Genomic DNA, 288,358 nt, shown 5'->3' with positions numbered 1-288,358 from the left:
GCAATGGGGTTAAGTGACTTGCCCAGGGTCACACAACTAGATAATTGTCGAAGGCTGGATTTGAACTCAGGTCCTCCTGACTCCAGGGCAGGTGCTCTATACACTGCTCCACCTAGCTATACCCCCTGAATTGTTTTTCCAATGAGATATTTTACATTTTAAAATTTTTTTATCCAAAGTCAAAACTTTATTTTATTGTTTCTTAATGTCTCATGGAATCATTAGCTTCCAAAAACCCAATTCTAATTTTAAAGGTAATATTTTCTTCAATGACCACTTTTTCTTTTGGGCCAATTCTGTTTTTTAAGGAGTTTTTTTCCCATCAGTATTTTTTGTGCTTCTTTTACCAAGCTATTAATTCTCTGTTGATATTTTTTTTTGCATTGCTCTCATTGCTTTTCCCAGTTCTTCATCTATCAGTCATATCTCCAGTTTTTCCAGCAATTCTTATTTGGCTTTCATTCAATTTGCATTTTTTTCAAGCTTTGCTTAGAACTATTTCCACCTGTCTTCTGAGTTTGTGACTTGATCTTCTCTGTCATTATAGTAGTTTTTTTGTTATCCAATTCTTTTGTTGTTTTGTTTGTTCATTTTTCCAGCCTGTTTTTTCACTTTGAACTCTATATTAAAGTTGCACTCTGTTCACTTGAGCATGGGGAGACACTGTCCTAAGCCTCAGCCTTTTTTGAATGACTGTTTTCAGACTTTGTTCTGTGAGTACAACTTTTTTGTGCTTCAAATATGACATAATCCTAGGAGAGGTGTGGTCACTGCTCTGGTGTTAACACAAGAAGGTCCCTTGCTCTCCTGTAGCCACAAACACTAGGGTTCCAACTAACCTGCAAGTCTCACAGCTCATGTTACTGCCATGTGTTAGCCTCCATTCTGGGTTAACCTCTATCTTGGGTTTATGGACCTCGCCTGCTGATCTTCCAAGATTTGGGGGGCTGGACAAATGTCTCACTACAACTTTTGTTGGTTATACTGTTCCAGAAAGTAATTTGTTGCATTGTTTTAAAGTAGTTTGGAGGGAAAGGTTGGGAGAATTTAGCTGGGTTGATGGTTTTATTTTACTATCTTGGCTCCATCCTCCAGAGGCTTCAATTTTTTTAAAGACAGAACATTAATGATATATAGGCAGGTGAAGTCTATATAGTTTACAAGCATTTGTCTTTTTTTCATTTTTTATTTATGATCTACATTTGTCAATATATTTCTTACTATTCTCATGTGTTTCTACCTTTTCATTGAAGCTACCATATTTCAAAGTATATGTTGATTAATTTAGAACAGGACTATCCAACCTTAGATTATCTTAGGTCCACATTAAAATAAAATAATTATTTGAGGGCTGAATTCAAAATAAAAAATACAGTCTATGTCTAGCAGATGTAGTGTAATGTGTGGGCTCTAGGGTCAAGGTTCTTAGATATAAAAGGTTGCCTCATAACTTCTTAGAAAGTGGGAGAATGTGCATCATCAATATAATAGGTGCAAAGCCTGAAAACAAACACAAACAGCAAAGTGACAACTTAATAGGATAAAGGTAGGTGCATTCTGACCAGTCTGCTTCATACAGACTGAATGCATCACACAAATTGATTGAAAATTCCAAGAAATAAGTTCTATCCATAATACTGTTTAAAAACATCAAAGAGGGGCAGCTAGGTGGCGTAGTAGATAGAGCACCGGCCCTGGAGTCAGGAGGACCTGAGTTCAGATCTGACCTCAGACACATAATGATTGCCTAGCTGTGTGGCCTTGGGCAAGCCACTTAACCCCATTGCCTTGCAAAAACTAAAAAAAAAATTGACATCAGTGAGATTATTTATTAGTGATGGAATTAAAAAATCTAATACATATTCCATTCAAATTATTATTTTATTCTTTTTTTGCTCATGAAAATGAAAATCCACAGGCAGAGTACATTAAATTGCAGTGCAGATCACATGTAGCCAAAAGCTTTATTTTGAACAGCCCTGATTTAGAAGATAATTTTTACTACTTCATAGGATATTATTGGATATTTCAAAAAATTTAACTATGTCTTCATCCTCTTTAACAGATTCTGTTACATAAAATGTAGTCATGATGATCTTTTTTATAAATATGTATCTTGCTACGATATGGCACAACCAAATGTCTTATGAAATGATATTTCTTGTTACCCTCAGGAACATGAAAAAATTAACTTCACCAACACCTTTATTTCCCTATCCAAGGAGAGTTTAAAAGCCATCCTTCTATTTAGGCACAAATCCCTTCTATCTTCTGGCTTCATTTAGAAAGAGAATATCAAAATTAATATGATTCAATTCATCCAGAAGTATATCTACTCAATCACTGAACAAAGATCTCAGCTTTGGTACATCAACAGCAAAGATAAAGTTTATATATAGCTGAAAAAAAATGTGATTCTTAGCACTCTTTATCCCCTTTTCTACTTCTCTATCATAATCACTCCAGAAGAGAAAGAAGTAGTATAGGACTAAGGATTATGTTGTAGTATTCTTTATTTCATGAATTTCTAGGGTCAAAGAATTCATCCCTAAGACTAATGAGGAGTCCATTTGAACTTAGCTAGGTTGTTCTTCAGGTCCATATTTGAAGCCTTTCAAACATAGTGAAACCTTCTAGAATTTGAGTTTTGATGGCATAGCTCTTGAGATCCCAGGATCACCTCCAAGATGAAGCCCTTAATAAAGTAAAGTGTTGTGGAGAGCATTGTAACCTTCATTTTATTTTTATTGTTATTATTAATTAATTAATATTTATTAAGTAACTCCTATGTATTAGGTGCTGTCCTTAGATCCTATCTCTATGTAATGTAAAATATATTTATATTCTAATGGGGAAGATAAAAAGTACATATAAAAATCAATACTTTTAATATAAAGTGAATACACACAATTATATATGAGGGAGTCCCAGAGGGAAAGAATTAGAAACTGGACTTCAGGAAAGACTTCATGCAGAAGCTCAAAATATTTAGCATTTATTTATCATTTTAAGGTTTACAAAGCACCTTCATATTTCATCCCATTTCAACAGCACAACAACCTTGTGAGGTAGGTGCTATAATTATCCAGATTTTGTAGATGAGGAAATTTGAGGTTGAGAGAGTTTTAGCAATTTCCCTAGGTTGACACAACTAACTTGTAAGGAATGATTTGAACTTATGTCTTTCTAACTTCAAGTCTAGTTCTTTCTACCCCACCAACCAGTGCTTGAACTGTGTCTTAAAACGAGAGAGGTTCTCTAAGAAATGAAGATAAGAGAGGAGTAAATTCCAGTATGATCAATAAAAAGGCAACGAGAGGGGACACTGAGTGTCATACCTGCAAAAAAGAATAATTTCTATGTTTTTACATAGATTTTCACACATATAAATTTTCTAATAACTATATCTATCTACCAGTACATTTAGGATCATACATTTAGACTTCAGAAATCATTGACTACAGTTTCCTCATTTTATAGATGAAGAAATAGAGGAACACCAAAGCTAAATGACTTACTCAGGGTCACTGTAGGTAGTGAGTATTAGAAAAGGAATTTGTACCAAGATCCTCCAGTGCCAGAGACAGAACTCCTAGAGTTTTAAATTTTAGTACTGAGCACAGTACCAAGTACACCCTAGGTGCTTAATAAAGGTTTGTTGACATGACAGCTTTCTACTCTAGAACTCTTCCATGCCAGTGCAATGGATTTGCTATGAGGAAAGTGAGCTATACATTGCTGAAACCGTTCAAGCAGGGGCTGAATGATCATTTTCCAGAAATACTTGAGCTAGAATTTCTGCATTGGCCATTAATAGGGGTTAATGACCTCCAAAGTCTTCTAATTCCATTCCAATTATTCCCCTAAGACCCAGCTTCTAATTCCCATTTTCTCAAATAAATTATGAGACAGCTCTGAATGACTCTGTGATGCATTTTTTCTTTTTATTTATTTTTTTTCTTTTTAGTTTTGTTTTATTTTTTGCAAGACAATGGGGTTAAGTGACTTACCCAAGGCCACACAGCTAAATTATTAGGTGTCTGCAGTCGGATTTGAACTCAGGTATTCCTGACTCCAGGGCCGGTGCTCTATCCACTGTGCCACCTAGCCGCCCCTGTGATGCACTTTTAAAAAAATGTTTCAATGTATTTCCTTCAAAATATAATGAGTAACTCATAGTGGATTAACATGAAACATAGCTATTTACATCCTTAAGCCAAAATCTTGTATTTATGCTTTAGTTTTCTATTCTAATAGGATTCATTAGTAACCAATCATTTTTTTAAATGTATGTAAAAGGAGATTGCTTATAAAATTCAGCTTTTCTTCCATTTTAACTAAACTGAAAATAGGTGATAATAAGGAATCTACAACTAACCTCATTCAGATTGTACTTTTTAAATTTGGTTACTTTGTTATTGCTGCTCATTGTGAAAACATGAAAAATATTGAAAATATAATGGGCCTGTTTGTAAAACAAGTTCCACATTTCAAAAGGGTGAGTTAACAACACAGAAAAGTTGGACACAGTAATAAAAGGGGATATGATATTAATATTTATTTTAGCAGACTGGAATATTTCAAAGCTATTAGCAAAAGAAACTTGGCCTTCAGCTTTTATCTGACCCATCTCTTTCTTACTCTAGTGGCAACCAAATCAGGAAATATTTGCTCAGGCTGTCAAAACCTCCATACATCACTTTGTAAAATGGCACAGCTGTAACTAAATTTTGGCCAGACAGCTTCCCAAACAGAAGGCTCCCTGGCCACTATTCACTATTTGAGTAGCTTTTCACTATTACCATCCTTGGGAATAATATATTTCTCACCAAAGTTTTTGTCCCAGGTATCACAATCTTCCCCATCTTGTACCATGCCACTCCTTCAGGCTAATTGCAGTTCTCTCCTACACGCCCCCTCTCCTTTACATTCTTAATCCAAATCAGACTTCTTTCATATAATCATTCATGGTAGTTTGAGTATATAACATTCTTATGTCATGGAATTATACATTTAAAATTGGAAGGGACCATGGATGATATTCTAGTAAAACTCCATTATTATTATATAGACAAGCAGACAACAAACATTTATTAAGTATCTATCTTTTGCTAGATACTTTCCTCAGGGTTCAGGATAATAAATATTTGTAAAAACAGAAAGACAAATCTTGGGGCAAAACATATGAAAGAGAACTATCAGTGATGCCTTGGTGGGTAAGTCCAGAGAATCAAAAGCACAGCTATGGTAATAAAATAGGACTGGTTTTTGACCTTTCTAGAAATGGAGACCCTGGGAAAAAACTCACCAATGGGTTGTCAGAGTACAGAAAGTTAAGGGGTGGCTAGGTGGCACAGTGTATAGAGCACTGGCACTGGAGTCAGAAGTACCTGAGTTCAAATCCTACCTCAGACACTTAATAATTACCTAGCTGTGTGGCATTGGGCAAGCCACTTAACCCCACTGCCTTGCAAAAACTAAAAAAAAAGTACAGAAAGTTGGAAATATTCTGGGGAGGGGAAATTTTGATTTTGTTGTGGGTTATCTGACTCTTTGTGATTCTGAGGACTATCTATTCTCTTCTCTCCCAGAGTCTGTCCAAACTCATGTTCATTGCTTCCATGACACTATCTATCCATTTCATCCTCTATTGCCTCCTTTTTCTTTTGCCTTCAATCCTTCCCAACATCAGGAACTTGCCTAATGAGTCCTGGCTCATTAAGTGGCCAAAATATTTAAACTTCAGACTCAGCTGACCTTCTACTGAATAGCCTGATTAATTTATTGACTTATTTTGATCTCCTTTGCTGTCTAAGGGTCTCTCAAAAGTCTTCTTCACAATTTGAAAGAGTCAGTTCGGCAGTTCTCAGATTTCCTTATAGTTCAATTCTCACAGTTATACATTGCTACTAGAAAAACCATAGCTTTGACTACATGGACCTTTGTTGGCAAGGTGATATCTTTGTATTTTAGTATGCTATACCATAGCTTTCCTTGCAAGAAACAAGCATCTTTTAATTGCATGACCACAGCTGCCATCTGCAGTAATCTTTGAATCCAAGAATATTATAAATGACACTATTTCCATTTCTTTCCCCTTGAAGTGATGAAATCAATTGCCAAGATTTTAGTTGTTTTATGTTAAACTTCAAGTCAGCTTTTGTACTGTCTTCTTTCACCCTCATCAAGATGCTTCTTAATTCTTCTTTACTTTCTGCCATCAGAGAGGTATCATCTGCTTATGTTACAGATATTTCTCCTAGCAACCTTAATGTTTTTTGATTCATCTAGCTTGTCATTTCACATCATGTCCTCAGCATTTGTTAAATGGATAAGGTGACAATATACAGCCTTGTCATACTCCTTTCCCAATTTTAAACCAAATAGTTGTTCCATTTTTCAGTTCTAACTTTTGCTTCTTAGCCTACCTACATGTTCTTTAGGAGACAAGTAAGATGATCTGGTATTTCCATCTCTTGAAGAACTTGTCACATTTTGTTGTGATCCACAGAGTCAAAAGCTTTAGTGTAGTCAATGAAACAGAAGTACATGTTTTTCCTGGAGCTCCCTTGCATTCTCCATAATCCAGCAAATGTTGGCAATTTGGTCTTTAATTCTTCTGCCTTTTCAAAAACTGGAAATTTTCGGTTTATATATTAGCTAGAGCCTAGCTTGCAGAATCTTAAGCATAACCTTGCTGGAATGTGAAATAAGTACCATTGTTGGTAATCTGAACATTCTTTGGCATTACCCTTCTTTAGGATTGGAATATAGATTGTTCTTTTCCAATCCAGTGGCTATTGTTGAGTTTTTCAAATTTGCTAGCACATTGAGTACAGCACTTTAACAGATCCATCTTTTAGAACTTTAATTGAAAGTTCTGTTAAGCTGGAATACCATCTCCCCCAGGACTTCATTCTCCAGGAATGCTTTTCTGACTCTAGACCAGCCATCCTGGTTATTGGCGATAGTAACATTTTTCTTGTATAGTTCTTCTGTGTATTCTTGTCTCTTTTTCTTAATCTCTTCTACTTCTTTTAAGTCTCTACCATTTTTCTTTTATCATGCCTGTTTTTACATGAAACTTTCCCTCAATAGCTCTAATTTTCTTGGAGAGATCTCTTGTCTTTCCTATTCTATTGTTTTTATCTACTTCTTTGTATTGCTCATTTAAAGAAAATCTTATCTCTCCTTGCTATTCTCTGGATTTCTGCATTCAGTTGAATATATCTTTCCCTTTCTCCTTTTCCTTTTTGCATTTCTTCTTTCCAAACTATTCATTAAGCCTAATCAGACATCTATTTTGCTTTTTTTACTTTTCTTTTTCTTTGAAATGTTTTTGTACATTTGAAATGTACAATACTGAAAGCCTCTGTCCATTGTTCTTCAGACATTCTAACTTAGAGTTAAAAATTACAGTGTTTGGAATTGTTAGCTGTAGAAGTAAAATTTTGATCTGAATGATCAAAGGCATTATGGTTCCAGTTGGAATTATCAGGAGTGACTAGGTTCAGGGATCACAATAATACATTTACAGTACTTCACAATATAAACTTGTAATTATTCAAATAAGATATAAATTTTATAACAATGATGCAATAAGTGGCATAGGAGATGCCATTTTGATCATTATTGGTTGTAGAAGAGTATGTGATATTTCTAAAGCTAGAGAGTTAAAGATCTGGGTCTTTGGTTTTAGGGATCAAAAAAAAAGGTGGAAGATCAATTACTGACCCTTGCTACTTTTGAAAAGAAATGCCTGAAAGCATGCAGCAAAACCAAGGTCTGCTCTGAAGAACTATGGAGCTATCTAGGTATTTATGGGTTGCTGAGAACTTGAATAGAAAGGAATAGACAGAACAGAGCAGAACATATTAGAAACAGGTGAGAAAAACATGCCATGAAGCATAGTGGTGGAGATATAAAGTGGTGTCAACTCCAGTATTTGCCCCTCCATTTCTTCAGAAAACTTGTTGAGAAAATCTTGGCAGATTACAAAATTTGCTAATCTCTACTCCTTACTTATCAATTTGGACTAAGGAAAATTTGAGTTTCTAGCTATGTGACCCTGGAAAAGTTACTTGACCTTTCTTAGTCTCAATTTCCTTATTTTTAAAATGGAGGTAATAGCAGTACCTTCCTCCCAGATTTGGGGAATCAAGTAAAATAATATATGTTAAAAAAAAAACTCTTTTTAAATTTTAAATCATTCAGTAAATGCTAGCTATTCTTTCAGGCTGCTTGTAGAATTTTTTCCTTGACCTGGAAGATCTAGATCTTGGCTATGATGTTTCTGGAAGTTTCCATTTGATGATGTCTTTCAGAAAGGAATCAATGGATTATGTTTCTGCTATGATATGGACAATTTTCTTCTTTTTTTGGTGCAAACAAAATTTTTAATTGGCATGAATCCTAACTCATTAGTTGTGGGATGTTTGTCCTTCATTCTCAAAGAGGACTAGTGACACCATGAGGGTGATGTTTAGACTTGCACATGAACTGGATTTAAGTGAGGCAGAGCTGTTCAAAGTCATCACACTCACTCTCTCTTCTAAAGTATCAAAGTCCAATGGTAAGACAAAAGACAAGATGATTGATGGCAGTAATGAAGTGGATGATCATGGTCTTTCTAAATTAAGGTCTTTCCAAGGTCTCAGTTTCTCTAAGGTAATGGCCACTCTTATCTAGTAAGAATTGAGGTAAGAATTGAGACAAGAGGGTGGCTAGGTGGCACAGTGGATAGAGCACCGGCCTTAGAGTCAGGAGTACCTGGGTTCAAATCCAGTCTCAGACACTTAATAATTACCTAGCCGTGTGGCCTTGGGCAAGCCACATAACCCCATTGCCTTGAAAAATCTAAAAAAAAAAAAGAATTGAGACAAGAAATGGCTTAATTTACAAGAGATGGTTAAATTTACCATCACAAAAATATCAATCTGAAAGGGGAAGACCCTTAAAATTTCTGGGCAGAACAGAAAACAATGGTTATTTACACTTCCTACATAGTAAATATGGATAATCTAAGGCTATTTTCAAATTTTAACATGTTAGGTTTTTGGAAGCCAGTGTCCTCTCTCATCTTTTCCACTGGTAGGAATATGCTTGATTAGCCTCTACATCCATCAGGTGCAAAGATATTTGAGTTTCTCACAATGAGGTCATACATGCTACAATTCATATGTGGTAGTCAAATGACAACAAACAAACAAAAACTAGTCCTCACCTTCAAGGACCTTACATTCTTACCATTAGTTTTAGAACCTTTTTGCCATAGGCATAAAGGGCAGTTGATCTCCCTTTTACAACAAGAATTATACTCAGATGTTTAATCACAAGGATGACTTTTTTTTTTCTCATATTCAAAGCTCTAGCCTAGATTTTTAATACTAATACTCTGTCAGAAAGATGTAAACAAGCAACTGGACTGACTGTTTTTTGGCATGACCTGATTTTATGGAAGAAGCCCTTTTCAGGTGGAATGTCAAGAAATGCACACCCCCATTTTTATGCCTATTGATTATTTTTTATTTTTTAAATTAATTTTTATTAAAGATATTATTTGAGTTTTACAATTTTCTCCCATCTTACTTCCCTCCCCGGCTCCACAGAAAGCGATCTGTCAGTCTTTACTTTGTTTCCATGTTGTACCTTGATCCAAATTGGGTGTGATGAGAGAGAAATCATATCCTTAGAGAAGAAACAAGAAATCTAAGAGGTAACAAGATCAGACAATAAGATATCTGTGTTTTTCTAAATTAAAGGGAATAGTCCTTGAACTTTGTTCAAACTCCATGGCTCTTTATCTAGATAGAGATGGCACTCTCCTTTGCAGACAGCCCAAAATTGTTCCCGATTGTTGCACTGATGGAATAAGCGAGTCCTTCAGGGTTGATCATCACCCCCATGTTGCTGTTAGGGTGTACAGTGTTTTCTGGTTCTGCTCATCTCACTCAGCATCAGTTCATGCAAATCCCTCCAGGCTTCCCTGAAATCCCATCCCTTCTAGTTTCTAATGGAACACTAGTGTTCCATGACATACATATACCACAGTTTACTAAGTCATTCCCCAATTGAAGGACATTTACTTGATTTCCAATTCTTTGCCACCACAAACAGGGCTGCTATAAATATTTTTGTACAAGTAATGTTTTTACCCTTTTTCATCATCTCTTCAGGATATAGACTGGGCAATTACCTTCTAAGGTTTTTCAAAATATGATTCCTAGGCTCTTATTTTGATCATGGAATTCAGATAGTCTGTTGATTCTTAATCCCCCCCATCTGCTTCCCAAATCAGTTGTTTTTGCCATGAGAAACTGTATTCTCATCTATTTTTTCATTCTCTGACTTTGTTTTAATATTTTTTTGGTTTTCTTAAAGAGTTATTGACTTCTATTTGGTCCATTCTAATTTTCAAGAAATGTGTTGCTTGAATAACCTTTTCTATCTCTTAGTTCAGGCTCTTAATTCCCATTCTGCATCTCTCTCCCCCTACCCCATAAGTCTCATTCTTTTACCATTTTTTTTCTCTAGTGCTCTTATTTCATTAAAAAAAAATAACTCTTTTTTAAGATTCTTGCTTAATTTCTTTCAGGAATTCTAGTTGAATTGATTTATCTGATGTTTTTCTTTGAATCTTTGGAGTCATTCTCTTCTTCTGGGTTGGAGTCTTTACTATGCCTTTCAGCATAATAACTTTTTTTGTCAATTCTTCTAACTTATTGCCTGACTTTGGACTTGATATTAGAGTCAGTTCTGTGCACTTCTGGAAAGTCCTATTGTTACTTCCTTATGGTATTAAGTATTGTATTGTTCCATGATGTAAGGGACAACTCAGGCTAGAGTGGTCTAATCCAAGATAAATCTGATTGCTGCCCCCCCCCACCCCCGTTTAAGTAGCTTGACTTTGGTTTGGGTCTGAACAACAGTAGAATGTTGCTAGACTTAGCCAACTGGGGAACTCTGCTGGTTCAGAATTATAGAATTGCAGGCTTCCCTTTGGTCTGGGATTCCTGCCCTGGTTCTTCCCTCTAAAGTCTTCAGACTGGACTAGAGGTTAGAACTAAGATTTTTCTCCATTAGAACTGAGAGTTTCCTCTTTTTGGAGCCCAGATTTGAGGCAGGGGAGAAATTTGTGATTCAGAACTAGATAGTGAATGACAAAGCTGCTATTGAGATGCCCCAGTGTGAGTCTGGTAGTGCTACAATATAGGTCTGGGACCTCCACTGGTATTGGAATGCTCCATAAGTGGCATGTCCCTGGCCACATCCTATCCCCACCTTTTTGTCTGTCTCTGACCCTGAGCTAGACTGGAAAAATGATTCATTGTGACTTTTTCTTGGATTTCCTCATCAGGATTCATTTGATGTGTTTTCTAGATCTGTTTGGAGATATTTTGGTGGGAAATTTGTTTCCTGTTACACCTTGGCAAAAAAAGCAAAGGAAACTTCTTTACCAATCAATTTATATTGCTAAGGTCAGGAACTTCCTCCTCTCAAATACCCCTCCCTATTTCCTGGCTACTCATTTTATTGCTCTAGATCACTAAAGAATACTGTTGCCTCAGTGTTAAGTAATATTATAGTCATTTTTATTGAAAATCAACAAAATATAGAATATTCTGATTAATAATTTACCTGATTTAATAACTCTTTTCTATTTGCTATTTCTCTTCTACTTTTTTGTTGTTGTTTTAACTCTTTTTGGTAGTTTGAGGGAGCTTGTACAGAGGTAATTAACAAAATTATTTTTTCAAAGAAAAAATAAATTCTTGGTTGCTGGAATACATTTCATTTGTAGATTTCTCAGAAAAGTAAAGTACAATAATGCAAATATTCTCAGAGCCTATCAATTTTGTCCCTGAAATCTTCCCCATTCTCTCTCTCTCTCTCTCTCTCTCTCTCTCTCTCTCTCTCTCTCTCTCTCTCTCGCTCTCGCTCTCGCTCTCGCTCTCGCTCTCTCTTTCTCTCTGTCTCTGTCTCTGTCTCTCTCTGTCTGTCTCTCTCAGAAAAAAAATAGACAAAAACAGAGACAGATACAGAAAGACAGAAAGAAAAAGACACACACACACACACAGAGAAAGAGACAGAGAGAAAGAAAGAGAGATAAACATCAAATACTGGTAAGAAGAGACTAGGTTGGGGCGGCTAGGTGGCGTAGTGGATAAAAAGCACCAGCCCTGGAGTTCCTGGGTTCAAATCGGGTCTCAGACACTCAATAATTACCTAGCTGTGTGGCCTTGGGCAAGCCACTTAACCCCATTTGCCTTGAAAAAAAAAGAGAGAGAGAGAGAGAGAGACCAGGTTACAAAGGACTTTGAATGACAGAGGATTCTCTTTTTGATTTAGGGGACAATAGGAATTTATTAAATAGGGATTGGCATGCTTTGGTCTGGGCTATAGGAAGATCATGTTCCCAGTTATATGGAGGATAGACTAGAGAGAGGGGTGCTACAAGAATAATTATATTCCAAAGGAATTCATGATGAATACATCAAAATTTGGTTCAATTCAACAAGCATTTAATATGTACTCTTTGCACAACACTGTAATAGGTGCTAGAAATCAAAGCAAAAGCTCAGAGTCCCTGCCTTCAGGTAGTTTACTGTATGTACTACCAGGAAAGATGAAGCATGTGCTCAGAGAAGTGGTACTATAAAGAAGTAAATATGAGGTAATTTCTTGAGGGAATACAAACAACTTGGGCAGATCAGGAAAAGTCTTAGAGTGGTAATTATTAAACCTTGAAAAGACCTGGAAAATGCAAGAGACAGAACTAAATAGGTTAAGTAATGCACAAATGGGGGATAGCCCATGAAGGTAGGAGATAGGGATAGAAAGTCATCAAAGGGAACAACAGCCCATAGGTCAAACTAATTGGAATGAAGCATGTGAGAGAAGGAATAATATGAAACTATTTTGAACTATATTTCTTTTTTTTTTTTAGGTTTTTTTTGCAAGGCAAATGGGGTTAAGTGGCTTTCCCAAGGCCACACAGCTAGGTAATTATTGAGTGTCTGAGACCGGATTTGAACCCAGGTACTCCTGACTCCAGGGCTGGTGCTTTATGGAAAGCACCTAGCCGCCCCTATATGAAACCATTTTGAAAGATTAGTTGGAGCTAGATTAGATGGACTTTTAATACCAAATGAAGGAATTTATCTGAGAAATAGTTGGGACCATGAACAATAAAATGAGTGTAAATGAAATGATCCATGAGGTCAGAGGAAGAAAAAGTACTAATAAGCTAGGGTGGATCTGAGAGGGCTTCCCAGAGGAGGCAGTATTCAAATTCTCTTTCTAAGGAAGTATAGGAATTCAACAGATAGAAATTGGAAAGTGAGATGTAGGAGAGCATTCCAGACACAGGGAATTGCTTGAACAAAGACTCAGAGTGAAGTTGACATGGGGGAGGGCAGGTAGTTTGATGTGATTGTAGCACAGAAAATTGGCCATCAGATAGCACTGTGGTACACAAGAGGAGCAATGGTATAATCCCAAATTTCAAACAATCAGTAACTGGGAAGAAGGGTAGTAACACAGGTAATATCCTTTGATAACCAATTATTTATCTTTTCTCTCACACAACCACACCTGTCTTTATCCCTTAATATTCTCCACTTCTGCCCCACCTCCTGCAAAACTCCTAACATTTCCCCCCCTTCCAGCTGGGGGGCCAGGGAATTGATCCCTAAAAGGAAGCCACTAGCAGTGAAGCCACAAGAGAATATGTGGGTATCATTGGGAGAATTTCTACACTTTGTAGATCTCCTTGTGGTTACAATAAGAGACCTTCAAAAGGTGAGTTCTTCACTCTTAGACAGTGACCAGTGAGTGAAAGCCCCCTCCCACCACCTCCTGATTTGGATGAGATGTAATTTTCATTGAAGGGGGTGGGAAGAGAAGGAATAAGCATTTATATATAATGTCAACTATATGCTTCCCACTGGGCTAGGTCATTTTGCAAATGCTATCTGATGCTCACAAATACCCTAGGAGGTGGGTGCTACTATTATTCCCATTTTACAGTTGAGGAAACCAAGAGAGAGGTTAAATGATTTGCCCAGGGTCATGCTGCTAATAAGTGCTTGAGGCTGGATTTGAATTCAGGTTCAAGATCCAGTGCTTTATCCAAATTGCCAAATAGCCTTTTTGGTTGTCTTTGAAGACCTCTTTTATTTTTATTTTTTTTATCAATTTACATGATCAAGACTTCTTTACCTTATCTTTCCCACTCAACCTATATTTCTTCTAAATTTTTATTTATTATTGTCAAGAGATCCACTATTCTTCTAGTTACCCAGACTCTCACAAACTTGGTAAGACTGTGCTCATTCTCCCTAAAGACTCCACATAGTCAGGTCCTAAATTATGTAGTCCTTCCGTCTGTCTCCTCTCTACTCATCAGGCAGCGACCACTCTAGGTCAGGCCCTCTTAACCTGTCCCTTGTCCTAATTGGTCTCCCTGCCTCCAGTCTTTTCCTGCTCCAGTTCATTCACACAAATGATACAGTGATATTTCTAAATTATAGGCCTATTCTTGTTAGTCCTCTACTCAATAAACTCCAGTGGCTTCCTATTAAACCCAGGATCGAATATTTCATCTTTAGCCCATCCTTTTAAAAATATCTAGTCTTATGTAAGTTTCATAATGTATAGAGTTATTTTAGTTTTAATATTTTAATATATTTTACATATATTATGTAATATATATTTTATATATAATACATCTTAATAAATTAAATATTATAAATAAATATATATATGTGATTCTTACTCAATATACTTTTCTGGATAAGACTTATGGATCAAAAAAAGTTTGAAGAGCACTGCTTTAATACACAGGGAAAGCTGTGGTATTGAGAAAGGTAAAGTGGCATCAGACAGGGAAGGAATAAATAGATTTGGAAGAGTAGTTTGAATTTTTGTTGGTGAATGAGAAATGGCTAAAAAGGATTTTTTTTTCAGATTAAATAAAACTGATTTCTCTCTCTTTAGCATTTTTTCCTTAGAAGGATGTTGTATGAAAAGATCTAAGTTTGAGTCCAATTATGCCCTATTAATATGTGATATTGGGCAAATTATCTAATTTAACTCTTTCATCTCAAACTTAACATGTCTAAAACTCAACTCAATATTTTCTACCCCAAACCTTCCTTCCTCCAGACTTTTCCCTTTTTATCAAAAGCACTATCCTTCCAATCTACTGGCTTCATAAAGCATTATACTCAATTTTTCCCTTTCCCTCACCTCACAGATCAATTAGTTGCCATTTCTATCTTCACAACCTTTTAGTTCCATCTCTCCATTCACATAGCTATTACCTTAATTTGGATTATTCTAACAATTTCCTAATTAGTCTTCCTACTTCAAATTTCTCCCCATGGCAGGGCTGCCAAAGCAATTTTCCTTACAGGGTGATCTGAACAAATGACTCTCCTGGTCAGTCTCTGGTATCTTCCTATGCTCTCTAGGTTACAATATAAACTCCTCTGTTTAGCTATTAAAGCCCTACTCAACCTGACCCCAACCTTTCCAGTCTTGTTGGATGTTATTGCCTCTTCCAATTCTCCAATCAAGCCAAAATGACCTTTTTATTCTCCATCCACCTTGCTCCATCTCCATTCTTTCTCCATACTCCCTTCTCACCTTCCCTCAATCAGTGAGTTAATAAGCATTTATTAATCAATCAATCAATCAGATAGTACAGGGGATAAAGCACCAGTCCCAGAGTCAGGAGGACCTGAGTTCAAATCCAACCTTAGACACTTGATGCTTACCAGTTTGAATGGACAAATCACTAAACCTTGATTGCCTTACATCCAGGGCTATCTCTATTCATCTTGATTCATATCTGACCTCTGGAGTCATCTGGCTCCAGAGGAGAAAGTGAAGTTGGTGACTTTGTACAGCACCCCCTCACTCAAATCCAATTCACTTGCTTGTCCTCACCTCCCTGATGTCATGGTCTTTTTCAAGATGAAAGGGAGAGCAACAACAATCAGTCAATGGACAATATTCTTAATATGTGCCTAAACTATTAAGTGTTTAAGAAAGGCAGAGAACAGTCTTTGCCCTCAGGGAGTTTATGTTATGACAGGGAAATCCTATAATTCTGTATATACAAAATATATACAAGGGAAAGTGGAGATTATCTCAAAGGAAAGATACTAGAAAGTACCTCTTCCTTTAAAATGAAGCTCAATCATTGACCTTAGCAATGAAGTCTCTCCTTATTCTCTCAAATGCTAATATTCTCCTTCTCAAACTACCTTGTACTTAACTACTCTGTGAATATATTACTCATATTATTTACATATATATTCATGACATATGTATGTTTATATATACATATATATATTTGTCTTTCCATTAGAATCATCTTGATTAGAGATTTTTCTTTCTTCTAGCATTTAAAATAGTTCTTAGTACATAGTAGGTGTTTAATAAATCTTATTGGCAATTGATTACGATTATTATATTTATATCACTAGCACCTAACAGGGTCAGCCTCACAGGGGAGATACTTAGTAAATTTTTGGACTGATTGATTCCTAAGGGTCCTGCCAACTTTAAACTGCTTATTCTCTAAATTATGGTGAAATATTCAGCAACTAAGGTAAAGTAGTTTATTTTCTAGAAACTGAAGAGAGCTGCTGTCTAGCAGAATTTGACCTTTAAAACCAGCAGTCTAAAAGATTATTTAATCACAAATAAAAGGATTTCTTATCTAACACAACTCAAACACTGATTACAAATTGAGTGTCCTTAAATACAATGCAAAGATGTGTGAATGCAAGCAACCTAAACTTAAAACTTAAACCAGACTAAAACCAAACAATAGAAACAGATAAAGGAAAATGACCTTCACTCTCTGTCTTTGCCACTTTGATTAGAGAAAAATATTTTTAGAAATGTCCTACTGGTGTGACAAAGGAGGAGGTGATAGACATGAATTCTATTTCTAGTTCTTTAAACTAATAGGCTTTGTGATTTAATCTCCTTAGACCTCAGCTTCCTCATCTGTAAAATGGGAGCTGATAGATGCTCTCTCCCTTTTTTTTTTCAGGGTTGTCATGAGGGTCAAATGAGAGAAAGTCAAAGGGCTTGAAAAGTATAAATTGCTGTAGAAATGCAAAGTATTTATCAAGTCCCCTTGATCTAGTCAGATCTGTCTAGTCTATCTGATCTAGTCAGAATTTTAAAAGTAATTTTCTATGTGGAAGAGGTAATTCAAGGAAAACTGTAAAAAATTTTACAGATTCCCTTGGAGATTCAGTCATAGAAATGTCATTTAAAAATTTCATTCTTGTCTTGACTCAAACTTATCAATAAAAACTAGAAACATGTATAATTATAATAACAGAAATGACAATTCCACAGTAACCAACACAAAGAAATCTAAATAATCTGAAAGCTCAATTAACCGATTTTAGCTTTTCCCCTTTGCCCACTGAGCAAGGGTTCCAACATTCCAGACCACAGCCACCACTGTCCCTATGAACCCCTAAAGCATTTTATGACTGTACTACTTAATCAACTGGACATCTACTCATATATTTCTTTTTTATCCTTTCATTGTGTCTGTTTTTTTTCCCATCCAGATTATAAATTGAGCCAGCATTTATTAAATGTTTACTATGTGTCAACACCATGCTAAGGGCTGGGACTACAAAGGAAAGTCAAACAGTCTCTGACTTAAAGGAACTCACAATGTAACACAATGTACAAACTCAATCTATAAATATATATGTGTACATACACACACAGACATATAAATATAAATATATATATACATATATATGCATATACATAGGATAAATCAAAGATAATCAACAGATAGAAGAGGTAAGTAGAAGATGGAATTTTTAACTGGGACTTGAAGGAAGCCTCCAGGAGGTGGAAATGAGCAGGAAGAAAATTCAGGCTTGGCAGAATGCATGGAGTCAGAAGATGAAATATTTTGTTGAAAAAGCTCAAAGGGACCACTGTCACTGGATCTTAGAGAAGGGTGTAAAAAAAATAGCTACCAGAATGCTGGAAAGATAGGAAGGGATCAAGCTTTGGAGGGCTTTAAAATCCAAACAAAGGATTTTATATTTGATCCTAGAAATAAAAAGGAATCCCTGGAGTTTTTTGAATAGAGGAATGACTCAGACTAGCATTTGGGAAGATGACATAATTTTATGGTTAAGTGTATCATTTAGGGACAGTTAGATGGATAGAGTATTGGACCAGGAATCAGGAAGACCTGAGTTCAAATTCACCCTCAGACACTATGACTCTGGACAAGTCACTCAGTCCTGTTTGCCTCAGTTTCCTCATTTGCAAAAATGATCTGGAGAAGGAAATGGCAAACTATTCTAGTATCTTTATCAAGAAAACCTCAAATGAGGTCCTAAAAATTCAGGTATATCTAAAATGGCCCAACAACAGCAAGGAAGAATTACAATTTAGAGTCAAACTCATCCTAACCCCTAACCTTTTTTTTTTCCTTAAACTGGACCAGAAATTTTATTTGTATACCTTAAGGATGATCTTATACCAATACAGATAAAGTACTTGCTTTGCAATTTATAATCTTAAAGAGTTACTTGAAGCAAGAAGAGGTTAAGTGACTTACTTGGTCAGACTCTCAGGCATGATCTTAGGCAGCCAGAGTCTCCCTGATTCTGAGACCCTGTCCATTAGATTAGACCACACTCCCTCTTAAACATAAGTCAAGTCAGGTGAAGAGAAACATCTGTTCCTGCCTAACAGGGAAGACCTTCAATTAAACTGAATTCAATAAGTATTCTTTAAGCTCTTCCTATAATGTACCAGGGAGATAAAGACAAAAATCAAGCAACCTCTGCCAGGAGCTTACATTCTCTTTTGGAAAAACATGTGTGAAGGTAGGTAAATGCAAGATATATAAACAAATTTTATTTTACTTTTATTCATTTTGAACTTAAATATATACTGATAAAAAAAGAACAATTTCATTTACACAGTACAACATAAAAGATGAGTCATTATAAAACCATGAATTTATGTTTCCTGTTCTTTACTTTTTTGAAAAACTATCTATCTATCTATCTATCTATCTATATATATATATATATTTAGATTGATAGATCTATAAAACATGTCATTTTCCAAGCTATCATGCTTTCTATGCTTCCCTCTAAATTTTCTCTTATTCTCTGCTGTAACATTTTTGTATTTTTCCCTCCCCACCCACCCCTGTACAAAATTACAACATAAGGAGATTTAATATATGACCATGAATTTCCACTTCAGTCTATTCACTTTTTTTAAACTCATGTAATAAATATTACACATTACTTTCAAAGCTAACCTATTTTTCTGTGCTTCCTACTAAGTTTTGTATACAGAATTAATAAAAAAAAATTATGGGAGGAATAGAGGACAAAGCTGAGACTCCTCCCAGAAACTCCATTTAAAGAGAGTGATCAGGCTAGTCATCTGTTCATTTCTTATATGGCTTTACTTCTTCCAATTTCTCTATCAAGCACTGGCCTGGGCACCTTTCCTGACCCTTCCTGGACCCTTTCAGTTTCCTTTTATGTATTGTCTTTCCCCCATTAAATTGTGAGCTGCTTGAATATAGAGACTTCTTTCTAGTATTTAGCACATTTCCTTGTGCCTTAATTGTGTACTTTATAATTTGTTAATTTGTATTGTAATTTTTAAAAAATTTTATTTATGTATGGCAATAGTGTTAAGAGTGACTTGCCCAAGGTCACACAGCTAGGCAATTATTAAGTGTCTGAAGTTGGATTTGAACTCAAGTCCTCCTGACCCCAGGGCCAGTGCTCAAGCCACTGTGCCACCTAACTGTCCCCTTGTGTTGTAATTTATTCTATTATAGGTAATTTCCCCTTACTAGACTATAAGTTCCATTAAAGTCAGTATCATATCTTATCTAATTCAAGTATGTTTCTTTCCCAACCTCTTAAGTAGTATTTATCAATATTTTCAAAGTAAGTCGCTCAACAAATGTTTGTTGAATTCATATGTAAGCATTCATCTGTTGTGCACTTTAAAGTTTGAGATTTTTTATTTCATTTTTTTACTTTATTTGTAAGTAACATAGAACACAATCTCAAATGACAACCTTCAAAACTGCTTGGTTCATAAAAAGGAAGTCTTGTTGACGTAAAAAAAACTCAAAGAGAGTGAGCATTGGTTACCTGAGTGAAAAACAATTGATTCTAAAGATCTGATAAATCCCTAGAAAAATTTAGTCTCAAATACGAAATTTCCTCTGAGAGAGGCTCCCTACAAGCCTTAGCTATTTCTTCTGCAGATGAAGAGAAAGTGGAATTTATTTTCCCCCTTTCTTTTCAGTTTTTTTGCCAATCCCAAGACTTTTTTTTTTCAGTTCTATGCCTTCAATGGATTTCTCATGGAAAGAACAAGTTTCTAGAGCTCCTAAATTCTCAATTTTTCAAAGTCATCTCCGCCCCTCCCCATGCAGCACAAAGCCAAATCTCTAATGATTCTTTCTCTCTGGTGCCAAGCTCTTCCCTTTTTATTCCTGTTGATCCTTCCAATCTCCATCAGTTACCCGTCCTGCTTTGCCAGGCTTATATTCAATTAGACATCCTTCTTTTTCCTGAATAGAAAGTTGGCAAGATGTGCTACGGAACATTTATAAAATATTTTTAAGGAATTAACTGCCCCTTGTAACAGCCCTACATTTAACATTGCTAAGATTTTGCTTGGTATTGGGAGAATGAGCTCAGTCTACTCTGCCTGGTAGCAACTCATGTGAATACTTGGGGAGCTTGCTTTCCAAAATTGGATTGAAGAATGCTTCCTTCCACTTCAGTAAATATGCAGAAATTCTGTGGTTGTTTCCTGTGCATTTAACTGTGTGATGAAAAAAAATGCTGCAGTAAACTGAGCCAGAATTGAGTGAGCAGACCAAAAAACAGATCATTCTTTTTATCTTGGTGGTGATAGAGGCAAAGACAATGATAAGCCTGCAGATAAGAGGCCTGGGCAATCATGAGGCCTCCAGTACGTGCCATGGTTATTTTTGTATATCTGCTTTGTTTCATTCCTTCTTGCATCTTAGACAAATGAGTTTTAGAGATGGGATAACTAGTCTAAAACTTTGTGAACTTTGAAAAGTCATAAGCACTAGTAGAGGTTCAAAAACTAGAAACAGTAGCAGAACTAGCTAATAACAAACTGGTCTGGTGAGGAGTCCTGATGAACATCCAGCCAAATCTAGACGCTTTGTCTGCTTTCTAGGAACTGCTTCAAGTTTGAGTTCACTCTCCTTAAAACTGAGGTAATAAAATGAAGAGTGTGCCCTTTGTGGGGTATAGGTTGGGGAAGATGTGTTTGTGCTTCTTTCCTTCTTATACCTTTTTTTTTTTTAGGTTTTTGCAGGCAATTGGGGTTAAGTGGCTTGCCCAAGGCCACACAGCTAGGTAATTATTAAGTGTCTGAAGTTGGATTTGAACTCAAGTACTCCCGACTCCAGGGCTGGTGCTCTATCCACTGCGCAACCTAGCCACCCCTTATACCTTCTTTTAAAAATATTTTATTTTTCAAATTACATGCAAAGATAGTTTTCAGCATTCAAATTTTTGTAAGGTTTTTGAGTTTCACATTGTTTGCTCCCCTTTCTCCTTCCCATGACAGCAAGTAATTTGGCTATATCTTTTTTCTTTTTTTAAATTTTCTTTAATTTATTTACACATTATAAAATATTCTTGTTGTAAGAGTAAACATAATACCCCACACACAAAAGCAATACAAAAATCAAACACAATTTTGATTATATAAAATTTAAAAACTTTTAGGCAAAACAAAATTAGAAGGAAAGGAGAAAACTAGTAAAAACATTTGTAACAGATATTTCTACTAAAGTCCTTATTTCTCAACTTAGAGAGAAGTGAAATTAGCAAAAATATAACTCATTCACCAATTGATAAATCATCAAAAGATATGAATACAGTTTTCAGACAAAGAAATCAAAACTATATCTAGACATGTGAAAAATGCTCCAAATCACTACTGATCAGAAAAAATGCAAATCAATACAACTCTGAGGTACCATCTCATATCTATCAGATATAACAGAAAGTGAAAATGATAATATTTGAAGTGAAGTGGGAAAACTGGGACACTGATGCACGTTGGTGGAGCTGTGGACTGATCCAACCACTCAGGAGACCAATTTGGAATGTTTCCCAAAGGTTTATAGAGCTCTGCGTATCTGTTGATCGATCCAGCAACACCATTGCCAGCTCTAGAGCCTGAAGTGGGGGTCTGGGATTCCCAGGGTCCATTCCCATGGATACAGGATTCCTCTGGGCCATGCAAGCACAGAATTGGCTTCCAGAAGGCGGAGTGATCTCAGCTCCCAGGGAAGGCACAGCAGGCTCAGTTCAAAGACTTCCTGCTATCCACCAGAGCACTCTGTGAGGGGCTCCTGGCTATATCTTCTTAATAAATATCTTTTTGTAAAAAGTAGCTGATGGGGGCAGCTTGGTGGTATAGTGGATAGTATACAGGGCTTGGAGGCAGAAGACTCTTCTCTCTCCATTCAGATCTGGCCTCAGATACTTCCTTAATCCTGTTTGCCTCTGTTTCTTTATCTATAAGATGAACTCCAGAAAGAAATATCAAATTACTCCAGTATCTTTGCCAAGAAAATCCAAAATGGAGTCATGAAGAATTGGACATAACTGAACAATTGATGTTAACTAATTATCCACAATAAAGAGGAGATATTAATGGATAAAATTATATTAAGGAAATAATCAATAGAGGAAGATAAATTACTAGAATAGGGACTCAAGTCAATAGCTTTGCAAAGGCAGCCAAAACCCTCTGGGGTATGGCTAGGACCCTGAGGAGAGACATAACAAAACACAGTTGAGGAACCAGATCTATTCCTGTTAAGTGTGGGTCAAGAGATAAGTCCAAAGACTTACTACATGCAAAATGGAGTCTTCCCCTGGAGTGTTGGGTTCTGGAAGGTAAGCTTCCAGGCCTTTACCTCTCTTCTGTGTTTTTTTTTTTAGGTTTTTTTGCGAGGAAAATGGGGTTAAGTGGCTTGCCCAAGGGCCACATAGCTAGGTCATTATTAAGTGTCTGAGACCGGATTTGAACCCAGGTACTCCTGACTCCAGGGCTGGTGCTTTATCCACTGCGCCACCTAGCCACCCCTCTCTTCTGTTTTTCAACCATACTACCTGCCCTTTGCCATCATAGTTAGCTCCATTCCACCAGGATATTGGGCTCTGGACCTTGGACACTATGCTTGGATAGCTTTCATGTCATCTTGCCAGACACCGGACCTTATGCTACTTTCAGTAAGCTTCACCCCATGCTTCTGCATTCATCCTCTACCCACCCCACTCTTTGAAGCTTCTAGACATTTCTTTCCTTCCTTTCAACTATGGGGTTGATTTGCTGCTGGGCTAGATTTTTCAGGCTGCTCCTCAGGGTTGTACTCTTCACTGGGCTTGGCTGTTGGAAGACTTTTTGTGAACCTACTAGACCTCTAGTCATTCCATTAGAACAAAAGCTATTTGAGAACAAAAGTATATCTTGCATACTTACATCTGTATCCCTAGAGCTTAACACAGTTGTTAGCAAATGGAACACATTAAATATTTTATCTTATAAAAATATTTACTTCACTTTCCAAGTTCTCCAGGCACGCCAATGCCTTTCTATTACTCACTAGTACAGAGAAACTAAAGGTAGGACAGAGGAGGTTAAGAGAATCATTGCTTCTTTTGAAATTCCAATGCTAAGCTGTGTTGCATATCATATTTACATAACTTCCATAGAAAAACATAAAGGATCTATTGGAAATATGGAGACTGGTTTTAGAAAGACTGACCAGCTCCTAAAGGAGGAGGGGGAAATTGGCTTCTGCCTGAAGAGGAAAAGGAAAAAAAAAACCCAGCAATATTTGTGAAGAGGAAGAGGATGCATGTGTTTCCTGGTCTCTTCACCATAAGTAAGGTAAAGCATCAAGAACTGATTGGGTTAAGAGCTGGTCTGAAAACATTCTAGCTTACAAGGGAAGATTTTTTTTTGTATCCTGCCAATACAAACAATGATCTATGGGGATATTCAATTCAGAATCTGGGCCCAGAAACTCTCTTTTTGGAACCAAGAGAGTGAGAATGCTCATACATGAACTGAAGTGAGGAGTGGAAAAATTGCTTTTGTACTAGTGCTTTGTAGTTGAAGGATGGAAATCTCATTTCTCTCCTATTTATAGAATGGAAGTTGTGTTGATTTTTTATATACTGAGTGTGGAAAGAAGAGATTTACCTCAATACACAGGAAAGTCTTAAAAGAGCAATTATCTTTTAAGCATGAGTCTTTAGAGTAAGTATCATTTGAAGCCAATACAATTTTCATATATATATGTATATATATATATATAAACATTTGTATTTTTCTCTTTTGACTTTTGTTTTTATACCATAGTTATTTCCTGACCTCTCTTTTTCTCTCTCTTTTTTCCTTTTTTTCCTTTCTTTCCTTTTCTTTTTCTGTTTTCTCTCTTCCTTTGCTCATCTTTTTCTTCCATCCTTGTTCCCTTCCCTTCCCTTTTTTCCTTTGTAAAACTATTCAACTTTTTTTTGTTGTCATTAAGAGGTATCAAAATTAAGAGAAATATTGCAGGAGATAGTAAAACTATTAAAGAGAATTGATGAAGATGTTTGTCTTTCATTCTTGAAGAAGACTGTGACATCTGGGTGGTTATACCATGAAATCATCAGGTGAAGCCATGGCAAGTACATGAATTGGATTTCAGTGAGGTGGTGCTGTGCTAAGTCACCAGCCTCACTTTCTCCTCCAGAGCCATCTGGGTCCAGTGGCCAGATATGAATCAGGACAACTGGAGATGGCCCTGAATATGAGGCAATCAGGGTTAAATGACTTGCCCTAGGTCACATAGCTAGTAAGTGTGTCAGGATGGATTCGAATTCTCATCCTCCTGACTTCAAGGCTAGTACTCTATCCACTGTGCCACCTAGCAGCCCCTAGGAGACTTGCAGGAAATGGGAAAGGCACAAGGTTGAATAAATGTATATGGGAAGGAAAAAGTTGGGCACAACAGTGAACATGAACTGGAAGACAGAAAGGGAGAGGATCTGGTGAAAAGTTCAATCAAGAAATATACCTAGTGGGGTGGCTAGGTGGCGCAGTGGATAAGAGCACCAGCTCTGGAGTCAGGGTACCTGAGTTCAAATACCGCCTCAGACACTTAATAATTACCTAGCTGTGTGGCCTTGGGCAAGCCACTTAACCCCATTTGCTTTTCAAAAAACTAAAAAAAAAAAAAAAAAAAAAAAAAAAGACTTGGAAGAAATATACCTAGGTAAAGAAATACCTTCCCTCCCTTCTCTCCTCTTTCCCTTCCTTCATCCCTTCTGTCCTCTTCTTCCTTCCTTCTTTTCTTTCTCCTTTTCTTCACCTTCCTTTCTTTGCTCCCTCCCTTTCCTCTTCTTTGCTTTCCTTCCTGCTTCCCTTACCTCCTTCCTTTCTTCCTTCTTCCCTCATTTCTGCCCTCTTTCCTTTCTCTCTTCCTTACTTTTTCACTCCTTTCCTTCCTTTTCTTTTTTCTACTCCCTTCACTTCATCTTTCTTCCTTTCTTCCCATTCTCCTCCTTCTTTCTTCCCATCCTTCTCCTTCCTTCTTCTCTCCCTTTCCTTCCCTTCTTTCTTTTTCTCTTTTCTTCCTTTTCTTTCTTTCTTTCATTCATTTTTTTTGGTTCTTCCTATCTTGCTCAGTCATGAAGTTTAGTGGCCATTCACCATCCCGATCCCAATGTCGAGAAGATTAAAAACTCTAAACTTCTCCATTTTTCTGAGCTGTTTTTTTTTGGGGGGGGGGCGTAGCCTGATGGCTGTCTGCTCCCAGTGGTTCAACATATTGGTTCCAGATTCAGTGTGAATCCTCATTCAGTTTTATGTCTCCTGAGCTTAGGACACCTGAGCTGAAAAGATCCAGCAGTCTCAGCCTCAGTGACGGGATTCAAATAAATTAACAACCAGTTCTCTGCCCTAAATGGCTGTTTTAAGTATACAAAAAGATATACCAAAAGGTAGTTTAATATTTCATGTATTTAATACTCAAATAAGAACAATAAAGGTAGTAACACAAAACTAGATTATATTACTCACAGTAAGCAAACATACTCTCATAGAGCAAAAGCAGTCAAGTGACAACAAGCAGTCAATGTTAGAACGTATGCAGAACCAAAACTCCTTCTACCTATTCTAACTTTTTTCTTCTACTTCCATGGTTTCAAAAATGGGTGATAAGATAACCCTTGAAATATAGATTTCATTATGTTCCTAGCTTCCTATTGGTTTCACCATTCAGGGATCACCAATGCCTTCATAATATCTTGGGGGAATTTGGGGTATAACACAAAATGGAAACAAATGATAGCTTGTCATCCTTGGTTGTTTGGCACTTATCTTTACCTTATATGTTTGGTTACTGAAGGAACACAAATGAGGGAAACAAAATGCAATATTTCATCAAAGGTATAATGAATTTTAAGAAATGAATAAATATTACAAACATAGTTCCATCAATTTTTTTTTAACCTTTGGACAGAATGAACATTACTAAGGGTGCTTAGAAAACTCTGTTGCACAGATGAATGTCAAAAAAGAGTAAGGAATGTAAATTTTTGATTTCCACATTGGGCGACTGCCTTAGAGAGAACTCTGATTACAAGTGTCATTTTAATAACTGGTTTCCTAAACTCAATATAAAATTAGTTGTCGGTTTTATCAAACTGGTAGAAACCTGCTGAATTCCACCACTGAATGGAGGTAGCCAGCAGTGGAACACAGAGAATAGTATAACAAAGGACCCCAATGATGGCTGCTATGTTTGTTTGATAAGTTTATGGGGGAAATGTTCCTTTGCCATTTTGCATATTAGGCTTCTTTATGAAATGCCTTTGTTTTGAACCAATTGTGTTCATTGACTGATTAGTTAAAATAAATATATTGGTGGAGGCTTGTGAACCATGAACTATGGTTTTGAATGGATATGGACTTATGACATACCTTTGAGCTCAGGGTAGCCTGTTTGAAGGCACCCTTATATAAGCAGAGATACCCACAGGGAATAAACTTGTAGTATCAACTCCATGAGATTGTGATCAAATGAGATAAAGTACCTTGTCACCAAAAAGCACTATGCAAAGGTTAAGTATTACTATTGGTAATAGTAGTATATCATAGGTCTTAGGACCTTATAACCTCAAGGACTTTTTCTCTATCAGATTTTTGCAATGACAAAGCATAGAATATTAATTTTTTAAATGGCACATGTACCTTTCCCCCTTTCTTTTCATATATCTGGATATACTTGACTTTTTAAGTCTAAACTCAAGACTCAACCTCTCCAAGAAGCATTCCCTGATATCTTCCTCCTCCTCCTTATTCCCTACCATTTTTCCTACTATTACTTAGAGGCAACAAAATGGCCCCAGCCAATATAGTTCTAGGAAGAAAGACCTAAGTTCAAATCTAGACTCCAACACTTAATAGCTGTAACTCTGGACAGGTCACTTAAGATCTATTTGCCTCAGTTTCTTCAACAATAAAAAGGGTATAATAATAAAAATAGGATCAATTGAAATATTATTTGTGCATGATAACTATAACTGCTTATTTCCTCCCTTACAGCAGTCATCCAATACAGAAAGCACCATTGATTTTTTTTTCCATAAGCATTTCTTAAGCATCTATTATGAAAGAAGTCTTGTTCTAGGTACTGAGGATGTGCAGTGTGATCCACTGGGGAGGCCTGAATAGTATCAGAGTCAGGATTTGCACTATATGAGCTTAATAAATAACACACACATATAGCCCCTTCAGTGAGGCAGATGTACTGACTGCCTCATCCAGTGGTTTTTTGGGTGGTTAAAATCAAGATTAGCAGTACTAAATATCCTATACAGATATGTGAAATGCACCATCTATACTATAGTAAATGAGCACGTAGAATAAAACATTACACTAGTAACATCTAGAGAAATAGCAACAGGCATGTGTTTATTGTACATGCTCAACAGTTTGTGAGGGATTGTGTAATCTGAGGTGAGACACAGCTCACTGCTGCCTCACCTCATGTTTTCCTTGTATTTGAAATTACCATAAACAAAGTCAACTACTTTTTATCTATGAAAATGACTGGAATCATACAGAAATTAATATTTATATTTGTTTTTTATTTTTCATTATTATTTTTTTACTTTTCATAATGTCAGAGGAGGCAGAGTCTCTCCCCTGACTTCACATCCCTGAAGGATACAAACACATATAGATGAAAACAACTTTTGCCTTCAAAAAGCTTATATTATTTTGGAAGAAAAGAAAATATATATACAGAAAATTAAATTCAAAAAATTTAATAATAACAATAGGTAGTATTTATATGTGATTTTAAGGCTTATAAAGTGTTTTATAAATATTATCTTGTTTAATCCTCAAAGCAACCTTGAAAGGGAGATGTTATTTCCATTTTAGATTTAAGGAGATTGAGGCAGAGGTTAGGTGATTTGCCCAGGATCATACACTAGAAAAGTATCTGAGGTTGGATTTGAAATCAAGTTTTCTGACTCCAAATCCATCATTCTAAACAAGTTTCTTGTGGGAAAGTAACAGCAATTAGGGGGACATGTATATAACATTGTACTCACAGTCATCTTGATATATACCATAACAGAATTTTCATTTGCTCAATTATAGTGTTAATCCTTGATGCCATCTTCTTATGGTTTTGTTGTTCAGTCATTTTAATCATGTCTGACTCTTCATGACTACATTGGCAAAGATGCTAGAGTGGTATGGCAGTTCCTTCTCCAGTTCATTTTATGGATAGGAAACTGAGGCAAACAGGGTGAAGTAACTTGTCCAGGTTCACATAGTTAGCAAATGTCTGGGGTCAGTTTTGAACTCTGGAAAATGAGGCTTCTTGACTTCTTGACTAACTAGTTCTTTCACTCTACCTACTGTACCATCTCACTGCCCTCCTGATACATAATAAGTATTAAATAAATGCATCTTGATTAATGAATGACGGAAGAAGGTGGGCACAGAAATGGTCGTGTTGTATTGCTAAAGACAATGAGGAAAGTAGCAGTTTGGATGCTTTTGGATGCATTTTTCAGCAAAACTGAATACAGTATTTTTGAGTTAATAAATGATTTAAAAACCCCATATAGCATAGATCTTGTTTAACTATTGTTTCCTGTAAGAAAGCTACTGAAAATGCTGACAGAGCTGAATAATATATCTCCAATTTAAGACAGAGTTCTATGTGAAATGCATGAATTCCCTCTTTGCCACAAAGCTCTACAGATTCAGAAACTGGCAGAAATCCTTTGTCTAACTATTTATTCTTGCTGACCCAGGAACTACATAGATCTAATGTAGCTTGTTCCATTTAGAAAATCTGAAACCAAAACAATCAGTTACCCACTGGTTTCTTTCCAAATATGGTTTTGCTTTTCAGGCCAGAACACACATACTGTGGGGCTGTCACACAGCACTGATAGGTTTGCCATATGCCAACTCTATACAAGACACATTTCCTCATTCTCTCTTGGAGGAAGAAAATGTTATGTTTACAAATGTGAAGAGAGAGAGAGTGGGAGTGTATGTGAGCAGGGCAGATGGAAAGTGTCAGACAAAAAGAATTCAGAAAATAAGAAAAAAAAATCTTCCCTCAACCTCCATCATCCCATTGGGGATACATGATGTCAAAACAATTGGATCAAATGTTAAAAAAAATCTAGTTGACTAGTTGTTTGATTTAAAAAATATAAGAGGAATTGTTTAACTGATCTGGGGAATATTATGCCCCAGGTTTGTTCCCTTTAACAGAATCTCATTATCTTATCTATCTGTACTATAGACCAGAGAACCATGTACAACAATGCTTCCAAGACAAATTTCCAAAAGAGACAAAATCTATAGAATTCAGGTATAGACTTGAGACTCAAAGATAATCCTCACAGACAGACATTTCTATAGCACTTTGGGTGGTTAGGTGGCACAGTGGATAGAAGCTGGACCTGGAAGTCAGGAAGAGTCTTCTTCCTGAGTTCAAATCTGATCTCAAAAGTTTACTAGCTATGTGACTCTAGGCAAGTCACTTTGCCCTATTTGCCTCAGTTTCTTCAACTATCAAATGACCAAACCACTCCAGTATCTTTGTTAAGAAGACCCTACATGGAATCATGAAGTCAGATATGACTGAACAACAATAAAAATGATTTCCATTTGAACTTCCCAACAATGATTTAGGTGCTGCAGGTATTATTATATCCATTTTACAAATGAGGAAACTAGGACCCAGAGCAGCTAAATGATTTTCCATGATCATACTTTTAAGAAGTGTTAGAGATAAAATTTGAACACACACATCTTTCTGACTCTAAACTAAGAACTCATTCATTATGAAGTATATGGAGTATAGGCCTTGCTTGGGCCTGGGAATGAAAAGTGTGAACCCCAGGGATGGGCTGGGAAAAATGCTACAGGAAATGTGTCTCAGGCTAAAGAAGATGAAATATTGTTTCTCAGGAGATCCATCGATTTTACTGAATTGTTTAAATCTTGGACTGGATTGTTCAAAGGCTTTACTCATATAGCCTCAGCAATTTTGTGTTTTCTCTTTTCCTCACATTATATGACTAAAAGATTCAATTTTTATTTACTATAGAAAGTAGAAGTTGTTGAAATGAGAACACTTTTGACAATTCAATTTTAGACCTAGGTTCCCCACCCCCCTTAGCTCTTAAACTAATAGAGGCAGAGCCAAGTCCCTTAGCAGAGTGGCATCAAACTCATATAGAAACTAGGAATACATATTGATTTAGAAAAGCTCAAATTAATTATTTTGTATTATATTTTTATTTTATTAGACATTTTCCAACTAGATTCCCAAATACATACCATTAGGACTTTTGTTGGCTGCTTACCACAGTCACAGTTTGATACCTATGGTCCTTATGGATAGAGTACTGTACTTGGAATAAGGAATATTTGAGCTTGAATCCTGTCTCAGACTTTTCCTAGCTATATGACCTTGGACAAGTCACTTAAGTCATTTAACCTCTTTGTCTCAGCATCCTCATTTGTAAAATGGAAGACCTGGACTCAGTACTTTCAAAATTCTTAGCTCTAGGGGCAGCTAGGTAGTGCAGTGGATAGAGCACTGGCCCTGGAGTCAGGAGTACTCGAGTTCAAAAAAATCCGGCCTCAGACACTTAGGAATTACCTAGCTGTATGGCCTTGGGCAAGCCACTTAACCCCATTTGCCTTGCAAAAACCTAAAAAAAAATCTTAGCTCTAAATCTATGATCTTATGAAAAATTGGCTCTAATGATATCTACTATCATTAACACCAGACTTTGCCATATCTTTATGAGAACAGTATAAATGTTAGTGCACAAATTCAGGTTACTTTGGTACCTGGAAGATATTGAAATAGATACCTTTCTAAAGTCCATTCTGGCTCTGATATTCTGTGACACAGAATCAGCAAAGAAAATGCAAGCTGATCAGAGTTCAAATCCAGCCTTAGACTCTTACTAGCTGGGTTACCCTAAGCTAGTCTGCTTATTTCAAAACCTTGTTTACCTCAGTTTCTTCATTTGTAAAATGAGCTAGAAAAGAAAAAGGCAAAACAATCCAGTATGATTTCTGTTGTGTTCTTTGTTCTTTGCTTATAAAAATTAATAGCATCTTCAATTCATTGTCTTTGGCTAAAAACTGAGGAAAGTAATTGATCCCTTTATTAATAAGCTCAATACCCTATTTTGGGGGGTTTTTTGCAAGGCAATGGGGTTAAGTGACTTGCCCAAAGTCATACAACTAGGCAATTATTAAGTGTCTGAGGTCGAATTTGAACTTGGGTCCTCCTGACTTCAAGGCAAGTGTTCTATCCATTATGCCACCTAGCTACCCCCTCAATACTCTATTAATAAACTGCCATCTTTCTCATGCCTCAGTCTTTTTGCTGAATTTCATTAACAAAACCACAAATATCACCACACACATCACTGCATTGAATACCATGAAGCATCAGTATGAGAATTTACCTAATGAAAAGTAATACAATTCTCCTCTTCCAGGTACCAACTAAATTCTGCAAACACTTATCAAGTACTTATCATAAGTAAGATACTGTTGCAACAAAGAAGATACAAAACCAAAAATGATCAGTCCCTGTCCTCAAGGAACCTGTACCAGACAGGTAAATAAAAATTAATAAGGATAAAGTTCATAGCAGCCATACCTGAGAGGCTCAAGAAAGATTTCCCAGATTCAGAATCTCTTCTTTTGAGATTTTGTCTTTCTTTCCTTTGTAATATTGTCATTGGACTATTTTACAGAAAAAATAAATAAAATAAGAGTTTGTGAAATATAATCTAAACTGGGCTCAGAGTAATGAGGGAGACTTCACAGTTATCCAAAAATCTGCTGGTCCTCTTTCTGCCAAAAGTAGAGTAGCTAATTTTTTAAATTTTTCTTAATGATAATTTTATCCTTCAAAATTTGGAAAAATCAGTAAGAGGAAATGCCATTCTGGATGGCTTCCTTTCAATGCTTAGGAGGAGCCAGATGGTTGCTATAGTAGAACTAATAGGAACCCTAGAGGGAAACCATTGTTTCCCTACCACCACCACCACTACATTGAATTTGTGATAGAAAAAGAAAGTAAAGTCACACATAATCTGGCACGTATCTTAGACTTTAACAAAGACAATTTCAAAGTTTTCAAAGAGGAGCAGCTAGGTGGTACAGTCATTAAAGCACCAGCCCTGGAGTCAGGAGGACCTGAGTTCAAATCTAACCTCAGACACTTGGTACTTACTAGCTCTGTACTTCAGGTAAGTCATTTAACCCCACTGCTCCACCAAAACCAACAAAACAAAGTTTTCAGAAAAAAAGTTATATAGTTTATCATGGACTAAAGCCATATGGGGGAAGACAATTCAGGAGGGACAAGCTCTTAAACCTGACTATCTCAAGACAAAAACAAAAAATAAAATATTTCTCATGTGAAAAAAACAGAGTTGTTAAAGGAGACTGATGTCAATGTATAGGGAGCTCACCAATCAAGTTAAACTTATCAAAGACATGAACAGAAAATGAGAGCTAGTCCAGCTAACAGAACAAATACAACAGCATAGAACAAAACTCTAAGATTAGGATTAAGAATGCCACAATTCAGAATGAGCCAGAATTAGAAAGGAAAGCTAAGGACACCAAAAAAGAAGGCTTTTTTGGTTTTATTATTTTTGTATATTTGTGAAAAGAAGATTTAAGGAGGAGATAAGACTTGCTCTAAATGGATAAGAAATGATAACCAGTGGAATAGAAAAGTTAGAGCTGCTCATTTCTTAGGTTTCTTGTTTTCTCTGCTAAGAAGAAAAAGTAGACTAGAAAGAACAGAAAAAAATGATTTAAAAGGCAGTAATAACCAATTTAAGTAAAGAAATAGCATGAGATTAGCTCTGTTTTAATGTGTTTAAGAGACTTGACCCAGATGAATAAACTACATCCTAAGCACTAAACTAACTGGCAGAAATGATTACTGAGCCATCATCAACAATCTTTAAAAGATTGTAGAGAAATTACTACAGGTCTCAGGAAGGATAAATGCTGCTCTAATTTTCAAAAAGTGGAAGAGGATGAAGTTGTGAACTATAGTCTAATTAGCTTGAGGCTGATTCTTGGTTAAATCCTAGAATGTATTATTAAATTCTGTAAATGGCTAGAAGGGAAGCAGTGATTGACAAAGAGCCAGAATGTCTTCATTAAGAATAAGTCATGAAGTAGAAAACTGCCTCAATTAAAGTGACCGAGGATAGCGGGAGGAGTCTTCTGTTTGGGAGCAAAGCAACAGGTGGGGCCTGTTTCATTACTGGAGTCAGAGAACATATTGCCTGCCAACTTTGTGATAATAGTCAAGAATAGATTTGAAGACTTAAAACTTCTAACCTTAATTTTCTTTTCTGTATATGTTTAAGGAGTCAGATGCAAAGATGAACTCTTCTCTATTCTAGAAAATCCAGAATTATTTTAAAGTTGGATTTACTGTTAAGGTTGGGCAACAACATGGCATGGCAGATAAGGTGCCTGTCTGAAGACTCATCTTCCTGAGATTTAATCTGGCCTCACACTAGCTGTGTGACCCTGGAAAAGTCACTTAACCCTGTTTGCCTCAGTTTCTTCATATGTAAAATGAACTAAAGAAGGAAATGGTGAACCATTCCAGTACCTTTGCCAAGAAAACCCCAAATGATAATGAGTAGGACATGACTGAAATGACTGGACAACAAGATTTTAAAGGTAACATATCTTTTGAGTTAGTTGCTTGTTACCTATTCCAAAGACCTGTAAAACAACAGCACTGTCTTCATTACAGAGACCTACTATATATGCATATATATATATATATATATATATATATATATATATATATATATATATATACTGTCTTCCTTCTTGGCATGAATAACTGACTGGATTCTAAAAGTACTATCTGAGGCCATCTGCCAAAACTGCAACATGAGTATGCTTCATGGGGCTAAAATGTAATGCACAGTAAGCTACTTAATACTACCGTACAGTTGAAATAATTCATTCATCAAATCAGTCATTAGCCACAACCTCCTGGTCTCCCATGTCTCCAAGTCAGGCTCAAAGAAGAATGCATGAACAAGTGGAAAGGGTGCTGGACTTGTGACTATGTGCAAGTGATATAATTGAAATCTCTGGTCTCTCATCTGTAAAATGGGAATAATACTTTTAGAATTTACCTCAAAAGACTCTTATGATGATCAAATAATGTACAGAAGGTACTTTACAAACCTTAAAATGTCATATAAATCTGTCCAGCTATCATCATAATTATCATTATGATAGCAATTATTATATCTATAGACAAAAAAAAGGCAGCCAGAGAACAAGGAGGTAAAGAAGTTTTCAGGGTCTGCCCCCAGAAAAAAGAAGAATGGGATCCAGAACCAATATTGAAGAAAAAATAGCCACCAGAGTGGAGGTGAAATAATTTACCAAAAGTCATAGAGGAACTAGTAGGCAAAGCTAAGGATTTTAACCCAGTTCATGTGACTTCAAAAAGAGTTTGTTCTTCTGATGCTGAGTGAGATGAGCTGAACCAGAAAAACACTGTACATCCTAACAGCAACATGGGGGAGATGATCAACCTTGATGGACTTGCTCATTCCATCAGTGCAACAATCAGGAACAATTTTGGGCTGTCTGCAACGAAGAATACTATCTGTATCCAGGTAAAGAACTGTGGAGTTTGAACAAAGACTGAGGACTATTACCTTTAATTTAGGAAAAATAAAACCTGATAGTTTATTGTCTGATCTTGCTATCTCTTATACTTTATGTTTCTTCCTTAAGGATATGATTTTTCTCTCATCATTCAATTTGGATCAATGTATACCGTGGAAACAATGTAAAGACTGACAGATTGCCTTCTGTGGGGAGAGGGTGGAGGGAGGAAGATTAGGGGGAAAAATTGCAAAACTCAAAATAAATAAAATCTTTAAGTACATGTGAAAAAAAAAGTTTGTTCTTATGTCTGCAACCTTGTTCCTGGGCTTCTTGTTGCAAGGACATCCTCAAGTTATTATTCCAGATTATAAGGTCTAAAAAGGACCGAGCAATCACTTCTGTATCCAGTAAATTGTCGTCGACTTTATTTTTTCATAGAAACCAAAAGAATTATTCATTGGCATTTGAGAGAAACATTAAAGGATGGAAACCAGTCCCCTTTAGTAAAGAAGGAAGGGGAGGAGGGCAGTAATGAAGTTGAATCTACTTGAATTACCTTCAACATTAGTGTACAGCATAGCATTTGTTAAATTAATGTTTTTCAATGAACAAAACTTCACTTCAACTTTAAGTTATTAAGTCATTTTAACTATCATAAATACACAGAATAAAAATAAAGGACATATGAAGAAAGATGCTACCTGCATACAAAGAAAGAACTAACAAATAGAAGTATGTGCAGAATAATTTTATATATATATATATATATACTTACTTTTGTCTAATGGTAGCAATTGCTAGCATAGAGAAAGAAATTTAAAAAGGAGAGAGAAGAAATTTACATGATTATTTTACATTTAAAAAGAATTAGCAAGTTGTTCATAATAGATTAGCAGTGTTATGTGCAATCATATTTTTGTTAAGCTTTTTTATGGAAATATTTCTTTTATTCCATAAATTAAAAATAAAATAAACTTTAAAAAAATTTAAGTTTTCTTTAAACAAGAAAAATAACAGAACCCTTAAAGTTAAAACACAGTCAAATAAAACAAATTCCTTTTCCCCTGTCTTTCCAAACACCTCAATCTGCATTCTTCATCCATCACCATCATCTCTCTGTCAGGAAGTATGTAACACATAACATAACATTTTTAAGTTAGAGAGGACCTTAGAAATCATCTAACCTAACAGATAAAGAAACTGAGGCCCAGAGAAGTAAAAAATGATTTACTCATACAGGTCATACAGAGAACTTAGGGTCCAGCAAGAACAAGAATCCAGATCTAGTGTTATTTCAATCAATAAGCATTTGTTAAGTTATCTATATACCAGACACTATAATAAATGCTAAAATAAAAATGAAACAATCCCTTCCATCAAGTGATTTACATTCTATTTTCTGGTACAACATTATTTTCCCAGTATACAACTGTTCTTAGAGATTTCCAGTCAATCACATATAGGAATTCTATATACTACATCAATTACCCTGTTCTCTTCCTATTCAGCAGTTAGTTGGTGCAATGGATAGAATGCCTGAAGACTCATCTTACTGAAGTCACACCTCTGTGTGACTCTGGGCAAGTCACTTCACCCTATTTGCCTCAGTTTCTTCATCTATAAAATAAACTGGAAAAGGAAATGGTAAACCACTCTAGTATCTTTGCCAAGAAAACCTCAAATGGGGAAGGAAGGAAGGAAGCCAGAACATAAACAATTCTCTACTCTTTGTGATTCTCAAATACACTCATCATCCTGTGACCTGTAGGTCAGTTAGTCTTCAGGAAACTACCTTAGAATTAGTCTAGGTACAAGATGTTCAACTCAGTTTTGTGCTTTTGAAGAGGCTAACTTACATGCTTGGAATTCTCTCACTCTCACCTCCACCTCTTTGAATTCTTATCTCCATTCAAGGCTGAGCTAACTGCTGCCTCATAGATGATATATTTCCTGATTCCCCAGATGGTATTGTTTCTCCCTCCCATCTCACAAATTATTTTTATTTCTTTGTATGAGTAGATTGTCCTGTAGAATGTAAATGACTTGAAAGGAGAGGCTGTTTTTATTTATTTTTTTTGAGAGGCTATTTTCATTTTTTCTTTGAAGTACCATGATAGGTATAGTGCCTGGGTTCTAATAGGTTACTAATAAAAAGGTTTGTTGAATTGAATGCAATTAAATTAAAGAGCCACAGTTAGGTAGTCTTACAGAGTATAGAGTACCAATCCTAAAGTCAGGACTTTGTTGAGTTCAAATCTGGCCTCAGCTACTAACTAGCTGTGTGATCCTAGACAAGTCACTTAACTCTGTTCACCTCAATTTCCTCATCTGTAAAATGAATTGGAAAAAGAAATGGAAAATATTGTAATATCTTTGCCAAAAAAAAAAACTCCAAATGGAGTAATGAAGAGTCGGACACAACTGAAAAAAATGACTAAACAACAATAGCTAGAAGTTAAAGGACTGATAAACAAATTATAATTTTCTTGGAGATCCAGATTTCATTTTTGTTTTTGTATCCCTAGTGCCTAAAATAGCACCTTTCATATTGTAAACACTTTATAAATCTTTGCTGACTTGAATTGAAACAATCTACAGGGTGACATTTTCAACAAGACCTCAATAAACTTAGAGAGATTTAGAGAAAGAAGGAAATTCAGAGAGTTCTACAAAATGATTGGTAGATGCCTCAGTTGCTCAACTGCACGTAGAAATATCTTCCACCACCATGCTTCACTTTACTACCCAGTCATCTTACCTGTCAACATAATGCTACAAATATCCCCTCCCTGATCTTTTTCCAATTTTGGAACCATAATCATTTATTTTTAGGTTTTTGCAAGGCAAATGGGGTTAAGTAGCTTGCCCAAGATCACACAGGTAATTATTAAGTGTCTGAGGCTGGATTTGAACTCAGGTACTCCTGACTCCAAGGCCAGTGCTCTAGCCACTGGGCCACCTAGTCGCCCCCATAATCATTTTCAAACCAAAATATGCTCCTATATGTCTTGTCTCTTCTCATTAGAATGCAAGTTCCTACAATGTAAAGACAAACAGACCACCTTCTGTGGGGGATGGGGGGAAGGGAAGCAAGATTAAGGGAAAATTATAAAACTCAAAATAAATAAAATTTTAAAAAATGTAAATTCCTTGGGGGAAGGGACTGTCTTAACTTTTGATTTTGTATCCTCAGCTCCATATAGTATGAGCTTAATAAATTTCTTCCTTCCTTCCTTTCTCTTTTTCTTTCCTCTTTCCTTATTTCTTTAACTTTATTCATTCCTTTTCTTTCTTTTCTTTCCTCCCTTCCCTTTTTATTTCTTTCTTCTTTTCATTTTTTTCTCTTTTCTTTACTCCCTTCTCTTCCCTGTTTCCTTTCTTCCTTTTTTCTTCCTTCTTTTCTTTCTATCTTTTTCCCTACTTCTTTTTTCTTTTTGAAATGAGAAAACTTGATTGAGGAAATTAAATGAATTGATTAAGGTCACAAGGATAGTGGCAAAAGGAAGACTAAAATTCAAGTAGTTCAACTTGTAGTCCAGTATCTACTTCCTTTCTTTTATTCCTCTTTAGAATATTACCTTCAAACATAATCTATTTTTATGATGTCACTTTTTTGCATTATAATTGGATAATAACACTATTCATGATGATTACTGCCATATTGGAGGGTAAGGTGGAAAATATGGAAGAAATTAACCTGTAAATTTAATCCATTTCAATAAACATTTATCAAGTATACAGTGGGAGAAGGTCAAGGTAAATGACACAAAATTTTCTGACATCAATCCTGCCTTTGTGCAGTGTACAGTCAGTCTCATTTTCAGTTTTACCTATTTTTAGAATCTGTTACTAAGGCCTACCCTTTCCATTCCTGGTCTCCTGGACCTTTTGTTCACATTTCTGACGTGACACAACCTGGTCTGCCTGTAACTGGTCTACTTCCCATCTGTACATACAGCTATAGCGCACCATTTGAAGTTGTACTTCCATGTCTCTTTAAAGACAATTGCCCCCTTCACCTCCCCACATGACAGCTGCCTGGGTATCATGTTATTATCCATTCTTCACATAAATCCAGGCCAATGGTATTATGTTGCAGCAAACATATCACAGCTCTTCAGAGTGGCCACATGCCAGATCTTTAGTGTTAACTGATCTTGTTATTTAATGTTAAGTATGACTGATTAATGAGACTTTTAAAAAATAGGATGTGACATGTATAGTCTGACCCATTCAACAGGCATAGAGTGAGTGTTAGCTCTAGTGGGTGGATTTGCAGATAGAGGACCTGGGAGACCTGGGTTCCAATCCCATCTCTGCTGCTTGCTGTTTGTGATCTTTAGCAAGTCTTTTCACCCCCCCCCCCCCGAGCCTCAATTTATATATCTTAAAATGAGATGATCCCTAAGGTCCATTGGCAACATGATACTCTGACCTGGGTTTTAGTCTCATTTGTTAGTGTTCAGTCATTTCAGTTATGTTCAACTCTCTATCACTCCATTTAGGGTTTTCTTGACAAGGATACTGGGGTGGTTGGTCATTTCCTGCACGGGTTCATTTTATATATGAGGAATGGAGGCAAATGAAGTTATTGTATTTCTTTTTGTATAAAATGCTCCCATGTATAAAATACATTAATTTTGGAGCCCGAAAAGTGAAAAAAATGTATTACATGAAGTTATTGAACTCGTTTTATTCATCATAAAATTCATACAACTCATCACTGTCAAAATTCCCATCTGTTAGCTCGTCCTCATCTGTGTTTCATGATGAATCACTGTCTTAGGAGAGGCTCTACCTGCTCTCCTGCCTGTGCTCTGGTCTGTGGTTGGCCACAAGCACTCCCTGGGCAAGTCTGGTGTGTGGATGCATGCTTAGTCCATTCCATTTCATAAATTAATAATGGTTATTTCTTTTCCCTTTCTTTCCTATCTCCAAGACCATCACATTCATGATATCACCTGACTGCTTGTTAAAGTGGATTACAAAATTACCAAATGGGATAGTTTCAAAAGAATTTTAGTGAGATTGCAGATTAAGACGCACAACCCACCTGCACACTAACAGATCTTCAGAGTTAGGCTGGCTGTATCTCCCTCTAAATTCTATGAATATCCCTATAGGAAAGTAATCTTCTAATGTTATCTATCACCTTGAGATTCCATTCTATATCAATAGCCAGTGAGTATTGCCCCCATATCATTGACTAGTGCCGGTTAATATATCTTTAGCATCATTTAGTTGTCTTTTAATCTCCTCAATATAATCAATAAGCAATTAGCACCAGATAACTTTTACAAAGAAATATTTAATATGGTAGAGTGAAAACAAAATGCATCCTTCTAAACTGGAGTGATTGATCATTTCCTACACTGGCTCATTTTACTTTCCCCTCAACTACTTACATCTTTTGGGAAAGTAGACTCAGTTTTAAGGTGCTTGCTACTAGCATGTCTTCCCACCAAGTTCTCTTTGGGGCAAAGCATAACCCATGGACAAGTTTTTCCCTTGTTTGTATCACCCAGTTTGACTTTTGGATTGGTTCGCTACTAGCCTAAAGTGGTTTACCAGTTGGTCATTGGCAAAGTACTTTGAGCTCCAGGTCTTGGATTTTTAATGCCTTCCTGTAGTTCATATCTTAATTACTATCAGGCAAGAGACTGAGATTAGTCATTAATAATTTTTGTATGCACACTTATTTCTAGCTCTGGAGACCTGCCCTGCTAATGTGCAGGTGGATTTTGAGCCTTTATAGCATCACCTGGCTCAGAATTCAGTTAAAAGGCTTTCCATCATCTCACAGGGAGCAGCTAGGGAACAGATACACAGAATACTTATGCATGCTCTGAAGGTGGTGAAAGGAGGACAGGAACTCATATTACATATTATAGCACACTTCCAAAAGCAGAGTTATCATTTTCCCCAAGTGAACTGGCAGTGACAGATTCCATCCCCCCCACCCCCTCCACTCTTTGCCCAGGCATGGTCTGAGAACTGAACTCTCATTAGTTTCTCCCTCTCATACTTAAATGAATTAATGTACAGTAAAGTGAGTAGAATAATTTATACACACACACACACACACACATATATATATACATATAAAATTTATACAATAATACACAGTAATGAAAAATAATCTTAAAAGAATTGAGAATTCTGATCAATGCAGTGACCAACAATACAGGACTTCAAGGGACTGATGATAAAGTATACCATTTATTTCTTAACAGAGGGTAAAGGATCCAAGGTACAAAATGAGACATACATTTTTGAACATGGCAAATATGCATTTGTTTTGCTTGATTATGTTTATTGTTTCAAAGCTTGTATTTTTGTTTTTGTTTCTGGGTCAGGAGGGGGAAGGATGATGGATAAGGGGAAAGGGGAGCTAGATATAGTATTGCCAAAAAGAAAAAGCAAGAACATAGCATTTAAAAAAAATATTTATAAAAGAAGGCATTTCAGAGGAAAATGCAGTCAAAAGACAAGCTTTGAAAGTAACATATTGAAATTATTATAAATTTTTTTAAAAGCAAACTTCATATAATACTCATTTATGGTTTCACATTAAATCCTCTTTTTCTGTTCTATTATATAATGGAAATGTTCTTTTTTTATATTTGTTAAAGTCAGAATGAAAAAATCTTAAAAGAAGAAAAATTTCAGGGCCTTTGGTCTTTTCTAGTCATGGAACATTATAATAATAACTCTCACATTTACATATAACACTTTAAGGTATGCAAAGAGCTTTATATTTGTTATCTTATTTGATCTTCCTAACAACCCTGGGAGGTCAATGATATTATTATCCCCATTTTAACAAATGAAGAAATTGAGACAGAGGCATTATCTAGGGTCACATGAACTAGTAAATGCCTGAGGCTGGATTTAAACTTATGTCTTCCTGAATCTAGGTCCCAGTATTGCCATCCATGATGCCACCCAGTTGCCATACACACTCACCCCCTCAGCTTCACCCATTTTCCACTCCACTACCAACAGGTCTCTCTCATTAATTAAGCGATTTCATCAATAGTTCCTTCAAAGCCCTGGTAACTAATGAGTAACTAATGGTTACTTAAACTCAATAATGTGTTTCTTCTTTCACCTAAGTTGTTGGAAAGGTGTTTAATTCTGTTTTTTAAACAGTGATAATTGCGATGATGTTAATAGCTCACATTGATAGTTTTAAGGTATACAAAGAAAATAGGCATTGGGGAATGGTGGATAGAGAATAAATATTCCCTAAATTCAAATCCTGGAAAAGAAAATGGCCAACTACTTCAGTGTTTTTTGCCAAGAAAACCCTAAATGGGAGTCACAAAGAGTCGGCCACAACTGAAAAGACTGATCAACAAAAAAAATTCAAGCGCTTCTCTGACACATACTGGCTCTGTGACTGGGCAAATCACTTAATCTCTTGGTGTCTGTAGCAATTCTCTAGCTATAAATGACAGAACAGATGTCAGTCTACATTGATATAGGGAGTTGCCTTACTGGGAATTTATCCCAATAAAATCACATATTTGGTGTCAAGAAAAAGGTTTGCATCAGTGAGGAGGGGGATCCCCCCAAAATGAGGAGGGGTCCTCACTGAGTTTTTGGTCTTGAAAATATATAATTAAATTACATGTGTTAACTAACCTTCAGAGTTTTCCTAATTAGGGACAAATGTTCACCTCCAGTTTGACCTTAAGAAAGAGAAAAACAATATTAGGTTGGCATTCACATTTTTATTAATTTTTCTCTAAGTTTACAGCTTATTCAAGCATGCATTGATAGTCTGACTAGAGAGCCAAACCCCCAAAGACAGGGCAAGGACCTGTGATCTTTATATTTTCTATTATTATAAGGTGGAATCTGAAAAGCTATCTCAAAAAAGGGAGTGGTCTCCACCTTGGGATGGCTATTAGATAGACCCAAGAGAAGGTATGTCTAGGGGGACATGCCAGGAGGGATAGTTCCTTCCAAGGAGAAGGTTTCTCCCAAACCCAGGATCTTTGAACCTTATCAGTTATGCCAGGACTTCTGAAAATGTGAATCTTCCTTCTGGATGTCAGCACACTCAGTGACCTTTGATACAATGGGATTTGTTATTAGAGATCAACATAAGATGCAACATTTATCATTCTTTTCATTCATTCCTTCAATAAACAGCACCATTTAGTTAGCTGGGGATAGAAAGAAAGGTAAAAGACAGTTCTTGTTCTTAAGCTATTCACAATCTATGTATAAACAGATCATATAGAGCATAAACTGGAGATAATCAACAAAAAGAAGCCACTAGAAATAAGGGGGATCAGGAAAGGCTTCTGGAGAAGTTAGCATTTTAGCTAGAACTTGAAGAAAGCCAAGAGGCAGAGAGATAGGGAGGGGAAGCATTCCATTCATGGGGGCAGCCAATGAGAATGTCTAGAGTTGGAGATGGAGTGCCTTGTTTGAGAACAGCAGAGGCCAGTGCCACTAGATCCAGTGTATCAGAACTATTTTTCATACTGTTATGTTTACCTATGGTGTTTGCAAAGAGAGCTTGCTTAATACTTCCCCTAAGGCTGTCCCCCTTGGCCTGTAGCTACGCATTTGAAAGTGGGTCATAGAGGCTTTAGTAATTGAGCAATTAAGCACTGTACATGCTTCGGTTGTCATATCTTCCTTGTGTCCACTTTGTTTTGATATGACTCTGCTTCAGCTAGTTCAAGAATCCAGTTTCCAATCCTGCCCCTCACTTATCATTTATGCATGATTATTTTGTATACTCAATACCTGGAGGCCAGATTATCCAGCTGATGGGTTCTCAAAGTCACTTCTCTTTAGTGCCAGTCTTTGGACCTTTGATGATCACCATGACATTCAAAGAAGGGAGGGAAGGAGAAAAAATAGAAAAGGAACATAAATTCAAGTCTGATTTTGCTAGCAGCTTGTAAAAATCTAGATAAAGGAGAAAGGGAAAGTTTTTGAGATAAATACATTATCATTTGACCATACACTCTGAGCTGAGGGCTAGCATTGGTATTCAAGACTTGACCAGACAACAGTCTTCAAAGGTAAGGAAGGCTGTGTATGATAAGGTTCTTCGTGCTATTTTCTAAACATATGAACTTCATGTAGAAGAGGACAGCTACCAGTGGGTGGCACCAGAGGCTGCTTTCTCTCTCTCTCTCTCTCTCTTTTTTTTCCTTCTAGGCATAGTAGACAAAAACTATATCTGGTCCCAGACTGATACTTTCCCACACTACTCTGGAAATGGCACTATCCTAAAAAATGGTGAAAGCATTGAATAGTAGCTACAATATAAAATTAATAAATGACCTGTTCAAGCATTAAAATAATACTAAGGGTCATAGTCTGGGTAAATGAATAATTATTCATATTTATATGAATTATGGGCAAGCAGACTTCCAGAATGCTGTTTTCATTTTGGTTTTGTTCCTCCCCTCACCTACATCCCAACCCTAACCATCTAGTTAGAGTAGAAAGAACATTGATTTTGAAGTTTAAGGACTCTAATGTTTAATATTTCTATGACTTTGAGAAAGTCACAATCTCAGTTTCCTCATCTGTGAAAAGATGGCTTTGCATACTCTTTCACCCAGCAATACCACTACTAGGTCTGTATTCCAAAGAGATCACAAAAAGGTTAAAAAAATCATATGTACAGAATATTTATAGCAGCTCTTTTTGAAGTGGTAAAGAATTGGACATTGAAGGAACGCCCACCAATTGGGGAATGATTGAACAAATTGTGGTATGGGAATGTGATGGAATACTAGTGTTCTATAAGAAATCATGCGGGCAGCTAGGTGGCAGGATAGCATACTGATCCTCGAGTCAAGAAGACCTTAATTTGAATATGACCTCAGACACTTAATAATTACCTAGCTTATTGACCTTGGGCAAGTCACTTATCCCTATTGCCTTGGAAAAAAAAGAAAGCAAATCACGAGGGATGTGACTTCAGAATAGTATGGAAAGATTTGCACAAATTGATACTGAGTGAAGTGAGCAGAATCAGAACATTATACACACTAACAGAAACATGGGATAATGATCAACTATGATGGACTTGATCATTTCTGCAGTACATTACTAAAAGACTTGTACTTACACATCCAGAAAAGGAATTGTGGAGTTTAAATGCAGACCACAGTTTACTATATTCAATTTTTTAAAAAGTTGTCTTATGAATTATGTCTTTTTTCTCTCTAATTTTTTTCTCTTTTGTTTAGATGTGATTCTTCTTTTACAACATGAATAGTATGGATCTATATTTAGCAGGGTTATGGATGTAGAGTCTATGTTACATTACTTTTTGTCAGGGGGAGGATGGAAAGAAGGGGGGATTGTAAAAAAAAAAATGATTGTTGAAAACTACCATTACATGTAGTTGAAAAAATAAAGAAATGTGGGGGGGCGGGGCAAAGAGAAAAGAAGACATTGGACTTAGACCTAATATTTAGAGGTGTTCTAAACTTGTGGTTTGTGAAATTGTTTTTGTAATATACTGGTAAATATCTCAGTGTAATTGGTTTCCTTTATAACCATATATGTTTTTTCTTTATTCATTTAAAAACATGATTTAGGGAAGGGGTCCTTAAACTTCATCATAATGCCAGAATGGTCTATGACACAAAAAAATGATTAAGAATCATACTTTCTTTAGACCTAGAATTTATGATTTCTCCCTCTGTCCTCTACCTCTCCATTCCTGCTCTTCCCTTACCCACTCCCAATTATCTACCCCTTTATATCCCAGCCATAGTCTAATAGGGTCAGAAATTTGGTTGTAATTTGACTCTGGGAGCAGGGAGGAACATAATGGATTCTTTGATCTCCACTGACTAGAGATCAGATGGGTTATTTTTCACTCTTTTGGTGGGGGGGGGGTTGCAAGGCAGTGGGGTTAAGTGACTTGCCCAAGGTCACACAGCTAGGTAATTATTAAGTGTCTGAGGCCAGATTTGAACTCAGTTACTCCTGACTCCAGGGTGGGTGCTCTATCCACTGCACCACTAGCTGTCCCTTTTTTCTCACTCTTAGCCTTGCCCTATCCTTGAAAAATTTGTTGTCCCAGACAAAAGGGCATAGAACACTTGGAACATAACACAATCCTCCAATTTAGAAAAGAGTCCTCTTGGGTTTCTCAAGAGAAGCAAAGAAAAGGTTAATACTCATGGCTCTTGAGAAACCCAAAAGGACTCTTCACAAGAGTCAATATGATCAAATACAGTCAAGAGCATATTCATATATAAGGGAAACCACTATTACCCTCCTTCACTAAAATTTTGCAGAGTCAATAAATAAGGAACATTTCACTAAATTTACTAAATATTACTGGTTGCTTAGGAGTTAACAGGTGTCTTGTTGATAGTGGTGGTGGTGGTAATGGTGGTGGTGGTGGTGGTGGTGGTGGTGGTGGTGGTGGTGGTGGTGGTGGTAGTTTTTCATTTTGGAAGAAGAACAATGATATCATAGATGATGTCTTGACTTGCAAATGAACTAAATTTAAGTAAGGCAGAATTGCACAAAGTCCTACACAGGACATACCAACATTCCCTAGGAGTTTCAATTTTAGAAGATCCACATAGAGGTCCAGGCAAATTTTCTCCAGATCCTTATTCCAAAGGCCAACCCAAACTTTCTCCAATAGATCTCTGCCACTGCAAGGGTAATACATATGGAATTGAAAATTCATCCAAAGGGTCAAGAAAACAAGTAGGTTTAGTTAGAGAAGTAACAAAAAATGTCCAACTACTTTTATTTTCTAGACTCTCAGAAGTTGGAGGATGCATTGCTCTCATAATAAGGCAGACAGTCTAGGTTTGTTTAAATGCAAAAGCAAATATGAAAACTTCTATTAGGTAGCAACATTCTAGTGATATAAACTCCTGACATGACATTAGACTCAATACTTTTCCAGGATTTATTAATATAGTATCAGTAGTTAAACATTCAAGGCATCAACAAATGCAAAATTTTCAAAATTAAATCATTGTAATTGACTTGTAAGAGTACAAGGAGGTGGTGGAGAAATCAACTGTAAAATTACAGCTTAATTTTTTTTCCCCAATTCTTTGCAAAATAGGTTATCCATAATAATCCAAAAGTATTGGGCAAAGAATATATCCAAGCATTTCTTCAAATGCAAAGCATCCAATTTTATCTCAGACAAGGCTCCTCACATAATAAGGAATCTCTGACACCCCCCCCCCAATACCTGAAGGCTTAGGTGGCTTAAATTTCATCTTTCCCCTAGGATTCTCCAGTATGCTTTGGAAGTTTGTCATGGGGGATTGTGTTATGGTTCAAAACTAATCATGGACCCTCAGTTTTTAGGACACAAGCACCCATTTTTTTGTTTTTTTTTGTTTTTTTTCAAAGCATATGATTTACACCTTAATTCAGTTCCTGCTTACTATTACTATGGTCTACCATGTTCCAGGTTCAGTGGAGTTTCTCTCCAACCTTCTCTCTCTCTCTCTCTCTCTCTCTCTCTCTCTCTCAATCCTACCCCAGGACTCTGGTCTCTTAGAATTTCTCAGTTGAACTGGTTGCAACATCTGGTCTGGACTCCTGAGTTCATTTGGGCTCCCAAATCAGGGATATCACTCCCTGAAATCTAAAACTGAAAAAAAAAAAGGTCAAAACAGATCAAAACCCTAAAGCTTGCTTCTTGAGACTGTGTGGTCTGGGATAGGGTAAGAAGGTGGCCCCCAGATGCTTTCCTAGTACTGCATGAAAGAGACAGAGACAAAGAAACAGAGAGAGAGAGAGAGAGAGAGAGAGAGAGAGAGAGAGAGAGAGAGAGAGAGAGAGAAGATGCAGTCACTTCTGGCTGTGTAATTGATAGAAAAAAAAGACTTCTCCCAGTGACATTGGTAAACCAACATAGAATGATCATAAATGTGCCAATTCTCCTGTCTCCCTAATACAGATTCCTAATATATCCCACTAAATGCCTCAGTTTTAGTTGGTCTGGGAAACTGGTTACAACATAGACCTAGAGGTGCTGAAGTTACATCCAGAGACAGGAAAATTTACTTGGGAATTTTTTAAACCTGAAAACTTTGTCTAGAATATGTATCACCAAGATACCCTAAATTGGGAAGGTAAAGGGAAAACATGGAAGGCAGGAGAGAAGACAGAAAGTACAGGACATCAGTAGCAGGATCCTTCAAGAGATATCACCATGTAGACAGTAAAGGGAATTTAGAAGAATTTTTCCCACTAGGATTTTTGGTAGTTTCTTATGCTGGCTAATTATTTATGCAAGTTGCTTTTTCTAGGATTCAGAAGGATTGCAAGTCTTAATGATGCTATGTATAGAGCTCTGGACTTTGTTGCAAGAACTGATTTCAAGTCCCTCCATGAGAAATGCATTAACTGTATGACTTTGGATAAATCATTTAACCTCTGAACTTTAGGGTCTCTGACTTTTATATGTAAAAGGAAATAAGTAGACTCTATGGCAATTCAGGTCCTCTTTAGCTCTAATCTATGATTCAATCAGGATTCCCTAAATTCAACACAGGTCAAAGCCCTGTCATCCTAACCTAAATTATTTCTCTGGCTTCTACCATTCTCTCACTAGATCCATGACCTTCTTTCCTTAAGTAACATGGTTGACTCTCTCCTTTCTGGACCCGACCTGTTAAATCTCCTCTCTCACCCCCTATCCTAGAGCTCTAAGGGAGCTCTATAGAGTCTTGGGAGTCTTTTTGTCTGCCACCAGCTCAAATACTCACCAGCTGTGTTTACCCCATTTTAGGGGCCTACTAACTAGTAACCCTGGTTCTATTGAACTTTGAATTGGTTTTTACAAAAGGATTTATTTCAAGGATATAGAAAGAACATATAAAATATATTTTCTCCAATAACTTTTGGGCATAATTCCCCATATACACATGATATCATAACATTGCTACTGGTTTCTGTTGGGCTGGGGTCCCAGATCTTTCAGTGACTGCACAACTGGTCTAGATCAAAGATTCTATTCCCTACATTAGAATGGAAAGGAACAATGAAAAAAAACAAGGATCCATATCCATTTTTTGAGAGCTTTATGGTCTTGGGAGTAGGGACAGAGTAGAAGGAGATTATAATTCCCCCCTCCCCCTCACTTACTTCATGGTCTCCCCAGCTTGGATGGGCAGTTCACCCCAATTCCCCAGATGCAGAAACCTCAAAAGTTCCAGCCAAAGCTAATTCAGGCTATTCTGAAGTCAGTGACAGTTGTTACAACACAACTGGTGGTTCTTTCTAACCATGTCCTCTAAGCAGATCAACCCAGAAAGTCCACTTATTCACCAGTACTTACTCCTCAGGAGGAAACTCCCTAGTATCTTCTAATTAGATGATGCCATCTTAGAAAACCAGTGTGTCTCCATGTACACCAAACCCTTGTAACACTTAACTACTTCAAAATGCTTTGCAGCTCAAATAAAGAAGAGGAAAAAGTAAATTTTGTTCAAGATGAGGGAAGTGCAGAAACAAGTTCCATGTTACCAGAAGGTGGGGACCAATGGACAGGTGTAGTCTCCACAGGAAACCACAAAAAAAGAATGTTGAGTGGGTGGCACTGACATCCTAAAGGGGGGAAGATTCTCCTGCTTTGTGGATGTCTTAGAATAATTAATAAAGATCCTGGTTGAGACCAAACATTCCTCCAGGCATGTCTTCCTGGACATACCTCCTCGTATGTCTGATATCACCCCATTCTGAAGTGAGGGTTATTGGATAAAGGCAGAGAGTAGCTTTTCAGATTCCATTTTCTGATAGTGGACACTATCTCCAAAACTCCATTTTGGATCCATTTGGGAGGTCTGGTTTTCTAACCGGACCCCTAATTATGGCAGCATAATCAGAGATCTGAGAGAAATATTAATAAATGTATATGTTAACCTGATTCTGTTTTGTTCTTTGAGACCAAAGGCTAACTTGTTCTGTATTAAGACAAGTTCTAGAGGTTAATACATGTTTAATTTTTTTTAAGGTCAAATTCATGGAAGTTGTTAACATCCAAAAGACATAAAGTAGTTAGCCATGAAATGCTAAGAATTATGAATAAAGCAGAATGACAAGTAATAATAATATAACTAACTTTTAAGATGTATTTTAGACTTTGCAAAAGTGTTTCAATTGCATATTTCATTTGGGTCAACAAACAGCTCTATCAGATAAATAGATAAAGAAACAGGGGAGTTTTGATGTCCATTTTCACATAGCTTATGAATGTCAGAGTTAGGATTTGAACCTTGGTCATACTCAAGTGAGTAGATGATATAATGGATAGAGATTTAGGCCTGTAATCAAGAAAACAAGTTCAAATTCTGCTCAGATACTATGTGACCTAGGCATTTTACTTAATCTCTCTCAATTTCTCTATCTGTAAGAAAAGGGGGAGGGCAGCTGAATAACTCAATGGAAAGAAGATGGGGCTTGGAGTCAGAAATACCTGAGTTCAAATCCAGCCTCAGACATGTCCTTGTCGTATGACTCTAGGCAAGTCACTCAACCCTGCTTGCCTTAGCTTCCTCACCTAAATGAGTTGGAGAAGGAAATTGCAAATCGCTCTAGTGTCTTTGTCAAGAAAATCCCAAATGGAGAGTCAGACATGATTGAAATGATTGATTAATAATCAAAGAATTAGGAAAGACTCAATGGCCTCTAAGATTCCTTCCAACTCAAAGTCTATTATCCTAAATTTATATTATTATATCTAAATCTATTATCTGTGGTCTACCCTCCATCCATCACTTCATACTTTGAAAACTAACTATGGCTTTATCATTCTTTCCCTTTCAAGTGTTTAAAAAAAATCTTGATTCTTAGTCTAAAAACATCTGCTTTGTAATCAAGTCATTTAATAACATATAGTTAAACCTTTAACTTTCTTTGGCACCCAAATATGTAATCCACCTGCCCCATGTGGTATTTTTTCTCTTTCTTGATTCCAAGTTTTATTTTGTTTTGTTTTCCTATGATCAACTAACCATTCTATTTTCTGTTACTCTTTTCTTTAGAAGTTTCACATTATTTAAACTAATTTGCCATCTGATTATATTCTTTCCAAGATCTGTGTAGAAGTCTACATAGAATTTGAGGCAAGATTTCTAAAGGTATACCTTTACTCTGAGGTTATCTCCACTTTATCTTGCATATAATCATCTTTGAATGCAGTTGTCTGAATGTTATCTCTGCCTTCCCCTTAGATTATGAGCTTCTTTTGAGTAGAGATTTCTTTTGCTTATTTGTTATTGTTTTTGCCCTTTTTTGTACCCTTAACCTTTAGCATAATGTCTGAAACATAATACACACTTAATAAATGCTTTTTGACTTGACCTGAGCCATCTTTCTAAAAAACCTCTTTGAGTGGGGAGAAGGAAAAAAAAAGAAATTTACATGATTTTTTTATATTTGAAAGGAATTGCAAGTTGTACATAATAGATTTGCAGTTTCTTGGGCAATCATCTTTTTTATTGTATTATGTTATCGAAATCCTTGCTTTATTCTACAAATTAAAAATCAACAACAATAAAAACATTTAACCCCCCAAAAAAACCCACTGTAATTTCTCCCAAAGGAATAAATGAACAATTAAAGCAAAAAAAGGTACACTTTATGGAATAAAAAAATATTTCAGTTCTTTTGATAATATAAATAGAATAGTAGCTTTGCACACTGGGACATATAATACATTTTCCTTCCATAACATAAATAAATGGAAAAAATCTATTAAGTACTTATCATATGCAAATCACAAGCAAAGATTGAGAGCTGCCAATCTAATCATTAAAAGCAAAATATTTATGCAGACCAACCATCACAGTTCACTCTCATTAAGTGCTTACCTGTTATTCACCTATCAGGAGGTCATTTTTGCCTATAATTCCATGGCAATAGGGGTGAGATTACTTTTTTCCCTTTACAATATTCCCTTGCTTCTCCACAGTGTAAACAAGCAAGAATCATTGTATGGGATAGTGAGAGATTCTTATTTTGGGATAACTATATCAAGAGTTAAGTAGACCAATTTAGAGGCACTATTTTCAGTCAAAAGCTTATAACTAAGGGGCGGCTAGGTGGCACAGTGGATAAAGCACCAGCCCTGGAGTCAGGAGTACCTGGGTTCAAATCTGGTCTCAGACACTTAATAATTGCCTAGCTGTGGGGCCTTGGGCAAGCCACTTAACTCCATTTGCCTTGCAAAAAAGCTAAAAAAAAAAAAAAAGCTTATAACTGCCATCTAGTGGACTCTTCTTTCCTTCTCTCTCATACAAATGAGAACTATCTTTTCAAATCAGAAAAAAAAAATTAATTATTTATGGGTAATGGGGAAGAGGGCCAGATAGGAAAATAAGAAAACTTAAGTAAAATAATGCATCAGAAAGATGATGATTAAGTTGGAGTCAGTCGGATGACTCCGGATCAAATCCTGCCTATATTATTTACCTACTGTGTGACTTAAGCAAGCCACTTAATTTCTCTGAACCTCAGTTTCTTCTCTGAACCTCAGTTTCTTCATCTGCAAAGTAAGGAGGTTGAACTAGGTGACCTCTGAAGAACCTTCCAGCTCTAAATCTATGATCCTATGATTCCTGGAGAACTCCATTAGAGACCTCACTCTATATTAACTTTTGTTGTTGTTGTTGCCCATAGCATCTTCACCAGCCTCATTTCATTCTGGGCTTTAGTGCTCTTAGACCAGAGTTCATATGTCTGAACTCTTCTAGTGTAGTGGAAAGATCATTGACTGTGGTGTCAGAGGAGTTGGTTTCAAAGTTAGTGTCTTTCTGAACATTGCCACACCAGATTATCACTACTCTGGCCATTATTCCCATCTCTACTCCACCCCCTTCATCATTTCTCTCCAAGAAACTTTGGACTCTGCCTCTAGGCTCTCCTAAGTGAGGTTTTAACTTTGCCTAGAATTAAACTTCCATTCTAATCCCTGATCATCTCGACCTCCTCCCCTTCCAGGTCTTCTAGATGTATTGTATTGGTCCATTTGAATGTAATCTCCTTAAAGGTCAGGATTGTCTTATTTGCTTATGTCTGTATGATCAGTACTGAGCAAGTACTTATCAGATAGTATAAACTTGATAAATGCTCTATCTCTGTCACCCAATAATTGTGTGACTTAGGCAAGTCACAACCTCTTTGGGCTTCTGTTTCTTATCTGTGATATAGAGAAGTTAGTGTAACTCTCTTTTTTATTTTTTAATTATTTAAGTTGTATTTATTAATTATTAATTGATTTATGCATTTTTCCAATAATATGTAAATATAGTTTTGAACATTCATTTCTTCAAAATTTTCTCCCTTCTGGCCTTCCCTCCCCCCACCTTAAGATAGCAAGTAATCTGATACAGCTTATACATGCACAATCATGTTACACATATTTCCATATTAGTCATGCTGTGAAAAAACAATCAGGACAAAGGGGAAAACCATAAGAAAGAAAAAACAAAAAAAATTTAAGTGAAAATAGTATTCTTTGGTCTGCAATCAGACTTCATATTCTTTCTCTGGATGTTGATGGCATTTTCTATCACAAATCTTTTGGAATTATCTTTGATCACTGTATTGTTAAAAAAGCTAAGTCTATCATAGTTGATACTCACATACTGTTGCTGTTGAATTAGGAGTTGAATTAGAAAATCCTTAAAGTTCCTTCTACTCTAAAATGTATGATCCTAAGAAATCTTTTGTATATGTACTTTTTAAAAAAATAAAATTGTCCATTGGTTAAAGCACTGCAATCTCTTTAGACAGCTTTTCCTTTTTCTCCTCATAAAACTCATTTATGCTAAAGCATTCCTCACTTCTTGAGAACTTCTCATCTTTTTTGAGTCTATTTCTATAATCCATCTTTGAAGTCTATTGTTCCAAAATCAAGGGTATAACATAAGTACTTAGCTTTTTCTCTGGATCATGATTTCTATGAATGGTCACTTTGCCATTTCTACTTCAGCAACCAAACCCTCCTTATTAATCAGAATCAAGTCCAAAATAACCATTCCTCAATATGTTTCCTTCCCTTTTGAAAGATGAAATAAGCAATAAGGTAAGTCATAGATTTTTCAGCTGTTCTTTTACCAAAAAAAAAAGAGAGATGTTTTGAATAACTGGTCTGCCATCAATACAATATCATGCTTCCACATCTAGTTTGTTATCTATTTCCCCAAATTTCTCCTTCATCTGTCCAGGTGATCTTTGGTATACCTCAAGAGTGATAATGCTTTCCTTGATCCTAATCCAAGTGCTCTCCACCATCTGTCTTGTCTTGACAAATTCCTAGATTTCTTTATATGAATATATACTCCTTAGCACACTATTCTTCTCCACCTGACTCTCTATTCTATCTATTCTATTTTTTGTAAGAACTGACCTTTTGAAGTATATTTCAGTCATGAGTCCAATGCTATCTAGTCTTAGCAATAGCTATGATGTAAATTTTGTCTAAGTGCACAATTATCTATAACTCGTCCTATTTATTACCCAGACTTAATGCATTTGTATATTAGATCTCCAAAGTCATAATTTTTCCTTCTTTTCTAGTCTTCTTGATTAGATTGACAACACTGTAAGTAAACAGACTTTTATTGACCCTTGCTTAAATATACTTTATCCCCACCATCCACCTATTTTAAGACTGGATTCCAAATCTAACGGAAATGATGGGGGCAACTAAGTGGCACAGTTAATAGAGCACTGGTTCTGGAGACAAGATGATTTGAATTCAAATCAGTCTCAGACATTTGACATTTACTAGCAGTGTGACTTAGACAAGTCATTGAACTCCATTGCCTCACAAAACAAAACAAACAAAAAGGATATAAAAATATGCAGTAAAAGTTTCACTCTGGAAAAGAGTGAAATTGAGGCTTAGAAAAGTACTATCAGGGGCAGAGAGGTGGAGTAGTGGATAAAGCACCAGCCCTGGAGTCAGGAGTATCTAGGTTCAAATGCGGTCTCAGACATAATAATTACCTAGCTGTGTGGCCTTGGGCAAGCCACTTAACCCCATTTGTCTTGCAAAAACCTTAAAAAAAAAAAAGGTACTATCAGCCATACTATGGCAGGTCTCACTATATTAAGATTTTAAATTTTATTCTATATCATTTTAATCCCCTAATTGGGAAAAAATCTCCTCAAATAAATACATTATTACATACTTTAAGCAGAATGTAATAGTATTTTAGAAAGATTGGATCTGACAGCAGCACAAACTGGAGAGGAAAGGAAATGGTTCAGAGTAGCATACTATGTAGTATATTCATGAGACCAAAAAATAGATGAGGAATTCATCAAAATATAAGTCAATGGGATAGACAGGGTGGAGAACTCCTTGTGGAATATATTCTTCATTGGGGGCAATGATTTCAGATGCCTCAATGTGGCTGCAACATTAATTAGGAGATGTTGAAGATTAGGTGTTGAAACTGGGTCATTCCAAATAAAAATTATAATAATAATAGCACTTAGATATCATTCTGAGGTTTGCAAAGTGCTTTGCAAATATTATCTCATTTTATTCTCAGAATATCTCTGGGAGGTAGATATTATTACTATTTTACTATATGCTATTTGGTATTAATTTTACAGCTGAAAAAATAGGAGCAAATACAAGTCAAAACTTCTCCAGAGTTGCACACAACTAAGTGAATGTCTAAAGATTTAAACTCAAATCTTCCTGATTCAAAGACCAACACTATCTTCTGTGCCACCCAAGGAAAATATTGTTAGGAATGAAGATAGTACAGGAATTAGAGATTGATTTGACATAGAGAAAAAAAAGCAAGAAAAGGAATCAAAAATAACTCCAAGGTTGAATCATATAAGCCTAGGGTCATGGTAAAGCTGTTCTTAATTTAGAAAGAAGGGAACCTGGCTCATTTCTCTGAAAAAAAAGTTTCCTTTTACTAACCCATTGCTTCATGGTTCTCATTCCCTCTGAACTTATTTATACAATCTGCATTGTATTATAAGGCATGTTCTCTAGTGGCTTCATGTGTGTCCGATTTCTCCAGTTAGATTATGAACTTAGGCCAATGCCAAGTATACAGTACATCAAAAGGTTTTTTATTGCATTACTATGGGGTTCCCTCCAGACCTCTCCACTCCCCCATGCCTAAGTAGATGGTCTTAATGAGTTCTTGTGGACAAAAAAACAATAAAAAAGAAAAAAAGCAATCATCTCCTTGTGGCTGACATTTTGATGATGAGAAACAGATAGGGTTTTAAAAAATTAATTTATACCTTCTGACTCCACTTGGGGGCATCTGGGGAAGTCTGGAAGAAGTGCCAAGGTGGGCAGAGAACAGAAAATGAGTGGAAATGAGTGGAAAATGATGCATGGAATATATAAATGGATTCAGCCCCTGCAGATTGAAGAGGTCTTCTAGTAAGATTTGGATAACCTACAATAAATAAGGCTAGAAAAATTTATTTCTTCACATGGAATTTCAGTTTAAAGCAGAGATTTTTAATTCAGGGTCCTTCATCATCCTAATAGCCATCAACTTTGGATAATATCCAACTCATGAACATCTTTTTTTTAATTAAAGATTTCATTTATTTTGAGTTTTACAATTTTCCCCTCTAATCTTACTTCCATCCCCCCCACAGAAAGCAATTAGTCAGTTTTTACATTGTTTCTATGGTATACATTGATCCAAATTGAGTGTGATGAGAAAGAAATCATATCCTTAAGTAAGAAGAAACATAAAGTATAAGAGATAGCAAGATCAGACAATAAGATATCAGTTGTTTTTCTAAATTAAAGGTACTAGTCATTGGTCTTTGTTCAAACTCCACAGTTGTTTCTCTGGATACAGGTGGTATCCATTGCAGACGGCCCAAAATTGTCCGATTGTTGCACTGATGGAATGAGAAAGTCCATCAAGGTTGATCATCACCCCCATGTTGCTGTTAGGGTATACAATGTTTTTCTGGTTCTGCTCATCTCCCTCAGCATCAGTTCATGAAAATCCCTCAAGGCTTCCCTGAATTCCCATCCCTCTTGATTTCTAACAGAACAATAGTGTTCCATGACATACATATACCACAGTTTGCTAAGCCGTTCCCCAATTGAAGGACATTTACTTGATTTCCAATTCTTTGCCACCACAAACAGGGCTGTTATGAATATTTTTGTACAAGTGATGTTTTTACCTTTTTTTATCATCTCTTCAGGGTACAGACCCAGTAGTGGTATTGCTGGATCAAAGGGTATGCACATTTTTGTTGCCCTTTGGGCATAGTTCTTTGGAACTTTCTCTCCAGAAAGGTTGGATGAGATGAACATCCTTTTTAATATGTAATACCTAGAGCTGAATACTGTAATTTGAAATGTGGTTTGACAACAAAACCCAAAATCCTTTGATAAAGAACTATCTAGATGCTAGATGCTTTTAATGAAGCCTACAATCACATCAGCTTTTTTTCATCTGCTATTATCACCTATTAGTACAAAAAGAGTGTAGAATCTACCAAAAAAAATCCAGATCTTTTGACTAGCAGCACCTCTCCAATCTTGCATTTTGAAAAGGATTTTGTGAGTACATATTTTTCCCTATTACATTTCATCCCTTTAGATTCAGTCCAATTCAGAAACTTGCAGAGATTTTTTTTTGTCCCCAGACTTTATAATTCAATGTATTTGCTATCTCTCTCCTGGCTTTATATCATCTTCATAACTGAGAAGTATGTCACTTCTACCTTTATCCTTGTCCAGTTCAATAGCTATTAGTTTGCAGCTTCAATTCTCTTCCCTTCTTTAAAAATTGTAATGATATTGGTCTTCTTTTGAAAATAGTTGATATTTATACAAGATGTTCCAAAATGTAGTGTAATTTTAAGTTAAAAGCTTTATTAACTAACTGCATTAAGCTTTTGGAACACCTTGCAGGTCTTTCTTAATTATGCAAATATATTTTCTTATTTGGGCCTGGGAGGCGATTACAACGGATAATAAGGTCCTCATTTTATAAGTGAACAGATAGTCTCAAAGAGATTACCTTATTTTCCCATGTATAAGATGCACCTTAATTTGGGGGCTCAAAATTTGGAAAAAATGTATTACATAAAGTTATTGAACTAAAGTTTTATTCATCATGAGATATGGACCTTCTGCTCATAGCTTTCAGGCATCTTTTGGGCAAGTCTTGGGGGGGTGGGTGGACTCATGCTTAGTCCATTCTGTTTCATGATCCTGAAGCACCAACTATGTCCTTCTTTGAAATCAGTAACTTCTTTTTCATCAGCAATTCTTCTTGCCTCATGCTGAACCATCCTTGTGGACACAGGAATTTCAATGACTCTCTGCTCTTCAATCCATCTCTTCAATTTCCTTTCTAAATCAGGACATTTTGCTGCCTCTCATGGCCTTCTTCTGCAGAGGCATTTTCAGTAGGGATTCTTCCCACAGCCAGTCTCAGATTGTTTTCTCAGTTGGAAGAGGATCAGACTTAGCTTCAGCAACACTGTTTCCAATCACTTTTACAAAATGAATCTCTTTGACCTTGAATTCAGCACTGTACAAAAATCTATTCTGAGCCATTTCTAGGCAGAATGTGGCAAAAAATGTGAAATAATGAGTACAAAGACAACAAGAGTAAAAAAGAGGGAAATGCAAGTAAAAAAAATCTACAACCACTGTATAAGATGCTCCCACTTTTTAAACCCCAAATTTTTTTGGGAAAGGATGTGTCTTATATATGGGGAAATATGGTAAGAAATTTTTCCAGGGTCATCTACCAGTCTCTGAGGCAGCTCAATTTCATCCATTCTCCATGATGCTTTTTTTAAAAAATTAATTTTATTTATTCATTTTTGTGGCACAATAAGTTCCAGTGTCTTCCACTCTCCCTCCCCATAGCATACTAGAGAAGGCCACCTTTTTTTTTTTGTAGGTTTTTGCAAGGCAAATGGGGTTAAGTGGCTTGCACAAGGCCACACAGCTAGGTAATTATTAAGTGTCTGAGGCTAGATTTGAACTCAGGTACTCCTGACTCCAGGGCTGGTGCTCTATCTACTGCACCATCTAGCCGCCCCTGAAGGCTACCTTTTAACACAGATTTATAAAGCTGTGTATATCCATACTATGTGTACTTCTTTTTTTTCAGTTCTCTTTCTAAAGGTGGAAAGCACTTTCCTTCATATGCCCTTTATAGTTGATTTTAGATTTATAATCTCAGAATAATCTTGTTTTCACAATTATTCTTCAAATAATATTGCTATTATTGCATACAATGTCCTCTTGCTTCTGCTTGCTTCACTCTTCATTATGTCATGAAAATCCTTCCATGTTTTCCAAAATAATTCAATTAATCATTTCTCATAGCACAGAAATATTCTATCACAATCATATAGTATTAATAATAATCATATACTGAAGGAGTCTAGAAGAAATGCCAAAGTGGTCATATAACAGAAAATGAGTGGAAATGAGTGAGAAATGACACATGGAAAATATAAATGGATTTAACTCCTTTTGATTGAAGAGGTCTACCAATGAGGTTTGGATGACCTGTTCCACCATTCCCCAATTGATGGGCATCCCCTCAGTTTCTAGTTCTTTGCTAATACACAGAGAATCTCTATAAATATTTTAGAACATATAGGTTCTTTTTTTTCCTTTTCCCTGATTATCCTGGGAAGCAATCCTAATAGTATTATTTCTAGGTCAAAGGGCATACATAGATTTATAACTCTTTGGGAATAATTCCAGATTGCTCTTCAAAATGGTTGGATCACAACCATTCTGGAGAACAATTTGGAACTATGCCCAAAAGGCTATAAAACTGTGTGTACACTTTGATCCAGCAATAGCACTACTAGGTCTGCATCTCAAATTGATCATAAAAAAGGGAAAATGGCCCACATGTACAAAAATATTTATAGCAACCCTTTTTGTTTAAAGAATTGGAAATTGAGGGGGTATCCATCAACTGGATAATGGTCAAACCAATGGTGGTATATGAATGTGATAGGAAACCATTATTTTGTAAGAAATCTTAGCAGGAGAATTTCAGAAAAACCTAGGAAGACTTACATGAACTGATGCAAGTAAAGTGAGCAGATCCCAGAGAACTTTATACATCCTAACAGCAACATTATATAATGATCAACTATGATAGACTTAGCTCTTCTCAACAATACAATGATCAAAAATAATTCTCAAAAACTTGTGATGGAAAATGTCATCCATAGCCAGAGAAAGGACTCTGGAGTCTGAATGCAGATGAAAGCATACTTATTATTTTCATTTTTAAAATATTTTTCTCATTTTTTCTTTTGTTCTAATTCTTCTTTCACAACTTGACTAATATAGAAATATGTTTAACATGATTGTACATGTTACTGATTACTTACTGTCATGGAGTGGGAGAAGAGAAGGGAGGAAGGGAAAAAATGTGGAACTCAAAATTTTACAAAAGCAATTGTTAAAAAACTATCTTTACATGTAATTGAAAAAAATAAGTTTCAAAAAGAAAAAAATGTTTGGAGCAGTTCACAGTTTCAATATTTGTCATTTTCCTCTTCTACCATTTTAACCAATCAGATAGGTATGAGATGATATCTCAAGTTGTTTTAATCTGCAGTTCTCTGGTCAATAATGATTTAAAGTATTTTTCTTATGACTCTATACAGTTTTGATTTTTTTATTGAAAAACTGCCTATTCAAATCTTTGACTATTTCTCAAGTTATAAGAATCATATTCTTATAAATTTCACAAGGTTCTCTGTATATTTGAGATATGAGATCTTTATCTTTGAGAAAATTCCCCCCAAATTTCTGCTTTCTTTCTAATTTTGCTATACTGGTTTTATTATACAAAACTGTTTTAATTTACTGTAATTAAAATTATCCATTTTCTATCTCACAATGCTCTCTATTTCTTATTTGTAAGTTCTACTCCTATCCATAAATCTGATAAGTAATGTGTTCCATGTTCTTCTAGTTTCCTTATATTTAGGTCACATATTCATTTTGACCTTATCTTGGTGAATGGTAAAAGATATTGATCTATACCCAATTTCTGCCAGACTGCTTTAAAATTTTCCAAAATTTTCCCAAACAGTGAATTCTTCTCTGCAAAGTTTAAATCTTTACATTTGTCAAGCACAAGCTTGTTATAATCATTTACTACAGTGGATTTGATGATTATTTTTTCCACTAATCCACCTTATTTCCTGAACAGTTTCAGATAGTTTTGATCATTACTGACTTATAGTTAAAGATTCAGTACTGTTAATCCTTCTTTACATTTTTTCCTTAGTTCATTTGATATTCTTGATCATTTGTTCTTTCAAATGAATTTAATTATTTTTCACTCAGTAAAATAATTTTTGGTAGTTTAATTGGGATGGCACTGAATATACAGATTAATTTAGATAGAATTATCATTGTTGTTATGTTAGCTCTTCCCACTTTTGAACAATTAACATTTTTCCAATTATTTAATTCTAACTTTACTTGTATAAAAATTGCTTTATAATTAATTTCATGCTGATCCAACCATTTCTGAGAGCAGTTTGGAACTCTGCCTAAGGGGGATATAAAACTGTGCATACCCTTTGGTATAACAGTATCAATGCTAGACCTTTTTAATGATTTTTTCTTTTATTAAAGATTTTATTTGAGTTTTACAATTTTTCCCCCAATCTTACTTCCCTCCCCCCCACAGAAAGCAATCTGTCAGTCTTCACATTGATCCAAATTGAGTGTGATGAGAGAGAAATTATATCCTTAAGGAAGAAACAAAAAGTGTAAGAGATAATAAGATCAGACAATAAGATATCTGGGTTTTTTTTTTCCTAAATTAAAGAGAATAGTCCTTGAACTTTGTTCAAACTCCACAGCTGTTTATCTCCATTGCAGACAGCCCAAAATTGTCCCTGATCATTGCACTGATGGAATGAGCAAATCCATCAAGGTTGATCATCAATCACCCCCCAAGTTGCTGTTGGAGTGTACAGTGTTTTTCTGGTTGCGCTCATCTCACTCAGCATCAGTTCATGCAAATCCCTCCAGGCTTCCCTAAATTCCTGTCCCTCCTGGTTTCTAATAGAACAATAGTGTTCCATGACATACATATACTACAGCCAAAGAGATTTTTTCAAAAAGGAAAATAATCTATTTGTACAAAAATATTTGTAGCAGTTATTTTATTGGTGACTAAGAATTGGAACCAGAGGGGATGTCCATTAATTGAGGAATGACTGAACAAGTAGTGATATATGAATGTATTGGAATTGTGCTATAAGAAATGATGAGCATGCAGATTTCAGAAAAATCTGGAAAGACTTGACTGATACAAAGTGAAATGAGCAGACCCAGGAGAACATTGTACAGAGTAACAGCAATATTAAGTGATGATCAACCCACATCCAGAGGGAAAAAACTGATATAAGGAGCACCTAGGTGGTGCAGTGGATAGAGTGCTACCCCTGGAGTCAGGGGGACCTGAATTCAAATCCCACCTTTAACATTTAATAATTAATTACCTAGCTGTGTGATCTTGAGCAAGTCATTAAACCCCATTGCCTTGGTGGAGAAAAAGAAAAAATCAATACAGTCTGAATGCATATTGAAACATACTATTTTCATTTTTTTCCTTAATTTTTTATTTTGACCTATTTCTTTTTTCACAACATGACTTATATGGAAATTCATGATTGCACATATATAAGCTATATCAAGCTACTTACCATTTTAGAGAGAGGAAAAGAGAATGGAGAGAAAAAACTTTGGAACTGAAATTTTAAAAAATGAATGTTAAGGGGCAGCTAGGTGGCACAGTGGATAGAGCACCAGCCCTGGAGTCAGGAGGACCTGAGTTCAAATCCAGCTTCAGGCACTTAATAATCACCTAGCTGTGTGACCTTGGGCAAGCCACTTAACCCCACTGCCTTGCAAAAATCTTTAAAAAAAAGTCAAAAATGAATGTTAAAAACTGTCTTTATATGTAATTGAAAAATATTGTTTTTAAGAAAAAATAATTAAGTTCACATAGTTCCTGGTTTTGTTTTGGCAGGTTTACTCCAAAGTATTTTATGCAGTCTCTATTTATTTAAATAGGCTACATGTTCTTTCAAAGATTATTGACAGTGGACCATCAGTAACATCTGCCAGTTATTTCAGAACCCTGAGATATAGTTCATCTGGACCAAGTGGCTTGGACTCATCAATGTAGTGAGTAGTCTCCTACCAGTTTTTATTACACATCATGAGTATCAACTTTCTACTAATCATATTTGATATAGCTTTCCCCATCCCAAAACTGTTTCCCTAAACAAAAAAATAAAGAAGCAAAATTAGAATTGGATAACTATCATCTTTAAATATGATTTTTATTATCTTGTCCATCCTTATCCTTAATTCAGGTTTTATTCATTCTCTTTTGCCCAGTCTCTGTCTCTGACTTAATCTTTCCTTCTCTCTATCTCTATATCTTTCTACTTACCACTTATATGTCTATGTAAATGTGTAATCTTTTTGCTATCCTTAGTCTTCATCACTAACTTTACATTATTCTGAGTTTTGGTAGTCCAAAAAACCAATGTCACAGAACTGTGTCATGTTTTTATATTCGTTCTCCGTTAGTTGTTTTCAACTAAATAGCACAATGGATAAAGCTCTTATATTTAAGAAGATGTGAATCTGAGATCTAAATTCAAATCTTGCCTTGGACCCTCCCTAGTTATATGACTGAGTAAATCCCTTACTCTTTGTCATGCTCGATAAGGGGGACTTGTCCTTTGTCATAACAAGAGGAAATAGTAATCTCCTCAGAGTTGTTGTGAAGGTCAAATGAGATAACATGGGAAGTGCTTTGCAAAATTTATAGCACTATACATGACTGACATTGTAAAGGCTATTATTGATACTCTATTTGGGGGCAGAACTAAGATGGTCTAGAAAAGGAAGGTACTTACCTGAGTTCTCCCCAAAACCCTTCTGAACATTTTTGAATCATGCTCTAAAACAAATTCTATAGCAGCAGAACTCACAAAAAAGGATGGGATGAAATAAAGATGGGATGAAATAATTTTCCAACCCAAGACAGTTTACAAGGTTGGTAGGAAAAGTCTGTCACACCAGGATGAAAGGGGTGCACAGTCCAGCACAGACTGAGTCCCAGCAAACCAGGAGCATCCCTTGGTGCTGACTGAATCAACTATGGCAACAGCTGCTTTTGGTGCTTTCAGTCCAAATGGTTGAACAACTGATCAGGAGATTATATATATAGGCAAGACTCTATTGCTTTGCAGATACTTGGATCCTGGTCACAATTCTGGGTGGCAGTTCTAGGGAAAGGAGGAGGAGTAGTACACAAGAGATTGTAGCTCCAGTGGTACAAGAATCCTCATCATAGTTCCAGGGCAGAAAAGAGTGTTTGTAGTCACTCACAGACCAGAGCACATGCCAGAAGAGTAGTAAACCCACTTTTTCTTAGATCAGTCTACCTTGAAATACCTGAAAACTTAAAGGTTCCCCAGAAATATCTCTGAAAAAAGCTGCATAAAACCACTGATCCTTGGAACAGTGTGTCCTTCACTCTAGAAGTAGAAACTTCAGCAAAGAGTTAAAAGTCAAGAAATAGGTTGGGGAAATGAGTAAACGGTAGAAAAAATTTCAGAAAGATAGTTTGGTGACAAGGAAGATCAAAACACACACACTCAGAAGAAGACAACAAAGTCAAAACTTCTATATCCAAAGCTTCAAAGAAAAACATGAATTGGTTTCAGGTTATGGTAGAACTCAAAAATAATTTTTAAAATAAAGTAAGAAAGGTAGAGAAAAAAAGAGATGAGAAATGAGAGTGATACAAGAAAATCATAAAAAATGAGTAAACTATTTGGTAAAAGAGGCACAAAAAAATACTGAAGAAAATAATACCTTAAAAAAAAAGAATATACCAAATGGTAAAAGATATAAAAAAAAATTCACTAAAGGAAAAAAAGTTCCTAATAAAAAGAAAATGGGCCAAATAGAACAGGAAGTACAAAAAGTTCACTGATGAAAATAATTCCTTAAAAATTAGAACTGAACAAGTGGACTATGAGAGATAAAGAAAAAAATAAAGCAAAAACCAAAAGAATGAAAAAATGGAAGACAATGTGAAATATCTCATTGGAAAAACAACTGACCTGGAAAGTAGATCCAGGAGAGATAATTTTAAAATAGTTGGACTTCCTGAAAGTCATATCAAAAAAAGAGTTTAGACATAAATACCATTATTGTTGAGTTCCTTGAGTATTCATAACTGTTGCTTTAGACAGCTCTTCTTTTTTCATTTTCATCTCATTTTTTTCTCTATGTGACTGTCAGAGTTTCATATTTGAGAACTTTATATTCCATCTAAGCTAACTTTCCCCATAGAATTTTAGTCTGTGGGATTCTACCTACCTTTTCTTTGGAATCTGCTCTCCCCAGAACTAGAATTTTTGTCAGGTTATTTCTTGTTTTATACTCCTCTATCATAAATTCTAAATTTAAATAATCTCTTCTGCTAAAGATTTTCGTAATTTCCATTCTAGTGCTATTCCCAATATTTGAGAATTTTCTGTAAAATATAATTTCCACTCATTGATTTCTCTATCCTTTGAAGGATTAAATCTTCATTAAAACAAGTCAAGAGATTAATAGGTGCTCTGCTATTGACAGAAAATATTCTCTAAAGGATTCTGAATAATTGAAAGCCCCATTTCACATTGGTGCCAAGCCTGTAATCAGTTTCCTAATCTCCTCAGTTTCCTCTTTTGAGTAAATAGTAATCCAATACAATTATGACTTTTGTTTCTTCCTCTGTTGATTTTCACCCAAATATTTTCATCCTACTCTCCCATGATGATTTTTGTATTTCATCTTAAGACCATATCTTGGGATATTTGCTTTATGGTCGATGCTTCCCTATTTATTCAAACAGCAATCTCTATTACTAGTATTTTCTCAGAATTGAAAACTACAAAAATCAATTTTAAAATTTGGGAGTCATTTTAATATTCTCTGTTACCTCTCATTGTTATAACATCATCTAAGACACTAGAATTAAAAATAAAAAGTAAAATGGCAGCAAAAGAAAGCATATTAATTCTGAGTCATTTCATTTTTGAAAAAGATATAGTTCTCTTTTGCTAAAAAATAATCATCATCACTATTAGTTGACTATATACCAGAGATTCATAAGGGATTGTTGCATTAATAGGAAAGTTAGGCTAGTGACTTCCAATTAAATGTTTATTTCAAATGTAAAGCATTCATTTATAGGAACTATGACAATCTACTTCCCTTCTCTAAAATATTCAAAAAATAGTCCAAATAGAGGGGAAAATTCAATAATTTTTTTTATCAAACTATCTTTACCATTGATAGTAAAGTCACAGCTTTGAACTTTAATATCATAGTCTCAGATTTGTTACATGAAAAAGTGGAAATATCACTGAAGCAAACAAATAAGAGGGATTCTGTTGGTCTAAACTACGAATATATAGAAAGCTCTTTACTAGTGATGCCATAATTTTGACACAACTTACTAGCTGTGTGATCCTAGACAAGTCACTTAACCTGTTTGTCTCAGTTCCTCGCTTGTAAAGTGAGCTGGGAAATGGAAAACCCCTATAGTATCTTTGCCAAAAAAATCCCAAATGGCAAAACACTCCAATATCTTTGGCAAGGAAACCCCAAAGGAAGAGTCTGACACAACTGAACAACAGTAACAAAAAGTTCTATAACCAGTCACATCTAAAGAGTCCCACAATTGTGTGAAGGGGTATAGAAAATATAATATCTTATTGTGATTATTATTTATCAAGTACAAAAAAAGTATTCGTATTCAGTACAATAAGCTTATATTTTCAAGGCTCTCTTCCAACAAGGTGTCTCTCTTTTATACGTTAAAATCATGCAAGATTTTTTGAAAAATGAGTAATGTGGAACCTGGACAATGAGAGCTCTGTTCTTTTTCTTTTTTGGTTTTTGGAAGGCAGTGGGATTAAGTGACTTGTCCACAGTCACACAGCTAGGTAATTATTAAGTGCCTGAGTCCAGATTTGAACTCAGGCTCTCCTGACTTCAAGGCCAGTGCTCCATCCGCTTTGCCATCTACCTGCCCCCAAGAGAGTCCCGTCCTTAAAGAAAACACAATATTCTAAGCCTGCTACCAATCTGAAGGTTTGATGAGCATGCTCTTGGAATGAATGATAGAAGTGCCCTTTCCTCTCCCCCCCCCCCCCAATTAGAGCAAGAGCAGGAATCCTTTGACTGTTTCCTATCAACTTACTGAGTAGTTTTCTACCTGGCTTCTGAGATAAATTAAGTGCAAAGGCTTGAACTAATGAACTCATTTTTCTATTCCCTGGTGAAATATGAGGGAAGAACTGCTCTGGCCCCTTGGGTAGGGAAGGGGCCCATCCAAGCACCATGTGTTTATTGTCTTTGTTGTATTTATTTTTCCTGTTAGGTAAATGAGTATTAGAGATTGAATGGATTAGCTTCAGTCTTTATAAGATTCAAAAGGTTGGAAGAGTCATTAAAATTCCAATAAGGGAAGTCTGTAACAAAGTCTATTCTTGGCTCTAGCAGCATAATCCAGTAAAGAGACTTTAACCAGGCAAGCAGTCAATTGATCTGGCAACCTAGACACCATATCCTTCCATCAAGACCCATTTGTCCAACATCTATGCCACAACCAGAGGTGGGGATTCTGCAAAGGAAGGAAAAAACTCTCGGAGCCAGTATTCTCCTGTCCCTCACAGTTGGGCTGATAATGTTTGTCCTTCGTTTTTTTTTTTAAGTTTTTGCAATGGGGTTAAGTGGCTTGCCCAAGGCCACATAGCTAGGTAATTATTAAGTGTCTGAGACTGGATTTGAACTCAGGTACTCCTGACTCCAGGGCCGGTGCTCTATCCACTGTGCCACCTAGCTGCCTCTGTCCTTCATTTTCAAAGAAGACTGTGACATCAGGGAGGTGATGCCATGAAAGGCACAAGAACTGGATTTGCTGGAGGGGTTGCTGAGTTAAGTCACCAACCTTACTTTCTCCTCCAGAGCCATCTGGGTCCAGTGGTCTAGATTTGAATCAGGATGATTGAAATGACCCCTGATACAAGGCAATCAGGGATAAGTGACTTGCCAAGGTCACACAGTTAGCAAGAGTCAAGTATCTGAGGAGGGATTTGAACTCCCATCCTCCTGACTCCAAGGCCAGTGCTCTATCCACTGTACTACTTAGCTGCCCCTGAATTGATATGCTGTGTGGTTCAGTCATTTCAGTCATCTCCAATTCTTTGTGACCCTACTTGGAGCTTTATGGGCAAAAATACTGGAGTATCTTGCCATTTCCTTCTCCAGTATTTTATAGATGAATACAGTAAGTTTATTGACTTACTCAGAGTCATGCAGCTAATAAATGTCTGAGGTTGAATTTGAACTCAGGATGTTAAGTCTTCTATCTATCTAGCTGGTCAAGCTAGCCCAACTACAGTTGATACCCTTGAAGCACCAATAATCACTTTAAGTTTGAGTCTATTGTGGATGTAGGTATTTATAGGATTGTATGTTTCTAATTTGAGTTGTTGCTATATTTCAGTACATTTCAGTAAAGTAAACCTTAGTAAAGATCTCTTTGGAAAAGTTAATTGATATTAATTAAACAATAATGGGAACTTATTAAAATTTGGATATTGGGAAAAAGGAGAGGAGAGGAATGGAGCATCATTTTGGGGTTCATTAGTGAAAAAGTCTTCAGTCCTAGAGGGGCTACTCTAGAACCTTATGGAAAGTAGAACTTTGAGGAAGGGTCTAATATGTTAGTCTGAGCGAGGGTTGAGATATTTGACCCACAGCCTATGCAAAGCAGGACTTGATTGTGCTCATAAACTACTCAAATAAGCACCAGTTTGAACATTTGGAAAAGAATTTGCTAAAATAAGATATGTTGAAATTGAATTTAAATTCTCAGATGTTTAATTAAACAAATAAAATATTTAATAAAATAAATATATTTAATAAAATAAATATTTTAATTAATAATAAATAATGATAAATAAAAATTATTATTAAACAAATAATATGTGTTTAATTAAATAAATATTTAATAAAATGATAACATATTAAATTTAAATAAAACTATTTAAATTTAACCTTCATGGGTTTATTTCTCACTTTATGTGGAACCATGGAGAGAGCCTTTAAACAGTCAATGTTTTGCTGATGTGGGACACCAGAATGCAAAATGTTATCCACTTCTCATGGTATATAGTTCAGGGGTTCTTAATCTGTGGTCTATAGACTCCCAAAGGGTCTATAGGTAGATTTCAAGAGGTCTAAGAACTTGGATGAGAAACAAATCCTTCTTTATTTTGCCTAACCTCCAACTATAATTTGGCTAATTTTTCAGTTATGAATGTAGGTAACAAAATATTGTTCTAGAAGGAGTCCAAAGGCTTCACCTCCAAAAAGGTCCATGAGTTAGGGGAATGTTTACTCCAAGGATGTGAGAGGCTAGAACAATTTATTCCAATGGTATTGAAAGCTGCTGAAGAAGGCACTATGAAATGCTTAGAGCTTGGTCAGACACTGATGATGCCAAGATCATCCACTGCATTCTAGTCCAGTCATTTTTGACTTTTGTCTTGCTATAAAATGATGACTTCAGAAGAGAAAGTGAGGCTAACAGCTTTGTGTAACTGCTTCACTTAAATCTAACTCCCAAACAAGTCAAGACTTCACCCATGATGCCATTGGTCTTCAGAAATGAAAGACAACAACAACAAAGAGATCCATGATACTCAAAAAGTTAAGAGTCCCTGGTATAAGACTTGGAAACCAAGTGGCAGAGCAAAGGGAATAAGACATCCAAGCTCTATCCAACAACTCCTCTAAGTAGATCTAGAAAATGGTTCAGACTAGCTCCTTATTGGGAAATTCAAGGAAAAAAAAATCAAAGTGAGTCATTTTTCCAGCCCAGCATAGGGAGATAGTCAGAAAGCCTGCAGACACTAGGGACAGGGTCAAGCTAAAAGAGGCTGTTCACTAAAGAGAAGGTGGAGGATTTATGGACTTTATATAACTGGTTTTATTATGAGAACCACATGGCTAGGAGGTTCCTTTTTTCAACTGATTATAGGCAAAATTATAGGGCATCTTCAAAAAGGGCCAAGGTAGTTTCATTCAAGTCTTTTTATTTACCCTTAGTCTCTGTATTTATTAGTTTTAAAATTCTAAAAAAGAAGAGCCTCCAATCTAATGTTTTTAAAAATGTCAGGAGGATGCCTCAGCATGGTGGCTTTGCAGAGTCTGGGTATATAACTGGTACAGCAGCAAGGCCCCAAGGAGGAAGGAGTGACATTCTGGACTTGGGTCAATCACAGCTGAGAGGACTTATCTCATAGTCATTCCATATCTGGATATGAACTTGTTGGGATCAGTGTTATACACAACTACCTCCTAATTAGTGGGAATAATAAATCCTAAGAATTGGACTCATTATTTGAATTATACTGTATATTTACAATGAGTTGGATCCAGTGATCATATTTTACATGATTATAACTTTGAATTGTGTATATTTGAATGTAGGATTCATTATTCACATTAATCAAGACTTAGACTAGGGAATTTGCTAAGGTATACCCAGAGACATTTTGTGTGTGTGTGTGTGTGTGAGAGAGAGAGAGAGAGGGGAGAGAGAGATGTTTCCTGTGCCTTTGCACTTCATTTGCACTTATATATCTTTGAAGTAAATGTCCCTTTATAAAAACTACCTGATGTGAAAAAGTTAAAATGGAACTGAAATGTTAGTTCTTGGTTCCTAAGAGTGGTAGGGGACACAATTAGTGTGGACTTTAGCTGATGGCAGGAAAGAAATCTCCAAATAAATTAGGATTTCTTAGGGGAAAACAGCCCTTCCTGGTTCTGGGAGAGTGATCCAGGGCATACTCAACATGTTTGCAAATTAATCTGGTAATTTTGCATAGCCTAATGTTTACACAGAAATGGAATGTTGGTACTTTGGATCATTCCATCAAAGTTTGGACAGGCATCCTTGAATGAGAAATCTAGATTACTGAAGACCCTAATGTGCATCTTCTCAGCTCAGGAAGAGAGAACTTGGGTCTGAAGGCCAGAACAGTTTTTTATGTTTCCTTATTTTTTGTCTCTTGTTTTTCTCATACAACAAGAATTTAAAGCTAGAGATAGAATGTTAATTACCAGATTTGTCACTATGAATTTTCTTTGCATTAGAATGTAGTAGCTCAAGTCACTGAAAGCTATGCAGGATTTGAACTTTGCCAAATTAACTCAGTAGATTTGCTGAGGACAGCAAATATTAAAAACTGGAGAGGAGACTGTAAAGGTGGGGTTGAAAGCACCTCCATTTGGTTGTGATGCTTTTTAGGTGAAAATACTTAACTGAATCAAAGTGGAACTGAGTGTTAACAGGAATTGTACATTTACTTGAATCAAAACCACTAAGAGTCTTGGTTACACCCAAAGAATTTAAAATTTTTTTCTTTTAATTTTTATTTTCAGTTTCAAATTTTATCCCTCCCTCCACTCCCTCCCTTACCTATTGAGAAGTCGTGAAAAACATATTTATATAATAGCAAAGTTGAAAAATAAAGGGTAATAAAATGGAAACAAAAATATGCTTAAATCTGCCCTCAGAATTCATTAGTTCTCTTTCTGGAGGTAGAGAGTATTTTTCATCATGAGTCTTTTGGAATTGATGTGGACCATTGTTTTGATTAGAATAGCCAAGTCTTTCACAGTTGATCATTACTGTAAAATTGTTGTTGTCATATATGATGTTTTCCTAGTTCTAATTATTTCACTTTGCATCAGTTTATGTCTTGCCAAGTTTTTCTGAAACCATCCCTTGTCATTTCTTAGACTATAACAGTATCCTATCACATTTGTATAACATAATTCAGTCAGTCAGTCCCCAATTAATGGATATCCCCTCGGTTTCTAATTCTTCACCACCACAAAAAAGCTTCTATAAATATTTTTGTATTTTTCAAAGTAACTTTTATAAAAGAGTTCCTATATTCAAGAATTCAAGGTAAAAAAGAGATTCTGAGGTTGAAGAAAGCTAGGGAGCAAAAGGAAAAGTGAGTTGTGGCAGAGAAGAGGCAACTTATCCTGTCTCTGACACATAACAACTGTGTTGCTGGACAAGTCACTTAATCTCTCTAACTTTACTTATCTCTTCTGTAAAATGGGAATAACAATAATACCTCTCTCACAAACGAGTTAACATATACAAAGTTGCTCTGAAAACTTTAAAGTACTCTACTATAAGTGTTGGTGGTTGTCATCATTATTACATCTGGGAGAGTCATTGGCTCTCTGATGGACATCACTAGATTTGCTTACAGGGAAAGGAAGACCCAACCTGAGGGAAGTTCCAAAGTTGGCTCTCTCTCTTTTGTCCCATTCCAACAGCATCTACTCACAGGCAGTATAATATAATCTGCTGTTTCATTATCCAAACGTTTCCAGTAAAGTGAATTTTTCCTCAACCACAAAGCAGCTAGGGATTAACTAGAGGTGGATATAAATGAATGGTTAGGCAGAGAGCCCAATCTCTACTGAGGTGTTAGGGACTTTTTCCCTAAATGGAAGCTCTGACAATTGTAACTGAATTCAGAATTTTCTATCTTAAAACAAAAAAAAAAAATCTCACTAAAGAAGAGAAAGAAAAAAAAAAATCAAAGGGACCATTATGTTGCTCTGTAGGCTTAAAAAGGAACTAATTATTGGAAGAGGGTGTTACAAAAGTAAATTACTAAAAGACTTCAGGAATACCTTTCAGAACATGGTATTTCGTTTACTTCCACCCTCAAAACTCCTTCTTAGTCCTTAAATCCCAGAAAATGATTTTGTTCCTAGGTCACTAGTGCTTACAGGAACAGAACCTAAATCTTTAGCGTACCTTATGTAGATGAAAGAGTTTTTGTTTTACTCATGGTTCCAATTATTTCTGAGGAAGAGATGTAAGTGATCTTATATTTGGCCAGTCACCACTGAACATGTCCCAGGATCTTTTGTGGGCTTTTTCTTACCCTAGGGAAGCCTGTGGGAAAGTTTCATAGGGTCAGTTTGACCCTGTATTTCAAAGTTTCATTTTGATACTTTGCCAAAAAAAAAGGAAGGAGAAAATAGCGGCTTTGAGGTCAGTGCCCCAAACAGGCCCAGCAGAATTTTGGATAAGATTTCTCTTTAGCACCCTTGGTTGCTATTAGGGAATAATAGGGTTGGGGGGAAGGGAGGGGCAGTACAGTAAGCTAACAAATTCATTCAGAGTATAAAGGATGTTTCTTACTCCAGGTCTTTCATAAGGCAGCTAAATGGCACAGTGGATAAAGTTTTAGACCTGGAGTCAGGAACAATTAAGTTCAAACCCTGCCTCAGACATTTAGTAGCTATGTGACCCTGGACACATCACCTAACTTCTGTTTACCTCAATTGACTCAACTGTAAAATGGGGGATAATAATACCACCTTCTTCCCAGGATTATTGTGAAAATCAAATGAGATCTTTGTAAAGCACTTAGTACAGTTCCTAGAACATTGAAGGGGTTTAAAAATGCTTGTTCCTACCTCTGCCAAGAAGGTACATTTCTCAGTGGACAATTTTATAATTATATATGGTGGATATGTTGGTTAATTGCTGTCTTTCCCCCTCCTCTTTTCTTTTTTTTAATTCTATATTTCAAGGAATGAATTTCTGAATGGGAAGAGTAGGAGGGAGATATATGAAAATGAAGGGGATACAAAAAAATACATCATCAATTTGAAAAAAGTTTACTTACTGAATGAGTGATTTTGGCCATTGTTTGCAACTTTATTCATCACGTTGACTAACTAGCACACTGACATTATTAGAATAACAGAATGTTATGTGGAAGGTACTGCAGAATCCAAATCCAATTCATAATAGGACAAGAAACTTCTTTATAACACACCAAAGAAGTGGTCCAGGTTTTGCTCAAAAACTACAGGAAGTAAAAAAAAAATCCCACTACCTACCCAACCAACCCATCCATTTTCAGTTAACATTAATTGCTCAAAAGTTAAGAATTGTTAAGAACCTCCATTTTTAAGGACCACCCAGGTCAGTCCTATTCATTCTTTCATTCTTTTCCCCACTCTGCTTCTAACTCTCCACATTTATCTATCAAATCTCAGCAAACTTCTCACCCTGAAAGATGTCTCTGTCCCTTTGGTCCCTTCCGATTGCAAAGTTGCTCTGGCACCTTATTTTGAGGAAGTACCAAATCCAACAAACTCACTCTTTCAATCCCTTCAAGCCACTGCCCATGATTCACCAGATTTCCTGCTCCCCACCTCCTTTTTCAGATCCCTCTTTGTAATCCCCCATTAGTTATCTAAATTCCTTGAGCTCAGGAATGGTCTTGCTCTTTGTATTTGTATTCATAGGGATAAGCACCGTATCTGAAATGGAACAAACGCTTAATAAATGTTTATTTTCTTGTTGACTTTTATCAATCCAAAATCTACTTTTTTGTGACTTTCACTCATGGCTTCTAGCTCAACCCATGCCACCAAAGAAAATAAATTGAATCTATTTTCTGTGACAACCTTTAAAAGGTTGTATATATAATTAACATCAAATTATAGTAGCAGTTTCACATAGTTCCTTCATTTCCCCAAAGCATTTTTCATATACTATCTATGATGACTTTCATCACATCCTATTGAGGTAAGTTATTATTATGTCCAATTTGCAGATGATGAAACTGAGGCTCATTTTCCAAGTCTGATAAAGTGTAAAGGGTTCTTGCTCCAAACCAACCACATGGGTTATAATTGTTCAAGACAGGATTTGGGTCTAGATTTTCCTGATTCCAAACCCAGAACTCTTCCCACTTAGCCCTTCCTGTCAGTCTCCATAAAGACCTGTCAGATGCCTCACATACACATGACTGTGGCCCTAAAGACAATTTTTGTAGAGTCTCTGTGGAAGATAAGCATCACTGGATCAGTCTTTTTTTTTCTGCAGTGTTTGTTGTTTCTTTTTTTACCACACTTCTGAAACTGCAGTTAAAGCAAAACTTGCCAAATAAAACAGCCTACTACTTCCTCTTCTGTTCACACCACCCTCTGATGGAATCAATAATGTCCTTTTCTGGTTTGGGGGGAGGGGAGACTGGGAAGTAAGGGAGAAAAGATGGATTTTGATTCTCTGAAAGGGAAAAAAAACAACTCTTTCCCTCTGGCAATGCTAATACACTTTCTTTTTTTTTATTTTATTTAAGGTAATGTTTATTTTGTTTATTTAAGGCAATAGGATTAAATGACTAGCCCAAGATCACACAGCTAAGGTAATTATTAAGTGTCTGAGGTCACATTTGAACTCAGGTCTTTCTGTCTCCAGGGCTGGTGCTCTATCCACCAGTCCACCTAGCTATCCCTAATATACTTTCTCATATATTCATTTGCCATCCTTATATTTTCACACAAGAAGCTCCTAAACAACATCATCAACACCACATTTGTTGTTATTTAGTTGATTGATTGTGCCCAACCATTTGGGGTTTTCTTGGCAAAGATACTAGAGTGATTTGCCATTTCCTTTTCCAGTTCATTTTACAGATGAGGCAACTGAGGTAAATGGGGTCAAGTGACTTGCCCAAGATTATACAACTAGTAAGTATCTGAGGTCTGATTTGAACTCAAGTCTCCTGGTTTTTAGGACTGGCACTTTATGTACTGGGTCACCTAGCTGCCCTCAGCATCCCATACTTAGCATAAAACTAAGAGGCAGATGTGTGCCAGCATAGAAGCAATGTTTGCTAATAATTGAAAGTTGAAAAAAGAAGGCACCCAAGCAGTTAGCATTTACAGAGGTAAGATGATCCAGCTGTGGGTGAAGTTAAGAAAGATATTAAATACATACATAGCCCAATCACTCATTCATTCAAAAAACATAATGTACCTTCTGTGTACTATTGAGGAAATCATTGAAGAAATGGCTCTTCAATTATTTGTTGTTCCCACTCCTACTCCTTCTACCTTCCCTTCCCCCCCCTGCCCCTATGGAAGATGAGTTCCTTTTAGTAGAGATCTTTTCATTCTTGTATCCTAGCAGTGTTTGACACTTATTAAATACATATTGATTGATGATTGATTTTTATTTATTATGTATTTTTTGCTCCAATAACCATTTTAGGATCTAGCAGGAGAAGGTACAAATGGTGAAAAAACTAAGAAAAGGTCTGGAGAAGTAAAATTGTACCAGGATTTTAAAAGATTTATTATGTAACAATAATAATAATAATAATAATAATAACTAACATTTATATGGTGCACTGTGCTAATCACTTTACAAATATTATCTCATTTGACCTCACAACAACCCTGAGAGGTAGGGGCTATCATTATCCCTATTTTACAGATGGGAAAACTGAGGCAAAGAGGTCAATTCACTTGCCTGAGGTCACACAGCTAATAAGTGTATAAAGGTGGAGTTGAACTCAGGTCTTCCCAACTCCAGGTCTAGTACCCTTTCCCAAGTTGGTTTTTGTTTTTGCTTTTTTAACTTTTTTTTCTAGCTATTATTTTGTTCCTTAATTATTTATTCAAGTTACACTCTGTAACCTAAGTGACTTTTTTGGGGAGAGTCCAGGAAAGTTTCATCCTTTCTAGACTTGGAGAGATGAGGAAATATTTAGCATCAGATGAAAGTGTGGGGGAAAACCAGTAGAGTCTTCTCTGTAATTGCTTTCCAACTATGTTAGGACTTGAAGATCTACTTTTTAAAACAGAGTACTGGAAACAATGTAGGAAGCTACTGGAAAGTTGCTTTTTACTCATGGTATAGATTTTGAAGGATTCTGAATAACAAACATGGAATTTTGTATTTGATAAGGAATCACTTGAGTTTATTGAGGAGAGGGGAGACAAGTTGGGTCTGTGCTTTAAGAAAATCACTTGGACAGCTATATGGAGGATGGATTGGGATAGGAAGAGACTTGAGGAAAGTGAATCCATCAATAAGTTATTGCGATATTCCAAGCATGAGGTGATGGAGTCCTGAAGAAAAGTGGTGCTAATCTCATATGAGAGAAAGAAGCATACCTGAGAGTATGGGTCTTGGCAACAGGATAGATACGAAGGGATGAGAGATAGGTAAGGAGTTGAGGATGACACAAAGATTATGAACCCAGGAGGACTGGAAAATTCATGACATCCTTGACAGAGTAGGAAATTCGGGGGTGGGGGGGGACAGGGGAGGAGAGAATTTGGTATTAAAGACTAGAGAACTATTTTTTCTTATCCTCTAACTATATATACTTTATGGAATGGTTCTTGATCATATGCCTAATATAGCTTGAATATTAGATCTTTATCGGAAATAGTTCAGGCAAAGATTTTTTCCCCAACTGACAATAACCTTTCTAGTCCTCGATTTTACTAATACAATAGTTTTTCTATTTCAGGTTATTGTCTAATTTTTGTGATAATTTATTTGGTTAAGAATTCTCTTCAAAAGAAATAGGAATACACTGGGAGAAGGGGAAAAGGAGAGGTAAAATGGAACAAATTCTCTAACATAAAAGAGGTGCAAAAGAACTTTTACAGGAAAGGGGAAAATAAGGAAGACTGAGGGAGCTTCTGAACCTTATTGGCATCAGAACTGGTTCAAAGAGAGAATAACATTCACACTCAGTTGGCTATAGAAATATATTTTACCATACAGGAAAGTAGGAGGGGAAGGGAATAAGAGAAGAGGGAAGAAGGTGTTGATAGAAGGGAGGGAGGATTAGGAGAGGTAAAAATCAGAAGTAAAACACTTTTAGGGCGTCTAGGTGGCACAGTGGATAGAGCACCGGCCCTGGAGTCAGGAGTGCCTGAGTTCAGACGCTTAATAATTACCTAGCTGTGTGGTGTTGGGCAAGCCACTTTAACCCCATTTGCCTTGCAAAAACCCAATAAAAGAAGAAGTAAAACACTTTTGAGAATGAACCGAATGAAAGGAGAGAGTAGGATAAACAGGATGGAGGGAAATCCATAGTAATCATTTTTTTTTTGAATGAAAGGAGAGAGTAGGATAAACAATAAAATAGGATGGAGGGAAATCCATAGTGATGTTTGTTTTTTTTTTTTTTTTTAGGTTTTTGCTAGGCAATGGGGTTAAGTGGCTTGCCCAAGGCCATACAGCTAGGTAATTATTAAGCGTCTGAGGCCAGATTTGAACTCAGGTACTCCTGACTCCAGGGCCTGTGCTCTATCCACTGTGCCACCTAGCCGCCCCCATAGTAATCATAGGTATGAAAAAAAATATTTATAACAAGTTTCTCTTATAAAGACATCATTTCTCAAATATATGGAGAAGTAAATCAAATTTGTAGAAATAAAAGCTATTCCTCATTTGATAAATGATCAAAGAATATGAAAAGGCAGTTTTCAGATAAGAAATCAAAGCCATCTATAGTTATATTTTTAAAATGCACTATTGATTAGAGAAATACAAATGAAAACAACTCCAAACTTACTAGATTGAATAATAAGACACAAAAGAAGGATGACAAAGGATAGAATGTGGAAAAATAATTGAGACACTGATGCACTGTGGTGAAATTATATGTTGATTCAACCATTCTGTAGAACAATTTGGAACTATGCCCAAAAGATTATAAAACTATCCATACTCTTTGACCAACCATTAACACTATTAGTCCATATCCTAAAGAGATTAAAAAAATAAAAAGGAAAAGTACCTAATATATAGTAGCTCTTGTAGTGGTAGCAAAGAATTGGAAACTGAAGGGATGCTCATCAATTTGGGAATGTCTGAACAAGTCATAAATGATTGTGATGCAGTACCATTGTGCTAAAAAAAATGACAAACAGGAAAGACTTACATGAACTAATGCAAAGCAAAATGAGCAAAACCAGAACATCATAATATAAAGCAATAGAAAATATTGTAGAGAGATCAACTGTGAATGACAGCTACCCTCAATAGTACAATGATCCAAGAGAATTCTGAAGAACTTATAATGAAAAATGGTATCCATTTCCAGAGAAAGAACTGGTAAAGTCTGAATGCACATCAAAGCATACTTTTTTTTATTTAACTTTATTTTTCTTGAGGTTTTTTGTCTGTGTTTTCCTTCATAGTATGACTAATATGGAAATAAGCTTTGCATGACTGCACATGTATAATCTATTTAAAATTGCTTGCCTTCTCATTGAGAGGGGGAAGGGTAAGGAGGGAGAAGAGAATTTGAAACTTAAAATTTTGTAAACAAATATTAAAAATTGTTTTTATATATAATTGAGAAAAAATAAAATATTAATTTTTTAAAAAGGAATTCTCCCCTAAACATAATTATGAAAAGTACATTTATCCATTGTCCTCTAATTTTAAAAAATGGCAAAATCTTTCATATTTAAATGGACATTCATGTGGAACTTATTATAGCATGGAGTATAATTGCTGGACTAAATCTACTTTTTGCCAAATTGCTTTCCAGTTTTACTATTAAATTTTTGTCAAATAGAAAGCCAGCCTCCATGAACTTCTAGTAGCTTATGTTTCTTGTAATTGAATTCTATTATTTCTTCTTCCTGCTTACCTAGTTTGTTAAATGAACTACTTTTCCATTTTTAAATCAGTATCAAATAGATTTGAAAATTACTGCTTTATAATGTAGTTTGAGCATTCAAAATATTTTTCTTCACATTTTCAGTATTTTTCATGAAATCCTAGAAATGTTGTTTTCCAAATAAATTTTTATTACTTTTCTTACACTAATATATAATATAATGATAATATAGCACTAAATCTATAAATTAATTTCAGTAGCATCATTAACAACCGAATTATAAATAATAAATATCTTAATTATTTAATTCATTTCATTAGTGTTTTGTCTTTTGTTAATGTTGAACCCCAATTTTTTTTTTGCTTTTTTAGCTGTTTTTCAATGGAATGAATGTTATTTCTAATTGGACTCTAATTTTTTTTTGCATTTTGTAGTTATTTTCTTTTTTTAGTTTTTTTAGTTTTTTTAATTATTTATTTAATTTTTTGATTTGTTTAATTATTTAATTATTAAGTGTCTGAGACCAGATTTGAACACAAGTACTCCTGACTCCAAGGCCGGTGCTTTATCCTCTACACCACCTAGCTGCCCCTGTTATTTTCAATGGAATGAATTTTATTTCTTATTATTTTTTGCTATTCCTATAAATAAAGACATAATTTTTGGGGGGGGAGGGTTTATTTTGAACTTTATTTCTTTACTGAATCTATAATTGTCTCAATTTCCCTGCTGACTTTCTGGGGTATTCTAAGTAAATCACAATGCCTCTGCAAATCTTTGCCAATGAATAGAGTATCAAAAAAAATCAAAGAAACATGAGTAATTTCATTCTTGTTTTACTGTTATCCTTAGTGTTTCTAGAACTGCGTCAAATAATAGTGACAGAGGGATTACCCCTGTATTTAGTGGAAATTTTTCTTGTGTTTCCCCACTGAAAATTATGCTGACTTTTGGTTTTATAAGTGTCATTCTTATCTTGTTGAAAAATATACCTTCTCTATCTATGCTTTTTTGGAGTTTTTCTTAATATAAATGAAATTTGTACTTTGGGCTTTTTCCATTGTGTTGAACCATCCTTGCATCTTTGGAATAAGACTAACTTGGTCAAAGTGAATAATTTTTGGATATATGGCTGTGGTCTTTAGGATTTATTTATTATTGTTCATCAATATTTATTGATGCTTTCAGGTGGTCTTCTTAACCTTTTTTGTATCATGGACCCCCTTTGGCAGTCTAGTAAAGCCCATGATTCATTTTTAAATTCATAAAACAAAATGCATAGATTACAAAGGAAACCCATTATATTAAAATATAGAAGTAATTTTTTCCCATTCAAGCCCATAAACCCTTTGAAATCCATACATACAACCCCTGGAAGTTTGCAAATCCTAAGAATCCCTTATCTAAGACTATGAATTACAGGTCAGGTACTGATCTACATTTTTAGAAGGAGCTTCCTCAGTGAAAGTTCTCTATGCCTACAACTTAAGGAGATAGGTGACTGAGACTCATGTGAGATGTAATGACGGTACCTGGATCCTTTGTAAAGATATGCAAACTGGGGGACTTATTAAGGGAAACTGATTATGAGTTAGTATGGACTTGTAAGGAAAGTGTGGAAATGGCCATTTGCAAGAAAAATAATTCAAGGAACATCACTAACTATATTAGCTATTCTTGGGTTGGTCAAATGGCACAAAACCAGGGATTTATTTTGATTAGTTTTGGAGCCAGGAAGACCTATCTAAAGACATTAGTATAAAAGCTTGCCATTGGAAGGAGGTACAGTAACTTGGGAAATGTACCTATTATCATGATGATTATATGGCTTATTTAGGAGGGCCCCTTGGAAGTAAGGATGAATAGTATTATCTATTTGTTCAAAACCGGGAAACTACATTCCTGCAAGACCAACCAGCACTAAAGGGACATTATTGGATTTGTGAGACTACTGCCTACACTAATTTATTCAAAAGGTTTGTTAGGGGGTTGTTATTTAGGCTTAAGGGCCTACTACTTACAGGATGGGAGTTGGGGCTATGGAACCTCAATTTATATCCTGATTAGATTCTAAGCTGTGATGGAAAAATTACCAATTAGACAGATAGGGTCTTGATTTGCTGGCTGGCTAAGCCATGAAAACAAATCTGTTGATTGGAAAAGGAAGAATTTGTGGTAAATTGAATCTATCAAGATAGATTTCAATAGGCAAGTGGTAAAATACATCAGAAATTTGACATGTGCTCCCTCAAAAACCTGGAAAATAGGACTGGTCCATGTCTCTGACAATGAGGAAGTAAAAGTCTTGATAGAAGAAAAGTCAGTAGTTATGTCATTAACAAGGGTTGTGATTTAAGAAAGAAATCACCTATAAGGTGTGGAACCCCCAATTCTTATTATAAAAGAAAAGGGGGAAATTGTGAGGAAAATGTAGGTGTTTTGGTTCCCCAAGAATGTGAAGGGAGGATTCATAGTTTACAAATACTAAGGTCTGCCTATGTTGTTACCTTTGAGTTAAGATAAATGATTTAGCCTCCATTTGATCAAAAACTGTCCAACCTGTTTAAGCCAACTTAGTCTTAACCTTCTCCTTTACACATGCTCAAGGAGATTTAGTGGTTCTTGCTTATTGGTGTGGTGGTGGTGGTGGGGGATGTATGGGAACCAATGTATCTGTGAGATTTGTAACCCCAGACTATGATTGGCATAAGGAGGCAGGAACAAAGCCTTTCAAACTACATAAAAGAGTTTTAATTTGGGATTTCCCCTGCCCATTTCTCCCACCATGGGAGAGGTGTGCAATTTTGTTAAAATATCTTAATTAAAAAAAATTAAGCATTAAAATATATTTTATTTTTAGAAAAAAACTCTGAGAAAGGTTTTAGGGACTGTTGTGTGTGGGAGTGCTGTGAACGTTCCTCATCTGGTGCCCTTGAGCACCAGAGTCTTATTTTACTAAGTGCCACAGGAGTGGGAGTGGATTAGAGACTGGAAGGGATATTTAAGCACTTATGTTTTGGTGAATAAATGGAGACCTTGATGTACAAAGGGAGAACTTGTTTTCCTTGTCTCCTGCCCCTTCATAGGGCCAGGTGGATGCTGGGCCTAAGGGGTGCTATGGGGCTCAGGGCCTCGTGGCCCCACAGCCAGGGATCTGTCTGCTGTGCCACTCAGCTACCCTACAGCAGAGTCATAGTGAAAGGAGAGATAAAATATAGTAATACATGGTAGTGGAGAAATAAGAAAGGAGGGAGCTGCAATCAGCAATGGCAACGTTGGAAAAATATGGAAGTAACTTTTGCCATGGACTTATCATAAAGAATGTGATCCACCCACGACAGAGTTGTTGGTGTTGGAACAAAGACTGAAGCACATTTTTTGTTATTATTATTTTTTGGGGGGTGCAGGGCAAATGGGGCTGGATGGCCTGCCTGGGGCTGCATAGCAGGGTGATCCTTAGGTGTCTGAGGCCAGATTTGGACCCGGGTGCTCCTGGCTCAAGGGCCAATGCTCTGTCCACCACCCAGCCACCCCTACTATTATTACTATTTTATTTTATTTTGGGTCTTTTTTTCTTTTTTTTTTTTTTTTGGTTTTTGCAGGGCAGTGGGGTTCAGGTGGCTTGCATGTCACACGGCTGGGTGATTGTTGGGTATACGGGGCCAGATTTGGGCTCGGGTGCTCATGGCTCCAGGTCTGGTGCTCCGTCCATTGCGCCACCTGGCCATACCTACAATTATTACTATTATTTTTTTAATTTTAATTTTTTTTCTCTCCCCTTTACTTTATCGCTCAAGCAAGTCTATATTTATGGGGGGAGGGGATATTTCATTTACTCTTAAACAAGAATATTTTACTAATGTTAAAAAAACATTATTTGTACAAAATGAGAATAAATATTAAATAAAAATAAATTTTAAAAAATGAAGGATAGGGGCGGCTAGGTGGCACGGTGGATAGAGCACCGGCCCTGGAATCGGGAGTACCTGGGTTCAAATTTGGTCTCAGACACTTGATAATTACCTAGCTGTGTAGTTTTGGTCAAGCCACTTAACCTCATTGCCTAGCAAAAAAAAAAAAAAAAAAAAGAATGAAGGGTAAACATCTTCCTCTTACTGCCCTAGATAATAAAAGGTAAAAATTACCAAGGTCAACAATTGGTACAATTTGATATTGGTGGAGGGGAATTTTCTCACAAAGAATTCCCTAAACCAGTGAATGATATGTCGGTTTTTTTAAAAAGGGGTGCTGAGGGGCGGATAGGTGGTGCAGTGAATAGAGCACCAGGCTTGGAGTCCGGAGTACCTGGGTTCAAATCTGGCCTCAGACACTTAATAATTACCTAGCCATGTGGCCTTGGGCAAGCCACTTAACCCCATTGCCTTGAAAAATCTAAAAAACAAAAAAAGGGGTGCTGAAAAGAAAATGACATAAAAATTTATGACTATGAAGAATTTAGAAAAGCCTAGGAAGACTTGTATCACCTGATGCAGAGTGGGAAAAGCAGAGCTAAAAGAATAATGTACCAATCTATTCAGCATACAGAAAAAAATGTAAATAAAGTCAGCAGGGAGAACTACAGAGCTCTGGTCAGCTATAATTGTCAATGTTAGCACCATCTGGCTTATGGTAAAGCTATTTGTGTATATGCTTTGGCCACTTATGCACTGGGAAATGGCTCTTACTCCTATATTTGTTTTGGTTTGTAGAATGTTCTTTGTAAAGTACAAATGGAAAGCTAAGTGGAACAGTGACTCAATCACTTGTGATTAGAGTCATTGAGTTCAACTATGGTCTCAAATACTTTCTAGACATGTGACCCTGGGTAAATCATATAACCTCTGTCTGCCTCAGTTTCCTCAACTGTAAAATGTTAGTAATACTATTACTTACCTCAAAAGGTGATTGTAAGGGTCACATAAAATAATATTTGTAATGGTACTTAGCACATGACTGGCCCATAGTAAATACAACCTAAATGCTAGCCGCTATTGAAAAAAAAAAGAGTTGCTTCCCATGTTTATGTTAGTGACTAATTCAGATCTGAAATAGTTAAATGTTACCTGAGTTAAAAGTTACTCCTTTTAGTTTGGATTTTGAATTTGATTGCTTTGAAAGGTTTTTTTGTGGGCAAAAGAAAAAAATTTTGTAATCTTTGTCTGTTTTTAAGTTTGGGATAAAATGAATTTCAAGGAATTTGGGAATATTGGTTTTTTACTATTGTTTAATTGACATTTGTTTATACTATTTTTGAACATTTGCTTACAACTTATATGGCATTCATTATGTAATAATTTTGTTTCAAAAAAAAGACAAGAATGGGAATGTGTTAGGGACTGTTGTGTGTGGGAGTGCTGTGAACCTTCATCACCTGGTGCCCTTGAGCACCAGAGTCTTATTTTACTAAGTGCCATGGGAGTGGGAGTGCATTAGAGACTGGGAGAGATATTTTAGCACTTGTGTTTTGGTGAATAAATGGAGACCTTGGTGTACAAAGGAAGAACTTGCCTTCCTTGTCTCCCATCCCTTCAACCTTTGCCTGGGGAAAGATTGACGTAGTCCAGAAAGGGACTCAAAATATGACATTGAAACTGGGACTCAACAGAAAGGAATATATTTTCAAAATATCAATTTAACAAACATTTATTAAGTATCTCTATCATACTTGCAGAATATTAGATGCTAAATTAACAAGCACATAAAAAATTGCCTCTAAGAAACTTATTTAACATGTGAAAATACATGTACAGATATCAATAAATATAAAATATATTTAAATTAACTTTAAGAAAGGTGATAACTTGAGGGATCAGGAAAGATCTTAAGTAGGAGGCTGTGCTTGAGCTCAGCTTGGAAGGAATAGTGGAGAAAAGGAAACACCTTTCAGACATAGGGAACTACTTGTACTTTTTACACAGAAATGGGAGATGGAATATTGTATATCTGATTTATTATCAAACAGTTAATTTGTATTAGAGGAAAGACTAACTCAAATCTTTCTAATTCTGGGATTGGCATACTTCCTATTAAGCAAAACTTGTCTCTCCAAGACTATAAAGTACAAGTGATTGCTGGTCTTCATAAAAAAGAGAATCTTTCTTTATTGGTAGTTTTCTCTTTATATTGATGAAATTATAGCATTCTCTCCTCTCCTCTAAAAAACCCCATTATTGATATAAGAGTCTTTCTCTATTTTATCACTCCCTAGTTAGATATCAGAATCACATTTGGCTGATGAAAGGAATTGTATAGTTTGTTTTCTTTATTATTAAGAATAAATTGTGTAAATTAGGCATTAATTGCTCTTTAAACATTTTATAGAATTCACTTATGTATTATTCTGGACCAGAGTTTCAATCACTTTTTCCTTTGATAGTGATTTGTTCAATTCACTTTATGAGATGAATTATTTAGAATCTTTATTTCATGTTCCACTAATTTAAATATTTTTGTTTTGTTTATATACTTCATCTTTTAAAATCATCTGTTAATTGGTTAACATCTTTAAAAGTCTCAGTTTTGCTGGCATATAATGGTGTATAGTAGAATCTTCAAAATTCTCTTTATTTCCCTGTTGTAAATTTAATTTGTGTTTTTTTAAATTATTTGACTTTTTTATTAAGTCAGCTAAGGTGGATAGATTTTTTTTTAGGTTTTTGCAAGGCAAATGGGGTTAAGTGGCTTGCCCAAGGCCACACAGCTAGGTAATTATTAAGTGTCTGAGTCCGGATTTGAACCCAGGTACTCCTGACTCCAAGGTTGGTGCTTTATCTACTATGTCACCTAGCCGCCCCAGGTTGATAGATTTTGTTAGTCTTTTCACAGAATTAATTTTTAGTTTTGATTACAATTTCTATCATCTTTTTTGTTTTCTAGTTTTTCTATTTTCATTCTAATTTCCCAGATTTCTTTTTTTATGCTTATTTGGGGTTTGTCACTTTCTTTAATTATATAGGTTTTATTGAAATTTCAGTTCATTAATCTTCTTTTTTCTATTTTGTGACTGTATATATATATATACATATATGTATATATATATATACACATACATACATACATATATTTTTGTTACTACAACTTTTCCTGAGGAATGTTTAGCTGCATCCAGGCAAAATTAAATATATCATCTCATTATTATGCTTCTCTTTCACATAATTATTTACTGTTACTATGAATTCTTTTTTTGACACACTCATTTAGAATGTTATTACTGTGTCTAATTTTCTATATTTTACTTATGTTCTTTATATTAATCATTGCTTTTATTGTATATACTTAAAAAGGGTACATTTAATATTTTTGCCTTTTTCATATATTTATAATCTAATTGTTCTATTACATATGATCTATTTTTATATCCTCACCATATGATACTGAGGAAATATTCTTTAATGCTTCTAATCAAATCCAACTTCTTTAATGCTTCTAATCAAATCCAACTTCTTCAAAGATCCTTGTTGGTCTTTATTTTTTTCATTTTATTTGCTACAGTTATCCTGTTCTGAGAGAAACTTTTCTCCAATTATCATGTTATAGTCTTTGTCCTTTTTATGGTTCAACCATTTTTTTTCTTTTATGAAACAGATGCCACTTAGAATATATATGCATTTAATATTACTATTATTTCATTGTCTTTGATAATTTTAAACTTACTTGTTTTTCTTTCTTAACATTGTGAATTTTAATGCTTGCTTTGTCTGATAGCACAATTGCAATAAATATTTTTCAAAATCCAGGTAGCTAATAAAATGTTTTCTAGACTCATTTTCATTCTGCATTGTTAAATGTATTTTTGTATGTGGCAAAATTTTTCTGTATTCAATCTATTCTTTATATTAAATTATCTAATCTTTTCATTCTTAAGGTTATAATTACCAAGTTTGGGTTTTCCTCTAATTAGTTCTTTTGTACTGATTTTATCTCATGCTTTTAAATCAGCACGTTGTCCCTATAATGGGAACTTATACTACTTTGATAACAGTCTTCCCACAGGCTTTTCTCTCTCCTTCTTCAGCTTACCTGACTTATCACAAGATCCTTGAATTTACTACTGTTGTCAATTATTTGTCAATTATATATGTATTGTCAATTATATTGAAAATATATATTGTCAATTATATATGTACTCATTTATCCCTATCTGTTCCCCCTTCTTTTGAACTTTTTATTTCCATGACCTAATTAGCTGGTGGTTCAAAATCTCCCCCCCAAACTTTTAACTTAGATAACATTCTTTTGTAGCACCCCTTTTCAGAAATGCCCATGTCACTTCATACAAACCCTTTTTAAGACCTCTATTCTTATGATAGATACATACATACCTTTCCCTAACCAATACCAAAGAAATATCCTTTAATGGTACCTTTTCATTTCCCTTCTAGAATAAAATCTTATTCATTCCAATTTTCTCTCTCCATTGTTTTTATGCTATTTTCCCATAATCTCCTTCATTTAAAGACTAAAGTGATTCTTCTTCTTTCACTGCTTGTTAGGGGTTCATTTGCAGTTCCTCTCTGCTGCTGCTAGCCTGTTCTCTTCCCATTCCAGTGACTCCCCTCTACATTACTCCTACCACAAAAGATTAAATTGCTTATAGTAGAACAGAAGATTTAATGCAATGAATATTATTTGATGATTTTTTAAAATCATCAAATTTTGTTTTTATCTTTAGTCCCTTAGATCTTTTTTATCCCTTAATGATCCCATTTTATTCTTTCCTTTACCCCTCTGTGATTTAAAATAGCCTATAAACATGAAAGAAATTATTTCATTGCTTAGTCTTTTCTTAATAATTTATTCATTTATCTTTTTTGTTATCTCTATTTTTTGAAGTATTTATAAGTTGAATGTTCTGTTCTCCTTCTCTATTTTTTTCTTCAAGACTCAGCTCAAATCCTATACCCTGCAGGAAGCTTTGGTCTCCAAGTTGCAATGCTTTACTTTTTCTCATGGCCTTCCATCTAATCTGAATTTATAATGTATCTACTTAGCTGTTTCTTGGTTGTCTCCTTCCTTAAAAGGTAAATTCCTCGAGAGAACAGACTATATTTTTGCTCTTAATATAGACCTGTTTGTTTCACTTAGTGGCAAATATCTCAATACTTATTAGCTGTGTGACACTGGGCAAGTCACTTAATCCTCTTTGCCTTAGTTTCTTCATCTGTAAAATGAGTTAGAGAAGGAAATACCAAATCACTGCAATAGCTTTGCCAAGAAAACCTCAGGGGCGGCTAGGTGGCGCAGTGGATAGAGAACCGGCCCTGGAGTCAGGAGTACCTGAGTTCAAATCCGGCCTCAGACACTTAGTAATTGCCTAGCTGTGTGGCCTTGGGCAAGTCACTTGCCAAAAAAAAACCCTATAAAAAACCCCTCAAATGAGGTCATGAAGATTTGTACACATCTTAAATAACTGAACAATAACAAATAACTAGGATAATAGGAAGAAAATTTACTGGGCTAAATTTTGGTAGAATTAAAAGAATTAAATTTTGAAAACAAATTATACAGTAAATATCACACATTTCAAAGTACTTCGTTGTTTACCACTTTAATTCAAAAAAATTAATGCTGCAAGGTAGAATCTGAGTACCATTTTTCCCATTTTACATATGAAGAAATTGAGCATATATTCAACTGAACCCCAACCAAAGCCTGAGATACATACTACTTAAGAATTAAGCAAAGTAGGCCTGAAAAATTATGTTACAACTTATACAAATTACCTGACTGGAGGTAGCTGTTGATTTATTTTGATATTGCAACTGATTGTCTGTTTTGTATAGTGTTGATTTTGAAGGCAGAAGAGTGCCTCTGCCTCTGACACTTAATACCTGTGTGGTCTTAGAATGAAGGCAATCAATATTTATTAAATATCTGATGAATAAGAGCTTTACAAATAAGATCTTATCTGATCTTCACAACAGGGAAGGGAAACACTATTATAATCCCCCTTTTACAGATGAGCAAACTGAGGCGATCAGAAGTTGTGACTTTCCCAGGGTCACACAGTTTTTAAGTATTTGAAGTTTGATTTGAACTCAGATCTTTTTGACTCCCAACCCAACCGCTCTAAGTCATTTAACTTTTTTGAATCTTAGTTACCCCATCATTTGTAAAATGCTTATATGGTACTTATGGTACTTACCTTACATGGTTGTTGGGGGGGACTCAAATGAGATTATGTATTTAAAGTATTTTATATGTGTATATAATATGTGTGTGTACATACATATATATCTATATAATTTAAAAAAAATAAATAGTAAAGTGCAAATTCTTACTATTTCAGGGACTGTCTCCCTTTTGTTTTCATGTGAAAGCATGAACCAAGACCAGTGACCTGAAACAGTGCAGAGACTTTTTTTTTGGCAAGGCAATGGAGTTAAGTGACTTGCCCAAGGCCACACAGCTAGGCAATTATTAAGTGTCTTGAGGCCGGGTTTGAACTCAGGTATTCCTGACTCCAGGGCTAGTGCTCTATCCACTGTGCCACCTAGCTGCCCCCACAGTGTAGAGACTTAATAAATGTTTATTAATAGATTATAATTATGCTCTCTGAGTCTACACTGACTCATTACCCCATTCTTTTGGAGCTATCTCTAACTCCCTTAATTCTTATTCAACCAATCTTCAACTTTCCTTTAGAGCAAGGGTGGGGAACCATTTTTCTGCCAAGGTTGGATATCTACAACATTGTTCAAGGACTATATTTGGTCAAACATTTAATTAATTCATCTTTAAAAACTCCTAAATTTATTGAATTTCAAGTTCTGCCTGTAGTTGCCTTGGTACCTGTCCCTATTCTAGAGCATTTTCTGATTCTAATTAATTCCTTCTCTTCATACAATTAACTTCCTTGGTCCTTTCCATCAGAACAGTCTGACATATTTGACTTATTCTGCTCTATGTAAATCTCTGTTGGCATTGCCCAGTGCTTTACTGTCTTTTCCTTCATCTTATTCTCCACACAGGGAACAACATGTTTACTCAGCACTACGCTGTTCAGCAGCCTGCAAATGTATGCCTAACTCTGTGAGTTAGCTTGAAAATGAGTACTGTTGGTCACAAGGGGAGACTGGCTGAGATTTAGATGAGATGGGTCAGCAGACATCCATCATTACTGCTGGGAAAAAAAAAAAACCCAATATAAGTAAGATCTATATGCCAATAGTAAAGGGTCAGAATTGCCATCTTTCCAGACCATGAATTCAAGATAGAATTGTTGCTGTTTTTATTGTTCTTTTGTGATTTTATTGTTTTTCATATCATGATGAAAAGCAGCCTGGTTTAGTGGAAGGAGTTTTGAGCCTGCAGTCAGGACAGAAATATTTGAAGCCTGTCTCTAACAAGTTGTTCAATCATGATTAGTCTCAATTTCCTAATCCATAAAATGAGGCTGTAAATATTTATTGTACCAACCTCACAAGACCCTTATAAGGGTCATATGATATAATATGTATTGCACAAATATGTAAAGTACATATGATACAAAAATGAGTAGTTATATGAGTTATCTTAGCAACAATGTTATTTTTTAATGAGAATAATAACAATAGTCTAGCAGAGATAATATGGCTTAAAATGGTTTTAGTTTTTTATACAGTCTTCTATCTAGACTTAGAAGAAATGGCTCTGAGAGTATAAAACATAAAATAAGCAATACTTCATTATTGCCTCAGTTAAATGGTTATCAGGTTCTGAGGAGGTTGCTATGGTTATCAGGTTCTGAGGAGGTTGCTAGTTATCTAAAAGGTTATGCTAAAAGTAAAAATGTAAGTACAGTATTTCTCAGGTATATCCTTACCCCGCCCCCATCTTCCTCCCTAGGAAATTGAACAGAATGGTAGTTTGCCCATTTATTCTCTTCCTGCTAGATCTCAAATTAGAGTACTGGATTTAAATCATGGTTTTGTTCCTTACTGTCTGACCTTGAGCAAACTCCTTAAAATTTGTTAGTCTCATCATTGTAAAATGAGAGGGTTGGATTAAATGATCTCTATAAAGTCCTTTCTAGCTTTTAATCCAATAATAATACTTCCAGCCCTATATCCATGATTATATAAGCATAAACCAATCAACATTTTATTATTTTTAAAATTATTTTTATTGACATTTTACATCATTTTATTTTCCAATGTATCATTACAATTCACCTACATAATAGCTATACATTATAACAGTCATTTAAAAAGAGAGGGGAGAAAAATCAGCTCAGCAAAACTAATTGGCATCTTTCAAGTCCTGTTTTATATGCATTGTTTCATACTCATGGTCCTCTATCATTTCCTTTCTGTAAAGAAAAGAGGGAGGTTCAACAAGCATTGTGTTAGATGCTGTTGATAAAAGTACAGAATGCAACAACCCCTACTTGAAGGATCTTACATTCTAAAGGGTACAGCAGAGTGTGACAAGAAGTTATTCTCAGGTGGCTAGGTGGTGTAGTGGATAAAGCACTGGCCCTGGAGTCAGGAGTACCTGGGTTCAAATCCGGTCTCAGACACTTAATAATTACCTAGCTGTGTGGTCTTGGGCAAGCCAATTAACCCTGTTTGCCTTACAAAAACCTAAAAAGAAAAAAGTTCTTTTTGTTCAGTCATTTCAGTCGGGTCTGACTCTTGGTCACCCCATTTGGGGTTTTTTTTGGCAAAGATGCCAGAGTGGTTTGCCATTTCCTTCTCCAGAAGCACCTATGTAAATAAAAAGTGATTTGTCTAAAAATGTGAAATACAAAGTAATTTGGGAGGAAAGGTAATAGTAAGGAAGAAAGACATCATGGAAAAGATATTTGAATTGCATCTTAAAGGGAAACAGAGACTGACAAATTTTAAGGGCTTTGCTCAAGGTCAGACACTAAGTAACAAAACCATGATTTAAACCCAGTACTCTAAGGGGAAAAGGGAAGAAGGGAAGATATTTTAGACATGAAGGAAGACTGGATAAAAGGAACAAAGATAAGAGATAATGGGTCCTGTATGCAAGTAATGGGTCCTTTATGCAGAACAGAGAGATACAGCTTGACTGGATTGCCAAGTATGGGAGAGTAAGTCCTGTCCAAAGAGGCTAAATTGTCTATGGCTAAGATGACAAGGGGCAGTTAGGTGGTGCCATAGTGCACAGAGTACCAAGCCTGGAGTCAGAAAAGCTCATCTTACCAAATTCAAATCCTATCCCAGATACTTACTAGCTGTGTGACCCTGGGCAAGTCCCTTAACCCAGTTTGTCTGTTTCTTCATCTGTAAAGTGAGTTGGAGAAGGAAACCACTCGAGCATCTTTGCCAAGAAAACCCCAAATATGGCCATGAAAAGTCACAAAGATGTGGAAGAATTACACGGGTGGTGCAATGGATGGAGTCAGGAAGACTTGGGTTCAAATCTTTTCTTAGATATTTTATTAGTTGTATGACTTGAGTTTTCTAGCCTCGGTTTCTTCATCTGAAAATTAGGGAGAACTGTAAGTCCTACCTCCCATGATTGTTATGAGGATCAAATGAAATAATAACTGTATAACTCTTTGCAAACTTAAAAGAAATACAAATGCTTTAATCATTATTTTATTCCTAAGGTAATCTGATCCTTGCAAACCCATGGGGGTGGGGGTGGGGAGAGAGATAGCATTATATTAGTGTTAGATATTATTAGTCCCATTTTTTTCAGATGGAGAAACTGCAACTCAATATGGCTAAGTAACTTGTCCAAAGTCACACAATTAATAAGTAGTGGAATCATGACCTAAACCAAAGTTTAAGTGAGTCTATTTTTTTTTTTGGTATCATACTTTCTCATGTTGAAACAGAACACAGAAACTAGGGGATAGTCTAAGCCCCACATCTTTGATATTCAGTTGCTTTAAATCATCAAAACTTAAATTGGGCAAAGTTTAAGACATCAAAAGTGCTAATGCAGCATATTACTGATAACAACTGGATCACATGAATATATTATGAAAGAGAGGGGTAACAACATTCTTCATTTGCTAATTTACCCAGATCCCCTTATCCTTTGTAAATCTACTTCCTTTTAACTTTTTGAAAGCTTGGATTGAGAAGGAACAGCAGAAAGAATGTTGGATATGGAATCAGAAGATTTTGGTTCAAACTCAAGCTCTACCACCTAACTACCTTTGTAATCATGGGAAAGGTTTCTTCAGCACTGTGCCTCAGTTTACAGGTTGGTCACCTGAATAACCAGGTGTGAGTAGTGAGTTAAGTAGTATGAATTCTAAGGTTTCTTCCAGTCCTTAGCCTATAATACTTTGATCCATAGTTCAATCTCCTTGAGTTTCCTGTTGTTCCTTATTTACTTAGATAATTATAGTAAATATGACTTAAATGAGTCATTTGTTATTATTGAATCATTTTTCAGTCATTTCCAACTCTTTATGACCCCATTTGAGGTTTTCATAGCAAAGACACCAGATCAGCTTATCTTTTTTTTTCCACCTCATTTTACAGATAAGGAAATTGAGGTAAACAGAATTAAGTGATTTGCCCAGGGTCACATGGCTAGTAAATGTTTGTTTCTAGATTTGAATTCAGGAAGATGAGTCTTCTTGATGACAGGTTGAGTGATCACCACCAGCTTCACAGAAAAACAAAATCTCAGATTTGGAATACATTCAGAAGTCAACTAGTTCAATTAGTACCAGAACAAGAACCTTTTCAACAAATCCAGTAAGTAATATTGAAGAGAAACTGTAATGTAGCAGACTCTGATTCAGAAGACCTAGATTCAGACTTTGCCTCTGATGCTTACTACCTGCATGACCTTGTGCATGTCACTTAATTTCACTAGGCCCCAGTTTCCTCACCTATAAAATGAAGAGGTTGAGACTACATGACCTCTAAAAATCATTCCAACGTGAGATCTGTTATCTTGTGAATCTGAAGGGAACCTATTCTACATTTGTTGGTTTGGTTTTTTAATTAAATTTTATCATTTTGTTTTCTTTTTTTTCTTGAATTTGATAGTGTTTGTTGGGGGGGTTTTGGACATCCCCCCTTATTTATTTATTTTTCATTTAAAAATCAGAAAACTTCTCTATCTGGAAGTGGATAGCACTTTTCATCATGAGTTCTCCAGAATTGTTTCAAGATCACTGTTTCAATTACAGTAGCTAAGTCTTTCATTTGGTTATTATTTCTTTCCATGATTTTCTGAAACCATCCTCCTCATCATTTCTTACAGCACAATAGTACTCCATTATAATCATATTCTACAATTTGTTCAACCTTTTCTCAATTAATAGGCATGCTCTTCTAATTCTTTGCCACCACAAAAAGATCTGCTATAAATATTTTTGTACCTATCAGTACTTTTCCCTTTTTTTCATCTCTTTGTAGTGCAGAATTAATAGAGATATTTCAGGGTCAAAGGGCATGCAGTTTTATAGCACTTTGGGCAAAATTCCAACTTGCTCTACAGAATGGTTGGACCAGTTCACAACTTTATCAATAGATCATTAGGGTACCTATTTTCCCTCATGTGAGCATCTGCAGGATGCTCAGGAACTATATATACCCAGGAACTATAATCAGGACTCCTATTTCTCTGTTCAGTTCTTTACTCTGCCATTTTTGCTCCATCCCTTAACCCTTCTAATTCTCTTTTTCATATTTTGCTTTCATCACTCCCATTTCTTTTCCCAATTTTTCTTCTATCACTCATCTCTTTCTTTAAGTCTTCCAGGAATTCTTGGTGGGGTTATATCCAATAAGCATTTCCAGTTTGAGGCTCTGGATGTCGCTCTTTTTATGTTGTTGTCACTGAGTTTGTTTTGATCTTCCTTGCCACCAATAGTAGATTTCTATGGTCAAGTTCTTTTTTGGTTTGCTTATTTTCCCAACATATTTCTTCTCTTTGAATTTTATGTTAAAGTTGGACTCTGTTCACCTGAGCATGGAGAAGCACTGTCCCAACCTTCAGGATTTTTCTTGTTTCTATTTTCAGAATTTGTTCTGGGGGTTTAGAGGTTTGTGGTTCTAAGGTGGTGTAATTCAGGGAAAAGTGTGTTTACTATTCTCCTGGTTTCACTCTGGTACTTACCCAGGAAAAGTCCCTAGTATTCCTCTTAGCCCTGGAACTTTGATCGGATCCCCTGCTTTTGGCAACTATAAGTGTTAGTGTTCCTTACTGCCTTGGAACTACAACCCAGATCTGAGTATGGGTAATATAATTGTCAATCAGTACCAAATGCACCCAGGACCAGCAAAGGTTTCCTGAAATCTCTTTTTTCTTTTTTTTGCAAGGCAATAGGGTTAAGTGACTTGCCCAAGGTCACACAGCTAAGTAAGTATTAAGTGTCTGAGGCTGATTTGAATGCAGGTCCTCCTGATTCCAGGGTCATTGATCTATCCACTGTACCTCCTAGCTGTCCCTTGAAATCTCTTCAATCAATTGTCCTACTTCCTTGCTGTCTCTAGGCTGAAAGCTCCCAAAGATACTTCTACCACTATCACAGATGCCTCCAAGGCCTGTTGTTTTTCTGTGGACTCTTTGACTGGCTCCCACCCTAATATCATAGACCCCTTCTGACAACCTCCTAACTTGTCTTAGACTGGAAAAAATGTGCCATCAGCTATTGTTGGCTCTGTGACTCCAAAATTCTACTTGAGGCATCATTTTAAAGTTATTTGGAGACAAATGTTGGAAGAGATCATCTGGGTTGCTGCCTCTACTATGGACAAATTTTATTATTTCAATTATCTACCCTCTCTCTTTCTCTGACCTCTCTCCACCCACCTTCCATCAACATGATTGGAAATAGAAAAAGAAAAACAAGGCTCCTGTGACAAATACATATAGCTAAATAAAACAAATTTCCATGGGGGCCATATCAAGGAATGTGTGCTTCATTCTATATATCTAGTCCATCTCCTCTGTATAAGAAAGACAGCATTCTAAATCATAGGTTCTCTAGAATCATAATTGATCACTAAATTGATTAGAGTTCTTTAGTCTTTCAAAACTGCTCACTATTACAATGTTGCTATTCTATACTTTATTCAATTGGGTTTTTTTCACTTTACTCAGCAACATTACAAAGTTGGGTTCAAATAATGCCTGCTCCCCAGCATTTTTTAAATTATATAAGCTTTTATTTGTACTCCTACTTATATAAGTTCCTCCCATTTATCCCCTTTATCTTCCTTCCTTTCCATCTCCATTTCGTTTCTTCTTTTAGAATTATCAGAACACAGCAAAAATCACTCCTTAGGCCCTCCATCTTCTTGGAATCCCTCTGTGACTACTGCTGACAGTATGGTTATCAGGAGAATATTATATCCTTTCCCATTCTGCCTTCTATATTAGAATGTAAATAATCAATCAATAAAGATATATTAAGTGCCTATTTTGTGCCAAACATTATACTAAGTGCTAGGGATATGCCCCCCCAAAAAAGACGAGACATTCCCTGCCCTCAAGGAGCTTATGATCTAAAGGAAGAAATAACATGTAAACAAATATATACAAACAAGGGAAATAAGATGTAAACAAATAAATACAAAGCATCTTCAGGGAAAATGACAGAGTAGGTTAGAAAACTTTCATCTCTTCAGATTTCCTCTACCAAAAAAGACATCCCCTAAGAGGTAACATAGAGCAGTGAAAATAAGTTAAGGTAAAGCAGTTGTTCTCCTAAGATAACTTGAGAAGATGGACCCCTGCCCCATCTCCCAAGGAAAGACCTGACCTCCAGTTTAGAGGTTCAGCCAGAGTGAACAGAAAACACCTCCAGGCTGAATAAAGAAACAACAAGCCCAGGTGCAGCTGGGTTGGGAGGCAGGCAGCCTCAGCCTTAAAAATGTTCATCTCCCAGACAATGTGTGTGTGTGTGTGTGGGGGGGCAGGTCTGACAGCTGAACCAGAGAAAAGTGAAGGACCTTCCCTCTCCTGTCAAGAGATGCTGACCATATTCAGCCAGGAATGAGCTGCCACTTCAGGAAGAAAGAACTAGCATATATCTAATAAGTGTAGTAGCAGAGTGGCAGGGACCGTGATGGCTGTTGGTATTTGCAAGAGAGCAGATTCCGTGGTTTTCCAGGACAGAGAGGACAGTTATAGTTCGTAGACACAGGGAGCAAGAGCATTTGCAGGACCAGTGAGACTGGGGGGCCATAGCTGTGGCTTAGGTCTTTTGATGGCCTAATTGATGGGCATCCCCTCAATTTCCAATTGCAGAGCCCAAGGTTGAACCTTGGGACAGACTTCAGAAAATATCAGGAAGAAAGACCTCAGGTTTGGGTTATCATTCCCCATACTTCGAGTAGAACTTGATTATACTAAAAAAAGCTGCTAAAAAAAAGTAAAACAAAAATAAAAATGAGTAAGCAAAGGAGAAAGAACCTACACATAGATCACTACTATGTGGACAGAGAAGATCTGGGTTAATATTCAGAAAAAAATAATTGTGCTAAAAATATCTCTCCTTTTTCTATGAGAAAAGTAAAATGGTTCCAAAAACAAAAAAAAACTTAAAAGAATTTAAAAAGAACTTTAAAAGAAAGTCAATCAGTGTGAGATTCTAGTGAAATAGATTCAAAGACTTAAGGAGGAAAATAATTTCTCGAAAATTAGAATTTAGAAGAGGGAAGCTAATGATGTTCTAAGATAACAAGAAATAATAAAATCAAAAAAATGAAAACTATAATAGAGAATTTGAAACATCTCATCAGAAAAACAACTGATCTGGAGAACAGATGGAAGAGATGGAAGAGAATGGAAGAGAATATGGAAGAGAAATAATATAAGAATCATCAGTCCACCTGAAAATTATGATTTTAAAAAAGTCTTAATACAATATTGTAAGAAATTATCAAGGAAAATTACCCTTAAATTCTAGAACAAGAAGGCAAAGAAGAAATAGAAAAAAAATCCCCTGACCACCACCTAAAGGATATTCCAAGAGGAAAACTTATAGGAATATCCTAGCCAAATTTCAAAGCTCCTAGGATAAGGAGAAAGTCTTGGAAACAATAAGAAAAAACAATTTAACCATCCTGGAGCTACAATAAGGATTACCCAAGACCTAGCAGCAACTATGCTGAAGGACCCATAGCTATTAGAATACTATATTTCACATAATAAAAGAGCTGGGGTTATGAACACGAATAACTTAACCAGAAAAATTAAGTATGATCCTGACTGAAAAGAAAAACTGGACATTTAATGAACTGAAAGTATTTCAGGTATTTGTGACAAGAACAAAATTTAAATGAAAAATACAGTATATAAGATTCAGGAGGAAAAATAAGGTAAACATTAAAAACCAATTATAAGGGACTCAATATGGTCAAATTGTTTACATATGTGAGAAAATATTATCAGTATTTTTATAACAATCATCATTATTTTTGTAGTTTGAAAGAAAGACTTTGGCTGACAATATGACCAGAAAGGACAATGATCAATGTTGGAAGGGTTGTGGGAAATCTGGGACACTAATGAATTGTTGGTGGATTTGTGAACTGATCCAACTTTTCTGAAGAGCAATTTGGAATTATGCCCAAAAGGCAATAAAAATGTGCATATCCTTTGTTCCAGAAATGCCACTACTGGGTCTATGCCCTGAAGAGATCATGGAAAAGGGTAAAAACATCACTTGTACAAAAATATTCATAGCAGCTCTGTTTGTGATGGCAAACAATTGGAAATTGAGGAGATGCTTATCAACTGGGGAATGGCTGAACAAATTGCGGTGTATATATGTGTGTGTGTGTGTATGTGATGGAACAGTACTGTTCCATAAGAATCATGAGGGATGGGAATTCAAAGAAACCTGGAAAGACTTGCATGAATTGATGCTGAGTGAGATGAGCAGAACCAGAATACTATACACCTTAACAACAACATGGGGTAATGATCAACCTTAATAGATATGCTCACTCCATCAGTGCAATGATCAGGGACTGTTTTAGTGGACAGAGAATATCATCTATACCCAGAGAAGGCACCATGGAGTTTAAACAAAGACCAAAGATTATTATCTTCAATTTTTAAAAAGTTGACTTATGTATTACGTAACTTTTCTACCCCTAATATTTTCTTTCTTCCGTAAGGATATGTTTTTCCCTTCAACACATTCAATTTTGATTTATGCATACTGTGGAAACAAATGTAAAGATTATATCCGATTGCTTTCTTTTGAGGGGAGGGAAGGAAGGGAAGGAAAAAAATTGTAAAATTCAAAACTTTGCAAAACATGATTCGTAGAAACTACTATTGTATATAATTGGAAAACAAATGAAATATTTATATAGTCTTTATAAAAAATAAAGACTGGCTGAGCTGATATGATGATTCTTAAAAAAAATCTGTAGGGAGAGATAAAAAAGAATAATTATTTTATATAAATGAGGCATAAAAGGAAAAACTGATACAGAAGAAGCTATTTGGGAGGAGAGTGAGTAATGCCAAAACCTTATTTTCATACAGAATGAATTAAAAAGAGAACTCTCTCTTTATACACACATACATATATACATATATATATGTATATATGTATGGAGGGATAGGAATTGGTTGAGAATAGTGAAGAAAACAGGAAGGAGAAAAATATACAAGTAATTACAGCTTAGAATGGAAATGGGATGAATTTACCCATATTAATAATGTGAATTCAACAATATATGTTGCTTTCAGGAAATGCTATGAAAATGAGAGATATGCACAAAGATAAACTAAAGGTCAGCGGTAGAATACATTTGTAAAAAAGACAGGGGAGGGCAGCTAGGTGGTGCAGTGGATAGAGCACCAGCCCTGGAGTCAGGAGTACCTGAGTTCAAATCCAGCCTCAGACACTTAATAATTACCTAGCTGTGTGGCCTTGGGCAAGTCACTTAACCCCATTTACCTTGCAAAAAACTAAAAAAAAAAACCAAAAAAGCCCCCCAAGGAACTTAATCATGATCTCAAACAAAATTAAGATTTAATCAAAAGAGAAAATAGGGAAATTATACTATATATCAGCAATATTATTCAATATTTAAAATAACTAGATACTATAAAATATCAGAGTATATCTGCCAAAACAGACAGGAATTATATGAAACATAAAACATAAAATATTTTTTATATAAATAAAGTCAAGATTTAAATATTTGAAGTGATTTTTTTTTGCTCATGGGTAGGTAAAATCAATATAATAAAAAACTAACAATTTTAAATTTTAATTAATTTTATTTTTAATATCATTCCAATTAAGTTACTAAAAAATGATGTTACTGAGTGGAGAAAAGAAACAACAGAGTTCATTTGGAAGAACACAAGTTCAAGAATGTCAATGAAACCAGGGTGGGGGGGGCTATAAAAGGAAGCAGATTCAGTAGTACTGTTGCAGGAAAATGTGTCTGGTTAAAGGTTTCAAGGATTTGAACAAACATGAAAGAATTCACTTAAAAGATTGACTCTGATCCAGAAAAATTATTTAGGGACAAAAAAAGATTTATTTAGGTATTGCTGTAGCTAGCAAAAGAAAGATCAGAAGAAACAATAACAAAAACAGCAATAGCAGCAGCCATGAGAGGATAAACAATAAGGAAAGATATAGGGTAGTTTGGGGCATGAAGGTCCCAAGAGCAGGCTAGCTTCCCAAAGGAAGAAGAGTGAACTAACAAAGGGGTAGGAAGATGCTGTAATTTAGGTATATGTTGATGAGGGCAATCACTATGACAAATATGTGAACTGAATTTGAGTGAGGGGGATACTGTGCTAAGTCACCAGCCTCACTTTCTCTTCCAGAGTCATCTGGGTCCAGTAGCCAGATATGAATCAGGATGACTGGAGATGGTCCTGGATGTGAGACAGTCAGGATTAAGTGACTTGGCCAAGGTCACACAGCTAGTTAAGTATCAAGAGTCTGAGACCAGATTCAAACTCTTATCCTCCTGACTCCCAGACCAGTGCTCTATCCACTGTGCCACCTACCAGCTGTCATGATTCATGCTTGGCCACTGGATCCAGATGACTGGAGGAGAAAATGAGGCTGGTAACTTAACACAGTAACTCAAATCCAATTTGTATGCGTGTCATGGCATCACCATGGTCTTTCAAGAACAAAGGACAACCATCATGCAATAAAGAAATGTATTGCCAAGGAAAGGAATACAGGACAAATAAGAAAAGAGGTCAAATATTGGAATAAAGAAGGATTATGGAAAACTTCCTGTAGAAAGTGTTTTAGTTGGGATTTAAAGGAAGATACGGAGGTCTATAGTCTTAGCGGAAGAGGAGAGTATTCCAGGTATTGGTGACAATTAAAGAAAATGCCTTGAGCTGTATCACTGGATCAAAGACTATATGGTGTGGAGTAAAAAGACTGGAAAAACAGAAGGGAGCTTTGAATGCCAAACAAAACATTTTTATATTTGCTCCTGGAGGCATTGGGAGACACTGGAGTTTACACTTAATTCTTATAAAGTCTTTTCTAATTGCTTGTTAGTATTTTTCTTTCCTTTTACTCCCATGTTTGTATTTCAAAGTTTCTAGTCATCTCTAATTCTTTTATTGGAAAGCTTGGAAATTTTGTATTTCATTAAAAATTCATTTTCCCTGTAAGATTATAAAGTTATCCCTGCCACATCTCAACTTTTCCTATTGAGATTTATTGGGTTTGTCAAGGTTGACAAAAAAAATTAAATGGGAACTTTGGGGTAGTTTCACAGAAACCACAGCAGACAACACAGAAAAAAGTTTAGAAACTCAGCAATGCATAATACGCACACACACACACACGTATATATGTATAGTTTTGTATAATATCAACAATCAATATTGTATAATTTAATTATGAATAATAATGTGAGCCATATGACCTATCATTCTCTAAATTCTTTAACAGCCAGTAAGTGTTTAGTTTTGGTCTCTGTTACTAGCTTATGTTAAATGAGATCCTTTAACTTCTCATAATACTATGAGTATATTTAGGCAAATGATAAAGATTGTGACATCAACATAATTTTTTTTTTAAATAAAGAAATACTGGGGCAGCTAGGTGGTGGATAGAACACTGGACCTGGAGTCAGAAGGGCCTGAGTTCAAATGTGACCTCAGACAATGATTGTCTAGCTGTGTGACCTTGGGCAAGTCACTCAACCCTGTCACCTTAAAAAAAAGTAAAGAAATAGCAGCACAGTTTGCTGTAGCAGAAAGACGACCTACTCGTGGTCTATTTTAAAACTGTCTTAAAAAGAGACTCATTTTTCAGCTAGGGGTTTTTGATCATTTTAAATATGGCTAAAGTGAGAAAAGAAAAATTTATTGCAAATCACTTATTGGATAGGTGCTATTCTAAAATCACTATCCAATGTATTTGGTTATACCATCCTTGAGCTTTTGGTCACAATTCAAGTTGATATGGCAACCTTTAATGAATTTACTTTCTATATTAAAACCCATATTCTTATGAAAATATTCAGATATTAATTTATTAATGCAAACTTCACCTTTCAAGTATAAATTGGGTTCAAATTGAATAATGTCAAGTATAAAGAATTGAGTTTTCTGTGAATATCAGCAGGAAGATTGGTCAACTAGGGTTGTGGATTTCCTGTCTGAGAGATCCCAAATTTCTTTTTCTAATAAGGGGCCTGATTATTTCTTTTTTTTTTTTGCAAGGCAAATGGGGTTAAGTGGCTTGCTCAAGGCCACACAGCTAGGTAATTATTAAGTGTCTGAGGCTGGATTTGAACTCAGGTACTCCTGACTCCAAGGTTGGTGCTCTATCTACTGTGCCACCTAGCTGCCCCCCCCAAAAATTTCTCCCCAGCCCGGCCTGATTATTTCTTAAGAATTGTGTGAAGATATCCTTTTTTCAGGAACCAATATCTTTCCAACTAACCTGAGCTGGAGGAGACCTGGATTGGATTGATTACATATACTGGTTCAATCGCCAAATGATCCAGTCTTTATTGGGATCATGGAGTATGATTTTTATTCTCTTTATTCTCCTGTACTGCTATTTTTTTTTCTAGTTCCTCTTCCTAGAATTTCTGGCTTTTCTCCTCATTGGCTCCTGTGGGTCCCTGTTAATTGACCTTCTTTAGTTTTGTTAGCTTAATCTCTTTCTCTCTTAGGTCCCCATGATCTGGTCATGTGGCTGGAATAATATGGCTCCAACTCCATGTGGCTAGACCTATGTTGACCTAAGATTTTCTTCTCTTCTCACCTGGACTCCCTGTCATTTCTTTCTCTCTTCTTTCCTTTAAATTTCTACTCTTTTCCCTTTTCTTTTATTAACTTGACTATTCCTTCCTAGCTTGTCTTGCTTGCTTTTCCCCCTACCAGACACAAACTCTACTTTTTCCTCTTTTCTCTCCCAAGTTTTTCTTTTCCCTTTTTAAATTGACTACATCTTCCCAATATGGTCTTAGCTTCACGTGGCTCCATCCCATGGTTGTTTTTTTTCCCTTTCCTCTTTTTTTCTCTCTCTCTTGTTTTTTAAAGGTTTTTGCAAGGCAAATGGGGTTAAGTGGTTTGCCCAAGGCCACACAGCTAGGTAATTATTAAGTGTCTGAGGCCGGATTTGAACTCAGATACTCCTGACTCCAGGGCCAGTGCTCTATCCACTGTGCCACCTAGCTACCCCCTTTTGTGAACTTTTAATAACTTGTGAACCTTCTGCAACTTGTAAATTAAAATCTAAGCTGTTCTTAACTCTGGGTCAGATTGCTGCCGCAAGGATCTGGGGTAACCAGATAAGCATAAGAATTTGGGGGCTACTGAAAAGGCAAATGAATTCATAAGCTCTCTCTGGATTATTAAAACTGCTCAGGATTTTTGTTATGAAATATAGCAAAGTAAACAGGTTAAAGAAACTTTTCCTCCCAAAGGGTCAACAAGTACTTCAGGTAGAAGAAATAATAAAAGCCTAGGCAAGGTTGCCTGGTAGGCAAAGAGTGATCCAGTTCAGGTTTTATAGCCTTGCCCCTTATCTAGGCACTAAGAGCAAAAGGGGAAATCCCAACCCCCAATATGGCAGGAATACAGTAGAGGGTTGAAGACTGGGGGCTGGAAATGAGATCAGGATACAAATTTTACATTAAACAATGAAGCAATGAGGGGTCAATTTTCAAGAGCAGAGACGTTTCCACACCCTTAACAAGATTCCCTGATTTTGACAGCATTAAAAGATTTTGTTTTCTGCTACATTCATAATTCTCTACATCAAGATGGTCTGTCTGTGAGTTTTTCCACTTAGAAAACCTTTAAGACCCCTTTCCCTGAGGTCACCCCAAATTTCCTATCATTTCCCTCATACATTTCCAGTCTTCTTACACTTTACTATCATGTATATATACTCTGATCCAGTGACACCGGCCTTCTTACTGCTCCAAGAACAAGACAATCCATCTCTTAAATCCAGTATTTTCTCTGACTATATCCATTCAAGTAATTTTCTGTCTCCTTGTCTTCCCTGGACTCCTTCAAGTCCCAACTAAAATCTCATTTTCTACAACCCTTTCTAATTTGAATTCCTTCCCTCTCTTAATTATTTCCTTTTTTTTGGTAGATATTTTAATTCATTTTAAATTTAATTCCTATTTATCCTGTACATGGTTTATTCATACATGTTTTTTGCTTATTGTCTACCCTGTTAGATTATGAGTTTTTTAAGGGCAGGGATTATATTTTGCTTAGCACAGAGCTTTTCCACAGAGTAGGCACTTATTAATGGTAAAACATGTTTATTGATTGACTGAAATGAGTCCTTGCTCTAATACCCTGTAGAAGATCCTACCTCTCATCCCCACTTCTGGTCTTCAACTGGGACTGAGTCCATGAGCTCTAGGTTTCCCTGAGCTCATCAATCAGCCAATGTATCTCTCCAGGGGAGATAGATACTTTCCTGATTGGAAGTCATCCATGCTTTAATAAGCAGGAGAAAATAGATACCTTATAGTTGTCATCTATTATCATTTTAAAATCTCCAATGCTATATCAAGCCCATACTTTTTTACAAATCACACTTGGGAGGTTGATTACAGTCAAAGTGCAATAACAATAATAATAATTACTATATTTTTAACAACAAAATTCCTGGTCAAAGATTGGGTTTTTTTTTAGCTATTGAGAAGAATGGAATATGTCTTTTAGACTTTGATAGGAAAACTTGTCCACCCCCCATCGAAGAAAGAATCATGTCCTCCTTTAGACATGGAAAGGAGTACTTGCCTTACCCTCCCTTAGGCAAGAGAACATTGTAGAGGGATGGTTCTCTTTTATATCAAATAACAGAATGGTCTCCAGGGAAGTTAAAGGTTTTTCCTACTCTTGTTATGTATATTCTATTCCCTTCCCCTTGGTGGCAGTTTGTTTTCTGATGGTCCTCAGCTAGTGGTGGCCATTACTAGAATGGCCTCCACCTATAGGTTAACAATAAATCCCAGAGAATAAAACTTTATGTCTAATCTATATTACGATTTGGTTTTTGAGGTTAACATTGCCCAGCATCTGACATACAGTAGGTACTTTATAAATGCTTGCCAAAGTAAATTGAAAGGATTAGGAGATTTAGTGGCTCCCTCCCGACTGAGTTCTTCAAGCAAAGATGGGACAACCATTTCACAGGTATTAGGAGGGGTATATTGTTTAGATCCCTGGAGATGTTTCTTGGTTATTCTCATTCTGTTTTGGAGGAAGGGAATGTTCCTCCTCTTCCACAGAGTGTGAGGAACTGAACTACCCCATTCTCTTCTTTATAGCAGTTGAGTTAACTTTAAATGCTTTCTCTCAAAGGACCTACTCCCTTTCCAGCTTTGATTAGTAGTCTTAGACTTCATTATACAATATGGATTCAGACCTTCTGTGGCTTACTCCTACCACCTCCCCAGTGGAACCTATCTCCTTCAAAAATTCCCCCTGAGGCAAAGAAGGTTCCTTAATTTGAGAGAAATTAAGAAAGATTCAAAACCAATATTCTGAATATAATTTTTGTTTCTTTTTTTCTCTCAAGTTCCCTACTTTCAGTTGAAGAAGAAAGATTAAAAAACAAGAACAACTGCAACTTTGGTTCTCTGATCTCTAGGAAGCATCTCTTTGTAGTTGTGGGTGGGAAATATATTCTTTTCTTTATAAACAACAAAAGAGTTACTGTGTAAGGCAACCAAAGAGAAGAAAATGCAAATTAGACTCTGGGTGTGATTGACTCCCCAGGCTGTTACCTAAAGTGCTAAATTGGCTTTTTCTCTTGGGGCCCAATCTCTTGTTTTCTATTCTGCACACCTAGGCAGTAAATGTCATATTGTCAGTGGAAGGGCATTGCAGCAAAGCCCAGAGTTACCCCTAGGTCTGCCATGGCTCATTCCTCTGGGTGAGGCAAAAAAAATAGGGCATTATTTCTAGAATACCCACTGTTAGGATAATAGCTCCCATTAGACATTGGCAAGCTGAGAGGAGAAAAATGTCTTACATAGAGTTATAGAATCTTAGAACTGGAAGGGATGTTCCTTAGTGATTACCTGGTTCAACCTGTACTGGAACAAATGATTCTTCTATCAAAACCTGCAGTAATGGAGAACCTCCTTTCTCATGGAAATCTGTCTAAATATAACTTCCATGCACTGGTTTTTGTGACATCCTCTGGTACAAAATAGAATATCTCCATGCCTTTTTCCAAATGAGGGGAGATGGATACTTATCTATGATTTCCTTGGCATAGGGTACTTCCAGGTGAGGAAATGTCATCTTGGAATGCAGATCAGTACTTTCTCTGCAATTTATAGTCTTAAAAAGTTGCTTAGAGCAGTAGTGTCAAATTCAAATAGAAAGGGGACCACTAAGTAATACATAAAGATGCTTTCAGGTAGCAAATTGGCATATATTATGTTTTGTTAATTTTTATTTATTTTGTTAATTATTTTTCAATTTCATTCATTTGCCAAGTTAAAAGGCAAAGTGAGGAGGGAGTGAATTTCTGGAATGGTTAGTTCAAAGGCACTAAAATTCATGCATTTTTAAGTGAAAGTTAACTCCCACTGGCACCAGCAGGCTGATCCCAGAGACCGACTACTTCTACCCTCTAGGATCTGGGGGAAAATACTAATAAACTGCAAGATCCCACTAGATATGCTTCCCCCTTTTCATTTTTGATTGATCTCAATTAGCTATCCAGAATTACTTAGCTTTTAGGTATGTGTACAAGAACAATCGATACCTAAACATTCCCTACAAACTTGGGGTACACTCTCCAGGAAATTCATACAGCTCTTAGGGGAAATTGGGTTCAAATTTAGACAGTATATATGTGGCAAAAGGGGTAAACTCACAGTGCTAGTTGCTATAAATCCTATTCTCTATTTGTTGAGTCTTCATGTTTTCCCTTATTTGTGCAACTTTTTAGTAGGTTCCCTGTAGAGTTCGAAAGTTGCCTTTCTTCCATGGTCTAGTTTGTTTCTTGACTCACTAGGTAGACATTACCATTATGGGGACACTTCTAAGGTGCCTCTAGGAAATCCAAAATTTTCTGACCTTTTGAAGTTCAGAAGGTCATCCTATGTCCAAAGAGTAGCAGAGAGAGGTTCTTTTCCTCCCCCTCAAGCAACATGCTCTCAGGGACTTGGTTGGAACTGTTTCCAAAGGTACAAAATGAAGAGAAATGAGAAGACATCCCCAACTTATCCCTTTGTGGAAATAGGAGGTCCATGAGTGTTACACATTGCACATGTTTCAGACTTTTTCAATGGATCAGTTGCCCTTTTTTTCCTTTCTACAAAATATAATTTGTCATATGAGATGACTCTCTGAGAGAGGCCCAAGGAGGGATACATGGAATACAATGGGCTGTAAGAAACAGAAAATATTAATAAAAATTATTAAAAACAACAGCTCACTACCTATCTTTGTAACCATCTTACCTCCTTGAGTCTCAGTTGTAAATGAAGTAGTTAGAGTAGATGAGCTCTTAGGCGTCTTCCAGCTCTAGGTTATTCAGTGAAATTATCACATTGCTTCAGGGGAGCATAGCTTCCTTGTGTTGATCATGCTGTCAGTGAGAGAGGAATCTATCTCAACAACTTGAGCAATGAAGTCTTGTAGAGAATTTTCAATATCTCTTGAGGAAAAGAATTAAACTAAGGTGAAGGACTTAGAAAAAGTTAACCCAATTTACAAGGCAGGAACACCTAGGAAATATTGCTTTTGTCACAGTAGGGTAGCAAAAGTCTGGAGTAGGAAGTACCACCTGGGGAGGAGAGGACTAAATAGAATGCCATTTGATGGTGAGGGCAGTGGGAAGGGGTTTTCAATGGAAGTGAAACCAGAGAATTTAGTCAATCCTACTACCCATGAAACAGAGAAAAGCTTCTCTGACTTTTCTCTTCATACCAGTTTTATCTTTTTTTCCTATTTCTTCTGACTTCCTTTCTCTGTTAGAAAATATAGGAATACAATACACAGATAATCTAGAAGACTAAGAATAATTGATAGTAAGTTTAAAAAAATATAAACTCTGAGAGACGTATACTATCATTTAACTTTCATTCCCATGAGGGAAGAGATTACAGAGATTAGAATTAGGAATAGAGAGGGAAAGGAAGAGGGCAAAGAGAGTAAGAGAAAAAATAAAGTGGAAGAGAAGGAATGGAACTGGCAGTTATTTTATTTAGTATATGTTTCTGATAAACTAATATGTTGAAAATAACATATAAGTTTTCCTTAAATTGGAGGTAAAAAAAGAAGATAAAAATAAGGTAGCCAAGTACCACAGTGGACAGAGCATTGGACCTGGAATCAATAAAATCTAAGTTTAAAACTAACTTTTGATACTTTAGCTGTGTGACCCTGGCAAATCTTTTAGTCTCTGTCTACTCATTTTCCTCAATTACAAAATGGGATTAATAATAGTACCTATTTTCCAGAGATGCTGAGGGAATAAAATGAGATATTTGTAAAGCACTTTACAAATTGTTGACTGCCACATAAATGCTAGCTACTATTATTAATCGATTAAAGGAGATGTGGCCGATTGAAGACAAGTAACAAAGTCAAAATATCTCTAGCTTTCTTCCATGTTTATTGGTAAAGTACCTCCTATTTTTGTGAGCCCAAGTTAGTAAGACATAATTATGGAAAAGAGAATAACGATGAAAGCCGTTAAGCAAATGGAGAAATTATTTTGAGAGATTATCCCTTTGAGATGTTCGTGATGGGGAGTCATATGCTGAAAAGAACAGCATTTCATTGCCTAATTCTTTCAGTTGCAAAGTAAGTTAACAAGTCATAATCCTATCCTGCTGAAGCAGTATTTACCGGCCTGCTGACTCTGCAGGGGACCCAGGCCAACAGCTAGTACTGCCAAAGAGGTGATAGTATAGAAGCAGATGACACTTACATGGTGCCTTTCAACTTTACATTTTCTCATTTAATCTTCACAATAAACCAACAAGGCAGGTCATGTGTATATTAAAATTCCCATTTCACTGATGAGAAAACAGAAATAAAGAGGTGACCCAATAAGTGTCAGAATCAGAACTTTAATCCTAATCTTCTTATTCTAAATCCAATTTTATTTTTCCAACTCTAAACTCCTGTCACGATAATGTGTTTTGATTTGTTCTTGGTTCAACAACCACCAAGGTCAAGCTTCTGTTGGTAACTGGAATAGTCATCACATATAATTTCAGGGACTAAGTAGTATTGCCTGGGACAAAGACAGAGGCAAAGGCAAGAGAGAGACCATTTTCCTATTTCAAATAAACCAGCAAAGGCAGAAGTAGAAAGTCCTCACTTTGATAAGACTGAAAAAACCATATAAGAGTTAAGAGGGAGTAGATTTCCAGGCAGAATGATTAGCTAGTTAAGTCATTCCCTAAGGATAAGCAGGTCCTTAAACTTTGTTCTTTCCCCCTCAGTCCCTTCTCCCTCTCCTCCACTGCCAGGTTCTCAGGGTTGCAAGGTACCTCAGAAGTCATACAACCCAACTTATCTCTAAAGATCACCAAATCTTTAGGGGAAAAAACAACTGCTATCTTATTGTCTGATCTTGCTATCTCTTATACTTTATGTTTCTTCCTTAAGGATGTGATTTCTCTCTCATCACATTCAATTTGGATCAATGTATTCCATGGAAACAATGTAAAGACTGGCAAATTGCATTCTGGGTGGGGGGAGTAAGATTAGGGGAAAAATTTTAAAACTCAAAATAAATAAAATCTTCAATAAAAAAAATCACCAAATGTATTCCCTCCTAAACATTCCCAACAGTCATTTAACCTTTCCTTAAAGACCTATTAGGGGAGGGGCCTCTAGGTGGCGCAATGGATAGAGCACTGGCCCTGGATTCAGGAGTACCTGGGTTCAAATCCGGCCTCAGACACTTAATAATGACCTAGTTGTGTGGCCTTGGGCAAGCCACTTAACCCCAATGGCCTTGCAAAAACCTAAAAAAAAAAAAAGACCTATTAGGGGAAACCTGATCTTGGGCAAATCACTTAACCTGAGATTTGAGTTTTTTTCCTCTGAAAAAGGTGGGGCTTGAGCTCAATTACATCTGAGATCTTTTCCAACTCTAGAGCAATGATCTCCCAAAGTGGACATTTCTGGACAGCTGTTTTCTTTCTTTCTTTTTTTTTTTTTTTTTAAGGTTTTTGCAAGGCAAACAGGGCTAAGTGGCTTGCCCAAGGCCAGACAAGCTAGGTCATTATTAAATGTCTGAGGCACATTTGAACTCAGGTCCTCCTGACTCCAGGACCAGTGCTCTATTCATTGCGCCACCTAGCTGCCCCTTTGTTTTCTTTTTAATGGAAATGAAATCTGTCTCTCTGTCAAGTATTGTCACAGTGCTGTATGGATTCTAAGAGATCATCTAGTCTAACTACCTCCGTTTGCAGATGAGACTCAAAGAGGTAAAGTCCCCTGAAGTCACACAAGGAGTTGGTTAAGTGGAATAAAAAATATTCAAAAGTCTCATCCTTAGATTTTTTTTTTTAGATTTTTGAAGGCAATGGGGTTAAGTGGCTTGCCCAAGGCCACACGGCTAGGTAATTATTAAATGTGTGAGGTCAGATTTGAACCCAGGTACACCTGACGTGAAGGCCAGTGCCCTATCCACTGTGCCACCTAGCCGCCCCTCATCCTTAGATTTCAAACCTATTTAGCTTTTCATTCAACTATACCATTGGCTCCCAGGTTCTGTCTTCCCCCCTCTTTCACATAACTTCCCTTCACTTAGACTTAGATGGTTTTCTAGTCATGTCAGGCTCAGATGCCTGTCTTAATCTGTCATCAAAGCTGGTTAGCATTTGTATTTCACCTTATGATTTACAAAGCTGTCAGGCAAAAGAGAAGGGAATCATTGACCACAATCAAGCAACTGCCCAATGGGCCAGAGTAATGACCAAGAAAGGGAACCTCAGGTGGCTAGGTGGAACAGCGGATAGGGTACTGGTTCTACCTGAGTTCAAATCTGGCCTGAGACAGTTAATAATTTCCTAGCCGTGTGGCCTTGGGCAACCCACTTAACCCCACTGCCTTGCAAAAACCTAAGGGAAAAAAAAAAAAATATATATATATATATAAATAAAAAATGTAAATAATATAATATATAAATAACATATATAAATAGTATAATATATAATATATATAAATAATGTAATATATGAATAATATATAAATAGAATATATATAAACATACATATTTACATAACTCTATCTCTATCTCTATCTCTATCTTTTGAGGGTGACTAGGTGGCACAGTGGATAGAGCACCAGCCCTGGAGTCAGGTGTACTGAGTTCAAACTGGGCTTCAGACACTTGATAATTCCCTAAGCTGTGTGGCCCTGAGCAAGTCACTTAACCCCACTGCCTAGCAAAAACATAAGAGGAAAAAAAATATATATATACTAAAAATTATAAATAATATATAAATGATCTAATATATAACATATATACATAATATAATACATAATATATAATGTAATATATAAATAAAATATATAATAATAAATGCAATAAATATATAAATAAATATAATATAAAATATGTAATATAAAATAAAATATATTAATAAATAAAATATATTAATAAATAAAATAAAATATATAAATAAAATAATAATATAAATAGTAAAGTATATAAATAATATATAAATAAAAATATATGTAGATCTATCTCTATATATCTATCTCCATATATCTATATATCTACCTCTATCTCTATAGATAGATAGAGATATAGAGATAGGGATAGATATAGATATAGATAGATATATAGAGATGGAGAAAAAGATAGATATATAGAGACAGAGATAGAGATATATAGATATATATAGAGATAGAGATAGCTATAGAGATAGAGGTAGCTATATAGAGATAGAGATATAGAGATAGGGATAGATGTAGATAGATATATAGATAGAGATAGAGATATGTAGATAGTGATAGAGATAGAGATGGATAGATATATAGATATATATAGAGATGGATATACAGAGATAGATATATATATATAGATAGTGATAGAGATAGAGATGGATAGATATATAGATATATATAGAGATAGATATACAGAGATAGAGATAGATATATATATAGATAGTGATAGAGATAGAGATGGATAGATATATAGATATATATAGAGATGGATATACAGAGATAGATAGATATATATATAGATAGTGATAGAGATAGAGATGGATAGATATATAGATATATATAGAGATAGATATACAGAGATAGAGATAGATAGATAGAGATAGAAATGGATAGATATATAGAGATAGATCTAGTGACATAGAGATAGGGATAGATATAGATAGATATAGAGATAGAGACAGAGATATAGGTAGATATATATAGATAGTGATAGAGATAGAGACAGATTGATCTATAGAGATAGAGATAGATATATATATAGATAGTGATAGAGATAGAGACAGATTGATCTATAGAGATAGAGATAGATAGATATATAGATAGTGATAGAGGTAGAGACAGATCGATCTATAGAGATAGAGATGATATATATAGATAGATAGTGATAGAGATAGAGATGGATAGATCTATAGAGATAGATAGATATAGATAGATAGATAGATAGATAGATAGTGATAGAGATAGAGACGGATAGATCTATAGAGATAGATAGAGATAGATAGATAGATAGATAGATAGATAGATAGATAGATAGTGATAGAGATAGAGACGGATAGATCTATAGAGATGGACATATAGATATCTTGAGGGCGACTAGGTGGCGCAGTGAGTAGAGCACAGGCTGTCCGTGGGTTCAAGTCCGGCCTCAGACGCTCCCCAGCCGGGTGGCCTTGACCGGCCGCCCCGCAGAAGCCACCAAGCAGAAACGGGCGGCTGCCCGGCTGCCCCGGCCTGCCCCGCGCTGCCCCCGCGCTGCCCCCGCGCTGCCGCCGCCCCGCGGCCCCCGCGGCCCCAGCCCGCCCCCGCCCCCGCCCCGGGGCCGCGGCCCGCGCGGCGCGGGAGGGGCGCCGCCTCCGTCAGCCCCCGGGAGCGCGGGCCGGGCCGGCGCCGCGAGGAGGAAGTGCGCGCTTGTTTTCTTTCAGTTTCCGAGCCGCGGCCCAGCAAGATGAAAGGGGGCGGCGGCCGGGGCGGCGGGAGGAGCGGCGGCGGCGGCGGCGGCGGGAGCGGGAGCGGCGGCGGCCTCCGCGGACGCAGCCCCGGGACTCCATGAAGCCCGAGCGGCGCCCGCAGCCCCGCGCGGCCGAGCCGCGGCTTTTCTGATGGAGGGCCGCCCGTGGGAGCCTCTGAGAAACGACTCGCTGCCGCCCACCCTCACCCCGGCCGTGCCCCCCTACGTGAAGCTGGGCCTCACCGCCGTCTACACCGCCTTCTACTCGCTGCTCTTCGTCTTCGTCTACGTCCAGCTCTGGCTGGTGCTGCACTACGGGCACAAGCGCTTCAGCTACCAGACCGTCTTCCTCTTCCTCTGCCTGCTCTGGGCCTCGCTGCGGACCGTCCTCTTCTCCTTCTACTTCAGAGACTTCGTGGCGGCCAACTCGCTGAGCCCCTTCCTCTTCTGGCTGCTCTACTGCTTCCCCGTGTGCCTCCAGTTCTTCACCTTGACCTTGATGAACCTCTACTTCACGCAGGTGAGGGGGGGCGAGCCGTCCACGCCGCCGCGCTCCCGTGGCGGAGAAAGGCAGAAATAATCACACTCGCAGAAACCCCCCCAAAGCGCGCCCTGCCCCGCGGGGGACACCGCTGTGCCAACAAGGCGCCGGCGGGGCAAACCTGCCCGAGCGCCGGCCTGCACCTGCCCGGCGTCCCCGCCCCCCCCGACCCCAGCCCCCCCCCCCCCAAACAGCGGCAAAGGGCGCACGGTTTGGGCTAAGGGCTTTGACTTCTAGGACTAGAATAACGAGAATGTCGGCGTGCCTTGCTTCCATTCGGCAGCCCATCTCAGGGGGGAGGGTGAGCAAAAGATTGGGGGGCCCGCAAAGGCCATCACACAATACGGCTTACAGGTACGAACGATATTTCCCCCCCTTGGCCATCACTTTGACAGCTTGGGCTGTTGCCCAGGATGAGCCCCAGGTTCTCAGTTGACATCACTCTGGAGCATTCTTTCCCCTCTTGGAAAAAAGGACGGATTCGGGAGTCAGACATGGTAGCTTTCAAAAGGCTAGAATCCCTTCTTAAAAAGTTCATATATTCTTACATCCCCTATAAACTATTTTTGATCTCCATTAATTTCAGAATTCCCGAATGTGGCCGATGTTTTGGGGAGAAGGGCAGACAGAAATAGGGCAGTTTCAGTTTCAGAACCTGAGCCGTGATTCCATCTCTTCTTGGGAGCATTTAAACCCCTTTTCCCAAAGGAATATGAACGAATTGAGACACTCAGGCTCCTTCACCAATGATGGCTACTCAACCCTTCATAGTAATAAACATTCATCTCCCCATCTACTATGAGGTTAGACTTGATGCCTGTTTCCTCATCTTAGAGGCCTAGGGAAAGAACCATAAAAGTTGGTTACAAAAATTTTATGGGAACAGAGGACCAATTTTTATGAGACATATTATTAATAGCCCAATTTAAGGGCATGCTTGTTGGCCCTGCCACTGCTCTGACATCAATACAGAATTAATAAAAATCTTTATAAAGTATTTTGCAGTTAGCTTATAAGTTACTTCACACTTAAGAAAAGTGACTCCATTATAACCAACCCTATGATTTCTTTTATCCAAACCAGGCAGTAACATTTCCATTTTTATTAAGAATCAGTCCAAAGACAATGACTGTTGTCTTCTGTGAGGCCATCGGAGATTATGTTGTCTAGCAGGCTGAGCCTAGTCATGAAAGCAAGTTATTTTCTTTGGGGCTACCAACTTCTGGGTCAATTCTGTGTCTTGAATGTAAAACCTGAGGATGAAAATAGAACTTGTTATATCTGCTGTTTTCAGTGTTCTCTTTTTTTCTCATTCTCCCTTTCCATTCTCCATATAGAAAAACCAATATTATAAATATTCGAATGAAGCATTTCTATATGAAAAGTACAGCATATTATTAATATTTATATACATTTACATATTATTAATATTTACCAGATATTAAAACTAGTGATCAAAATGGAAGTCTTCTTGGTTTATTCTGTTTATTCATTCAATCATGTAATTCATTCTTAATCAACAAACATTTGAATGCTAGCTGTCAGGCTCTATATTTAGTGATGGACATGCAAAAAAAAGCAGTAGTCCTTGCTTTCAAGATATTTATCATCTTGGGAATATTTTTGGTTTGTTTTTTAATTTTAAATTCAATTTTATTTTCAGCACCAAATTTAGAGGTTCACCTTCTATCAGGGAAAACAACAAGTACAAATATAAGTAAATATTGAATGAAGACAAAGCAAAAGCAAGGAATTTTTAATTTTGGAAGAGGGCCTCGTTAGAAGATCTCTTTTAGACTGGAATATGAGCTGAAGAGTCTAAGGGGTAGGGTGGTGGGCAGAGAGGGGAATAGCCTCTGTGATAGCATGGTCTGGCATGGAGATGGGAGCTAGAAAGGTTGGCAGGACCAGATTCTATGAAGGGAATAATAGAGAAGTAAACTGGGCCCAAATTGTGAAGAATCAAACAAAGGAATTTTATTTGATTCTAGAGATAGGTAGTCATTGATCCTCCTAGCAATGCCAATCAATTATATCATTTTGATTTATCCAGTGCTTTCAGTAAATATTTATGGAGCATTTGCTATGTGCAGACTACTGTGATACATATAGGTAAAGGTTTTGTGTTCAGTTGTTTCCCATTTTACATGACCCCTTGGACATTTGCATGAAATTTTTTTTGGCAAAGATATTCAAGTGGTTTGCCATTTCTTTGTCCAGAGCATCCCCATTTTACCGATGAGGAAGAGAGGCTATAATAGAGCTTAAGTGACTTGGGGAAAAGTGTCTGAGGCTGCATTTGCACTCAGATCTTCTTGACTCAAGGCCTTGTGCTCTACCTACTGGAGAAGATACAAAGACTAATAATAACTGATGTTGACTTTGACTTTAATTTTATGAAGCACTTTATGTACTCTGGTAATTTCATCTCAGCCTCACCACAAACCTCTGTACAGGTGCCACAGATGTTGCTATTCCCAGGCTCAGAGATGTTACCTAACTTGTCCATGGTCATACAGCTTGTTGTCCCTGGTCTTCTTGAGTGGAAGTTTAGTACTCTGAGCAACACTGAAGTCCTCTTGGAGTTCAGGCTAAGAATGTTAAATGATATGCAAAATGAAAAATTAAACCCAAATGAATAAAGGGTACGTATCTGAGATTTGTACTGAGGTTTTAGGATTATAGTTGTAGAGGCAGTAGAGTTCCTAGAAGTAATCAAATCTAAACCCCACATTTTATGGATCAAGAGTCCTTTCTCTTGGATCACATTATCTCCCTTTCATGTCAGAGATGGCATCTAAACCATAGGAGATTAGTGGAGAGGGAATTCCAGATGTTTGAAAAGTGAGCAAAGGCTAGAAGGTTGACATGCAAGGGATCCTATGCACATTTGTCTACATATGAGTTGTACATTGTCCATTTAAATACTATTCAGTCTATGCAAGTTTGCAAAATTAGGGTGTGGATTTGGTAATCACTGGGGTCCCTTCTGGCTCTAAAATTATATGTCTCTATCATAACAACTTTAAATGTTCTTAATATAGGTATTATAGACTTTTAGTGGGGTTGCAAAATGAATTTGGGAAATACTGAATTGGGTAAGTAGATATTATTGCATGGGAGTGGTGAATAGAGTGCTAACCTTTCTTATTCATTCAACAAATGTATGATGCTTGTTATGTTTATAACACGATAGAAACTTAAGTCCTAAGGAGGATGCCATAAGTAGGGGAATTAGCACTAACAAGAGGGTTGGGGGACCTAGATTCTAGGTCTCATTCCATCACAAACTATGTTTGATCATTCTGATACCACCCAGTTCACTTCAATTATGTTCACCTTAGTTTCCTTGTCTGTAAAATTAGCAGATTGGATTAGACCAGAGTTTCGTAATCTTTTCTTTCTCTTTCTTTCTTTCTTTCCTTTCTTTCCTTTCTTTCTTTCTTTCTTTCTTTCTTTCTTTCTTTCTTTCTTTCTTTCTTTCTTTCTTTCTCTTCCTTCCTTCCTTCCTTCTTTCTTTCTTTCTCTTCCTTCCTTCCTTCCTTCTTCCCTTCCTTCCTTTCTTTGTTTCCTTTCTTGTGTCATGGACTCCCTTGGTTGTCTGGTGTAGTCTCTGGACTCCTGTGAATGTTTTAAATAATCAAAACAAATGCTAAATTTCAATCAGAAGTTAATGAAAATAAAGATGTTGTTTTTTTCCCCCTCCAAGGTTATATATGTCCCCTGAACTCTATCTCTGGACCCCTGGGGCAAGGAAGGGGGTTCTGAGGATTACAGATCTAAGAGATGATCTCTAAGGGCCTTTTCAACTCAATAGGCCTTTGATTCCTTTAAAAACTTTGATTGGAGTAACATGCAACATGTAGTTCTTTATTCCTCACTTTTTAAGGAGAGAAAAAATAGTGGAAGGAAAAAAACAGGAAGCTAAGGTTGCTTACTAATGATCATATGCAAGTAAACCTGAAGCATGATGAGACAGGGCAGGTCTTTGCTGCACCATCTGCTGGTTAATAAGTAAATGCCTGGCAAAGGGAACAGTTCACACCCATACTGTGCTTTTTTTGGCTGAAGGTGTAGCCGGGCAACAGCTCTAACCTGAGAGGGAGGCATGGGGGTCATGCTCTTGACTCGTGTTCTCCCAGGTCTGCAGAAAACATTTTGCCCAGTAGCAAAGTGCTCATCAGCCTGAAGCCTAGAGTGACTCCTTGATTAGAGGAGCAGAATCTCAGGCTTCTTAAAGATCAAAGGCATTTCTTAACCTTTTTAAACTGATAATTCAGATAGCTAGAGAGTTGTTTACACACACTAGGAAGAAGGTAGTATTGGTTAGGGGGTAGATTTTCTTTTGATTCCCCCATCCCCAAGCCTAAGTAGATTTTTGGGTCTCACATAAAAGGATCATTGTTTTATATTTAGAACAGAATAGGATTTTCAGAAACACACACAACACACACACACACACACACACACACACACACACACACACACACACACAGATTAATGGTCCGACATCGTTCAGTTAGTCCGGGGCAGAACTGAGACTGGTCCTCATAACATTTACATAATGCTTTGAGGTTTATAAAGTTCTGTACATATTTTATTTCATTGGATTCTTACAACAACTCTGCTAGGTAGAGACTGTGCCCATTTTATAGATGGAAAAACAAATAGAGGTTGACTTGTTCAAGGACATTCAGCTAATAAGTTTTTGAGACTGGGTTTGAATTCTGGTTGTCCTGAATCCAAGTCCCAAGACTCCTCATTAAAATCTATCTAATCTCTGTATCTACTACCTCCTTATCTATGAATTACAACTTAGAATGGGAATGGGTTGAATTTATTCATAAATTAAAAATTGATAGCCTATTAACAATTTGAATTTAACAATATATTGCTTTCAGGAAATGCTATGAAAATGAGAGATATGCACAAGGATAATATAAAGGTTAGGAGTAGAATATATTTGTAAAAAAATCAGGGGAATTAATCATGATCTCAGACAAAATTAAAATTAAGATTTAATCAAAAGAGAAAATAGGGAAATTATGCAATATTTCAGCAGTATTATTCAGTATTTAATTTAAAATATCTAGACACTATAAAATATCTTGAGAGTATATCTGTTTTTAATATTTATAGTATTTATGTAAATGTAATGTAATTTATGGAAATTACATAATTTATGGATATTAAATTGTTTTTCACAACAGTATTGAAAGATAGGTGCTATTATTTTCCCTATTTCACAGATAAGGAAATTGAGGCAGATAACTGTTAAATGATTTGTCTAGGATCACACAGATTCTGAGAACAGATCTCTGGGTCCAGGACTCTCTCCATTGTTTCACCTAATTGCCAATAATAGATAGCATTTGGGTAACTAGCACTCTTTACAAACATTGTTTCACTTTATCTTCACAACAAATCTGAGATATTGGTGCTATCATTATCCTCATTTTACAGATGAGGAAACTGAGATTCAGAAAAATTAAATGACTTGCTTGTAGTTACAGAATTAGTGTCTGAGACTGGATTTGAATTCAGTTCTTCCTAACTTCAGGTCCAACTCTCTATTCAGTGTGTCATCTAGCTGCCTCATTTCCAATCTCCTTTCCCCTATATTACACTTCCTTTGCTTTTACTATCCTGTCTATTTTTCCTATGGCTTTTAGGAGGTCTATGGCAATTAACATTACTAACTACACATGGAAGAAAAGACCAAAAAACTGAAAGAATCAAATGAACACAATTTTCATATTCATTCTTTCAGTAAGTCCTTGGTCAGTAGACTTGGGTTCTAGTTCCAGACATGCCTCTGATTAAGCTGTATGTGACATTGGGCAAGTTATTTAAACTCTCTGAACCTCATCTGAGAAATGAGGAGTTTGGATGGATATATATATATATATATATATATGTATATATATATATATATATGTATATATCTTTTCCAGTGTTAAAAAATTAAATTTCAGGGCAGCTAGGTGGCATAGTGGATAAAGCACCAGCCTTGGAGTCAGGAGTACCTGGGTTCAAATCCAGTCTCAGACACTTAATAATTACCTAGCTGTGTGGCTGTGGCCAAGCCACTTAACCCCATTTGCCTTGCAAAAAAAAAAAAAACCTAAAAAAAATTAAATTTCATTCTAAGCTGTATGACCTGGTGGTCTCTGGCCCCAAAAACTATTTAGGGAGACAAGATAAGTATACAGGAAATAAAAGGGAAAACTGTTGAAGTCAGAGCAGCATCATGGAAAAAGTAGGACTTATTCTGGCTGTTAAAAAAATATGTAGTCTCTCTAGTCACAGCTACCACCATGCTAGTTCAGGGTCTCATCAAGTCTTATCTCGCTCATGACACTAACCTCCCATGTTTCTCTGAATTCTTCATATTTGTTTTTTTCAGTCACCCAGGCATATTCTATTATATTTATGCACCATAATTTATTTAAGTCTTCTTCAAACCATTAGGTATTTACTCTGTTTTCAGTTGTTTGCTATAACAAAAAAATCTGCTCTGCTTTCTATCTTTGGCTTCTTTGGGGAGTTGTGCCTAATAGTGGGGTCTCTAAGTTTTAAAAAATGGGAATTTTAATTTTTGGACTTAATCCTAGATTGTTTCCTAGATGATGGAACAGTACTCTAAAAGTCTTCTTACATCTTCTTACAGGACCTACAATAATGATGATTTATTTTTGTCATCTTTTCTAATATTCTGATTGTAAAATAAGATCAAATAATATAAATTAATAAAATAAGTACTATAAATACATAAAAATAAAGCCTCAATTTCCATTTCTCTTTAGTGATTCAGAGCAATTTTTCATGTAGTAGCTAATATAGTTTACAATTCTTTTGAGAACTGTTCATTTCATTTAACCATTTATCTATTTGTGAATGCATCTTGGGCCTATTTATGGATTTGTGATTACTTCCATATCTTAGATATAGGACTATTATCCAAAATTTTTGATGCAGACCTTTTTTCCTAAGTTGATAGTTTCACTTTTTATGCCATCTTGATTAATTTTGTTCATGCAAATGATTTTCAATTTCATGTAATTAAAATTATGTTTTATCTTTTGTAAGCTCTTCTCTACCTTGTTTGGTTTAAAATTTTCTCCTCAGTCATAGTTGTGAAAAATACTCTTTTCCATATTTTTTGTGGCCATTTTTCCCCCATGACTTGACCTTTTATGTATAGATTTAGAGTATTCATTTAGAACTCGATGTTTTTCAGCATATAGTGTTAGGTGCTATTCTAAACCATCTTTTCTTCATGAATTTGCATGTCATCTTTGTGCAGGGGCCCATACTAATTTTCTCTGTATCATTCCAATTTTTAGTATATGTGCTGCTGAAGCAAGCACTAAAGCATCATTTCTTCAAACTGTTTTCATTTATGGTATCAAATAGAAAATTATTTACCAAATTGTTTTAGGGTTTAAAAAAATACTAGATTACTCAATTTAGTTGTTTCTGGTTCTTGCTTCATTGATCTAATTTTCTGGTACTCTCAAGTTTTGATGATTACTACTTCACAATGTAACCTAAGACCTAGAAGTGCTTTCCCTTCCATTTCTGCTTATTTTGTTAATTTCCCATGAGAATCAGACCATTTTTCCCACCTCCAAATAAATTTTGTTATTTTTATCAGGTCCCATCAAATAATCCCTTTGTACTTGATTGCCTTGCAATACACTTGCAAATTAATTTAAGTATATTAGTCATTTTTATTATATTGGTTTGACTCAACAATGAACAGTGACTATTAAACCTTTAAATTATTTAAGTCATTATTTCTTTAAAGAGTTTCTGTGATTGTAGTCATAGAAGTCTTGAGTATGATTGACTCCCAGAAATTTTCTGGATTTTGTAGTTATTATGAATGGAATGTTCTTTCTATTATTTCCTCCTGGGTTTTGTTATTGCTATATATAAATGCAAATAATTTTTGTGTATTTATTTCGTATCCAGCTACTTAACTGTAGCTATTATCTCATTTAGTTTTTTTTAAGTTATTTTCTGGGATTACATGTATTTAAATATAAAAAGACTGTGAGTGCCCTGTGTGTCCTCATCAGTCTTTAGATAACTTCTCATTTTCTTCATTAGGAGAGATTTTGTTCTCATCTTAAAATTTTAATTCTTAAGAGCTTCCTATTCTCCTTGGTCTGACTTCTGGAGCATTTTCTATCGCAGCCTAAACACAAGTCTTTACTAGTATCTTATCTTGTCCCAAACAGGTTATAGTAATGTCTTTAACCACATTTAAACTGCCTTTGACTGAAACTCCAGAAAATAGGCTATGCATTCACCTTCATGGTTTCACCTCAGGTTTTGACTTCTATGTTTTGAGAATGAGTCAGATCAGTATTTTTATCAAATAGAGATTTTTTTTAAATCATTCCTGAGGGGCCACCATTCCAGAAAGGACTCTTGATGCAAATTTTAGCAGTCACTGGCTAGTTTGTTTCTTCACCAGCTACAAGAGAATCTTCTCCCAGACCCCTCACACATAGTGTTTATGAGACTAGATATAGCAAATCTAAGTTGTGAATCAATGGATTGTGGTCAGCTTCCCCCAAAGTCCAATTTACCTTCTGTCTCAGGTCAAGTATGACAAGTTCTTCCCATCATAGGCAGCAATTTTTCAAAACAGTGGAAAGCTGAAAAAAAAATCTTAGTACAGAATGAGGAAGCAATGTGCCTAAGAGTCATGAGATTGAGTTGTTTTTTTAGAATTTATTATCTATACACAGTCACTGATAACTTTATTTATGCCTTAAGAGGTAATTCCAGTATTCTTCCTCTTTTTTAATAGATGAGTTCACTGAAATGAGTCAAGGAAGACAAAGTTAATTTTCTTTAGACATACAATAAATCTATGTCCTATACCTGGAGTTAGAACTTGAAGCCCAGCTCATTGTTTAGCCAGAAGTGTCAAACAGTCCATGGGCTGATCTATAAAATTCCACGGTCATCAAAACTCCTGAGTGCTACAAAATCAGATTAAAATTTAATCGATAAATGTTGAACAAAATAAAATCAATACAACATAGATAATGTTAATTCATGGTTTTCAAAGTCAAGTCTCTGGTCAACAGGGATCTAGGGATCACTTCTATTTGTTCGACATCTTTGGCTTAGATTACTAAATTAAAATTTTTTGACCAGATTCTAATTTCTGACTTGTATCCAAAACCCTTTACAACCTAGTGAGCCTCATATATCTATTTTAAAAGGGGAAATTCCGCCTCATGATCTTGAGAGGGTTTGGCAAGTCCTTGGTTAAGAACATCTTCAGTCCTTAAATTATAGAGACAAAAAGGCCGTGGAGATCACCTATTTTAGTTCCTTTATTTCAAATGAGAAAGCTGAGGTCTCCAGAGTTTAAGCAACTTGTCCAAATTCACACAGCTAATTGGTGTGTGATTATCATATCTAAATTTGAGATCAGGACTTATGTTTTCTGAATCTCATTTCATCAATCTTATAATTTCATGCTACATCCAAGGGACTTCAGAGTAAAAGCTGAAACATCTAGTCTATATTATTTCCCAACAGAAAGAGTACAATTTAGGATCTGGAATTGACCTTAGAAGTTATATAATCCAACCAATCACTACTAGTTGTGTGAATACAGACTATATCTATTCTTTTGTTGTCTTTACCAATTTGCAGTCGTGAGGTTGGTTTGATTTGCCTCTTATTATTAATTATTTGGAGCATTCTTTTATATGGATGTTAATAATTTATAATTCTTCTTTCAAGAACCGTTTATGTCCTTTCACTTGGCTTTTGGTGCATGTGTGTATGTATGTGTATTATATGTAAAGTTATATATGTATATATGTACCTCTGTGCAAAAGTATACATACCTGATACATGCACATAGTGTATAGGTACATATCCATGTATGTGTATAAATATATGCCTATATTATATATTTATACATGCATGTACATAGAAACAAATATATGCATGTATAGGTAAGCATGTACATACATACATGCATATATCTATGCCTATTCACACATTGTTTATATATCTGGGATACTAAACCCTTAGATAAATTTGATATAAAGATAATTTTCCCCCATTCAACCACTTTCCATCTTATCTTAGGTTCATTAATTGAATCTTACCCAAATCAACAGTTTGAAAATTGAAAATTGCTCTTTCATACAGATTATAGTCAATTCCTATTGCTAACAAATATTATTCAACCTCCTTAAGCTGGTGATTGAAGGGTATCTATTAACATTCTTTTCCCTTATACCAGTAGAATGCAGACTCAATACAATAATAATGAGTCTCTCTAGATTCTTTTAGACAGCGGGAAGGATTATATCTAGCGCTCTTGGAAATCCTTGAACTATAGATAGAAGCTTTGGAAACAGACCACATCATGTTTCTCACTAAACTCAGATTTTCAAATTTTCAAAGTGTAAGATTTCATAGGAACAACCTACCCAGCCTACTTCCCACACCCTACCCAGTTCTCTGATATTCTCCAGTCTATACCAGTACCAGGCAGTAATATGGTATAGGAAGAATAGGATTATATTATGGAACTCTCATGTAAATCTACCATCTTAGTGCCTACTTCCATGACCTATTGGAAGCATTATTAGCAGTACATCTCCTATCTTATTCCAATTATAGCTCTTGGTCCTCTCACCATTCTATCTTTATGCTCTGTAGTCAGTATTCTTGTTGCTTCACTGGGCATGTACACTCCACCAAGGTCACAGGGAAGGAAATTTAGGTGCTATGTTAAGCATTCCTGGGAACACCTGAGTTCCTTACTGTGCCACCCAGAATGAAATCTCGTTTTTAATTACAAATCCATTAAGTAAAAGCAAAGACTGAAAGCAGCCAATCTAATCACTGAAGAAAAACAACTAAGCCTGAGGAATTTATTCACACCTTCATAGCTCATTCTTACTAATGCTCACCTGTCTCCCCACTACTCAGAAGGTGATATTGCCTGTAATTCTACATACCATGACAGTTGAGGTGAGATTTCTTTCCTTTACTATGTTCTCCTGCTTCTCCATAGTGCAGACAAACAAGTATTATGGTTTTGTATTGTGAGAGAATCTTGTTTTGGGTTAACTATCTCAAAAGAGCTATGCAGACCAATTTAGCCACACCATTTACATCTAGAATGTTAAAGTTCTGCCATCTGGCAGACTCTTTCCCTCCACCATCACAAATAAGATTATTATGTTATTTTAAATTTTCCATTACTCTGATCTTGATAAATGTCAACAGACACAAACATTTTAGTATACAAAGAACCATAAAAGAAGGTTGCATATGAAACTACAAATCTACATTATGGACAGCTTGGGTTTTATAAGTATAAACTAAATTCATCACATTAATTCCCAGTCTGTCCTGCTTATCTGTTCCCCCACCCCGAACCTCCTCTCCATCTCTAAAAATAATTTAATGACATTTTTTCTTTCTTTTTTCTTTTTGTCATTGCTATTATTAACCCTCTCTTCCTCAACTCCCCCCCCCCAATAAAAGCCTCCTTTGTAACAGATCAAACAAAATAAATCCACATTGACCATGTCTAAAAATGTATTTCTTATTCTGTATCTCTAATCCATCACCTCTCTATCAAGGAATGGGAAGGATGCTTCATCATTTGTCTCCTGAGTTGTAATTTATTGATATTATTTAGAATTCTTGTCTTTCAAAGTTTTGTTGCTTGTTTTTTTTAATGTTGTAGTCATTGTATAAATTGTTTTCCCAGTTCTGTTCTTTCTGTGAAAACTGCTTGTTCAGACCCAAGGACAGGATACAGACTTAAATCAAAACTACCTTATTCCCCCTCCTTTCCATTGCTGTGGAGGCCCTAACTTCAGGCTGTGGAAGTTTCCTCCTGTCTCCCTAGGGCATAGATCTTCAGGAGCAAAGCCTACTGAAGGTTGCAACCCAAAAGTACCAATGCTAAGGAGAGTGAGCTCTGAATTGCCAGTGCCAGATTAAAGAATGAGACCTAGAGGAGTGGAATGGATCACCAGGCAGGATGCTGTGTGTGTATATGGAGACCTGCGCAGGACTCTACCAAGTCTGAGGTCAGGAGTGCAGAGTCCAACTGGAACCAGTTCTGACCATCCAAAAGTCACTTGGGACACAGATCAAGGGTGATCAACCATGAATTACCCAGCGTGGAAGGAAGCCGAGACATTCTGAGATTCAGTCTCCAAGGCTGCAAGCTCAAAACACAGTGGTTAAATTTAACAAAGTAATTCAGAAACAAGTTCTGCAGGAACTTTCTGGAGAAAGATCTTCAAATACAGAGAAAAGTCTATTCCATACTCACTAGAAAAAAAAGAATGAAAAGAATAATGTGTTCTGAAGAGCAGGGGAGCTTAGGATGCAGCCCGGGGTGACGTATCCTAAAAATCTGAGCCTAATCAAATTAGATGAAAGATGAATATTCAATAATAAAGAAGACTTTGAAACATTTTTACAAAGAAAATCAAAACAGATGATATTATTTGCTTCTTGAATACTCCAGACAACAGAAATTCTGTAGTCAAGGACAGTAACAACAACAGAAGTTAATAAGAGACTTTTAAAATTTAAAATTTACAGGCACGCCAAACGTAGCTTTGGTGGAGCTAAGCTTTTTCACAGCTATATTGGAAAGCAATTTGAAGTTATATCCAAAATGTCACTAAACTTACATGTCCTTTGACACAGTAATATCATATATCACCAAAAAAGAAGATCAAAGGAAGGGGGAAAGAACCTATATGTATAAAACTATCATAACTGCATTTTACTATTTTTTTTAGAAGAATTGTAAATAAAGGGATGTATCCATTAGCTAGGAGAATTTGGCTGAATAGATTTTGGTCATAATGGAAACCTGCATTCTATAATCTGGCTTCTGACCTCAACATTCAGTTGAAATATCTCCAAAGTTACCAATGATTTCTCTTCAAAAAAATTTTTTAATTGATATTTTCTGTTTTTTACCCTACCAGAGTATCTCATGTTTCTCTCCTTTCCATATAACAAATAATATTTTCTTTTTTAAAGCATTTTTTATATTACTATAGTAGTCATGTTGTAAAAGTAAACGTAGGACTTATGATAAAGAATGCTATCCATCCCAAAGACAGAACTGATGGTATCTGAATACAGACTAAATCACACTTTTCCCCCCCTCTCATTTTATTTTTCTTGAGATAAATTGTATTGAGGAAGGGAGAAAGTCAGCACAACTGATTGAAAAAGTCAGAAAATATGTGCAATGTGTAATACCTGTGAACCTCCCACCTCCATGAAGGGGGTAGGTTGGGAGGGTGTCTTCTTATATTTCCTTATTTTGAGTCCCTCTTGAGCTTTATGATGTTATTATGTTACCTTTTGATATTTTTGGCTTATTGTTCTCTCCGTTTAAATTGTTGCAATTAATGTGTATATTGTTTTGTTTTGACTCTGTTTACTTTAGTGTATTAGTTCATAGGGATCTCTCTACGTTTCTATGTATTTATCTTACACATTTCTGATAGCACAGTAATATTCTATTACATTCATATATTACAATTTGTTTACCTATTCTTCAGTTGGTGGGCATCTTCTTTGTTTTCTGTTGGCTATCACGAAAAAATGTTGCTATGAATGTTTGGGAGTATATAATTACTTTTTGCCTTATGAATGACTTCTTTAAGGTATGAGCTCAACAATGGAGTCTCTGGTTCAAAGGATATGAGTATATTATAGTCACTTTATTTGAATAATTCCAAATTGCTTTCCAAATGGCTACCCCATTTCCACCCAATATTTATCAGTGAGCCTATCTTTACACAACCTCTCCAACATTGAATATTGCTATTTTTTTTCCATCATTTTGCCAGTTTACAGGGTTTAATGCTTGAAGTCTTTGGGTTGTTTTGATTTAAATTTCTCTTATCATTAGTGATTTGGGGAATTTGATTGTGTGGTTATAAATATTTTCAGTTCTTTTGAGAACTGTTTGCTTAATTCCTTTGACCATATATGTATTGGGAAATGACTCTTAGTCAGACATACATAATATATCTTATATATCAAATCTTTAATAGGGAAATCTTTATACAAAGGGTTTTTTTCCCCATTTGACCATTTCTTATATATGTTATATTACATTCCCTCAGTTACTTTAATCTTTTTTTTTCCTAGGTGGGTCTTTTCCCACTGACTGTCTTCCTTTCCTCCCCTTCTAATAATTTTAATGATATTTTCTATTTCTTACACCCCAGAATATCCTATGTTTTTCTCTCTCCTTAGTTTTTAAATTTTATTCATTCTCTTCATTATCCATCTTTTTGTTTACACTAGACCCTCATTCTTGATTAATGATTCCTACAATAATTTAGAGATATTCTTCTATAATTTAGGATATTATTCTGTATTTTTTGATATATATATATACATATATATATATATAAAGATTTTATTTATTTTGAGTTTTACAATTTTCCCCCAATCTTACTTCCCTCCCTCCACCCCCCACAGAAAGCAACCTGTCAGTCTCTACATTGTTTCCATGGTATACATTGATCCAAATTGAATGTGATAAGAGAGAAATCATGTCCTTAAGGAAGAAACATAAAGTATAAGAGATATCAAGATCAGACAATAAGATATCAGGTTTTTTTTTTCCTAAATTAAATGCAGGGGTGGCTAGGTGGCATAGTGGATAAAGCACTGGCCTTGGTCAGGAGTACCTGGGTTCAAATCTGGTCTCAGACACTTAATAATAATTACCTAGCTGTGTGGCCTTGGGCAAGCCACTTAACCCCATTTGTCTTGCAAAAAAATCCCCTAAAAAATAAAATAAGATAAAATAAAATAAATATAATAGTCCTTGGTCTTTGTTCAAACTCCATAGTTGTTTCTCTGGATACTGTATTCTTTATACTATCAAAATTTCCAAGGTATCCATTCTTTGATCTCCCCTCTAGGCACTTTGTGCCATTGCCTTCTAGGGCCCATCCCATAAATTCCTCTTTTTTTTGATTTGCTCCATTTCCAGAGCAATGCCTATTAATAATAATAATAATAACATTAGCTATCATTCAAATAATGCTTATTCTGTGCTAGACACTGTCCTAAGAAATGTACATTTGATTCTCACAACAACTCACAGAGGTAGGGGCTATGATTATCCTCATTTTACAGATGAGGAAACTGAGGAAATAGAGGTTAAGTGAATTGCTGGAGTCAACACAACTAATATGGGTCTGAGTCTAGATTTGAACTCTTACTGATTCCAGGTCTGGCACTCTGTTACACTACCTAGAAGTGCCCCATGGTACAAATTTGATTTATGTTGATTTATTTTATATCCTACTACTTTGCTAAAGTTATTGTTTAAATTAATTTTAATTATTCTCTAGGTAGTTGAACATCATATCATTTGCATAAAGTGATAATTTTCTTTTCTTTTTCTATGTGTTTATTACAATTCTTTTTTTTCATGTCTTATGACTATAACTAGCATTTATAGAAGTATATCAAGTAATAATGGTGATAATGGACATCCTTACTTTACTTTTGATATTGGAAGAGTCTCTAAGATTTATTACGCAAAATGCTGGTTCAATGCTTTAGATAGTTACTAGTCAATATATTAAGGAAAGATCCATTGGTCCCTCTACTTTTTAATATTTTTTATTATTTCTAACAAATACCAATGATTTATTAATGAATATTAATAATAATAAATATCAATATTTATTATTTCTATTCTCTTATTTTTTATTATTTCTATTAAAGTTTTCCTGAATTGGTATAATCATGTGATTTTAAAAAAATTATCATGGACCATATATATGGTTTTCCTAATATTGAACCATAGCAGTAGTTGGAAATCTGGGTCTAGAGTAAGGAAAACCTGAGTTCAAATGTAGTATCAGAAACTAACTAGTTGTGTGATCTTCTTCAAGTCACTTAACCCTCTTTGTCTCTGCCAAGAAAACCTCAAATGGGATCACAAAGAGTAAAACAAAATTGAAATGACTGAAAAACAACATTGAACCAACTGTTCGTTCCTGATATAAATCCAATCTGATCATAGAATATAATCTTCAATATTTTAATCTTTGGTAATATTTATTCAACATTTCTATATTATTATTCATTAAGGATATGGGTTTATACTTTCTCTTCTTTAATTTGTCTCTTCATGGTTTGGGTATCATGATTATATTTGTACTCTCGAAGGTTACAAATATGAACTATTTTATTTAAAATATAAAATAGTTTAGGTAATTATATATTTTGCAAATAGTCATGTAATACTAGAATTGTTTTTTTTTTAATATGTTGTAGAGTTAACTTGAAAATTCGACTGTTCTTGGAAGTTTTCTCCTTGATAATTTATTTAGGCTTTTTTTGCAATTTCATTTATTTAAATGGTTGTCTTTTTATGCCAGAAAATCAGCAATTTAAATTGCCTGAAAGAAATGAGGACAAGATAGGAAAACAAGAATATTGAAGGGTATTTGTGAATATGATATTACTATCTTGGACATTCAAAAAATAACAAAAAAGATGATTGGATGATCTAGTGATGGACCGACTTAGTTAAACTTCTGATAAAATTGAAAGGGTTTCTCCTTGTATATACAATCTTTTTTTTTGCCAGACAATAGGGTTAAGTGACTTGCCTAAGGTCACATAGCTAGGTAATTATTAAATATCTGAGACTAGATTTAACTCAGGTACTCCTGACTTCAGGTCTGGTGCTCTATCCACTGCACCCACCTAACTACCCCTGTATACAATCATTTTTAATGCTTGTGTTTCTGTCAATTTTATCTATCAATTTTTCTATCAATTCTATCAATATCTTATCAATTTTAATCATTAAACATTTATTAGGTACCTATAACATACCAGACACTATGAAAAAAAAACAGAATAATCCATACTATTAATAGACTTGTATTTTAAAGAGAATATGGGGTAGCTAGTGTAGAGCATCAGCCCTGGAGTCAGAAGGACCTATGTTCAAATTTGGCCTCAGACACTTGACACTTACTAGCTATGTGACCTTGGGCAAGTCACTTTACCTAATTGCTTTCGAGAGAGAGAGAGAGAGAGAGAGAGAGAGAGAATTCAATATATTTGCTGATAGATCCACATGCACATGTATATTGTACAAATAATATGTGTGTGTATGTGTGTGTATGTGTATTTTACAAAGTGATTTAGGAGTTGAGTACTAAAAATTAAGGGAATTATATAAGTATTATTGAAGGAGTAGGCACTCAATCTTAGCATTGAAAGGGAGAAAAGAGAATCCAGAAGTACAGGAAAGAGCATTTCTGGGAAGAGGTCAGACTGTGCAAAGGTACAGGAGAGAAAGAAGTATCATATATATGGAAAGGCAAATAGACACTAGAGATTTTTGAACAGATTAAATGACCCAGTGGAGGATGAACTGAAAAGTCGAAGAAAATAGTTAGAGGAAGACCAATAAGGAAGCTGTTACAACAGGGTCAATAAGAAATGGTGCAGGTTTTATAAAAGTAGGGCAGTAGCCATTGGAGTATAAGAGAAGAGAAAAAATGTGGAAAATATTGAGTAGATAGCATCACCAAGACTTGGATATAAAGGACAAAAGTAGTAAATAATTGAGGATCACTCTGATATTGAGATCCTGAATGATTGAAATATTGGTGGAACTTCTCATAGAGAATGCATTCTATCATAGACTTGTTGAACTAGTTGGAAATGCTGAGGGGACATCTAGCTGGAAATGTTCCATGGACACTTGGTGATACAAGACTAAACTCAGAAGAGAGATGGGTGAGAAACATCTCCATGGAGGTGATAGTTGAGTTCATTGCAACTGATGAAACCAAGAGGCAGATAACAGAAAGACATAGAAACAAGTCAGATCTGAGAGGTAACCCTGGGAAGCAGCTCCGTTATTTCAGGAAATAGGTTAACAGCCACTAAAGGGACTACCAAACCTTTCATTTTTCTTTTATTCTGTGACAATAATTCAAAACCCTGTTATCTACAAGGAAGGATATAACTTGAGGAATATTTGTCCTGCCAAAAAAGGTGGTTTTCCTGAGATTGCCTTCTGAGGGAAAATGTATATAGCAACACACATAGATACTTGTATGTACACCCTCCTAGCACTTACTTTCCATGCCTAACCTATCCTAACCCAAAATTTCTGTAAAATAATCCAGACGTTTCCTTCAGTTTTTAAACAAAGGACATCCCCCCCCCCCCCCCCCGTTTTCCTCATGAGCAGAGATTCAGTTTGGATAGAAAGCAGTATTTAGAGCCAGGAAGATCTGAATTCAAGCCATGCCTTTGTTACATATTAGCAGTTTAACTAACACTGGATAAATAACTTCTCAGTGATGTGGGTCAGAGATGCCACACTCAATTAGGAAATAAATAAAGATAATGCTAATTTGTGGTCAATATGCATTGACCACAAATTAGCATTATCTCTATTTTATTGTATTTTTATTTATTTTGTTAAACTTTTCCCAGTTGCATTTTAATCTGATACTGGGAGTTTTGTGACCTGTTTGATGCCTCTCATTTTGCCAAATCTCTAAGACTTGCAGAAAAGCGAGTTGCAGAAAAGTTGCTGACCCACACTGGTAGAGGGACTTTACTCTTAGGGAATTCTCTATGCTAATAAAATCTCAGGTCCAGTCTCTGCCCCTCCTTCCTCAATTTGTTGCTATTTTTCCCTTTTTTAATTTGACTATGCATGCTATCACTATATGACAAAAAGTATATTGTAGAAAGCAATCCTCTTAATCAATTAACCTATCAACTAAATTCCCCCTGCCTTTGCAAGTGAATGACTCTACATCCTAGTATGGAACACTGGGCCCTCACACTCAACAACAGTCAGCTGATATGGCTTCCTATAAATGGCCATGCCCTATAATGTATGACCAGCATCAGACAACTGAAGGAAGTGAATAGTCTTGTGATCAACACTTACCCTCTTAAGTTTATATGATTGAAGGTCATACCCCAATACGATCTTATTATTTTGAAACCTAGTTTTGTTTTCCCCGATTTGCTAACTCATATAGCTCCATTAGAGGATTTATTGGCTTTCTCAAATCATATTTGAAAATATTTTATTGCTTTTAAAATAAAAGGAATGATGAAATAATGAGATCTAGCAAATATACCAAAGGATAAATAAATTGAAAATATCAATTAAAAATCAATTGAAAATATCAAAAAGATGACTGTAAAGGTAATGAAGTTAGGGTTAGAAGGAATCATTAGGTTTATCATTTTTCGCCCCCTCAATATGAAAATGAATAAACTGAAGCCCAGAGTAATAAAATATATTGCCAGAGTCAGGAAGTGAAGCCCAGTCTTTATAACTCAAGTTGAATTTCCTTCCTCTTTCATTCCCTTGTACCTTCCAAAATAAATGTATAATTGATGCTATTTAAAAAAAAAACACTTTCATTTCCCAACATTTGTCTCCCTTCACCCAACAGAGCTCTTCCTTCTAACAAACAAATATAGTTAAGCAAAATAAGTCAACACTTGGACCACATCTTACAACAGATGCTAAGTTTTTGCATTTATCCACTTTATCTTTGCTGAGGGGAGAGAGGTATGTTTTGCTGCTTGTCCTTGACAACCCAGTTGGTCACTGCATTGATTAAGAGTTCTGATGACTTTTAGTTTTCCTTAGCATTATTGTAGTTATTATATTTCTCTGGTACTGCTTACTTTGCTCTGTGTTAGTTTGTATAATCCTTGCCAAATTTCCCTGGATTCTTCATATTCATCATGACTAGCATCCAATAATATTCTATTTCATTCTTAGGCCACAGTTTTTTTAGCTATTTCCTAATCAATGGGCATCTACTTTGTTCCCAGTTTCTTAGCTCTTTAAAAAAAACCCACTGCTATAAATATTCTTTGTACATGGCTCAGTTCAACAGGAAGTGCTTGAATCCAACTCCCTCTTCCTCCCACATGTATATATGGGACCTTCTTCTCTGACTTTAACTTCCTTGGGGAAGTTGCCACTAGGTGTGGAAAGTTTTCAGTGGAAAGTCAAAGAAATGAATTTACTTCTTCAGTCAAATATCTCCTCTAGAGCACTTTTTCATTGGGAAGCAAATAGTTTTTTATACTTTTTAAATTATGTCAAAAGTAGGTATAATGACTTACTTTATTTTTGTGTTGAAAATATCACTTTGATTTAATGAATGCATTTCCAAATTTTAACTGATGATCTGTATTTCAATCACTTTTCACTTCTGGTTGAAAAAGAATTTCTACTATTGTTCAGTGGAATGATTCATGTACCACTGAGGTTCATTGTAGCAGAAACAAACCTGAAGTTTTATGGAACAAAATGAAGAGTTGTTGAGGTAAAGAGTCAGAGGACAAGAATAGATATTTGTTGCCTATACTCAACCATCTCTTCTGCAGATGCATAATATTTTTCTCCTTTTGACATCTAATTACTATTTACTTTTATCTATGGTGAAGACAAACTAGATCATCTTTTGCCTTAATTCTTGCCTAGCCTTTAACTAGGGTGATGCCTTAGGCAAACTGAGACCTGGGTAAGACCTTTGTTTAAAAAGGTCAAGCTCTCCAGCTGTATCTGGGTCCATCACTAGTTGTCTTAAACTATGTCTTGCTACTAATCTTACTCTAGAGGAGAGAGTGAGACTGAGGACTTTCCACAACTCTGCCTCACTTATATCTAATTCACTTTTAAGTCAACATTATTCTCCTGATATCATTGGTCCTCATCAAGAATAAACAACAAAGCAACTTTTATCTACCTAGCATTACTTTGATTTTGGGAAAACCTGGGGTATGTCAATCCAAATTGGGATTAGTAGGTTTGAAATTGGTGATGTGGAGGGACGGCTAGGTGTCATAGTGAATAAAGCACCAGCCCTGGAATCAGGAGTACCTGGGTTCAAATCCCGACCTCAGACACTTAATAATTACCTAGCTGTGTGGCCTTGGGCAAACCACTTAACCCCATTGCCTTGCAAAATCTAAAAAAGAAAAAAAAAGAAAAGAAAAAAAAGAAATTGGTAATGTGGAATATTCTTTTCTGGTCCAATGCAGCCTCAGGAATATTGAAATATTCCCAATGGCTTGGTCATTTTCCTGATAATGAGAGTTAAAGAAAAGAAAGGAGACATTATATTAAGTAAGTGCTTTAGGATTATCAGCCTTTTAGATTAGATCAAAGATGTTTTAGGATCAGAGCCAGCCTTTTGAGTGTGCTTCTGGTGATCTTTCACTCTTTAGCCTACTGTGATGCAAAATGGAGCACTTTCTAGTTGGTCTAACAGGAAGGGAAAGTGATTTCCTCTTAATGTGATTTCTTGCTAACCTGCCCTATCATTGACTAGCCTATAACTCTAAGGTAACCATTTTGCCTCACGTTGCTTACTTATCACCTTCTGTAATATTCATACTGATAATTAAGACACATCTTTGAAATAGTATTAAACAAAGATGGTAACCTCTCTTATGCTGTCATGGATGAGAGGTTGCATAGCCAATGCATGACATTGTTAGCATCAATACATATCTCACTGCTATGGCTACAATCTGAGTTTATAATTTATTCCTGTGGCTGGGCCCTACTCATTATTGCTCTTACAGTATTGAAAATTAGAGAAAGTATAAGGAGGTTATGTTTGGTATCTTCAGCAAATTTGTCCCCTTTGATATTAGTGGGTATTAACTAGCCAGAACCAAAAATAGGGAGAAGTTAAGAATGAGATATTTTCCATGCCATATTGGAACTATCTGCCATGACCTAATTATGAGCCACCTTCAATGATGGTGAATTATATAAGAATCATCTGAATCCAAGGAAACCATGTCTAATTTAATCTTATTTGGTAAAATAGCTTTCAAACTCAGAGATAAAAGACAGTGCTACCTTATTTAGGAAGGGGTGGACAAGAATAAGTTCCAGGAACACATATATCTTACTTGATCCACACACCAACCCATAAGATAAGTGCTGTTATCCCAATTTTACATTTGGGGAAACTGAGGCAATTAGCAGTTAGGTGATTTGGTCAGGGTCACTAAGCTAGTAAAGTTATGAAGTTAGATCTGAATCCAGGCCCAGCATTCTGGCCATTGCACTGAATAGCTACCTATTTAAGACTTTCCTTTGACAATCACCTTCTTTGCCCCTTCATCCTCATTTTCTAATGACGTGATAATGGCTTCTGATCCTTAATTGTCTAAAAGATAATTAGGAGAAACTTCATGGAGGAGGCTGAATGATATGGAGAATGTGCTGGCCTGTCAGGGGACCCAGGGTCTATTTTTGCTACCAACTACCTTTTTTTTTTTTACTTTTTGCAAGGCAGTGGGGTTTAAGTGGCTTGCCCAAGGCCACACAGCTAGGTAATTATTAAGTATCTGAGGTCATATTTGAACTCAGGTACTCCTGACTCCAGGGCCGGTGCTCTATCCACTGGGCCACCTAGCTGCCCCCAACTTACTTTTAATTTGAATACTTAGTCTTACATTGCTCATCTATATAAGGGAGTTAGACTAGATAATCTCTAAAGTCCCTTATGACTTTGTCATTTTGTGACTTTTCCAAATCCACAACATTTGGGACCAGGAAAATTTTAGTTACCCCCTCCTCCATTTTAAAAATTTCTACAAAAAAAAAGTAGAAAAATGCTTACTTTTTTTTTTATTAAGTGTCTGAGGCAGGATTTGAACTTGGGCACTCCTGACTCCAGGGTTGGTGTTTTATCCATTGCGCCACCTAGCCGCCCCCAAAAGTGCTTACTTTTTCAATTTGGATTATCTTTTAAACTTTTATTTTTTTCAATTAAAAAAGATTTCTTTCTTTTCTATGTCCCCCCAATCTAATTGAAAAAGAAGAAAAAACAAACTCTGGTAACAAATATAGTCAAGCAAAACAAATTTCTGCATTTGCCATTTTTGAAATGTCTTTCTCATTTTGTATCTTGAATCTATCACTTCTCTATTAGGAGGTGAATAAGTATTTTTTTGGATAATATTGACAGTTTTATTATATTGGCAAAGCCCAACCATGAGCACTGAAATTTCTCTTGTTATTTCAGCTCTTACTTTCTTTTTAATTAAAATTTTAATTTTTAAATAAATTTTAAATAAAATTTTTAATTAAAAATTATTTCTACATTGTAAGGATATTTTTCAATTTTTTTTGCAAGGTTTTGAATTTTGCATTTTTTCTCCCTTCCTAACTTCCCTCCCTCCTCTACCTGACAGTGAGAAATCTAATTTAGGTTATACATGTATAATTATGTTAAACATGTTAGGAGGTAAGTAGCACATTTTATCATTGATTCTCTAGAATCATGGTGTTTGTCAAATTTCTAAATTCTGCTAACTTCATTCTGCATCAGTTCATACAAGTTTCCCAGGTTTTTGTGAAATCATCTTTCATTTCTTTTTTTTTTTTCACTTCCCACTTGGCCCATCTGTAGCAGACTTTTTTTTATCCTATTGAATTCTTAGTATTATATCTTTCCTCAATTACATGTAAAAACAATTTTTAACATTCTTTCTAAAAATTATGACTTACAAATTCTTTCCCTTCCTCCTTCCCCACACTACTTATTGAGAAGGCAAGCAATTCAATAAGGTTATACATGTGTAGTCATATAAAACATATTTCCATACTAGTTATGTTAATGAAGGAAAACAGACAAATCCTCAAGAAAAATAATGAAAGTTTTAAAAGTATGCTTTAATCTGTATTCAGACACCTTCAGTTCTTTGAGGACAGACAGTATTTTTCATCATAAGTCCTTCAGAGTTATCTTGGGTTATTGTTTTGCTGAGAATGGCTAAATAATTCACAATTGATCATCTTACAATATTGCTATTACTTTGTCCACAATACATTTTCACTTTGCATTAGCTTATGGAAGTCTTTCCAGGTTTTTCTGAGAGCATTCTGTTCATTTCTGCACAATAGTATTCCATCACAATTGGGTAGCACAATTTGTTCAGCAATTTCCCAGTTGATGGGCATCCACCCAATTTTCAACTCCAGGCACCAGAAAAGAGCTTCTATAAATATTTCTGTAATATAGATCCTCCCCCCCTTTTTTTTTTATTTCTTTTTGGATAAAGACCTAGTAGTGGTATTGCTAGTCAAAGGGTGATGTTTCTCCTTCATTCTAGAAGGAAACCATGACATCAAGGTAATACCATGATAAGAAAGTCATGTAATGTTTGCTTTTCATTTATGAAGAAGACTATGACATCAGAGAATGATGCCATGACAAGCATGTGAATTGGATTTGAGTAAGAGGTTGCTGTGCTAAGTCACCAACTTTACTTTCTCCTTCAGAGACTCCAGTGGCCAGATATGAATCAGGATGACTGGAGATGGCCTCAGATGTAAGGCAGTCAGGCTTAAGTGATTTGCCCAAGGTCACACAGTTAGTGTCTGAGTTCAGATTTGAACTCAGGTCCTCCTAACTACTAACCATCTAGCTGTCCCTGAAAAGCAAGTAAATTGGAAATGAGTGAGGGTATGCTGTGCTAAGTCACCAGTATCACTTTCTCCTCCAGAACCATCTAGATCCAGGGACCAGATATGAATCAAGATGACAGGAGATGACCCTGGGTGAGGAAATCAGGGTTAAGTGATTAAAGGTTAAGGAAAAAGGGTATGCTTATATAGTCCTTTGGGCATCACTCCAAAAATACTTTAAAGAATGGTTCAATTAGGGGTGGCTAGGTGGTGCAGTGGATAGAGCACCAGCCCTGGAGCCAGGAGGACCTGAGTTCAAATCTGACCTCAGACACTTAATTATCTAGCTGTGTGACCTTGGGCAAGCCACTTAACCCCATTGCCTTGCAAAAAACCAAACAAACAGAATGGTTGAATTAGTTCACCAACAATGCATTAATATCTCATTTTTCCCTTATGCCCTCCAAATTTTATCATTCTCCTTTTCTGTCCTATTAACCAGTCTAATAGGCATGAGGTAGTACCTCAGAATTGTTTCAGTTTGCATTCCTCCAACCAATTGCAATTTAGAGCACTTCTCTTATGGTTATGGATAGCTTTGATGACTTCATCTGAAAATACTATCTCTTGACTATTTATCAATTGAGGAATGACTCCTATTTTTAATAAAATAGTTCTCTGTATATTTGAGAAATAGACCTTTATCAGAGAAACTTGTTTGAAAATTTTTTCAGTTATGATTGTCAAATGTATTTCCCTCTACCTTCTCCCTTTCCTTTATTCCATTCTCTCTCCTTTCACCTTGTCCCTCCCCAAAAGTATTTTGCTTCTGTCTACTGTCTCCCCTAATCTGCCCTTCCTTCTATCACACACCTCCCTTCTCTTATCCCCTTCCCCTCCTACTTTCTTGTAGAGTAAGATAGATCCCTATCTTATTCTAGCTAAGTTTATATATTCTTACTTCTTTGAGACATTTCTGATAAGAGTAAGATCCATTCATTCACTCCCCCCAGTCTTCTCCTCTACTGTAAAAGGGTTTTTATGCCTCTTTTATGAGATAATTTGCCCTATTCTGTTCCTCCCTTTCCCTTTCTCCCAGTGCATTGCTCTTTCCCCTCTCATAATTTTATTTTTTAAGATATCATCCCTTCATATTCTCTTTATCTATACTCTTTACTGCCCTAAGAATGAGTTACAATTATAGTTTTTTCAGGTAGAAATGTAAACAGTTTAATCTTAGTAAGTCCCTTTCCTGTTTACTTTTTTAGGCTTCTCCTGAATCTGTTATTTGAAAGCCAAATTTCCTATTCATCTCTGGTCTCATTAAGAATACTTGAAAGTACTGTATTTCATTAAATATCCATTCTCCCCCGCCCTGAAGGATTACGCTCAATTTTGCTGGATAGGTAATTTTTGGTTGTAATTCTAACTCCTTTGCCCTCTGGAATATCATATTCTAAACCCTCAGATCCTTAACTGTAAAAGTTGCTAAATCTTGTGTTATACTGATTATGATTAGAATACTTGAATTGCTTATTGCTGACTGCTCACAATATTTCTTTATCTTCATTTCTTTTAGCAAAATTGTATTCCATTACATTTTGATGCCATAATTTCCTCAACCTTTCTCCAGTTGATGGCAGCCCTTTGTTTCCAGTTCTTTGTCACTATGGGAAAATAATCTGGCATAAATGAGAGAGAGAGAGAGAGAGAGAGAGAGAGAGAGAGAGAGAGAGAGAGAGAGAGAAGGGGGAAAGGGGAGGAGGAAACAGCTGTTTAGAAACAAAAAAAAAATGTGTCTATATTCAAACATAGACACACACCAAAACCATCATTTTTCTTTTTATTTATGGTAGTGGTCCAGTTCCAGGATCACTGGTCAAAAAATATTCACAGTTTAGTTACTTTATGAGCATAATTCCAAACTTTTTCAGAATGACTGAACCCAATCACAGTTCTACTGATAGTGAATTAATTTATACAGTTTCTCATATCCCCTCCTATAAATTGTTCTTTTCCATTTTTGTCATCTTCATCAGTTTTATTGCTGTGAGATAAAGCCTCAGTTATTTATAATTAGAAAAATATATATTTATTAGTAATTTGGAACATTTTTTCATTGGTCATTGACAATCTGAAATTCCTTGAAAACTACCATTCATGCTTAGATCTTTTGTCACATAGGAAATGGCACTTCTTACAGTTTTAAACCCAGATCTTTTATGTATTGGAATGGAGACCTTATCAGTGAAACGTACAACACAGATTGTGTGTCTTGGATGAGTGAGAACCTTGAGTGATGATTTGGGGTCACTATATTAATTTTTTAGGACTGGTTCTTGTACTTTGTTATCAAAGTGAAACAAAATGGTATCACTATATGTTAGAGACAAGTTACAATGTGTCAGACTGTGGCTGATCAGGTCAATAATACCTTGAACTGCTCTACCACAGGAAGGGCACAAATAGTACATGTGAATACTGGGAGTGAGATCTTGGGGGTCTCACTTTCTTTTGAGCTGTTTCAATTCTGTCTTGCTCATAGAGCACAGCACCCTTTCTGATGAGTGCTCACCACGCTAGGTGGGTCCTGTGCCAAGGTCTCCTCTGCTGTATAATTAATTCCAAAGTTTTTAAGAAAGACTTTGAGAATGTCCTTCCAAAGCTTTTTTCTGACTGCTAATGAGTGCTTGAATTCTCCATAAAATGGTCTTTTTGATAAGTGTATATTTGATATTCAAACAATGTGGCTAACCCATCAGAGTTGCACTGTTTATAATAACATTTGAATGCTTGTCAGTTTAACTCAAGAAAGGACCTTAGTGACTGGTAACATCTCCTGCCAGGTAGTCTTCAAAATCTTCCTAAGATAATTTAAGTGGAAGCAATTCAATTTCCTGACATGGCACTGATAGACTGTCCAGGTTTCACAGGCAAATAGCAATGAGGTCAGCACAATGGTGCTCTGTACACCTTCAGTTTGGTGGTCATCTCTCCCACACTTTCTTTTGGAGCCTCCCAAATACTGAGCTAGTTATGGCAATGCTTCTGTCAACCTCATTGTCAATGTGTCAACTGGAAGTAAATGGTCAATGGCTTCCATATTGATTGATGACTCTATGGAAGTGTTCAGCCCCCCCCCCCCACCAGGATCATGTCCTTATTGCTAATCAGTGTGGCTCAGGCAGCATTGAACAGTTGAGATGCACCAGAAGTCTTTAGCCCATAAATAGCCATTGAAAGTGGCTAAAAAGCCATTATTAAAGTGCTTTGGATTGTTACAAAACACATTAAACTGAATTTCATCTTTTTTTTTTTTACTGAGTCAAGAATCCTTCATCTCTCTAAGCTTTACCTATATTTTACTTTTGATGGAATCAAATGCTGCTTTCTTAGAAATGGATGATTCATCCTGTGGTAAACCCTGTGGAGTTTTTCATTTGGCAACTTGCTGTATTTATTCATCATTTTCTTCAAATCATTAGGGCAAAGAATGAATAAAGTGTGAACCTTAAGCTATTCAATAGTATTTCTTCACAATTGTTTCAAATAATGATCCATTGACCAGTTCCTTTTTTTTCAGGACTTTCTTCCTTATGTTATGTCTACTAATAATAAATTAGACAGATCTATAAATTATTGGACAGTTCCTAAGGATAGCATTGCTATAGATCCTCTCCAAACCTTTTCTGGTTTATTTTGTTCTTCACCTCAGACCCTACTAACTTGTCTTACTTAATTTAATGTTGTCCCCCTTGGTGGAATGCATGGATTTGGAATTGGGCGTCAGGTTCAAATTAGGACTGCCACTTGCTACCCATTGACCTTGGGTAAGTTATATTAATAACCTCAATAGGCCTTGGTTTCCTCATTTCTAAAATGAAGGCTTTTAGCACACAATTTAGCACAGGGGTGAGGAACCTTTTTAATGCCAGAAGCTATTTGGAAATTTATAACATCATTTTCAGGTTATATTTAGTCAAATATTTAATTCACCCCTAAAAAACTATTCTCTTTATTGAATTTTGAGTCCTCCCCGTGGTTGCCTTGGCATTGCCAGACCAATATAGCCTGTAGGCTGGAAGTTCCCTTGCCCCTGCTTTAGGAGTTCTGAACCTCAGGCTCACAAACTTGTTTTTTAAACAAATATTTTGGTAATTGTAGTTCCATATTAGGACTCCTGTCCTAGACCCTTTTCTCTATCTAGGTTATTTCACTTGGTGAACTCATCAGGACCCATTGGATTTAATGATCATCTCTATGCTGATGATTATGAGATCTACTTATTTAGCTCTAAGCTCCAGACTCATATCTTTAGCCCTATTGGAAATCTCATACTGGATGCCCTGAAGAGGGAGGGATGAGAGAGAAAATATGCATTTACAAAACACCTGATATATGCTAGGAACTGAGATAAGTGCTTTTAAAAATAATATTATCTCATTTGGTCCTCTCAAGAACCCTGAGAGGTTGGTGGTGTTATCGTCATTTTACTGTTGAGGAACCTGAGGTAAATAGAAGTTAAATGACTTGCCCAAGTTCTGATAACTGTTAACTGTCTAAAGCTGTATTTGGTCTTTTTCATTGTTGGTTGGTCTCTTTGACTTAAACCTCTCCTCAGTCCAGGCTATCCTTCATTTAGCTATTAAAATTAATCTTTCCAGAGTTAAGTTCTGACCATACCAGACCCTTATATTCAATATACTCCAGTGGCTCCCTATTACCTCCAACATCAAATACAACAACCTCTCTTAGACAACCAAAACCCTTCATAATCTGACCCTCTTCTACCTTCTTTGTCTTCTGATACTTTACTCAACCCTCCTTGGGCTCTGTATTCCAGTAACATTGGCCTTTATTGATCCTTGCACAAGATACTATTTCTCAATGGGGAGCAGTTTTGCTGGCTGTTACTGAGGCCTGGAATGATCTCCTGCTTCACCTCTGCCTCCTGACTTCCTTCAAGATCCAGTTAAAATTCCATCTTTTACAAGAAGCCTTTCCCAGTCCCCTTAATGCGAATGCCTTCCTTCTATTCATTATTCCCAAATTATTCTGAATATGTCTTGTTTATACCTGATAGTACAAATTTTAGTAGGTATTTAATAAGTGTTTATGGACTGACATTGCAGATCCTTGTTGATTAATTTAATGATTTCAATAAAATTGGTTTCTTTTATAATCCTAGCTATCTATAAACTTCACCCAACAACCAAAGGGTAATGTTACCCATTCCCTCCCCTCCAAAAATTAAGAAGCCCAGGCATAGATGACCTTCAAGGTCCATCTAGAAATCTGAAAATATTTTATGCCTCAGAGTTTCTGGGCACCAATGAATAAATCAGGGGAGATGACTTTGGAACCAGCTGAGTTAAAGGGACAAACCCCATGGGCATTAAAAATATGTCCTTCAAAGTGGATAACCCATAGGTAGAGAACTGAAAGTTGATTCTATAACATCTCTCTCTCTCTGTGCACGCACACACACACACACACACACACACACACACACATTTATACATACATATATAAATAAAATATATATGTATATATATATAGAGAGAGACATACATAATATATACGTACATATTTACATATACACACATATATGGGAACAAACTAGAGAGATAGAGAGAGAGAGAGAGAGAAAGAGAGACAGAAAGACAGACAGACAGACAGACAGATAGATAGGCAAGTCTATAATTGGCAAATGACTAAACAGCAGATTTGAGCAAATCAGAAGAGTTTTGGTTCCAGCAAGTGTCTTTTCCCTCCTCCATCATTCATTGCATCACTACATGGTGGGACCAGCAGGAGAGGTAGAAGTGGTAGTAGGTGCCATTAAGAAGAAGGAGCTGAGAAGAGAATCAAAGTATGCAAGGCCAAATGAGAGCTGACCCCTTTCCCTTTTCACTCTTTTCTTCCTCCACTAATTCATTTCTCCATTCTGCTGTGTCCCCTACATGAATTCTCCCACCACTGGCTTTTCTTTCCCTGAGGTTGATAATTGAAATAATTGAACAAGGATAAATTGCTAGTAGACTCAATTAGTACAGAGGGTATTTGTCTCTCAAAACTGGACTTATGTAACCAAAAATATCTTCAACTGATGTTATTGGGAGAACAGGGAGGAAAGAGGGAAGAGGAGACTTTGTTGAGGTCAGGTTATTCTGGAATCTAGTGTCTCCTTTGGGCAGTTGCCTTTAAGATTGCCTTTCGTCTCACACTTCCACCACCACTAAACTAGACCTTTGTGAACTGAAATATTGGTAATCCTCTTTTTACAAATGTTCTGTCTTGGTCCTCAGGTCCATAGTTTTACCTCATCTTGTTTTTCCTTAGTTACAGCTGCTCTCTGTCTGCATTTTCAATTCCTCAACCCTCTCCCCCATCCATCCTTCATTCCCACCTTTACCTTCTCCCACACCTCTTCTTGGCTTCTCACCCAACTCCACTTTATAGCTCCTCATTCTCTTATCTTCTCAGAAGTGACTGCAGGTTTTGACAGTTGAGGGGGTGTGGTGAGGACCCCCATTCCTACTGTGAAGTAGATAAGAAAGTTGGAAAGAGAAAAGAGTCCTACTCTAGAGGTATGTTAGTTTAGACAGACATAGAAAACCTGAAATCAGTTCTAGAAACCAATGATTGATTCACTAAAAGAAAATATTGGAGAAAAAGTTAATAATGGAAATTAACCCTAAAAGTGTGTTGTGGTTACTTTTTTGGGAGATCCTGTAAATGTTGAAATTTACCAGCATACTCTCCCCCTATACTTAGTCAAGGAAGATAATTTAAGATAGAACTTGTATACTTAAATATCATAATAAATGGCAATTAAATTCAATACTATTATATTGAAATATTATACTTCAGGTAGAGCTTTTGTTATTATAACTATGCTTTATACTCAATTTTTATTGGTACCTTTTTAAAAACATCACTCTCACTACCACTTCACTTTCTTCCCTGCATAAAATCCTCCCTTGCTACAAAAAAAGACAAATCTCCAGATCTTTGGTTCTATAGTTCTTTGGAAATACCTTTCTACTTAGAGGCAGAACACCAAGAAGAGGGGTATTACTTTATTTGCTCTCACAGAAATTTTTATTTGATCCACACATTATTTGAACCACCCTGCAAGATAGATAGGACAACATTTATTTTACTTGTTTTGCAGATAATGATAGTTAAAATTTATAGAACTTTAAAAAGTAGAAAGCCCCTAAGAGGAGGGTGATACAATCCTCATTTTAAATATAGGAAATCCAATAAACCAAGCTGCCTCTCAGATGAAGGAACTTAGACCTCAAGATTCCAAGTTTCCCCTGAGGTTATGGGACTAACAAGTGCCAGAGCTCATATTAAAAAACTAGATTTTCTGACACCAAGTCAGGTGTGCTTTTCAGTTGTTGATTGGTTTGGGAATCTATCAACCACATAAGACTTTTTTTTAATGGAAAAATATATCTCAAAATTCCAAACCACCTTAGCTAAGCTTTTGAAGCACGATTCATCAGTAAGTTGAGGACTGTTTATACATGGAACCAATATTATTTAGTGCATTTACATATCACCCATTTCCATAATGACTTTTTATCCCAAATGACTCAGTAAGAATAAGGAGAGAGGGGAAAAATATGTTAGTAGACATAACAAATATCCAAGTCCTAGAATATAGAATTTGAGAAGACAAAATCTCTTGTATTAAGAAATTCTTTAAAATGACTAGAGAAATGCATATAAGAACATCAGGGAAACACATATATATGAGGAAGCCAGTGAACATGAAACCATCCCTGTGACTGAGGCTACCATTGAGCTCATCTCAGAGAGAAGCAACTCTTAGTTTATCTTCTGAATCTGAACAATCCTAGTCCCCATTCAGGTTTCTCTGGTTTAAAACTGGACTGATGCTGAAAGACCAGTCCTGTCTTCTATACTAGATAGGTATGTATGTCTGACAAGTTGAGGAGGAGGCTGTTCATAGAAAGGACTGCTGAGGCCAGCTATCATTTGCTGAGGAGAGTGAGACACAGGATGGAAGTTTATCAGAATGAAAAGCCTAGGGCATACCATGTTTCATTACTATATCCAGGTGATATCAGAGGATAGGACTTCACAGACTGAAGAAAATGGCATTCCATGATTTTTGTTGTTGTTGTTGAGTCATTTTAGTCATGAACAACTCTCTGTGATACCATTTTGGGGTTTTCTCAATAAAGATATTCAAGTGGTTTGCCATTTCCTGCTCCAGCTCATTTTACAGATGAGGAAACCAAGGCAAACGGTGTTCAGTAGTGATTTGACCAGGGTTAGCCTCCACCTATCATTTTTTGGGTAAGGTTTTCCCCCCAACCTCCTTCCCTTCCCTCTTCCCCCCATCTCCCAAAGAAGGCAGTTTGATAATTTTTATTGTTTTCATGCTATAATTGATCAAAATTGAATGTGTTAAGAGAAAAATCATATCCTTGAGGAAAAAATAGTTATGTTGTACATAAGACAACTTTTTTTTTAATTGAAGGTAATAGTCTTTGGTTTTTGTTTAAACTCCAGGGTTACACCCCTAGAAAGCATCTAAGGCCTGATTTGAACTCAGGAAGGTGAGTCTTCCTGATTCCAAGTTCAGTGTTCTAATCATTGTACCACCTACCTATCCCTTTGACATATTTCCTTAAATTACAGAAACAAATTTATTTTATTTTATTGTATTGTATTGTATTGTATTTCTGTCCCACCTTCATTTTTACATATAGCTTAGGATCCTTAAAAAACCTACTTTTGCAGTTTTTCCAAAGGCAATCTAATTTTCCTCCCTTCCACTTCAATCCAGGGCCCAGCTCATCATACATTTGCACTGTATGCCCAAGATACTTGCACTGATAAACCAATTCCATAGGTTGTCCAATTGAATTTCGTGGTAGATAACTAGATAGCTAGATTAATCATTAATTTTATGCTAATCACTGGGCATATAAATACAAGCAATCATGGTAGTCACTTTGCTTATATTCATAGGGGAAGACAACACACAAAGGGGATCTGAGAAGCAAGGGAATGGGGGGGGGGGTCTGAAGATTGCTGGTAAAAATGTAGAGATGGCCAGAAAGTGGATGGAACCAGATAGGAAATTATAGTAGGATGTATAATATTTATAGTGAGGACAGTATGGTCTTTATCTACTTGGTTCTTCCTGTAGGTGTAGTTAGACCAAATTATTATGTGATTATAGGTATTATTTCAATGCTGTAATATTCATGATACTGTGTAAGCAGCACAGTAATATGCCTAACAAAAGTTTTTGGAGGACTTCAGTCTCAAACAAATGCACAGAGTTCAGTAGAGATTGCTTATAGTTATTTGCTATTAAAAATAAAATAGCTAATGAATTTTTGTAAAGCTCTGGGTATTATGTGAATAGGTCTTTTTTTCCATTTATTGATATCTTTCAATAAAGTTCTTTGTAATGGACTTAGTTTCAGAAGGTGTGATCAGTTTTATGACTCTTACTGAATCTTTCCAAATTGATCTCCAAATGTTTGTTGTACTCAGCAATTCTATCAACACTTGTATGAATGATTGTTACCTTGTAGTCCTACCAATATATTTCATTTTTTTCTATCTTTGTCATTCTTGTAAGTATAAAGTGATATTTTTACATAGCTTTGATATTCATTTCTTTGATTGTTAGGAAATATGGTCATTTTATATTTTTAACAGTTTAGAATATCTGTTGATGTTTTTTGTTCCATTGAAGAATGTCTTACTGAGTAACATCTTACAGTTTTACAGAAGTTCTGAATGTCGGAGCTTTAATTGATATATTTACTGAATATTTTACCTCAATCTGTTTCCCTTTATCTTTATATTTATTGTTTTTTTGTTAGTAAAGTCTTTCGTACAAGATAATAATTGCTGAAAATTTCTTCCTCTTGTTTGACTTATAAGAATATCTTCTCTAAAATTGGAACAAATATTATTCTAGTTTTTCCATTTTATTGGATAATTCAGTCCCTTACATTTAGTGTTACAAAATTCAGTCTTCAAAGTCTTTTTGTACTATTTCTGTTATTAATTTAAACTTAACAGAACCACAAAACCCATAATTTTTCTGTCAAATTAATAACTAAGTAAGTTTTTTTAACTTGGACTTCCTCTTATTCAAAGATAAGAGCACAGTTTAGGGATTACTCCTCTCTTGTTCCCCTTCTATTTCTTCACTTTTTCTCTTTCCCTGAAACACCTTTATAAAACTCTTATTAGATTTAGTGATTTAGTCAGATCAGTTCTGTGAGTGGTCTTTCATTGTTTGCAACAAGTTTATCTTGTTTTTAATTGCTTTGAGTATTTTTCTTTTTTGACTGGTTGATAAATGTTGGAATACTTACTTGAAGCTACATATCACTTTATGCAAATCTTTCATATGTGTATTTCTTGCTTTGAAACTGTGTAATATTAATTATTGACTTCTGTATGATTCTTAATATTTTATATATGGTGTTCAGTTTTCTCCATTTGTCCTTGTTTTCCTTGAGAAGTCATCTGTGATACTGATTAATAATTCCAAAGTAAGTAACTGTTGAGCTTTACATATTTTCTCCTTAATATTATAATATAAATGTTTAACCATAATATATCCCAGATTTAAATTTTATGGTTTTCCTTTTTCTTGGTTCAAAAATCTGTGGGGTTTGTTTTTATTTCATATCAGACAGCTTGTTTTGCTCATTTTTGGAAGTTTTTTCCTTTGATCTCAAGGAATATTGGAATTCCTTGTCTTCTTTTTTTCTAAATTACTTGGGATGATAACAGTACTGACACTTTAGCATTTTAACTGATCCTCCAGTTCTGTAATTTGATTATGTATGTTCTCCAGATCTTTGGGTAATTCATTGGTTTTTCTGCACCCAGTTTATCTTCATTCTTCGAACTACAAAGTCTGTGGTTGGTTGACACTTTTGATCTTGAAAATTTCCTATCAGTTTGGTCTTTTTCATACTTATCTCCTTCTAATCTTTTCCTTAAAGCTTGTTGAAGCTTTCAATTAGCTGTTAAAGCTAATTGAAGTATATCCCATGATGGTTAAACTTTATTTTTTTTTAATTTTGTTTGGCAATCATTTATCATACATTTTTATGAACAAAGTGCTGGACTAAGCCCTGAAGATACAAAGACAAAAATCAGTCTTCATGGAACTTACATTCTCTTGGAAGAACTTTTGGTCATTTTCTTGCCAGTGAAAATGATGACTTGACTTTCTTTCTTTTTTTTTTCAGTTTTTTGCAAGGCAAATGGGGTTATGTGGCTTGCCCAAGGCCACACAGCTAGGTAATTATTAAGTGTCTGAGACCGGATTTGAACCCAGGTACTCCTGACTCCAAGGCCGGTGCTTTATCCACTACACCACCTAGCCACCCCAATGATTTAACTTTCAAAAAAAATTTTATTTAGATTTTATTTAGAAATTTCTCAGAATTTCTTTTATTATTACCTTTTTCATATGAAATTGTTTCTATCATTTTAGATAATTTAGCTGCTCTGTAGTTTGTGTTTTTTAAATTTGTGTTAAAATTCTCTTTGTTGATTTTCTAATTTGTATTTTTGTGTTTTTTAAATATATGGAACTGCTGTTCTATGTATTGTTTTTCATTATTAGTTTGAAAGCAGGCTTTCTTTATTTCCCCAGGTCTTAGCACACTACCTTGCAAAGTACTACTACCTTCATTTATATATATGTTGACTCTTTTTTGAGGGGCATGTGAAGAACCTGGCTAACTTCAGAGCTCTTATTTTGCCATCTTATTACTATTTCTTTTCTTTTTTTTTTTTTTTTTGCAAGGCAATGGGGTTAAGTGGCTTGCCCAAGGCCACATGGCTAGGTAACTATTAAGTGTCTGAGACTAGATTTGAAGCCAGGTACTCCTGACTCCAGAGCCGGTGCTTTATCCACTGTGCCACCTAGCCGCCCATCTTATTACTATTTCTAAGAAAAAAGTATTATCAAAGATGAAACTTAAAAGAAGAGTTTACTTTCAAAAGAAAGGTAGGGACTAATCCAAACATAATCTACTGAGAGTTCTTTGTTATATCTTGCTCAAAGATTGTAAGATGGATTAGATGACCTTTTGGAGGTTCCTATGATTTTTGTGATATCATATAAATCAAGGATATTTTGCCTCTAGGATAAACTGAAAATTCTGAATCTGGCATTTTAAGCTCTACACAGTCTGACCTTATTTTTATTTCATTTTTTTTCCCTTTAAGCACTCCCAATTCCAGTTAAAGTGGCCTGCTAGTCTTTCCCTCGTTCCAATGTGCCATCTTCCAACTTTAACCTTTGTATATTCCATATCTGGAATGATGAAGTTTATATTTTCTCACTTCTACCTCATATCCTCAACTCAGGTGCTACATCCTTCTATTTAAGGCATTTCCTGATTCTCCAACAATTAGCACTGTCTCACTCTTAACATTTTGCATATACTTTGTATTTAGATGTTCTTTGTATATGTTGAATTTCCCTAGTGGAATAAAGCTTCTTGAGGATAGGAACTAATTTTCTCTTGGTATACTTAGCAGCATCTAGCCCAGTGACTTAAAAAAAATGCAGGCACTTAATACATATTTCTTAAATTTAATTAAATTGAAGTTTTGAAAATAAGTTTCCCTATGTCCTTTTCCTTTTTTCTTCCTTCTTTTATTTTTTCCTTTCTTTTTTTCTTCTCCATTGAGAAAGCTCCTATTATCAGTATAAATCAGTGCCTTCACTAGAATAAGGGGTCCATGTATAATTATCAGGGAGTGTATGAACCTGGATGAAGAAAGGTTTATATCTTCATATTGATATTATTGATTTTCTTTGTAATTCTATGTATTATATTTTATTTAAAACTATTATTCTGATAAGGGGATCATAGGCTTCATCAGATTGCTACCAAAGTAGAGCCTCACAGAGGGTGGACACTCTGGTCTTTGAGAATTGCCTGGAGCATTGAGAATTTAAATGATTTGTTCACAGCAGCTCTGTCAGTGTCTGTCTAAGGAGAACCTTTTATAAACAGTGGTCTTCTTGACTAAGCAAGTTCAGCTCTCTCTCCCTATGCAACACTGGCTGTCCTTTTATAAGTATTATCAGCAAAGCTACAATTCAAAACCAAATAATCCAACAGATAGTTAAAAGACTTAGAGTTAGAAAAATACTTTTATAACATTCTCATCAATGTTCTTACTATAAGAAGCTACATGATATGGTAGAGAGATGGATTTGGAGACAGAAAGCCCATATTTGTATCCAGCCCTGTCATCTGTGAGACCTTAGGCAAGACACTGGGCACATCCTCTGTAAAATGGATAGGGTGGATATTTAAAATCTTTTCAAGCTTTAGAATTCTTTCTATTGAATCCTGGGGTATAAACTCAAGAAGAGGGTCAATGAAAAGAATATATAATATACTGATATCCTCAAGTTACACAGTTCTATTTTTGGTTAGAGATATGAGGTTCCCTCAAGATTTCCTCTTTCTGGAAAAAAAAAACAATTATCATAGATAGGGAAAGTGTGGAGGAGGAGAAGGGAGCACTAATGAGAAACCAATCCTCTACAACCACAACAGACATTAAGCACTTCAATATGCAGAGTATTTTACTAGGTGTAAATGTGTGTAGGGGGACACTACTTCAAAGATTAAATAAAACTTTTTTCTCACTGAGCTTATAGTTTAGTATAGTATAATATCAAAACAGATAGCTACAGCTATTTTGTGCCTTAGGCTCAATGAGCAGTTGAGTATGGAATGAGAGGTTAGATTGTTACTAATTGAGATTAGATATTAGAGTGGGCATATTTATCAGAATCATTTTTATGGAAGAGATGACATTTAGGTTTCAATGGGTAGGTAGAAATTCAACTGTTAAAGAGGAAAGAAGGAAGACAGATATTTCAGGCATAGTGAATATTTTTTAAAAATATATTTTATTGATGTCTTATTTTTATATCACAGTCATTTCTGAAATAACATACACCTGTACATACATATTCTAAATTGAACCTCATTGAATAATATATACATGCCTCTGCCCCAAATTTCCTCCCCTTCTCTAGAATAGGATGAAGGTTAGTCCATTTCATCCTTTTTTCTTTAAGATCATTATTGCTTTTCAGTCACTCAGAGTTCAGCTTCTTTTTAATGATCTTTTTATTTACATCATTGTAGGTATTAGGCATATTTTCAGGAAATGTTTGAAAAGAAGCATGAAAATTCGGGGCTTGTTTGAAGTAGATTTGTGAGTCAGTTTCATGAGAAGGCATAGAGGAGAATAATATAAGATAAAGCAGGAAAGATATCCTACCTTTTTTTTTCAGAAAAAAATTATATCTTTTTTTTCTTTTGCATTACCTTAACTTCTAAATGGATCCATCTCCCTTCCCTAGAGTCATCTCTTGTAATAAAAAATAAGAAAAAAGAAATGTCAGGAAAACTAACCAAACACATTAGGCAGATCTGCATATGTATGTGTATTTGTATATGTATATAAAAGTTTTTTTCATACCTACAATTCTCTACCACTGCAAAGAAGTAAGGTACATTTTTAAAAATTTCTTCAATGTGACTAAGCTTGGCCATTAATTGAATGGTTTTCAGTTCCCTGAGGATTTTTGTGGTTTATTCTTTCCATTTACACAGCTGCAGCCAGCCAATGTGACATCTTACTTTAGTTCTTTATTTTTGTGTCCCTCCTTCCTTTCTGGGACTGAGGGCATAGTTGTTGGTGTTCTATTGCATCTGCAACCCCATGGAAAGGGAGAGCAATGAATGGCTTGCATAGCAATTGCCTGGTCTTGATGAGTCTAGATTCTGACTTGAAAAGAAGGAAAAATTTAATAATTAACCCAAATTTCCAGTCTTTGCAAGTTATCTTTCTGTTGTCTCCTCCTCCCCTTATTTCTTAATATACATCCAGATTGTTATAGTATTCTTGAGCTCTTAAGAAGCAGAAGTGCTAGATTAGCTGAAATTTACCACTGATGCTTTCTAATTCATTATTTCTTAGTAAATGAAGATAAGAATCTCAAAGATTGTTAGGTATTTAACTCTATTCAAATAGTTCTCACTGATAGATGAAAATTGCCAGAATTGGCAGATAAACTTGGACTCAGATGCTTAGGTCAGTCTTGTTTTGGAAGGAAGTGACAATAATAACAACTAGTATTTAAAGTCAATAAACATTTATTAAGTGCCTCTCTATACCAGAGATTTGCTAAATAATGGGAATTCAAAGAAAGGTAAAAGATAGTGTCTGCTCACAATGTAATGGGAGAGGCAACATGTAAACAACTATGTACAAATAAGCTATAAACAGGATAAATTGGAATTAATAAAAAGAGGGAAAATACTAAAATAAGGGGATTTGGGAAAGATCACCTGTGGATGGGAAGGTTTTAGTGGGCCATGAAAGAAGCCAAGGAAGCCAGGAGCCAGAGATGAGAAGACATGGGAGGAAGCTGGGGAAAATTTCAAGAGTTAGGAGATGGACTGTCTCATTGGAGAAACAGCAGAGGCCAGTGTCACTTGATTGCAAAAATGAAGGAATGGGGGTACAGGTTTATGAAATATTTTGAATTACAGGATTTTATATTTGGTCCTGGAGGTGATAAAGAGTCACGAGTTTATTGACGTGCTGCATCTTAATAGAAACCAGAGATTCCAAAAGCAGAAGTGAGGAAGATGACACTCTTTAAGTATGGGAGAAATGTTGTGCAAAGGAATGGAGAATGGAGATGGAAGGTTGTATATGAGGAATCACAATGAGGCCAGTTTGATACATCAAGTCCCTAGGGAGAGATAATGTATATTTAGCTTGGAAAGATAGATTGGGACCAGATTGTGAAGGACTCTTTTTGGTAGAGACAATGAATCTTTTTAAGCAGAAAAGTAATACTATTAAAGACCTAAACTTTAGGATTATCAGTTTGGCAGCTGGTTAAAGGGTGGATTGGAGAGGAAAGAATTGAGGCAGGTAGACTAGTTAGGAGTCTATTGCAAGAATCCAGGTGAGAGGTCAATGAGAACCTGACTAGGCTGGTATAAAATAAAGCTGATAATGATAATAATGATGATGAGAGGGAGGCTGGCCAACATTTATACATCACTTACTATCTGCTTGGCACTATGCTAAACACTTTACAAATAATATTTCATAGGATCCTCAAAACAGCTCTGGGAGGTAGATTCTATTATTAACTTCACTTTATAGATGAAAAAAACTGAGGCAGCCAGAGGTTGAATGATTCACCCAGGATCATACAGATAAAGCTCAAGTTTAACTTTTCCTAACTCTAGGCTCTCTTCTAGTTGCCATATAGAAGGAGAAAGACAAGTTCAAGATAAAATAGACAAGACCTAACAACTGATTAAATATGGGGAAAGGTAAAGGAAACGGAAAAGAATCAATGAATGAAAAAAGCTTACTAATGTACTGAGCACTATGATAGAAATACAAATACAGCTAACAATTCCTTAATTATTATCAAGCCCTCAAGGAGCTTATATTCTAATAGAGATAGGTTATTTACAAAAGGGAGCTAGAAAGCTGTGGGTGATCCAGGTTAGGCAACATGAGTTGGAAATGGTCAGGACAGTAACATGTTGACCTAGTCCCAGATAAGAAAAGATAAAAACGAACCTCTAGGAGCCCAGAGACCTATGGTTAGAGTTCCAGTGCTAATGGGAAGGGAATGGGAAAGTCAGCCAAAGGGCAGGTGGCATGATTTGAAAATGGTCAGAAAGTGGCATGGAAGTCTGGATTTTGGTGAGAAAAGTTAAAGACTGACCTTGTGTATTTGGATGGCTGGAAGGATATGGAGTCCACAAGAAAGACAGGAAACGTGCCTATGATTGCCAGATTCAGGCAGCTAAGTATAGTGGAAAGATCAATAGCTTTGGAATCGCAAAAATCTAGGTTTCTGTCCTGCTTTTGACACATTCTAACTGTGTGTTCATGGGTAAGTCTTTTGACATTTCAGTACCTCAGGGAGTTCTGCAAGCCAATGTGTCACTCATGATTTGGTGATTGCATTTGTGAAGGGAGGTCCCATACCTTGGATGACCCACCCTTATAAATGTACAAGTCCAGCCTCCTCCCTTCTCCCAAACAAGAGTAAAATAAATGCATTATGCTGAGATTGGGGGAGATACAGAAATAATCAAATCATGGCCTCAAGGAGTTAGTAAAGATTTTAGAGAATTTAGCAAAATCTAGTTGCCAAGATTTTTGAGATTTATAAATCAAAATGAATAAGGTCCATAATTTAGAAATACAATACTGCTAAATATCTTGACTTCTTGAACATTTAAGCAAGCCCCTATTTCTTGAGTCCCCTTTCACCATCTTATATACTGTGAGGAGTTTTGATTTCCAAGCTGGTCCATATTGAAAGAAGAGGAAAAGCCTCACTGTAATGTTCATTTTAAAAGGGATTTCATAGTTTAAAGTAGAAAAAAAACAGCATTGTTTAATCCCTCTTCCCCATTACATTGGGCTTACATAGGCCAATTGGGGGATATCCACCAGTTCTGTCTTAAATTCACCAAACAAGGAACTGTCATACCCCAAATTAAGTTTTAAATAATTAAAATAGATCATTGCAAAAGTCACCCAGTCTCCAAATCAGTGACAGTAATTATGATTGGACTTTTCTAAGAAATCAAAGGGAACTTTCTAGTTTCCAGAGCTTAGCACAGTGCTTGAGTCCAAGGAAGCACTTAATAAATGCTCCTTGAGTGACTAACTGATGGAAAAGATAAACCCCTCCTTTCTTTTTTTTTTTGTTTTTTTTTGCAAGGCAGTGGGGTTAAGTGGCTTGTCCAAGGCCACATGGCTAGGTAATTATTAAGTGTCATAGACTGGATTTGAACTCAGGTACTCCAAGGCCAGTACTCTATCCACTGCACCACCTAGCCGCCCCTACCCCCTCCTTTCCAAAGGGATTGAAGACCCTCTCATTAGGTTTTTTTTTTTTAAATTTCTTTTAGCTTTAATATACTTTGTGAAAGGGAAAATGATTCAAATCCTGTCTCTGATATTGTCTATATGTGACTTTGGGCAAATCATTTCTCATTTTCTCAAATGAAAAATGGAGCTGTTGGATTTAGATGGTGTCTGTGGTCCCTTCCAATTCTTGATGCTGGATGGGAGAGGGACAGATTCAAACATCTATAACAACTCAGGATATACCATCCTGGTTGTAATTCTGGCCTAAGACCTTGTTGGAAAAACCATGGTAAAAAAAAATAGAGAGTTTTTTTGAGCAATTTGTAGGTTCTAAAGTTGAGAAAGGAAGAATTTCTTAGGCTCTTATTGCTTCTGGGCAATCTTTTTATTCATTTCTTAGTTGATTTCCTGTTGCATTCACTACTACAACTGTATCAAACCTCTACACTTCCCAACTCTGTCTTATCCAGCAGCCTTATTTGTAGCAGATGATTTCACCTTTACTAAGATCAAGGCCATTCAATGGAAACTTTCTTAATATCCTATCACCCTACTTGAATTCTACAATTCTTTCCTTCTTTCATAACACAAAGGATGAGATGTAGCTAATTCCTCTACCTGTCTCCTTGATTGTATCACCTCCCACCTCCTCTTAAAACTTTCCAATATATTTTTCTTTTGTTTCTTCATTTTTAATCCTCTCTACTTGAAGGAGCTCAGTGTATAGACCACTGGACTTGAAATCAGGAAGAAATTGACTTCCTGAGTTCAGATGAAATCTAGATTTTTGTCTTTGGGCAAGTCACTTAACCCTGTTTGCCTAAGTTTCCTCATCTATAAAATGAGCTGGAGAAGAAAATGGCAAACAATTCCAGTAGCTTTGCCAAGAAAACCCCAAAATGGTGTCAGGGAGGGTTGACCATGACTGAAATGTCTCAAAAACAAAACCTTGTTTCTCCCCCAACCCACAAACATACACTGATCTTTTCAGGATCTAAGTAATACTACTTACTAGGCATTGACTTCATTTGTCGACACTACCTTTTTGTAGGCTGGCCACCCTGGGTCTCACTCCTCTTTTATTGTTTGGCTTTCTCTCTAAATCCTCCTTCAACCCCCTTTCTCCTGGGGGAGTCATTTCCTTTCAAACTGGCCTCCCAGAAAAAGAGATAATGACTGCTGAGCTCACCAGGCTGTTGCTCCTACAGCATCACTGACTCATTTTGATGCCAAAAATAACCCCAGTGAATTTTTCTCTTTGCTTTTGAGAAGTTGTTAAAAATAAATCAATAACTCTCTCTGTGTATGCTATGAAGAAAAAAGCCCCAGCCAAAAATTTCTTTTGGAAGATAAAGCAGTTTTTCAATCTTCCCTTCTCAGCTCTTTACTTATCTATCCTTCCTACTCAATTCAACATTCATCAATACAACAAAAGCAGTTTATCGAATTGGTTTACCTATAGCTTGATCACATTTAGCTGAGTTAAGAAGTAAAGTAAAACTTTTAAAGAAAAGGTAAATGTCTCTCAAGCTAATTACATTTAAAATAAAAATAATTCTCCTATCACCTGGAAATAATTTTTGATTCTTCTTTCTTTTAGTTCCAAACTGCTGAAAAGGATGATTTAAATTTGTTAGATTTATTTGCTCATCATCCACTCCTTCCTTATTTCATTGAAATTTGGCTTTTGTCCCTGTACTCCCATGACCCTTCTTTGTCTCTCTGTCTCTGTCTGTCTGTCTGTCTCTGTCTCTCTCTCTCTCTCTCTCTCTCTCTCTCTCTCTCTCTCTCTCTCGTCATAGATATGTATTTTTTTCTTAATAATTTCATCAGTCTGAAAAAAAAATATATAGGAGAGCAATACCCGTGACTTAGGAAAGTGTTAGTACCACTGTATACTGCCCTGGTCAGACCACATTTGGATTGTGTCCTGTTCTGGGTACCATATTTTAGGAAAGGGATAGCTAAGCTGGAGAGTGACCAGAAGAAACAACCAGGACTGTGAAGACACTGGAGAATTAGTCATATGGAAATCCCTTGAAGAAACAAGGATGTTTAACTTTAACAGTAGTCTTGAAAAGAGATAGGAATATAGGGTAGTAGTCCTCAATTATATGAATGGCTGTTCTTATGGAAAAGGTTCAGTTTGTCCCTCTGGGACATAATTAGGAACTGAGGAATTTACAAAGTGGTCCCTTTAATGACCCAGAGAAACTTCTTAACAATTTAGAGACCTTTGCAAAACTGGAGTGAGCTTCCTCTGGAAGTAGTAAGTTAATCCTCACTGAGGTTTGTAAGCAAGGCTGGTCATGTATATTATAGAATTCTTGTTCAGGAACTGGTTGGATTTGATAGCCACTGAGGTCACTTTCAAGGGTGCTGGACTTGGAGTCAAGAAGATCTGAGTTCAAATGTGACTTCAGAAATTTACCAGCTATATGACCATGGGCGAGTTAGTTAACTCCTATTTGCTTCAGTTCCTCATCTGTAAAACGGGAAAACATTGGGGAAGGAAATGGCAAACCACTCCAGTATCTTTGCCAGGAAAACCCCCATGGGGTGTTGTTGAGTTAGACACGAATGAAAAACAACATCTTTCTATCACATCTTTTTTCATTTCAGTTCCTCCTATACATTGAAGGTAATTCAACCTTCTTACTAGTCCCCAGCACATTCTCTGAGGCAAGACTGGGTTAGCTTGCCCATGTGGTGACTTGACTTCTCAAAAAAAAAAAACAAAACCAAAACCCTGTTTTCCCTCACAATGCCTGAAATTTTCCACTTGTTTTTATTTGACTTTATATAATTCTGGCAATAAGATTAATTTGTATTAAACACTTAGGACCTCCACTTCCTTTTTTCCCCACCTCAAAGTGGCTTCTTACTTTATCACTTACCCTATTACTTAAACTGATCCCTCCAGATTGAAAAATCTAAATGACTTCTTAATCCTCATCTTCTTTACCTCTCTGCTGCATTTGACAATGATGACTATGCTCTTTTTCTAGATAGCTCTCCCCTGTGGGTTTTCTGAATGCTATTCTCTCCTGTTTCTCCTAGCTGTCTCATAGTCCTTTTGAATCTCATTTGCTGATTTATTAGCCACGTTGCACCCACTAACTTATGGATGTACACCTGGCTCTGTCCTGGCCTCACTTCTCTTTTTCTTCTATATTATTTCACTTGCTGGCTTCATTAATATTCAAATTTGAACACATAATTTGAACCCCAAACAGATCTGCCTATCTAGCCCTAGTCTCTCATCACCAGTCCCACATCACCAACAGCCTTAAGACCTTTGAATCAGATGTTCTATAGGCATCAAATATTCAACAATCCAAAACTTAACATAATATCTATCTTTCTCCCCTACATCTACTCTCCTTCCAAACTTTCCAAATATCATTGTGGACCTATGATCCTTAAAGTCATTTAATTTCACAACTTCATCGGGACACCTCTCTTGAACTCACTATATATATCTCCTCATATAGCCACCACACTATTCTAATTTTGACTCTCACCACCCTCTCACCTGGTCATTTGCAATAGCTTCCTATTAGATCTCCTTGCCTCCACCTTCTCCCCACTCCAGGCCCTCCTACACACAACTGCCAAAGTGATTTTCCTAAAATGCATGTCTGATCATGCCACCTTCCTACTCAATAAACTCCACTGGCTCCCTATTGCCTTACAGATGAAATATAAACTTGTTTAATTATCTAAAACTCTTAAAAACCCGACCTTTTCTACCTTTTTAGTCTGAACACTTAACTTCTCTCTTCACTTTCTACAATCTAGTCATACTGACCTGCTCACTGATCCATCACACTGTGCTGCATCTCAGTTCCTTTGCATTAGCTGAAATGTACTCTCCCCTTCTCCCCACCTCCCCCCATCTTAGCTTTGCCTCTTGACATTCCTAATTTCTGTCAAGAAATTCAATTCAATTCAATTCAATTCAGTTCAATTCAAGAGCCAATTTCTTCATGAAGCCTTTTCTGATCTCACTCTTTGCCATTACCCTTCCCTCACCCCCCCCATGAATTCATTTTGTATGTATTCTGTTGCTGTATGTGCATATAATATTTCCTGTTAGAATGTAATCTCCTTGAGGTTAGGTTCTGTTTCATTTCTGTCTTTTTATCAGAAGTGCTTAGCAGAGTCCCTAGAACAGGCTAAATAATTAAAGTGGAATGATTTTTCAATTTCAAAGACTTCTGGGAGGTTTATAGTTATTTTAAATGTATATGTTGCCTCCCCCTATAAAATAAAGTCTCTTTAGGAGTAGGGACTGGTTCATTTCTGGTTTCTATATCCTCAGTATCCAACACAATTCCAAGTACATAATAGATCCTTAATAAATACTTGTTGATTGATTGACCCAATTCTTATTGTTACGTTTGTCTTAATCAGATTTCTTTCTCTTACCTAGTTAAGATGATTTGTATCAAGGAGATAGGTGTTTTTATGTAGGGTAAAAGAAGGAGGTGATTTCTGAGTGATCTGGGCAGGATACCTACTACCCTGGGTCTTAGTGCCATAGTATTATGAATACTCTGGTTTAGTTACAATACAATTTAAATAAATTTAAATGCATTTTTGTGTACTAGTCTGGTAACCCTGTAGCCCCCCTACCCCCCCACATGATTTCTATAAGTAAATGCATTCAGAGTTCCAAACAAACTACATTCTAACTAATTTTTGGAAGACAATTGATTTCAAAGTTAGAAGTTGCTTGTATTTGACCTTTAATCACTTATAAGGACTGAGTTATTTCTTCAGTATTGTTGGATTTTTGTTTCTTTCATTGTGTGCAAGTTTAATTTGATTGAAAAAGAAATTTAAACTAAATACTGAAAATAGCAATCAGAATACTATGAAATATAAAAAAATAATTCTCTTTGTCTAACTCCTCCCCTTCAGAGGTAGGACTCTAATCTTTCCTCTCTTTTTGGAATTCTTGCTGATGTCAGTAAAGGGCAAATATAGACTATTCAAAAGAGATCTGGGAGACTGATAAGAGATTGCCTGGTGGCCCATAGAGGAGAAATTAGTCCCAAGGGACTCAAATGCAGTTCTATGAACTAATCAATCCTTAATGAGGTCAGTGAGAACCTAGTCATCCATCAAGTGAAAAGAGCATTTTATTTTATTTTATTTTATTTTATTTTATTTATTTATTGCTTTTAGGTTTTTGCAAGGCAAATGGGGTTAAGTGGCTTGCCCAAGGCCACACAGCTAGGTAATTATTAAGTGTCTGAGGGGGATTTGAACTCAGGCACTCCTGACTCCAGGGCCAGTGTTCTATCCACTGCGCCACCTAGCCGCCCCCATTTTATTTTTTTAAAAGATTCATTACCAAACTTTGATACCTTTTTCTTTTCAAAGATAAAAATGGCAAAATAAAGAGATTTGATTTTGTTAATGCTGTGATTGGAAAATTCAGAAAATGTAAATAGACTTGCTAGACAGAAATAGAATCTCTAAGACATTTTGATTAGTTAGTTGAATGGATGAAATACTAGTGAGAAATTATAACTATGAAAAGTGAATAATGCTCTGCATGAGGAAGGATTTGTGTTTTTTAAAAGAAATTACTCTTTTTATTCTGAAGCTTTCATCTTGTTTCTCCATCCTGTAGTTAAAATCAAGCAAATTTAACATTAGGCTACCACTTTATCTAGAACTTTCATCTTTTCCCAGAAAAGGAATGTGGCCTTCTGATGAAATCATTTGGGGCTTTGTTTGGATTCTTTTGATGACTTCTAAACCTTTATGCTATTAGACCCTTCCACAGGATGGTGGGAACACAGGTCCTTTGTAATGAAATTGCAGAATAAATCTGGAGGTTGCACTTAATTTTCAATATTTTACTTGATCTATATGTATCCATTTTCTCCTTAAGACATTTTATTCCATGTCAAGGGTTACAGCTCATAAATATGGCCCCTAATAGCTGCTTTTCACTACTAAATATTTGTTGACTAAAGATAAGACTCTTTCAGTTTCCCAGGATAAAGTATTGAATCCAGGCTGAACTTTGATGGGGTCCTGAGGTATCACTTCCTAATCTAGCCTAATCAACTGCTAAACATATTAGGATGGAACAGTAAAAACAGAAATAGCTCTTGAAAAGGGATTGTAAGAGGGTTTTCTTTTTAATTTTTTCCCAGTGGTAGAGAAAGATGGGAAAGAGTAAAAAGTAAGATTTGATCATTAAAAATAAGAAAAAAGTTAAAATAATTATGCAAAAGAATTAGAAGAACAAAGATACAGATCTCTTCTGAATTTTTGTTGTTGCTGAGTCATTTTGATTATGTCTGATTCATCACTCCATTTGAAGTCATGATGTTGGAGTAGTTAACATTTCTTTTTTCAATTCATTTTAGAGTTGGCAAACAGGGTCAAGTGGCTTGCCCAGGGTCACAGTTAATAAGTATCTGAAGTCATATTTGAATTCAGGTCTTCCTGATTCCAGGCCTATGCTACCTAACTGCCCTTGAGCTAGAAAAAAAAAATTTTAATTTAATGATTTTTTTCTTGATACTTTTGAAAACATTCTGTTTATTTCCAAATATATCCTATTCATCATATTGTCTCCTTTCAAGTCCTGAAGCAGTTTTTTACTTAAATATCTATGACCTTCCATTGAATAACAGTTTTATTTCCAATAGGTTTCAGAGAACATAGGAATTTATGACAAAGATTTTTAAAAGAAAGTTAAGATAAAAAGCAGAACAGCAAACCAACCTATGCATCAACAGTATCTGACAGCATTTGCAATTTTAAATATACAGTCTCTCATCTCTTCATAGAAGGGTGATGGGAGTGCATTTTGCCATTTTAAAATTTTCTATTTTATTTTTATGGGAAGATTTTAAATTTGAAATGCTCATTTCCATTTGCAATGAACTTTTTACAGATCATATAATAATGGTGTCTTTTATATCCCAAAATGACACACCCCAGTGACATACTATTGTTAGTAGAGTGTGGGACTTGAGGTATTTTTTCCTATGGGATTTGCACTGATGACTCAGTGCTTCCCATATGACCAAGAACATTTACAAAATGTATGGCTGAGTTAGGATTGCAATCTAGGACCATAGAACAGAGAAAGGTTAATTGATCTGCTTTGGGACAGAACTTTAAGAACCTGGAGTTTTCTTCAGCATAGTGTTCTAACTAGCTTAGCTAATGATTTATTTCATTCTTCGAGCATCCCACTCTGGTAGTTGGTGTCCTAGAAGTGGTTTGAGTTCCCTGAAGGATATGGCAGCAGAGGGAATGCCTAAACTGATCTAACCAAGCAGGGAGGTGCAACCAGGCTGACCATATGTCTTTTGTCCCAGGACTCTCCTAAGTTCAGAAAGGATTATTGCCAGAATGATGGTCTTGACGAAGTAATGTTTCTGACCATGAAGATTCATGAAGACTAAGGTGTGGAGGGTTATAATAGGTGATCAAGAGAGTAACAACATTTATGAAATCATAGACTGCTAAAATATTTATTTATCTGCTTAGTAGCTTGTATCATGGGTTTTTAGCATTTGAATATTTCTTACATTGCATTTGTGTGACAAAAAAATAAATATTGAGGTGGTGTGTGAGGTTTCAAGTGTATTCTATATTTATGATCCCACTAGTCAACTTCTGTCATTGTAAAGATGAGAAAATGAGTTTTGAAGAAAACTCCAAGATCATGCACTTAGGAAGTAGCAGAAATAAGATTCAGGTCCATATTTTCTAACTCCAGATTTAACATTTTCTCCTATTCCATTTTGCCTTTTAGTCTTCCCATAAACCTAGCATAATGTTGGATACATAATTCAGTTCAATTCAGCAAGTGTCTGGTATACACCAGATGGGGTTTTCTTGGCAAAAACACTTGGAGTGGTTTTGTCATTTCCTTCTCTAGCAAATTGAATGTTAGACACTTATCTAGTTGTGTGAGTCTCCCTTCCTAGAAGCAGGATTTAAGTTCCTTGAGGGCAGGGGCTATTTCATTTGTGTATTTATGTTCCAAAGTACCTCACAATATACCTATGTGACTGTGACTAAGTTATTTAACCTCTTCAAGTCTCAGTTTCCTCATCTATAAAATGATGTGGTTGGACAAGAAGACTGCTAAGGTCCATTTAGTTCTAGATCTATGATTCTATCATCCATCCATCTTTCATGGGGATATTGAGAATTTACAATAATGACTTGAAGTAACTGAGCTAAATTGCCACAAATGTGACCCATGAATCATGGTAAAACATTTCTAAGAGATACTGTGTTTCATTGGCAAAGGCAAGATATATATATTTTGTTAACTCTTTTTTCAGTCTTTGTCTCTCTCTGTCACCTATGAACCTGTGGAATATTATCTCATACATCAAAAGCATCCAGCTGTTAAGCTTGTAAAGATGACTTTGACATTTTCTTGAGTCCATGTTGCATTTCAGTAGTACCACTTTTTAGTCATATATATATATATACATGTACATAAACACACACACACACACACACACACACACACACACTCTTAGGTTCAGTTGCTTGGTAATTTGGCTCCATTTTTACAGGCAGCAAAAGAAACACCGAGGGATGAAATAAACTTTCTTTATGTTGGGTGGTTTGTGGGTGGCTTTCGATCACGCCATCTATCACTATTAACAAAATTAATCTGTCAGCAACAACATTGTTTCTTCAGAATGACTTAGTGGGCAACATAATGTAGCAGATTGGATACTATACTGGAAGTTAGGAAGTTTTTTGTAATGACTCTGGGGGTTTTCTTGGCAATGATACTGGAGTGGTCTGCTCCTTCTCCAGCTCATTTTACAGATGAAGAAACTGAGGCAAATAGGGTTAGGAGATTTGCCTAGGGTCACATAGCTAGCAAGTGTCTGAGGCCAGATTTGTATTCAGGTTTTCCTGAGTCCAAGAAGGCATTCCATCCACTGTACCACCTGCCTGCCCAAATCAGGAAGACCTTGGTTCAAATTCCACATCAGATACTTGCTTATACTCTGGTCAAGTCCTTTAACCTTTCTGGGCCCTTATTTCTTCAGCAACTAAATGAGGTTGGACTTTCTAGGCTCTAAGGTCCCTTCCAGATATAAAACTATATTCCCTAATTCCTACTGGAAGTAAAACTCTGATGGTGATGGAATGCCATGGAGATTTGGGTTAAAAAAAGATAATTCAGGGCACAAGGAACTTTATGATTCCTTAAGAAAAAAAAACAAATTCTTAGTATTTGTCAAATGATCCAGGGGAAGACAACTCAGAGTCATTTATTTCTCCTTCCTGGGGTTCCTTCTGCCTCCTTTTGGTTTGTTTGTTAGCTTTTTATCATTCAATGAACATTTGTGGAGCCCTGACACTGTCTAGGATCCTCTCCTGGATACACCTCTGGAGCAGTATATTGCACTGGAGAAGGAATGACCTTTACCTAGTTTCCCCCATTAAGAACATCATGATAAAAATATTCATCTTCTATCATGCCTGGAATTTTCCTTTCTCTAGAATTTCCTCCCCCTCCTTGTGCCCTTAGTGCCCATTTTGCCTTTGACTGAAGAGTTCTTGAAATTCCACTTTCTCAGTGAAGCCTTCCCTAACAAGCTGACAATCATATAGCAATAACCTCTTCCCTCTTACTGCACCCTGACATATGGCCCACATCCCAACAAACAAAGCCCTTTTGTACTTTCAGACCAGTGCAAAGCTCACACGCATCTTGTGGTCAGTGGGAGCTTGGGCCTCAGATGGGGGTTTCTTCCAAGTTTAGTGCAGTGGACTTGGAAGGGAGGAGATGGGGGAACAATGGAAGAAAGGGGGGAGGTGTCAGGAAACCAGGCTTAGTGACTTTAGGCAAGTCTTTTTCATTTCAGGTCTTAGTATTCCTGCTTCCTGCTCTGTAAAATAAAGGGTTGGATTAAATGGGATCTAACGGCCTTTACAGCTTTGAAATTCTCAACCTGTGGAATATGATTTTTACTTTAGGAGGTCTTTCCTGAAACCCCTTCCCTTCCTGTGCCCAGAGGAAAATAGACTTCTTCAGTCTGAAATTTCCTATAACACTTTGCTTTGGACACTTTTAAACTTAATTCATTTGCCTTTGTCTGTTAATTATTTATGTACTTACATATACAGAACCAACAGGATAGACTTTAAATTCCTTGGGAGCAGAGATGATTTCATATTTATTTTAGTATTCCCACAACCTCATCATACTTGGGACCAAAGGACCACAGATTTAGGTCCAAAAGAAAACTGTTGTAGAAGTGAGCATAGTAAACTCTCTGAATCAGGCTAATTAATCATCCCTTAAATCATGTATGCTTTACTTTTTTACAGGATACTTACATGGCTCCTTAGCATCACCACCAAAAGTCAGTTTTGCTGCTTGTTAGTAGTATTGTTTTTTTCTTTCTTTTAAGGATTAATGGGGAAGGGAGATTGTTAGGTAGCTAGAACTCTAAATCTCTTTTGCTCTTTTATCTTTCATCATCAGCCAAAATTCAAATTGACCTCCATAACATTTGATAATGATCAAACATGTTAAAGGCATTGGGGATTTCAAAGGACTTAAGAAAACATTCTTTCTAGCTAAAAGATTCTGGACCTCAGGCTTATCTCTAAAACCTTAATGTAACAAAATAGAAAAGAAGAGGGTCAATGACCTGGAAATGTATTTTGAAGAAAAGTAGAAAACCAAAAAATTCTCCATAGCTGCTATTTCCTAATTGTATTTCTTTTGTATATACCTATATGTATACAGATTATCTACCCTGATTGAATAAGTGCCCTTTGAAGGAAGGGATTATTCAATTTTTAAATTTTTATCACCATTATCTGTCATAGTGAGTGACTATAGAAGGAATTTACTAAATGCTTGTTGGTTGATTGATTGATTAATAAATTGGCTCTTCTACTTACTATCTGTGTGATGTTGAGCAAGACAACTTTTCTGACTATCAGTTTTCTGACACCCATAAAATGAGAGGATTGAATTAGATAATTTCAGTTTTCTTTTGGACCTAAATCTTTTGGCCCTAAGTACTATGACTAGGTAGTGGGAAAACAAAGGTAAATATGAAATCATCCCTGCTCATTTAAAGGAATTTAAAGTCTATTCTGTGATTTTCTATATGCAGGTACATAAATAATTAACACACAAAAACAAATGAGTTAAGTAGAATAGTATCTAAGGCAAAGAGCTATAGGAAATTTTAGGTTACAGAAATTATTTTCCTTTGGGCACAGGGAGGGAAGGGGTTTCAGGAAAGACCTCATAAAGTAGATATTTGAATTGGGCTTGGAAGGAAGGGAAAAATATAATCAGATGTTGGCTGGGAGGAGTCCTTTCTAGTCTTGGAGAACTCTGAGCAAAGCTCTTAGAGATTGGGAGAGGGCAGGATGAGGATTGGGTGGGTTTCTTGATGGACTGAAATACAAAGTATGTGAAGGGGAATAAATAGGCAAGCTAGAAGTTAATTGAGGAGTTTTTAAAACTGGGGCCAGGAATTGATACTTTATTAAGCAATAAAATGGGAAGGTGCTAAAGATTTTTGACTAGAGTAAAAAAGCATATCATTATGAAAATGCTCAGACAGGACTATAGAAAATATACTGGAGGAAAGACCAGTTAAGAGGTATTACTATATACTGGCTGAGAAGAGATGAGGACTAAAAGTGGGTGCAATGGAAGTGGAGAGGAAGGGGTTTATAAGGGCAAGATTGTAGAGGTAAAATGATATTGCTTGGCATTTGATTGATTTTGTGGCTTAAGAGAATTCTTGTTCAGGTATAAGTTGGCTCCTGGGGACCCCTTTAGCTCTGTGATGGATGACAAGGAAGACAATGATGATTCCAAGTTTTCAGACTTGAGTGTCTGGGAGGATGACATTAATGGAAGGAAGGAAAAAGGGGGGAGGAAGATGGTGCATTTTGCTATTGTTCAGTTCTTTCAGTCATGTCTGACTCTTTGTGACCTCATTTGGATTTTCTTTGCAATGATACTGAAATGGTTTGCCATTTCCTTCTCCAGCTCATTTCCAGATGAGGAAATTGAGGAAAACAGGGACTTGCCCAGGATCACACAGTTACTAAATGTCAGAGACTAGGTTTTTTACTCAGGAAGATGAATTTTCCTGACTCCAGGCAGTGAGATCTCAAAACAGATATTGGAGATGTGGTAGTGATTGTATGAGAAGGTAGACATGAAGCAGTCATCTGCATTCAAGTGATAATTAGGAATAGATTAGTTTACTAAGGAAGAGAGTGAAGAGGTTTAGAGCAGAACTTTGGTGAATACTTAAGTACAGAGAAGTAACGGGAACAGTTAAGGAAGGATTAGAAAATTAAGGGAGATACAGTGTCATGAAAGTCAAGGGAGAGAGGCCATCAAGGGATGATGAGGAGAATGATGATGATGAAAACTTAACATTTATATCGTTTCTATTTGCTAAGCACTTTACAATTATAATTTCATTTGATCTTTACAATAACCCTACGAGGTAGGGGCTGTTCACATTTTACAGATGTGAAAACTGAGGCAGAAGTTAAGTGACTTGCCTAGGGTCACACAGCTAGTAAGTAGTCAGGTCAAATTTGACCTCAGGTCTTCCTGACTACTTCCTGAATTATATTTACTATATCATCTAGCTGAACCAGGATGTTAGATACTAAAGAGAGATTCAGGAAGGTAAAGATAGAAAAAATAAACACAAATTAGATTTGGCAATTAAGTAGTCACTAGTGACCTTGAATAAAGCTGTGCTAGTAGAATAGTAGGGATTGAATCCAGATTAAAAGGGACAAAGGGATAAGAGCTAGTTTTATGATTTTATTAGTCTAAGGAATTTTCAGTGAGGAAAGTTCCTCTAGCAATATAAGTCAGCACCTTTCTTGTAATTCAGAAATGAGGGGACACTTCCAGGGTCATTCAGTCTATATATGTCAGGGTCAGAACTTGAACCCAGGTCTTTCTGGCTTCAAAACCGGTTCTCTATCCATTACAACATGCTGCCTCTTAAAAGAGACATGAATGAGTATTATATTGAAGACTTGATTCCAAGCTGTTGACCAAGAGGATGACACCCACCCGAGACTCTGAACAAATCCCTTTATCCTGTTTTCCTCAAATTCCTCATCTATTAAACTTTTCTGTTCTGCTTTACTTAAACTCCAGGAAAAAAAAAAGAATTAAAGGTCCATAGTTAAAATACCTGTACCATTGGGGAGGGGCATTGTTGGATAGCAACAGCTATAGCCTAAAGAGCAGAGAAGTAGACTGCAATGTCTGTCTAGGAGCATGAGCTCCACTCATGTGTCTTCCCATGGAAGCCTCTGTTGGAAGACCAGAATCAGAGTGAAATGTTTTCACAAAATTTGGGATAATGTTTAGTTAATCATACAAGGAGTAGGGTAGTGAAAAGATGTCAGGCCTAGAGTCAGGAAGACTCATCTGAGTGACCCTGGGCAAGTCACTGAACCCTATTTGCCTCAGTTTCCTCATTTGTCAAATGAGCTGAAGAAGGAAATAACAAACCACTCCAATGTCATCCCACTTTATGGGATCATGAAGAGTCCAACATGACTGAAACAACTGAACAACCACAAAAGTCATATAAGGCACATTTCTCAATGTCTCAGGGCCCAAAGTAAAGGGAAATTCCTAAATATAGTATTGAGAGGCACTTCCCTGATGTCATGGTCCTCTTCCAGAAAGACAACCAACAACAACTTCTTGAAACACTTAGTAGCTATAGCAATTCTCTTAACCTTTCCCAGCCTCATTGTCATAATAATAAGAATAAGAATAATAACACCTATAAACTGAGTTATGTGAGAATCAAATAAGAAATTATCACATTTATTATTATTATTAATATTAATATCATCACTTTGTCATAGGCAAATGCAATCTTAGCTAAGAAACCAGACAGAATTTACATTTCTCCCAAAGAAAGCAACCTGTTTTAAGGGCTCTGAAGTAGATTTTTGTTATTTCAAAATGTGCTATGAGGGGTAGGTGAAGAATGAGCTGACAGGCAATTAAATCACATTAAAATAACAGCTGCCTGAAATTCCCACATTGGTTTGGTGATCATTGTTGCATCCACTTAGGTCATTTTGAGATCTGGTCAAGGGTAGAAAGCACACAATAAATTTAAAATCCCCAAATAAAGGAGAAGTTGGTAGCCTATAGTTCACTCAAAGTTTTGCTTTTTTAGTTTCATTGTGTATAAAATATTTAAGTTAAAATAATATCACCTCACAAAATTTAGACCAACATCTTTTCGTCCTTATAAGCAATGGGTTTCTCAGTGTCTCAGGACTCATGTTTAAAAAAAAAAAGTACAAGAAATTCCAATGGATGCCATCAGTTCCTGCTGCTGTAGGCCTACTGCAAACTCACATGATATCATTTTTCTCTATTTCTTGCAGGTGATTTTCAAAGCAAAATCAAAATACTCTCCAGAATTACTTAAATACCGGTAAGTATCTTTCTGAAACTTCTCAACAGTATATAAAGTCATTTTTTTTCTTTCAATAGATGTTAAAAAATTATTGATATCTTTCATTTTTACATTATTTTTAATTCCAAATATGTCCTTCCCCTATCTTCTAAGCTATTGGTATTACAAAGAATAAAAAAGAAAAAAGTTTAGAGAAATGATTACTACAACTAATTTCATTTTTATATTACACTTTATAGTTATATAGCACTTTAAGATTTGCAAAGTGCTTTATATATTATCTTGTTTGATTCTCATAACAATCCTAAGAAGTAAGTGCTATTCATATCTTCCCTTGACAGAAGAAGAAACTGGGACTGAGACTGTTTAAATGCAAATACTTAATATCTGAGATAGGATTCGAATTTAGTTCTATTTTGATCCCACATTCAGCACTCTGTCCACTTTGCCACCAAGTTACTTCTCCCCCACACACACATCAAAGGAATTTACCCTGTGATATCTCCCCCCCACAGAGAATGGGAGGCTTATTTTCTCATCTCTTCATCTCTTCATTATTGTCAAGGTTGGCCATCGTGATTACCCATCATTCAAATGCATTTTTTATTCTTTTACGTTTATAGTATTTTGCTCTAGTTTTCTTGGTTCTATTTACTTTATTTGTATTAGTTCAACTTAGTCTTTCTCTGCTACTCTATTATCATATTCATTATTAATTCTTAGTAATAAATACTTATGGATTAATCTTATGGCTTAGTAATTATCATCTCTGCAGCACAATGTATAAAACTCCTGACCTGAATTTCAGAAGTCTTGAGTTCAAAGCTGACCTTAGACACTTATTAGCTATGTGACCCTGGACAAATGGCATAACCACTCTCTGCCACAATTTCCTCTCCAATAAAAAAGGGATCATCTTATTACTGAGTTATTGTGAGAATAAGATGAGACAATATTTTAAAGGGATTTTGCAAACCTTACAACTTTATGAATGCTAACTATTCTTGTTATTATTATATACTACAATATTTCCATTTCTCAAATGATGGACATCTGCTCTGTTTCTATAGTCTTTTGCTCAGACAAAAAAATTCAGCTATAAATAATCTGTTGTGTAGTATGCCTTTCTTTCTTCCTATGTTTGACCTTTTCTGGGTATGTGTCTAGTAGTAAGATCTCTGGGTTAAAGAGTATGAAAAAAGCTGTCACTCATTAACTCTTATGTCTGCATTTCTGGTTAATACTTATCAATCCTATACTAATATTAGCTACCAGAAACAATCCCCACCATATCAATGTTTGACCAAAATTATCAGCATGCTCATCTCCCAGTAAAGGTCTGCTCATTTACTTATTACTTTGATTTTTGCAACAAGTATATACTCCTAGGGGTACAGGAAACTAGAGAAACAGAGATGAGCAGGATAATCATGAGTTAAAGAGATAAGCATTGATTGTTGAGTATTATCCATAATACTGTCTAAGAGGTACTTTTGGAAAGAGCTACAAAATCCCCCCACAGAAGACACCATGTGCAGGAATAAATTCTGGCTTGCCACTTGGAACATCCAAGCCCTCTTTTTTCTCTTTAACTCTTTTAGTGAAGAAAGAATAGTCCAGTCCCCACCCCTTTCTCTCTCTCTCTGTTAAACTGATCTTCTCTTTGTTTCCCAGAATTCCACAATTTTCTTCTAGTTCTTGAAACTGTGCTTTCCTGAGATTCTCACAGCAAGTAAAAAAGTGAGGGAAATAGAATTTTTAAAAATGAGATCACGTGTGTAAAGTGTTTTGCAAACATTCATGAATGTGGGCTATGATGATTAATTTTACCCTTTGTTTCATTTTAACTGAATGCAGAACATATTCATTCATCGATTTGTCAGATATTTGTTAAATGTCTATGTTATGAAGAGTTCTCTGCTAGTCACTAGAAATAAAGGATAAAGTGAATCAAGGGGACAGTTTAATCACTCTTCAATCAGTGAAACAGATTTATTTTTACATCTATTTTATAGCAGAAACTGCAATTTGCTATGCATCCAGAGACAAGAATAAAACAATCTCGGGGGCAGCTAGGTGGCACAGTGGATAGAGCACTGGCCCTGGAATCAGAAGTATCTGAGTTCAAATCTGACCTCAGTCACTTAATAATTACCTAGCTGTGTGGCCTTGGGCAAGCCACTTAACCCCATTTGCCTTGCAAAAAATAAAAAATAAAATAAAATAAAACAATCTCTGCCCTCAAGGTGCTTACATTCTATTAAAAGAGAACACATTTTAGTGTGGTCAAAATAAATACAAATAGTTCGGGGAGAGGCACTGGTACATGGGATGCTAGAAATTGCAAACTGTAGAAGGATCTGTCTGAGTCAAACTTTTTACCCTTGTACATAAAAGAAAATTTATCATTTCATTAATTTCCTTCAGTACCAATTAAAGTGTAATATAAAAACAGTCATCAAGTACTATTGTGTTCAGTTTAATCAGTCAACAAGCATTATTATTTAGTTTTTTCTATGTGAGTTAAGCATTGTGCTAAGCCCTGGGGAGAAAAAGAAAGGCCAAAGCAAACAGACCAAAAAACCCCTCTCCTCCCCCCCTAGGACTTTGCATTTTAATGGAGGATAAAACATACAAATAACCATGTTATAACTAAAATATATTCAGTGAAAATGGTAGATAATCTAAGAGACAAGGTACTAGAGAAAGAGGGACCTGAAAATACAGTAGTTAGAATTTTAGTTGGGTCTGGGACAGCTAGGGGCACAGTGGATAGAGCACCACCGGCCCTGAAGTGAGGAGGACCTGAATTCAAATTTGGCTTCAGTCACTTAATAATTGCCTAGCAGTGGCCTTGGGCAAGCCACTTAACCCCATTGCCTTGCAAAAAACAAAAAAGAATTTGAGTTGGGTCTAGAAGGAAACTTCTGAAGGAAGAAGTATAGGAGGTGAGAATGGAGAGCATTCCAGGCAGGCAAAAACATGGAGTGGGAGATGAAATATCAGAATAGTTGCTAATATAGAAATGGACCTTGGGAGATATTAGTGTTAAATATATAGACCTGGGAATCATTAGCAGAGAGAGCATTGAATTCATGGCAACTAACGAGATCACCAAGTAAGATAACATGGGGGGGGAAGAAGATAGGGCCCACAAGAGACCCTTCATGATTAGTGGGTAGGACTTGGATGAAGATTTAGCAAAAGTAAAGGAGACAAATATAGTAGGAGGAAAACCACATGAGAACAGATTCAAGAGAACCTAGAGAGAGGAAAGTGGTCAGAAGAGTATGATTGACAAGGTCAAAGACTACACAGATAGGATTTTTAAAAAGGCCTTTAGAAGTCATATCCAACATAAGCCATAGAGATGGGGACTAAACTTTTAATTTCTCTTCCTTCTACCTATGCAGGTACCATGTCTAACCTTATAGAGTTGCTTAGTGTACTAAGTGGTTAAATGTCTTGCCCAGGTTCATAGAGTTAATATATGAGAAGTGGTTCTTGAATCCAAGTTTTCCTCACTCTAAGCCTGGCTCTCAACCCACTATCTCACTCCGTCTCACAAATTGTTATACAGTAATAAATAATGGGGCAGGTATGTATTGCAGGGGATAGAGCAAGGCTCTGGATTCAGGAGGACCTGAGTTCAAATGTGACCCCTCAGACACTTACTAGTGATGTGATCCTGGGTAGGTCATTTAACACTATTTACCTCAGTTCCTCATCTATGAACTAGAGAAGAAAATGGCAAAATGCTCCAATATCTTTTCCAAGAGAACCCCAAATTGGGTCATGGAGAATCAGACATGACTGTAATGACACAATGACACTAATTAATCATAGCTAATATTTATGTAATGCTTTTAGACTTGCAAAATAGTTTATGTAGATTATCTCATTTGATACTCATAACAGTGATATTATTCATTTCCTTTTATTAATGAGGCTGGAGTAGTTTAGAGACATGCCCAGGGTCACACAGCTGTCTGAGGCCACGTTTGAACTCAGGAAGATGAGTTTTCCTGACTCCAGGACTGATACTCTATCCACTGCCCCTCCTAGCTGGCTAATTTACTTTTCACATACCCATAATAATTTGAGTAAACTCTTCCCCCTCATTAGGAGGGTACATCATCTACAGAATCAGAGAGGGAAAAAAAACAACATAGATTCAAGGAAACAATGAGTGGTAGTAGAGAGGGAAAATGAAAATATTGCTGATATCTTGGCTAATTCATGGAGGATTTGTTATCTGGCATTAATTGGATTATAACTGGGTTTGCTTTGCCTGTAGTAATGAACTATTAAATCACAACCCAGTCATAGGAAGACTTTGACAACTGGGAAGACACATTCCTGTTTTGATCATGAACACAGGAGTAAAGGTTTTCCTTTAACTTCAAGGGATAAGTTAGCTAAAATCCCAGTTACAGGGAAGTCAGTCAACTGTTGTTTGTGGAAAAGCAAAATGGAGCCAGATATTAGAATGGAGAGGATAGACCTAGACAAGGCAGGAAATTTCTAGAATGCAGGAGATTGGGGTGGAGGTGGAGTTGGAGTGGGAGAAGTTGCTATGATCCTATAACATAAAAGCCATATATAAGAACATCTAAGGAGATATGCATGGAAATTCATATCCTTTATCTCATCCATTCAGCTCCCTTATCATTTCTTTTAAATTAGGCACCAGGATAGATGTTTTTTCATAATTTACTGTAGGCCATGCTTTGGTATGTTACCCTTGAAATAAATACAGTAGCTTGTCCGGTTTAATCAACATTCAATATAATGGAACAAATGCATTAGTCTGGAAGTATTTGAAGTTCTCCAAGCTGGCCCTATAGCAATTTTTGTGTTCCTGAAAAGTTAATTTATATACAGGCACTGCCAGCATATCCTCATTTTTCACTTAATTCCTTTTTTTATTAAGTGCATCTGTTCAGAATGTTGGAATCTGTGCCAATTTAATTAGGTTTTTCTCCTCCTAAATCTTTTCTTTCTAATCTTCTCATTTCAGAGAAGAAAAATAAATACTTACAGGAGATGGATGGGATTGCCTAACAAAGCTTTGTTTCAGGTGTTTTTAACAATTTTTCAATTGTCAAAAATACCTTGGGCCAGATTCTGCTTTTGCTAACTAACCAACATGTCTATAGGAAAGACATGTTATTCAGAGAGAAATGTATCTTGCCTGTTTAGAATTCATCCTTCACATTTCAGTCACAAAGCGTGACTTTCAGAGAGCTGCTTCTGATCTCTTTTTCTATAAGTAATTTAAAAATCCAATTTTCTTTCTAAAAAAAGGATCATTTATCTATCTGTAATGAGTCGTGACATCCTGCCCCATCTCCCTCAGCAAAATTGTTGAAGAACTGAGCTTACGTGTTCCCATTCTTAGAACTAAAATCAGGTTTTGTTTTGCTTTATTTGTTTTCCCTCTAAGAACCAGGGTTACTGGCACTCAAATACCCCCACACAAGTGTATTTCATTTGGTCATAAACAAAAGGAATTCCACAAAGAAAGTCAGTTTTGAAACTGAGTAAAGGAATCCTAAATGACTTCAATGAAGATGTGCAAGCACGTCCATACTAAGTCCTTCAGTACTTGTCAAACCCAAGGGAACATTCTAGCTCTGGATCTAAGTGACTCAAAGATGGAGGACAATTACTACTGTTAATAATTGGTTATCTGGAGCCATATGTAAGTTTAGAGTACCCACCCCAGGTGTTCATTCATATGGACTATTTGTGCCTAACCTGTGGTAAAGCATTCCGAGATCATACTGGGCTGATCAGCCACAGTCAAATTTACTATAATTTGTCTCAAACTTAGTGATGTCATTTCAACAATGGACAAGAACAAGCCAATCAATTTAGAGTGTGTTTGTTTTAGGTTACTGTGAAGATAGGAGGCTCCCTTTTTCTTTTCTTTTTTTTTAAATTATTTATTTTGAATTTTACAATTTTTCCCCTAATCTTGCTTCCTTCCCCCCCCCCCCACAGAAGGCAATCTGTTAGTCTTTACATTGTTTCCATTGATCTAAATTGAATATGATGAGAGAGAAATCATATCCTTAAGGAAAAAAAATAAAATATAAGAGATGAAGCTCCCTTTTCTTTCAAGAATGAAACCATAGGAATAAGGACTAGACCTGTGATATTATTGATATGGGGATCAGTTAGAGGAGGAAACTTCCACCTTTCTGAAACTCTTAATCGTAGAGAGTTTCTTAGAACACTTGGTGGTTAAGTGATTTGCCCAGGTTCATATCACTAATATGTCAGAGGCAAGATTTGAACCTGGATTTTCCAGGCTGGCCAGCTCTCTGTCTATCCACTGTTCCACATTGCTTTTATCAACTACATATCTTTCATTTTAATTTTTTTATTATTAATTTTTGTTCTTGCATCACATTTATTTCTAAAAATAATCTTCCTCCTCTGCTTCCCAGGTAACACCCAAAGAATAAAACAAAAATAAAGTTCATAAAAACACTTTACCAAAACTAACCAACATGTCAACCAAGTCTGACAATTAATGCAGTATTCTGAGCCTGCAATTTCCTACTTTTGCTAAATTATGGCTTCAATAAGGGGATGTGAGAGAGAGAGAGGGAGAGTATGTGGGGGGGGGGGCACATGTATTTATTGGATGTATGTATATGTGGTGGGAGATGACTTTAAATGGCCCAAGAACTGTCTGCAAAGTGTGGACATTGAAATGTGGTCACAAGTGCAAAAGAATCTCAGAATTTCAGAGTTGGAAGGGTCTTTGAAGCCCATGAGTCCAACCTGCATGAACAAGAATGGTACCTTATAACCAGACAAGTGGTTAGTTATTCTGCCTCTGTCTGAAGGCATCCACTGAGGTGGGGCCAGCTTCCCATCTAAGGTAGACTATTCTACCTTTTTTTTTTTTTGGAAAGGCAATGGGGTTAGGTGACTTACCCAAGGCTACACAGCTAGGTAATTATTAAGTGTCTGAGGTCAAATTTGAACTCAGGTACTCCTGACTTCAGGGCCAGTGCTCTCTCCACTGCGCCACCTAGCCACCCCAGACTATTCTACTTTTGAACAGCTCTATTAGGAATCTTCCTCTCACCTGAAGCCTGATCCTCTGCAACTTCTACTCATTAATTCTAGATGGTCTTCCAAGTAACTGAAGTAACTATCATGTTGTCCACTCCCTTCTCCTTCTAGGTAGTGTATTCTTTTCCTGAACATTCCCAGTGGCTTTGGTTGATCTTTGTCAGGTCTAGCCTTGAAGACCTTCACAATTCTGGTTGATTCTTCTGGTTATGCTCAAGCTGTTCTTTCCTAAACTGTAGTGCTTCATAATGAACATAGCGTTCCAGTTATGGTCTGATCAGTCAGTGTACAATGGCACTATCAGTTAGTTCTCTCTCTAGACAATATACCTCTGTTAAAGCAGATTGTATTTGTCTTCTTGGTCACCATGTCACACACTGTTGGCTCATTCATTTTTGCAGTCAGAATCTTTTTCACTTATCTAGCCTCACAGCTCCCATTCTATTCTTCTGAAAAGAATCCTTTTAAACACAAATGAAAACCTTCATTTTTCTCCCCATTTTCATTTTATTATATTGAATGAGGAGTTGATATCTTCTCTGTTGTAGGCAATCTACATCTGGTTTATGGAATTTAGATTTATGGAATTATTAAATACATATGTTTAGCTTTATAATCCATACCTGGGAATGTTATGGCTTAACATTTTAAAACCAAGAAGCAGGTTATGAAATACACAGATACATATATATATATATACACATACATATATGTATGGAATAAGCATATACATAATATATATTATGTACACATGCCCTACATGTACTATAGTATATACTATATATCATATACAGCACACATATAATATATACATACACACATATCTATACACATGCACATATATATTTATATTTATATAGTAGAAAGGTGTAAAGTTTTTGGTATTTTTTTTTGCAAGGCAATGGGGTTAAGTGACTTACCCAAGGTCGCACAACTAGGTAATTATTATATATCTGAGGTTGAATTTGAACTCAGGACCTCCTGACTCCAGGGCCGGTGCTCTATCCATCCACTGCACCACCTAGCTGCACCTAAAGTTTTTGGAAACACACTTTTATTATCACTGCCCTTTTAAGTAAGCATTGTTCTCAATTTCACAGTTAAGGAAATTGAGGGTTAGACTTGACTTGCCCCCAAAAATAGATAATTGGCAAGGTAACAAAGACTGAATTCAAGCCCTTGAGCTATAGAGTTCATATCCCAGCTTCTTTCCCCATGCCATCAGTGACAGTTATGTGAAATATGAAATTGTAATCCCATTCACAGAGCTCCTCTTTTTTTTTAAAGAAAGATTTTATTTATTTTGAATTTGACAATTTCCCCCCTAATCTCACTTCCCTCCCCCCCCCCCCAGAAGGCAGTCTGTTAGTCGTTACTTTGTTTCCGTGGTATACCTTGATCTAAGTTGAATGTGATGAAAGAGAAAACATATCCTTAAGGAAGAAAAATAAAGTATAAGAGATAGCAAAATTACATAATAAGATTTTTTTTAAGAATTAAAGGTAATAGTCTTTGGTCTTTGGTCAAACTCCACAATTCTTTCACTGGATATAGATGGTATTCTCCATCACAGATACCCCAAGATTGTGCCTGATTGTTGTACTGATAGAATGATCAAGTCCATCACCCCCATGTTACTGTTAGGGTGTATAATGTTCTTCTGGTTCTGCTCATCTCACTCAGCATTTGTTCCATCACATGCATATACCACAGTTTGTTAATCCATTCTCCAATTGAAGGACATTCACTTAATTTCCAATTCTTTGCCACCACAAACAAGGCTGCTATGAATATTTTGTACAAGTGATGTTTTGCTGGATCAAAGGGTATGCACATTTTTGTTGCCCTTTGGGTGTAATTCCAAATTGAAGAGCTCCTCTTTTATTCCTGTGCTATCATTTTTGCTCTGACTTCATTTTGTTTCTCAACCCTACCTAGACACATTTCAACATGATTCTCAACTTCCATCCTTGAATCTCTTACTTCTATGACCTTTATTGTTCCTATCTTACTAAATAAACCTCAGCCCTGGAAAGCTCCTACCAGTTTTATATACCTTTTTTGTTTTTGCTCCCAAGTCAGGAGATCATGGTTATGGGGGCATGGGAAATTAATATTTTCCATCATCTGGAGGCCACTACTGTAAAACAATCCTTTTCTGTTCCTGTTATCAACTCTCCCTCATATTTTTCCTCAGTTACTGATTCAGACTTTTTCGACTTTTCTCAAATGCCCAGCTCCACTTCCTTTCTCTTCACTTTTAGGAAGTAACCTGTCTTCCACTTAACTAAAGATGATCTAATCCATTCAGTCCAAGTTTCTTCCCTCTTTTGTATATTGTAACATTTTTGTTTTGGCCAGATTTCCTTTCTTCTTTTCTCAGCAGAAGAGATAACCTTCCTGATTTCTACCTCTGTCCTTAATTTCATCTCCATGCTCTTCCTCCAGTTAGTCCCCCTTTCTCTACATCTTCAATCTCTTTCTCCCATTTGGTTCTAGCCCCTCTTCCCAGTGCTTTATCCACTGCACCACCTAGCCTCGCCCCCCCCCCCAGTTTCTAATAAAATAATGGTGTTCCATCACATACATATACCACAGTTTATTAAGCCATTCCCCAATTGATGGACATTCATTCAGTTTCCAATTCTTTGGCACCATAAACAGGGCTGCTATGACTATTCCAATTTCTTAAACCTCTCCAGCTATTCCTTCTCTGTCTTCACTAATTCCCCTTCTCCCACTTGAGCCATGAGCATGACCTACCTGTCTTTGCCTCAGCTAAGCTAAGGAGGAACTATTCTGGACTTAGTAACTCTTCTAGAGCAGTTCTCAATCATTGACTTTCACAAGGGTTCATGAATTTAGATGGGGAAAAATACATTATTATTTCCACTTAACCTCTAACTGAAATGTGGCATTGGCTTCAATTATGAATGTCATGACCTTTTTTAGAGATACTTTTTGTCTTTTGCTTTGAGGGAAATCCTAAATTCATCAGATTTTAGGACTGAATAGCCATTTCTCTCAGTCTCACCTTTCAACCCACATAGAACTCATTGGCAATGCAGCCAGTGTAACTGGCAGTATGGGCAAGCCATGGGAAGTGGTGTTTATTGCAAGCCAGACATGCTGTAGCTAGTTCGCAGTTCATGCTCATTTAATTGATTTTTAAATAGCATTCATGATGAGACTTATCCTTTAAGTATAAAAAGCCCAGATTATTCTATTTCCAAAGACCAGTTTGGGTTACAATGGGCTGCATAAAAGCATTTGGACAGGCAGTGAGCACACTTTTTCTATTGAGACAATGAGACTGATTCATAAGCTCGACCCATGGCTTCTGAATGTTTCCAGCTTGCATTCTTTACTAAAGTGTACCATGTCACTAAAATGCATGAGAAAATAGTACTTTCAGGACACAAACTTTCAAAAGGTCTCCAGAAGCATTGTCCTCTTGTTCCTACTACTTACATTGACACAGGTATCTCTGAATGGCAGTGAATGTGTTTGTTATGTTACATTATTCATCAACCATTCCTGAAATCACTCATTGTCTGATGCATAAGAGACAATTAATAGATTATGGTGCAATTATTGATTGCCGAATTGATTATGCCTTTGATCATGTAACAGGTACTGGGAAAACAAATGTAATACATAGAATCATCCCTACCTACAAGAAACTTACATTCTAGCTGAAGAGAGTTAGAGGAAAGTTCATAAATGAATATATGTAGAATAACTATTAAGAGCTAACAATAATTAAAATAATTATAATAGCAAAAAATTCAAGGTAATTAGATATGATAATTTGAGAAGAAGGGTACTAGTAGTTGTGGGGGGGGATCAGGAAAGGTTTTATTCTCATCTGCAGTTAATCATACTTGCCTTCTCTGCTTGCTAAAATTCTTCCCATCCCAGAAGGCTAAAGTTGGTTTGACATTCTTTCCATGAAACTTTCTCTGAGCAGTAGTGCTGAGTTTGGAGTCAGAGGATCTGGTTCTACCACTTACTAACTCTTGGTCTTTCAACAAGTCACTTAACATCTCTGTTTCCTCAACTGTAAAATGAGGGAATTGGACTCAGTGACTTTGAAAGTCCCTTGATCACTAAATCTGAGATCCTATCATCTTCCTAATGTCTCTCTCCTTGACTCATTGATAGTACTTTGTATGCAATTATCTTCCAATATTGACTCTATGACCACGAACAAATCACTTAAAATTCAGGCAGTTATTTTCTAGGGTTGTTGTGAAGGTCAAATGAGATGACATCTATAAAGCACTTTGAAAACCTCAAAGCTTACTCACAGTGCTGATTATCAGTATTGTTTTATTTTAGTTATTATATCTCTGACTTAGCTTTCTATTCCTAATACCTGGTCTTGTGCATTGTAGGAACTTATTCATGTTTGCTGAATTAAATACATTACAGTTGGCATGCTAGGGCTGGATATCATGTGGAGTAAGTAAAAAATGATAGGATCCATGTCCTCAGGAACTAATCACACACACAGTAAAGACCAGAGAGCATGGCACAGTTCTAGGGCTAAGGAATATACCAGCTGTACCAATGCTGAACAAACATGAATACTTTGTTTGTATTAAACATGAACAAAGAGCAAATTATTTTGTGGGTTGATAGGGAAAGAGAGAATTGGGATTTTTGACCAAGCAATAAACCAATCAATGGGCACTTATCTTTCATGAATCAGGTCCTGGGATACAAAGAAAAATGAAATTTCTCCCTTAAAAAATTTATGTTCTATTACTGCCTTCTGTTGGGGGGTGGGGAGAAGGAAGTAAGGTTAAGGGGAAAATTGTAAAATTCAAAAATAAATTAATCAAAATGAAAAATTTATGTTTTGTTGAGGGAAAATGACTTGCATCTGTAAGCATATACCACAAAAAAAAAACTTTTAAGCATATACAAGCTAATCTTGAGAAGAGAGGGCTGAAAGATCTTGGGAAAATTAAGAAAGCCTCCAAATCGAAGGAATCACTTGTGCTATCCTAAGTGAAAGTAAGAAGTAAAAGGATTTTGAGAGGGACAGGTAAGGAGGGAGTGAGGATGTGAGCAGTTAAAATGTAAATTCTTCAAGGTCAGTTTCATTTTTTAATTGAAATTTTATTTTATCTTTCCAATTACATGCTAAGGTAGTTTTTCAACATTCATTCATTTGCAAATATATGAGTTCCACATTTTTCTACCATCTCCCTTTCCCTCTCCCCTCACCATGGTGGTGAACAGTCTAGTAAAAGTTGTACATTTATATTCATGTTTAACATATTTGCTTATTAGACATGTTGTGAAAGAGGAATTAGAACTAAGAGGAAAGGAGAAAACCATGAGAAAGGCAGAAAAAACATAAAAAAAGTCTGAGTGCCCACTATGTTCACTTTTTTTAAAATTTCTTTTTTGTTTTTCCTTTCTTTCTCATGATTTTTTCAGATTCGTTTTGGTTTGTATCCTCAACATCTAGTATGGTGCTATATTTTTGATCACTAGTTTGAAAATGTTTGTTAAGTTAAAAAAGCAGAATTGAATGGGAAATTCTGTTCATCTCTCTCCCAGTTAGCCAGAAATGCTTTGTGGAATGTAGGAATCCAGAAATCATTTGAATGAAAGAAGCAAAAAAAAATTTTTTTAATAATATTTTAAAGTATGATTATTAAATATCTACTAAACTCTATACACATATACTGTATAGCCTAATATAGTACCTAGAGTTTAGTAGATGTTTAATAAGTTATTGATTGCGATTGTCTAAAAAAAAATTAGGTGATAGAGAAGACTATTGAGAGCAGAGCTAAGTATTGGGGATATAGAGAAAGGTTAAAGAGAGTACCTGCCCTTGGAGCTCACAATCTAGTGAGGAAAAGAACTGCAATTGCCTATGTACAGACAAGCTATACTCAAGAACGATGTAAGGACAGAACAAAACAAGAATTTATTAAGCTTAATAATAATGTTTATTAAGGCACTATGCTAAATTTTTTACAAATGTTATCTTATTTGGGGCAGCTAGGTGGTTCAGGAAGGAGGACCTGAGTTCAAGTCCAACCTCAGACACTTACAAAAAAACCACCTAGCTGTGTGACCATGGGCAAGTCACTTAAAGCTACTGCCTTGCAAAAACCAATCTTATTTGATCCTCACAACCCCACTGCCTTGCAAAACCCAAATATCTTATTTTATTCTCACAACATAGCCTGGAAGGGGCATATTGTACTCCATCTTACAGTTGAGGGAACAGAGGCAGACAAAGGTTAAGTGACTTACCCAGGATCACACAGGTAAGTATCTGAGGTTGGATTTGAACTCAGATCTTCTTGACTTTAGGACAAAAGCTCTATCCACCACTCCATTTAGCTCTCTTTAAATGCCTCAACTGAAAACATGGGGCATGGAAGTTTCTAGAATGGAAATATCTAGGTGTAAACATTTCAGCCAAGGATAGAAAACATTCAAGAAAGTTAAGGGGCAGCTCCAGAGCAGAGGCAATCTACCACAAGAAAGGCAAGGTCTCCCAAATAAGGGAAGTTCTATGGAATCATGATACAAGATCAGTGATCAGTGCCCATTGATGTGAGCATTAGGGAGACAAAGGAATGATATACCCAGAGATAGCAGAGTTGGAAAGGACCTCAGAGACCATTTTTATTTGGCAGCAATAAACTATTCCAAAAGAGTAACTACTCCAATAAAGTCCTACTCCAGTGTCTAAGCTTGCCACCATCCAAATGTAACCTTGAACTCTCAAAAAGTGCCCCAAGAGACCACAAGCCTTCACAGGACCTACAAAATCATGAAGGATTTCATTTAAGGCAATGGAGTTAATTGATTTGCCCAAAGTCACATAACTAGGCAATTATTAAGTGTCTGAGGCCAAATTTGAACTCAGGTCCTCCTGACTCCAGGGCCGTTGCTCTATCCACTGTACCACCTAGCTGCCCCATCAAGAAGAATTTAGTCTGATGTCCCAAGGTTTGCCTTATTTTTTAATGGTCTACAGCTTTATTTTCTAACTTTCAGTTCCTTAATTTTGGATTTCTTCCTCACAAGGAGGAAGATTTGTTGGTATGATGCAATGTGTATCTAGCAAACAGAAGCACTGTTTGGCCTGTGGCTAGGTGACTCGAGCAATCAATCTCATTAGGATCTGAGTTACTAGTGCCTGAAAAGTCTCTAATTCTTCAATTTATGATATTTTTCTATCCAGATACTATTTTTCAATTTTCTCCTTTGGTATAGAGTAAGACCAACTCTTGGATTTCCATCAGTGCTTTCCCATTTGATGATACAGTTGCTTATTTTTTCCAGGAATTCATTAAGAATTCATTCTGAAGTCATTTATTATGTATTAAATATTATCAAAGTTTTATTAATTTCTGTCATAATTACAACATATTAATGTTAATTTCAAAACTTAACATCCAAATAATTGCCAAGATCATTTTGATGTTCAAGTATGAATGTGATTGATTTGCAAGATGTTTGATTGGATGTATATCAATTAATCAATAATATATTGAACTATTATTAAAATATTTTTACTAGAAGAAAAATAAAATCCCTTTTTGAATTTTTTTAATTTTGAAATAAATAACTTGCTCTAGCTGTTAATTTATTTGTCATCAAAAGAGTGACCTATAGAGAGAAGTGATAAACATGCAAAATGTTTATTTGTTGAAATTATCATTTTTGTATCTAAGCATTGATATACAATACTTTTACTTTTAGAATTATATGCCAGTTAGATTTGTAGTTGTGAATTTGTAATTGAAATTCATTTTACTAATTGTCAGATTTGACTCCTAATTGACAAATCATAACACCACTATGTGTTTGTGTTAAAAGGAACTCTATACTTATATTTTTTTAATTCTTAAAAGAATTCTAGGAACCAGTCAGAGATTATTATCCCTGATTTCTAGATAAGACAACTGAACCACCAAAAGATTATGTAATTTACCTGAATATGTATAACAATTTAGTGTTAGAGTCAGATCTAGAACTCACATCTGCTGACTCCTTGTGGTGAGTACTTTTTGCCCAGTTTATAAGAACTCAGTAATCAATAAGTAATTTGTTTAACATGTATTATGTGCTAGTTGGGCAGTAGGGATACAAAGACTAAAAAGAAAAAATTCTGCCTTCTAGGAGCTTACCTTCTATCAGAGGAGATTGGTGTCAAAGTAATTGACAAAAGGTCTAGATTTCTTATTTGTGTACTTGTATTATATTTTTTCTGCACACCTTATTTTCTCCCTTCACACTTCTCCTGCTCCCCCCCCATAAGAGCAGAGAGTGAATTATTTCATCTTTGTAACCCCTAGGTCTTGCCTGTAGTAGATAAATAATGTTTGCTAAATTGAAATTGAATCACATAAAAGCAAAATATACTGTTATAGAGTATTTTTATCTTGATCTATCAGAAACTTTAGTATCGCTATCTAGTGATGGGCATTAATTCTCCTTTGAAAAGTGGAAAAAGTAAGACCCAGATAAATTAGTGAAAATTATAGTTTGTTAGAGCCATGTTTTCAATCAGCCTATTAGTGGGCTTGTATTCCCAGCTTTTTAAGGAACTCCTATGGCAGTTGTATAAATGTGTTACCTTTCAAGCTTGCCCACTGCTCTTTAAAGTCATTACCTGGAAAGTTAAGTTTATAGATTAAACTCTGGCTAGTTTAAGAATATCATTCTTTATACTCAACTACCACTGTCTACTTACAAGAACTAAAAGTGAAAAATGAAAAAAACTTCAAAAGAAACTATGCTTCCCAGGAGCTATTTGGAAAGCTTTTAGGTACTCAAGAACAAAATAGAACCCAACCCTTCAGAGCAGCTGCAGGAATTGCTTAGAGGAGAGAATCCAAAATGGCAGCCTCTACCTTCTGGTAAAAGGCCAACAGACACCACAAAGCCCTTTTTGTTTGACCTGAGGATTTCTATTAGATGTGACCAGTGATAATAGTAGATTCTGAATTTACCTTCTTGCTTTAAAGTGCTCAGAACACATTGTCTAATTCTTCCTAGAAAGAATAGCAATGACTCCCTATCCTTCCCAGGATCAAATATAAAATGCTCTGTTTGGTATTCAGAGCCCTTCATGACCAATCCCCCACACACATACTTTTCCAGTCTTCTTACACCTTATTCCTATTATTTAATTCAATGACACAGGCCTTCATGCTATTCCATGAACAGGACACTCCACTTCTCAGCCCTGGGCATTTCCTCTGATTCTCCCCAACTCTTCGGCTTTCCCTCCTTCCTGGCTTCCTTCAAAAGCCTACCAAAATTCCATCTTTTACAGGAAACCTTTTCCAACGCCCCCCCCTTCACTCTAGTGCCTGATCTCTTCAAAGTATTTCCTATGAATCCTGTATGTAGTTAGCTTGTAAATGTATGTTTACTTGTATCTCCCATTAGATTGCAAACTCCTTGAAGGCAGGGACTGTCTTTTGTCTCTCTTTTTGGCTACCCTGTGGTTAACACAATGACTAGCACACAGTGGACACTTAATAAATGTTTATTGACTTACTGACTGAAATTATTATTTATGTGACTGTGAGCAAGTCATTTAATATCTTTGTTTTCTCATTTCTAATTCATTTGAGTCTGTTGGATTCAAAGTTCTCTATGAGCTTCTTTCCAGTTCAGAATCTGTGAACCCATAATCCATGTCCAAAATTCAGCTTATTATCTTTTTCCCAAAAGTTCTGCATCCTCCCAACCCTATACTCTTTTTTCAGTTTACCTCTTTGGTATTGTTTTTGAGTGTTTGAGGATGTGGGTAGTTTTTTTATTTTTGTCTCCCTACCACAGTTTTTAAGCATTTGCTTAATAAAGACTTGTTGGATTAAACTAGTATTTCTTCCTCATTTTATTATTGTTTTGGGGAGGTGCCTTGGTGTGATGGAATGGGTGATGAACCTAGACCTTACTTCAAATCCCACTTATTCCTCATATGACCCTGGACTACTGACTTAACCAATCCAGGTCTCATTTTCAACAAATATGAAATGAAGGGACTGGACTAGGGGACCTCTCCAGTCACTTTCCTCTGTATGCCATGGTTTTATCAATCTATTAACAATTAGGTTGTTTATGTAAGACTTGAATTCAGAAAAATGTGAATTTAAATACTGCCCCAGAAATTTCTTAGCTCAGTTTACTTATTTGTAAAGGTAATAATTGTACCTACCTCCCAGGACTGTTGTGGGGATCAAACAAGATAATATACATAAAGCAAAAAAATCTTCATTGTTTCCTACTGTCTGCTGAATAATGTTCATTCTCTTTAACTGCACTCCAATTTGGTGCCACCCTATTTTCTAGTCTTATGTAATAACAAGAACAGTTATGTGGCACAGTACTTAGAATGAGGGGCCTGGAGTTAGGAAGATTCATCTTCCTGACTCAAATCTGGCTTTGGATACTATGTGAGAAAACTTGGGCAAGTCATTTTTTTTTTTTTTTAGATTTTTGCAAGGCAATGGGGTTAAGTGGCTTGCCCAAGGCTACACAACTAGGTAATTATTAAGTGTCTGAGGCCAAATTTGAACTCAGGTACTCCTGATTCCAGGACTGGTGCTCTTATCCACTACACCACCTAGCCACCCCTTGGGCAAGTTATTTAACCCTTTTTGCCTCTGTTTTCTCCTTTTTCAAATAGGCTGGAGAAGAAAATGGCAAAGAACTCCAGTATCTTTGCCAAGAAAACCCCAAATGGAATCACAAAGAGTCAAACATAATAAATTGGAATAATAGTAATCTTATATAATATAAAATATAATAATAACATGTTGAAACATTATTATTATTATTATTATTATTATTATGAAAATGATGCTGATAATAGCTAGTACTTTGAGTTTTAAAGTTTGCAAAGTACTTTATAAATGTATTTATATCATTAGATATTTGGTATTATTCCCTTTCCAACCCAAATAGATGATTTTTTTTTCCTTAACTATCCCATACTTCCCTGTTGCCATACCTCTATTCTTAATGTTTCCCCTACTTGGGAATGTTTGTTTTTTTCCCCAAAAAAGATTTATTATATAATGACTTGAAATCAAGAAGATTTAGATTAAAATCTCACTCAAGTGAAACACTGAATAGCCATAAGACTCAGGACAAGTCATTTCATCTCTCTAAACCTCAATTTATTCATCTGTCAAAGGAAGATAAAAATAGCACTTCTCTATAGGGATTTTGTTAGATTCAGTGAGATAACAAATGTAAAGTACTTTGCAACCTGAAATGCTGTCCAACTGTGAACTGCGCTCATTCCCTTTCATATCTATTGAATTTCTATACATATTTTAAAGCCCATCCCAAGTGCTACCTTCCTTGATCACTAAGGACCTTTCACACCATTTTCTCATATAAAATTGTATTATGTCTCTTTTATAACCCTTAGTAAATTAGCAGTTACTTGGCTTAATGTTTCAAATCCTGACTCTAGACACTTACTAGCTGTTTGACTCTGAGCAAATCCCTTACTCACTCTCTCTCTCTCTCTCTCTCTCTCAGCCTCAGTCTCCTTATCTGTGAAATGGGGACAGTCATTTCTACTTCCCAGCGTTTTTGTGAGCATTCAGTGAGATGATATATGTAAAGCAATGTAAAGACCTGAAAGTTCTTTATGGGATGTCCCCAAAATCTTATTGTAACTTTAAACTATCAGAGCTTTAAACTGCACTCAGACTTTTGGAACATTCTATAGAAATATTAGCTCTTGTTATTGCTTTTGTTGTTAAGCTTCATGAGGACAGGGTCTAAACCTTTTCTCTCTCTCTCTCAGTGTTTTCTGTCCATAGCAGTTGCTTAATAATGCTTGTCCAATTAAATTATTGGGATTGAATTAATTGTACTTTTACTGCCTTCTCTGGGATGTATTATAGGTTACAAATGTTAGTTTTCACAAACCCAGTGGAATCCCTCTTATTTTCACACATGGGGCTCCGTTCTTTTCACTTTGATTTTACCCCAATGGCCCCCCATGCCTGGAATCTACCATCTCCTCCACAGCCTCATATAATTCTCTTTCTGACAATTGAAATTTCAGCTTCCACATGAAACTATTTCTGATTTCACCCTATCAGTGCCCTTCTTCTTCATTACATTTTAACTACTTTCTAGCTATTTTGTATTTATTCTGTACATATACACATGCATTCATGTATAGGTATGCATGCAGTCACCCACATACACATGCACATTATGGCTATACTCATGTATGTATCATGTGTCATGCAGGTGTCATGTATGTATCTGTTTGTATTAGCACCACTTGGCATAGTGACTGACACCAAACAGTCCCCATAGCAACTGTGGATCTCCTTGAAGTCACTTGGATACAATTTCAAGAATAGACAACGGGCAGTTTTCTAACTAATGGAAGGGTCTGTAACAGATATTTTTTAAGTTAATCAGTCTGTGGTGCTCATAGCTATAAAATAAGCAGGTTCCAAAGAGCTTGGTATGTCTGTTGCATACACTTAGCTAAGAAAATTTGCATTATTCTGAGTTGAACATTTATGCAACATGGAGAAAATCATGCTTTAAATTTTTCTCATTCTTTCTTTTCAGACTTCCCCTCTACCTGGCTTCCCTCTTCATCAGTCTTCTTTTCCTATTGGTGAATTTAACCTGTGCAGTACTCGTGAAAACAGAAAATTGGGAGAGAAAGGTCATCGTCTCAGTACGGGTTGCCATTAATGATACCCTTTTTGTTCTCTGTGCCATCTCGCTTTCCATCTGCCTCTACAAGATTTCCAAGATGTCTTTGGCCAATATATACTTGGAATCTAAGGTAGGATGGGAAGCATTTCCAACATGTGCTCAAATCCTTCCCAAAAAACCTAATGCCAGAAATAGCAGATTGACAGGGAGAAAAAAAATACCAAAATGTCTCTCTTATTCCTAACCTTTAATTAAAGTTTAGTCAAGGTGTTTAAAACAAAAGACTTGAGCATAAATTCAAACCACTAATAGCTCATCCTCTTGGATTCCTGGGGTATCTTTGTTCTGGACAACCAAGAATACACTAACTAATGTTCAGGGTAGAGTTTGAAGAGAATAATTTATCTGATTAAAGTCAGAAAATTATGTCTTGGGGTCATAGAGAGCTCACATCTTGCCTGTAACTCTGAATTACCCTTATGACCCTAGATTAGTCTCTCTACTAGGAGGAATCTACTGAGTTAGAGGCAGATTTTTATCTATCTTGAGGTGGTATTTCCCCACTGGTAGGACCTATACAACTAAAGTCACATATCATTCCTGTATTCTCATATTTACATTTTTTAGACAGTGGGAGGTTTGTTTTTTTTTTTGTTGTTGTTGTTGTTGTTTGTTTGTTTTTTGTCAAGGCAGTGGGGTTAAGTGGTTTGCCTAGGGCCACACAGCTAGGTAAGTATTAAGTGTCTGAGGCTGGAGTTTTTAAGAGGTTAACTGGTGAGTCAGGGTGACCTCTGATCCACCATTTTTCCCTCTTGACTTGCTAGGTGACTAGGCCTTCCTGCTTCTTAGGGACAAGGGCCCACAGAATTGTCCTCTACCAACCTTTTTAAAGCAATGAGACAATTTCTTTTTACAGGAAAGAGACCAGAATGAAAGTAATGGAGGAAGTTATAGACCCAGACACCCTAGAAATATCAAAACTTGCCTCTTTAGCAAGGAAAAAAAAATATAAGCATGTTTGAGACTATAGGACTAAATTTGCTTGAACAGCTGGTGAAGCTCTTTCACAAAGCAGATTGCTGAGCAAAGGAGGATTGTGTAATTCCTGGCAGGATGGAATATTGACATCAGAGGAGGAGGACCAGGGCCCCGCTCCCTTGTCTACTTGTAATTTTGCTGAGTGCCCTTAAAACCCATTTATTTAATCTCTTTATTCCGAAGACTGGAGCCAGGTGATGGGGGTTTGTGTGGCACTGAGTGGCAATCTGCCAGTGCTCAGAAAACATCCAGTCATGACAAATTGAGGAATAGCTGCCAACCCTGAGGGCCTAGAGTGAAAGATTCCTTATAAATCCAAATCCTTGCCACCAAGCACCATCTTGTTTGCTGACATTACCCTGGAGAATCTAGTCCTACAGTCAGTATGCTCAGGCAACTCTTCATTTATATGCTTTTCAGGGAAATGTCAAACTTGATTTTCTCTGAATTCCCTTGAACATAATCTCTCCTCTATATGAGGCAGTTGGGGATTTTTAAAATAGGGAGAGGGGATTTAACAGGAAGGATTAAATTGTAGCTTTCTACTGAAGCACTGTTCAGACCTCCCACAGGGAAAATAATAAGCATAATTAACAGCCATTGAAACAATTTAATAACACCTTGGATTTATTTGATAACTCCTTCCTGAAAAAAAAAATCAAAGCAGTCTCCGGATGTTCAAGCACATTAACTAATATCCTGTTTATCCCATGGCTTTCTGATTGGTTAGACAAACTGACCATTTATGAACAAGAGAATTTTCATAGTTACTGACAAGCCCCAACTTCAGTCAAAAAGTATGCATTAAACAGCAAATGTGTGACTGGTTCCAAAAATCCTCCAGCAATGAATTCTGTCCATAAAACCATCTCCTGCTATGTGGTTAATCAGCTCGCTGGGAAGAGTGACCGAAGCAAAGAGCAAGCCTAGGGGAGTTGGCAGCTTCCAGAACTGTTTACCACTCAGCTGGCCAGCCGTGTTCAGGGAGAAGTAAAACAAAGGTCCAGGCCACTTTGGTACATTCCTACTCAAAAGGCCCACAAATGCCCATAATACAGTTTTGAGCTGTCTCTTGTTTGGACAGCATGGAAGTATTTCCAAATTAATATTTCTATTCTAGAATTTTTGTCTCTTTTTCAAATGGGAAAAAATGCAGGCAGGGTTGGGACTATATGATTAGATTCTTAAAACTGAATATTCATTTAGAGGCTTACTAATTCCTGGAGGTATCTGATAGGGGTAGTCAGATAGAGCTTTGGCTTTTTCAGATGGCTTACCTGATGAGATAGAGCTAAGAAAGGATGGATGCAGAGGACCTGAGGAATGGTGGTTGGGTGGGATGGAGCTGGTCCTTCCTTGGAGTTGGATTGGACTAAAGCAAATTTCCCTCTTTTCCAGGGCTCATCCGTATGTCAAGTGACCACCATTGGGGTGACAGTTATCCTGCTTTATGCATCCAGAGCCTGTTACAACTTGTTCACTTTATCCTTTTCTCACAATAAGAATGTCCATTCCTTTGATTACGACTGGTACAACGTATCAGACCAGGCAAGTGAAGAGTTCGTCAACATGGGATGTTTAAGCTGGAAGAATTTATTTTGAAAACTAAGGGGACTGTAAATGAGAACCAGGGATGTCCAGATTTTTCCATATCTTAGGAATTAGCTCTCCTAATAAGAGACATGGGAGTACACCAGGCTCATAGCTGTGAACAAGAGAGTAAAAGTCAGAGTGCTTCTAGCCAGGCTTGTCTTTGCTTACCCAACTAGTCTTATGACCTTGAACATAAGACTCTATTCAGGGCCTCATGGGCCACTTGTGCTAATAAACCCTATTCTATATGAATGTCATGAATAATCCTTTCCTCCCAGAAAGCCAACAAGAATTAAATAATCAGGCTGATGTAGTCAAAGCCTTTTCAAAGTACTTTGGAAATATTAAAGTATTATTATGAGCTGAAGTTTAAATTGGGTCTCATACACTTAATAACTACCTAGCTGTGTGACCTTAGGCAAGTCACTTAACTGTTGCCTTACAACCCCCCCCCCCCCAAAACAAAAAAGGAGTTGAAGTTTGTGATTTAAAAAAGGAATAAAAGACTTACTCAGGGTTCTGAAATTTTGTTGAGTGCTCTGAGGTTTGGTCAAGGTGTTTTAAAATTTAGGTAAGTATATTTTGAGAGGTTCATAATGAATAGAGAACTGGCCTTGGGGTCAGGAAGAACTAGATTCAAGTCCAACTGTTGACATATATAACTTTGTGACTGTGGGTAAGTCATTAATCTTTAAGTGCCAAGCAACCCTCTAGACAGGTACCAATCTTTATCAATAGAGGAAGTTTCCTTATCAGGATTCAATCCAATCCAGCTTAATTTAATAAATATTTATGAAGGGCCTACTATGTTCTGGACAGGCAGCTGGGTGGTACTGTGGATAGAGCACCAGGCCTGGAATCAGAAAGACTCATCTTCCCCAGTTCATATCTGGCCTCTGATACTTAACTAGCTACATAACCCTGGGCAAGTTATTTAACTTTGTTTGCCTTAGTTTCCTCATCTGTCAAATGAACTGGAGAAAGAAATGATGAGCCATTACAGTAACTTTGCCAAATGGGCAAGGAGTCAGGAGTCAGACACAACTGAAAAACAACTGATCAACAATGTCCGGGAGATACAAAGAAGAAAAAGAAAAATAGTCCCTGCCCTCCAGGAACTTGGAATCAAATGGGAGAAGACAATGTTAGAAAGGAGTTCCTCCAACAGATTCGATAACAAGTCTGACTCTCCCAAGATATCTACTCACAGCATTTGAAGAAATCTAGATGAAAAGGTTGACTGCTGAGATTTTAGGCTTGAAGAGAAGCTCCCCATTTTCCCCTGTGGTCTTAGCTCCTTTGACCCTTTATCAAACCCATTCTTCAGATCTTAACAAATTTTATGTATCCCCCCTCCCCCAAGTGATATGTATTGGATTCCAAATGTAAGCCAAAGCTAGTCCAGTAAAGAAGACAATCCTCATTCAACCCTCTGGCCTTACAAGAGCAATACAAAAATCTTAGTGCCCTTTCAGGCTTAAATAACTCAAAGGGAATGATTGAGCAGCTTTAATAGCTTAAAACTTCACTACAACTTGCAGGCCAACAAGTTGTTCTTATATAATGCATTAAAGCTTTGGAAAGGTCTTTCCTCACTATATCCCTATGAAATAGGTAGAATCACTATTAGAATACCCATTTTTCTGGTGGGAAAGCTGAGACCAGGTCTTATATGACTAAATAACAGAACAGAAAGTGGGATCTGTGTTCGTGTGCAGTCTACAGAAGAATGTTCAGAAACCATGGAACCTGGACCAGGCCAGTGACATGGTTAGAAGTGTGGCTACAGAAAATAAATATTCAAACTACCCTGGATACTGCCTACAGAAAGATTGTTTGATGCTCATTCCCTTTGGCTTACCAAATCTGAGGCTTATAGAAATTTTGCATTTCTCCCATCTCTTAGGCTTTCTGAATTCATTATGAGGTCACATGGTAAGAAAGAAACTATAGGAGCATTCTGTCTTCTGAAGATCTAGGCTCTTCATAACTGCTGACAGAGAATACTTTTGTTTATGGAAAGGCCCTGAAGAGGGAATGATTGAGCTTTTTTTTTTTAGCATTACTGATGACTTTTCTTTTTACATCACATTCATTTCTAAGAAGATGTCTCCCTCCTCTTATACTCAACCAGCCTTTGGAACAAAGTTTTTTTTTAACAATCTCATTTCAGCAAAACTGACCCAAACATCTGCCATGTCTGTCAACATTTGTACCATTCTATACTCATAATTTCCTGCCTGTCCAAAAAAAGGAGAGAGGTTGAATGATTGATTTTGGTCTAGGGAGATTCTAAATTTTCTTCAGTTTAGATTCAGAGAACCACAGAATTGTTTGGAACTTCATGCAATGGATGTTGCCATTCACAAGCTTATATTTGAGGGGCAAGTTTGGCATAGTGGAAAGAGTTCTGAATCTTAAATTTTATTTTATTTTTCCAATTACACGCAAAGCTAATTTTCAACATTCAGTCATTTACAAGCTTATGAATTCCACATTTTTCTACTACCCTCCCTTTTCTCCCCCCATTCCCATAGTAGCAGACAATCTGGTAAAAGTAGTACATGTATAATTGTATTTACCATATAAAAGGGCTTGATCTTGAATGAGTAGGAACCTGGATTCAAATCCTGCTCCATTAGAGAAACCCTGAGAATCTTCCCCTTGCAGCTTTATTTTTTGACTATGCAAGAGGCTATTTTTTTTTTTGCTTCATTTCTTTCTTTCCTACCCTTAATCACTGATATGAGAATCACCCTCAGACAAACTGAAACCTGTTAAAGGCCCTAGCTTAAAAAGGTCAACACCGAGGGCCGTCTCCAGTGGTCCTGATCCATATTTGGCCACTGGACCCAGATGACTCTAGAGAAGTGAGGCTGGTGACTTTGCATTGCCCCCCTCACTTAAATCCAAATCACTTTCAATTCATGACATTACCTTCCTTGAGGTCATGGTCCTCATCCAGAACAAAGTACCAGCAAGCCGTTTAATTTCTCTTGATGGCAGTCTCTTCATCTTCAAAGGATAGCCATTCCTAGAGTATCCTTAATAATAATAATAATAATAATAATAATAATAATAATGACTTGCATTTATGTAGTATTTTAAGATTTTCAAAGTCTGTAAGTGAAATAATGTCTATAATGTTGTTGAATCATTTCAGTCATGTTCAAATCTTTGTGACCCCATTTGGGGTTTTCTTAGCAGAGATTGTGTAGTGGTTTGCCACTTCCTTCTCCAGTTTCTTGGACAGATGTGGAAACTGAGGCAGAGTGGAGTGACTGGCTCAGGGTCACTCAGCTGAAAGAGCTCATTGAACTCAAGAGGAGTCTGCCTCCAGGCTCAGCATCTGAGCACTATGGAGCCACCTGGTGGCCACCTGTAGACTGCAAGACTAGAAATGTCAACAAGTTTGTCTTAGAGGGAATCTTAGAGTTCATCTGGTCCAAATCTCTCATGATACAGAAGAAGAAACTGAGGGTCAAAGGATTAGTAGGATCACACATTTAGTACAGAAAAGCCCTTTGTGGTATCTAGTCCAGGACCTTCCTTTTTTTTTTGTAACTTCCTTGTTTACAGCTAATGCCTAAGGAGGTGACTCAGGATGACCAAAGATATATTTTAAACCCCAGTCTTCCAGCTGGTTTTTCCAGTCCACTGTCCTAACTTGTTGAAAGCTATATAGCTAGTTAGTGCCAGAGCAGGACCAGAATCCAGTTCTTAAGACTTATACTTCTTTTAAATTTTATAAAATATTTTCTTATAACTACAATGTGAGATGAATAGTGAAAGGAATGAGAAAACTGAGGTATAGGGCAATTTTCTTTATTCCAGAAAGGAATAGATAACTTGATCATGGTCAAGTTTTAGTGTAGGGTCAGTAGTTGAACCAAAATAACTTGTTTTTTTTTCAAACTTCATCAACTTTAACCTCAAAAAGGAATGACAGAAAGGAAATGAAAATGTCCCTCCTTCACCCCACCCCCAAGATCTAAGATCTAAGATCACAAATGACATTCAAAGTACATTAGATGGAATCTCGGGGAAAATGGAAAAATTGTGAGGAACTCAATTTTTGTCATCCATGAGGCCCATTGCTCAGTGTTGGCCTCCCCAACAGCAGAGTTTGGCTTAGTTTGGTAATTTCATTTAAAGAGGCAGTGTGGTTTTAAAGACAGGATGACTTAGGATAAAGTTCTCTGAGGTATACATAGAGCCAGTATGACCCTAGGTAAATCACTTAACCTCTTAGTGCTTTGTGGAACCCTTTAATTCTACAAATTTCGAGAAGATGCCAGTTTGCATTGCTAGAGGGTCATACTGGCTCTATGGATACTGGCTTTATGGATAAATGGGACCTTATTTTTTTTTTCCATCTTTGGGATGATTTAATCAAGAATTCTGAAATAGAGATGAAGAATTCAGGCCTGTGGGATTTCTAGCACTTTAAAAATTATGGATTCATGTATATAAATTAAAAAACTAAGACTAGCATCAATATAACTTTGAAAAGGAGGGTCAGTTACAAATCTGAAAAAATTCAGAGTATAGACTATAAATACAAATATGGACATGACTCATAATTGAAATTATAGGCTATTGCATTTGCTTGGACAGGGAAGGGAAGAAAAAAGTAAAAAAGGAAATTTGCATGATACTTTGTTGTATGTTTGGAGGAAATAGCAAATTGTGCATGGTAGATTTGCAGTTTCATGTGCAATCATAAAATGTTTGGTTTATTTCACAAATTTAAAAGAAAATAAAATTAAAAAAATAACAAGACAAAAACTAAAGTATTAGTCTCAGCTATTAGGGTCACACAACAGGGGTGGAGATCTCTAACATAAACTTAAAAATTTGGAACTGAGGGGCGGCTAGGTGGCACAGTGGATAAAACACTAGCCCTGGAGTCAGGAGTACCCGGGTTCAAATCTGGTCTCAGACACTTAATAATTACCTAGCTGTGTGGCCTTGGGCAAGCCACTTAACCCCATTGCCTAGCAAAAACCTAAAAAAATTTGGAACTTAAAGGTGGATTTTAAGACTAAGGATTAAAAAAGGATAAGAATTACAGAATATTGGCACTGATAATCTAACTCAACTAACTCCTCTTTAGATGGAGAAACTGTGACCTGGAAAGGAAAGTTGATCTGATCAAAGTCACATAGCTTACAATCTTCCAATAATTGAATAGTTGTTGAATAGTAATAGTTTAAAACACAATTCACAGCCAAATCTTCTGCCTCCATCATCAGTGGTCATAATTATCTTTTTTAATACATCTTTTGAGTTTTGTATATGAAGATCAAACTTTCTTTCATCAGGAAAATTTTAAAGTCCCCTACTTCATTGAATATCGATTTTTTCTCTGAAAGAATATGCTCAACTTTGTAAGGTAATTGATTCTTGGTTGTAATCCTAGCTCCTTTGCCCTCCAGAATATCATATTCCTACAATCCTTTAATGTTGAAGCTGTCAAGTCTGGTGTAATCCTGACTGTGGGATGGTACTTTATTCTTGAGAGATAAGGGAATCTCCCCTATTAGTAACCTAGAACAACACACTCCAGTCTGGCAACTACTAACAGCAGTAATTTCTTTCTGTTCATTTTTGAGAAACTGGGAGTTCCTTATAATCAATAAAATTGCAAGTCCAGTCTCTATCCTAGACCTGTCTTTAATGTAAGTTTATAGTTATCCTGTTTTTAAACTGCAAAATAAATCTGATGAACTGATCTAATGAAAATAGATGGGAACTCAGGGATAAAGGCACTTAAACCACAAACATATGAAGGGGAGAAGACAGGCTAACTATGACTTCCTTCATGTCTCAGCTCAAGTCTTTCCTTCTGCAGGAGCTCTTCCCTAGTCCCCTCAGCTTCTTGTGCTTCTGAAATTACTTTTTGCCTATTCCAATATGGGGTAGCTAGGGTTAATAGTAGATAGGGTGCTGGGTCTGGAGTCAGGGAGACTCATCTTCTTGAGTTCAAATCTGGCCTCAGACCCTGGGGAAGTCACCTAGCCCTGTTTGCCTCAGTTTCCTCATCTGTCAAATGAACTGGAAAAGAAAATGACAAATCATTCCCATATCCTTGCCAGAAAAGCCCAGATGGGCTCATGAAGAGTTGGAGATGAATGAAAAATTACAACTCTGTATAACTTGTTTGAACCTACATTTGTCTTCCTCAATAGACTATGAACTCCTTAATAATAAGGTTTTTTTGCCTTTTTTGTATTCTTAACTCTCAGCACAGCGTCTGAATCACAGCAAATGATTGCTGATTGTCTGACCTACCCCACTTTAAGGAAACCAAACATGAAAATCAAATTTTGCATTATATGTAAATTAGAACTTGACTATTTTTCAAAAAAAGTATTGTCTATATAACATTTAAAATGAAGTCAAATATATGAAAGTTTGAGTTTATGCATAATTTTTAGGGTACATATACCCTAAAAGTTAGATCCACTTGAGAAAAATTGGGTGGATTGAGAAGGAAGAGAGGGGGAAACTGATAGAATGGTTGACCACAAACTCTCCATGAGTCATTGCCATAATGCTGCTGTGGGAAAAGACCCAATGAACATTGGAATAGTTTCCAGAGAAGCATGACATGCAGGGATTGGAAAATTAGTTCTCAGCAGAGTAACATAACCAGTTTCAGTGACTATATAACAACAGATAATCTATAGATAGCACTTTAAGGTTTGGAAAATATTTTACATGTGTTATCTCTCATTTGATTCTCACAAAACCCCTGTGAGAGATGAGGAATTTTGGGCACAGAGATGTTAAATGATTTCCCCAGGGAAACATAGCTAGTGACTATCTGCTGGCTTTGAATTCATATCTTCCTTACTCCAAGTCCAACACTGTATACACTGTGCCATCTAGTTGGCTCAATATTATAAAACAAGATGGAGAAAAACTGAAAAAAAAAGGTTCATAAAAATTTGATGGAAATTACCAAAAAAAAAGGCATTATATGAAGAGAGGTTAAAGGAATTTGGGAACTGATTTTGCAGAAGAGGCTAAGGGGTGACCATTATATAGCATGGTCAAGAATATAATGATATTTTATAAAGGAAGATGCTAAGTAATATTTCAGGCATCAAACAGGAAGATTCCACTTGAACAAAAAGAAGAATCACTATGATGAACCACTGAAAAGTGACTGACTGAGGAGAATGAGGGGTTTCTGTTCTTTCTGATATTTTTAATTATATTTTTTCAGCTCTCAAGCATTTATTTTTTCTCCTTCCCAATTCTCTTTCCTCCTATCTGGGGTAAACATGACAAAACAAACAAAATACTTTTGTAACAATTATTCATAGTCAAACAAAATATTTCTATATTGACCAAGTGAAAAAAGTGTGTGTCGCACTTTGAATATTGAATTAGTCCTTCATCTTTCAGGAAGTAGGTAGCATTTTTTATTATTAATCCTCTGGAATCATGGTTCATAATTATGTTATTAAACTTAAGTCTTTCAAAATTGCTGGTGTTTAATTGTTGTCCTTGTTTTAACTATGGATTTTCTGCCTGGCTCTGTTCATTCTGCATCAGCTTATACAAGTCTTGCTAATTTTCCCTGAAACTATACCCTTTAATCTTTCCTTATAGCACAATTATATTCTATTACATTCATATACATGTTTTATTCAGCTGTCCCAAATGATAGCCATCCCCAGAAAGAGTTGTTATAAATATTTTTGTATTTAGAGGTCCTTTTCATCTATTTTTTATTAAAAAAAAATCTTTGGGATATAGGACTAAGAAGAAAGAATATAGCTTGGTAAATTTTGTTTTCCAGAATAGGATTACTTTATAGCCCCATTAATAATACATAAATGTTCCTATTTTCCCAGAGCCCCACTAATATTTATCATTTTCCTTTTTGTCATCTATTCCACCAATCAGCCACTTTAAAATTTTATAACCAGTACCAAATTGTTTTAAAGACCATTGGTCTGTTGTATCATTTGATACTATTAGGCCCACATTGTTCCTTTTTTTAATTTCCCTTGAGATCCCTTTTGTTCTTCCAGGTGAATTTTGTTGCTTTTTCTAGTTTTATAAAATACTTCATATGGAATTGAATAAACAAATTAATTTAGATAATATTGTCATTTCATTGTCTCAGTCTACTGAAACATATTTTTTCAACTATCAAGGGTTGTCTTTATTTTTAAAATTTTTTTTTTAGGTTTTTGCAAGGCAAATGGAGTTAAGTGGCTTGCCCAAGGCCACACAGCTAGGTAATTATTAAGTGTCTGAGACCAGATTTGAACCCAGGTACTCTTGACTCCAAGGCCAGTGCTTTATCCACTACGCCACCTAGCTGCCCCTGTCTTTATTTTCATGAGCAGTATTTTGAAGTTGTGTTTATTTAGTCCTTGTATATACGGTGACAAATAGATTCTCAGGTATTCTGTAGTTATTTTAAATAGAATTTCTCTTTTGGGTTTTATTGGTAATTTATAGAAATATTATTATTAATGGATATTTATTTTATATCCCAGAACTTTGCTGAAATTATTGTTTCAGTTAACTTTGGTTGACTTTCTAGGGCAAAATGTGCAAAATGTGCAAAATCAAATGTTGTTTCTTCTTTGCCTATGCCTATTTCTATACTGATTACGTTTTCTTGTCTTAATACTATAGCTACCATATCTAGGATGAAATCAAATAGTAGAGGTGACAATATATATCTTCTGTTTGGTCTTGGCCTTATGTAACAGGTATATCCCTATTATATATAAAGTTGGCTCTTATGTTGGTATATAGATATATACTAGGTAAAACCATTTCATTCCTAAGTTTTCTAGTATTATGGATATTGTATTTTGTCGAAACCTTTTTTGCACTTATGGAAAAATCATATCATATCAATGCTATAGAGAAAACTATTTTTTTAAAAAACACTTGATATTTAAAAAGATGACTATTGAACATGAAAAGTTCATATGATCATCAGTGTTCCTTAGGAGGCTACTCAAGATCTTGCCTGGTGTTATTATAATACGATCCCATGGTTTAGACATGTATATTTTGAAGGGGGAGAGAAGTTCAGGAACAGGATCAGAATTATGCACTATTCACTTCTAATTAAGCACAATCTGCCTTTTCTTGTGACTTTATCTCTTGTAATCAGTAATATTTCTCTTTTTTTCTCAACAGGCAGATCTGAAAAGTCAACTTGGAGATGCTGGTTATGTAGTGTTTGGAGTGGTCCTATTTGTGTGGGAACTTCTGCCCACCACCTTAGTAGTTTACTTCTTCCGAGTTAGAAATCCTACAAAGGACCTAGTAAGTACATTGATTTCATTGGAAGAAGGGAAGGAAATCTTTTATAATATAGTAATGAACCCTAGAATTTTGTATATTAGCATATACTGGACATATATGAAAGTATAATAATGAATACTGGACGTTTTGGTTTGGTAGTTGAGTTTGGTTTTGTTTTGGGGTTTGGTTTTTTTGGCCATTTAGGGTCTCATTTTTAGACTTTGAAATTGTGAAAATAGAGAAAGTAACTTACCTTCCCTTGGAACATTAAAAAGTACTGTCATGTGGACATGGTGCATCCTATCTGTAATCTCTCCTACTAAGGAGGTAGAGCATTAAAGTTTTGGAGATCTGAGTTATGGTAGGGCTAAAGCCCAAATTAAATCTAACACTAATGTGATAAGCATCCAGTAGCAGGATGAAGGTAGGGGCAGGACATCAGGATGCCTAAGGATGGATAAACTGGCCCAGGTTAGAAATGGAGCAGGACAAAGCTTCCACGTTCATCAGTAGTGGAATTGGCCACTGGCCACTGCAGCAAGGGTGAGATAAAGAATCCCAGTGTCAAATAAGAAAAAAAAAACACATATTTGAAGAAGACCAGAAAAATAAAGAGCATTCTGCCCAGTGGAGATAGTATCTTCCTTGGGGCAGCTAGGTGGTGAAGTGACAGAATGCCAGGCCTAGAGTCAGGGAGACTGATCTATCTGAGTTCAAATCCAACCTCATATTAGTCTTTGTGTATATGATGGTAAACAGATTCTCAGGTATTTTGTAGTTATTTTAAATAGAATTTCCCTTTCTATCTCTTTCTATTGGGTTTTATTGGAAATTTATAGAAATGTTATGATTTATGGATATTTATTTTATATCCTGAAACTTGGCTGAATTTATTGTTTCAGTTAACTTTTGTTGACACATATTAGCTTTGTGATCTTGGCCAAGTCACTTAATCCTGTTTACCTTACTTCCTCATCTGTCACATGAATTGGGTCATGAAGAGTCAGACACAACTGAACAACAAATCATTTTCCCTTCCCCTAATAACTCTGAAATGCACCATCTTCTCGAGTATTTATTTTTTTTTGTTTTGCAAAGGCAGGAAAATGAGTTTAATTTTTGTGAGGACTAATGAGAAGGGAATGTTTTACAGTTGGTAACCACTTCCTTGACCTTAGAACACCTGATCTGAGCCAGGAAACCAGAATTTGCCATTTTAATCTTCTAGCAAAGCAAACCTTTAATATGGGAATACAGTAGAATTTCACTGCCCTCCCAATACCCACTGTTGGCAATGATTATAATCATTACTTCCAGTAATGGATAGAATTTGTCACTGAAAGAGATACAATGCTGAATTATCTCAAAGGTGTTAGCATCCTCCTTGACTTCTGGAGAAATTCACAAAGAACTGATAGACCAGTATAGAACAAGGCCAAGGGGCAACAATTTGGGTATTCAAGATTTATTTGACTGGAGAGCCAAGGAACTCAATGTTTTTTCCCTAGGTTATACCAAGTACCTTCCCCAGTGCTAGGAATTAACCCACCAATATTTTGACCCAATTATAAGGCATGATTAATAGTCAGTCATCTATGGTAATGTTGATGAGGAAAATTCCAGATATCTATAATACCCATAAATAATTAAAAGTTGTCATTTCAGCCAAAAGTATAATCCTTCTCTGAACCACACTGGAAATCTCTATCAGCACCAAGGTTTACTTGAGGTTTATGTAGTTTCCCTTCCCTAGGTAATTGCACTAATAACAAAGTTAAGGACGAGGACATCTAGCCTGTTTGATGAGAAGCATGGAGTCTTAAAATCCACAACCTGGGTAGTTAGCCATAGAATTCCACAATACTAACTGTTTACTAAGTACTTGCTTTGGATCAGCATGGTATAGTGGGAAACACATTAAACTTGGAGTTAGAAAATTTGCATTTGAATTGGTTACTCTTTCTGAACATCTGTTTATTTATCTACAAAATGGGGATAATAATTCTTCTACTGTTCTACTAACCTACCTCACATGATGGTTGTGAAGAAAGTACTGATTTCTCTGTGTGAGTTATTTCTATTTTTTGCATGCAGAATATTGAACTCAGTGTTGTAGAAAATATAAGACACAGTCCTTACCTTTCAAAGAGTTTACAATCCAGTGCCTTCCTCTCTCAGATTATCTACTATTTCTCTCTATATATCTCATATATGCCTAGTTTTTCCTTTTCTTTGTACCCCAGCACTTAGCACAGTGGCCAGGACATAGTCATTTTTATTGACTGACTGCCTAGGAAGAGATAAGACATATATGTGTAGATAACTGTAATACAAGACAGGTCCAATTTGTTCTGATCAGAGGGATCAACTCAGAATTAGAGAATGGGAGAAGGCTTCATGAAAGCAGAGAAATTTGTACTGGAATTTGAAACACAAAAAAGAGATTTAAACAGGTATAGTATAGAAGGATGGGGAAGATTGGCAGGTTTTTCAGGCTTAGGGAATCATATAAGTAAAGATTTGAAACCAGGAGAGTACAAGATGGATTTGAAGTCAGGCTCTTCAACTTACTACTGAGCAAGTGATTTTATCTCTTTGGGTCTCAGTTTCCTCATCTGTAAAATTATAGATGACCTTAAGATCCCTCTCAACTCTAAATCTGCCATCCGAGGATTCTGTGTTATTGGAGAATAATGAGTTCATATAGTTTGACTACAACAGATTAAAAATAAAGGAATGCATTGGGAGGTAAAGACAAAACGATAGGTTGAGGTCAATATATAGAGAAGCCTCAATACCAAGCTAGGGAGTTGGGCTTTTTTTTTTTTTTTTGAGACAATAGGGAGCTACTGAACCTTTCAGGAAGGAACGTGATATGGTCAGAATCATGAATAATGGAAAATAATTCAGAAGCAGTGTGTTTGGGTAACATGAGGGAGAGAAAATGGAGGCAGGGAGACTCTTGAATGGAAGTCAGGTAAGAGGTAATGAGGACCTTTTGAGAGCATCTGTCAGCTTGTCGTTTGCTAGTCCCTCCCTAGTGCATCTGAGCCTACCCTTCAGTCATAGACTCATGATTATATTTGAATGTATTTTCAATGTCCATGACCCAGCTTCCTCCAGTCACTTGATATTCTAACCAGAATGGAGTTAGATTGCCAGAATCATTGCAACCGTGATTTCAACCATTTCAGTTATCTCCAGTGGGAATAAGTGGACAGTACTGAAGAAGGAGATTTAAGAGACTTCCCTCTACCAAGGAATTATGATGAGCAGGCAAGCTCTTCTAGGTCGTGGATCTTAGCAACCTTGTTTGGGTTTCTAGGATTAAATTAGGACTTGACCCAGCTCTTACTGCTTTGAAGGCAGCTAATTAAGTTTTTCTGGGGAGGCTGTTGCACCAGATCCACAGACAGAGAAGGAACCTTAATGGGACCAAACTTTGGTTCCAGAGGTGATTTCATTATTGACTAATAATAAATTGAGTATAGCTGATTTAACTCAATCATTCAACAAACATTTATTAACCTCTTACTGTGTCCCAAGTACTGTGCTTTGGTAATACTAAGAGGCAAAAACAATCCATGTTCTCAAGGGGCTCACATTATAATTGGGGAGACAAAATGAATAGAAGATAATATGCAGAGGAGGGAAGGTCATCTGAGAAGGGACATACTGGGAAAGATGTGTTGGCAAAGGTGAGATTTGAGTTGAGCCCTGAAAGAAGCCAGAGAAATCAGTGGAGGATTGGGGTGGGACAGATCATTCTCTACATGGGGGGTTAGCAGAGGAGAAGGGGACAACCAGTGCAAAGACACAGATATGGAAGATGGAGTCCAATTGGGTTCCTTACTTTTAAGTTGTCCTTTGCTTCAGTGACAGGTGCAAGGTTGTTTGTAATACTCCTTTTGACCTCAAGGTGATAATAGCCTTCCTTCTTGGATCTCAATTGCACTTTATTTATTTTTAACTTTCTAATGATTTATCATGTAATGTTGTGTTGATGGCTTATTAGATGTTAGTCTTATTAGACTGTTGATGTGACTATCAATCTGTGTTGCTGTCTTATTAGACTGTTGACTGTGCTTATTTTATATCTCCTTCCAATGCCTAGCATAATGATCTGCTTCTTGAATGAGTGTGGGACTGTCAAATGAGATAAAGTATATAAAGCAATTTGCAAACCTATATAAGGACTAGCTATTATTTATCATTATTATTATTATTAATTATTATATGTAAAAACTATGAAGATTCAGAAACAAATACTATATTTAGATATACTTTAGTTCCAGGTAATTTTCAAATACTTGTTGAGCTGAATCAAATTGCTTAGATTACACAACAAAATATACATATTTAGAATTTAATCTGTATCTCATAATTTTGTTGCCCAAGAAAAATCATTGGCCATCTTAATCATATTTTATACAGTGTCTGCTTCAGTAGTTCAGTTCATCACATTTACCATTGAATATATTATCAATTTCTTAGCAAAATCGTCCTCTAGTGGCCTGAAGGGACATCAGCACCTAATTTATTCACAGGGAGGGGCACAAGTAGGGAAGAAATATTATTAGATGTCATGGACTTTCTTTTATTTTGCTGCACTCAAAAATTCATTTTGACTCCAGCCATTAATGGATCATGATATTCCACTGTCAGCAATTGGACTTTTACAGCAGAGCACAGATGGGGATATAAGATATTCTGAGCAAGGTTACCAGACAATGCTATAACTAAGTCTAGAACTGTAACTTCCCCTGGGTTCATAAATTAAATTCCTAAAAATATAAGAACTTAATACATATATATATATATGCATATATATGCATATATATATATATAGAGAGAGAGAGACAGAGAGAGAGAGAGAGAGAGAGAGAGAATGCTAATACAAATTTTGCTCAGAGGAAGAACAGAATCCAATTTCCTTAGTTTGTATTAGACTGTATGGGAAACAGTGGTTCCTAGATTGTCTCATTCTTATTATTTTTTAAATAGCACACAAGGATAGCAAAGCAGAGGATTGGGTCTCCTAACTTGGGCTGGAAGTACAGTGACCACTCACAGCCCTAGTTCCAATTCTAATTGGCACAAAAACATTTAACCTGTTCATTTTTCCAACTTGGGCCAGTTCACCCCGTCTTGAGGCAGCCTGGCAATTCACTGCTCCTTGGGTCTCACTAGAAATTGGTTTGGTTTAAACCCTCCTGCTATTCAAAACTTCCAAAACTTCCAAGAGGTTAACCAACTTCCACCTCCCTCTATACTGGTGATTATAGGCATGATGTCTTAATATCTATGTGGTTAACTTGCCTCTCAGAGTCAGATTCATAAGAGAATTGATTCAAGGAGGGGGGAAAAACTTTCATATAGGAGAGGATTCTACCAGCATTGTGTGTGTGTGTGTGTGTGTGTGTGTGTGTGTGTGTGTGTGTGTGTGTGTTAGGAAGGAGGTTTAAAGTCTCTGGTGATTTTTTATTATTTAAAAAAAAGATGATAATTTTAAAAAAGTATAATAATTACATCCCAATTCTGTCCTTCTTCTCCCTTTGGAATCTTCCATTATTCCAGAGAAAAACAGACAAGGTCAACAAATTGATGTCAACCATTTTTGCCAACTTGTATTAGGATGCTGTGCCTAGTATCCATTGACACTGAGAACAGAGAAATGTTTCATCATCTGATTATTTTTCCAGACAAATCCTGGAATGGTTCCAAACCATGGATTTAGCCCTAGATCCTATTTCTTTGACAACCCTCGAAGATATGATAGTGACGATGACCTCGCCTGGAACATCGCCCCTCAAGGGCTTCAGGGAAGGTGAGAGGAGGGGAATCTACTTTAGGCAAAGGGTTGCCCCAATAAGAGAGACCCAAGCTGGAAAATTTCTTTTTACAATCTCTGAGGACTAGATTACGTGATATATGAAGTGGATATCTAAGTATGAAAACTTAAGTCATTGTACAGTCATCCTAGAAGGTCTATGGAGAAGAAAAAGATTGACCAGAAAAAAAAATTGTTCATTGCAGATATCTTTTGTCAGACACCTCAGACTGCAATTAATTCTAAATACTTAATCAGAATAATTATGAGGTAGCAAGGACAAAATGTTAAAACTTTGAATTATAATTAAACCAATTGAAGGTTACTCTTAAAGGTATGGGGAGGGTGGAAGAGTTGATATCTTTTGGTTTAAGTAATAATTCTGGTCCCAGTGGACTTAAGGCTAGTCCAAAGTAGAAATGTGAAATAGGCTAAGTATTTTTATTGACATTCACTATCAATGCCAACTCTGGGTGTAACACCACCCTAGTTCTCCTGACCCTTATTAAAACATTAAGGCTGGAGGGGCAGCTAGGTGGCGCAGCGGATAAAGCACTGGCCCTGGAGTCTAGGTTCAAATCTGGTCTCAGACACTTAATAATTACCTAGCTGTGTGGCCTTGGGCAAGCCACTTAACCCCATTTGCCTTGCAAAAACCTAAAAAACACCCAAAAACATCAAGGCGGGGGAGTGCTAGGTGGCACAGTAGATAGACCACCGGCCCTGGAGTCAGGAGTACCTGAGTTCAATTCCAGTCTCAGACAATAATTACCTAGCTGTGTGGCCTTGGGCAAGCCACTTAGCCCCATTGCCTTGCAAAAAAAAACCCCAAAACATTAAGGCTAATAAACTAATAAAAGCTAATGATGAGAATTTCTGATCAGATGAGGAGATTTCTAGGGATGAGTGAATTCACTCGAATCACATAATTTAAGTATTTACTGGCCTCAAAGGTCCCTTTCAGCTATAGATCTATAATCCTACTCTCTACCTGTGAGAATGACTGAACTCAGACACTGGACACTAGCTGTGTCACCTTGGTCAAGTCAATTAACCCTATCTGCCTTGCATCCAGAGTCATTTCTAGTTGTCCTAATTCATTTCTGGCCACTGGACCCAGATGACTCTGGAGAAGGAGTCAATCAAATCCACTACTTAATGTGCATGTCATGGCATCATCTCCCTGATATAAAGAATGAAGGACAAACATCATCATCGTCATCATCATAACCAAACTACCCATGAATCAGTTACACACACACACACACACACACACACACACACACAATGAAATATAAAGAATTTCTTGAAACCCTCTCACCAATTAGTGCATCTCTAAAGATCCAGTTGCCTATAAGTTGGGGGAGTTTTTTTTCACAAAGTTCTTTGCCCCACTCTAATATTATTCACTGAGGGCAACAGGTTAAATGGGCTAGCCCACTGAATTAATTCTAGATCCTTGATGAATGAAACATTTCCCTTTTTATAGGAGAGTCTTGGCTAATCCCTTTGAATCTTTAAAAAAAAGTTTTTTGATGCCTTATCTTTACATCCAACTCATGAGATGATAGTCCAAACATTTTTGGATAGTGGTTCTTACAGGTCTAGGAATCATTTCATGTCAATTTTTCCAAATTGTTCCTAGTCCATAGGATGGGGCTAGATGAGTTAGGCTAGAAGGAAAAGTGTAGGGAGAGGAGTTGTCACAGAGGATCAGAGTGGTATAGTTCAACCCATACACGAAAAAGAACCCAGTAGTCATCCAGCCTTTACCTAAAGACTTCCAGTGAGTGGGGATCCCTCCCAAAGGATTATCTCCCAAGGCAGCTTAATCCACCTTCGTACAGCTCTGTTTGTTAGGAAATTAGGAAAAAAGTCTAAACTTACCTCTCTTTTACTTCCAACCATAGTTCCTAGTTCTGTTCTTTGGATCCATGCAAAATAAATCTGGTCCTTCTCCTGTAAAACTGCCTTTTAAAAACTTTAGGGTATAAATTATGTCCCTTTGCCAGAGTGGCTAACACACACACACACACACACACACACACACAACTTCACATTGGGATTTTGATTCATTTACCTTCCATCATTTAACCTCTTGGAACCTCAGTTTCCCTCATTTGTAAAATGTAGAATGACTTATAGATTCCCTTCCAGGTCTAAATTTATGACCCCATGACTACACAGTCCATAGAAGTGATTGACTGAAAGTAGATCTGGCTATGAGATAAGATTGAAAAAAAGTCAACATACCCTATGGTTATATTCATACTCTTAGGGTGAAATAAGTGTGCCTTTTTCTTAGTGCTGTGGCCAAATTTTCATGTAAACAACATTTTGGTTTGTGTCTAGGAAAGGGGGGTGGAAGAAGGGAAGGGATTAAAGTAGCACAGAGTTGGGAGGGGATTTCAGATGGTTGCCTACAAATTGATATGAGAAATGTAAAAGAAATATTGGAAAAGTATTTTTTTTTTCTTTTTAAGCTTTGCACCAGATTACTATGACTGGGGACAACAAACTAATAGCTTCATGGCACAAATAGGATCACTACAACAAGATTCAACATTGGATCTCGACAAATCCAGCAACGGGTAGCCAGCCTCTCCACAATGAAAAATTTCAGAAAGACAAGCTTCTGACAGCTGGATATTTAGGTCACTGTCACATGAGAAATAGGATTTGACTTTGTAACTTTACTATAAGTTTCCGATGGCTTCAGTGGGACTAAGCAATAATTTAGATGGATAAAACTTTAGTTAGTACTAAAAAAAAATGAGCCTATTTCCCTAGGCATAATTTAATTTTTTTATTTGTACTTTTGCAGAAGACATATTTTATAACTTAAATGATAATGCTAAAGTATATTAAGGTTCTCTCCCAAGAATTTGTTGATGCAATGTATTTTTTAGTTTGCACAGATATTTTTATGTATAATTCACTTTAAAAGGATACAATATATAGTTTGATTTGTTCTGTATGGCTTGTTATAGATGCATTTCTCAGATTAAAATTCTAATTTAATTAAAAAAGTATTTGAAAATAGATATCCTTAGATATAGAATTTCTCCTCAGTATTGCACAGTAGAAACTCATGACTTGATTAACATAATGTCTAATTGCCTAACTGGATTTCCTTTCTCAAAATTGTGACTTGATAGACACTTTGTTGCAAGCTTTCTGGACAAACAGCTCTTTCTAAGTGGATAAGTGGATCCTTAGGAAGGATTCAGCTTTATTTTATTTTTAAAGGAGAAATTTTGCCCCAAATTTTTATGCTTTTAAAAATAAGGCAAAATGTACACAAATTAAATGTGAACAATTAAAATTGATGTTGGATGTATTAACTTACAATCTTGAACTTTCTCTTCTGGAACCATAGGGGTTTTTACAGTTTTCATCCAAATTAGAATCTGACATTCATAAATTCAAAACCTGAGCTTCCTAGGACTCTTCTACATATCTGATGATTTTTCAATTCATTTATAAGATATAGGTTTCTTAAAGGGGACTTACAATAACCCTAGTACTGTAGATGAAATTAAGGACCAATTTACTTTGGGTCCCAAATAACTTTTATTCTTAGACCAATGTGGAAAATATTTATTTATTTGAACTGATTTTAAAAACATAATGAAAAGTGATTACCCAGATGGTAAGTAATGTTACAACATGTCAGATGCCTCATAACAAGGGGCACTTTCTAAAAAATTATCTGGCTCCTGGGTAAAAAAAACAGAATGCAAAGCCAACTTCATTTGGAAAATGCTTCTGGTTAGAGACTACTTGCATGGGTTTTTTTTTTTTTTTGCAAGGCAAATGGGGTTAAGTGGCTTGCCCAAGGCCACACAGCTACGTAATCACTAAGTGTCTGAGACCAGATTTGAACCCAGGTACTCCTGACTCCAAGGCCGGTGCTTTATCCACTACGCCACCTAGCCGCCCCCATGGTTTTTTTTTTAACTGTAAAAAATTCCTAGGGAATGGAAGACTATCTGGCATATATCTCACCAACAGGCTAAATGAGCAGGTTTTTTACAAAGCCAAAAGCCAGAGAAAATTCAGGTGTCACATAAAGAGAGAAGTATTTTACAAATCCTAAGTCTCAGGGCAATAAAATGGGCAAAATGGAAAGAAATCTTATCTTTACTCCAATTGGATAAATAATTACCTGCCATACAAAACTGTTCAATGATCCATTCCCTTTTTTTTTTAGTTTTTTTTACAAGGCAATGGGTTAAGTGGCTTGCCCAAGGCCACACAGCTACGTAATTAGTAAGTGTCTGAGGCTGGATTTGAACTCAGGTACTCCTGACTCCAAGGCCAGTGCTCTATTCACTGTACCACCTAGCAGCCCCTATAAATTCACTCTTTACAAATATTTTTTGCTTAGTAATCTAGATAATTTAAACCTCAAGGATTAATTCCATTTCTGTTCTCTTGATGTTATATAAATTGTTTTTTCATTTAACTGGGGTAAAGATGTCAAACCAGACCATGCTATGGATTTTTCATTCAACTTGGATCCCTTTATGCCATAATCCAACTTAGTTATGACTGACGTAGAACATTCTAAATTGATGAGGGTCTTCAGACATAAAGGGAGCCTCCACTGATTAGTTCTTCCATTTAAAAAAACATTTCAGATGATAAGAGATCAAAATTTTAATTGTCCAAATAGCCTTAAGAATGACCTATCACTGTTTCTCTGTCTTTGAGACCAATTATAGATTCTTCATGGCTGAATATTTTGCAGCAAAAAAAGTTTCTGCATTTCTTTTTTCCTTCTGTATGATGAAGAGTGGGATAGGAGGAAATGACAAATACAGACTCAAAATATTAGTTCAAATCGGGAATCTATGATCTCATTGATGTGATTGACACAGGTTATAACCCATTCACATTTACTCATCCTATAAACTCCTCTGTTCATGGCCTCCCAGAAGTTTGTCAGAGAGGATCCACTCATCATGCCAGATCTTTCCCACATTTTCTTGGTATCATGAGGGTATCACGAAGCCCATGGATTACCTATAAGTTATCACATTCATCACATGACCAGTCTGCCTTCTCTTTTGATCATACATTTCTTTATTGGCATCTTTTATTCCAGAGCAAATAGATTGAAGGTATTTTAATATATGAAATACAAAAAAAATTATCAAATCATACACCAAGTAATGATTGCAATCTTATGGTGTAATTTAGAAACACTGTTTATACTTTTATCATCTTTAGGCAGAGAAATTTGAAATGCTCATTGTGTCATCATTGCAAGCCATACCTTTATATTAAAGCTGCTAATATTTCATGAAGATGTATTGGGGGAAAGGGGAATAGACACTTGGTGTCAGCTTAATATACTTGTGTCTTAACTTTTGTTTCTGTAGTTATGTCAAAACAATGGCAAAATCCATTTCTTGTAAATGCACACCTGCATATGAAATGTCTTAACTTGGAATTTGTACTTGAATGTATCAAAGTGCAATCTCTCTACTAGTAGATGAGGATACAGACATTTTTGAAAGACAGGGGAGAGAGGAAACATGCAGTTTTCATTTAGTTTCTTAATTTATTTTTGACTATTAATTATGATGAAACTGCTTAGTCTATGAAATCTTTAAAAAATATTAAGAAAGTAAAAGAAATAGTTATCACTGGCTCTAAAATATTCCTACAGGTTCTATTTGTTTTCTTTTGTTAAAGCAATATAAGACAAACTCAGAAAATTAAGCAGTAAAGGCAGTAGGCAATATTTTAATAGAAGTTCTGAGCCAACACATATCAAAGCCTGATGCAATACCATAAGCATATGCTTATAATGATGGTTTTATATTAGCACATAGGACTTAATTTACTTAACCATTAAAATAATATCTATTAAAGGCACAATAGCTTTCTTTTTTTGTAATTAACCTCAGAAGAATCCTATTGTACCCGTGTGGCAGACATTTTACTATGGCATTTTATAGATAACCCAGGTCAATTTAGAAACAGACACATACACAGACACACACAATCATAGTGTTTAACACAGTTAGGTCTGATCTATTGCCAAGAAATTTATGCCATAACAGACAGCTTGGACATGTTGCATTTCAATGACTGAATTTAGGTATTGCTAATTACCTAGTACTTAGCATGGTTGGTACCTGTTACAAAGTGGGTGCTACTAATTGATTATTGGACTTGGAATGTACTTAAAATGATGGCTATAAGAATTAGCTTCTTTAATGAGTTAAAGACTGGGACCAAAATGAAAATAGCACCATTTTTTCTTTTTAAGTGTGCAAAAATTTTGACTATCAAATATTAAAAGTTAGCCCCTATAAAGGCAAAAAAAGAGCATTCCCCCAAGAGCCTTCTCAAAAAGGAGTGCTATAAGAAATACAATCTGATTTCTGACAATAAAGGCAAATTTATTTTGAATTTATATGAATCTATGTATTTGAAGTTATATTGAGAATGCCAATAAAAGATAATTGATAAAAGCTGTGTGCATGTTCTTATTTCTTGCTAAACCACCCTGAGAAAATATAAATCCTAAAAAATATACCACCTAGCAAACAAATACATTTGCATTATATTCTAGTCTTTCTACATCATAAAAGAAAATAATATAGGTTTAGGAAAAGGAATAGTACAAATAAGACAACATTTCAATTCTACTATATGGGATAGTTGAGCTTATGTAAGGATAGATCCTCAGTTTCATTTCTTTAGTCTGCAATGATGAAATTTGAAAAGGAGTATGATGCATTCAGAATGAGGAATGGTAGTATTTCTCCATCTGTTAAAACGAAGGGTTTCCAGCTTAAACATTTATGATTCTGTCTCTGAATTGTCATTCGGCTGTCCATTACTGAACTTTGCCTAGGACCAGGAACCATTACTTATCTAGAAATACTTTGTACAAGATGGTGCTCCACAAATTTGTTGAACCTATGAGTAGCATTTGTATTCAAATTTTTTCATTTAGCTGAGTTTCACTGAAGCTTTAGATGGATATTTAATCAGCACCCCAACCTGTGCTAAGGAGATCTACTCCTCTTGGCCAGCACTTTTCCCTTCCACTCTTACTCTAAACCTCATTTTTTCTATTTGGATTGCCCCTACCTATTGAAACTTTACATTGGACAGATATGCCTGGAATTTGTTTATGCTCTCACATCACACATCCCTTTCAACTTGCCTTATTTATCCTTTACAGGGCTTGCATGCCCTTTGGAGTCCTGGTGATACCCACAAAGTCATACTGCCTAGAATCCAAACCTCAAATCATTTCCATGAAATCAATTTTATCCTCTTCCTTGACCTCACTAAGGCTCTTTTGAAGTAACTTTGAGACAAGTGCCTGGGTTACTTTCCTTTGGGGCACAGATTTGCAGAACTTGCTATTTCAAAAGGTAGTAAAAAAAATTTTAAGTGGCTATAAAAAAGGATCTAATTCATGGAAAACTATATAGCCCACATTGAGGGAAAAAATATCAATGATGCAATTCATTCCTGAATTTTAGGTTTTACTTGACAATATTGTTACTATCTTCATCAGTGTCACAGCTTTTCAAGACTTTGAAGCAAAAGTAATTGCCCCCAAATCTGTGGCTCTATCAATGAGAATATCAGAGAATCTTTCACAGGAAAGAGTAAAGAATTTGCTTTGCAGCTATATCCTCAGAATCGTGCAATTTTTTTATATTTACTTGCAGGTGAAACCTATGTTTTCTCTCCCATCAGAGTGGGAACTTAAGAAAAGGAACTTGTTTTTCTATTTGTGCTCATGGTGCTTTGCACACAGTAAAAACTTTAAATGCTTTTGATTTATTGAAATATCTTCAAAAACCCGAGAAAATATAAGAAATAGCAGAAAGTTTTATCTTATAAGTTGATCAAACAAGTAGTGGAGTAAGTGGTAAAAAAAGGAACACTTGTATTTTTGAAACCGGATAATCCTAGCCTTCCACAAAATATCATTTGGTGTTGTTGAGAAAGCTAGACTAGATGGATATTTCTGAGACATGGTAATTCTCATGCTTATTATTATTATTATTATGCCCTTTTAATGACCTAAAAGATGGAAAAATAATTGAACATTAAGTTGATACTTCAACTTAATATTCTTCCATGCTCCATGATAATTTTGTTTCTCTGATGGGTTTAATTTGAATAGGTAGAGGTTTAGAATGTGGGGTTTTTTTCATTTTTAAATTCCTCCATCAAAAGTTTTATTGAACTAATTTAAAAACCTATGCTAATGTAATTATACATTTTCTGAAAGCCATTAAGGGGGGGCATAGAAATATCTCAAAAAATAAAAGGAAATATCTTTTAAACACAAGAAACACTGTAGAAACATTTACTTTAATTCAAACTTTACAGAATCAAGTGGAAACAACAGCAAATAACACAATATCATGTTCAAAATCAGATGTATTAAATACTCAGGACAGAATTGTACAAGTTTTGTGATTTATCATACACACATATGGTGCAAGTTTAGGTGCTTCAGCTATGAGGATTATTGTGAATCTTTTAAATGTTCACGTAGACTAAAATGTTGCTGATGAAATTTAATAATTTTTTCAAACTCAAAATTATATCTAAACTTTTAAAATATGGCACAATCTTTTATATATGCCCAGCAATCAAACACAACCTATTGGACAAATCACAATACTAAATGTCAAAAGAAAACGTTTGATCTATCAAGTTCCTAAGCTTCGTAAGGTCTATTACTATTTAATTCACCTCAAAAAATGGTTGAGGATTCCAAAATCTAAAATGTACAGTAATGTTGACATAGATGCCACTCAAAAAAGTAACAAACTCAAGTCAAAGGAAGAGGTCTATTTTCCCTTCCTTTCACATTTTTATTACTTTATCAACTGGTACAATCATTTCTGTCAGTTATACCATCAGGGCAATATTTATTTTTATTAATATATGAAAATAAAATAAAAAGGTAAACTCAGGTAACCATATACTTTTGAAAATGATTTGGAATATAATCAACAATTCATCATAGAGCTAAGCAACAAAAGTCATCAGACAATTGCCTGGCAAATGAACCCATGCCATTAGGTTCACAGAATAATGATTCTCACGTGTAGCAAACATCAATAATATACTCCAAAAATAAACGGGGCAAAGTGAATGCTGTCATCATTTTCTAATGACAAACTACTAGGTTTCATGTGTTCTGCTGTAAGGACAATTAAAATTTAGAAAATAACTTTTCTATAGCTAGAAACATATAAACCCTTTCATTTCCAAGCATATACCTGTTTCTTTTCCAAAGATTGAAAGAAACCACAGGAATTAAGAAAGGCAAATACCCATAATAAGCAAGGTTTCACCCCTCCCCTCCAGAAGATTAAAAGTTTTTGAAGATAAGAGATCCTGAAGTAATATTCCTAAAAGAAAACTAACTTAAAGATTACTGCAATAAGATAATAAAAACTTCAGTATTATTTTCAGGTTAAATTAGGTTTTGAGCAGTAGCTTTTGGAGAACTGATACTAATTATCTGACATACTTAAACCAACAAAATTATTAATGTATTGTTTTCAAAGAAGCTTGCCTTAAGTACTTTCAGTACTAAAAGAAATGGCTGCAGTCAAATCCACCCATTTATAATAAAATTAAATATCACTGATAATTGAAAAGTGATTTTATAATAATTAGAAACTGGATTTGAAAAAGAAATGAGTCTACTATACAATTTCACCCCTCATATATAAGGGCCCTATGGTGGAGCAAAATTTAATTATAAATAATTGGTTCCACTATATCATTATTAAACACATTTCAAACTTTGGCAGGCTAAGATATGGGCTTAAGGGCACTTGTAATTCACTTGGTAAAAAATTGAAGGTCTAATGCACAAAAACTTTAGGACTCTTACCCACATTACTACCACACATTTGCAAACTTCCACACTGAACATCAACATTACAACTACCACAGTTTTAAAAATTATCAAATACCTAATCCTGGCCAAGGGTACTTTAATTCTGAATTTTAAAAATGAAAGTTCATTACTTCTGAGTGGTGTGGTGGCATAATGTCCAAGTTGACCACACAAAGAATCAAATATATACAGTGAATTTATAGATTTTTATTAGTATGTTTAAATAATCTACCTAAGAAAGTTAGGCTGAGAGTAGTTAGGGGATTGCATAGATAATTTTTAAAAAATAAAGTTCTTTAAAGTGGGTTTTTTTCTACTTAAAACAAATTTTTGGCCTGTAACATTTGAAAATAACATTATATAGATCTACATAATCCCAATAGAATCTGCTTCAAGAACCGGTTAGATACATATTTAGTACTCCAATATGTACTATTTTTTTCTTTAAGGAAAGGTAAATGCATACATCTGTGTCTTGGTCAAGTTGGGCGATTTTTTTTTTAAGATAATGTTTTAGTTCTAAGAATAAGAAAACTCTTGGGCCAACTAAACAGATATACAAATGGGAATCAGAGAAAGCATCTGTCTACTTGAGGAAATTCCCTTCTATCAATGAAGAGAAAAAGCAAATAGAAAGAGGATCTTGAATATATTTAAGAAATTCCTTGAATTACACATTTAAGAGACTGCCCATTATGTTTAAAATTCTGCAGGCAAAACAAATGACAACATAAAGTTAGGCACAAATATAAAGCAAAAGAGGAATATAACATGGAAAAATTTCTTATCACAGTATCAGCATTTTTCTGTACTAAGTACAATATTTGTTCCCTAGTTATCTTTCCCATCACAGGGGATAACAATGCTATCAGATGGCTACATAATTTAAAGTTAGACAACTGTCTGGGAATAACAGGACAACAAAATGAGAAAAATAAACTCTAAAATAAAAGGTGACACACTAGAAAATTCAACAGATGAAAAAATACAGGAAATTAAACACAGAATCAATATAATTTACATGTTCCAAAACTATATACTTCATTCATAAATAGTTCTAATTGATAATTTCCTATTTTAAGGATCATAAATATTCAAGTTGGTGTCTGAATTTTTCCTTCAAGAGTTCAAATTCTTGAAGATCAGGAAGATCAGTCTCATTTTGCTGAATGTCCAAGATCAAAAGTCTTTACACAATTATTTTATGGGTATCTTTAACAAATGTGTAAAAGTCTTTATTATCTATTGTGCTTCAATAAAATTTTAAAATTCTGCAATTCTATTATACTTGTAGAGAGTCTGTAAGGAAAAAAGAATATGTATATTAGTACAATCTTGATGCATATTTAAAACTGAAATTTTAATTAGTTATAATCTATTTTTAATCTAATTTTAAAATAATATGTTCTTCAGTCTTGTTTAGAAAAGTGAAATTCTTTATGTAGCAATTTAATTCACAGATGGAAACTGTCACTTTACAAAGAGTTTTAAAAAGTTGACAAAACTCAGAATTGCAACTCTACATCTGCTATTTCTGGTGGCAAATTAAGAGTTAGCTCAATTACTTATACCATGTAGAGGAGAGCTAAATAAAATAGAAAACATTAGAGAATTTTAAAGCATTTATCTTTAACTTTTAAGGTACTCTGATTTTTTTTTTTAGCCTCTTATTGAAATGATCATTCTCTGAGTAAACAACAACTGACAGTATAAAAAAGCAACCTTTGAAACATGATACCTGATAAGGAACAAATGGCAGGCTACTTAAAATCTTGGAACAAATGATGCAAAAAAACAGATAATTACCAAATGGGTATACAGTGCCCAAAAATTCTTTGGTTTCCTATTATCTCCTGACTAAAGTATGAAAACTTTTGTCATCCAGGTCCTTCTAAAACCTGGTCTTTTACCTTTTCAACCTCATTCTGTATTATTCTTTCTTCACACTTAATGTTTTAAAAGGTCTTTTACACTTTGCTCCCAAACTATAATTTTTTAAAACAATTTTTATTTCATTAAGGCAATGGGGTTAAGTGACTTGCCCAAGGTCACACAGCTAAGGCAATTATTATGTGTCTGAGGTGGGATTTGAACACAGGTCCTCCACTCCAGGGCCCGTGCTCTATCTACTTGCGCCACCTAGTTGCCCCCCTCCCAACTATAATCTGAGTCCTCACTGTTTCCTATACTAGGAAATATATCTTTCTTCCCTCAAGGCTAATAAGAAAATATGGAGTTGAGAAAGGTGGGAAGCCCTTAATATTTAAACCTCTGGCTTAGGGACTAAACTGACTTCCAGCAGGAATATGTAGCTGATTTATTTCCCAAATTATTAAATGAAGAAGAAATAGTTTTCATGTGGATAGTGGTGAGGGAAGAGAGAAGAGTGTTAGACCATCAACCCACCAACCCAGACTGATCCACCAAGACCTAATTAGCACCTAGGTAGCAGAATAATTTGTTAAGAGTTAACTTTTCCTATCTCTCTCCTTCCTTTCAGAGCTAAACCAAGAAAAAGCTGCTGTATTCTACCTCCATTTTCTTTCCTCAATCTTTTATTACTGATTTCTAACCTCAGTACCAAACTAAAACTGTTCTCTTCAAAATTACCAATATTGTAACTTCCAAATCAGTTAAGATTTTTAAATTGACTTGGTAGTTTCTGATACCAGTGATTCTTCTAAAAATTGTGGTCTGCTGATGCTGAGTGAAGGGAGCAGAACCATGAGAATATTGTATACAACCATGTTGTCACAACACTGTGAGTTGATCTCTCAGGCAGTTCAGAGAGCTAGGACAACCCTAGGAGAGACTGTCTAAGGACAATGCTATTCACCACCCAGAAGAAGAATAACAAAACAAAACCCCTACAAAATCTAAATAAACACTACATTCATTTTCCAAAAATTTCTCTTATGTTTTTCTTTCCTATCTCATGGTTTTCTTTCTTTTCCCTTAATCCTAATTACTCATACAGAAAATGACTAATTGGTAAACACAAATTTCTATGTACAATATTCACCTGACTGTCTGCTGCTGAGGGAAGGGGGAGGGAAGGAAGGATGGAAGAAAATTATGTAACTTAAAAATATGCATGTAGATAAATGTTGAAACTTTCATAACATGTAACTGGAAAAATAAAATAACAATTGAGGAAAAAAAAGGAGCAATTACCAAAAAAAAAGCCAAAACTGTGGGCTGTAAATTCATCTACTTCTCAAGTCTCCTTTGTGGCAGATGCTTGGGGCAGGCCAATTCTCACACTATGGGGGTGGGGGGAATGGAAGGTCTTTCGAGGAAAGTTCAGTTTTAGGTCTTCTTTTAAATACTTTCTCTCCTTTTTCTATCATCTATCATCTATTTTCTATCATTATTTGCAGATGATCTCCACCTCTATATGTATCCAGAGTCTTCTTTGAGCTCCATTCAATTCATCAATCACTAATTGCTAGACATCTCCAAATGGAGGCCCCATTAGGATCTTAATCTCAACATGTCAAATCAATCAAGTATTTATTAAGCAGACCACTATGTGCTAGGCCCTGTTCTAGAAGACAGGGACATTGATAGTATAAAATAATGAAATAATCCCTAGAAAGTGAAAAAAATATTTATACACATGTATATACAGAAGAGTTAAATACAGGGTAGTTTGGGAAGGAGAACAAGATTAGTTAGGGTAAGGAAAGGCTTCATGCAAAATATGGTAAAGTTTCATCTTAAAACAAGAAAGGGACTCTATAATGTAGAAGTAAGACAGTAGTACAGTTCCAGATATCGGGACAGTTAAGTGAAAAGGCACAGAGGAAGGAAATGGCATGTCATGAGAGGAATAGTGAAATAGCAGTTAAATAGATCATGTAGTATAAAGAACTGATAATATCCACTAAGACTGGAAAGACAAATTGAGGATAGATTGTAAAGCTAAGCAGAGAAGTTTTTTATCCTATGACTACATAGGTGGATCTGCACTTAAAGAAAATTCTTTGACACAGTTTATGTATAGTTCTTTGACACAGTTTGTGTATAGGACAGTTAAAATGTGGAGTGGCTTGAGGTAAGGAGACTAATTGGAAAGCTCTTGCAATAATCTGGGGAGAGGTAACAGTGATGAATTGAAGTGTTAGTTGAGTAAGCAAGACACTGTATATAAAGATAAAGATAAGAACAGTAAAGATTTAGCAAATGAGTATATATGTGTAACAAAGGAGAGTGAAACACCCAGGATGATGTCTAGATAGTAACCTGAGACACAGAAAGAATTGTGGTGCCTTTGACAGAAATAGGGAAATTTGGAAGAGGAAAGAATTTGGGGCAAGATTCTTTTTTATTTTTAATAGTGAAATTTCATTTATATTTACTATAAAATGCAAAAGGTATTTAGAGTTCAACTTTCTAAAACAAATTCAATGATTACAAAATGCAAGGCAGGATTCTTTATTTCTGTGTCAAAGACCCTTCTGAACAACTGGTCAAGCTTATTTTTTTATATAATATTTTTTAAAGTATAAAATAAAATACATAGGATTATAAAGGAATCTAATTTTACTGAAATAGTTATCAAATATTAAAAATAATTCTTGGGAGGAGGTAGAGCCAAGATAGCAGCATGAAAACAGCCTTTCCTAGGAGCTTTCTCAAAAATATTTCAAAAAACCTTAAAATTATGACTAAATTTTTGAAAAGACAGAACCCACAGAAAGATCCAGTGAGGCAATTCTCCATAGCCCAAGGTAACCTGGAAGACCGTGAGAAAGCTCTGTTCCATGGGGTTGGAGGGAGTAGCAGTGCAGCTAGGATCACCATGCCAGAGTGAAGGAGTTACACCCCTCTGGGAACAGCCCACAGGTTCCTGAGAACTCTTGGTGGCAGAAGCTGTTTCCTGACCTGCCAATCCAGGGAACACCAAGCACAACTTGGAAGATCAGCGGGGGAAGCCTCTGCCAGAGCAAGCACAAAGCCCAGGCCAGCACAGCCCTCCTCAGTACCATGGCCCTCACTGCATCCCAGATCCCAGGAAACTGAAGCAAGCCCAGAGAGATACCCAACAGGGAGCCACCTGGCAGCTGCTTCCAGAGTGCTTAGTCCACAGAAGGAGAGGGGTGGGGGGAGACTGTCAAGGTCTCTCCTCTGTCCCTGGGACAGGACTCTTGTGCTTTCAGACCCTGGTCGTAGACTGGGACCCCACCATTGCCATACAGCAGGAACCCTCCTCACAGCTCCAGGGCAGAGGGGTATAACTGTGGTCATCCACAGACCAAAACACAGGTCAAGAGAATAGTCAGAGCCTCTCATAAGACCTTAAAGTAACTAAGGTCCTTGTGGGGTGAAGCCTGGAGCTCAGAAAGCACCCCAAAAACCAGGGCACAGCCTGGAGAAATGAGTAAACAGAAAAAAAGTAATCTGGCCATAGGGAATCACTTTTGGTCCCATGGAGGATCAAAACACATACTCAGAAGATGACAAAGTCTAAGCTTCTGTAATCAAAGCATCCAAGATAAATAGGAGTTGGGCTCAAACTACAGCAGAGATCAAAAAAATTTTGAAAATCAAGTAAGGGAGGGGCGGCTACGTGGCACAGTGGATAAAGCACCGGCCCTGGAGTCAGGAGTACCTGGGTTCAAATCTGGTCTCAGACACTTAATTACCTAGCTGTGTGGCTTTGGGCAAGTCACTTAACTCCATTTGCCTTGCAAAAAAAAAAAACCTAAAAAAAAAAAGAAAAAAGAAAATCAAGTAAGGGACAGAGAGGAAAAAATCAGGAAGAGAAATAAGAGAGATGCAGGGAAAAAATAGAAAACCAAGTCAGCAGCTTGATGAAGGAAATCTAAAAAAGTGCCAAAGAAAACATGTTAAAAACCAGTTTGGGTCAAATGGAAAGAGCAGTTCAGAAAGTTGAGGAGAAGAATACCTTAAAAAGCAGAATTGGCCAAATGAAAAAGGAGATAAGAAAGCTCTCTGAAGAAAATAACTAAAGGAGCTAAAGTAAGCTGGTGACTTTTGTGGGAAATCAAGACACAATAAGACAATATCAAAAGAATGAAAAAAACTAGAAGAAAACGTGAAATATCTCAATGAAAATAACTGACCAGGAAAACAGATCCAGGAGAGACAATTTTAAAATTACTGAGTTTCCTAAAAGTCATGACCAGAAAAAGAGCCTTGACTTCATTTTTAAAGAATTTCTAGACTGAAAAGGGGGCAGAGCCAAGACAACACAGGAGAGAACCATCTCTTAGATGCTCTCAATCAAAACTTATAAGCTAAAGACTAACTAAATTTTCGAGAGACAGAATCCACAGAGAGATGCAGTGAGGCAGTTCTCCAACACAAGGTAACCTGGAAAAGAGTGGAAAGGCTCGGCTCCACAGGGTCAGAGGGGTGGCCCTCCAGAGCAAAGGAACTTCAGCCTCCCGGAGGCAGCCCCAGAGCACTGGGAGCCTCAGCTCACAGCAGCGGGGGGAGTCTCCTGACCTATGCCCAGGGGAGGACCGGGCACAACTTGAGGGAACAGCGGGGGACCTCTGCCAGAGCGAGCACATGAAGCCCAGCCCTCAGGGCACACAGCTAGCAGCTTGGTATTTAGGCAGTCCAGATCCAGAAACTGAAGCAGGTGGAGCCGGTAAGCAGGAGCCCCCAGGGCATGAGCCCATTGAGTTGAGGGAGGGGAGTGAAGAGAGAGAGACTGCCTAGCTCTGTCCTCTGCCCCTGGAACAGGACTCTGGGGCTCTGACCACATTCAGATCCTGATCACAGTCTAGGCCCCCACACAGAACAGCAGCTGCCCCCCCTCCACCTCAGCCCCGTGGCAGAGGGGGGTGCTTATGGTCATTCACAGACCAGGAGGGAGGACAGCACCTCATACACTCAAAAGTTCAGGAAGCACCCCAAAACCAGGCACAGGCTAGAGAAATGAGTAAGCAGAGAAAAAAGAGAAACACCATTGAGAAATACTTTGCCTATCATCCCAAGAAGGATCAAAACACTCAATTGGAAGATGAGGAAACACAAGCTCCTGCATCTAAAGACTCCAAGAAAAACAGAAATTGGGCTCAGGCTATGACAGAGCTCAAAAAAGACTTTGAAAATCAAATGAGGGCCTTAGAAGAAAAACTGGGAAAAGAAAGGAGAGAGATGCAGGAAAAACATGAAAATAAAGTCATCAGCTTAGCCAAGGAGATCCAAAAAAAAAAATGCTTAAGAAAATAACATGTTAAAAACCAGCTTAGGTCAAATGGACAAAACAGTTCAAAAAGTTATTGAGGAGAAGAATGCTTTAAAAAGCAGAATTGGACAGATGGAAAAAGAGATAAGAAAGCTCTCTGAGGGAAACAAATCCTTCAGACAAAGAATGGAACTGAGGGAGGATGCTGATTTTATGAAAAATCGGGATACAATACTTCAAAACCAAAAGAATGAAAAATTAGAAGAAAATGTGAAACATCTCACTGAAAAAACAACTGATATGGAAAACAGATCTAGGAAAGATAATTTAAAAATTATTGGAATACTGGAAAGTCATGATCAGGAAAAGAGCCTTGACATCATTTTCAAAGAATCACTACAAGAAAATTGCCCTGATATCCTAGAAGCACAGGGCAAAATAGAATTGGAGAGAATCCACCAATCCCCCTGAGAAAGAGATCCCAAAAAAACAACCCCTAGGAATATTATAGCCAAGTTCCAGAGCTCCCAAGTCAAAGAAAAATATTACAAGCAGCCAGAAGAACACAATTCAAATATCGTGGAGCTGCAGTCAGGATCACACAGGAGTTAGCAGCAACTACATTGGAAGTTCGTAGGGCTTGGAATACAATATACCGGAAGGCAAAAGAGCTTAGAATGCAACTGAGAATCAACTACCCAGCAAAACTGAATGTCCTCTTGCAGGAAAAAAGATGGATTTTCAATGAACCAGGGGAATTTCAAATGTTCCTGTTGGAATGGCCAGAGCTGAACAGAAGGTTTGATCTTCAAATACCCGACTCAGGTGAAGATAGAGATTGGAGGAGAAGGGGAAAATATGAGGGACTCAATGATGATGAACTACATGTGTTCCTGTATAGAAAAATGATACTGATAATACTCATATGAACCTTCTCAATTAACAGAGCAGGTAGAAGGAGATTTTATAGCTGAAGCACAGGAGAAAGCTGAATTTGAAGATATATTGTGGTGTAAAAATGAACTCAATAGATAAAAGGGAAATGTAATGGGAGGAAGAAAAAGAAGAGAAGGAATAGGATAAGATATTTCATATAATAAGATTTTTCTTTATTACAATGAGCTATTGCAATGATATGGAACGGGGAAGGCAAGGGGGAATGAGGGAACCTTTGCTGTCATTAGAGGTGGCTAGGAGAGGAAACAGCGTATAAACTCAATGGGGTATAGGCATCTGGAGTAAGAAGGAGAGAAGGGAACGGGGGAAGGGGGGTGATATGAGTGATGGAGGAGAGGATGGACCATGGTGGGAGAGTGGTCAGATATAACACATTTTCTTTTTTACTTTTTTTTTTAGGTTTTTGCAAGGCAAATGGGGTTAAGTGGCTTGCCCAAGGCCACACAGCTAGGTAATTATTAAGTGTCTGAGACCGGATTTGAACCCAGGTACTCCTGACTCCAGGGCCAGTGCTTTATCCACTGTGCCACCTAGCCACCCCTTCTTTTTTACTTTTTGCAAGGGGTAGGACTGGGTGACCTGTCCGGGACCATGGGGCTAGGTTGTTGCTAGGTCTCTTGGGTGGGAGGTAGGCTTGGGGCCTCCTGGCCCCAGGGCCAGTACTCTGTCTACTGCTTCACTTGGCTGCCCCATAGCACACATTTGAAGAAGATCAGAGTGAAAGGAGAGAGAAATATAATAAATGGTAGTGGGGAGGAATGGATGGAGGGAATTGCAATGGGCAACAGCAACTGTGGAAAAATATGGAAGTAACTTCTCTGATGGACTTATGATAAAGAATGCAATCTAACCTAGAGACAAGAGTTGATGATATCAGAACACAGACTGAAGCACATTTTTTCTCTTTCTTTCACTTTATTTCTCATGAGGATTTTTATTTTTGTGGGGGGAAGGGGAGTGTGTTTACTCTTACAACAAGACTATTTTAGTAATGTGTAAATAAATAAAAATGTAAATTAAAAACAAAAATAATTCTTAGAACCCAGGATAAGAATCCCTGAATACAGGAAGAAGAAAAGAGGCTCAGGCAGAACCTTGGGATACGCCAAAATTAGGTGGCACAATATGTATCATGAGCCAGCAAAGAAGACTGAGGAAAATCACACATGAGAAAGCAAACCAGGAGACAACAGTGTCACAAAAACTCAGAGAGAAGTGAATACCCATGAAGAAATGGTATCAATAGCGTCAAATGTAGCAGATACTATTTTTTCCCTTTTAAACTCACCACTCTCCAAAATTTTTCTAACTTTTGTTGAGGGTTTCATCATTCCACCTGGTCACTCAAGTTCAAAATCTCAGTCATCTTCCCCCTTCCCCCACCATACCTCAAAACAATTCTACCCCAGAACATCTCTTGCCTTCAATATCTTCTCTCCATGTGGCCTACATCTTATTTCAGACCTTTACCACTTTTTTTGGTCCAAACTACTGCCACAGCCTCTAAAATGGACTCCTGACTTCTTATTTCTCTTCCTGTCTGTTCTCCACAGAGCAGCCATAAGTATTTCATTAAAGCAGTCTGACTGTTTCACTTGGCTGCCCAAAAACTGTCAGTATTTCTCTACTGTCTCTAGAATAAAACTTAAAATTTCTCTTTGGGTTTGAATTTCTTTACACCTGCCTTTCTTTGCTTATTTCATTAATACATTGTCTTCTACCTCTTACATTCCAGTTACCAGTGGCCTATATGCTATTCCCCAAACCTGGCAAACCTGTGCTTGAGTATGGACTACTTCCCATGCCAATAATGTTATTTCTTCCTCATCTCAATTTCTGAAGATCTGCAGCTTCTTTTCAGAGCTAGTCCATTTGCTACTTTCTACAGGAAGTCTTTCTTGACCACACTACCCCAAACTGTTTGTACTCTTTTCCTTCTCAAAATACATATCTGTTTCCATGTTCTTACTGGCACAGTAAAACATAAGTTGCTTAAGAGCAAGATTTATTTATTTTTTTGATTTGTATCCATGGTGCCTAAACATAGATCCTTACAAAAGGAGTATTAATAATAGATGATTTTTGGATTAGAACAGAAGCATCTCCTCCATTCTCCTCTGTTCACTCAAAACCTGTGTCAATGTCCCAGGGAATTTGTCTCTTGCTCCCCAAATAAAAAACCTTTTTTGCTCCTTGACCCATATTTTTTTCTATGATAATTATCTATCCAAATATGTGAGGAATGAGAGGCAGGCTGATCTTTGACAATGCATATAGGAGGCAGCCTAGTCTCAAATACTGGCTAGCTTTGTGATCATTTAACTTCTGTGAGTTCATTTTCTCTTCTATTAAATGAAGGGGCTAAGACTCTAAGACCCTTCCAGCTCTATAATCCTATGATAGGCCCATGTGGTACCTAACAATGGCGGGTGTCTCTATGTTCATGAGAAAGGATAGCAGGTCTTTGTATTACAGGATGGGTCTCTATGCATGAGAAAAGTTTTAGGGCACTTATGTGAATGGACCATGAATTATTAGGGGGTCAATGGGGAGCAGAGTAGAAATTTGTGTGCTCACTGTCTTTCTCTATATTGGTCAGGGAAGACTGTAAGCGGGGATAATGCTGCCTTCCAAGCAGGTTGAGGGGTCAAGGAAACAACAGGCTATTAAACAAATACACTTAGTTTCTACATGTAAAATTCTGTTGATTAAAGCTGCTTGTAATGTTTATTTTGACCAAATTTTGTCACTATTAAAAAAAAAATTCTGCTTAGTAATTTACGCTAACCTTTAATTACTATTTGAATCCACTGGTCTTATCTTTCTGTATACTTTTGTTTTTGTTTCTCCTCCCTCCTCTTCTTCATTAATGGACTACAGAATCAATCAAATCAATAAGCACTTTTAATCACCTACTATGTGTGCCAGACATTGTACTAAGTGCTGGGGATACAAAGACAAAAGGTGAAACAATTCATTTTATCATTTTATTTATTGGATACAGATTTGAATTCCTTGTTCTTATTTTAAAATTGGATGAAGGCAATGGTACATATGAATTTTTCTCTAAAAAAAGAGTATTTTTAAGTTATGGAAACTGATTTTTTTCCCCCTGAGTATTAGGATCCCTAGAAATAAAAAGTTTCCTAACCCTGGTCTATGGCAAAGAAAGAAATTTTATTAAAACACTGGAAAATAGATCAAATGTAACAAGTCAAAGTTATAAAATGAGCCCTAATGAAATTTGACAATCTCTAATACACCTCTATCAAGCCATAAAAGTGGGGCTCAATGATTAGCTGACAAAATGTAATGGATTTGGTTGAGTGAAAAAAGTTACAATTTATTTTTATTTGGACTTAAAAGTACATGCAAATCTTCCCAGATTCCTTTTCTTTTCTACACTGAATATACAACTGTGCTCCTATTTTCACTATATATTCTCCATCCTGGTATAAATTTATTGAAGGAATGAAATAAGTAATTGGGATTCCATTATTCGTTAATAAAAATTCACATTTTGATTATGTATTGGTCTGTTTGAATCTTAAATAGAAAAAAATTAAAAAAAAGAAATCTTAAATAGTGATCATAAGCATAAGATAAGAATTTTGTCATTAAAATGGGGGGCAGGGGGTGGAAGCAATTTATCATAGAAACTGCTTCTGAACAAGAAAAATCAAAAGATTTTAAGAGAAAACCATCCTTCACCAATTTCTGGAACTAAAGCAAAAAGTTTAAACTTTCTTGCTTTCAGAATTCTGCTAGTGCCTGGGTACAAACGAATCCCTGAACATCCCCTCTGCAGAATGGCCACAATACATTTATAGGGATGCTATGAAGAAAGTACTTGGTAAACTATAAAGCAGTACAAGCTGCTGCAGTCAACAAAGTTACCAACTAGAAAGTGTTTTTGAGAGAAAAGGAAAAAAAAATCCTATTTGCTTCTTAAAACTGGACAGATGGGGAAAAGATCTAAAGATTATGTCCCTTTAGAACCCTGCTTCATGGGACAGATTCTGCTATATGAGTGTTCTAATAAGCCTATTATGAAAGAATTCACAAAACACTGAAATGGAGAGCAAAGTAGCGCCACAGAGAAACTCTAGTCTTGAGGATATGTATAGAAACATTATGATACTCTGTCTAGAAAAAATGGCTTAATTTAAGTAACTTAACTACTTTACTACCATCATTTTGACAGCCAAAATTCAATTAAGAGGTGATATAAACAAGAAATGCATTATGAAGATGATTCTTACCTTCCAAATGCATTTAAAAGAGCAACTATTTCTTGACGAGTAAGTTGAAAACCTTTAGATGGACTATTCTCTGGAAGATTCTGAATTTCTTTTTCAGAAAAGAGTATCTTCAAAGCAGTTCCTAAACCCTGAGTCTAGATGAAATAATATATATATATATTAATTTTATTTTGCATACAGATAGTAAGCATGTAATTAGACTTTTAATTAAGTTGCAAGTCCCCATGATGACATTCAACAACTTAGTGGCCTAATGCACTTAATTTTCATTTAAATTAACAAATAAATTAACAAAGTATAAACTTTACAAAAAGTATATATTTAACCAGTCTACAAATTTTAAACTATAAAAATAATTATAATAAAATTATAAAAATAAAAGCAGCAAAGAGGAATAAGTCAAAATACGAAAAAACTTCACTTTCTACTTTTAATTTATCTACAGGGAAGATTTTACTTATGCCCTAAGGAATAAGCTCAATATAAACACACATACACACCAATTAAAAAACTTCCATCCTAAAACAGAAAACATTTCTGCTAATCTAGGAGATGCCCAAAGAACTATATATTTCAGCATGTTTGCTACATATACCATTTTGAAATCACTTTTATAAGCAAGCTCCCCAACAAAGACGACACAAATTTTCACATGAGAGAATTATCTGCCTTTAAATTTGTTTCCTTTTTAAAATTTGGGGTCTTTTTTATTACCTATCTTACCTTGGGTTGATATGATGATCTTGGGTTTATATGATAATCTCAGCAGTTCAGAGATCAAGGATAATCCTAAGAGACTTGCTATGGACAATGCCATCCACATTCAGAGAAAAAAAAACTGGAGTCTTAAATGCAGATCAAAGCATATTCTATTCACTTTTTAAAAACTCCTTTTATGTTTTTCTTTTATTTCACTTGGTTTTTTCCTTTTCCTTAATTCTAATTCCCCCTTCACAATGTGACTAAATATGTTAAACATACATAGACTATTCATTGCCATAGGGAGAGGTTGGGAAGGGAGAAAAATGTGAAGTCCTAAATTTGCAAATGAATAAATGAATGCTGAAAAACTACCTTTGCATGAAACTGGAAAAATAAAATTTCAATAATAAAAAAATAAATAGAAGTCTTCAGTTTTAGTATCACTTCACCTACTGAATAGTTTGACCCCAGGCAAGTCATCTATGTTTGTGTATGGGATAATTTCTCTCAGTTTCAATTTTTTCATCTGCAAAATGGAGATAATATCTGTAGTCTTCACTTTACAGGGCTGAGGTGAGGTTCAAATGAAATAAGGCATGTAAAAGTACTTTACAAACCTTAAAGCATAGGTAAATGTCAGATAAATAGTATTACTATTTTTTTGTTCCAAACCTATTAATTCCTGTTCTTCACTAATGCAGAGCAACAGCTTGCCTGCAACTCCACAGTAAAACTGCAGGGGGGCACTCAGAGGCCAAGGGAACTTATACTGGGTTACAAAACCAGTAGGCATTACGGGGCTTCCTGAGAACAAGTTAATTCCCATGCACCATGCAAGGCTCCATCACATCATCTTTATGGTTAAATACTCCCCAAAAGAGTAAGAAACAAGAGGGTTTTACATGTTCAAAAGGTAGTCCTTTGAAACTGGACAAACCTTTGCTGCACTAATATTTGGTTTAAAAAAATATTGATATAGTACTATTTTGTGCCAGGACCTATGTTAAACACTTTTAAAATTATTACCACAACATTGCTGAAAAGTGAAGCTGTTAATAACTGGTGCAAAAAAAAGTTAATGACTTGCCCAGGATATGACAGGTTACTGTCTGAGGTGGGATTCTTGACTCTAAGCCCAGCACTCTATCCATATGAACCTCTTAACTGTGCCAAAATGACTAAAATGGAAAGTCTCAATGACTTTCAATATTTATATGAAATAAGAAAGCAACTTGCATATATGTATGTGTATATATATATGAATACATATGTGTATTACATATATACATCATTATTATATATAGGTATAAAATGTGTGTGTGGGTGTGGGTGTGCTTTGTTTACTTAAAATCTTTTCTGATTTCACTGGCCTGGGCATTATCTATTCCAATCCAGTAGATAGTCTTAGTGAATTACTAGTATTGAAAACTTCATCTCCTGGGAACAAACTTCCTTTCCCTAGAGATAATAGTCACCAAAGCTTAGCTAAGACTTGTGCTCAGGTGATAGACATCCACTTTCTTTCTGGACCTAACATCAAAGACTTTTCAGATTATTAGGATATGCCAAAACCTCCACTTAATTCCCTGGCACAGATTTTTTAAGGTCACTCATCACAACTTATCACATATCACAATGAGGTAGCATAACAGGACTTTAGTGGAGGTATTAATAAGTTATTTGTCCTTTGTTCACAAAGACCATGCCATCAGGAAATGATAAATGCATGTGAATCAGATTTGAGTGAAAGGGTGCTGTACAGAGTCATCAGTTTCACTTAGGACTCCGGAGTCCAAAGGTCAGATATGAATTATGGATATTGCACAAGTATATTTAACAAGTAAATATTTTCATATATATATAATGTCTATTTTATATATTTTTCACATGTTCAAAAAAAATACGCTTTTTTGCCTATTTTCAAAGATAAGCTTTGAAAAGAATCTTAAAAATTTATATACAGTTCTGAATTGCTTGGTGGACAGCAATCAGTAAAAACAATTCAAAAAGCAAAGCAACAAAAATACACATACCTGTAGTTTTCCCCATAGCCTGCATTTGTCACAGCCAACACAGTCCATTATACGTGATATATTCTTGAAATGCAACCGTAATTCCTCCTAATAAACAGAAAATATTTTCAATGTGGTTAAACTAGACTTTTAACTAAATTAAACTAAATACTGGTAAATTTTTAAAAATACAGCCCTTTAAGTAAAATATATGTTCAACAGAACTATGATATGACTGCGAAGAAAAAAATATCCAAAAATAAAACAGTGATCATACAGTCTTCAAGGGATAAGGGTCGGGGTTTGGACCTGTGATGTCAGTGGAAAGGAAGCTCCCTTAGGAGGAAATTTCCTCTACCAGTGCAGGTCAGTACTATCTCCTTAATTTATTTTCTTAGCTAGCTGACCAGAGTCCTAAAAGGTTAAATGATTTGCCCAGGGTCATCCAATACAAAAAATATGTACTACAGACAGAATTCAATCTTTCTTGTTCCTAGGCCAACTCCCTATCCCTCATGAAACGTTGCCTCAGAATGCATCTTAGTTTATATTAAGAGAAATATGATATCAAGATATTAGACCAATAAACCTGTACTTCAAATAACATGGAATCCCATTCTATAATGGTCAAATTATACCTCAGGCATTATTTTCCACATAAGGTACCATTTTTTGGAAGGATACTGAAAAATTACAGTGCATAATGGGAAAGTAAAGAATTATGGTTGAAGGTGGGGATTCAAAAATCAGGGCAATAAATAGAAAAGGAAGTAACTTTAATTATGAGGAAAAGATTTCCAGAAATTAGCTTTAAACAGATTGAGTTACACTATAAAGCAATTAAACCTCCTAATACTAGGTATACAGAGGGTGGCTGAGCATCTGGGTTTTTTTAGGGTTTTTTTTTTTAGTGTTTTTTTGGCAAGGCAAATGGGGTTAAGTGGCTTGCCCAAGGCCACACAGCTAGATAATTATTAAGTGTCTGAGGCCGGATTTGAACTCAGGTACTCCTGACTCCAGGACTGGTGCTTTATCCACTGTGCCACCTAGCCACCCCTGAGCATCTGTTTGCAGGAATATCTTACTTAGGTGGAAGCCTGGGTTAGATAACCAACTTCTAAGATTCCTTTCAAATTCGTAACTGAAGATGTCCTAAATCGACAACTTTATAAAATCAATTGACAAATATGAAATTTGTCTGAAGAATATTTAATGAAGGCAAACTTTATTCAAAGCACTCTGGGGCACCATGAGAGATACACAACTAAATACATCTTAAGTCCCTGTCTTTAAGAAGCACAACTATTATATACATCTTCTTTGGCAAAGTATCTATGCATTTGTTTTGTATTATAATTTGTTTCAGAGCCAATAGTAGAACACAAATCCTTTATTCCCTTAAATCTACACAACTCCCTTCAAAACATCCCATTAGAGAAGTTATTTAAAATACTTCATTGAAAAATTTGAGGTCATGGGCCATGAGCTACTACCTCTTCTCTTCAACTCTACACTCCAAATTCCCTCAATATCATCTCTGATTTTCCTCCTTTATTCATGGTGCAGAGGAAGAAACAGTCTTTTTTCTGTGAAAACACAAACTCCTCCATTTATAACCTTCATACTAACTCCTTCCCTCCTCCTTGTCTTTTTTTGACAGTCCTCTTTCCTTAATTTTCCAATCACTGCTTATTCTCTTGTTTCCTATCTAATGCTTATGAACATGCCAAGATCTCTCCTATCCTTGGAAAAATCTTTACTTTATCCTACTACCCCATCAGCTTACCATCCTCCTGTATCTTTCCTCTTTCACACACATGAATGCCTCTGCAAAGCTTTGAAAACCCTTCACAATCTAGCTGTACTCTCCTTCACACACTACAGTCCAGACAAACTGGTCTTCTTTTGATCCTGGCCCATAACATTCCTGATAAATAGAAAATACTTTCACTATGGTTAAACTAGACTTTTAATTACATTTCTTCTTTAACTTTCTTCCCTCTTCTCTCTACCCAGGCTATTTCCCTAAGCTTGGAATAAATGCCTTCTTCACCACTGCTTTACAGAATCCCTAGAAGATTTCAAGGAGCATCCAGGTAGCAAAGTGGATAGAGTAGAAAGGTCTGAGTCAAAGTATATACTTGCTGTGTGACCCTGGGCAAATCATTTAACTTGTTTGTCACAATTGCTTCATCTGTAAAATAAGCTGGAGAAGCAGATGGATTACCACTCCAGTGTCTTTGTCACAAAACCTCAAATGGGGTCGTGAAGAATCAGACACAACTAATCAACAGCAACCAAAAATCAACTTCCAAGCTGTGCAATATGATATGATGTGATATTCCTATATGGTACGTTTCTTGATCCCACACTCTCCCCATCAGCAATTTTATTTTTCATATCTTTATACATGTACAAGTCATTTACTCCTATAAAACGTGAACTCAAATGTAGGGATTGCTTCATTTCTGCCTCATTATCCTCAGTATCTACAAGTGCTGAGCACAAAGCAGGCACTTAATTAATGCTTATTGATAGACTGATTGGCTACCATCACACTAAGCTTGTGGTACACAAAATGCCTCAAAACTTTTTCAAAAACATTGTTAACCAGGTCTCATCTTACATTTGTGGAATACATTTTCTTGAACCTAAATATAAGACTTTAATTTAACCTATTAAATTTTACCTTATTCAAATGAGTTCAAAGATCTAGTCTGTCAAGATCATTTTGAATGACTACATTAGCTATTCCTTTCAGCTTTGCATCACCTGTGAATCTGATAAGAATGTCAACTATGTCTTTGTCCAAGTCATTCATGAATGAATGTAAAGGATTTATTAAGCACTAAGTCATGAAAAAGATATGAACCATCTCAGAACCAAGTCAACTCTTGAAGCAATCATTGGAAACATCCTTCCAAATGGAAAATTATTCATGAATATATGAATACATGGTTTGACCAGTTCCAAACCCATTCAATCATCCTATATTTTCTATGTCAAATCTTTTAGCCTGTCATACTACAAAAGAATTTTATCAAACATATTGCTAAAATCTAGGTAAATGGTAATTATAGCAGTCCTTGAGATCTATAATTTTTGTAATCTTAAAAAAGTAAAGATCCTAAAAAAAAAATTTGTAATCCTTAAAAAAGTTTGGCAAACAAGAGAATTACCTGAAGCAAAGTTTATTCGATTTAAAAAAAAATATTCCTTTGAAATACAGTAGGCAAAGTTTACTTTATTCATTCACTTACTCAAAATGCAACTTTGACTTTCATTTAAAAAACAAATGCAAAAATAATGTGAACCCAAAATAAGACTATATCATAATGATATCCTTACATAAATGCAAAGACACCAACTCCCACCAATGACTTAATGGCTTCTTTGGTTTAGGAATATTAGAAGAAAAATCTTCCACTCAACTCCCAAGTATTTCTGGGATAACAAACTAAGGGGACATAATTAGCATCATATATATATGATGAGTCAGCAAAGACAGATATATGGAACTCTGAATAAATTAAAGTACTTAATATCAAAAAAACATGGTCTCTTTTTGCTATCATAAACAACAAGTAATTTTATATTAGTCAATTAGTCAAAAGGCAAACAAATTTAGTGTGTTAACTATGTGATAGCTAACAGAAAAATCTAAAAATGACTGGCAGGCATATTTAAAGGAAAGTGAAAGGCCTCATATCCTTCCAGTGCTTTTTATCAATAGCCCACACTAATACTAAATTATCAGGGTAACTAGGTAGCAGAGTAGGTAGAGTACTGACCCTGGAGTCAGGAGAACCTGAGTTCCAATCCAAGTTCAGATACTTATCTGTGTAAACCTGGGTAAGTCACTTTTCTCTGATTGCCGCAAAAACAAAACAGAACAAACAAAAAAAAAGAAACCAGGTTATGGAATTTATAAAAAAAACTATTCTTTCCTTACAAGCATGCCATGAAACTCCAGAAATTTAGAAGTACTGGGAATCACAGAAATATAGTATTTATCTAGGAAATCCTCTCATCTAATGTTTTTCTACTTCTAAGGTTCTTCTAAAGTTTTTTCACTTGGAAATAACTGTTATTTCCCTGAAATAGGAAATAAAAAAGCCATTAGATGACAGATAGTGAACTTGAAATCAGGAGAAATGGGTTTAAATCCTGGCTCTTCTACTTCTGCGGAATCTTGGCTGTTTCTTAACATCTACAAATCTGTTTTTTCATCTGTAATGTGTGTGTGGAGGGGGTGGAGCTGGACTAGATCACCTCGAATATTCCTTCCAATTCAAAGTCAATTCTATAATTCAGTGAACTTTAGAAATGGTGTATGTGAGAACTGATTGGCTGCCATCACACTATGCTTATGGTACACTAAATGCTCCCAATTTTTTTTCAGAAATAATGTTAATCAGCCAGACAAACCAGAAAGTAGAAAATAACTAGTAAAAATAGGGAAGGAAATATTCTCTATACAGTATTAGTGCTTTTTTAATATTCAATCAATGGAGTGTAGCTTGATGGAACTTTGAATAGAGTACTGGGTCTGGGTTCAGGAAGACTCGTGAAATCTGATCTCAGATTTGGGCTACAGATCTTGGGCAAGTCATTTCATCCTGTTTGCCTTAGTTTTGTCATCTGTCAAATGAGCTGGCATAAGGAAATAGCAAACCACTCCAGTATCTTTGCCAAGAAAACTCCAAATTGGGTCACAAAAATTTGGGACATCACTGAAAAAAATCCAATCAAACTGAACTCAAAAAGTGAGAAAACTAGTTGAGAATCAAAAGAACTAAAATAGGAATAATTTTAAAAATTAAAGTTTTTTTTAAAATATTAAAGAAATGTTACTGACATTACCTTCAATGATTTAGCCTCCTTTTGGTTTCCTGCAAACATGGATTTCTCATCAAAATGCATAGGGAAGGACCTGATCAAATAACAATTATTGTAGTAAAAGAAGGATGAAAATTTACATATTGTACAATTAGAGTCACATAGTTTTTATCACTATAGATATTTTAAAATTCTAAATGATTATGTTACTAATATGTTTATACACTAAAGGAAAGACTCCAATTAACGTGTGAATTGTTCAATAAAAACTAAATCAGAATGATGGAAATAGTATTATTATAACAGATAAAAACCACTAAATGAAATTATGCACTAAAATGTCAACATGAAAAATAGATGATTAAGTTAAGCATGGTATATACAAGTGCATTTTAAAATTCCACAAAAGTAATTAACTTGAAATTTTTCTAATTAACTTTTTTCTAAATATGAATGTCCAGTTAAGTTGAATAAGGTTCAGATTTTCAAGAAGGCTACTCTGCCACAATTCCACTTTATGTAGGAGGCAATACAATATAACACTGGACTACATATCAGAAACCCGGATAGCTTAGAGTCCTGACCCATCCATTCTCTAGATGTGTGACACTGGGTGAGTCACTAACCTCTGTGTGGCTCAATTTCTTTAGCTGTAAAACAGGGATAATAATAATATTTATATTACCTACCAAGGCAGATCTATTATTACAATCAAATCAGGTAACATATGTAAAGCATTTTATAATTATAAAGTACAATATGTTAGTTACATAAAGCATACATCTTGGAGATTAGGGTAATTTAACCTAGTTACAAATAGCAAAAATGATGGCAAAATTATCCTAACAAGTTAAAATAGCAATGAGTTGAGCAGATTCAGATAATGAGCAGTATCAAAAGGAATGAAATTTTCTTGATAAGTTAGTATGTGAGGGAAGCATGGCATTCATTCAGGACAAAGAATGGAATAAAAAGTTTCTATATACAACTCAAACTTAAGAGTTCTATTTTTTTAATTATGTCATTACTTCTTAATTGTGAAGAAGTTTCAGTAACCAAGATATCTAGATACTCCATTTCCAAAAATATTTTCAAATAATGATTTCTGATGATCCTTCAAAAGTCTAATTCTGCCTTTCTTCACTGACTTTCACATTAATCTCCATTTTTTAATTTAAACAAAGGCTATCTTTTAATATAAAGATGAGAAATAACTTCAAATCATTGAGACTCAATTCTTACTTTGTATCTTGAAAGATCTCCAACAAAAGGGTTTTTGTCTCAGCATCTTCTTCTACATTTCCAGTGTAAAGGTCCACAATTGAACGCTCAAAGTATGGGGCGACCTTTGACAGAGCTCGAAGTTCAATCAAATACAAAAAGTAGAGGTTCTTTAACCTTCTAGGACCTTCCCCTTTGGTCTCCACGGAGTCAAAGCGACGCTTGAACTCTTTGATGTTGGGTCCCCAAGTTGGTTTTCCCCAGGTTTCTAAACAGAAAAGAGGTAAAATAAAAAACCAAAAAAGATGTTTCCTATCAACATGGATTGTCTATAACATGGGAAACATATTTTCATGTTTTTCCTTTGCTTAAATACTAAGTTTTCATGGCTCCTCCTTAGGTATTAGGTATTTGAACCTTTTTCTCCTGTCCCCCCATCCCACAGCTCAATGTAGTGATGCTAAAGTTAGTGCCAATACACAACTGGCATAACCTGCTGCAGCTTAGAACTCTTGAACTTAAAAGATTCACCAGTCTTTGCTTTCCTGGTAGATGGGATTATTAGTCATGTACCCCTATACTCAATTCATGCATTTTCCACTATTATTTTATTTAGTGTGTGTGTGTGTATATATATACATATATATATACATTTATGTATATGTATGAGGTGAAATTTAACATTTAAAAATCTGATTACCTTCCAAAAGATACTTTGCAGATAGATGTAAGTTGATGCTAGCATGAAGCCCAGAAATTAATTTATAAAATACTCTTTTCTCCAGACACAAACCTATACAGGAAGATATTGGGAGGAAAGCATATATATATAACAATTAAAACATTAATTCACAGAATTTTAAAAGTCAATGCACAATCCAAGGAAGACAGTTTCTGTTCATTCTTTGTATAAAGAAAAATAAATCATAGCTAAAATCCAATGCCTTTCTTGATCTCATGTTCTCTACATCAAAAAACAGTCTGTATGGGAAATCTATAGCAAGAATAGTTAATAAGAGAAGGCTCTTTATATATACACATACACACACACACACACACACACACACACACAAAACACTCATAACAGCAACCTTCATATTAAAAATGGAAACAAGATGAGTTCTTATTGACTGAGAAATAAATGAACATAGGATGGTATAGAACTGTAATGGATTATTACTGTTCTATAAGAAATGATAAATATAATAAATTCAGATATAAATGGTTAAAACTAATTGTATGAAGTGTTATGGAGTTAAACAAAGGAAATATGCAGAATAATTACAATGATATAAACTTAAAAACAATAAAAATAAGTTGAACTTTTTAAACACAATGACCAATCTAGGTTCTGGGAGAAGTAAACATAATATGAACATCCCTTTCCTCAGTAGAGAGATGGGTTTGGAGATGGGAAAAGAAAGGACTTTGGATAGTATAGTTTCACCTAAATGTTTTCCTGATGAAATGAAGGAGGTAATACTATTAAATTAGTGTGATTTTTTTCAAAAGGTACCAATTGGGAAAAAAATGGTAGGGAAAAATAGAATCATACATGATATAGATATGGCATCCTTGATCAAATTTTTTATTTGGTAACACCAAGTTGCACACTAGCCAAAAGCAGACCAGTTATAATATTAAATATGTATGAAAATATGCACAATTTGCTGACAAATTATATCTTTAAATTATTTACCTTCCAGCCATTTGTAGAATGCTTCTCCTGAAAAGAGAGATTTTAGTTAAGACCCTTAATAGTCAAACTGAAACAAAACTAAATTAAGATGATAGTATTTAGAGCTGAAAAGGACTTAAGGGACTTGGACTATCTATCTAGTCTAACACCTTTATTTTACATATAAGAACTCTGAAGTCCAAAGAGTTAATTCAATTGCCCAAAGTTATACATAAGTAAATAATGGAATGGAGTATTTGAACCTAGTTCTTTAAACTAGATCTAGGGCTTCTACTGAAACCAAATTCCAATTTAAAAACTGTCTAATATGTATAGTATGCGGAACACTATGCTGGGCACGAGACTGGACACGAGAAACATTGTTGCCCATAAAAAACTTAATTACCTAAATTGGTTAGGAGAATGCTCCCAAACAAATGATTCCTTGAGTGTATTAAAAAGCTATTAGTAAATTTTTTTTCAAAAAAAGATATTAGTAAACATTCCAAATAATTTGACAGCTTAAATAAAAGAGTATCTTCTTACACCTCATCTCCAGTTCCTTCATATGATCCTTATTAAGTGCCTCAGTCTCTAGTCCTCATATTTTCCTAGTTGATCTCCAACTTGTCAACCACTAACGATATGTCAGAAAACCAGAAATCCCCTGTAGGACTCAACTGGTACACGATTATTCATCAAACAGATATATACAACAGATTACATATTCCAAATCTAGAAAGGCTCAAGTTGTTACCTAGAAAACCACCTAGGGAAGTCACCTCAATGTTCTCTCTTCCAAGACTATTTCTCAGAGTTTCTTTCTGGAGAAATTATTGCTGAAAGCAATATTAATGATAAGACAGTTTCTTAAATCAACATATTATATAAAACTAATCCTTTTTTACAAATATAACAGGATAGCTTTATATTGTACTTAGAATCCTGAATTTGGTGTGTTTCAAAAAATTCTTTACTTGTTGAAAAAGAGTTACCTAATATCATTCTCTTTTATATAGTCTAATTTTGGAACCAAAAATTGCCTTAAAAAGCAATTTTACCCAACTTCTCTTAGGTAAAACACATATACATTAGAAAATATCAAGATTTAGCCATCTAAAAGAATTCTCTGTTGAATCAAATTTTTTTTCTTAAAATATCAAAAATTAACTCACCATCATCCTTTCCTGAAAAAAAGATAACATAAATTAATTTAAAATATGTAGAACAGTGGAAAAACTCTATATACATTAAGTATGGAAAACAAAATATACTACAGTATCCTGTGCTAATAATTTTGAACATAGCACAAAGTAAATGATAAAACATCCTGAAAATGAAGAATTGTTTATCCTAGTTATTATGAGAAGATAATGAATAAAATGTAATCTATAATATGGATACATGAAGTAAATAGCATTATTAAGGACACATTATATCTCAGGAACTGTATTAGGTACAGGGGTTACAAATAAAACTCTATGACATAGTCTCCTCCCTCAAAGAGTTTACCATCTAATAAGGGGAATACAATATGAGTACCAATTATGTGCACAGTCTATTTTAAATTCAGATCATATCACCTGGATTACATTTACTTGTGAGAGTCACCAACTACAATCTTTCTTGTAAAATGAAGGACCACACATCACCTTACTATGTAACCTGTCATTATAATAAATGGCCAGACTCCTGGCCACTGCCAAAGAGCCTGCATCTCCAAAACTGCTTCTTGTAGCTAAACCTTCCTTTTGTTTTCTAGAATCCTGACAACGGTGACGGTCATTTTTTTTTCTTTTTAGGTTTTTGCGAGACAAATGGAGTTAAGTGGCTTGCCCAAGGCCACACAGCTAGGTAATTATTAAGTGATTGAAGCCAGATTTGAACTCAGGTACTCCTGACTCCAGGGCCTGTGCTCTAGCCACAGCGCCACCTAGCCACCCCTGTCATCTTTTTCTACGTACTAAGTACTTAATATATGCTTTTTTTTTAGTAAGTCACACATACAGAATCAATCATTATGTCCATTTAAACTATTTTATTTGCTATCATCTCTTTATTTGGCACTGTCAGTTTATGGTTTTGCTTTACACTTTTTTTCTTTAAAATATATATATTCAGAAGTCGTCCCCCCCTTTTTTTTCTTTAAAATATCATTCAGAAGTCCGCTGAAAGTTAGAGACTACAAGAGATGCTCTGGAAGCTATAAGTAAGAAGCATTAACTACTTAAGTTACTGCCCTGGTATAACATAGGTTAGATATCAGAGAGGCTCAGAAGACTTGAACAGACACGCACAGTAGTTAATTAAAAAAGATGATCAGAGGTCATAAACTCACCAAAGTCAATTAGCAGGACAAGAAAAATGAAGTTTATTGTGATTACACCTCGTCCTAGTACCTTTTTACTTTACCTCCCTTCCCTGATACCTTCTCTCTTTTACTGTTGTCTTGTCTCATTTCTTTTTCTATATAAAATGTCCTTCCCTAAAATGTCTTTGTCTCTTTGTTTCTGCTTCTTTCCTCCCTTTTCCAGGTTTCTTTTCTAGTTTCTTAACTGGTCATGATATGGAATGAAAATAAACTTTTTAGGATTTATTTATTGTATTTATTCAAAGTTTTACATTATTTATTCTTAATATTAAAAGCAAATAATTAAATATTTGTATTTAAGGAAAAAAGTTAATTAAGTTCCTTTTTTACTTTTTGAGACCATGACTGATTTCTACCCCTTTTCCCATGGGTCTGAACTAAAACCAGATTTCTCATCTCAAAAATAAAGCAAATTACAGATTTTCAAAGAGGTTTATTTGGAAGGTTAGGCTCTGAATTTGAAAAGACAGTAAAATGGGAAGACTATAAAGGAATAAAGGTGGTTGGATCCTAAGGCTTAAAATTCTACAGAGGAAGCCAGAACAGAAAATCCTCAAGTATGAAATTCTGAAGGCAATTCTGAAGAAGAGAAAAAGAGTTATCTGAAGAGACCAATACGTATGAAACAACGAATTTAAACTTTTTCAGCAGTAAGACAGTAGCAAGAGAAGGTAATGGAGGATGAATATAAAAACCACAGTACGGTCCAAGAATAGTGTGAGGAAAACTTGAGTTCTTAAAAAGCTGAGCCCACTAAGACAGAAAAGGTGTTCTTTTGCTACACTGAGGCATAAGAAAGACAAAGGACCATTGTTTGAAGTTGATGAAATAATGACAATAGAGAAGTAGCAAGACTACTCAAAATTTCTAACTATGCTTTCTATTCTCTCTTTAGCCTGGAAAGGATGAACAAAAGGGGTGTCTAGAGAGTAAAATCAGGGATACAGAAGGAGATAATGAACAGCACCAAATCCTCACCACATTGTACATATTCATCTTGCTAGGCCAATGGAGTTTTATTTCAATGAAGATATGACTACTTAAGACATTACTGGGAATAGCTGAAAGGTTATGAAGAACTGCTGAGATAACAAAAAACAAAAAAAGTACAAATGGCTCAATTTTCAAAAAATAGGATAGAGAATTCAAATTATAGAATACCGAGTTTGTCTTGCAAAAACCGGGAAAAAATTCAAATTATTATTGTGATCTTCTAGAAGGAATGCAGAGTTGGAAGATACAACTAATGTATTAGACCAAATTACTTTCTAAAAAGAGACTACCAAAAAAAAGAGAGCAAAAAAGAAGCATAGTTATATAGTGATTCATCAGAAAAAATTGTGGGAGCTTTAAGTGAAGTACAAACTCATAAGGAGTCAACAGTATATGGGAGACAAAAAAATTTAAAGCAATCCTAGATTGCACTGACAAGAAGAGCATCCACGGTAAAGAAAGGTTGGAGTCCTAGTGTGTTTTGCCCTGGATTATTGCAAAAGCCTTTTGATTGAATGTCAGTATCTCAAGTCTCTCCATTTCAGTCCATTCTCTATTTAGTTGTCAAATTTATTCTGAAGTACAGGTGTGACCATGTTGCCTCCCTTTTTAATAATTTCCAGTGGCTTCCTAGCCCTCCCACGATCAAATAGAAAAATACTCTTTATTTGTTTAAAGTCTTTCATAAACTAGACAGCTCCTATCTTTCCAGTTTTCTTAAGACCTTATTATTCCCATGGACTCTTGTGATCCAGGCAAAGTGGCATCTTTTCTATTTCTCCAACAAAATTCTCTACCTCCTGATCCCAGACTTTCACTAGCCATCTCCCAAGCTTAGGATTCTGTCCCTCCTCATCTCTATCTCCTGGTTTCCTTCAAGATAGCTAAAATCTCACCCTTTACTAGGTCTTCACCAATTTCTTCCTTCTAGTCATTTTTTCCCATTTATCTTGTATCTTGTTTATACATTGTCTTTCCTATGAGTTCATTAAGAACATGGATCATCCTTTAATCTCATTTCCACCTGTGGACTACTGAACTCATTTTTTGACAACACACTTTAAGGAAGGTCACTGACAATTTTGAGAGTTTCTAGGAAAGCAACTGGGATATGAAGACTGGTAGAAAAAATGAGAATGTTTTAGGAAGGAGTAGAGAAGTGACTGTTACATGAAAGAGGGCTGGATTTGAAGTTAGTGGACTCGGGTAATTTTGGGCAAGGTGCTTAACCTAAATGGGTCACTGTTTCCTCATCTATAAAGGATATTTGGAAAACTTTTTGAATGATTAAATGCTATTCCAAAGTGGAAAAGGATGGGAATGCTTTCTCTCATTGGAGATCTTTGAGCAAAATTTAAAGGACAATTATCAAAGGAAGGGTTAGAAGGGGCTCTCAATAATAAAGAAGTTAGACTTGACTTACAAATCTGAGGTTCTTTGAGAATAAGGAAAAGAGGCCAGGAAGGAGAACAGTTCCCTTCACAAATGAGTCCTTCTGCAAAAAAGACAATCTAAACACACACTTTTAAAGTACAAATCTTCAGCCTCCAGATGGCCCCATTCTAATGCTTCACTGTGGAAAGGGGACAACCCTGAGTTTACAAGGGCAGAATCAGCAGTATATAAACCTACAAGCCTTTCTCACATTGGAAAGCACTGTTCCAACAACAGACATAGCTTTCCATAGTCTCACTTAGAACAGGATGGTTACTTGAGTAATGTTTGGCTCATGAGAACTCATGAAATGGGAAGATAAAAAACCAAAAAAAATAACTTAGTCCTGGTGTGGTATCTTCTCCATAACAGTGGCACAGTTCAGAGAGGTAGAAAGTGCTAAGAATCATCTGATTTAAAAAACAATATAAAACAGCTCTCAGTCTTGTGGTGGCAATTCCTGCTTCTGCAGAAGAAGCAGCAGAAGAAAAGGAACAGAAGATGTTGAGAATTATCCAGTTGTTATAATAATTGCTATGTAATAACAGCTAGGTGACAAAGGATAGAACATGAAGCCTTAGATTCAATCTGGCCTCAGATGTGACCCTGAACATGTCACTTAACATCTGTCTACCTCAGTTTTTTCATCTTTAAAATATGGGATAATAGCACCTACATCACAGAGTTATTTTAAGGATAAAAACATTACTACAGATTACTTTTTGCAAACTTTAAGGTGCTACATAAATGCTAGTTATTATTTTATTACTATGTGTAAAATCCTCAGTTATTATTTTATCCATTTACTAAAAGGGTAAGATCAGTTTGAAGGTAGTCCTAAGTAAGTAGATGCAAATGTTTTAAAAAAAAAAAACCCACCCCAGCTAGGTGCCAATGGATTCAAAGGACGATATACAGATCGAGGCCTGAAAAAAAAGAAAGAAAATGAGTTTTAGGGGACAAGAGTGTCATTTTCAAAACACATATACATACTAATAATTACCCTCCCATTTCTTATCCCTTGACCATTACTTGAAACAATTTTCTTCATAGATGCTATTCCACACTCTCCATGCAGAGGGCCCTTTGTATCCTGTGTAACGCTCTGGGTTTAACAACAAGTCCACATACTGGGCAGCTGGAGATCTCTCATCTGAACAAGAAATAATTCTGAATTATAAGTCTCATCCCATTTATTGATTAAACTTAGTAACACAAAAAATACCAAACTATGTCAAAGGATGCTAAATATTTTTTACATATATATATATATATATATATATATATATATATATATATATATATATATAATGGGCCCAAAAATAGTAGCATCATATGAATAATTATGATATAGAAGCATACAGAAGCATACTTATAAAATTAGCATAACTTAATAAGGAAAAAAGTCACTATTTTCCTCTGAAATTATTTCATTATCATTCTTTTTAATTGTACATGTTCCCTCCTATTAAATTTTTTTTTTAATTTATGAATTTGGGGGGGCAGCTAGGTGGTGCAGTGGATAGAGCACTGGCCCTGGAGTCAGGAGTACCTGAGTTCAAATCCAGCCTCAGACAATAATTACCTAGCTGTGTGGCCTTGGGCAAGCCACTTAACCCCATTGCCTTGCAAAAAAAAAAATATGAATTTTAAGAATATAAACAAAAAAAGATCTATGGGAGGCAAAACCTACTTTAATATTTATATTTATATGTTACAAATCTTATGTTTTCTCCATTAAATGTATACATATCTGAATGATGATGATGGTTGACCTTTGCTCTTGAAGAAGGCCATGACATCAAGGGAGTTGATGTCATGACAAGCACATGAATTGAGTATGAGTGAGGAAGTGCTATGTTAGTCTTACTTCTCCTCCAGAATCATCTGGGTCCAGTGGCCAGATAAGAATCAAGACTAATGGAGATGGCCCTGGACTGTGAGGCAATCAGGGTTAAAGTGACTTGCCCATGGTCAAAAAGCTTGTAAAAATCAAGTGACAGGTCAGAAGTGAACTCCTATCCTCCTGACTCCAAGGCCAGTGCTGTATCCATTGCGCCACCTAGCTTCCCCTTTTTTTAGCCTACAGCATCCAGTATCCCAGGTCATCTCCCACCTAAGTGGGCCTCCCCATTTTTTTGTGGACACTGCCCATGCCAAGTCAAAAGTTAAATAAAAGATTTAGCTCATGGTTTCCAGAAGCTCAGAGGTCCTTCTAATGGAGGACTTATGACACAATAAATATAATAAAACCATATAGTATACTCATTGTTAGATTTATTTATATTTGGAGGTTAAATAAATTATCACTTATTTTACAACATATACAATAAGAACAAGGTGGGCATTATTATTTCTATTTCTAAAATTAGCACTTTAGGGAGAGTTTTCACTATATGTTAACAGATATAATATAAACACCTCCAAACTGTCAGGCAGGCACTGCCAAACTATAGAGAACAGTTTAAAAGTTAAAAAATAATAATTGTTCATCTTTAAAATACTTTTTATTGAACTGAAAAAACAGATTAAAACCTATTATGTGGTTTTTAAAAACAGTACAGATAACAAAATAAAATTTTAATGTTAAAACATAAAAAAGTCACCATTTTGTTTAATTTTCTTTGGAACATACTATTTAAGTATTTGTTAAATTTTACCACTCTAAGTCCTAAATCAAGTTTTTTTTTCTGTACTTAGCAGGCCTCTTTGCAAGCTGACATGTTTCATATGGAGGGCTTTCTTTAGATAAAATGCATGATAAATTTTATATCCATAAGCAAAACATGCACATATATAAATGTAATCTCACTTCTAAATTAACAAAAAAAAGGTTTTTTCCTAGTTTGAGGGGGAAAAGTTTAACCCTGATTCAAAGCTTAAGATAATACAAAGTTCATTTAAAATGTAGATTTAAATATAGATGAAAATCAGTTGACTATCATTTATGTAAATAATGTAACATTGTTTCTTGAACACAATCCTGGGTACATGCAAAGGTAGCAACAATCTTCCACCAAATCTGTGACATCTTTAAAATTTAGTTGGGCAATTAAATCCTAATATCCTATTTTATTCAAATATCTCTGACCAAACCATCTTACTTAGACTATTATATTTCTGACCAAACTTTATCCTCAAGTTCTGCTTTTAATAATAGCACCTTGTATTTGTCTCAGTTGAAATTTTGATCAGTTTTCTAAGGTTGCACAATTACTCATCGAAAGCATGTTCAATATATTCCGGTTTAAAAATCCAAAAAACAAAGTTTTGGAAAAGAAAGTGAAGCCACAGACTAGACTAGATAGCCACTGGGGTCTTTTCACAATGTAAAATTCTATGATTCTAGTTGCTAGAACGCAATAGTCCCTTATAGAAAAACTGGGTTATCATCTATGAACTAAATATATTTCTGAATGGTAATTCCTGGTAGACATATGATCCATTTGTATTATTTATGGTTCAATGTAAAGAAATGAGCCTTTCCTATTATGTTAAAAAATTTTTAAAGTGATGGAAACATCATATACGGTATTTATCTGTAGAAGAACTGAAAATTCAACTTAACATTTAACTGCATACTATGTAAAAGTTATTGTGCTATTTAAATAATAAAGATTCAAAAACAAAAATAAAATAATCCCTTTCCTCAAAAAACTTGTATTTTTAAGGGGAATACCAGGATAAGTAAATAAAAAGTGGTATTAGGAGGAGAGCACTACCTAGAGAATTAGGAAAGATTTCACGTAGAAAGTTAGAGAAACTATGAATTATAACAAGTAGACACAATCAATTCCGGGGACATATTATGCAAAGACTCAGAAAGAAATAGCTAGCTAGGTAGTTTCAAAAAAATGGAGATTGCATGAAGGAGAGCAATATTGGAAAGGAAGGAGGAGGTCAGACCATGAAGAGCTTCAAATGATGGGCTGAGGAGTTCGAGTCTTATCCTAGAGGCAACAGAGAGCAAATGAAGATTTCTGGGTAGGGGAGTGGACAGAAAGACAGACCTGTGACCATTATTATTAATTACAATTAACTGAAGAAGTTGGATGGCACCAGATAGAGCACAAGAATTTAGACACTTACTAGCTGTTGACAAGTCTCTTAGCCTCAATTTGTCTCAGTTTCCTCATCTGCAAAATGGGATAATAATAGCACACTACCAGGGTTGTTGGAAGGATCAATTAAGATAATAAATGTAAAGTACTTAGCATAAGTCTTAGCATAGAGGAAATAACCATATAAATGTTGACTACTGTATTTTAAAAACCAATGCAAGTTGTCAAAAAGGAAACAAGAAGATAATCAGTATTTCACTATATGTAAGACCAGACAGAATGAGAAACGGGGAAGTAATAAAAAATAATCTTTTAGCAATTATCTTTTTATTTTGAAAACTCAAGAGAAACAAAGTCAAGAACTAGCTTGGATGTGTAGGATATCACAGAAATATGATCATCTAAACATGTTCTTCTAAATTTCTTAGCAAAGAAAAAATAAAGTATTTCAATTCCTGAAAGAACTAAATGTTAAGAACATTTAGTGCTTCAACTGCTCACTATACTATTTAGGTATTTAACAGAACATACCCATAATGATGTTTTTATTATATCTAATATAATTCTCTAGCATTCTTCTTTACTAAACTATTTGAAACACTTCATATACATATAACATACTGTAATCTTACAAATATGCTACCAATTGACTCTTATGTTTTATACTGAAATTAATCCTTTTCTCTTTCCCATTTAAAATCACATCAGAAGCTCTCTGTGACTATTCATTTGCCCAGTCATAGTCACAATCCTTGACTAAAGTTCTATCATATTGATGCCTCAAGAAACTGTTAAGGAGACCTGAATTTCAGTTTCCTTTTACCCTTTAGAAAATGCTGGAAGAAGTGACAGAGACTTCACAGCAAGCTGAATTCACATAATGTGGATTTTATTTAAAACACATCGTATTTTATTTTTGTTTTGTTAAATATTTCCCAATTAAATTTCACTTAGGTTCAGGCATCACTGAGCCTGAAGTGATTCAATGTGTTTGACAACTCAGATATTGGGAATGTGGACAGAGACTAGACCTGTGACTTCAAGGGTATACAGAAATGTCAGATGAAGAAACTTATTCTACCAATACAATTTGGCACCTTCACTGAATTTTACTGTCAAGAGATATGCCTAGGGTAATTAGAGGTTAAGTGCCTTATCAGGTTAAATCAGCTATTAAGGATCAAAGGTGAGATTTGAATCCAAGTTTTCCTGGCTCTGAGAACAGTACTCTATCTACTACAGCAGAAGACCCCTCCTTTTTAACCACTTACTTTCTAAAATAAAAATTTAATTTGATATAATTTAAATAGGCCTATTTTATTACCATCAAGTTCACAAAAGTGGTCCTGTGAATCATCGTATCTTGCCCAATCAATGAAAGCTTCTTTACTTTGATTACTGCAGGGGGAAAAAAAAAATCAAAAGAAAAATGATTAAATTTAGATTTGAAAGTTTCCTTGTCTCAATATCAAATGTGAGTAAAATTAATTCCAAAAAGTAATTTCAAGCTACAAATCCATCCATTCGTTGGCTATGATAAGCTTAAGGAATAATAATGTATTTTACATGAAAAATCATCCAGTAATAAAATTTGTATAACATAAAAAAATTCTAGTAAAGAGCTACAATAAAAATATCACTAATATCAATCAAATAATTTATTTTAATTGGCAGACCATTTTATAACAAATATACACACACAACTCCTACCTGTCTATCTAGTCCTCAATCTCCCTTTTTAGCTCATCAACCTTACCCGTAAATGTGGGTATTTCTCCAAGGTTTTATTCTAGACCTAGACCCCCTTCTTTCTTCTCTATTGTGGAAATTCTATACTCAGAAACCCCCATATGTTTTATTATCATTTTTATGCAGATCACTCAAAAGGTATCCAACCTTAGTCTCTCCCCTGGGCTTCAGTCGACTAGTTATCTAATAGACACTACACAAATGGGTATATCAGAAATATCTTAAACTCATTTTAAGAAGTTTAAACTCATTACTTTTGCCCCCAAGTCTAGACTTTTTCAAACTTCTTTTTCTATTGGTGGCATCATTATTCTTCTAGTACCATAATCCTATACTTCTCATTCCCCCTCCCCACACAGCTTACAAATATGTAACTATACTACACAATAAACTTGAGTGGATTACTATTGCTTCAGGATGAAATGAAAATTCCTTTATTTAGCTTTTTAGGTTCTATACAACCTAGTCTTAATTGTCCATCTTTAATGGACAGCTACCATATTCTACAATCTACCAAAACTGCTTTTCTCTGTTCTTCATTTGTGACATTATCTTCCATCTAAATATTTTTTCTTACTATTTCCGTCCATACTTGGAATGTACTCTCCTTACCTCCTTTTCTGAATCCAGCTTTTCCTTTAAGATTCATCTTAAATGATCACAGAAAATATTCTGTAAGAATCCCTCTCACTTTCCTACAAAACTACCTGGTATGTAAGCTCTTTGTATATATGTATTTACTAACTTTATATTTATACTGCATATATCTTTAAATGTACTCATCTATCCAACTAGAATTTAAGTTTATTTAGAGAAGAGAGTCTTTGTACCTAATAGTGCCTAATGCCTTGACTCCTTGAACCTCCTTTCCCAATATATCTAATCATTTGACAAATCTTGCTGTTTTTACTTCTGCAATTTTTCTCATCTGACTTCTTTCTATTCACAATACCACATTTGTTCAGGACCTCATTCTCTCTCATCAGTATTACTGCAACAGCCTTCTAACTGGTCTCCAGCCTTTAGTCTCAAATCTATTCTAGAATACTGTACATACTGCTAAAGGAATTTTCCTTAGATGTAGATATGACCAATGGCTCCCTACTGCCCCTAGGATAAGTTAAACATTCCTCCACTTAGCTTCTGAAACATTTCCTAACCTGGCCTCAACCTCTTTTTAGTCTTACTGGCCATTACTTCCCTCTCCACATTATCACAACAGCTAAAGTAGCCTTCCCTTTGTTTCTCATCTATATCACTCATATCCTCATATCAATACCTCTACAGGCTATAAATGCATGCTCTCCACACCTCTGCCTCAAAGTGGTCTTCCTCTTCTTTTAAGATTAAGCTAAAGCATCACCTCTTCTATGAAGCCTCATCTTATGCCTTGAGATGTGAGTGTATCACTCCCAAACAACCTTGTGTCCATTTATATTTCTTCTTCATATACTTTTATATGTGCTTGGTTTCTTTCCATTAGAAAGCAAGCCCTTAATATTTGGAGTCCTAGTACTCATCACAGCTCCCGGGAACCTTGCAAACACTTAAATGCTTTTTGAATGTTCTATTTTTTGGTGTTCTGCTAATTCTCAATACCAATGACTTAATGCCTCAAAATTTAACAACTGTTTACTAGTCTTTTCTTCCATTTTACTTGCTAAAGCTCTCTTGCTAATTTGCCAAATTGTTCCATTTGTGAACTGAGGACCCTTCTAACCTGGCTAGCCTCTCTAGCCACTGATGAGAAGAGACCCTGAGCTAGGCTACTGCTGCCACCTACTGGTCCCAGTGAAAATGGCAGGTTCCCTCAGGTCCCCTCTGGACCTTCAAACTATACATGTATGTATGGACATGTATACATACAGTCATACACTCACATACACACAGGCAAATCAAAGAAAGCTGTTATGAAGTATCTGTAACCTCTCCTATCATTTTTTTTAGGCTTTTTCAAGGAAAATGAGGTTAAGTGGCTTGCCCAAGGCCACACAGCTAGGTAATTATTAAGTGTCTGAGACCAGATTTGAACCCATGTACTCCTGACTCCAGGGGCAGTGCTTTATCCACTGAGCCACCTAGCTGCCCCATCTCCTATCATTCTTAAGTGTTAATTGGAACTTTAGTGGGAACCTTAATTAGAGCTTGACAAAACTTGTATATCATCATAAGAGAAAACAGATTTCTTATATAAAAAGTAATGCTACTTAAATACGACTTGCCTCAATGTGCTGTTAATTGCTCCCAGCTTGTTAGCTTGTTCACAGTCTTCTATTTCTTTGGTATTATTTACTGCTTTTGAATACTGCAATAAAATTCACAGATAAATCTAACAATGATTGTTACTTAACATTTTAAACAAATTTAAAATATAGTCAAGCAGAATAAATTTGCTGTGTGCAGAATGATGAGTTTAGTATCATCCTATAAGTAAAACATCATAACATACTTGCAAGAGAATATAACCTGCCAATGGACAGACTTTATCTTGCTAATCCTGTATGCCTAATTTTAAAAGTAAATATTCACACATTACAAAATTGAGGACTACTTTGGAAGAAAAAAAAATTAAATGCCCTGAAACTAGGTAGTCCATGTGGAAAATAGAAAATAAGTAAATAGCTAGAAATTCAAATAAAATCTATACATTACATTCAACTTGCTCAAAAGATATTGACAATTATTTACTATTGATAACAACTTAAACTTGGAAATGACAAGTTATTTTCAATAGATACTAACCTAAATCTGCATGACAGGGATTACTTACTGAGTTGGCATGGTCTACAATTTTTTTCCAGTAATAAGTGGTTAGCAATGAATTCACCAAAGAACAGTAATACCAGAAAGTCAAGCCTAAGTAATTTCAAAAGCTTATACTATACTTAAGGAATTATACTATATTATACTTAAGGAATTATACTATATTATACTTAAGGAAATAAGGCAAACAGCACATTACTTGCACTAAATATGACTATTGCTTATAAAGAGTTAAGTTTTCTGGGACAGAATTACTCTTCTTTAAAAATCTTAATATTTCACTTTTTACTCATTAACATGCAAAAACAATATTTCAAATTTTGAGTTTCAAATTCATTCCTTCCCTCCCCCTCCCCTCACTGAGAAGGCAAGTAATTTGACAAAGGTTCTACATGTGCAGTCTACATGAAAATGCATTTCCATGTAAGTCATTCTGTGAAAGTTTCTAAGAAAAATAAAGAAAAGCAAAGAAAAAAACTATTTTCAGTCTTCTTTCAGGCTCTGGAGCTATTTCTCTGGAGATGGTCACACTACCATTCACCTTAATTAAGTGCTACAGAATTGTCTATAATGAATAACATAGCTATTCTCAGCAATGCAATTTATGATGGAATATCATACAATATTGCTTTTAATGTGTACAATGTTCTTTTGGTTCTACTCATTTCACTTTGTATCAGACCATATGTGTTTTTCCATGTTTTTTGAACCTGGTCATCATTTCATAAAGCATAACAGTTCTCATCACAATCGCATATAGCAACTTCTTCAGTTATTTCTCCAAACCCCCTAAATTTGCAATTCTTTGCCACCACTAAAAGAGATGCTTATTTTTTGAACTCATAGGCCCTTTCCTTTTTGTTTTTTTAATCCCTTTGGGAAACAGACCTAGTAGTGGCACTGCTAGGTCAAAGGGTATGAAAAGACCTCTGAGCTCGGTTCAGATTTTTCTCTAGAATGGCTGAATCAGTATACAAATTCATCAATAATACATTAGTATTAATTTTCTCATATCCCCTTCTAATATTTGTCATTGTCCTTTTCTATTTTTCCTTTTGTTCTACTCCTTTCACCCCACCCATTCTCAAATGTGTTTTGCTTCTGACTCTTACCTCACCCCAAACTATCCTCTCCTTCCTATATTCTCCTCCTGTATACGATAGAGTTCTATACCCAATTGAGTGTGTATAGTACTCCTTCTCTGAATCAATTACCATGAAATTAAGGTTTATGTACTCTCCTTACTACCTTTCCCCCCTTCCACTGTAAAATCTTGTTTAGGTTTGTCAGATAATGTCCCATTCTACCTCTCCCTTTACCCTTCCTTTCTCAAGTGCATTCTTCTTTAGCCTTCCTTAATTTTATTTTTCTATATTATCATAACATCATTTTCAATTCATATCTCAGTATTCTGTCTATGCATACTACTCTAACTGCCCTAATAATGAGAAAGCTTTTAGGAGTTATAAATATAATTTTCCTATACAGGAATATATGATGATTTCTCTTTCTTGTTTATCTTTTTATGCTTCTTTTTTATCTTGTATTTGAAAATAAAATTTTCTATTCAGCTTAGGTCTTTTTATCAGGCACACTTGAACATTTTTTATTTCACTGAATACTCAGTTTTGCTGGGTAGGTGATCTTGTAATTCTAGCTCTTCTGCCCTCTGGAATATCATATTCCAAAAGATCTTTTAATATAGAAGCTGTTAAATCTTGTGTCATCCTAACTCTGGCTCCATAATAATTGATTTGTTTCTTTTTAGCTGATTGCAATATTTTCTCTTTGATCTGAAAGATCTAAAATTTGATTATAATATTTCTAGGATTTTCATTTTGGAATCTCTTTCAGGAGGTGATCCATGAATTCTTTCAATTTCTATTTTACCCTCTGGTTCTAGAATATCAAGGCAGTTTTCTCCTTGATAATTTCTTGAAAAAAAATGTCTAGGTTCTTCTTCTGATCATGATTTGCAAGTAGTTTCAATTCTCTTTTGAAACTGCTTTTCCAATGAGATATTTCACATTGTCATTTGCTTTTTCACTGAGATAGTTCACATTGTCTTCTATTTTTTTCATTCTTTTGACTTTGATAATTTGATTACCTTGTCCAATTCTAACTTTTAAGGAATTATTTTCTTCAGTGAGTTTTTGTACCTCCTTTCTATTTGGCCAATTCAATTTTTTAGGAGAGTTCTTATCTTTATCTTATACCATTTGATCAATTTGGCTTTTCAAGGCATTCTGTCAAAAAGGTTTAGGGCTTTTTCAAGATGTATATCTAGGGATAGTTTTCTCGTCTGTCTCTGTCTCTTGTCTGTCTGTCTGTCTCCGTCTCTGTCTCTCTCTCCGGACCCAATATCCAATCCCCTTGCTATTTGTGAGCTGAGAGGTCTGGAAACTGCCACTGAATCAGTCATCTCAAGGCCTCTCATGGTTTCCTGGGGCCCAGTCTGTGACCCCCCCGCCCCAGATTGCACTCCTCTCTCACCCTGGCAACTGTCTTGGTTCTTGTCTTGGGCTGGAAATTGTTTCACTCCATCTTTTTTAAAGGTTCACTAGAATTTATTTAGAATCATTTAAAGGTGTTTGGAGAAGTTTGGGAGAAGATGTATGTGAGTCACTGCCTTTACTCAGACAGATTTACTCTAGCTGAAATCCTATGGTTTGTAGAAGTCAGTCCCTGTAAATGAAACAAAATTTCTCTCTACTCTCTATTAACTCTGTAAATTCCAAAAACTATCACTATTAAGATAAATAGATAAGTAATAAGATTTTACTTAATCAAAACGCTGTATTAGTTCAGAAAAGAAAATGTACGTACCTTATTAGCACTCCCAGCTTTAATTCCCATTGGAACTTTGCTCTTAAAAGTAAAGAAAAACAGAAGTATATTCAATTCTTACATATTTTCAAAAATATATATTGGTTCAACTTTTCAATTCTATCTGATCCTAAATTCACAAAGCTCTTTTCTTCAATAAGTGATGGGGGAGAGGGAGGTGTCTAATCAGGAACATGGTGACTTGCCAAGAACTCCAATTCAAGGGAAAGACTCTTGAGAGGTACAAATTTAGAACCAAGCAAGAAGTAATGTAGTTCTAATGGGAAATACAGAAAAGGGTTTCAGTACCAACTTCAAGCCCTGTCTGAATGAGACCTGAAAAGAGTATCACCATAAAAAAGTATTACAGTGACAGGTGTGCTCAAGACACAAACCCAAAAGAAGTGAGTAACTCCAAAACAACTATAAAGAAAAATACAGCTTGGGCACAAAATCAACTAAAATTCTAGAAAAGTATAAAACAAGAGTTGCTATTGGGTTTTTTAACAAAGATTTTTATAAATGAAATGAGAAATGAGAGGGCTGGAGGAAAAAACTGGAAAAAATGTTTAAGTCGTGGAAGAAAGAACTGGAATTCTAAAGGAAATTAAGAGATTGGTACAAGAGGTACAAAACCTTGCCCAAGCAGCAAACTCCTTGAATATTAGAATGGACCAAAGAGAAGCCTATGACTTTATGAGACAATAAGAAATAGTTATACAAAGTCAAAAAAAAAGAATATTTCATAGCAAAAATAGCTTGTTGAGAAAAAAAAATTTAACAATCATTGACTGGACTACCTGAAAGCCATGATCCAAAAATAAAATCTACATATAGTTTAAGAAATCTTCAAGAACACCTGACTAGATCCTAGAATCAAGAGGGAAACATATGAAATACCTTGTTAAAAAGTTACCTACTAATTTTAGACACTCTCTCCAATCAAAAAACTAACTAGTTTCTGAACTCTGTGACTTGTATGAATCCTTTAATCCTTCCATCATCATCTAAATGAGAGATTCTAGGTTAACAACATATAGGTACATGGGATGGGAAAATGATCGTATACACTAAATCTTGTCAAAGAACTATGGAGGGGCGGCTAGGTGGTGCAGTGGATAAAGCACCAGCCCTGGAGTCAGGAGTACATGGGTTCAAATCCAGTCTCAGACACTTAATAATGACTTAGCTGTGTGGCCTTGGGGCAAGCCACTTAACCCCATTTGCCTTGGAAAAAACCTAAAAAAAAAAACCTAAAAAAAATATAAAGTCAAAGAACTATGGAGGGGCAGCTGGGTGGTGTAGTGGCTAGAACATCAGCCCTAGTCAGGAGGACCAGAGTTCAAACCTGGGCTCAGACACTTAATAATTGCCTAGCTATGTGACCTTGGGTAAGTCACTTAACCCCATTGCCTTAAATAAAAAAATTTTTTTAAAAGATTGTTTCAAAAAAAAGAACTATGGAGAATGTTTGAGAAATAAATATGCTAATTGCAATTAAGCTCTTATTTCTTTCTTATGTGAATATACTCGAAAGATTGAAAAGCTCTTACCTAAAGTGACCTTTTCTCAAATCACTCAATAGTCTGGTACACTCAGACATTCTCTCTCACCATTAAAGAGAGATCTAGGGGCAGCTAGGTGGCACAGTGGATAAAGCACCGGCCCTGGAGTCAGGAGTACCTGGGCTCAAATCCGGTCTCAAGACACTTAATAATTACCTAGCTGTGTGGCCTTGGGCAAGCCACTTAACCCCATTTGCCTTGCAAAAAAAAAAATGAGATCTAATGCCAACCACATGGTCACCTATTGAAGGATATCTCAGTCTCCCATCACCACCAAGAGACAACTTCACAGAGAAAGTTATTATTCTGCCTGGAATCATCCCTGGGCAACTAGGTGGTTCATAAGATAGAAAACTGGGTTTGGAGTCAGGAAGACCTGAGATATAATCTGACCTCAGACATTTAGTAGCTGTGTGCCCCTGGGAAAGTAAATACATTTCTTGTTGCCTCAACTATAAAATGGGGAGAATATCTATTTTCCAGAGTTATTGGGAACATAGTAGGCATGTTTACAGGCAGCAAAGAAGCTGCAGGAAGACAGGGAGAGAATGAAATTAAGTGAGGGAATGGTGATGATAAAATGAGTAAATTGCTGAAGGAGGGATGGAACAGAATCACTTCTGTGTATAAAAAGGTTTTACTTGGGGTGGCTAGGTGGTGCAATGGATAGAGCACCGGCCCTAGAGTCAGGAGTACCTGAGTTCCAATCTGGCCTCAAGACACTTAATAATTGCCTAGCTGTGTGGCCCTGGGCAAGCCACTTAAGCCCATTGCCTTGCAAAAACTGGAAAGAAAAAAGTTTTACTAGGCAAGAAGTGCCTAGTGGGAAACAGTGATTGAGGACATGAAAATGGCATAAGGTATTTAGATGATGTAAGACGAGGAGAGTAGTTGGGAGGCACCAAAGTGCGCAAAGTGTCCAGCCTGGAGTCAGGAAGGTTCATCTTCATGAGTTCAAATCTGGCCTCAGACATGTCCAGTCACACAGCTAGGAAAAGTCACTGAACCCTGTTTTCCTCAGTTTTCTCATTTGTAAAACAAGTTAGAAAAAGGATATGGCAAACCACTCCTGTGTCTTTGCCAAGAAAACACCAAATGGGGTCAGAAAGTGTCAGACATGAGTGAAATGCCTGAATGGCAGGATGAGGAGGGAGAAAGAACTCTGGGCAAATGGCCTAATTTTTTTCAGTAAAGTACAAGGTCAGGTTCTTAGCTCAGAAGATTAGGGAAGAGAAACTGGAAAGTTTGAGGAAGAATAAAAAGGTTTGGAAGAGCAATGTAATTAATGAGACAGTTATCAATTAGGGAGATAAAAGGATTGCTGTACTGCAGGGATGGTCCGGTTGAAATCACATAACAAACTTATGGTAGACTCAGTAACAGTTTAGGTTCAGAGGTCATGGTGAACATGAACAACAGGATTTAGAGCTGCAAGACAGAGGTGAAAAGACAGATTCTGATGAGAGAAAGAAATTTCAGAGTTCAAAAATGGGGAACTCTGAGTGCTCAAAAAACTTCTGAGTGTCCCCTTAGTTTCCTCTTTTCAGATCTCAGAGGGAAGAAGGAAATTAAGATTTATAATCACTGCACCTGAACCTGAAATTAATTCAGAGAATTCTCTTAAGTTTGAACAGTCCAGATCCCTAGATAAGCATTTGTAACACCACAAGTCTGTAGGAATACAGTTGTAAAGGACCAATAACCTCAAAGAGAGTCCCTAGTTTAGTGTGACAATTAGAGAACTGAATTTCCAGTCAAACAGGAAAAAAACGAAGAAATCTTGTTTGGTGATTGTTCTGGGACTGAACCCAATGACAATGAGAGTTTTTTTACCTTCTCTGGGCAAAAACCAATGTGGGAGCTAATTAGAGAAAGACCTTAGGGGGAGCTCAGCTAAAAATAACTAAAGAAGATGGTCACAGAGAACAACACTTAGAGATTCCTTCTGGGAACAAGTGCAAAAGGAGGAAGAAAAGGGAAAGATGAGGGAACAAGCAATTTTAAGTTTTATCACATGCCTTCTGCCATTTTCTTGCCCTGAAACCCTGTTTCATATGAAGGCAAGCAAATACATGTGATACAAATATCATCTCACTGAATCCTCAAAACAATCCTAGGAGGTAGGTGATATTATTATCTTCATATTTCAAATGAGGAAAATGGAGACAAAGCTAAAGTGTCAGGTCCATACTTAAAGGCCTATGACAAAGACTTTGGGGGGTTTTTTTAGGATTTGGCAAGGCAAATGGCTTGCCCAAGGCCACACAGCTAGGTAATTTTTAAATGTCTGAGACCAGATTTGAAGTCAGGTCCTCCTGACTCCAGGGCCGGTGCTCTATCCACTGTGCCACCTAGCTGCCCCTATGACAAAGACTTTGAGGTCACACAGTAACTTCTGTTATAATAAAGTACTGAATTAAAACTTTTAAACAAGAAAAGGAGACAGGTCAGTCCAACCACAAGAATGAGGAATGAGAGATGCACACTGTAATATACTGATACCTCCAAGTTATTCAAAGAATGAGAAGATATCCAGTGCTATGGAAGATTTATGAAAAGTTAAATACAAGAATCTAATAGAATGGGTAAGGGTAAAGAAGTAACAATCTTAAGAGGTGGAGGAGGGGTCTAGATTGATGGAATCACAGAGCTACCCATGTAAAGTGCTGCATGGATTCTAATCTGCTTTATGGCATGATAAATCAATAAATTAAAATGCTAAACATTAAGATCTACAGTATTCTCTGATTCTTGGTCATGGATTTAGGTTTCTGATCATCCCTAACCCATTTGAGGGAGATGAAACTAATAATTAAAATAAAATCTCTAGATTATCTATGTACTTCATTTATGTATGGCAAAGTGGCTAAAATATCAGAATATTAGATTTGAAATCAGAAAGACATGCCTCAGGTAACTGTGTGATCCTGGATAAATCCTTACCCTCCATGCCTCAATTTCCTCATTTGAAAAAACAAAGGGGGACTGAACTCAATGGCTTCTAAGCTCTAAATCTATGATCCATGGTGCCCTTGTTATCCAATAGTGTGAAAAGTAGAGAGCAGAATGTAAACTTCAAAATAAAATGACCTTAATTATTTAAGTCTGGTAATTTTTCTTTGTATCACAAAAAGTAAATTCTGGCTTCATTGCATCATGAAAATAAGCAACAATAAAATTATTTTCTAAACAGAGTAAACCAAAACAAAAATTTCCATAATTATTTAAACAACCAACAACATTTTTAAATGTTTTAAAAATATCTAAATATTGAGAAGAAATATCCCATTAGGTATCTATTTTTTTATATTATTTATTTAAGGCAATGGAGTTAAGAGTGACTTGCCCAAAGTCACACCGCTAGGCAATTATTAAGTGTGTGGGGTCAAATCTGAACTCAGGTCCTCTTGACTCCAGGGCTGGTGCTCTATCCACTCTGCCACCCAGCTGCCTCCAGGATCTACTTTTAATAAGAGGCAGACAAGAAGATTAACCACATGAATAACTCGGAAAAACATCTTCCAAATAACTCTTGAGGAAAGAATTGGAGGTAATAAATTTTCAAAGTGGTTTCCCCACACCCTTAGTGAATAGTTATATTAATCTTAAGGTCTTTTTCCTATTTTTATGGAGAACAAAACATATCTGAAAGAGAGGTGCAGAAAGGAGAAAGTGATATAAAATTATATCTTTTAGCTATTTAGAATTGAGGGAAAAGAAATTACTGGTTTATGATAGATAAGGAAAGGCAAACTCAAAATTATTTGTTCTTAATTATCTTGTATTAGTACTTTAGTAAACATTTTAGATGCTCTTATCCTAAAATGCCAATATATAAAATTAATTCCAAATCTCTTTTCAGAATTGAACACAAGAATCAGGTGTCATAATTGAATTATTTCTTTTGTATATAAAATACATTAACTTTAGTTCATGAAGGTAACATAGCCAAAATAATTACTTAAATTCTCAGATGAGCAGTTAGCTTCTCTGTTTTGAGAACTACACTACACTCCCAATTCAACAGCTAATAAAAATATCTGTCTCTCTTTTTTACAAGGCAGAAAAGGAAAATATATGAAACTAGGTGGTACAGTGGATAGAGCACCAGTCCTGGAGTCAGGAAGACCTGAGTTCAAATTTGAACTCAGACACTTAATAATTACCTAGCTGTGTGAACTTGGGTAAGACTCTTAATCCCATTGCCTTGCAAGAAAAAAAAAATATCAACACAAGAAATATAAGGCAAAAGATTCAGGCCTATTGGATATAAAAACTAGAGCTTTTTCTATATGGAAGACAAGTCTTTATTTCCACTTGGTTTTATACCTCTGGGCATGGTTCCACATGACAGTCTTTTATAGAACATTGGCCATCTTCTGCCCAGAAAGGGCATGGTCTCATTAAATTAACCTTTAAAAAATAAAAAAAACAAAGAGAATAGAAAATATTAGTCAAAGAACAAAAAGCACACACCAAATTAAATTCACAAGTCTTATTCAAAACAATACCCGATTTAAAAATAGTTTAGCCTTCTTTAATAAACATGTAGTAAAGAAAATATAGTTAATACAGAATATTTCCCCTTTGTATTTTTCAAAACAATACACTAAGCCAAAACTCTGAAACTCATCACAGTGTGTAGATAATCCTATGTTCTCAGTAGAGACAAAATTCTGGCAGGTCCTATCATGTTAGGAAAAAATTTGAGTATGGCTCCAAGAAAAGATTTTTGTTTTCTGAGGTCCAACCTGAAAAATTATAGAGAAGTATATATCACCAGTAAAACATCTAGCTGATCTTGATTTTTTTTTTAGACATGAATACCCATGAAACTAAGAAAAATATAAAACAGCCATCAATCTGTATGGTTCTTTTCTGATTTTATATTAATAGTGATAAAGTGTAAGAAATGGGGATGGAGGGGTATTATGGATCCCCACATTAATTTTTAGACCATCAACAAAGCAATGTGACTGCCAATAACCTAAATCTAACGTTTTTGTTCAGTGACTAATGAGTGTAAATACTGTATTATTGGAGGGAATGAATTATAAACAATTTTTTTTAACTTTATAAAGGTTTTATTTATTTTGAGTTTTACAATTTTTCCCCTAATCTTGCTTCCCACCCCACCCCCAACCACAGAAGGCAGTCTATTAGTCTTTACAATGTTTCCATGGTATACACTGATCTAAGCTGAATGTGATGAGAAAGAAATTGTATCCTTAAGGAAGAAAAATAAAGTATGAGATATAGAAGAATTACATAATAAGAAAACATTGCTTTAAATTCAAGGTAATAATCCTTAGTCTTTGTTCAAACTCCACAATTCTTTCTCAGGATACAGACGGCATTCTTCATTACAGATACCCCAAAATTGTGCCTGACTGTTGCCCTGTTGGTATAAGCAAGTCCATTAAGGTTGATCATCACCCCCATGTTGCTGTTAGAGTGTACAATGTTCTGGTTCTGCTCATCTCACTCAGTATCAGTTCATGCAAATCTTTCCAGGCTTCCCTGAATTCTCATCCCTTCTGATTTCTAAAAGAACAATAGTGTTCCATCACATACACATACCAGTTTGTTAAGTCATTCTCCAATTGATGGACATTCCCTCAGTTTCCATTTCTTTGCCACCACAGAGATAAACAAAATTTTGAGAAAAAAATTACAATCAAATGAAAGGATGGGACCCCTTGAAGCAAAGAAATGTGTTCAAAAAGCAAAGAAATGTGTTGACAAAATGTAATTGTACTCCCACAGGAAATTAGGAAGCATTATTTCAAGGAATTTTTTTGGTCATCAAATAATACTAAAAGTATTTTTTTAAACTATCATGAGAACAGCTGAAATGTAATCACTTTCAGTTGATAAGATGAAATGGTAGAGAAATCTATAAAGAACTTGGTGAGACTATCCAAATAAAAATACATACACATTCATACACACTCTGACACTTGGTGACATCAGTACAAAATTAGGAATAGGTGAGAATGGGGAGAAAACATAGGAAAGAAAGGTTCTGTAAGAAGAAAGGTCAAAGATTTGCACATTATGAAAAGTTCTACATTGCTATATCATAGTTATGGCAAGTATAAAAGAGTGCCATAAAGCAATAGATTATAATTTAACAGTTAGAAAGGACTTTTTATTAATGTGGGACTTGTACCTGAGTCATATTTTTGTGTACAATAAGAATACCAATTCCTCAAAAATTCCAAGTTAATTTTTAAAAGAAAGAATAATGAGAAAAAATAAGGTATATAACTTTAAATGATTTAACCCTGAACTATTTCAACAACTGAAAATCAAAAAAAGATAAAAGAAACAAAATGACATCAACACTGACCATAACAACTTTGTCCATAACAAGTTTAACCAATGTTTAACACTCCAACTCTCAACTTTAAGTTTTTTCACTGGCTGCTTCCCATATCTAGGCCTTGATCCCTCCTCATCTCTGCTTCCTAGCTCTATCTAAGTCTTAACTAAAGTCCCTTCTTCTCTAAGAGGCCTTTCCAAGTCCTCCTCAATCTTAGTGCCTTCCCTGACACTACATTATATGTAGTTATATATGCTCAGTTAGTGATATGCTGTCTCCTCCATTTGACTGTGAGCTCCTTGTGGTCAGGGCCTGTCTTTTTCCTTTCTTTGTATGTCCAGCACTTAGCACAGTGCCAAGTAGGTACTCAATAAATGTTTTTGTTGACTGATTGAATAATGTCCACTAAGGATAAAAGATATCTTGGACTAGGTTTCAAAGGGGATTAAAAGGAGTTTATAGTTGGTTCTATAGTAATACCTTACTCAGTAAAGGAGGAAGGTGGTCAGACCTGTGCTTTAAGAAATCACTTTTGGCAGCTCTATGGATGATGGACCAGAGAGATTTGAAGTAAGGTAACCAATGAGGAGTCTATTGCAATAGTCTATGCAAGAAATGATAAGGGTATAAACAAGGATAGTAGGCATGAGAAGATGGTCCCATGGGTGGAGACTACGCCAAATGACTATTTTTGAGTTTGTCTTCCTCTTTCAGAAAGACAGCTGCCCTGTGAACGGGCAGAAGAGAAACCCCTTGAGCCAACCCCCAGAAGCTTTCATTCCAGAACAGAGCATAGTCCAAGACCTGAATTCTAATCTAAGCTCTGTTACTTACTACCTGAGAGAAGTTGTGTTCTTAGAGAAGTTGTGTAATTCTCTGTACCCATTTCATTCTATGTAAAAAATGAGGATTTGACCAAATGACCTCTGAGAACCCTTCCAGAGCTGTGGATTCTATGATCTAGTATAACCATGTACAAGCTGGAAGCAATGAACCAAAGAAAATAACTTGAGATCTGGAGAGGAAGAGAAGGGACACATGAACTACAATCTTTTAAGGAGGAAGTCTGGTGGTTGGGTGGTATCAGACAGAGATCTTCCCAGGCTTCCTGATTAGAAGGAGAAGTGAAAAGAATAATCTTCCAAGACATATATTACCTTTCATGTATGAAGTCTTTAACAGGAGAATTATATTTAAATTTTAATTTAATTAATTGCCTTAGTACCTAAAATAGTTAGTCCTCTATTTTAATAGTTGCTTTGGCCTATAAAAATGTTATTCTGTATATATAAAAAGGTGATGTAAGAACTAACATACAGAAAATGCATAAGAAAAAAGATGAGAGGGCGGCTAGGTGGCATAGTGGATAAAGCACCGGCCCTGGAGTCAGGAGTACCTGGGCTCAAATCCGGTCTCAGACACTTAATATAATTACCTAGCTGTGTGGCCTTGGGCAAGCCACTTAACCCCATTTGCCTTACCAAAAAACCTAAAAAAAAAAAAAAAGATGAGCCAGTTATTTCTCTTTCTTGCACATAAATACACATACCACACACACACATGTCAGGCAACCTAGACGAAGGACTTCAACATACTGTATAGACTCACATTAAATTTATGAAGTACATTCAACAGATATCTAATCACCTATTTGGATTAAACATTGTGCTATACACTGGTAATACAAATCCAAAGAGCAAACAATCACTACTCACAATAAGCTTATGTTCTAATAAAAGAAATAAAAAATACATAAATATATGATATAGTATAATTAAATACAAGGAGGGAAGACACAGATAATTGAGAAGATCAGAAAGGGTTCTTGTAAAAGATGGTAATGGAGATGCATCTTAATAAAGGAACACTATGAGAAAAGGATAAAAAGAGAGTAGACTCTAGGCATGGAGAGAAGAATTGTAAATGATGAACTGAGAGTAAGGTGGTTGGCTGAATCTTAAGAGTATGGAAGGGGAGTAAAGTCCACTAGAGTTGGAAAGACAGATTGGGATCAAGCGGTGTTGGAGGAGCATTCTGAAAGCAACAGGAAGTGACTTCAGTTAGCGGGAGGATTTCAAGATCAAATCTGTGCTTATGGAAAATTATTTTGGCAGTAGTGTGTGGGATAGACTGGATTGGTGAAAATTGGAATGTTGAAATAAAAACTACATGGTATATAGGGAAATGCTTTTTTGGGTATTTAAATTCAGAATAAAAAAATAAAATAAAAATAGGAACTGGCAAGGACATCATAAAAAAACAAAATTGAATAGATCTTGCATACAGGTAGTAACTTATTATTAAAGTAGCAGTCATTTCAGAATCAACTGTGTAATGTATAATTATATTACCAACTAGTTAAAGGTGAAAGCAAAAACTATATTAGAAGAAAAACTAAAGATGAAAGAACAATGCATGTGAGTACAGCAGTTCCAATGCAATCTAAACAAACTGCTTTCCCCAAAAAAAGAAATGAAAAGTAAAAACATCAACTATTCTTAGTTCCTAGTGAATGAAAAATGTCTAAAATTCAACACATAAAGGCAACCAAAAGAAGCCAGAAACTGCCTCATACCTCTTAGGTGCTTGTAGAAAGTGATATGATAACCAAAGACAACACTGATTAGAGTACAAGTTCATCTCCAAAACATTACAAAGGGAAATGAGAAAACTATAAATAGTATGTTTCCAGAAAAGTACTCAAGGTTAAAAGAAGCTGTAAAGATGTTACAAAATCTAAATTAGATCACTCCCAAATCCTTTGTAAATGAAAACAAAGACAGACAACAAATGGTAAATAGGTCAGCCAGCATGTCTTTACAGAGATCCATAAAAAATAAGACCATATACCATCACAATAATATTATATAAAATGGGTTACTATAACTTAAGAATATTTAGTTGGGAAGAATGTCTAAAGAATGTCTAAATCTAATATATATTATATATGTATATATATAATATATAATATATATATGATATATGATATATATATTATATATATGTACATAACTAAAGAATATATCCTGTATGTGACAAATTGAGAGGGATCCTTTTCAGACTATCTCTAAAGGAAGAAAATTTCAAAAGAATAATAAAGATGATGTTTTTATTCTTCCTTCCTACCCTTCCCAAAATGTTTGAGAAAACAATAACCATTCATTTATATGCCTTATAACCTTAAACATTTTATATTAGTTTATACATACGTTGACGGTCCTTGATTAAAAATATAAGAAATAAACAGTCAGGTTTCCCCATACTATTTTTTCCAGAAGACCAAATTTTTACTTTTACATAACTAGAAGGTATAAGAAATTCAATTAGAAAACTTTTAATAAGTGCCTAATATGTAACAAAGATAGAAAACAATCAGTACTTCAAGAAGCCACCATTCTTGAGAGAAACAACACATTCCTAAAAAAATTCAACATAAAATATTCAAGACATTCCAAAAGCCTTAATGTATTTATATAAGTTTTAATAGCTTAAATCCTATATGCCAAATCATTTCTCAGGAGGACAACAAAGGTCTAATAGGAAGATGAGTTCATTAACAATAGAACAGAATTCCATAAGGCACAACATAAAAAGATGGAGAGAGTGGGATAAAAATAGATAATGTTTGTCCTTCATTTTCGAAGAAGACCCCAATATCAGGGAGATGATGTCATAACAAGCACATGACTGGATTTGAGTGAGGACTGGGGGGGGGGGGGGGGGGGGGGGGGGGCTGTGCTAAGTCAACAGTCTCTTTTTCTCAACCAGAGTCATCTGGGTCCAGTGGCCAGATATGAACCAGAAGGACTGGAGATGAACCCTGGATATGAGGTAATCATCAGGATTAAGTGACTTGCCCAAAATTACACAGCTAGTAAAAGTCAAGTGTCAGAGGTTGAATCCAACTCCCATTCTCCTGACCCCAAGGTCAGTAATCTATCCACTATGCTACCGAGCTTCCCTTAAGGATAAAGATAAATAAAGCTATTATGAATGGGTAAATGGGGGTGAGGAGTGGTAGCCAGAGAGTGGAGGGCTTCAACCCAGGCCTCCTAATCACAGATTCTGAGTTGAGGCCTGGTCATGCCCATCACATCAACAAAGTTAATATTGATTTGTCAGTCAATAAACATTTATTTAGGGCCTATTATGTACCAGACACTATGCAAAGTATCAGCAGTACAAAAAGACAAAGATAGTCCCTGCCCCCAAAGTGTTCATAATCCAAAGGGGAGACAAAAAGGCAAAGAGATATGTAGCAATAAGCTAAATATAGGAAAAATAGGAAATAACAAAGGAAAAGCACTGGAAATAAGCAGGATTGGGAAAGGGTTCCTATAGAAAAATGGAATTTTAGTTGGGCCTAGAAGGATCCCAGGGAAGCAAGCAGGTAAAAATGAGGAGGGAAAGCATTCCAGGGATAATCAGAGAGACAGAATGTCTGGTTTGCTGAATAGTCAGGAGGCCAGGGTCACCTCACTGAAGAATGTATTATGAGGAAGAAGGTTTAAGAAGACTGGAAAAATAGGGAAGGCTAAGTTATGAAGGGCTTTGAACACTAAAAAGAGATTTTTGTATTTGAGCCTGAAGATACTATAACTTATTGGGTAGAAGGGTAGCATGGTTTGACCTGCATTTTAGGAAGATCACTTTGGTGGTTGAATGGAAATTAGATTTGGGCAAGAGAGACTAGAGGTAGGCAGACCCATCATCAGCCTACTATAACAGTCCAAGCAAGAGGTTATGAGGGCTAGTACCAAATAGCAGTGACTATCAACAACTATAAATGATACAGAAAAAAGTCAAAATAAAAGATCCTGCTAACTTTTGCAAAGCACTTGATTGGGTAAGGCAAATGTGGTCTTGAAAACTCTACTCAAACAAGATGTCTCAACACATTAGAATTATACAAAAACCCTTTGACAGATGTGATTATGATCATTTGTTCAATTGAGTCATTGATTACTGACATCAAACAAATAAACAAGACATACTCAACCTAAGGTCTTTTGTCTAGAGCTAAAAAAACTTCACATTATTTTCATCAAGCTTCAATTACAAAAAATTACAATAATATGATTGAGACTGGCCTAGCCATTCATATTTAAAAAAACAAAGTGGATAAAATAACAACCCAAACTATCACATTAGTTTTATATGCATGTGTGCATATACATGAATAGTATGTACGTATGTTTGGATCAAGAACTAAGGAGAATTTTGAGCTCGATCTTATTTTAGAATTTCACAGTATTTTCAAAAATTCTATATTACTCATTACCAAAGGATTTTTAAGTGTCATTCTACAGGTGCAAAACAGTTAGCAATCCAATCTCAGAAGACTCAAATCTACAATTTATTCAAAAGGCAATAAAAAGACAGATAGTAGGTAGAATTGGTTATGTGGCAAATTATCAACAACGATTTCTCTGAGAGTAGTAGTATAAAAAACATAGAGGAAATATATGACCAGATGAGTAGGTAAGTCAGTCATAGAGTGGAGACAAACACAACAGAAAAACAAGTGCAACACCAGTATCTGTTTGACTCTATGACCCTGGAGCAAGGAGGGCATGGCTGGCATGAAGTCAATATAAGAAAACAAATTTATCTTGCAGCTGCATCCTTTTATGACATGTTCTAAAAATGAATTCCCAACTTTGCAAGAGTTACCATGAACCTCATCTCCTTTCCACCTTACCTCCCCACCCAGTCCTGATTTTAATTTTTTAATCTGTACCAAAAAGGAAATTTCTCAATGTCTGAAGGCCTTCAAATGTCCTATTAGTTGGACCTTAGGAGTTCAGTATCAAACCCAAGATATTAAAAGAAACAAAAGAATAACACAGCATAAAAGAACCTGGAAGGAGGGGTTTAGATCCATGTGACTTTTCTAACAAGATCGTAAATTCAGTGTCAAAATGTCTGTATCATAATATAATAATATATTCATAATGCTAGCACCAAGTCATCAAAGAAAAGTTAAATTACATTCAGTAAATTGTCTCAGAAGGTATGAAGTACTTATAAGTATATGTTTGAAAGAATTCTATCAAAATGCTAAAATGTAAAGTCTAGGACTAAAAGGTTAAACCCTTGACTATCCAGAGGGAAAACTGTTCTGGATTTTCTAATAACACCTCTATGATAGAGTTATCCTTTCCTACTGTCCTAATTTTCTAGAGAGGAAAATTAAGATATAAAGGAATTTCATAATAAATCACAAATAGAACCTGAATTTTGAATTTTCAGTCCATTGCTTTTATATGATTACACAAGTATAAACAGAATTAATGTGGCGCAAGGCTTGAATACCCACTGTCATTCATGTTCAGAATATATTCAAAGGATGAAAGATTTAAATTTCTGTGAATCTGGCTGTTTGTATGGTCCATACGTGAGTTTTTCAAAGTCATCTTACCTTATAATAACGAAAGTAGTCCCGTTCTAGCAATTTCTGTATTTTAGGAAAGACCTTATAGGTGTTGAAGCTATCAATGCTTTCTATATCACACAAGCAATCATCTAGGACTCCAGAGAGCTAAAAAATAAAAAAAAAAATCAAAATAAATATTCAATGTAAGTTGTTATTCAAATAAAATAAACAAATTTGAAGTATAGTTTCAGGAAATGAAAAACAGTTAATTTGTTAATTTTTATTTGAAGTTCAAGATTTGAACAGTTACAAAAATTAAAACAACTCTTTTGGTTCTGCTATATTCATTTGCTATTAAATACACTAAAGAACTAGGATAACTTAGGGCCTATTGGGCAAGAACAATCTTTAGGTGCCTCTTGAGAGAAACTTGGTAGGAATAATCATGAAATGATCATTTAATGATTACCCCCACCCCAAACCCATTTTCTCCAATACTTCTGACAAGAATGGTAAAGGAGTGGCAGCTAGGTAGCACAGTGGATAGAGCACCAGTCCTGGAGTCAGGAGTACCTGAGTTCACATCTGGCCTCAGACACAATAATTACCTAGCTGTGTGGCTGCGGGCAAGTCACTTAAAACCCCACTGCCTTGCAAAAAAAAACAAAAAAAAAAACCTTAAGAAAAAAAAGAATGGTAAAGGAAAACTATCTTTGAAAAGTCACATAATAAGGGGCGGCTGGCTAGGTGGCACAGTGGATAGAGCACTGGCCCTGGAGTCAGGAGTACCTGGGTTCAAAAATCCGGCCTCAGACACTTAAAAATTACCTAGCCGTGTGGCCTTGGGCAAGCCATTTAACCCCACTGCCTTGCAAAAACCTTAAAAAAAAAGTCATATAATGAATAAGTGATGGAGGACCATTGCTGAGGTATTATTTGTAGGGGGGGGTTGGTGTTTGCAAGGCAGTGGGGTTAAGTGACTTGTCCAAAGTCACACAGCTAGGTACTTTTTTTTTTTTTTTTAGTTTTTGCAAGGCAATGGGGTTAAGTGGCTTGCCCAAGGCCACACGGCTAGGTAATTATTAAGTGTCTGAGGCCGGATTTGAACTCAGGTACTCCTGACTCCAGGGCCAGGGCGCTCTATCCACTGTGCCACCTAGCTGCCCCATTGCTGAGGTATTATTAATAGTGATATGGACAAATACATTTTGTTTCAAAATAAACTGCAGGTCAACTTTAATCTATCTTTCAAGTAGCTAGTTACTTTAACAAATTGGATACCAAGGGTCAAAATAATTACAATCCCTTGGATAATGAAACATCAAATATTTGCTTATTTCACTAAATATTTGCTAAACATTTACTGAAGAAAGTCTTCATCATTATTTTTATAAATTCTTGCCAATATTTCCATGCCAGCTTAATTTACAATGATGCTAGAGCTACAAATGTTTAATGAGCACATAGAATGATGGTCTTGTGTTTTAACCTTTTTTTCTCCCCAAATACATACTACATATTAATAATAGTATATTTACAAGTAACTTTCCTATATGTTTTATGCTCTAACGTTATTTAATTGAATGTTTTTAATAGTACTTTGAAAGACAATTGGTGAAGAAAAAACAAACTGCCAATGACTTAGAAATACTCTCAGGGCTTCTTTAAGGTACCTTCCAGTTCCAAAATTCTAATTTTATCAATGATTAGTATATAACATTTATTTATTCATTTGTTCACATACATATTATATATGTATGCTAGGCAATGAGTAAAATACAAAGATAAATTTAAGATTAAGGACCTGATAACCAAATTGAGAGATAAAAATCCATGTAAAAATTACTAATACAAAAATGAAAATAATCATATAAAAGAGTTAGGGGAAAGAGGTTAGTTAAGAAAGGCTTTTCAGAGAGGGTGTCATCTGAACTAGACCTCAAAAGATAAATACAAGTTTACCAGGTTGGGATAAGTGGCATAACAAAGTAGCAAGAAGGCTGGCCAGTGGCATAACAAAGTAGCAAGAAGGCTGGCCAGAGGCAGAAAGGCTCTAGGCTCAAGTCCAACCTCTGACTCATACTGGTTCTGGGCAAGTCCCTTAAAATCTCTCAACGCCCTAGACAGAAGGTTTGTAGATCTGCAATGGCAAAGTTTCCTTGATTTACTCATAAAAGGGATTCTGTACACAAATTAAATTATGTCAAAGAACCACCCCAACCAAAAAAAGAGGTAGAGTAAAGATGGGGATGCAGGAAAGTAAAAGACATAAATTAGTTTAACTGGAGTTCTGTTACCATCTATGTCTATCTCAAAATTACAGGGTTCTCTATCCTGATTGATGTCTCCTACCAAAGCCTATCCTCAATAAAGCCCTGGTTGCTGCCCTTTGCTACAGAAAAACATTTTTCACTAGCCTACAACTAGAATTGAAGCTAGTCTCTTGCTATTTATTCATTCCCCAGTTAATAAAATACAATGATACCAGTTTGCTAATCCTCAGTTTTCAAATCCATCTCCCAACTCAAGTTCTGAACTAAAATTCAAAGTTCAAATAGGATATCAGTATTATTTTAGTCACATATAGACTTTAAAAAAGCTTTATATTTTGCTTTAAGAACCTAATAATCAACATTCATTTATTTTTTTCTATAGAAAAAAAGTATCTGAGTCTTAATAATAAAGAATATTTTTACAAACTTCTGAAAAACAATCTTTTCTAAGTTTAGGACTCTGTAAGCTATAATGTTTGGATATCAAAATTCAATATAGGTTACTGAAATTGACAAAGTTTCAATCCAGGAAATGACTATTTCACAAAGCAAAGTTCTAGGTCACATATATCGAACTTATTTTCCTTCACAATCTGTCTAAAGGTTAACAGCTTGTTCCTGAAAATGAAGTCAGGTATTCCAAAAGGCAGCTTACAGAAGGTGATAAACTGCATTTTTGTCAGGTTAACTTACACTGGTGAATTTTTTCTTGTACCATAACTAAGCCTAGCAGGCTTAACAGCTATGTGATTTGCACAGAAGAATAGTGAAGACAGGAAGATCAGGCTTCATATTCATTCTAGCTACGTGACCCTAAATAAGTCATTTAACCTCTGGCTGCTTCAGAGGTAAAAATGGGGATTAAAAACAGAACCTACTTCACAGGATTGTTTTGAGGCTTTCAAAAAAGGTAATACTTGGAAAGTGCTTCCGGTGTAGTTCTATCCAGCACAACATAGTAAGCACTATATAAATGCTACCATCACCACCATCATCATTATTTACTAAAGAAGAGACTTGGGTAAGGTTCTAATATCCCTAGAGTATTAAAACTAAAGTTAAAAATCTAACTATTTAATGCTCGGCCAGTGGACCCACTTCCCCCCCCTATCCTCAACTCTAGGAGTTCCCAGGGGGATAAATCCTTCCCCTTAATTAGTCCTGTCTCAGATTTTTTTTTTAACTACTGTATGTGGGGCGGCTAGGTGGTGCAGTGGATAGAGCACCGGCCCTGGAGTCAGGAGTACCTGGGTTCAAATCCGGTCTCAGACACTTAATAATTACCTAGTTGTGTGGCCTTGGGCAAGCCACTTAACCCATTGCCTCACACAAAAAAAGTACTGTATGCTATTCCTTTAAAGGATTCCATAAGATAAAGAAGTTAAAGAGCTCTTTGGGGAAAGTTTGTTTATTCGTAAATATTCTTAATATTATTCTTAATTTATTTAGTATTATTTATATTATATCATATATAATACATATTATTTAATATTCTTAAATTATTTAAAGAAGTACAGATTCTATTGCTTTTCTTTAGTCTTCCTAGTAAAATGGAAAGCTTAAGTGTTTCTTTATATGCATATTATATGCAAATATATACAAGTACAAGTGAAAGATTTTCAGTTGCAATTCTGTCAATGCAAGAACTCAAAGATGTATAACCTGATTGCATCCCAATCTGACAGAATTAAACATTCAAATTTCTACTTTACAAAAAGATTACCAGCTGTATTCAGTGTAGCTTCAGTACAGACTGCTGTGTTCTGCTTCAAAACACTTTTGAATTTCATTTATAATCAAATGAAACAAAATAGAAAAGAGAATAAATTTTGCCTTTTGTATTGGATTCCAAGAAATAATTCATGGCTCACTGCAAATAACATTTTAAAAAACATAATTTCTCTCATTATTTAAACTGTTATTCTATTAACCAAATGCAAAAATAAAGGAGGAAACTGAACTAAATAATTTTCATATTCTGGGCCTCAATATTTAGGTATATTTCCTTGCTGTTTAAAGACACTGTTTACATTTTTAAAAATTTTTATTAGTGAGATCTCTTGTTGACCTAACAGTTCAGATAAAACACAATACTGAATAAATTTCATTTTTTTAATAAAAATCAGGGATAGGTGACAAATCATAAACTAAAGCTTCTGGACTGATGCTTGTCGAAGTCCAAAATAAGCAATACATACATGTATATACTATTTTCTTAAAAAAAGAATAACAGAAAACAATCCTAAACACATTATGTTCCCCTTGAAGAAAAAAAATCCTATTAATAAACTTGAAAATAAAATTGTCAAATATAAAATATTTCATAATACAAATCATAATTTCACAATAAAAAAGGTGATTTTCATCATGCAAATCATAATTGCACAAAAAAGGTGATTTTCATCATACAAATTGTAATTTCACAATAAAAAAGGTGATTTTCATCATACAAATCATAATTTCACAATAAAAAAGGTGATTTTCATCATACAAATCATAATTTCACAATAAAAAAGGTGATATTATTGGCCAAAGAAAAGCTTACCTTTTCTAATAATAAATATTATCTAATTAATAAAATGTTACAACTGAGAGACCAAGCAAAAGTTTTGCACCAATTTCAGACCTATTTAAAAAAAAAAAAAGCTTGGAAGGGTGGCTAGGTGGCGCAGTGGACAGAGCACTAGCCTTGGAGTCGGGAGTTCTTGAGTTCAAATCCGACCTCAGATACTTACTTACCTAGCCGTGCGGCCTTGGGCAAGCCACTGAACCCCACTGCCTGGAAAAATCTTAGGGGGGGAAACAAGCCTGCGGTCAGGAAAGACAACAGACTGCATAAGGACAACGTCGATATGTGATATAAATAAAAGTAGGGTCTTGTAGAGTCTGGCCACCGTCAGCAGATCCGCTACGAGCCTCAGGAATAGCGCCCATCGCCGCCGCGCAGGGGTGTGCCATCTGCGGGTGGCAAGGTGCTGTAATCGCTACCCCGCATCTCCCCCTCATTACCGGGCCACCTGGGGCGCCTTGTTTACTTTTTTGGCTCTTAGCCGCTTCCCCACTTCAGCAGCAGGTGCAGAAATAAATACTAAGTGGAAATTGCGGGAAATAAAAACAAAGGCAGGGGCAGCCCCCTCGGTGCCCACCCAACCACAGCTGGCTTCGGGAGCCAGGGGTCGGCCAGCCCGAGGGCCCCACGCATGGGGAAGATCGGGAGTTTCCACCGGAATGCCCCCCCGCGGCTGGGCAGGGGTGCCCGTGCCCGCGTGGGCGCCCCCACGGGCGGGCTGGGGGGCAGGAGGCCGCCTCCCCCCGGAGGGCCACGTGCCCCGGGGCTGCCCGCGGGGGTCGCGGCCCGGGCCGGGCAGCCCCTCCCCTCCCCCTCCGGTACCTGGGCCTCGGCGGCGGTCCTCAGGCAGCTGAGGGTCAGCCAGAGGCGCAGGGCGGCCGCGGCCCTCGCCCGGCCGCTCATCCTGCCCGCGCCTCCTTCCGGCCTCCGCGGCGGCCCGAGCGGACGGACGAGCCGGACGGGAGCCCCGCGACACCTGCCCGGCTGCCGGAGGCGACTCCCGCAGCCGCCCAGTGGCGGCCGAGCCCAGCCCCGCGGCCCTCTCCCTGCTCGCCTCCCCCGCCCCTCCGGCGCGGGGCCCCGCCCCCGCCCCCGGCCTCCGCGCGGCCTGCGCGGAGCATTGTGGGACTCGTAGTTCCCGCCCGCCGCGAGGACTCCGGCTGCTGGAGCCGGAAGGACTCGCCCAAGGAGCCCGGGAACTACCCAGGGGGCGGAGCTCTGCGGCGGCGCGAGCGCGGGGCCCCTCCGCGGCCTATCAGGGAGGACCACGCGAGCCTCCAAAACAAGAGGCGGCGGCCGCGGGAGGCTTACTCCGAGTTACGTGAGGATCGTGAGGATGCGACCTACCCTTCGGGGGCACCCCGCCCGCCGGAACGGTGATTAATTCTCTCGTGAAAATGGGGTTCAGAGAGAAGCTGCTCGGTGACCTCTGAACCACTTGTTTATGAATTTGGCCATGATTTTTTTGTCTTGTTTCCCCCCAAAAAAATACTATACCAAGTCCCTCGTTCCTACTGTCTCATTAAAGCCCCCTTAGACAGCCCCCCACCCAGCGCCCCCGTGTTTCTTGGTGCTTTTGGGGAAATGGAAAACTAAAAATATCAATACCCGAGCATTTAAAAAAAAAGAGTCCAGAGTTTCCTCTGAGATACCTGGCATTGAAGCAGGGGTCCCCCGGCCTGGTCCCCTTGAACTGTGAGCTCCTTGACTCCTAAGGGCTAAGCAGGCCTCCTGATTGACGGGGGATGCTGCATAAAGGCACTTGGAAGTTGTGAAGCGTGTCTGGGATGCAATGTTGCTGCTCGGTTTTACAGATGAAGAAACTGAGGCAGGCAGAGTGCAGCGACTGGGCCAGGGTCACCCAGCCCCAGCTGGATTTGAGGCTAGATTTGAACTCGGGAAGATGAGTCCCCCAGATGCCAAACACAGCCATCATCTAGCTGTCCTTTGGGATGGAAGGTTTTTGTGTGAGCAGGATGACTTTAGAAAAAAACTGGAAATATTGATGTGATCTGATGCAAAGTGAAGTGACTGCTGTAGGAGAACACTGGACACAGTAACAACGATATTGTAAAGGTGATCACCTGGGAAACAGTTATTCAGATTAAGACAATTCCAAAGGACCCATGGTGGAAAATGCTATTCAGCTCTAATGTCCTTTTTTTTTTTTGTAAGGCAATGGGGTTAAGTGCCTTGCCCAAGGCCACACAGCTAGGTAATTATTAAGTGTCTGAAGGGGATTTGAACTCAGGTCCTCCTGACTCCAGGGCCGGTGCTCTATCCACCTAGCCGCCCCTCTAATGAACTCTTGATTACAAATTTAAGCATACTTTTTTCATTTTATTTTTCTGTGTGTGTGTGTGTATGTGGGTTGCAACATGGCTAATGTGGAAATTTTTAAAAATGCTGTTGACTAACCAATGACTATAGAAGATTGTTTTATTTTTTTAAAATACTTTCTAATTTCTCTGGAAATATTAGGAAGCAATATTTTTCCACTTTAAAACCCTCAGTGGAAAGTGAACAAAACAAAAATTAAGGCCTTTCTTTGAAATGGATATGTTAAGAATTCGAGAGTTGGCAAAGTGATGGCTCATAAATTGGTTATCACCAACTTATCCCTTATCTAGATAGGATCAGAGCCTCCCCATCTAGGATGATTGACTTGTGATCCACCTAAAAATTTCCACTTTTGAAATTTAAGACATCAATTTCAGGAAAGAACTCTTCCAGTCTTAAATGGGAAAGTTCCAGAAGGTAACTGAGTGGTGATTCTTCTGAAATCATTACTGTATTTGAATAAATTATGCTCTTTTTACCTGTTCAAGCTTAACTATTTCTTAAAATTGTCTTGGTATAGAGTCTTGTCAAAAGACAAAATTGAGACACATAGAACTTATAAATTTTCATTATAAGCATTTCCACCTCAGAGATCTGCAAATCTAAATTTATTGTATTTGTTGTTGGTTGTAGTTTGAAGAAATAATACAGATTAAATGTAAAACTATGTCTTATGTATTTTGCTTCCAGAAAGCCTGTTGTTAAACATTACCAGCAGACCACAAGGATGATGCCAACTTGGATCAATCAGCTACCATCTGTATGATTATGATAGCTACAATCTGAACGATTCTAGGTTCATATATGTATCTACTGTATTCATATATGCTTTAGAATCTATTCTAGATAGTGTCAGCACTTGTAGCAACTTTAATCTTATTTATTTTCTTGAAGGACTACAAATCTCTTCCTCCAGTTTCATTTGCTTTCTTTTTTTTTCTTTTTTCTTGATTTCCCCTTGTTCCAAATTTCTAAAGCACAAAAAAATGGAAACCATTCTATTTGGGGATTTTTTTTCTTATAACAATAAATTTAATGATGTGGTTTTGTCCTACTCCTCACCCCAGATCCAGGGGTGGAGAGTAGGACAAAACCTAAATTCATGTTGAGTCTAAATCATTCTAATAGCTAAAGGAGTTTTGAGCCAATTTAAAACCCCAGAGATTTGTCAACTAAGTAAATGTACACCATATTTACTTAACCTCTCTGAGTCAGTTTCCTCATCTTTAAAATGGAGCTAATACTACTTGCAATATCTCTATCACAAGGTTATTATAAAGATCCAGTGGGATAACGTGAAACTGCTTTATAAACTTTGAGGTGCTATATAATCAACTATTATTTTGTTATTGTGTTATTGTCAGCTATTAATAGCTTATAAATATTTTATTACCCCAATTACATGTAAAAATAATTTTAACACTCATTTTTTAAGTTTTGAATTTCAAATTCTATTCCTTCCTCCCTTCTCCCCTCCTTGAGATGATAAAGAATCTTATATAGATTATACATAAGCAATCCTGTACAATATTTCCATATTAGTCAATTTGTGCAAGAAGATAAACAAAAGAGAAAGAGAAGGAGCAGCTAGATGGCGCGGTGGACAGAGCACTGTCCCTGGAGTCAGGAGGACCTGAGTTCAAATGTAAACTCAGACACTTAAGTGTGGCCTTGAGCAACCCGCTTAACCCCATTGCCTTGTAAAAAAAAAAACAACTTAAAAAATTTAAAGAGAGAGAGAGAGGAGGAAAGAGGAAGGAAAGAAAAATAACATGCTTCAATCTGTATTCAGAGAACATCAGTTCTTTCTCTGGAGGTGGATAACATTTTTCATTATGAGTTCTTTGGGGTTGTCTTGAATCATTTTATTGCTGAGGATAGCTAAGCAATTAATTATTTTTCATTGTACAATATTTCTGTTAACACTGTGTACAGTGTTTTCCTGCTTCTGCTCACTTTACTTTGTATCAGTTCATGTAAGTATTGCTAATTTTTTAGATACTATTTAGATACTATTCTATCACAATCACATACCACATATAGCACCACTTGTCCAGCCATGTCCTAGTTGATGGGCAACTCTTTAATTTCCAATTCTTAGCTACCACAAAAAAATCTGCTATAAATATGTTTGTACAAATAGGGTCTTCCTCCCTTCTTTTTTTTTTTTTAAATCTCTTTGGGATACAAGCCTAGCAGTAGTATTGCTGTATCCAAAGGTTTGGATAGTTTGCCCTCTGGACATAGTTCAAATTGCTTTCCAGATCAATTGGTTCTCTATTTTACTTATCCTCAGACACTTGGTTTCATCAGTCTTGAGAAAATCTCACCACCTATTAGGGATCAGCAACTCATCCATAACTTGGAAATATAGAGAATTTCCTGTATCACCAACACTTTGTGAGACCTACCCAAGGTCACAGAATTTACCATTATAACATAAGCTCCCTGAGTTCAGAAACTAACTTTTGTCTTGGTATCCCTAGTGCTTTGCCTAGTGGTTGGCACATAGAAAGTGATTAATAGATATTTTCCATTCAGTCATTTATTCATCCACTAAGATAATTCTGTCTATTCCTGATTACACACTACTAATTACATTTTTCTAGTAAGTTCCCAGTTCCTGCCTGCTGCCAGTTCACATGGAGGCTTGATGAGTTTGTTTCAGAAAAGAATGATGGAAGAGGCCTTTCCCTCCCTTCCAAGAGCATAAGCAGATATCCTCTAATTATTTCCTGTCAGCTTACTGTGTAGTGATGAAAAACCTTGGCTACCGAGTCGGAATTGAACAGACAAGTTTTCATTCTCTTTCCTAGTGGCAAGCGAAGCAAGAATTAATGTTAGCTTCTGAGTAGGTCTGGCTCACTGGCAACTGCATGTTACAGTGGCTTTCCTCTGGGTCTGAAGTTTGCAAAACCCAACTTTGAATTCATTCTTAGACACTTCATAATTATGTGACCCTGGGTAAGTCTTTTAATCTCTGCCTCAGTTTCCTCAAGTAAAATGGAATAATAATAGAATCTACTCTCCAGGGTCATTGTCAAGATCAAATGAGATAATATTTGTAAAGCATTTAGTATTATGCTTTGTACATTAATGGAGGCTTAATATTTGTTCTTGTTATTCCAAATTGCACATGATTGTAGTGAAATTCCACTACATTTGCAAAGGTGGGATTCCAGAATTGTCAGACTTGTCATAGCAAACAGGGTAGTGTGTGAAAATACAGATCTATACTCACAACTGTAGCTCCTGAACCCACACCAATGTGCTTCCCATTTTACAAATCAAGCATAATGACACCTTTAACTTTTGACCATGAAACAGTCAATTAAACAAGAAGAGCAAAAATAACCATCATATAGCTTCTTTTAAATGGGAGGCAAAGCAAGTATAATTAAAACTAAACATTCTATACATATACCTTAAGTCATATTTTCCCTCAAATGCACAGAATATTCCATGGGAGGAGGTGGTACATAAGTGGGCAAAAATTTACAGAAACCTAGCAGTGAGGTAAATGAGTAAGGAAACCCTTATGTCCAGGGATAACACTATTCTGGACTGCAGATGTGGGAAGTCTGTGGTCTTTTTAGGGAATACTCTACATGATGTGCTTCCTCAGGGATAAGACTGATTTTTCTGAGCTTCTTTGCTCTCTTGCTGGATGAAGATACTTCTCTACTTCTCTTGCTCTTTTGGATGAATCAATTTCTCTAATACCCTCAAACCTTTGTAGAGTGTTGTTTGTTTAACTAGTTAATAGTCCCAAGACTGGGATTCTGCAGAGTTTCCCAGCCCTGCTCCTATAGTTGGACACTAAAATAACATTATGCCCTTTCAATGAAAAGCATTATCTGAATCTCCAAAAACTTCCTATCTGCCCTCTATGTACTCTGAGGAGAGTTTTTCTTCTCTAGACCTAGAGAGCAGTAAAGGGAAAATAGGTAAGTATATGAAGAGTTGCCACTTTTTCCTGAAGCTGAATGTCTGTGTCCTTCCTCAGCAAGTTCTTCACCTCCAGTCTGCTCTTTCTTTTTCTTACAACCATATAAGCTTCCTTTGTCAAATTCAGATTCCATTTGTAGTCAGCTGGTTTCAAGTTCAACCAGACCCTAAATTTCATAGATTTTTGTGTTCTGTGTTTTGTTTTCTTGGTCTTGGCTTCTGGAAACATGTTCTCTGATTGGCATTATATGATTAGTTTTTTGACTTTTCTCCTGCACTGATTTTTTTTCACTATTGACTCCTGTCTTCCAATTTGGTTTCTAATATTTCAAATCAGTGTCTCCTCTTGACTGATGATCAATCTTTAACTTAGATTTTTATTGTTCAGTCATTTCAGTTGTGTCCAACTCTCTGAACCTATTTGGAAACCCCCAAATTCAAACTTATGGAATATAGAAATGGAAAAATGAATAAGAAATCATGACAGAAATAGCTTTTATATAATTTTTCTATAGTCCCCAAATAGTTTAATTTAAATGTTACTAGCAATAATCTTGAAATCCTGAAAAAAATGTCACTTGCACTATTGTCATCTCTACAATTAGGGCCTTTCCCTTTTAGGAATTGTTCTCTCTCAAGCCTTCGAAGAACTTTCATCTGAAGGGCTTTGCTTTTCTCTCATTTCAGAAAAATCTGTGTTTTCCCTCAAGCTATTTTTCTGTATTACAAATAAATGCCCTTTTCCTGTCCTTTCACTTAATTAATATCCACATTAGAAAAAAGGCACAATGGATAGAGGACCGGCCCTGGAGTCAAGAGGGCCTGAGTTCAAATTCAGACTCGGACATTTAATAATTAACCAGCTTTGTGACCTTAGCCAGGTCACCTAACCCCTGCCTTGCAAAAACCAAAAAAAAAAGAAAAAGAAAAAAGGCAGCACTTCATATATTTGAATAATGCAGTAATCCATATCCATGGTTAGTTCATTTTTAAAAATTGAATATGAATTCAAAATAAAATTATCACTAAAGTTAATTCCTGGGAATTTTGCCTTCCCCTACTGTAAGTTATAATTACAGATTTCTATTGCATGATGTAATCGCTAGCAGCAAGCACTATGGTATAGAATATTTACAAATTATATTGTGAACCTAAATTATTTAGGATTAGAAAATAATTCTTAAAAGGGTTTGCATACCAGAAGGAATAATATAGGCATTTGATTCTTTTTGGTCTTTGATTATTAGTCTTAGAACTTTACTGTACCACATTTGTTGTTCTATCAGAAGTTATTTTCTCTTTTTTTAAAAAAAATTATATTGCAATTCAACCATAAATTACCTGTTTTTATCTTCAACTCAAGCAGGGCAATATTATGCTTAATACTTAAGACAATTTCTATCGTCAATAGGGCTCACATATTTAAAAAAAAATACAATAGATAACTACCTACATAAAATAGTGTGATTTGGAGGAACCAGAAAGACTCTTTGCTCCCAAATAGCAACAGCCTTCCATGGTGTCAAAAATTCTCACATTAGTCATTTTGTTTTAAGAACTCATTAGCTCCCCCTGAAAAACTTTTGCTGCATCTCAGATTTGCCTATTTTCAGTCACTGGAACTGCTTTTCTTCCATTTTACCTCAAAACCTAGAAGCTCTTTGATTCCTCCCCTTTCCTTATCATAGCAGATGAGTCTCTAATTCCTATGGAATCTTCATTCCAAATGCCTGTACTTGTAAACATGTCTTCGAACTTTTGAAAATAGAGCAAACCTGTTTGGAATATCACATTACAGTAGCTATGAGTCAAGTGATGTCTGAATGCAGAGGTGAAAGATTCCTGAGAGTGAATTGCTCTTGATGGTGAATGGCAGGTAGCAAATTTCTCTTCTATCTTACCCTGTTGACCAGAAAATAACTTGATCAGCACTTTAAAAGATCAGAAGAGCTAGTGTTTCCATTGGAACAGTTCCAGATAGCAGCATCTGCACTAGAAGTTTAAAAGACACTCCAAGAAAGACAAATGAAACACGTCAAGGAAAGGTAGCATAGAGGCTCTGTAAATTCACTGACCATTGGAGTGCTACAAGTAAAGAGAACTTTATAAAAACTTTTTCCATTAAAAAAGACTCACAGTAGCTAAGAACTAGGAGTTTATCCTCTCCAAGTTTGAACCTACTCTCTCTGAGAAGCTTGTATATGCTAGGGAAGAATATGTCCCCAGTTTTGAGAGATGCTACTATAACAACTGGTCTTGCTATGCTTAGTAAATTCCACTTCTAAAATTTAACTGTCTTTGGGAAGTAGTTTAGCAGGGCTAATGAACTACAATACTAGAAATCCTAGTGCCCATTATTAGCCTTACTCTTTGAACCCTAAAGGTAATGGCAATCAGTAATCTTCTGGGTAATCAGCCTTTCAATTAGAGTGCAGTTTTAGGGAAGTGAGCTCAGAGGGACTTCCTCCTATTCTTCTGAAGACTAACTAGTCATAGGCCTAATTAGCTGCAGCTACTGGAAGTTCGTTTCCTGGAGCTGCTGAGGAATAGAAAAATGTATGTTCTTATATCACCAAGTTTTTCCAGGTGCCAAACTGGCTTAATAGTTTTTCCTCTCTTCCTCATTACTACCTCCAATATTCTGCAAAATTTTCTGGTATCAAGGATCCAGAAACCATGTTCACTCTTCTCCCTTTCTACCCAGTAGGCACAACTTAGGTCTGAGATTCACCCCAACCCACACATGTGACCAAGGAAATATCTAAAATAAATAGAAGAGAAGAAAAGAGGTTGGTAATGGAATAAATTAGATAACAATCTTACTGTAATTGAACATAACTTGAGGCAGCTTGTGTTTGTCACTGGGCTTGGCAGGAATCTACAAATTGCTAATCAAAGTGATTTATTTATTTATCACAGGTGAGGATTATTGGAGAAATTGTGAATCCAACCCCAGACTCTTGCCACTAGTTGTGTGACCTTAGACAAGTCACTTAAACCCTGACTGCCTTGCATTCAGGGCCATCTCCAGTCATCCTGATCTATATCTGACCACGGGACTTAAATGGCTCTGGAGGAGAAAGTGAGACTGGTGACTTAGCATAGGCTCCCCCTCACTCAAATCCAATTCATGTGCTTGTCATGGCATCAGCTCCCTGATGTCATGCTTTTCTTCTATAATGAAGGACAAACAACATCATCATCATAAGGAAAACTGAGTCTGCAAATTGTGGTGCTAGAGAAGACTTTGGAGAGTCCCTTGGACAGCAAGGAGATCTAATCAATAAAGAAATTAATTCAAGATATTGAAATATTCAAGTATTTCAGGACAAATACTGAAGATGAAACTTAAGTCCCTTGGCCACATAAGGAAAAGAGGGAACTCATTGGAAAAGACCCTGATGTTGGGAAAGATTGAAGGCAAAAGGAGAAGGGGATGACAGAAGTTGAAGTGAATAGCTAGAGTTATAAAAGCAGTGAATATGACCTGGACAAACTTTGAGAGACAGTGAAGGATAAAAAGGGCCTGATGGCCCAATGTATATTGGTTCAGTGGGTCACAAAAAGTTGGACCCAATTGAAAGATTGAAAAGTACCAAATAATAGTTTCTTTAGGGATTTTTCAAGGATTGGTCATAATATGATTGATAGAAAGGTATTTAATCAGAATTATCAAGCTCGTGGATTGATTCTTGGAAATTCTTCTAGCTTAATAACACAAAAATCCAACACAATGACTTCTTTATATTGATAATAGCCAAGAAGGAAAGCATGGCACAGTAAACAGAGAACTCTGGACTCAGAAGCTCAGAACCTTTACTGTAATCTCACTTTTGAGATATATTGTCTGTCTGGCCATGGGCAGGTCACTCAACATTTCACTGCTTCAAGATGTAAAAGCTACCTTTTGGTATTTTAGTGACCAACCTGGGCTTGATATTATCATTAATAATTGAAGCTCAACAACCTCATCTTCACATCTTCAAACCCATAGGCAACTAGATAGATACAAGTCATGTTTGATGCATTGGTAAACTATGAGTCAAGTGATATCCAGAATCCAGAGATGAAAGATTCCTGAGAATGAATTGCTCTTGATGGTGAATGACAGGTGGCAAATTTCTCTTCTTACCCTTTAATGATATCACAAGTTCAAACTGGCAGAAAAAAAAACACTCAAAAAGTCCTTTAAATAGACAAGACATACAAATATGCTTAAAAGGAAATTAGAAATATATTACCAATATTATTACTATTAAAAGTATTAAATTTAATATTTAATTAATAATCTCACTAGCCCAGCTGGAAGAGAGAGCAGAAATACCTGGAATGATTAGTTCTGTACCAACTACTTTTATTATACTACTTTAAAAAGCTATTTTCTAAAAGTTATTTAACTTTTAGATGTGATCAACAACTGATAATCTTGGGGTATTAAGAGAAGTACACTAGTATGGACTTAAACTAATAGTTTTAGAGAAAAGACGTTCCAGCAC

At 35.9% G+C, this 288,358-nt stretch overlaps 2 protein-coding genes and 1 non-coding gene across 5 annotated transcripts; 1 reads left to right on the top strand and 2 right to left on the bottom strand.

The window, feature by feature from the left end:
• Positions 1 to 114,530: 114,530 nt before the first annotated feature.
• GPR137B (G protein-coupled receptor 137B) lies at positions 114,531 to 220,447 on the top strand. Its single transcript, XM_074222960.1, has 7 exons — positions 114,531 to 114,986; positions 171,955 to 172,004; positions 191,685 to 191,907; positions 194,214 to 194,367; positions 203,593 to 203,717; positions 209,399 to 209,523; positions 212,010 to 220,447. The coding sequence occupies exons 1-7, from the start codon at positions 114,618 to 114,620 to the stop codon at positions 212,119 to 212,121; spliced, it is 1,158 nt and encodes a 385-aa protein (XP_074079061.1). The 5' UTR covers positions 114,531 to 114,617; the 3' UTR covers positions 212,122 to 220,447.
• LOC141515693 (U6 spliceosomal RNA) lies at positions 122,269 to 122,377 on the bottom strand. Its single transcript, XR_012476450.1, has one exon. It is a non-coding gene; the product is annotated as a U6 spliceosomal RNA (small nuclear RNA).
• On the bottom strand, positions 213,309 to 278,620 carry ERO1B (endoplasmic reticulum oxidoreductase 1 beta). 3 transcript variants are annotated; one of them, XM_074222959.1, is made up of 16 exons: positions 278,397 to 278,620; positions 272,778 to 272,897; positions 264,361 to 264,444; positions 258,467 to 258,508; positions 255,100 to 255,182; positions 252,453 to 252,526; positions 248,100 to 248,220; positions 247,947 to 247,993; positions 243,445 to 243,510; positions 242,291 to 242,317; positions 241,292 to 241,384; positions 240,613 to 240,859; positions 239,395 to 239,464; positions 234,553 to 234,639; positions 231,818 to 231,951; positions 213,309 to 220,732 (listed from the first exon to the last, which is right to left on the bottom strand). In XM_074222959.1, exons 1-16 carry the CDS (start codon positions 278,475 to 278,477, stop codon positions 220,672 to 220,674), a joined length of 1,437 nt encoding a protein of 478 aa, XP_074079060.1. In that variant the 5' UTR covers positions 278,478 to 278,620; the 3' UTR covers positions 213,309 to 220,671. The 3 variants fall into 3 exon arrangements, with proteins under 3 accessions (XP_074079060.1, XP_074079058.1, XP_074079059.1); XM_074222957.1 differs by having other exon boundaries at positions 243,445 to 243,456; positions 278,397 to 278,560; XM_074222958.1 differs by lacking the exon at positions 243,445 to 243,510 and having other exon boundaries at positions 278,397 to 278,560.
• Between the last annotated feature and the right edge of the window lie 9,738 nt (positions 278,621 to 288,358).

The sequence above is a fragment of the Macrotis lagotis genome, chromosome 2, assembly GCF_037893015.1.
Source record: "Macrotis lagotis isolate mMagLag1 chromosome 2, bilby.v1.9.chrom.fasta, whole genome shotgun sequence".
Taxonomy (NCBI): Eukaryota; Metazoa; Chordata; class Mammalia; order Peramelemorphia; family Peramelidae; genus Macrotis; species Macrotis lagotis.
Note: the sequence above shows the minus strand (reverse complement) of the source record. Positions and strands in the feature narration are given on the sequence as shown.

Excerpts from the sequence above, each read along its gene's own strand:
- GPR137B (XM_074222960.1), top strand. The coding sequence starts at position 114,618 with ATGGAGGGCCGCCCGTGGGAGCCTCTGAGAAACGACTCGCTGCCGCCC. Across the intron at positions 191,908-194,213 it reads ATATATACTTGGAATCTAAG|GGCTCATCCGTATGTCAAGT; the intron begins GTAGGATGGGAA and ends CCTCTTTTCCAG. Across the intron at positions 194,368-203,592 it reads CAACGTATCAGACCAGGCAA|ATCTGAAAAGTCAACTTGGA; the intron begins GTGAAGAGTTCG and ends CTCAACAGGCAG.
- ERO1B (XM_074222959.1), bottom strand. The coding sequence starts at position 278,477 with ATGAGCGGCCGGGCGAGGGCCGCGGCCGCCCTGCGCCTCTGGCTGACC. Across the intron at positions 241,385-242,290 it reads ATTCTACAAATGGCTGGAAG|GTTTGTGTCTGGAGAAAAGA; the intron begins GTAAATAATTTA and ends CTTCCTGTATAG. Across the intron at positions 220,733-231,817 it reads CTTTTAAATGCATTTGGAAG|ACTCTCTACAAGTATAATAG; the intron begins GTAAGAATCATC and ends TTTTCCTTACAG.